This window comes from Oncorhynchus clarkii, chromosome 5 (genome assembly GCF_045791955.1).
Source record: "Oncorhynchus clarkii lewisi isolate Uvic-CL-2024 chromosome 5, UVic_Ocla_1.0, whole genome shotgun sequence".
NCBI classification, from domain to species: Eukaryota; Metazoa; Chordata; class Actinopteri; order Salmoniformes; family Salmonidae; genus Oncorhynchus; species Oncorhynchus clarkii.
The window spans coordinates 53660232-53900231 of NC_092151.1; the positions used below are offsets into that span (position 1 = coordinate 53660232).

At 42.9% G+C, this 240000-nt stretch overlaps 7 protein-coding genes and 1 pseudogene across 10 annotated transcripts in view; 4 read left to right on the forward strand and 4 right to left on the reverse strand.

Moving 5' to 3' along the window:
- Nucleotides 1-19153: 19153 nt before the first annotated feature.
- Nucleotides 19154-25294, reverse strand: LOC139409711 (DNA methyltransferase 1-associated protein 1-like; annotated as a pseudogene).
- A 1438-nt stretch (nucleotides 25295-26732) lies between these two features.
- LOC139408997 (galectin-3-binding protein B-like) lies at nucleotides 26733-37297 on the reverse strand. Its single transcript, XM_071153597.1, has 6 exons — nucleotides 37096-37297; nucleotides 32197-32287; nucleotides 31801-31992; nucleotides 31041-31172; nucleotides 30142-30415; nucleotides 26733-30011 (listed from the first exon to the last, which is right to left on the reverse strand). Exons 2-6 carry the CDS (start codon nucleotides 32255-32257, stop codon nucleotides 28916-28918), a joined length of 1755 nt encoding a protein of 584 aa, XP_071009698.1. The 5' UTR covers nucleotides 32258-32287; nucleotides 37096-37297; the 3' UTR covers nucleotides 26733-28915.
- An 18516-nt stretch (nucleotides 37298-55813) lies between these two features.
- On the forward strand, nucleotides 55814-73795 carry LOC139408998 (adenine DNA glycosylase-like). The gene is made up of 15 exons (XM_071153598.1): nucleotides 55814-56118; nucleotides 56471-56595; nucleotides 57112-57151; nucleotides 57237-57310; nucleotides 57440-57481; nucleotides 57582-57653; nucleotides 58187-58300; nucleotides 58422-58519; nucleotides 58976-59120; nucleotides 59249-59336; nucleotides 59623-59805; nucleotides 63443-63588; nucleotides 63851-64003; nucleotides 71265-71315; nucleotides 71513-73795. Exons 1-15 carry the CDS (start codon nucleotides 56007-56009, stop codon nucleotides 71639-71641), a joined length of 1572 nt encoding a protein of 523 aa, XP_071009699.1. The 5' UTR covers nucleotides 55814-56006; the 3' UTR covers nucleotides 71642-73795.
- Nucleotides 73796-79172: 5377 nt separating this feature from the next.
- Nucleotides 79173-83893, forward strand: LOC139409001 (very long chain fatty acid elongase 4-like). Its single transcript, XM_071153600.1, has 8 exons — nucleotides 79173-79237; nucleotides 79649-79712; nucleotides 80252-80439; nucleotides 80567-80647; nucleotides 80740-80796; nucleotides 81015-81129; nucleotides 82158-82285; nucleotides 82626-83893. The coding sequence occupies exons 2-8, from the start codon at nucleotides 79655-79657 to the stop codon at nucleotides 82791-82793; spliced, it is 795 nt and encodes a 264-aa protein (XP_071009701.1). The 5' UTR covers nucleotides 79173-79237; nucleotides 79649-79654; the 3' UTR covers nucleotides 82794-83893.
- On the reverse strand, nucleotides 83868-213631 carry LOC139408999 (zinc finger protein GLIS1). The gene is made up of 12 exons (XM_071153599.1): nucleotides 213515-213631; nucleotides 213016-213332; nucleotides 133845-134070; nucleotides 130881-132312; nucleotides 112563-112724; nucleotides 109210-109320; nucleotides 105547-105724; nucleotides 102397-102583; nucleotides 86402-86541; nucleotides 84894-85052; nucleotides 84107-84574; nucleotides 83868-84040 (listed from the first exon to the last, which is right to left on the reverse strand). Exons 2-11 carry the CDS (start codon nucleotides 213284-213286, stop codon nucleotides 84438-84440), a joined length of 3003 nt encoding a protein of 1000 aa, XP_071009700.1. The 5' UTR covers nucleotides 213287-213332; nucleotides 213515-213631; the 3' UTR covers nucleotides 83868-84040; nucleotides 84107-84437.
- Nucleotides 213632-217450: 3819 nt separating this feature from the next.
- LOC139409002 (iodothyronine deiodinase 1) lies at nucleotides 217451-220135 on the forward strand. The gene is made up of 4 exons (XM_071153601.1): nucleotides 217451-218010; nucleotides 218127-218270; nucleotides 218554-218753; nucleotides 219354-220135. The coding sequence occupies exons 1-4, from the start codon at nucleotides 217671-217673 to the stop codon at nucleotides 219417-219419; spliced, it is 750 nt and encodes a 249-aa protein (XP_071009702.1). The 5' UTR covers nucleotides 217451-217670; the 3' UTR covers nucleotides 219420-220135.
- Nucleotides 220136-221972: 1837 nt separating this feature from the next.
- LOC139409712 (dynein light chain Tctex-type 5-B-like) lies at nucleotides 221973-225958 on the forward strand. The gene is made up of 4 exons (XM_071155111.1): nucleotides 221973-222038; nucleotides 222305-222393; nucleotides 222631-222783; nucleotides 225593-225958. The coding sequence occupies exons 2-4, from the start codon at nucleotides 222307-222309 to the stop codon at nucleotides 225956-225958; spliced, it is 606 nt and encodes a 201-aa protein (XP_071011212.1). The 5' UTR covers nucleotides 221973-222038; nucleotides 222305-222306.
- Nucleotides 225959-226636: 678 nt separating this feature from the next.
- The window catches only part of LOC139409003 (single-stranded DNA-binding protein 3-like), a 34130-nt gene continuing 20766 nt past the window's right edge, over nucleotides 226637-240000 (reverse strand). Inside the window, exons 6-17 of one of the 4 annotated variants that reach the window (XM_071153602.1) lie at nucleotides 231838-231912; nucleotides 231205-231267; nucleotides 230910-231047; nucleotides 230560-230624; nucleotides 230430-230478; nucleotides 229993-230028; nucleotides 229714-229768; nucleotides 229468-229532; nucleotides 229044-229122; nucleotides 228587-228615; nucleotides 228222-228323; nucleotides 226637-227838 (exon numbers count right to left, since the gene is read on the reverse strand). In XM_071153602.1, coding sequence (XP_071009703.1) covers nucleotides 227806-227838; nucleotides 228222-228323; nucleotides 228587-228615; nucleotides 229044-229122; nucleotides 229468-229532; nucleotides 229714-229768; nucleotides 229993-230028; nucleotides 230430-230478; nucleotides 230560-230624; nucleotides 230910-231047; nucleotides 231205-231267; nucleotides 231838-231912 — 789 coding nt within the window. In that variant the 3' untranslated portion in view covers nucleotides 226637-227805. The remainder of the gene's footprint in view (nucleotides 227839-228221; nucleotides 228324-228586; nucleotides 228616-229043; nucleotides 229123-229467; nucleotides 229533-229713; nucleotides 229769-229992; nucleotides 230029-230429; nucleotides 230479-230559; nucleotides 230625-230909; nucleotides 231048-231204; nucleotides 231268-231837; nucleotides 231913-240000) is intronic. The other 3 variants (XM_071153604.1, XM_071153606.1, XM_071153605.1) reach the window with 3 other exon arrangements.

The following is a 240000-nucleotide window of genomic DNA, read 5'->3' on the forward strand; positions in this document are numbered from 1 at the left end:
AGCACATGTTCAACTTAATTAAAAAAAAAACATTTTCCCATTTTCCCATCTAAAATTTAAAAAATAAGACTATAGTAAGTGCCTATTAAGTGTCAAATAAAGTAACAGGGTTGAACAATTCATGTTATATCAGCCAGAAATCCCCTTATGACAGAAGGAATGGAAGCTTGTTGCGTGCAACAGGGAGGGGCAATTGAATGCAAGCTTCATTTTGATTTATTTTATTATTGTTAAAACATTTGTAGCCTGTCTATGGGTAACAGGGTTGACGTGTTCTACCCGACCCGCTCACCACAAAACACCAGAACATGGCAAAAAGGAGTGGAACCAGCTCACATGCTTTTAAACTATGATTTGACTATTAGATGTTCAATGTTTCCTTTGATCATTTTTTTTTTTAAATTAAATGAATAATTTCACCATATTAAAAGTTCAGTTCACGTAACAGGGTTGACCTTAAAATGAGGGACAGACGTAAATGAACCACTAATCATATGAAATAAATAATCATCTTCAGAATTACTTTGTTAGAGCAACAAAATAACTAAGGCTTTACAATGACGGTGGAAAGTTGGAAAAATGTTTGGGTTAAGTGGGTATCATTCTTCCTAGAAGTCACAGAAGGTGCACGGAAGGGCATGTCAACATTTTACATTTTTGTCTTGATTCAGATTTATTGAATTCTCCATGTGGTCTACATTAAAGGGCACTTCATTTAATGTAACATCCTTTTACAATTCTATTTTGGTGCACACACACAGTCTTCCCTATACGCACTTCCTGGTTTGTTAAACAACTATAACGTAATGTGTGTGTGACTCTGACACTGCCAGCTCATGAGGTTGTAAGGCAGTGAGACATGAAGCCTTACCTCTCCTTCACTCCCTCTCTCCTTCCTTCCCTCCCTCTCTCCTCCTCTTCTCCTCTCCTCTCCACGCCGCGGTGCGCCTCGCTGCCTCTTAGCCACAGGATCAGCTGCAGCCCCTAATGAAACGTCAGTCAGGTAATTGAGGCTTCGGTGGCTGCCGGGTGGCCAGGCAGACAGACAGAGCCAGTATCCCAAATAGCACCATACTCCATATGTAGTTCACTACCTTTGACCAGAGTCCATACGGTTCTGGTCAAAAGTACAGCACTATATAGGGAAAAGGGTGCCATTTGGGACGCACCCTGGGTGATGGCACAGGAACGCTAGCAAGACTAGCGAGACGCTACCTTAACAGTAGCAACTCCCAGCATTACCACCAATTCACAGGCTACTGACTCGGTAGGGTGGAAAACATTGCATTTAGGTTGAGGGGACGCCATTTTGATAACAGTTCCTTTGCCTGCGTTCGTTACAAATGTGACGGACAGGCAATTCAGGTGAATTTTGTTGAATTGTCCACCGTTCTTAAGCCACAAAAGAACCTGACAGGTAAAATCCTGCTGAGGCTGTCCTATTATGGACACCATAAATAGGAAAGGATGAAACAGACGGGGTTAAAGGTTACCATCCTCGCCGTGACACTGTTATTGCACCCTAGAGTGATGTCACTACGCCTGCCATGGCTCTGCCAGAGACGCGACCCGAGGAGCGCCCAGAATGAATTATGGGTAATGTTTAATTCCCTTCCGTGACAGCCGCCGAGCCACATGGTAAATTGGATTTTGGGGAATTGCGCTGAAGCAGGTAAAGAAGACGTGCCGTGTTGCCTCCCCTTTGTCAGGTATTGTTGAGAGCCTTCTCTATCTCTCTCTGACAAATCAAATCAGCTCTCTCTCTCTCTCTCTCTCTCAGTGTGCGGGCAGTTGATGGGACAGGCCAGTGGAGGTCTAACCTAATCTCATCTGTGGTCAGGCTCCAATCAGGGCACTGCCTTAACGGGTCAGACTGGGATGCCCCCCGTGACACTCTTCTTCTCTCAGCCTCTGGCAAACACACACAAGGAAGCATGCACACACATGCATGCAAGCATTAACGCACGCACGCCTGTAAACACACACACCTTCCACATTCAACGAGTGTATCAACCAAGTTTGGCTTGGACTATATCTGGACTCCTGTGTGTGGAAGTCGATCTTTTCATGACACTCCAAAGGTGACCCTATCAAAATGTCCGACACTCTATTCAGTCACAGGCTCCCTAGAGATAGAGTTCCAGGGGATGAGAAGTCTACTTTTAGAGTCACTCACTCCTTCCTCTCTCCACACCATTCTCTCCTACCATGTACTTAGGGCACAAATGCAGGGAGACGGTTGAAAGTGGACAGAGGGGTTAATGCTTAGCTGTCAGCACTGCTCTTGACTGGTGATTGGGAATGTTTTGTGTACTCTAGCTTGAGCCTTATCCATGGGCTAAAAGCAGTGGAAATGACCTCTCATTCCAACTGTACGCCTTTGGGCGATTCTTGCGATTATGCCTGTCTAAGAATTCAACTACATCGCTGTAAAGTAGCTCATGAAATTAGTTGAACTTCAAACATATAAAAGCACAATTAAAAGTTTTTTCTCCCAGGTGACTCAGCTAGGAAGGGGTGGAAGTCGGAATGACATTGGACAGAGACATGGAGAAATGGGGAACGGCTATAGGACATGGTAATACAGTATATACACTATAAAGCACCCCTTGATGTAGATTGGATATCAAATAGAATGAAATTCAATGTGCTTATCACACGTGGCCAAAGAGTTCTATTTTCATGTTCTTCAACAGATGGAAACACCTGGAGTTTGCTAAACATCATTGGCACTTGGATAGAGTGGTGTTTGTTAGACCATAAGACTTCCCGAAAATCGGTCTTCTCACGAAAACGTCTGTAGCATCCAAACGGTTTGTAGCGTCCGAACACTAACGTGTCACCTCTGTGGAAAGCGGAGACTGTCATGAACACGATGGTGTTCTCTGTTTCGCTCTAGGACGCCCACAAGCCTCACACGACTTATCTGAAGGTTCCCAGTACCTGTTTAAAAAAATGAATGGAAGTACGGTATATATGGAGATAGTTTAGTGCCTAAAATAAGGGGAGAAATACATGTTAAAAACAATAAAAATAGATATAGGACTGACAATTCAGAACAAACTTCCTTTTGATTTATTTTTGGACTATCTGTTGTTCCATGCGATTCTATTGGCTATTAGCAGTAATGTGAAATTCAATGTTTTGTCCAATAATCAGAACTCAGAATAAAACCCAAATGCAGACAGTTCGATTCACAGAAGTTTATTTACAAAACAGGGGGCAGACAAACAACAGGTCAAGTGCAGGAAGAACAGACAGAGGGCTGTGAGGTTTAATCCTTGACACATGAAAAGTGGGATGTATACGGAGGGTGCAGGGCAACAGAAGACGAACAGCAGAGGGGCTAAGAATCTTAGAGATGGGGAAAGGGCCAATAAAACCGGGGAGCCGGGGTCCGGTGGCGGTCCGCCTGTCGTCGATACCTGGAGGTGGTCTTGAGAAGAGCAGACCGGGCTCTCTTTCAGGTACGGCGAGAGCGGGCCGAGGGTAACCTGACCTCTTCCTCTTTCTCAGGGAAGAGTGGGGGCTGATAACCTATCGGACACTCGAAAGGCGAGAGACCAGTGGCTAAGCAGGGGAGGATGTTGCGGGCGTATTCCACCCACACGAGTTGCTGGCTCCAGGTGGTGTGGTTGCCGGAGACGATGCAGCAAAGAGTTGTCTCCAGGTCCTGATTGGCTTGCTCCGACTGGCCGTTAGACTGAGTGTGAAACCCGGAGGACAGGCTGGCCGACCCAATGAGTGTGCAGAACGCCTTCCAGAACCGGGACGAGAACTGAGGACCATGGTTGGAGACCATGTCCAGCAGAAGTCCATGGATCCGGAAGACATGCTGCACCATGAGCTGGGCCGTCTCCTTGGCTGAGGGTAGCTTGGGGAGGGGAATGAAATGGGCGCCTTTGGAAAACCTGTCCAGCACTGTAAGGATAGTGGTGTTGCCATCAGACGGAGCGAGACCAGTGATGAAGTCCAGAGATATATGTGACCAGGGATGGTGAAGGACAGGAAGTGGTTGAAGGAGGCCAGCCAGAGCTTGAAGAGGACTCTTATTCTGAGCACAGACAGTGCAGGCAGCGACGAACGCGGAGACGTCAGGGACCATGGTGGGCCACCAAAAGCATTGTCAAACAAAAGCCAGGGTCCGATGGGAGCCAGTGTGACAGGCAAGCCTGGAGGAATGAGCCCATTCCAAGACCGGGGAGCGGGCAACGTCTGGGACAAACATCCGGTTAGCTGGGTCCGGCTAGGAACGCTGTGCCTCACAGACCTGGTTCTCTATTCCCCAGATGAGTACAGCCGCCAGACACGAGGTAGGAAGTATGGTCTCTGGGTCCAAGGGTGAAGCAGCGGGGCTGTTGCGGCGGGAAAGCACATCTGGCTTACATTCTTGGACCCCGGGCGGTAGGAGATGGTAAAGTTGAACCAAGTGAAAAGCAGGGCCCATCGAGCTTGCCTGGAGTTGAGACGGTGCAGAGATAATCCAGGTTATTGTGATCCGTCCACACAATGAATGGATGTTCCTCCCACTCTAACCAGTGCCTCCAGTTCTCCAACACCATCTTCACCGCAAGTAGTTCTCGATTTCCCACATGATAATTCTTCTCTGTGACATTAGGACGATGGGAGAAAAAGGCACAGAACACTGGGACAGGACAGTCCCGACTCCGACGTCCGAAGCGTCGACCTCCATCACAAACTGACGGGACAAGTCCGGATGAATTAATATGGGAGCTGTGGTGAAGGGGTGTTTAACTTCTCTGGCGCAGGCGTTCCGCTAGCGACCCACCTCGACAACATCCAGTGAAATTGCAGAGCGCCAAATTCAAAATACAGAAATACTCATAATAAACATTCATAAAAGATACAAGTGTTATACATCGGCTTAAAGATGAAATTATTTTTAATCCAGCCGCTGTGTCATATTTCAAAAAGGCTTTACGGCGAAAGCATACCATGCGATTATCTCAGGACAGCGCCCAGCTTAAAAAAGCATACAAACATTTTCAAGCCAAGTAGAGGAGTCACGGAAGTCAGAAATAGCGATAAAATGTATCACTTACCTTTGATGAATTCATCTGGTTGCAGTCACAAGAGTCCCTGTTCTCTACCTTCTATGTTCCCCTTAGCCGCCCATCGATCCGGATGGTCAAGGCGATGAGTGAGTCGAGATCCGTAGGCAGCTCCCAGGCTGTGAGCTCGTCTTTAACCTCCTCCGATAAGGAGGAGGAACATGTCGAACAGGGAGTCTGGGTTCCAGGCACTCTCGGCAGCCAACATACGAAAATCAACAGCATAGTCTGCCACACTGCGGGAGTCTTGACAAAGCTGGAGTAACTTCCGGGTAGCCTCTCTCCCGGACAACGGGAGAGTCCTCCAGACTGAAGCATACGGCAGATTGTTGTCCCCACACCACCGTAGCCCAAGCAAGGGCCCACCCAGACATCAGCATTATGAGGTATGGGGCTGCAGCTCGAAGATGAGGGAACACAGAGAGAGAAACACCCAACAGGTTCCTGACTCTCCAGCAAAGCATTTCGGAGGAGTTAAGCGAGTTAAGCCAGGGTTACTGAGGGGTTACTGCTGACAGCGGGGTTACTGAGGGCCTGGGAGGTTACTGTCGTGGCTGGCCACCTAACAAACAATCCACGGAAGTCTGCTAGGGCAGTCATGGCAAGTTCGTACTCTCAGAACTCAGGATAAGACCCAGATGCAGACAGTTTATTTTCAAAACAGTAGGCAGGCAAATGACAGGGCAGGCAGAGGTCAGTAATCCAGGGCAGTGTCAAAAGGTACAGAACGGCAGGCAGGCTCAGGGTCAGGGCTGACTAAAACGAGCAGTTGTACGGGAAAACACGCTGGTAGGCTTGACGAAACGAGACGAACTGGCAACAGACAAAATTAAATCACAGGTATAAATACACAGGGGATGATGGGGAAAATGGGCAACACCTGGAGGGGGTGGAGACAAGCACAAGACAGGTGAAACAGATCAGGGTGTAACATGGTATTTCTATTCCATATATTAGCTTAGAACCCCTCACAGTCATTTTTGCTCATCTTAATAAAATATTTAATGAATTTCATATTGTATATGACCACATTGTATCGGTATTTATCATGGTAGGAGACATGAGGTCAATAAACACTTTTGTCCATTCGCAGGTTAATTGAAGGGAAATAGGATGGAACAGAGCTTGACCACAGAGTTTTGTGTGGGAAAAATGAGATTGAGAAAATGTAACACGCCACCTACAAAACCTAATGTAACCAGCAGAGGAATCCACCATTGTCAGACAAGAACAGCCCTTCTATATCACCTCCTGTAATACCTGTCTGCATCCCAAATGGGACTCTATTCCCTTTATAATGCACTACTTTTTACCAGAGGCCGTTGGTCAAAAAATGGTGCACTATATGAAGAGCATAGGGTGCCATTTGGGATGCAACCCTCTTCTGTCTATTTCTTTTACCAGATGTCTCTCCTCTTAACTCTGTGTTCAATCATGCCTCCTCGCTTCCCAGTCATAGCTTGTTCAGCCGGCACAGCCATGCAACAGTGACATATAGCTACGATTATCTAGGATACAGTTCAATTATGATAAACCCCCCTCACACCTCTTAGGCCCTGATTAAAGGTGCAGTCCACGGGGTTGATAAAGAGATCCCATCTGCCTCCCATCACCTAACAGCCATTGCTGTTCGATTATAAACCACTCTGCCATAGAGTTCTGCCTCATGCTTTTCACATCACCACCACACACGTGGACACACGCGCGCTCGCGCACACACATACTGGAGCAGGGGAGAGCGTGGTGTAGCTTACAGCTGATCCAGATGGATTTGGTTGTGAGTCTTTACCATTCACACATGAGTAGCGAGTCATCCCACCTACCCATCTTCGACCTGTTTTTATGAATATATATTTTTTATTAATATAATGTCTTGTATTTACTCTACACTCGCATGCGGGTGCACGCACACACCATACATGCATACGCACGCACACACACCTTCTAGATCTCAGAAGCAACGCCACTCTCATCGGAGCAGGTTTGATAAATGGATGAGCGGTGATGAAAAGAAGGTATCAAAAGAGCATGAAAGGAGAGAGAGGAAAGGAGAGCATTAATCCAACATGAGCCTAGCGCTCCACTGAATGCAGGGGGATGGAAAGAGAGGAGAGAGAGAGAGAGAGAGAGAGAGAGAGAGAGCGAGAGAGAGAAAATAAGAAGGATCGCTTCTCGTCTGTGTTCCGTCAAGGGAGAAATTACACATTTACGGAGGTTTTTTCAAGCGGCGAAGGGTTCCATAGATCAAAACCAGTGGATTTACGAGCCAATTTTCAACATGAAATATAGACACCAGGAATCCATTTACCCATGTTTACCAGCCTCTCACCACCTCCCACGCTCAGGGATGAAGTTTCCCCTAGGTACAGATCAAGGATCACCACCCCCCCCACCCCCCCACCCCCACCCCCACCCTCACCCTATCCGTAACCATTAGTGGAGAAGATGCATAACTGACCCCAGATCAGCATCTCGGGGCAATGTACACCTCCTTCCACTGAAAACAGCTTGTGAGTCCCTCAGATAAGCTCTCTCCTGTCCAACTCCAGCAGGTTCCTCCAAATGAAAAGCATATGGCATGATTACAAACACATGCAACCACAGTTAGAAATAAACCATTCAGATGGTATTTACAGGGCCTTCAGAAAGTATTCATACCCCTTTGACTTATTCCACATTTTCATGTGTTACAGCCTGAATTCAAAATCTTGCCATAGATTTTCAAGTCGATTTAAGTCAAAACTGTAACTAGGCCAACCAGGAAAATTCAGTGTCGTCTTGGTAAACAACTCCTTGTATTTTAGGTTATTGTCCTGCTGAATGGTGAATTTGTCTCCCAGTGTCTGTTGGAAAGTAGACTGAACCAGGTTTTCCTCTAGGATTTTGCCTGGACTTGGCTCTTTTCCGTTTATTTTGATCCTAAAAAGACTCCCTAGTCCTTGCCGATGACAAGCATATCCATAACATGATGCAGCCTCCACCATGCTTGAAAATATGAAGAGTGGTACTCAGTGATGCATTGTGTTGGATTTGCCCCAAACATAACGCTTTGTATTCAGGACATAAAGTTATTTTCTTTGCCACATTTTTTTGCAGTTTTACTTAGTATTTGTATTTATCAAGGATCCCCATTAGTTCCCGCCAAGGCAGCAACTACTCTTCCTGGGGTCCAAACAAATGATGGAAAAAAAACAAAAATTAAATAAAACAGTACATATGGATCCTTGATAAATACAAATATTACACCACTACATACAGTGCCTTGCGAAAGTATTCGGCCCCCTTGAACTTTGCGACCTTTTGCCACATTTCAGGCTTCAAACATAAAGATATAAAACTGTATTTTTTTGTGAAGAATCAACAACAAGTGGGACACAATCTTGAAGTGGAACGACATTTATTGGATATTTCAACTTTTTTAACAAATCAAAAACTGAAAAATTGGGCGTGCAAAATTATTCAGCCCCCTTAAGTTAATACTTTGTAGCGCCACCTTTTGCTGCGATTACAGCTGTAAGTCGCTTGGGGTATGTCTCTATCAGTTTTGCACATCGAGAGACTGAAATTTTTTCCCATTCCTCCTTGCAAAACAGCTCGAGCTCAGTGAGGTTGGATGGAGAGCATTTGTGAACAGCAGTTTTCAGTTCTTTCCACAGATTCTCGATTGGATTCAGGTCTGGACTTTGACTTGGCCATTCTAACACCTGGATATGTTTATTTTTGAACCATTCCATTGTAGATTTTGCTTTATGTTTTGGATCATTGTCTTGTTGGAAGACAAATCTCCGTCCCAGTCTCAGGTCTTTTGCAGACTCCATCAGGTTTTCTTCCAGAATGGTCCTGTATTTGGCTCCATCCATCTTCCCATCAATTTTAACCATCTTCCCTGTCCCTGCTGAAGAAAAGCAGGCCCAAACCATGATGCTGCCACCACCATGTTTGACAGTGGGGATGGTGTGTTCAGCTGTGTTGCTTTTACGCCAAACATAACGTTTTGCATTGTTGCCAAAAAGTTCAATTTTGGTTTCATCTGACCAGAGCACCTTCTTCCACATGTTTGGTGTGTCTCCCAGGTGGCTTGTGGCAAACTTTAAACAACACTTTTTATGGATATCTTTAAGAAATGGCTTTCTTCTTGCCACTCTTCCATAAAGGCCAGATTTGTGCAATATATGACTGATTGTTGTCCTATGGACAGAGTCTCCCACCTCAGCTGTAGATCTCTGCAGTTCATCCAGAGTGATCATGGGCCTCTTGGCTGCATCTCTGATCAGTCTTCTCCTTGTATGAGCTGAAAGTTTAGAGGGACGGCCAGGTCTTGGTAGATTTGCAGTAGTCTGATACTCCTTCCATTTCAATATTATCGCTTGCACAGTGCTCCTTGGGATGTTTAAAGCTTGGGAAATCTTTTTGTATCCAAATCCGGCTTTAAACGTCTTCACAACAGTATCTCGGACCTGCCTGGTGTGTTCCTTGTTCTTCATGATGCTCTCTGCGCTTTTAACGGACCTCTGAGACTATCACAGTGCAGGTGCATTTATACGGAGTCTTGATTACACACAGGTGGATTGTATTTATCATCATTAGTCATTTAGGTCAACATTGGATCATTCAGATATCCTCACTGAACTTCTGGAGAGAGTTTGCTGCACTGAAAGTAAAGGGGCTGAATAATTTTGCACGCACAATTGTTCAGTTTTTGATTTGTTAAAAAAGTTTGAAATATCCAATAAATGTCGTTCCACTTCATGATTGTGTCCCACTTGTTGTTGATTCTTCACAAAAAAATACAGTTTTATATCTTTATGTTTGAAGCCTGAAATGTGGCAAAAGGTCGCAAAGTTCAAGGGGGCCGAATACTTTCGCAAGGCACTGTATCTAAAATGCAAAATTGATAATAGCACCATACATACACGTGTAGAGTGCATGCTCTGGCGTGTGTGTGTGTGGGTGCATGTGTGTGGTTCTCCTCAAGTCCGCATTGTTCCATAAGGTGTCGTTTTTTCAAAATCTGATTTGACTGCTTGCATGAGTTACTTGATGTGCAATAGAATTCCCTGTAGTCATGGCCCTTTGTAGTACTGTGCTTTTCCCCGTCTGTTCTGGACTTGGGGACTGTGAAGAGACCCCTAGTGGCATGTCTTGTGGGGTATGCATGGGGTGTCTGAGTTGTGTGCTAGTCGTTTGAACAGACAGCTCTGTGCTTTCAACATGTCGATACCTCACACAAAGACAAGTAGTGATGCGGTCAATCTCTCCACCACTGTGAGCCAGGACAGATTAACATGCATCTTGTTGTTCTCTCCGTGAACATTTAAGCCCAGCCGTGCTGCTCTATTCTGGGCAAAGTGTAATTTGCCTATGTCCCTCTTTGTGGCACTTGATCATATAACTGGGCAGTAGTCCAGGTGTGACAAAACTAGGGGTCTGTAGGACTTGTTTTGTTGATGGCAATGTCAAGAACGCAGAGCGACGCTTTATTGCGGAGAGAACTCTCCTCATCTTAGCTACCGTTGCATCAATGTTTTGACCATGACAAACTGCTCAATTTCCACATGATTAATTACAAGATTTAGTTGAGATATAGGGTTAAGTGAATGATTTGTCCCAAATGCAATGCTTTTAGTTTTGGAAAAATTTAGGACTAGTTTATTACTTGCCACCAAATCTAAAACTGACTGCAGCTCTTAAGTGTTGAAGGGATTTCACTTGCTGTGGAGGGCTGACGTGTATAGTGATGAGTCATCAGCATACATAGACACACCGGCTTTATTCAGTGGCAGTGGCAGGTCATTAGTAAAAAAAAAATAATAATAATAAGAGGCCTAGACAGTTGCCCTGGGAAATGCCTGACTCTACCTGGATGGTGTTGGATAGGCTTCCATTAAAAAACACCATCTGTGTTCGGATAGATAACTTTCGATCCATGCTATCTATAGCAGGGGATGTAAATTCATAAAACGTACGTTTTTGCAGCAGCCGATTATGATCGATAACGTCAAAAGCTGCAGTGAAGTCTAACAAAACAGCTCCAACTATCTTAACAATTTCTTTCAGCCAATCATAAGTGCCCTACATGTTGAGCGCACTTTCCTATAAGCGTGCTGAAAGTTGATTCTTCGTTTACTGAGAAATAGCATGGTATCTGGTCAAACACCATTTTTTTCCCAAAAAGTTTACTAAGGGTTGGTAGCAGGCTGATTTGGTGTGCTGTTTGAGCCAGTAAAGGGTGCTTTGCTATTCCTGGGTAGCGGAATTACTTTTGCTTCCCTCCAGGCCTGAGGGCACACACTTTCCTGTAGGCTTAGATCGAATAGATGGCAAATAGGAGTGGCAATACAGTTCGCTTTCATCCTCAGTCATTTTCCATCCAAGTTGTCAGACTCAGCTTGTCATTGTTGATAGACAACACTTTTTTTTTAAAACCTCTTTTACACTCACTTTACAGCGTTCAAAATTACATTTGTCTTTCAGAATATTCTCAGTTATTCATGGATGTGTAGGTTCAGAATTTGTTGTTTGCATGTCATGCCTACACTTGCTAATGTTGCCAATGATTTTTTTTATTTTAGTAGTTGTAATGAACGAACCATCTGATTCAATGAATGATGGAGCTTTTGCCGAACATTTCATTTAAGGTGCTCCAAAGCTTTCTACTATCATTCTTTGTGTAATTTGTTTCATAATACAATTTCATATTTTAGTCGCATGATTTCTCAATTTACAGTACATTTGCCGATCAGCTGTTGTAACGATGTGCGCTGAGTCGGGAAGCAAATTCAGCACGGACAGACATGTCACAGAAACAGAAACAATAACGCTTGGGGAAGGAACCAAAGGGAGTGACATATAGGGAAAGTAATCAGGGAAGTGATGGAGTCCAGGTGAGTCTTCTGACGTGTAGGTGCGTAACGATGGTGACAGGTGTGCGCCATAACGAACAGCCTGGTGACCAGAGGGAGCACAAGTCACAGTACCCCCTCCGACGCGAAGCTCTAGCCGCAGGACGCTGACCAAAATGACGATCAGGAGCTGACCAGTCACCTCTACTGAGGTGCGGGAAACCTGTCAGTCCGGCTGAGACGCGGGAGCATGGTGACCTAGAGAGAGAGCATACATGACGGTACCCCCTCCCCGACGCGTTCAGCTCCAGCCGCAGGATTCCAACCAAAGGGATGTCCTGGGGATCAGGAGCGGACCGGTCACCCCTGCTGATGCACGGCAACTTGACAGACCGGCTGAGGCAGAGGAACCTGGCGATCCAGCTGAGGCATGAGAGCCTGATGAGCTGGTGAAAGCAGGGGAGCCTAGCTATCTGGTGAAGGCATGAAAGCCCGATGACTCGGCTGAGGCAGGGGAGCATGGTGACCCGGCTAAGGCATGAGAGCAGGCGGAGGCGGGAGAGCCTGGCGATCGGTCTGAGAGTCTGTAGCGGCTCCCGGACCCGATGTCATTCCCACCGAAGAAGAAAAAAAAAAACACTCAGCCAGTCCAGATGCTTCCCTTAGGTGAGGCGTTATTCTGTAACGATGTGCGGTGAGGGTTGGGAAGCAAGTTCAGGGAGTGAGTGTTTTAATAAATAAACTAAACATAATACAAACTATGAACAACGCACAGACATGACACAGAAACAATAACACCTGGGGAAGGAACCAAAGGGAGTGACATACAGTGGGGAGAACAAGTATTTGATACACTGCCGATTTTGCAGGTTTTCCCACTTACAAAGCATGTAGAGGTCTGTAATTTTTTATCATAGCTACACTTCAACTGTGAGACGGAATCTAAAACAAAAATCCAGAAAATCTCATTGTATGATTTTTAAGTAATTCATTTGCATTTTATTGCATGACATAAGTATTTGATCACCTACCAACCAGTAAGAATTCTGGCTCTCACAGACCTGTTAGTTTTTCTTTAAGAAACCCTCCTGTTCTCCACTCATTACCTGTATTAACTTCACCTGTTTGATCTCGTTACCTGTATAAAAGACACCTGTCTTTTAATCAAACAGACTCCAACCTCTCCACAATGGCCAAGACCAGAGAGCTGTGTAAGGACATCAGGGATAGAATTGTAGACATGCACAAGGCTGGGATGGGCTACAGGACAATAGGCAAGCAGCTTGGTGAGAAGGCAACAACTGTTGGCGCAATTATTAGAAAATGGATGAAGTGCAAGATGACGGTCAATCACCCTCGGTCTGGGGCTCCATGCAAGATCTCACCTCGTGGGGCATCAATGATTATGAGGAAGGTGAGGTATCAGCCCAGAACTACACGGCAGGACCTGGTCAATGACCTGAAGAAAGCTGGGACCACAGTCTCAAAGAAAACCATTAGTAACACACTACACCGTCATGGATTAAAATTCTGCAGCGCACGCAAGGTCCCCTGCTCAAGCCAGCGCATGTCCAGGCCCGTCTGAAGTTTGCCAATGACCGTCTGGATGATCCAGAGGAGGAATGGGAGAAGGTCATGTGGTCTGATGAGACAAAAATAGGTTTTTGGTCTAAACTCCACTCGCCGTGTTTGGAGGAAATAGAAGGATGAGTACAACCCCAAGAACACCATCCCAACCGTGAAGCATGGAGGTGGAAACATAATTATTTGGGAATGCTTTTCTGCAAAGTGGACAGGACGACTGCACCATATTGAGGGGAGGATGGATGGGGCCATGTATCGCGAGATCTTGGCCAACAACCTCCTTCCCTCAGTAAGAGCATTGAAGATGGGTCGTGGCTGGGTCTTCCAGCATGACAACGACCCGAAACACACAGCCAGGGCAACTAAGGAGTGGCTCCATATGAAGCATCTCAAGTTCCTGGAGTGGCCTAGCCAGCCTCCAGACCTGAACCCAACAGAAAATCTTTGGAGGGAGCTGAAAGTCCATAGTGCCCAGCGACAGCCCCGAAACCTGAAGGATCTGGAGAAGGTCTGTATGGAGAAGTGGGCCAAAATCCCTGCTGCAGTGTGTGCAAATCTGGTCAAGAACTACTGGAAACGTATGATCTCTGTAATTGCAAACAAAGGTTTCTGTACCAAATATTAAGTTCTGCTTTTCTGATGTATCAAATACTTATGTCATGCAATAAAATGCCAATTAATTACTTAAAAATCATACAATGCGATTTTCTGGATTTTTGTTTTAGATTCAGTCTCTCACAGTTGAAGTGTACCTATGATAAAAAATTACAGACTACATGCTTTGTAAGTATCAAATACTTGTTCTCCCCACTGTATAGGGAAGGTAATCAGGGAAGTGATGGAGTACAGGTGAGTCTGATGACCTGCAGGTGCGCGTAACAATGGTGACAGGTGTGCGCCATAACGAGCAGCCTGGTGACCTAGAGGCCGAAGAGGGAGCACAAGTGACAGCTGTGCAGCCAAACTAATTTGCCATTCCTTATGCCTGGTCCCTCAACCATACAAGTTTTTAACACAATTTTTTAATTCCTTATCAATCCATAGGGATTTAACAGTTTTTAAAGTACTTTTCTTAAGGAGTGCATGCTTATTAGTAACTGGAATAAGCAATTTTATAAATGCGGAGAGGAAGACTTTAGTGCCTTTTGCAAACAGGATACATGTTTTGGTAAATTTTTATTCTGTACAGGCTTCCTTCTTTTCAATCTGTCATTAATATTAGTCTTGTGGATTAACTACAATGTTGATCCATCCTCAGTTTTCTCCTATCACGGCCATTAAACTCTAACTGTTTTAAAGTCACCATTGGCCTCATGTTGAAATCCTTGAGCGGTTTCCTTCCTCTCCGGCAACTGAGTTAGGAAGGATGCCTGTATCTTTGTAGTGACTGGGTGTATTGATACACCATCCAAAGTGTAGTTAATAACTTCACCATGCTCAAAGGGATATTCAGTGTCAGCTTTTTTATTTTTTTAAAATCTCAATTGAATCCATTTTAAATTCAGGTTGTAACACAACAAAATGTGGAAAAAGTCAAGGGGTGTGAACACTTTCTGAAACCCCTGTAAATACCATCTGAATTAACCAAAACCCCAACGTAAATCAGTCATTTAAATAACACACTCGAGATGAATGAGTAAAAAAAAGCGCCAATTGACACTGAAACAAACTCACTTTTTCACAAGCTCAAAGATAACCATGCGCTGTATAAAAGCGAATAAAATATAGAATCATTAACGTAAATCCATTTATTTCAGCAATCAAGTGCATTCTGGAAGCTAATTTATTTCATGCGTCTGGATGCTTGGGTGGACATATCATCCTCATATATCCCATCCTGGGGATCAACACATCTATATTCCTTTCGGGGAAGTAATATGACATATCAGTTATTAAATATGTTGTCCTACTATACCTGGTAGAGATTAATTCCTATAAGTGGCCCTTATGCCAGTGTAATGGAGGAATTATCTATTGGCCTAATTGTTAAGATGGTGGTTTCTCACGCAGTAGACCAGCGTTCAGATCCCACCTGTGACACCATCAGTTCATGACGTTTTAGACTAGTCAAATGCACAGACACAGCAACCCTACAATGCTACACTTCTCTGATTGTCATGGCAGGATTTTAAAGGTGAATAAAAACACAAGAATGACTGTATTTATGCTAATGAAAATATTAATTGTATATAAAAATGATAAGATACTGCAATCCTCAAGAGTCATTCTTTTTTTGTGTGTGCCTGTGAGCCTGTGAGGACACACATTTGTTCCGGGGTTGATGTCAATTCCTTTAAATTCAGAAAGTAAACTGAACTTCCAATTGCAATTTCTATTTTCCTCAAAGCCTTTACTGATGTGTGCATATGAATGAGTGAATATCAGCAGATAAGCTCCCTCGTCTTTCCTACTGAGGAAGCGTTTGGGCGAGCTGAGGTCTCCAAATTACCAGTTGTCGTCTTTCTGGAGCCAGACTCCCTCCATCAGCACATTGCCGTGCTCCTCGGAGAATTGCCAGTTGGCTTTGTAGCGCTGGTCCCCTGTGCCCTCCGCGAGGTCCCAAAGCTCTATAGACAGTCTCTCCTCAGGCATGTCCAAGAAGTCCATTAGGTCAGAGGTCATGCCCATTATCTGGAGGTCAAAGGTCCTCGGTGTGACAGTGGAGGCTAAGTACTGGGCCAGGGAGGGGCTGAGACGGTTGGCTGGTGGAGTCGGCTGAGGCTGGCCTTGCCCAGTGCTGTCCCACAGACCTGTCAGGTTCTTCATAACCTCCAGACGACGAGGTTCTTCAGCTCTATAGGATACAAACACAGCCTCACATAACACCTTGGTCCTGGCCTGGTTCCATACTGTACTGGCATGTGTTGTCGCCAACTCTTCTATCATTGTACAGTATGGAACCTACCTTGTTTGTAGTCTTCAAGGGAAATCAGAGTTATTGAATTCTATTGGGTCATTAAATTAAAAATCATACAAATTCCATAATACAGTATTAGCTGTAATGATATTTACCCAGTGTCTGTATTGTTCCAGGCGTCTCCTGTGGACTGACCAGGCTTGAGCTGGGCCAGATCTCCAGAGATGTCCTTCTTGGCTGCTCTCGGGCACCCGCTGCTGCCATACACCTTATCGGCTGACCTCTTCCTCTGTCGCTGCTGCTTCTGTCGTAGTGGGCTGGGGTCCTTGGGGGCCCTGATGCTGGGGACCAGTTTAGGCCTCTTGGGCTGGCTCACCTTCTGTTTCGCAATAAAATCCTTCAGCCTCTTCCAAGAAAGGTACGAGGATACCTGACTGGCTTTGGCACCGGCCTCCACATGCTGCACAGCACCCTGGGACAGCTGGGTCAACTTAGGTCTCTTGAGCTGGCTCACTTCCTGATTGACAGTAGGACTATCCTTCAACCAAGGAATGTAAAGATTTCTTGCCTTCAACAGCTCCACTGTCAGGGGGCAGGGAAGGTCATGACTGGCATTGGCCTCCACATGGTGTACAGCACTCTGGGACAGCTGGGTCAGCACAGGACTCCACACAGCCTTCTGAGATGAGCCTGGAAAACCAACCCTTCTCAGGATCATCCTGATTGCTGAGGGATTTGTGGGGTGGACACACAGGTTGGACTCCCAAACCTGAAAAGTGTGTTATGAGTTAACAATTGGAATTTCTAAATACATGGACATCATGATTTGAAAGGCTCTGGGAATCTTTTCTACACTAGTAAGGATGGCTTTTTTTTAAGCCTACAGGCCAAACCTGTCGAATTGTTTATAAAAAAAAATATTATTAGGGTTACCTCAAAACAGTAAACCTGTCAACAACTGAAAAACGAGCAAGTACATTTGCCTACTCACGTTGCCCATTTTTGAATTCCTTTGTTGAGAAGTTTGGATAAATCTTAGTTTGCGCTGAATGGAAGTCTGCGATGAAAGATCTTGTTTGAAATGTCATCCAAGTAATAGCCTTTCGAATTTATTTGTTGGAGTTTATCTACCTACAGATTCTGGAATGAAACGTCATAAAAGAGCGCACGGAATAGTGGCGTTGCCTCCATTTCAATGCGCAACCTTATAAACGTTATCGGTCTCAGCTTTTGCACTGAGTTTTCTAATATGACCAGCTATGCAGTTATCCCTGTGTGATATCATTAAAATCTTCCCTAAGTAAATCATTAAAATCTTCCCCAAATATATATACATATTTTAAATATCGATAATTCTCATTCAAAGAAACGTGCATACTTCACCAGCCAACCCCTTTTACGTGACATTTGCATACAAATTCCTGCCCAAATGAGCTCAATAGCATCATTGACATGCAACTAGAAATATTATGAGAAATCTAATGCTGTTCCAGTGGCCAGCGTAAACAAAAAATTAACATGGTCTAATTAACATATTAATGAACTCATTTGTAATTTCACTGGAATGGCAGGCAAGGCCAACATGTCATGATCTTATAGCTTTACATCCCATTTATTTTCAACATTAATTGTTTCGGAATAAATCTTACATCACTGCTGCAGAGCATGATTTACATTTAGACCGATTAGTACTTTGGTATGCTCCCTGGTAAAGCGACGGGTCTATGAGCACAACACGTTGAAAATACGTATTTTTTGTTGTTGTTGCTAGAAAGACATTTAAAAGCAGCTTTTCAACTCCTCTCCATCACACTCTGTTCTGCGCTGTCTTCTCAATCTCGTTCCACCCCATGCCGGATCTTCTGGTGTTAGCTTCAAGCTCGTGCCTTTAGAGGTTGTATGTGCTGATTACAGACCGATTATACTACACCGATTCTAGCATGACTTCAATACGGGAACTATGCTACAAATGAGATATCAGAACACAAGACCATTTGAAAAAAAAAATAGGTTTATTGATTTGGTCAATCTTGTAGGTTGCTTTCAACTCTTTTCTGATTCAGCGAGGACAGCAGCCCATTTTAGCTTGATCAAAAACTCTCCCACAAGCCAAGATAAGCAAAAACCTTTTGACTTATCTGAAATGGCACTTTCCATGGCTGTTGCTTTTAATGCAATGACAGGGGGTGCCTCCACTAAGAGGGAACACAAAACGACATAAGCAAGGTAACAAAACAGCATGATGAAACAACTGTGGTCAGAGATTGCCCTTATTTATGGGCCTGGGCCCGGTTTCCCAAAAGCATATTAAGGCTAAATTAAATTGTTAGAATTTAGCCTTAAGATGCTTTTGGGAAACCAGGCCCAATCTCAAACAGACAGTAGGCTCATCTCTCCGCCATGGCTCTATTAGCTCGGTCTGGCTATTTACAGTTTATCTGGCCTCATCTCAGCCTTCACAAAGGAGGGAGAGGAGGAGTAATGAAAAGGAATGTCAGTCGTTGTATTTGTCATGGTATTGCTGTAAAGGGGAGAGTAGATGTTGGGCCTGGGGTGGTGGTGGTGGTGTGTGGGGGGGGGGTTATTGTACAGGAGCATCAGTCACATTTAGGGGGGGGGGTCTTGGTTGTTTGTTATTGGGGGGGGGTGATGGATGACAAACCCTCCCCCTTTCTCCAGCTCTCCGCTCTACAGGCCACTCCACTGAGGCCAGGGTGGGATGTGACCTCATCCTCTCTCCTCTCCTCCTCAGTCACATAAAACCCCAGGGCTCATTTTCCACGTCAAAGCCTCTTCACCTACTTGATGGACGAGGATCTGGAGGCGGACTCTCTGCGTTTATGCTGGAATGACAAAGAATGCACCAAACGCTGTCAGCCATTGGTCCAGAACATATCTGCATAATTTCACATGCAACTATGACAGTGCCCATTGGAACACTGCCGAAATGTATTCTCTTTGACAAGTTCTATTCAGCCAACTCCTGTTAGACAGCCGGGCTGTATTCATTAGGGTACACTATATCAAAACATATAGCGACGGACAACGAAAACAGGCATTCCTCATAGGATAAGCTCCGGTCGTCCCTCGTTTATATCAGTTTTATTCCATATGGTGCCTAATGAAAACAACCAAGGTTTGTGTGCGTGGGGTGGGTTAAAATACTTGAGTTGGGGGTGAGTGGGGCTCCCACCACATCAATGATCTGCTCCTTGGCCTCCCCATTGATGTCATCGGTGCCGGGCACCTACAGACCACCCAGTCCTCCTCTCCCTGGGGGCCTGACAGGGCCCACCCCTCCTCCAGCCTTCAGCAGCAGGGCCTTGAAGAAGTGGCGGAGCATCTGTTGTTCGTACTCAGATACCATGAGCCTGCTTCAGCTCCTAGACCAGCACCATGCCAATGAGTAGCTCGTTGAACATCTGGACTATGTCCTCTGTGGGCATGGGGTTCAGGTCTACACAGAGAGAACAGAGTAGGGAAAGATGGAGTTAGAAACACGCAGGACGTACCACTTTGAGGCCCTGATTTGGGTTGTGTGAAACCGCAATCCATTGTCAGTAACCAAATTGTTTGCCTGGTTTTACTATTCCTACATGGATATGCAAACTCAATAAAGGCGTAGTCACTCCACTACCTGGTAAGAGTGCGTTGGTATTTTTGGGATGGTCTCTCTTACAGGTTGAGCCATTTTTTTTGTCAATACTTTCTGAGGTCTGTTTTCTCTATTCAGGTTGGTGTGGTAGATGTGATTTCTATCGCTTGTGTGAGATAGTGCCTTGGTTTGCTTTCCGTATCATTTAGTCCTAGGATACGGTGGTGGTAGGTGGTATGGCTAGCTGCGCACTCACCCACTTCCCGCTCCGTCACAAACTCCTCAATGGCCTTGATCTTCTTCTGGCCTACCGAGCTCGGCAGTTTCATCTGTAACACACACACACACACACACACACACACACACACACACACACACACACACAATAAGTCGGGGATGTCAGGAATATGGGGATAAACTGACAGATTATCCGAGGAGAACTCCACTCCTTTAGCCCTAATGCATTTTGCATAGAGAGTAACGGCTCCCCATCAGTCTTTCAGACGAATAAGCTCCCTCTGCTGCTACGTCTTACAGATATTAGTGCGCCACTAGCGGCATAAATCATGGTTTTTGCTAATGAGAGCTAGGACTGTGTCCCGCCTCCCAAATAGCACCCTGTTCCCTATGAAGTGCACCGCTTTTGACCAGAATCCTATGGGCCCTGGTCAAAAGTAGTGCACTACTTAGGAAATTAGGGTACCATTTGGGACTTAGAGCCAGGCCTAACATGCTCCAGCCACTCTCAGCATACATCACAAGCTATGAGACCACGCATGCTAGACCGGTGAAATAAAGTAAAATAAATGGATCTTTTGGACCCTTGTAAAAATGGAACATTGGTGGAGAGTTTTCCAAAACCATCTCAAATTGATTGTTTGAAAAGAGTGCTTTATATTGGCCTTTTGTAAAGTTGAGGTCCTAGGATTATACTTTTGGAGGGGAACAATCTAAGCAAAACCCATATGCTGTTCCTATATACAAATCATATGCAACTGATCGTTTTAGTGAATGGCCATGCTTACCCTCTGACTGCGCAGTGAGACTCCAGCTGATTTGAAGTCGGGGAATATGATGCCTGCTATCTCAGGAACAGCTTGTTGTGGACAGACGGAGACTGTAGAGAGGTGAGCAAGACTGACTTCGTCACTTTTTTTTAAAGCAGGGTGGCATCAGGGTCCTTTTAAATGCAAAACACACTTGAAATCGTAACCACACAAAAAAAAATATTGATAGGAGTTGATAATTGCACGGGGCCTATATTGGAGGGAAAGGTGGAGCCCTTCACCATATTTCTCACAACTATCAAGATACTCTCAGATCTCTACAAAAGCATGGGGTGGGGGTGATGGTTGATTTACCAGTTTCTCTGTCTCTCGTTTCAGTGGGAGCTTCTTCTTGCTGGCTTTGCTCTATGCACGTCTCATCTGTGTTGGTGTCGGCGGCTTTCTTCTCACGCTCCTTTTTCCTGCTCTCAATCATCCGCAGCTCCTGCATCAGATACTCCTCTTCTTCCACCTGCAGGGCAAAACGGGGAAGTGCAACGTGAGTGCTGGGTCATGTTCATCAGGACAAAAATGAACTGAAACAGGGAGGTACTATCTGAACTTGTCCACTCAGAAAGCTTATTTGGGTTTTCCGTTGCAAAACGTTTTGCCCTAATGAATACGACCCTGGACTATAACACAGCATGAAATGTTGGATCCAAACTGGGGAATAAGCTGCACCTTCAAAACACTAACAGTGGAATTGTCTTAATAATAATATATTTATTTTGAATAGCGCTTTTCATACAGAACCTCACAAAAAAATATAATTGAAAACAAAATCTGCCAGCCAGATGGCAGTTCATGGGATATGGTCCTCCACAGCTGGATGATGATGCAGTTCATTAAAGGAGTAGGTTAAGTGGAGGTGGTGTCGAGGGTCCAGCCAGGGAGGGAAAACATGTCAGACTTGAGCATATCCTTAGGCACCCCTGTCTCTAAAGTTGTATCAATCCCATTGATTTATAAAGCCTTTTTTACATCAGCCGATGTCACAGTGCTGGACAGAAACCCAGCCTAAAACCCCAAACAGCAAGCAATGCAGGTGTAGAAGCACGGTCGCTAGGAAAAACTCCCTAGAAAGGCCCGAACCTAGGAAGAAACCTAGAGAGGAACCAGGCTCTGAGGCGTGGCCAGTCCTCTTCTGGCTGTGCCGGGTGAAGATTACAACAGAACATGGCCAAGATGTTCAAACGTTCATAGATGACCTGCAGGGTCAGATAATAATAGTCAACGGTTGTAGAGGGTGCAACAGGTCAGCACCTCAGGAGTAAATGTCAGTTGGCTTTTCATAGACGATCATTCAGATTTAGAGACAGCAGGTGCGGTAGAGAGAGAGTCCAAAACAGAAGGTCCGAGACAAGGTAGCGCGTCCAGTTCACAGCTACTCCTACTGCGGTTTCCTGCGAATCTCGTGACGCGCAACAAATATGTAGATCTTGGGCTCTGTCCATGTTGCAGCCCGGACCTTGCTCAGCGTGCACAAATGTAGTAGTAACGCTCCTTCAGGTAATCCGTTGAACGTTTCTGAAAGCACAAAATCCTGGAATGTTTACGGGATGTCTATTATAATGGAAAGACATTGTATTTCATGAAGTATCACTTGCTTTTAAAAATGCCAATATTCAAATTGAAATGACTCCTGACTGCAATGTGATTTGTGGATTCAAATGAAGTATTTAAAGTGTGTGTGTAGGAGCAGTTGTGGACGACGATGAAACGCAAGTCAAACAGTTGGTCTGTCTCTGCTTTGGTACAGCCGTCGTCATGGAAATACATCTGATACTCCTGCTCCGGGTACACTGGCACCTGCACTGCCTAGAGATGGGGAGGGGGGGGGGGGGGGGAGAGAGAAACAGGGGGAAAGCGGGAGAGAGACAGACACAGGGGGAGAAGAAAAGAGAGAGATGGGGGAGACAGGTGTGTGCCTTTCCAAATCATGTCCAATCAATTGAATTTCAAGGATGATCAATGGAAACAGAATGCACCTGACCTTAATTTTGAGCCTCATAATAAAGGGTGTTTTTTGCAAATATTTAAAAAAGAAACCTGTTTTAGCTTTGTCATAATGTGGTATTGTGTGTAGATTGATGAGGAAAATGTTTTATTTAATCAATTTTAGAATAAGGCTATACTGTAACAAAATGTGGAAAAAGTCAAGGGGTCTGGATACTTTCCGGATATACTGTGTGTTACATTTCATATGGTATGTATTAATTTGTGAATGTCCATCATCCATTTTGTATGATATGATATGTTCTGTAGAGCTACAGTGCTTTCTCCTTTTGTTCTTTTGACACACATCCCACTGGGCACACACTGGTTGAAACAACATTGTTTCCACGTCACTTCATTGAAATTACGTTAAATCAACGTGGAATAGATGTTGAATTGACATCTGTGCCCAGTGGGATGAAATCAAAATCATACTACTCCTGGTCACTCTGACTCCACTTCTCCCAATGGGTCCTTCACCATCTTTGTGACCGCAAAAACAAGTTTCCCAAAAAAACATTATTGCTCATGAATCACACTCCAACAGGGAATGAGGCATTATCACACTGAGGATTATCTTGATTTACAACTTTAGCCCTTTTATCGCCATTATTAGGTGTTACAGTATTACACAATTTTTTTCCAGCCGCACTTGCGCCGACAGAATCAAACAGTCCTTCTGCCATTGCTCCGACCTAATTAGCGTTGTCAGGGCGGAGGTAGGACCATCTCATCCTTGTATACAGTATCTGTGAACAAGCTTCCATTCAGTATTCTTCTTTGCCATATAACACATTAGATCTGGTAAAAGATAATACAAACAAAAATATGCTTTTTTCCCCCATCATCTTTGAAATACAAGAGAAAGGCCAGACTTTCATGTAGGAGTCTAGGTGTCACTTAGATTTTGGCCACTAGATGGCAGGAGTGTGTCTAAAGTTTCAGACTGATCCAGTGAAGAATTACATTTCTGCCCAAATTGTTGTTTACACACTCCCAGGAATGTCATACATGATGGATCATTAGCTTATACACTAACTTTCACACAGCTAGATGGCCGGGTGGGGTGGGTGTGGAGCCAGAGTCAGCAGTGGGGTCAAACTATAGATCCCAGTTCCTACATTTGAACATTAAAATTGATTATATCAAACTAAACTATGCTACATTGTATCTCTGGGACCCTCAGGATGACAAATCAGAGCAAGATTAAAGTACATTATTTACCTTCAGAGGTGAATGTATCAAACCAGTTACCGTGATAAAAGTTTTTTGTTGTTGTGCACTCTCCTCAAACAATAGCATGTTTTTTTCTCACTGTAATAGCTACTGTTAATTGGATACTGCAGTTAGATTGACACATATTTAAGCTTTCTGCCAATATAAGACATCTCTATGTCCCAGAAAGTTGGCTGTTGTAAACAACGTCATTCTAGTCATATTAGCGTATGTTAGCAACAACCGTTCCAGTTTAGGGACAGTAGAGGATAATGCACCGCCCCATGCAGGAAGGATCTGTACCCAATTCCTGGAAGCTTGGGCAAATTGCTGCGGGGTGGGTGCAGAGCTGTTGGCCGGGGTAGGGGTAGCCAGGTGGAAAGCATGGCCAGCCGTAGAAAAATGCTTGTTGAAATTCTCGACTATCGTAGATTTATCGATGGTGACCGTGTTTCTTATCCTCAGCGCAGTGGGCAGCTGGGAGGAGGTGCTCTTATTCTCCGGAATTTGTGCTACAGGATGCAAATTTCTGTTTGAAAAAAATAGCATTTGCTTTCCTAACTGACTGTATATATTGTTTCCTAACTTCCCTGAAAAGTTGCATATCGTGGGGGCTATTCGATGCTAATGCAGTACGTCACAGGATGTTTTTGTGCTGGACAAGGCAGTCAAGTCTGGAGTGAACCAAGGGCAATATCTGTTCTTAGTTCTACATGCTTATTTAAGATGGTGAGGAATGAGCAAGTTTAAGAATAACCAGGCATCCTCTACTGACAGGATGAGGTCAATATCCTTCCAGGATACCCGGGCCAGGTCGATTAGAAAGGCCTGCTCGCTGAAGTGTTTTAGGGAGTGTTTGACAGTGATGAGGGGTGGTCGTTTGATGCATTACAGAAGCAGGCAATGAGGCAGTGATCGCTGAGATCCTGGTTGAAGACATCAGAGGTGTATTTAGAGGGCAGGTTGGTCAGGATGATATCTATGATGGTGCCCGTGTATATAAGGTTGTATCTGGTAGGTTCCTTGATCATTTGTGTGAGATTGAGGGCATCTAGCTTAGATTGTAGGACGGCCGGGATGTTAAGCATATCCCAGTTCAGGTCACCTAACAGTGCGAACTCTGAAGACAAATGGGGGGCAATCAATTCACATATGGTGTCCAGGGCACGGTTGAGGGCTGAGGGGGGTCTATAACAAGCGGCAACAGTGAAATACTTATTTCTGGAAAGGTGGATTTTTAAAAGTAGAAGCTCGAACTGTTTGGGCACAGACCTGGATTGCATTACAGAACTCTGCAGACTATGTATGCAGTAGATTGCAACTCTGCCCCTTTGGCAGTTCTATCTAGGTGGAAAATGTTGAAGTTGGGGATGGAAATTTCAGAATTTTTGGTGGCCTTCCTAAGCCAGGATTCAGACACGGCTAAGACGTCAGGGTTGGCGGAGTGTGCTAAAGCAGTGTATAAAACAAACTTAGGGAGGAGGCTTCTGATATTAACATGCATGAAACCAAGGCTTTTATGGTTACAGAAGTCAACAAATGAGAGCACCTGAGGAATAGGTGTGGTACTTGGGGCTACAGGGCCTGGGTTAACCTCTACATCACCAGAGGAACAGAGGAGGAGTAGGATAAGGGTACAGCTAAAGACTATAAGAACTGGTCATCTAGTGCATTGGGAACAGAGCATAAAAGGAGCAGATTTCTGGGCGTGGTAGAATAGATCCAGGACATAATGTACAGACAAGGGTATGGTAGGATATGAGTACAGCGGAGGTAATCCTAGGCATTGAGTGACGATGAGAGGTTTCGTCTCTGGAGGCACCAGTTAAGCCAGGTGAGGTCTCCGCATGTGTGTGGGGTGGGACAAAAGAGCTATCTAAGGCAAGTTGAGCAGGACTGAGGGCTCTACAGTGAAAAAAAAATAATAAGAACTAGCCGAGACAGCAGTAGACGAGGCATGTTGACATATTGACAATGTTAAGACTGCACAAGAGTTAAGTAACCATCTGTCTTATGTAACCATATCAAACACAACATATCTTACTAATTTCTGTGTCAGTTACGTTTACTATGTTACGTCTAGTCTATGAGACCAGAATGTCCTGGAACATTGTTAACATTGTGGGAGGCAACCAGTGATGTACCAAATATTATAATTAACCCCTTTCATCTGTGTATATACATCATTGTAGGCAATGACGTATGCCTAGGGAGACTGTGACAATAACATCCTTTTTGGTCTGTAGGTGCCCAACATAACATGTGGTGGTGGGTTGGACACAGCCACTCACATAGATATCGAGTTCTATAGAGCCTGTCTGCAGTCCTGATTTCTGTAACTGTGAGCTAATCTGTGTAATATTGGCTTAAACTAAGAACCAATTGTTTTGCAACACACTGATTCAATCAACGATGTATCCAAGTCTTTTAAATGAAATGACTTTGAACCAACATGGAATAGACATTGAATTGATGTCTGTGCCCAGTGAGAGGGTCCTGTTTAATCATAGAGAACAAAGAGACGTATTAACTTCACTAACCCTTTTATTAAAAACAACCATACATAGAAAGTTATTTGTCGTGAACATATGATCATGACCCACATTTTTCAAAGTAACATTAAACAAACGTTAGAACGATCAGACCCTGTTTTAAGCCCCGCATTTTTCTTTTTCAGGTCTTGCCTGTTTTGCATGTTATTTTGGCATTAATACTCGTCACATATCAGTTTGCAAACAATGTAAAAAAAATATATATAAATATAATTGAGTTAATAAAGCTGCATACAAACATGGTTTCTTTTTTGTTTTCTTGAGTAAGGCAGCTCCAAAAAGCAGGTGTTTCAGCCTAGCTCAGTGCTTTCTGTGGTGGTGGGGCAAGACAGCAGAAAATACGGAGCGTTACACCATGATTGGCTCAGTGTTCTGTCACTCATGGGGACACTATGTTACATTAGAAGTGCCCATACAAGAAGGATCAATGTCATTGGCCACCCATAAAATTACATCAATTCACAGTATATGTACAGTAGCTTTGATTGGACTGCTTTCAAAATCTTAGCTAGCAGTCATCACCATGAATCAAGTCGACAATCTACTGTCAAATCTTTTTAATTCTTGTCATATGAAGAGAAATAATGAAGAGAAATTATAGATAAAATGTATCAGTGCTCATCGGCCATTGGATATAAACATTACACAACTAGTTTGAAATCGCAAATTCAACAATGAGTGGTTTGGAAGGAATCAGTGACAGTGGCTGTGTGGTCCCAAATCTGGGATAAAGGGGCTCTTTTCCACGTTTAAAATGAAAACATTCAACATTGGCCATGCTGTCAATGAAGCATGATTTATGCTGCGCTCAAAACAACCGTTAACTCGGAACTGCGAAAACATGACTTTTTTGAGTTTAAGACAACTGGGAAATACGGAAGAAACGAGCTCCGACTGGGAAATACGTTTTGAACGGACTCTGGCCTCTTTCTAGAGCTACGACCTGAAGATCACTGAAGTCATCATGATTCAACCAGTTCCCAGTTGTCTTGAAAGCACCATAAAGAGACTTTGATCACAAAAGCCCACGAAGGACCACCGTGCCACCTTCCTGTTCAAGTGAGCACAGCACAACAAGGTGAGTCCAAAAATGTCTTGTATGCTGCTGCATAAATGATGTAATATGCCAAGGAGATATGTATACTGTATCTAAGAAAGTAATACTAAGTGTATGTTGTGTAGTAAGCTGTTAGTAGCCCATGTGCCTCACACGTGCTGCTACATTGCTTGCTCTTTGGGGTTTTAGGCTGGGTTTCTGTATAGCACTTTGTGACATCAGCTGATGTAAAAAGGGCTTTTTAATACATTTGATTGATTGATCATTTGGTCTATTTACCCCTCTTAATTTCGCCTACTGTTCTGACTTGGTGATGCACATGTAGCCTATAACCTGTTTTAGAGAAATGTAATCATCAAATTTTGGAAGAGCTTTCATTGTCTGCTTAAATGCCCCCTTTTTTTTTATCCTACGCTTGACTTGGTGTACAGGGAGAACACTGTAAAAACGGCCCATGTTCTGAATTCTGTCGCTGTACATCTCAAAAGTGCTAAACAAATAGTTATGACTATATCCGTCCTAGCTCGCTCATTAACGTCTTAATCTAAATTATGGATTGCCTCTTATCCTCCCCTTATTCCATAGTTTGTACATCTCAATTGTCAGTAGAAACTACATTTGTTTAAGCAAGTCAGCCATATCAGCTGTTTTTTTTAAAGGCAGTAAATGAGGCGGAATTAACTGTTTCGCTGCCAGACAAAGACGCTGATAGCCAGGTGTTGCAGTGGTAAGGTGTTGGGACTGCTGTTGGGAGTTGACCCTAAATTGACCCTAACAGTTTGTGGGCACTGTTTGTCACCGTTATAGTGCAATTAATGTATTGTTTAGTGTTGTGGCTTTGCTGGCATGCATCCCATTTATTTGTTTTTTTTGCCACACCAAGATTTACATGCTAAAATAGCCACTGAGAATGATAATGCAGTGTTGCCTGGAAGTGACATTCAGAAGATATTGGATGGGTTAAACAAAACACTTAGGATTACATACATTGACGTTGCTAAAATTGCTTTGTTAAACTTGGATAATTGAAAAAGAACTACTAACTACCAAGTGATCTTCGTTCACTTTATCTCCTCATATTCCTGTCCCTATACTTCCTGCTAATTCTCCTTGATCTCAGTGGTGTACACAGGCTGAACCACCACACGGTAGGAGAACTGGTCTGAGTGGCACGGATAGGCCTGGCCCGCAGAGATGTTTGCTGGAATCTGGGCCTGATTTCCGCCATTGCCAATCGTGGATGCAAAATCCTGGACATGGAATACAAACTCCCCTTCACACATCAGGACAACCTTGTTGAGGTAGCGGATGCTGTCCTGATACTCTTGGGGCAACTCCCTGTTATTCTGGGCAGTTAGCGAGACCATCGGCAGCGACGGACAGCGAATGCCGCTGTTTGAGCATTCATGGTTGTGGATAAAGACCCTGGTGTTCCAGTTGAGCTTTTTGAACAGGGAAAAAAAGGCACTGTTGTGCACAGGGCTGTCAAAGTTGGCACTGAGGCTGTTGAGGTTCTGGCCTGAGTGGTAATAGTGTCCGACGTATCGGAACGTGTTGAGATCCTTTGAGCTGAAAGTGAAGCTCCATGGCTTGCCAGTGTAGATCCTGGGTGTGTATTCCACCTTTTTAAGGAGGAGGCCCCCAGCTAGCGTCTGGAAGGGTAGTGCATTGAACTGAAAGCCCTGCAACATGCCGGCATTATAACGCTCTTGTTGGTCCATGTACAGTTCAGACTTGGCTTTGAGGTTGAACAAATCTTCAGCAGCGATCATGGGGAAACGGATGTGGTTCAAAATGGCGACCTGGTCTTCGTGGGTGGACGAGTTACCCTGTTCCAACACCCAGTCCTCCAAACCCTTTAGGAGGAAGGCCTCATCTGGCACTACCACGTCTGAACGGGCTAGAAGGGCCTTTACTGTGCCCAGGGCAAGACCAGTCCAGGCTGGGGAACGGATCAGTGACTCACAGTTCCAGGCAAGGTAGCGCAGACAGGTTTCCTGCAGAACTGTGTCGCCTGTGTGGACTGAGTACTCGTACAGAGAGGTCTGGGTCTGGAAGGAGGCATCATCGGGGAGCAGCCAGGTGAAAAGCCTCCCTGCCGCCTCCTGAAGCTGCTTCAGACCCCAGTCGGACGCCATCTTGTGGATGCACTGGGCAGAGGACATGGTCACGTTAATCTGCCGCGTGTACAGATACCTGAGGAAGATAAAAAATATTACAAAAATACATGGATTCTCTGCCACGGCAAAGCTTTGCTTTGCAGAACAATATTGTTGATGTAACAGTAACTAGATTAAGGTTTGCTAGCAGGTTGGTGCCGCCTTACCTCAGGAAGTCGGTGACATGTGGCCGGCAGTTGAGGCTGACGTCTAGGTTGAGGTTACTGAGGTTCTCCTCTTGTGTGGTGTTTAAGATGGAGGCATTTGGGTCCAGAGTGACAATCAGCTTGTGAACACAGATAGTTTCCACAGCGCTGTTTGCAACCCGCACCATGATGTCAAAGTCACAGTCGCGTCCACTGTCAAACAGCGCCCCCATGTGGTTACTGAGGCCTGTGTTGTGGTCCAGAGTGTAGACGCGACTGCTATTCCGAGACGATTCTGATCAAACAGAACAAATATTGATTAAGCACATCATATGCTGAATAGCACAAACAGTTTATCAACAAAATATCAGAAATGTATCAAATATTTTCTTCAAATCCAACAGCCATTCATTGTAAACCTCTTTGAACATGTAACAGTTGTAACATCTCTATTAGCATCGCAAAGTGAGCCATGGGCCAATAACTTCTGCTACTAGATACTTCAATTCTGTCTTTGTGCCTTTCAATTACACTGTGTCTGGTTTCTAGGGCTTCGTGTATCAGTCGCTGTGGTCACTGTAGACCTGGGTTCAAATATTATTTAGGGTATTTCAATAACTTTCAAAGACAAGGAGCTGAATTTTTGGAATGCATTTGGAAATACACTTGGAAAGTATTGGTATGAATTTGAAAATACTCATATACACTGACTCAAATACACCCATACATTTCATCAGTTTGGTATTTGAAATCATGTATTTGGAAATAAGTATTTGAAAATACCTTAAAAATAATAGGCTATTTATAGGAAACTATTTGAAAATACTTTCCAATACTTACAAAAGAAGTTGATTCCAGCCACATTACTTGAACATACTAAAATAAGTATTTAAATAACAAACAATCAAATACACATGTACCTCTTTCACAGACCACACCAGCATCCTCAGCATGTTGACAGTCAGTAACCCCCCAGCCTTTGAAGAGACAGTGGGACAAGTCTTTCTCTGTCCCCTCACAGTTTAGATCATCCATCCAGATAGGACCAGATCCTAAGGCCAGAATACAAACGTGTCACGGGTCATGCAAACAAACAGTGCAGACCTCCATTGTATGCTATACACTGAATGTACAAAACATTAGGAACACGTGCTCTTTCCATGACATAGACTGACCAGGTGAGTCCAGGTGAACGCTATGATCCCTTATTGATATCACTTCAATCAATGTAGATGTAGGGGAGAAGACAGGTTGAAGAAGGATTTTTAAGCCTTGAGACAATTAAGACATGGACTGTGTATGTGTGCCATTCAGAAGGTGAATGGGCAAGACAAAAATATGGTAGGGGTATGGTAGGTGCCTGGCACACCGGTTTGAGTGTGTCAAGAACTGCAACGCTGCTGGGTTTTTCAAGGTCAACAGTTCACGTGTGTATCAACAATGGTCCACCACTCAAAGGACATCCAGCCAACTTGACACAACTGCGGGAAGCATTGGAGTCAACATGGGCCAGCATCCCTGTGGAACGCTTTCGACACATTGTAGAGTCCATGCTCCGACGAATTGAGGCTGTTCTGAGGGCAAAAAGAGGTGCAACTCAGTATTAGGAAGGTGTTCAAATGTTTTGTACACTCAAGTGTATATGGTTCTGAATGGTGAGGTCATACAGATCTAACCTACCTTGTCCGTATATCCCACCCACCACAGCAGTGAGAGCACCAGGGTAGTTGAGATAGCGACACACCACCTGTGCCTCAGTAATGTCCCAGTTGTCGTCACACACGGTCCCCCACTGTCCATTATAGTAGATCTCCACACGGCCCTCCAGGGCCAGCTCACCCCCCACCAGCCTCATGTTCCCATTCTGGAACCCTGAATGGAAGCATTCGAATACAGTCAGTAAGTCAGTCAAATAGTCCCCCAAAAGCACTGATAAATCTGGACAGTGGAAAATCTCCATTGAAATAGCTTTTCAGTCCAAGCCTAGGCTTAACCTGTCTCCGGGAAATGAATTGCACTTGGAAAACCAGTTTTAAGGGTTTCCAGCTGCAGAGGATGACCACTGCATGAACTCACCCACAGACAAGCTGACCATGAGCAGAAGGACACAGGAAATTAGGCAATACTCCCCTGACATGTTTCTAGCCAGGCTCCAGGTGATAAGTATCTGAAAAACATGGGTAACGAAGAATGTTGAGATATAAAAGTGATTAGAATACAGAATATAAAATAATAAAATACAATTGTATTGCCCATTAGTAAGACCAGAAATGTGTCTTTTGACTTTCCCTAAGCCCCCCCCCCCCCCCTGAGATTCAGACGCACAAACTACGGATGTTAACGGTTAACCTAGCTGTCGAAAATACACCTGACCAGTCATGCTATCAATCTATGGGTTTATTTGCATAATTTAGTAGAATGACATTTGAGTGTGTATTTTCCTTAGTCGTCATGCATCTTATTTATCAAACGCGCAGAGCATACAGAGCCTAGTTTGAAGAGTAGAATATCCTATCACCTGCCAGAGAGAGTAGGTCCTCAATGGAGTGAAAGGTGCTTTTGTAAACCCAGTCGTTGCGCAATAAATAACAACTCTAAATACAATCCCGTGTTAAAAACTTTGACGGCCACGATTAAAATGAACTATTTTTATTTCTCAACCTCAACTCGTACTTAAAGCGCGCCTCCCATTTGCCATTCCAGTGCTTAGGCTATAGTCAACCGTAGGCAGGCTATCAGCGCGTCATCCACCACTTGGCAATGTGAGCTTGAGGCAGGAATTGTCTGAAAGCTTCACTTAAAATAATGAGGCATGTCTTACCTTGCTTTAAAGTAGCCTTGAGAAAATCCATCCATAGAAACAAGGCGGCAATTATTTTATAAAGACTTCCTGGTGCCATTAAACAGCATTTCTATCCTGTTCTATTGGTTTTCATATCAACTTTCTTCATTGTTCAGAAGCCGAAGGCACAATCCTAGTTATATTAGCAACCAATCCTAGTTGTTGTTATAGATTCCCCCTCTTTCTAAGTTTCTAACAGAGATTTCCATCTGTCACATATGGAACCGCTCGCATTAGGTGCGCTGTTTTGAACTGTGTTTCCCAGCGAATTCCATTTTTGCAAATGTTTGAAAATTCCTTTTTTATGAACTACTTTATTACAGGAGTTGCATGTTCAATAATAGGCTATAGCATTTTGACTGTAAGGCGATAGATAGACTTGCTATTGTTGCATGTTTCCATTAAGCTCTTAATGAAAAATGTCCGGTCCTTATATGCATTTATTAACTGGGTGCATCGAGCCCTGAATGCCGATTGGCTGACAGCCGTGGTATATAAGACCGTATACCACGGGTATGACAAAACATGTATTTTTACTGTTCTAATTACATTGGTAAACAGTTTATAATAGCAATAAGGCACCTCTGGGTTTTCTGATTTATGGCCAATATTCCACGGCTAAGGCTTGTGTCAGAGGACTCCGCGTTGTGTCGGGCGTAGAACAGCCCTTAGCTGTGGTATATTGGCCATATACCACACCTCCTCAGGCCTTATTTAAGTGATAATGCCTGAGAAGCCGGTGTTTGGAGGATTTATTGGCACGGGTGTTGTTAGGCCCGAAACGAAGTCGAGGGCAGGCAAACCGTGCCAATATATCCTCCAAACACCGGCTTCGAGGGCATTATCACTTTTATACAACGGATTACCAACATATTCAAATAATGATTGACATATTTTAATTCAATGTTATTTTGATGAATTTATTCATACTATTTCATCCTTCCACAATATATATTGTCCCAAAACAAATCGAGTGTTCCTACCCAAGCCAGCTGGTCGTTCTTTCTATTGGTTAGGTTGCCAGAGATGGGACCCAGTTGTTCAGTCTTTTTGTTCTGTATCTTTGGACGTTTTATTCTGCATCTTAGGACATGACCCAGTCGTTCGTTCTAAATGTTCCGTTGCCATACTGGCTGGCAACGTTCTTATCCCTTGCTTGCTAGCTAGCCAACTACGGCTAACTTACAATCACGTCAAACAGTGCAGACAGAATAACAACAGTACCTGCATTTGTTTAAGCTGTTTTCTAGTGACATTTGGATACATCCATAACAATGGCCTAATGAGGCACGATTTCACCTGGCATAGAAAATGTGCTCTCTCGTTATGGACACTGTTGCTCAGAGGAGCTAGCTAACAACACAGCTAACAGAATAAACTGAAACTGCAAACTAGCTGCCCTTCATTCCTTTTACCATTTTTCAATGACATTTATTTGTATATATTGATAAAAATGATGCCAGCTGATTCATGATTTCGACTGTCTGAGAAACGCTGCCTGCCTCTCTCGTCTCGACTCCCGACCCCTACACGTTCATTACACTGGGCCAGCTGGAGATCGAATTTAAATATTGAAACAATGTTGCATATGTCAGAGACAGACAGTTTATACTGTTTATACAAATATTTATACACGGTTTATACAAATCTCCACTGTTGAAAACTAAATGTTAGTCTAAAAGAAATGTGAGATCATGTATAGATGCTTTTTATAGTGGAGATCAAGTTTATAACTTCCCTGCCTAGGCTGATGAGACAGTGGATTGTGCAGTCAGATGGAACAGAGCAATAGGAATATTAATGTCATAGATTTACCCAGTGGTAACTTGTGGAATAGACATCAACAGCATCCTCCCAGACCCACTCCAATTCGCATTCCACCCCAATAGATCCACAGATGACGCAATCTCAATCACACTCCACATTGCCTTTTGCCACCTGTACAAAAGGAACACCTATGTGGGAATGCTGTTCATTGACTACAGCTCAGCGTTCAACACCATAGTGCCCACAAAGCTCATCATTAAGCTAAGGACTCTGGGACTAAACACCTCCTTCTGCAACTGGATCCTGGACTTCCTGACGGGCCACTCCCAGCTGGTAAGAGTATGCAACAACACATCTGCCACGCTGATCCTTAACACTGGGGCCCCTCAGGGGTGTGTACTTAGTCCCCTCCTGTACTCCATGTTCACCCACGACAGCGTGGCCAAACACGACTTCAACACCATCATTAAGTTTGCTGACGACACAACAGTGGTAGGCCTGATCATCAACAACGATGAGAAGGTCTATAGGGAGGTCAGAGAATTGGCAGTGCGGTGCCAGGACAACAACCTCTCCATCAACGTGAGCAAGACAAAGGAGCTGATCTTGGACTACAGGAAAAGACTGGCCGAACATGCCCCCATTAACATCGACGGGGCTGTAGTGGAGCGGGTCAAGAGTTTTAAGTTTCTTGGTCTCCACATCACCAACGAACTATCATGATCCAAACATACCAAGACAGTCGTGATGAGGGCATGATAAAACCTTTTCGCCCCTCAGGAGACTGAAAAGATTTGGCATGGGTCCCCAGATCCTCAAAAGGTTCTACAGCTGCACCATCGAGAGCATCCTGACCGGTTGCATCACCGCCTGGTATTTCAACTGCTCGGCATCTGACCTTAAGGCGCTACAAAGGGTAGTGCGTTCGGCCCAGTACATTGCTGGAGCCAAACTTCCTGCCATCCAGGGCCTATATAATAGCTGGTGTCAGAGGAAAGCCCATAAAATTGTTAGAGACTCCAGTCACCCAAGTTATAGCCTGTTTTCTCTGCTACCGCACGGAAGCGGTACCAGAGTGCCAAAAGGCTCCTCAACAGCTTCTACCCTCAAGCCACAAGACTGCTGAACAATTAATATAATCACCACCGGACAATTTACATTGACCCCCCCCCCCCCCCCCCCCCCCCCTCCTTTTGTACATTGCTGCTACTCGTTGTTTATTATCTATGCATAGTCACTTCACCCCTGCCTACATGTACAAATTACCTCAACTAACATGTACCCCGCACACTGACTCGGTACCTGTACCCCTTGTATATAGCCTCGTTATTGTTATTCTTATTGTGTTACTTTTTATTATTATTTTTACTTTAGTCTATTTGGTAAATATTTTCTTAACTTTTGAACTGCACTGTTGGTTCAGGGCTTGTAAGTAAGCATTTCGCGGTAAAGTCTACACTTGTATTCGGCGCCAGTGACAAATAAAGTTTGATTTGACTTTTGACCAATCAGCATTCGGGATTAGACCGCCCCGTTGTATAACGCTTAAACATTGTATCAGAGAGGAAGAGGCGAAGCAAGAGGTTTCGCTATCGCCAAAATCTGTCCAGAACAAACCCAATGCGTTTCTATGTCTCCTGCCTTCCAGCGGTGGGACGACTACCATTGTTCGGGCAGAGAAATACGTATCTCGTCATTATATACAGATCTCTGATAGTATTTTCTGTTGGTAACATAATTTTACTGTTTGGGAAAAAAGTAACCATTTGTTAACCGGTAAATTTTTTATATTTGTTTTACCTTTATTTAACTAGGCAAGTCAGTTAAGAACAAATTCTTATTTTCAATGACGGCCGAGGAACAGTGGGTTCACTGCCTGTCTGTTCAGGGGACAAACGAAAGATTTTTACCTTGTCGATCTTGCAACCTTTTGGTTACTAGTCCAACGCTCTAACCACTAGGCTACCTGCCGCCCGTTAATGGGGGTCACTTAGTTGGCACCAAAATTGACCGAAATGTGCATTCCTAACACACACTAAAGGAACATATTGTGCAACATTTCCGAAAACATCCAGCAATCAAATAAATGACAGACTGAAATGCACACTTAAAAACATAATAAAGCCATTGCAGAGGTATACATTACTTCACATATAAAATCAGAACTACTACTACAATCTTAAAAAGACAGACAATTTACACTGTAGATTGTTACGATAGTTAACCACTGAGAGCATCCTATTGTCTTCATCATTGATTTTGCTTGATCACTTATTTTAATTGTTCCCTCCAGTATTATTAGCTTTTTGTATTTCAGTCACATTAAATCATTGTACATTCAAATGTTAAAAATAATAATACTTTACCAATTGCCTCGCAGTTAAGATTCTGGTACCTCTAAATAAATACCCCCGTTGGAGTTGATAATCACTTTTTCTACATAATCCCCTCCCTGCTCGAAACTCGAGGGCTGGCCAAATCCATGAGTTTCGTTTCTTCAGAATGCTCAAATGACATTGAATAGGATATGCATGCAATTGCTAGTCCTAGACTCCTACATGGGACGACGCAACGCATTCAATATGCAGCGTCCTATGTAGGTCAAGCTGGCTATGATTATGCCATGTGTTTCGTAAATGTGTTCATGACCAAGCACGCTGGATTCCCAAAATTGCATTGCCACGAACGCTGGGTTTTAAACGTGTTATTACATTGTTTTTACATATCCCGTACATTACTGTGTGGGAAATGGGAAGACCCCCCCCCCATTCCGGATTAGCTAGCTAAACAGTTGAATCAAACAACTTGAAAAGCTGTGGGCACCTTATATCATCTAATTTACTCATGTTAGCTAGCTACATATCCACATCAGAACTCCTTTGCCCTTGCTGTTCGACGGTGTGGAAAGCAGTAATAATGTCCACAAGCAAGGAACAAAACAGCTATCAGTAAAGTGATGAGTTTTCTTCAAGAGTGGGATCATGGCAACAAGCCGGTGAGCAGCCGCATGCTGACCATTTTCTACTCAAAACGCTTGCCAGTCTCTTCGTGGCTCGGTTCACTACCTGGATGTTAGTGATTTGTAGTTCGTTTTGAACGACATTTTTTACTGACTCGAGTGTCGTGATTCGTCTTTCTGAGTGACTCGTTCATTTGACCTGTTATTAGTGCTAGCCGCAATGAGTCATATAGCAGGATTAATTGTTCGGACCAGTGGACGCGTCATCATAATAACCATAAAGCCTAGCAGTCAAACACGAAAATGGTTCAAATCGTTTTTTCACCGTTCATTTTTCACATCATAGATTTTACAAAAACTTCAAACTAAGTATGTGTTTAGTGTAGGTTTACTTTGGCGTGACGTTTTGATCACTGTGTAATTCGCTACGTGACAAATTTAGTTTTATCAATACATTTATCAGTAGATTTAATTTCTTCCGGTTACAGCATATCTATGGGATCAAAATCATGACAAATGTATTCACAAATGTAAATCACCAATCCACAAATGTAAATCACTTTCCACAAATGTAAATTAGCTTTCCACAAATGTACATTGCTATCCACAAATCCAATTCACTATCCACAAACAAACACCTTTTGATTTGTATTTGTACATTTTTTTTTATATAACTGCAGATATGCATGTTATTTCCAAGTAAAATGACTACCATAAAGATGTGCACATAGCAGAGATGTGCAAACATGACAGAAATGACAAACCTGGAACTCCATATTTGGAGGCGCTTAGGTCACCTGACTTTAAGCAGCGATTTGACAAGAAAAATACAAAAAGTTCTCACATGTAGAAAAAAAAGTTCTCACCGTAGAAAGCAATTTGAATTCATAGAAAAAATGTTTGTTCCCATAGTAAGACATTTCTACAAATCACTGGCAGACTCTCACTCAGCAAAAAAAGAGAGACCTTTTTCAGGACCCTGTCTTTCAAAGATCATTCGTAAAAATCCAAATAACTTCACAGATCTTCATTCTAAAGGGGTTAAACCCTATTTCCGTTGCTCGTTCAATGAACCATAAACAAGTAATGAACATGCACCTGTGGATCGGACTTCAAGAGACTAACAGCATACAAACTGTAGGCAATTAATTAAGGTCACAGTTATGAAAACTTAGGACACTAAAAAGAGGCCTTTCTACTGACTCTGAAAAACACCAAAAGAAAGATGCCCAGGGTCCCTGCTCATCTCGTGAACGTGACTTAGGCATGCTGCAAGGAGGCAGGAGGACTACAGGTGTGGCTAGGGCAATAAATTGCAATGTCCGTACTGTGAGACGCCCAAGACAGTACTACAGGGAGACAGGATGGACAGCTGATTGTCCTCGCAGTGGCAAACCACGTGTAACAACACCTGTACAGGATCGGTACATCCGAACATCACACCTGGACAGGTACAGGATGGCAACAAAAACTGCTCGAGCTACACCAGGAACGCACAATCCCTCCATCAGTGCTCAGACTGTCCGCAATAGGCTGAGAGAGGCTGGACTGAGGGCTTGTAGGCCTGTTGTAAGGCAGGTCCTCACCAGACATCACCAGCAACAACGTCGCCTATGAGCACAAACCCACCGTCGCTGGACCAGACAGGACTGGCAAAAAGTAGTCTTCACTGAAGAGTCACGGTTTTGTCTCACCAGGTGTGATGGTCGGATTCGCATTTATCGTCAAAGGAACGAGCGTTACACCGAGGCCTGTACTCTGGAGCGGGATTGATTTGGAGGTGGAGGGTCCATCATGGTCTGGGGCGATGTGTCACAGCATCATTTGACTGAGCTTGTTGTCATTGCAGGCAATCTCAATGCTGTGCGTTACAGGGAAGACGTCCTCCTCCCTCATGTGGTACCCTTCCTGCAGGCTCATCCTGACATGACCCTCCAGCATGACAATGCCACCAGCCATACTGCTCGTTCTGTGCGTGATTTCCTGCAATCAAGAATGTCAGTGTTCTGCCATGGCCAGCCACAGAGCCCGGATCTCAATCCCATTGAGCACGTCTGGGACCTGTTGGATCTAGGGCCATTCCCTAGATTGGGCTAGGGCCATTCCCCCCAGAAATGGGAACTTGCAGGTGCCTTGGTGGAAGAGTGGGGTAACATCTCACAGCAAGAACTGGAACATCTGGTGCAGTCCATGAGGAGGAGATGCACTGCAGTACTTAATGCAGCTGGTGGCCACACCAGATACTGACTGTTACTTTTGATTTTGAACCCCCTCCCCCCCCTTTTTTGTTCAGGGACACATTATTCACGTCTGTGGAACTTGTTCAGTTTATGTCTCAGTTGTTGAATCTTGTTATGTTCATACAAATATTTACACGTTAAGTTGCTGAAAATAAAAGCAGGTGACAGTGAGAGGACATTTCTTTGTTTGCTGAGTTTAGTATGGTAACCATAATATGTTAACCATATGTGTAACCATAGTATGTCCAATGTAAATAATCGAAATCCTAGATTTCTCTAAATTTGGAACACTATTGCGTTGAACACTCATTCATCACCCAAATAGTTGAATTTGCTGTGTGATAGCACCACTAAATGGGAAGGAAATGTCATACATTGTAAGTGATTATAATCCATCCCCTGTCTCATGTTGCACAGAGGATGAGCATTAAGGAGACATAAGTATTCCTGAGGCCTCTAACCATTTCCCCAGGAGAGGCATGCAAAAGAAGGGAGGGGTAGGATGTGGGATCAGACTTTGTAACAGTATCGCTTCCGTCCCTGTCCTTGCCCCACCCCAACCCAACCCTGGTTTGAACCAGAGACCCTCTGCATACATCGACATACCTATCGTCCACAAAAGCCACGGTCCTTGCAGAGCAGGGGAAAAACTAGTTCCTGTTCTCAAAGCGAGTTACCTCACCGATTGAAACGCTATTAGCAAGCACCGCTAACTAGCTAGCCATTTCACACTGGTTACACTCAACCCCATTTGACCTCCTTTTCCGCAGCAACCAGTGATCCGGGTCAACAGCATGAATGGAATCAACTTTTATGGGATCAACTTTTTTCTATGACTACAAATCTCTTTCTATACATGACAACTTTTTTGTCTTTATGGCAGTCATTTTACTTAAGGCCTTTGGAAATTACCTGAATATCTGCAGTTATAAAAAAAATTCTAATGCAATATATCGATTTACAAATAAAAATCAAAAGGTCTTTGTTTGTGGATAGTGGATTGCATTTGTGGATTTATGATTTACATTTGTGGATTTGTGATTTACATTTGTGGATTTGTGATTTACATTTGTGGAAAGTGATATACATTTGTGGATTTGTGATTTACATTTGTAAATACATTTGGCATGATATTGATCCCATAGTAAGACCCTCCACTCACATGCACCCCAAAAAATGTAGGCGAGACAAAAAATGGCCACCCTCCTGTCCCAGCTCAACTAAAATAGGCATGTGTACAGCAGGGGTCAGCAATAGGTTTGCCTTGCAATTTTTTATCTCAGCTAATAGTCAGCAGAACAGAATATATTATTGGCCTAATTCATAGGCTAATTAAACACAATTTTTTACACATCTGGAAAGCAGGCTATATAATCAGTTCAATGTCACTAACATATATTAATATGTTCGATCTGATTACACTGACCAAATAACCAATATCTCTATTCAATGAGTTTTACATTTCTTTGTGCATTGATTGTGGAAAAACAGATTGCAATCAACAGATGTTCTATCAAATGTCTCAAAAGAAAGGTGGACAATGAAAATAGAAGTTTCAGGGAAGAATAGAGAGAAACAGGCATTCTTACCATATTTCTCCAATGTCAAACCAGAGTTTCTTGTTTACAACAAACCGCTGCTGTTTGCAAATAATTAAATAGCAAAGTTCATGTTTTGTCTCCTCCAATATTGAAGGCCGCAGCACAGCTTCAGAATATCATAGTGAGAAATCAATATATCCCCATATGCATCAGAGTCACGTCTTTTGTGGGCATTTTAAAGCTTTGTTTCTAGCATAATGCATCATGGTTAAGCATTGTTATAGCACGCTTTATATAATCTGCATACTTTTTATTAAGTTATTTCAAAATATAAAGCTAACAATAGGTATCATTTTGCCCTTTTCTTTATCAAAGGGTATGGCATAACCTCACTCAATTTGAGCCCTGGTTTTAACCAAACACACCAAGCCCTTCCCAGACACGGAGGTATTTAAGGAGTGCATGGTGACAGTATTGGAGGATTTGGCTACCAACAAATCTATTGATAGCATAATTGTGTCTGTCAAACAGGTAGGCCTACCTCTCTTTTTTTATATAGGACAATATAGGCTCCAACAAAGCCCTCTTGTTGTTAGTGAAGTCAAATGAAAATGCCTCATGCCACTGGGTGAGAGAAGTTATCATTTAGGCAGAATAATGTGAGGTGTTATGTGTTGCTGGGGGTGCGTCTTGGTCAGTTTAACTCAGAAATGGCCGCCCTCGTCAAACTGCCGCTCTAGGCAGCTATCTAATCATATAATTATATAAAGGGACGGTTTCACAGGCAGGGCTTAGATTAAGCCAGGAGTAGGCGTTAATGTGTACTAGTTAAACTCGGACATTTAAGTAGCTTGCATGAATGTGGCTTAAATTTGGCTTAGTTAGTCGAAGACTATGGAGTCCTGGAGTAAGGTAAGTAGGCCTAAATGAGAACACCTGGGTTAAGCATTAGGTTAAGTATGAGCGCATGCTAATGGTGCTCATAAAAACTCGGAAAGGAATTGAAAACACAATTACTGGTGTGAATCTTGAGACAAAACAATGGCAGAGGCGCAAATAATTTGTTCAAAAAACTTTAGTGAGTATGAAAAAATGCTACTAAAATAAGTTTTGTCAAACCATCCAGTTATTGAAATTAAAAACCATACTACTGCTGAGCAAAAGAAAGTGGTTGGGCTTCAAATTGCGGTGAATTCAATGCAAATTAAAATGTAACCACAAGAGTACAACAACCTCAGGTGAGATCATTATTATCAGTATTTCACATTCATATTTTGGTGACCTCACTTTTATTGAATGATATCTGCCTTTGTAGACTCTGTGGAAGAACCTTCAACTAGCTTTAAAAATAGAGAATGCAGAGATCAGAAGAGAGCGATTTACTACTGCTGGTGGACCACCAAAAAAGACTGAGGAATTGAATGACTTGCTGTCTGGAATAATAGAGCACCAGCAACCTCTGGATGGTATACCAGACGATGACCATTTGAACAGTTCAGATGAAACTGAGCACAAATACTACATATACCTAAGAAAGTAAATTGGTTACTTCCTTTGGTAAATATATTCTACTGTCTGTGTCAATCTTTATTCTTCTTTCATTCTAAGGACCATATGAGTTTATTTGTGCTTCTGTGTTCTTTTTCCAGAGGAAAGGAATGTGAACAGGTTGGAAGAGCCAGTGCACAGTGAGTGAGTGTGAGTGAGTGTGTACCCTCCACATCTGCAATAGCATCCCTGAGAGATGCTGCCACCACCTTTCATGAAAAGTTAGCCAGAGAATTTCATGAGCATAAAATGAAATATCTGAAGGAAGAACATGAAATGAAAATTCTACAGGTTGAATTGTATATGTTGGAAGAGAGTTATGATCCAAAAAAAGATACAGTAATGAGATTTGTGATTACCAGCCATGGTGAACAATGATATGAAAAAATACATGTTGTCAATTGGATATTCATGAGTGAGAGTATTTTAATCACCACAAACTACATTTTAAACCAGCCTTGGTTTAGTCACTTGTTTAATTTTGCTGCACACTATTTGAATTCTGTACAGAACAAACATTATCAAAGCAAAAATCCATAATGAATACATTCCATATTTAAATGCATCTCATCTAGTTGAAGTGCTGCAATGTGAAAGCAACTCTGTGTATTAAGCAACTCTGTGTGCAAGTCCTTGTTGGTCATTGCCTGCCTCAGCCATGGGAACATCTGCTTGATATCAAGAGTACATCCCTGGTCATCCCTAATGAGTCATTTTCTGTTAAGGTATCTTTACTTTTACTTAAGTATGAGAATTGGATACTTTTTCCACCACTGGTAGCTATTAAGTTAAGTTTGAGGATCTTAGCAATACAATGTGTTCTAAAGTGCTGTTAACATTTGATAAGGTAAGAACCACTTAATCAATTATATCATAATTAATCAGATTACCACAGATACCAGATTTAGATGAGTGATAAATCAGTTCTAGAATGTTGTCATTGAGAATTAATCTAAAAAACTATTGACATTCAGAATTGACTTTGTTTAGACATCCAGCCTGTATTGTAGTTTCATGACCAGATACAAATCTTCAAAGGCACAGTATGTATTTATTCGGTGTGGAATGCATTCACAGAGTCTTGATTTATAGGATCCTTCCCACTATATGATTGATATGTAGCTTAAAAGGGTCCTCAGATCAGTTGTTGGATGGGGTGTTGTCTGTAAAGTGGGGCACATAACAAAGAGGAGGGCATCAAGTCATTCAAAATGTCTATAGGGATGGATGTGCAGGAGTCAGGGCTTTGGGTCATGCGGTCTGGGATCCTGGGTGCCTCACCAGATAGTCTTGGGGGCACCACAGCAGTGGTGGAGGTCAAGTGTCGCTATGGTTATCATGTACACAGTAGGCATTTATATCTGGGGTTTTAAAATAATTTCTTACCCCCCAATGTCTTACTTGCTGAAGACCCCAGTAATTCCTGCTTGTACCTGACATGGTTGAAAAACAAGTGAACAATTATTAAAGACTATACACAAACAATAGATTCCTAGAATAGGTTAAATTCCATTCAAGTTTTCCTCAAAGCAGCCAACTAAAGTAATGAACGTAAGTTCAATCACATATTGTATGCGTTACTGACCTGTCTGTCCACAGGCTCATTGTGCTGTAGTCTCCACAACTGGACGCTTGCGCTCAGATCACACTGGCACAGGATGTCTTTCCACCGTATGGTCTGAGGGATGCACTCCTGTTGAACTGGAAAACAAACCCTATTACAGGGGCTGAGTCACTGGCTTACTGGTGCTCTTCCATGCCGTCCCTAGGAGGGGTGCGTCACTTGAGTGGGTTGAGTCACTGACGTGGTCTTCCTGTCTGGGTTCTTCCTCTTCCCCTTCTTCCTCTGTCAACCATGGTTACCTGCAAGGAAACACGTGCCATCATCTTTGCTTTGCATAAAAAGGGCTTCCTATGCAAGGATATTGCTGCCAGTAAGATTGCACCTAAATCAACCATTTATCGGATCATCAAGAACTTCAAGGAGAGCGGTTCAATTGTTGTGAAGTAGGCTTCAGGGCACCCAAGAAAGTCCAGCAAGCGCCAGGACCGTCTCCTAAAGTTGATTCAGCTTTGGGATCGGGGCACCACCAGTACAGAGCTTGCTCAGGAATGGGAGCAGGCAGGTGTGAGTGCATCTGCACGCACAGTGAGGCAAAGACTTTTGGAGGATGGCCTGGTGTCAAGAAGGGCAGCAAAGAAGCCACTTCTCTCCAGGAAAAACATCAGGGACAGGCTGATATTCTGCAAAAGGTACAGGGATTGGACTGTGGTAAAGTCATTTTCTCTGATGAATCCCCTTTCCGATTTTTTGGGGCAGCCGGAAAAAAGCTTGTCCGGAGAAGACAAGGTGAGCGCTACCATCAGTCCTGTGTCATGCCAACAGTAAAGCATCCTGAGACCATTAATGTGTGGGGTTGCTTCTCAGCCAAGGGAGTGGGCTCACTCACAATTTTGCCTAAGAACACAGCCATGAATAAAGAATGGTACCAACACATCCTCCGAGAGCAACTTCTCCCAACCATCCAGGAACAGTTTGGTAACGAACAAGGCCTTTTCCAGCATGATGGAGCACCTTGCCATAAGGCAAAAATGAATACTAAGAGGCACGGGGAACAAAACATCGATATTTTGGGTCCATGGCCAGGAAACTCCCCAGACCTTAATCCCATTGAGAACATGTGGTCAATCCTCAAGAGGCGGTGGACAAACAAAAACCCACACATTCTGACAAACTCCAAGCATTGATTATGCAAGAATGGGGTGCCATCAGTCAGGATGTGGCCCAGAAGTTAATTGACAGCATGCCAGGGCGGAATGCAGAGGTCTTGAAAAATAATGGTCAACCCTGCAAATACAGTGCCTTGCGAAAGTATTCGGCCCCCTTGAACTTTGCGACCTTTTGCCACATTTCAGGCTTCAAACATAAAGATATAAAACTGTATTTTTTTGTGAAGAATCAACAACAAGTGGGACACAATCATGAAGTGGAACGACATTTATTGGATATTTCAAACTTTTTTAACAAATCAAAAACTGAACAATTGGGCGTGCAAAATTATTCAGCCCCCTTAAGTTAATACTTTGTAGCGCCACCTTTTGCTGCGATTACAGCTGTAAGTCGCTTGGGGTATGTCTCTATCAGTTTTGCACATCGAGAGACTGAAATTTTTTCACATTCCTCCTTGCAAAACAGCTCGAGCTCAGTGAGGTTGGATGGAGAGCATTTGTGAACAGCAGTTTTCAGTTCTTTCCACAGATTCTCGATTGGATTCAGGACTGGACTTTGACTTGGCCATTCTAACAACTGGATATGTTTATTTTTTAACCATTCCATTGTAGATTTTGCTTTATGTTTTGGATCATTGTCTTGTTGGAAGACAAATCTCCGTCCCAGTCTCAGGTCTTTTGCAGACTCCATCAGGTTTTCTTCCAGATTGGTCATGTATTTGGCTCCATCCATCTTCCCATCAATTTTAACCATCTTCCCTGTCCCTGCTGAAGAAAAGCAGGCCCAAACCATGATGCTGCCACCACCATGTTTGACAGTGGGGAGGGTGTGTTCAGGGTGATGGAGCTGTGTTGCTTTTACGCCAAACATAACGTTTTGCATTGTTGCCAAAAAGTTCAATTTTGGTTTCATCTGACCAGAGCACCTTCTTCCACATGTTTGGTGTGTCTCCCAGGTGGCTTGTGGCAAACTTTAAACAACACTTTTTATGGATATCTTTAAGAAATGGCTTTCTTCTTGCCACTCTTCCATAAAGGCCAGATTTGTGCAATATACGACTGATTGTTGTCCTATGGACAGAGTCTCCCACCTCAGCTGTAGATCTCTGCAGTTCATCCAGAGTGATCATGGGCCTCTTGGCTGCATCTCTGATCAGTCTTCTCCTTGTATGAGCTGAAAGTTTAGAGGGACGGCCAGGTCTTGGTAGATTTGCAGTGGTCTGATACTCCTTCCATTTCAATATTATCGCTTGCACAGTGCTCCTTGGGATGTTTAAAGCTTGGGAAATCTTTTTGTATCCAAATCCGGCTTTAAACTTCTTCACAACAGTATCTCGGACCTGCCTGGTGTGTTCCTTGTTCTTCATGATGCTCTCTGCGCTTTTAACGGACCTCTGAGACTATCACAGTGCAGGTGCATTTATACGGAGACTTGATTACACACAGGTGGATTGTATTTATCATCATTAGTCATTTAGGTCAACATTGGATCATTCAGAGATCCCCACTGAACTTCTGGAGAGAGTTTGCTGCACTGAAAGTAAAGGGGCTGAATAATTTTGCACGCCCAATTTTTCAGTTTTTGATTTGTTAAAAAAGTTGAAATATCCAATAAATGTCGTTCCACTTCATGATTGTGTCCCACTTGTTGTTGAGTCTTCACAAAAAAAATACAGTTTTATATCTTTATGTTTGAAGTCTGAAATGTGGCAAAAGGTCGCAAAGTTCAAGGGGGCCGAATACTTTCGCAAGGCACTGTATTGACTCTTTGCATCAACTTCATGTAATTGTCTATAAAAGCCTTTGACACTTATGAAATGCTTGTAATTATACAGTGGGGCAAAAAAGTATTTAGTCAGCCACCAATTGTGCAAGTTCTCCCACTTGAAAAGATGAAAGAGGCCTGTAATTTTCATCATAGGTACACTTCAACTATGACAGACAAAATGAGAAAAAAAAATCCAGAAAATCACATTGTAGGATTTTTAATGAATTTATTTGCAAATTATGGTGGAAAATAAGTATTTGGTCACCTACAAACAAGCAAGATTTCTGGCTCTCACAGACCTGTACAGAATTGAATTGTAGACCTGCACCAGGCTGGGAAGACTGAATCTGAAATAGGTAAGCAGCTTGGTTTGAAGAAATCAACTGTGGGAGCAATTATTAGGAAATGGAAGACATACAAGACCACTGATAATCTCCCTCAATCTGGGGCTCCACGCAAGATCTCACCCCGTGGGGTCAAAATGATCACAAGAACGGTGAGCAAAAATCCCAGAACCACACGGGGGGACCTAGTGAATGACCTGCAGAGAGCTGGGACCAAAGTAACAAAGCCTACCATCAGTAACACACTACGCCGCCAGGGACTCAAATCCTGCAGTGCAAGACGTGTCCCCCTGCTTAAGCCAGTACATGTCCAGGCCCGTCTGAAGTTTGCTAGAGAGCATTTGGATGATCCAGAAGAAGATTGGGAGAATGTCATATGGTCAGATGAAACCAAAATATTACTTTTTGGTAAAAACTCAACTCGTCGTGTTTGGAGGACAAAGAATGCTGTGTTGCATCCAAAGAACACCATACCTACTGTGAAGCATGGGGGTGGAAACATCATGCTTTGGGGCTGTTTTTCTGCAAAGGGAACAGGACGACTGATCTGTGTAAAGGAAAGAATGAATGGGGCCATTTATCGTGAGATTTTGAGTGAAAGCCTCCTTCCATCAGCAAGGGCATTGAAGATGAAACGTGGCTGGGTCTTTCAGCATGACAATGATCCCAAACACACCGCCTGGGCAATGAAGGAGTGGCTTCATAAGAAGCATTTCAAGGTCCTGGAGTGGCCTAGCCAGTCTCCAGATCTCAACCCCATAGAAAATCTTTGGAGGGAGTTGAAAGTCCGTGTTGCCCAGCAACAGCCCCAAAACATCACTGCTCTAGAGGAGATCTGCATGGAGGAATGGGCCAAAATACCAGCAACAGTTTGTGAAATCTTGTGAAGACTTACAGAAAACGTGTGACCTTTGTCATTGCCAACAAAGGGTATATAACAAAGTATTGAGATAAACTTTTGTTATTGACCAAATACTTATTTTCCCCCATAATTTGCAAATACATTCATTAAAAATCCTACAATGTGATTTTCTGGATTTTTTTTCTCATTGAGTCTGTCATTGTTGAAATGTACCTATGATGAAAATTACAGGCCTCTCTCATCTTTTTAAGTGGGAGAACTTGCACAATTGGTGGCTGACTAAATACTTTTTTGCCCCACTGTACTTCAGTATTCCATAGTAACATCTGAAGACACTAATGCAGCAAACTTTGTGAAAATCAATATTTGTGTTATTCTCAACTTTTGGCCACGACTGTACAAATCAAAAGTAGTAACAAAGACAAATAGAAACAAATTGTAGTCTATAAATACAAATAAAATAAAAAAGAATTGAATTATTACACTCTTTCCCTATTGCTAACAAAAAACACATATTAAAAACTAAATTACACAAATCCTATAGCACACTTATAAAAAAGAGAACCTGATTATGACAATATTGCACTTCAAACAAGAAACACAAACTAAATTGCACAACTGCCATCTAAACCCTGACCTTTCTTGCCTTCTTTGATGGAAAGTCATAAATCACATCATCATAAGAAATCTGCCTAGCAATTGCATGGTTAATACTGATGACATCAAGGCCACTAAGGTGTTCCTGTGGCATTGTGGACCCGATTTGACGAATGTCAGCTTTGAAAAGCGCCTTTCTTCTTCAGTCACTGGAAGAGTAAGACAAATTCTGAGAGCAGTCCACAAATGTTGATGCATTTCCGAGAGCTCCCTTTCGTGTATAAATATCAGCAGCTCAAGCAGAATCATGGTCTTGAAGGCAAGTCAGGCAAGTTCTTCAGTTCCTGTGCAAGCTATCTGCCATCCAAGTCTGAGTGTTCTTTATAGTGCAGTGTCATACTAAGGGCCTCACATTGTTCTGTCAGCTCCTCATTTGAGAGACTTTGGAAGGTTGACAGCACTCCCACATTTTCCATTGTGGAAAATCTTTCCTGAAGGGCTGATGTTGCAGCATAAACAACAACATTGAAAAATGTCACCTCCAGCTTCTTCAGGGCATCACTCAAAGGCTCATCAAATGATTCGTATGAAAAGTGCCGCTTTTTGGACCTCAGCCTTTTTGGTTGTAGAATGGCCTCTGCATTCATACCCTCGCAAATATCCTTGGATGACGTTTGTGCAGTCATAAAGCCTGTTGCCCTGTAGTTGTTGAGACCTCTCTCTGTCTTTCTGAGAAGACTGACTGCAACATCCACATGCATACTGGGAGACTGCATCAGCTTGCTCACATGTTGGATCTGGCTCAAGATGTCATACCACACCACTGTACAGATGCTGAAGTGGCATGATCCCACCTCCTCTGACAAGGACTGGGCCTCAATCTTTATCACATGGTCTTTGGTTTTATCCCTCACCTCAATCAGTGCCTCTCTCACCGCTGCCGCCTGATTCCTCAGTGGCTCGACACTTAACTTTACTCTCCCACCTTGTCTCAGTCCACATCTTCAAAGTGATGTCCACATGTTTTCTCAGGATGGCCCATTGCTGTGTGGAGGCTAAGAACAAGGTGTACAGTTTGTGTAAGATGCCAAAGTAACCTGTGGCATCGACAGAACTTTTAGCAGCATCAGCCACAACCAGGTTCAATGTGTGAGCATCCCACACGACACAAATAGAGCTCTTTCATTAATTTCCAGGAGTCTGGCTTGGACACCTTTGGTTTTGCCCCATTATCATAAGACTGTCCTCTGCAGTCCTTAAAATATTTTTTTTTGCTCCTCTAATCTTTTGAGAATCAGGGATGCCTAATGTTGGCCCGCGGACTCCTCTGCCTCCAGAAACCCCATACAATGTTCCTTTGTCTGGGGCTCCTCCTTCAGTGACAATTCTAATCACAACCAACTGACAACTGTTCAGTGTGGCTGACATCTGAGGTGCAATCTAGAATGATAGAGAATAATTATTTCAGCTTGATGTCACTGTTCAGTTTGACCACTGCGTTAATTTGCTTGTTTTCATCACAGTTTGATCCCATTTTGCATTGTTTTTCCCATAGAAATATAATTAATAGAATATGATGACATCTGGGTAGAGTGGCAGCCATTCTGATTGTACCCGTAGGAGAAAAGTAGGAAGTAAAAGCAGGAAGTGTTATCATCAGTCTATGCTGTGATTTGTTGAATCAACTCAACTGGCATTACAACAAATACATTCCATTGCATGACTACTTTAGTTAGTGTCATTTGAATGAACATTCTTCATTACCATGGAAATTATTGCATCACAATACCAGGCAGCCAATGCGAGTGTACCCATGAGTTCCCCAATCAATGTTGCCACGGTTAGAGGTTCTGTCACGTTCTGACCATAGTTTTTGTGTGTTTTCCTTGTTTTAGTGTTGGTCAGGACGTGAGCTGGGTGGGCATTCTATGTTGTGTGTCTAGTTTGTCTACTTCTATGTTTGGCCTGATATGGTTCTCAATCAGAGGCAGGTGTTAGTCATTGTCTCTGATTGGGAACCATATTTAGGTAGCCTGTTTTGTGTTGGGATTTGTGGGTGATTGTTTCCGTGTCTGTGTTTGTTTTCGCCACACAGGACTGTTTCGGTTTTCACATTTATTGTTTTGTATTTTGTGTAGTGTTCTAGGTTATCGTATTTATTAAAGATGTTCAACACTAATCACACTGCGCTTTGGTCCTCTCCTTCCCAGGAAAAAAGCCATTACAGGTTCCAAGCCGGTTCTATTCATTCTATTTCTATGGTATTTCCCCTGATTAGCTGTTCCTCAACACTGGAGTTGAAGAGTATGCAAAGACAGATGCCTTCTGGCAGACTTGAGAAAAGATGAGTTTTTCTTATGGGTTAACAACAACAAGCTGGTGTATAAACCAGAGTATGAGCCATTACTCCCTGTTATCCAATGGCAATCATTCAATACAATAATAACCAGAAAGGAGCCACAACACCTGCATGTTGTGGTGTATTTACTGTCATTATTTTATTGATTATTACCTCATTGTTACACATTAACACATGATATAATTTATATATAGGAACTTATTTTTATATTTCACCATAATGGTTACCTGCTTACTCCATGGCTCTGTTTGAATTCTGATACTAAAATGGTTGGTTTGGTATAAGTAACAGGGTAGTAACCTTGCGTACACTTCCTATCCAATATCTTATAGATCCACCACGTCAAAACAGAAATCGTGGTGAAGATATTGGGTGAGACGATGGGTGAGACGATGGGTAGACGGGGTCGTGGGGGGTACGAATAGTAGATGAGGTCGTGGGGGGGACGAATAGTAGATGGGGTCCTGGGGGGGACGAATAGTAGATGGGGTCCTGGGGAGACGAATAGTAGATGGGGTTGTGGCGGGGACTAATGGTAGATGGGGTCATGGGGGGGACGAATAGTAGATGGGGTCCTCCCCCGTTTTTAAAATTATATTTTAAAACGCATTTCCTGCAATTCTACACATGACTTATTATGCCTCTGTTGAGGGGTATTTTGAGGGGTATATTGAAAACACAGGATAAGTGGAAGGATAAGTGGAAGCCCCCCCTTTATTATTTCATTCCAAGTCATCATCTCATCTCTATAGAGCTGCTACCTGTGCTGTCTGACAAAATCATTATTTTGTAGTTCTTCAAAGTAAATAAGGCATACTTTTATGACTGCTGAATACCAACTATCTTTCACTTTGATCGTGTATTATCAGGTAGCGATACCTTGCAAAGCAACACCTGCTCTCTATATCCCCACACGATCCTGCATTCTTGTTTCTTAGCAGGTGTAAAAGAGACACAGACTGGGTAAGTATTTGTGCAATGGATTATGGTCATTGTAGTTAATTACCACATTTTATTCACTAAACCAGGTTTTCCCCAAACTCGGTCCTCAGGACCCCAATGTGTGCACGTTTTGGTTTTTGCCCAAGCACTACACTTCAGATAATCAACTAATCATCAAGCTTTGATCATTTGAATCAGCTGTGTAGTGTTAGGTCAAAAAACAAAATGTGCAACCCTAGGGGTGCCGAGGACTGAGTTTGAGAACGCTGTGCTAAACTATGTACACTGAACAAAAATATAAACACAACATGCAACAATTTGAAAGATTTTACTAAGTTACAGATCATAGAAGGAAATCAGTCAATTTAAATGAATTATTTAGCCCCTAATCTATGGATTTCACATGAATACAGATATGCATCTGTTGGTTACAGATACCTTTAAAAAATGGTAGGGTTGTGGATCAGAAAAACAGTCAGCATCTGGTGTGACCACCATTTGACTCATGCAGCGTGACACATCTCCTTCGCATAGAGTTGATCAGGCTTTTGATTTTGACTGAGGATTGTTGTCCCACTCCTCTTCAATGGCTGTGCAAAGTTGCTGGATTTTGGCGGGAACTGGAACACGCTGTCTGTAGAGCATCCCAAACATGCTCCATGGGTGACATGCCTGGTGAGTTGCAGGCCATGGAAGAACTGAGACATTTTCAGTTTCAGATCCTTGCGATATCGAGCTATGCATTACCATGCTGAAACATGAAGTGATGGCGGCCGATGAATGGCCTCATGGTATCTCTATGCATTCAAATTGCCATTGATAAGATGCAATTGTGTTCATTGTCCATAGCTTATGCCTGCTCATACCATAACCCCACCACCACGGGGAACTCTGTTCACAATGTTGACATCAGAAAACGGCTTGCCCACACGACGCCATACTGTCATCTGCCGGTGCAGTTGAACATGGGATTCATCTGTGAAGAGCACATTTCTCCAGTGTGCCAGTGGCCATCGAGGTGAGCAGTTGCCCACTGAACTTGGTTACAAAGCCGAACTGCAGTCAGGTCAAGACCCTGATTAGGACGACAAGCATGCAGATGAGCTTCACTGAGACTGTTTCTGACAGTTTGTGCAGAAATTCTTCAGTTGTGCAAACCTACAGTTTCATCAGTGGTCCAGTTGGACGTACTGCCAAATTCTCAAAAATGACATTGGAGGTGGCTTATGGTAGAGAATTTTCTGGCAACAGCTCTGGTGGCCTTTCCTGCAGTCAGCATGCCAATTGCACGCTTCCTCAAAACGGCACATTTTAGAGTGGCCTTTTATTGCCCCCAGCACAAGGTGCACCTGTGTAACAATCATGCGTTTAATCAGCTTATTGATATGTCACACCTGTCAGGTGGATGGATTATCTTGTGAAAGGAGATTCTCACTATTTAAAAATAAAATGTATTTAATCTTTATTTATCTAGGCAAGTCAGATAAGAACAAATTCTTATTTACTATGATGGCCTACCAAAAGGCAAAAGACCTCCTGCGGGGACAGAGCTGGGATTCAAAATATATATAATATATATATAGGACAAAACACACAACATGACAAGAGAGACAACACAACACTACATAAAGAGAGACCTAAAACAACAACATATCAAGGCAGCAAAACATGACAACACAGCATGGTAGCAACACAACATGATAACAACATGCTTGAAAAACAGCATGGTAGCAGCACAAAACACGTTACAAACCTTTTTGGGCACAGACAACAGCACAAAGGGCAAGAAGGTAGAGACAACAGTACATCACGCAAAGCAGCCACAACTGTCAGTAATAGTGTCCATGATTGAGTCTTTGAATGAAGAGATTGAGATAAAACTGTCCAGTTTGAGTGTTCGTTGCAGCTCGTTCCAGTCGCAAGCTGCAGCGAACTGAAAAGAGGAGCGACCCAGGGATGTGTGTGCTTTGGGGACCTTTAACAGAATGTGACTCGCAGAACAGGTGTTGCATGTGGAGGATGAGGGCTGCAGTAGATATCTCAAGTAGGAGGGAGTGAGGCCTAAGAGGGTTTTTATAAATAAGCATCAACCAGTGGGTCTTGTGACGGGTATACAGAGATGACCCGTTTACAGAGGAGTATAGAGTGCAGTGTGTCCTATAAGGAGCATTGATGGCAAATCTGATGGCCGAATGGTAAAAAACATCTAGCCGCTCGAGAGCACCCTCACCTGCTAATCTATAAATTATGTCTCCGTAATCTATCATGGGTAGGATGGTCATCTGAATCAGGGTTAGATTGGCAGCTGGGGTGAAAGAGGAGAGATTACGATAGAGGAAACCAAGTCTAGATGTAACTTCAGCCTGCAGCTTTGATATGTGCTGAGAGAAGGACAGTGTACTGTCTTTCTGTCTTTAAAAAAAAAAGTATACTCCCAAATACTTGTACCTCAAGCTCGAAACCCTCAGAGGTAGTAATCACACCTGTGGGGAGAGGGGCATTCTTCTTACCAAACCACATGACCTTTGCTTTGGAGGTGTTCAGAACAAGGTTAAGGGTAGAGAAAGCTTGTTGGACACTAAGAAAGCTTTGTTGTAACAGGGAGGTAAACACATTTTGAGAGAAATTAGCTTTTTGTGCATATGGAAAATATCTGGGATCTTTAATTTCAGCTGATGAAAAATGAGACCAACAATTTACATGTTTACTGCATTTATATTTTTTTCAGTAGAGAATATTGCACAGTCCAGGTTGGATCTGATTTATCTGTAGGGAAACTGTGCAATGTGAGCATGTGGGCTTACAGTGGAAAAAAATAACGAAATGGAATTCAAATAATTGAACCGAAGTAGATCAATTAGTTGTTTAAAAACCGAAAAATAACTCCGGTAATAGCTCAGCACTACCAGCTAGACTAGAGGGCCTGCGGCAGGGTCCTGATGTATTCCATTCTTCCCTCAGTGAACTCCGTGGCCAATCAATGACCATCAATTGATCAAATAACAAGTAGAAAATAAATACATGTTTGCCTCAGTAGCTTATACTAAGTGCAGTGGCACCTATAAAAAAGTTCACTTTAATTTATACCTAAATCAATAATAAATCCACCGTAAAGGCTTTAAATATAGCGGAGGCGTTTTAGTGGAAATGTTTTAGCTGGTAGCGGATTGGACAAACGGCTTCCGTCCCCTCCGATAGTAAGTGACATAAGTCGCTATAGTGGCGGGAGATGTCATGTGCGCTGTCTATAGGTAAACAAACAACTTGATCGGAGTATTGCGTGAACAACAATAGTGAACATTGTTGTTGATTGTGGATAATATATCCACTAGTAGTTAGTTTAACTTGCCAACTATACGGACCAAAGCGGGGAGAGAGTTTGTTATTATGAGCAGGCTTCGATCAGCGATGCAGAAGAGGAAGAGAGTTGCGCTGGACAAAACCGAGTCGTCGTCAGCAAAACCATTGCGGAAAAGAGCGAATGCAACTGTGAAACAAGGTAGGCCTACAGGTTGGGACTTGTGTCTCACTAGTCAAAAAAGTCACAAAAAAAATGTTGAACAGAGTAGAATATCAGCAACATCTTTGAATACGTTAGGACAACGGTGGAGATTCCTGGCACAAGTTATGTAACATGCCTCTCCCCCTCTCCTAATCTTTCTCTGTGCAGTCACTCTCAGTCTTCAATCTTTATTTCGAGATCTGTGTCTGTCATTTCTCTCAATATTTGTCTCCTAGTCTCTCTTTCTCTCTGCCCCGAGTCTCTATTGACTATTGATGGATTTGAGTGATTGCCACAACCAAACATGTGATTTCACAATGGCATGCTGTAACGTCTTCCCTCCCCTCAGAGCCCGATGAGACTGCAGCGTCTACATACCATTCATTCCATGATCCTGCTGACATTACACTCTTTAGGACACGCATCCTTTACTGGTATGACCAGGGGAAGAGAGAGTTACCCTGGAGAACTGTGGTAAAGAGAATTATATACTATATTTTCCCATTACAGTTTCATTGATGCCTTACACGCACAACAAGGCATGACCATGATGATTGAGTGTGTACGAATGTACTCCCTTATACCATTGGAACGTCTGTTAGAATATTTATTATATATTTTGCAGGATGAAATCTTTTGAGATGCACCATCTCATTTTCGATAGTGTCCAAATATTATCATGATCATAATCCATAATTTGACATATGGTAAATGAAATTTACATCGGTGGGCTATCTTAGCAGTATTAGTTTACTAATACTCGGGGTAAAGTGGCCGTACCACGGCTCGAACCCGGGGCTCTCTGCCTCACTAACACACATAACCGCCCTCCTTGACAACTTAACCACCTGTTGACTCCAATTTGACAGAACGGTTGACCGCATTTCAAGCTAGCTGTGGAATGAGCTAATGGCACGTTCTTATTTCCATTACATATAGAACTGCTTAGCTGGAATAAATGTTACTTTTCACTTGATGTTTCCTTAATAGGCTCTGACAGAACCGGACATCAACATCAGGACATATGCAGGTAAGACGCTGCATGCTCAACTCTCATATAATAATAACAAGTGGGCCTTTTGTGTTATCCTAAATTGACCTGGTTTCCTCTCTAGTTTGGGTCTCAGAAATCATGCTACAGCAGACCCAGGTTGCCACTGTGATCGACTACTACAATAAGTGGATGAAGGTGGGCCAGTCCGTCGGGTCTCGTATGAAGTCTGAACTTGATTTAAGCAGACTTGGTAATCACAGAAACAATGCATTTGGTTTCATCTCTTCTCCTTGCGTTTTTTTTCTTCCCCTCATTCTTTTCCAGCGGTGGCCAACAGTACAGGGTCTTGCAGCGGCTACGTTGGAGGTGATTACAATGAATGCAAATGAGGGTCTGTGAGGTTGAAAATGCCTGTGTGCTCTGACCACCTTGTCATCAATTATCATCATTTTTTTTATCCGCACAGGAAGTCAATCAGATGTGGGCTGGGCTTGGGTACTACTCCCGGGGAAAGAGACTTCAGGAAGGAGCTCAGAAGGTCTGTGTCTATGGCATATATTATTTACAGTATGTCCTGGCTCAAGCGAGGCTTACCACCACACCAACGGGACACGTCTATGACAAGTGGAGAGCTGTCTTTGGTTCATGTTGTTGACTGCCTCTGCCTCACTCAAAAACAGGATTTTATCTTTGATGTTAGGTCCTTACCTGTCTGTTGAGTTGGGGACATGGGTGGGAAATGTACTTTTTTGGTGGCTGGTGGATGCCCAAATTTTTACCAGCCACTATTTTGAATATTGACAAATCTCAGAAAACGCATGCACATGTTTTGTAATGTTAAAACAACACACAAACACGCTGTTGATTTCTTGGATGTGAGGTTTGGATTGAACTGGGTGACCATCTGCCAATGTGACTGGTAAGAGTAGACATTGTTCTAGCCAATGCCAAAATCGACAAGCTGGTGACATGTACTGTGTTGCTTGAACTATTGAGCGCCTGTTCTCTGTCTATAGTGACTTCTGAGTGTGTTGTTTTTGTCGTCCTGTCTGGCTGTGATTTGTACTACAGGTGGTAGCAGAGCTGGGGGGAGAGATGCCCAGGACGGTTGAGGCTCTGCTGAAGCAGCTGCCTGGAGTGGGCCGCTACACCGCCGCAGCTGTGGGCTCCATCGCGCTGGGCCAGGTCAGAGCTCTTTCTATACGCGCGCATGCTCACACACACCTTAAAGTTTTTTTATTTTTTTATACCCCTCTCTCTTTGGCATCATCGTTCACTGACATGACCTGTGACCTCTGTTGCCCAGGTGACGGGAGCTGTTGATGGGAATGTGATCCGGGTCCTGTGTCGGGTGCGGGCTATAGGGGCCGACAGTACAAGCCCAGCAGTGACTGAAGCTCTATGGTGAGGTTGAACTCATAGTTGAAGTGAGGAAGAAAAAAAATGTTTTTCTAATGGTGAATCTTCAGTGGATATTTAACATCTGTCCAGTGCACTGTAGGTTGGTGACACCTTAATTGGGGAGAACGGGCTTGTGTTAATGACGGGAGCGGAATCAGTGGAATGGTATCAAGTACATTAAACACACGGTTTCCAGGTGTTTGATGCCATTCCATTTGTTCCGTTCAGTCCATTATTATGAGCTGTCCTCCCCTCTGCAGCCTCCACTGGTCCAGTGGGGGTCATCTATGTTTAATACAAGCTGTTACAATGAAGGCATAGTTGACCAATCCCAACACCTAAATCATCATACTCAGTCTCTTGTTGTTGACTTGATGTGTATTCTTACCTGGCTAGATACTGTATGGTTCCCTTGGTAATTGTTTTTAAGGATTCATTGTTCCTCTGTGTGTATTCTAGGAGCACCGCCAACACGTTGGTGTCCCAAGAGAGACCAGGGGACTTTAACCAGGCCATGATGGAGCTGGGGGCGAGGGTGTGCACCCCTAAAGGCCCCCAGTGCAATCAGTGTCCCATACAGACTCTCTGCCACTCCTACAGGAAGGTACCACACTGAGGTCATCAACCTTAATAACAAGACCAGGTCATAGCATTGGCTTATTCCAGACCAGTGGTGATGAGTCTCCAGTGCATATGTCGCTACTGTGTTAGTGTCTCTCTTTCTCTGTGCAGGTTAGCGTCAAACGAGAGGAGAACTCAACAAAGCTTCTGGGTAAATTGAACAGGGTACCTGCATCTCTGCCAGATGTAGAGGATTGTGGTAAGTGTTTTTTATTTTATTTTTTTCCTTTTCGTTGTTTCAAAGGTTGGCACATATAAGGATGGTAGTCATATACCTGGTATTTTGAATACGGTTATTAAAGCATATTTGATATCAATATCTATTGTTGTCTATAAGTCTTTGTAACAGATAGATACTCTAGCTCCCGGTATGTGTGTGCCTCCTTGACGCCGCCAAATAATTCTTGCGCAACGTGTAAACACTTCCTGACTCCTCCCCTAACTTTGTCCTCCTAACTTTGACCCCCCCCCCCCCCCCCCCCCAGTGACCTCAGGAACATGTAAACTGTGCCCCACGGAACCCTGGGACAGCCAACTGGGCGTTCTGAACTTCCCCAGGAAGCCGGTGAAGAAAGCTCCTCGTGTGGAGCGCACACTCACCTGTGTGGTGTCCCGTCCAGGAGCAGGAGGAGATGTCGAGTACCTGCTCACCCAAAGGCCGAGCAAAGGTCAGCTGCCCTTTAATATATGCTGTGTCTTAAATGGCACCGTAGTCCCTATCAGGGCTCTAAAGAGTGAACATTTTTGGCTGCATATGCTCCTAAATATTTAGCAGTGCGACTTGGAATTTCTATTTGGGAGCACCGGTGCCCCTAGAAGAAAAAAAAACGTATAGATAATAATTAATTGTTGTAATGATTAGGCATTGCTGGACCTTTTTTGTTTCCGAGTGCCCTAGAGAAAGAAGTGTAGATTTGTTAGTGCCATGGTGGCCCCATTTACTACAGAGGAAACATCTAGTTTCTAGATTTTAAAAATCTTATCTTCTTATGCACATTATCCGCCTCAAATCATGCGTGCGGCAGTTTTTAACGCAAAGTTGCCACTTAGAAAAATTGAACTTGCTGCGAGAATGTGCTTGTCCTCCCGCAAACTTTAGACCATTGCGTACGCACCGTTTCTAGTGGTTGAAGTCTGAAGCATTGCAAGAAGCCAAAAGTAGCTTAGTAGTAGCCTTGTGGAAATGGGGAATATATGATAAAGGTCTTATTCATATCAAAAGAACAGGTAGGTCTAGCTAAATATAATGACAAGATGCAATCATTAGCCGTTAGTGAGACGAGATCTATTTATCTTTGCATTCTAAAATAATTAGAAATAGGCCTATATTTCCTATAATTTCTTTCTTTTCATTGCTATATAACTTCCTCAACTTTTCTGACTGATGGTTTCATAGACGACTCACAAAATAGCCTGTAGGCCAAAAAACAAGTTAGGACAGGCTACTATTCGTCCCATTTCTCTTTTAGTTGGTCCCACTTTACAGTAGTAAATAAATGAGCTATTTCAAGCAGCCTATTTTGCTCAATGCGATCAGAAGCGCAGTTTAACGGTAGAATATGCGGTTCACCTTTTCCGTTGGCGTTTGTAGGCTACGTCTGAATACTGTAAAGTGCCATTTCTTGTGTAGACAATATTTCATTTATGAACCTAATACAGATATCACAACCATTCCTCACCTTTTCTGGCCATGACGAGTTCATATTCGCGAAGTAGCCGTCAATATTGTAGTACCCGAGACCACATATTGGGTGTCTTGTCTCTGTGAGATACCAGCGGAGTAAAAATGAAATAAAAACTCAATCAGCTTCCATTCAGTCAGCGCATAAAACCGCTTTGCCAGGTCAAATATGTACACTTTTTTCTTGAAACCATGAATGTCTTAACAGCCTATTGAAACCAGGGCTTCCTACTTTACTCGTTACTGTCCTTTTTACTTTTGTAGAAAAATATCCTTCATCTTTGTCAGTATTTCCTTGACCCCCTTGGTGGGGAAGAGTGGGGGAACTTGTTGGAAAGTTGTCCACTCACTATTAGTACAGTGGAGCCCGGAGGAAATTGTTACAGTCTTTATATCTATTATAAACATGCTTGTGCAGTGTCAAACCTACTGGACCTAGGCCTTCAGTGTGTGACAGGTTAGTACAGTGGCGAACCTATTGGACCTAGGCCTTCAGTGTGTGACAGGTTAGTACAGTGGCGAACCTATTGGATCTAGGACATCAGTGTGTGACAGGTTAGTACAGTGGCGAACCTATTGGACCTAGGCCTTCAGTGTGTGACAGGTTAGTACAGTGGCGAACCTATTGGACCTAGGCCTTCAGTGTCTGACAGGTTAGTACAGTGGCGAACCTATTGGACCTAGGCCTTCAGTGTCTGACAGGTTAGTACAGTGGCGAACCTATTGGACCTAGGCCTTCAGTGTGTGACAGGTTAGTACAGTGGCGAACCTATTGGACCTAGGCCTTCAGTGTCTGACAGGTTAGTACAGTGGCGAACCTATTGGACCTAGGCCTTCAGTGTCTGACAGGTTAGTACAGTGGCGAACCTATTGGACCTAGGCCTTCAGTGTGTGACAGGTTAGTACAGTGGCGAACCTATTGGACCTAGGCCTTCAGTGTGTGACAGGTTAGTACAGTGGCGAACCTATTGGACCTAGGCCTTCAGTGTGTGACAGGTTAGTACAGTAGCGGACCTATTGGACCTAGGCCTTCAGTGTGTGACAGGTTAGTACAGTAGCAAACCTATTTGATCTAGGCCTTCAGTGTGTGACAGGCTCGTGATGCTGAAAGAACAACAACCATAATACCAGCGCACTCACGTAGGAGAGTTAACTTTTTGTCAAACACAAAGGGCCAGTGGTGTAGTGGAAGCTATACGCAGGCCATATATCCAGTTTTTTTTCAGTGGGCTTTGCTTCTACTCACTTCTTAATCCCCACTGATCCACATCAAAGCAGCGTGGTGGAGGTATAGGACTTATCAATTATGTAGTACAATAGAGAAATCAAGAGCACACAGCTCTCAACTGGTTGTCTCACGGAGCAGCTCACAGAAGAATGACATCGGTAGCCATTAGGGTAGGTAGGAAAGACGTTTCAACTTATGATATTTTCCAGTAAATGCTAACTAAGTCTTGGTTAGCAGACTAATTCATGAACACGCTGTTTGCATGAACATTTTCGAAAAGCTTTCCCAAAAAAACTTCCCAGTTAAACTTTGACTGCAAAGTAGGCCGACCCGACATAATGGTGTCATGCTAATTTGTATCAATGGGGAGGGCATTTATTTTTGCTCAATTGAATTAAAGGGCAACTTCACCCTCCAAAAATAGATTTTGGGGGATTTTTTACAAGACCTCAAAAAATGGTCTCCTGAATGCATCTTGTGAAAATATGAAAGATCTACAGGAAAACCTGTAAAAAAAACCCATAGGAAAATAGAGGATTTTTCACACAGGGCACCTTTCCTTCACCGGGCAGTATACCCAGACCAGAGTCACACACAACATGCTTTTAAAGGATAAGCAGGCCCTTCACTCAGACATAATTATCCAGTAGGTCCCAATCATAAGAATACCAAGACACAACCATTAGGCCAAGCATTTGCCAATCGAAATGTACAACTATTACTTCCCATTGCAAAAAAAAACTTTTAGCGCTTAGCGCACAAAGTAACCGCTGATCCAAAATGTTAAATGCAACAATGTTTCACACACAAGTTATTTTCAAAGAGATGGCAGGCAACAGCGAGTGAGCTGCAATAAAAAACACAGTTCCACCTACCAGATGATGATAATTTGAAACTTAACTTCTTGTTGAAAGTTATTCTTGAAAAGGGAGAAGCTAACAAATGAGCAACAACCTCTTCGGTAACACCTGCTGCAGCTGCTGCAAACTAGCCTACAAAAAAAGCTAGCTAGCTAGACCTTCGGAGAACTACTGCTCGCTATTGCGCAGTAACTTTCAAGTTGGGAGCACCAGTGCTACCAATGAAAATTGTAAGTTTAGAGCCCTGGTCCTTACATTCACTATATTGTGAATAGGGTACCATTTGGGACAGGGCTCTAGTATAGCACTAAAACACACCTTCCAAGCATTTTAATTTCGCACCATTCCTGTTGTTTTTCTGCATGATGTTTGTGCCGTTGTACAGCTCCAAGATGGGTGTATTTACTATATCTTTACCATTGTTCTCACTAACATATTTATCAAAGGTAACCTTTTATTATCAGTTGGGAATTTTGAGCACACTCATTAACTGTCTTGTCTGCTTGCCTTTTCCTTCCTTCTTTACTTCCTTGTAGGACTTTTGGCTGGTATGTGGGAGTTCCCTAGCCTGCTCCTGGAGGGGGAGAATTCTGAGATGAAACAGAGGGGGGCGCTGTGTGCTGGGGTGGGGAGAATGTTGGGAGTTCGGCTGGACAACGGGCTGCTCCAGTATGTGGGGGAGGTATGTACAGGAGAACAGGGCCTACTGTTATGTTATGTTATGTTTTGCCTATCAGGGACATTAAAGAATATGTCCCAAATTGCACCCTATTGTCCCATGGTCCCTATGACTATTATTATACATTTCCTTGTCAAAATTCTGAATAAAAGACTTATTATTATTGTTATTTGGACTCGTGTCATTCTAAGTTTGTATTAGTATGCTAAGCTAGGCTTCTCCCTAAGTCATTGCAATTGACTGTTGGTGTTTTGCTACTGTACAGGTGGTTCATATCTTCTCCCACATCCACCAGACATATGTTGTGTACAGCCTGTGTTTGAATGTCTCTGGAGAGGGAGGGAAAGCCCAGAGTACTACACGCTGGCTCACTAGACCTTCCCTGCAGGAAGCTGCTGTATCCACTGGAGTGAAGAAGGTTAGTAATCTTAACTTGCTATGATCTACTGTGTGTTTGTGTGTGCGCTAACCCTAACAGTAATAGTGGTTAACATGATCTTTGAATTACCACTAAGATTGTACCCCACACATACAATTATCTGAAAGGTCCCTCAGTCGAGTAGTGAAATTCAAGCACAGGTTCAACCAGAAAGACCAGGGAGGTTTTCCAATGCCTCGCAAGAAGCCCTTACAAAAAAAAATATCAGCTTTGAAGCTTCAGTAAAACTGCATTAACTGCGGTATTTGGGATGCAGTAATTGCAGAATAACTGCAGTTATACTGCACTGTAACTGCCGTTACACTGCAACATTTCTACAGTACATTTTTTATTTATTTTGGATGCAGTTTTTGCAGCAAACTGCAGTTATACTGCTCTCTGATTGCAATATTTTTTTTGTAACACTGATTGTTAGTAAACAAAGTAGATACTGAATATCCCTTTGAGCCTGGTGAAGTTATTAATTACACTTTTGGATGGTGTATCAATACACCCAGTCACTACAAAGATACAGGCATCCTCCCTAACTCAGTTGCCAGAGAGGAAGGGATCCGCTTAGCGATTTCACCATGAGGCCAATGGTGATTTTTAAAACGGTTACAGAGTTTATTGGCTGTGATAGGTAGAAAACTGAGGATGGATCAACAAAATTGTTGTTACTCCACAATACTCACCTAAATTACACCTAAATTACAGAGTGAAAAGAAGGAAGCCTTTACAGAATACAAATATTCCAAAACATGCATCATGTTTGCAACAAGACACTAAAGTAATTCTGCAAAAATAAATGTGGCAAAGAAACTATATTTTTGTCCTGAATACAAAGAATGTTTGAGGCAAATCCAACACAACACATGACTGAGTACCACACTTGATATTTTCAAGCATGGTGTTGGCTGCATCACGTTATGGGTATGCTTGTCATCGGCAAGGACTGCAGAGTTTTTCAGGATAAAAATAAACAGAATGGAGCTAAGCACAGGCAAAATCCTAGAGGAAAACCTGGTTCAGTCTATTTTCCAACAGACACTGGGAGACATTTGCCTTTTAGCAGAACAATATCCTAAAACACAAGGCCAAATCTACACTGGTTGATTACCAAGACGACATTGCATGTTCCTAAATGGTGTAGTTACAGTTTTTACTTACATCTGCTTGAAAATCAACCTGGTCTCAGAGCATTTTTAATTATTCTGTATGTAAATCCAAGACACTGCATTTAGTATGATATGTCGTATGGTATGTATTAATTTGTGGATGTCCATCACCTATTTCATATGATATGTTACGAATGACATTTTTTTAAATTATATGTTAGGTATTTGCAAATGTAGACTATGTTATGGATTTGCAAAATGTACTATATGTTACGAATTTGCTGAACCTATGATGTTACGAATTGTAGCTAGGTGGCTAATGTTAGCTAGCTGGCAAACATTAGCTAGGTTAGGGGAAGGGTTAGCTAACATCCTAAGTAGTTGCAAAGTAGCTAAAAAGTAGTAAGTAGTTAAAGTTGCTAATGAATTAAAATGCTGACGTTGTCCGTGATGAGATTCAAACTCGCAACCTTTGGGTTGCTAGACGTCCCCTTAATCTGCCCTCCCATTATTTTTCATTAATTCTTAAAAAAAACATTTTTTAAATCTTCCGCTTTTGACATTCAAGTATTTTGTGTAGATCGTCGACATCCATCTTAATTCCACTTTGTAACTCAACAAAATCAAGGGGTGTGAGTACTTTTAGAAGGCATTGTTGGTTCACATTTCACAAATGGAGTGAAATATGTTGTGCAATTAATATAGCCATATGTCTACTGCACACATGAGTTAGCTTTTCTATTGCATGTACTTTGGTCCATAAACCACTCCTTATCTGAAAATATAATTTAACTCAAGACTCACTCACCTTCACTCTATGACACAACATTGCACTTGGTCTCTGCCTCGATGCCTCGGTCTCTACTTCTTAAAGGCCCAATTCAGCCATTTTATATCAAATCATTTCTGCACCTTATTTCCATTAATTTCTCAAGCCAGAATTTAGCTCGTACTGTCTGGAAGTGGTCTGAGTGGGGAGGGGAAAACTGAAAATTAGCGGTTTAGAACTTTATTTGTCTATTAACTAATTCACTACATGGTGATGTAACCATGGAAAGCCGAAACTCCCGGCCAATGCAAACCTGCTGATTAGAAGGTCCTGTGTAGATTGTATTTTCAACCAGTAACAACTATAAGCAAAGATCACTGATACATTTGAAAAAAAAAATAAATAAATAAATAAAAAACACGTTTACAGTGTTTGTTTCATCAACTGTTATACAATATGATATAAAACACAGCAAAGACAGCATTTTGAGTGCGCTGAGTCTAACATGCAGAAAGAAATTAGAACTCATTTTAAATCTGTAGCTGCTAATATTTCAGATGATAGAGAGCTATTCTGTTTGATCTGTCTGGATATAGTGAATGATCTACTTCCTGTAGACACAGCTACTGTGTATTAATGACAACTGGAATCAGGATGATCGGAAACATGTCTACAGCTGCTCCCATTGCAGACCTTCACCCCAAGGCCCGCTCTGAAGGAAAAATAACATGTTGGCTGAATTAGTGGAGAAACTGAAGAAGAAGAAGCTGCTCCTCTTGCTCACTGTTAGCTGGACATAAACAAAAAAAGTCACACAATAAAGTAACAATAATAATTAGGCTATATACAGGTGGTACCGGTACTGAGTCAATTAAAAAAATATATATTTAACCTATATTTAACCAGATCTGCTAGTTGGGAACAAGTTCTCATTTGCAACTGCGACCTGGCCAGGATAAAGCAAAGCAGTTCACAACAACAACAAGAACAACAAAGAGTTACACATGGAATAAACAAACAGAGTCAATAATACAGTTTAAAAAGTCGAATGTACAGCATGTGCAAATGAGGTAGGATAAGAGAGGTAAAGCAATAAATAGGCCATGGTGGCGAAGTAATTACAATATAGCAATTAAACACTGGAATGGTAGATGTGCAGAAGATGAATGTGCAAGTAGAGATACTGGGGTGTAAAGGAGCAAGATAAATAAATAAATAAATACAGTATGGGGATGAGGTAGTTGGATGGGCTATATTACAGATGGGCTATGGTACAGGTGCAGTGATCTGTGAGCTGCCCTGACAGCTGGTGCTTAAAGCTAGTGAGGGAGATAAGTGTCTCCAGCTTCAGTGATTTTTGCAGTTCGTTCCAGTCATTGGCAGCAGAGAACTGGAAGGAAAGGCGGTCAAAGGAAGAATTGGCTTTGGGGGATGACCAATGAGATATACCTGCTGGAGCGCGTGCTACAGGTGGGTGCTGCTATGGTGACCAGTGAGCTGAGATAAGGCGGGGCTTTACCTAGCAGATACTTGTAGATGACCTGGAGCCAGTGGGTTTGGTGACGAGTATGAAGCGAGGGCCAGCCAACGAGAGCGTACAGGTCGCAGTGGTTGGTAGTATATGGGGCTTTGGTGACAAAACGGATGGAAATGGCCATGTTCTGTTATAATCTCCACCCGGCACAGCCAGAAGAGGACTGGCCACCCCTCATAGCCTGGTTCCTCTCTAGGTTTCTTCCTAGGTTCGGGCTTTTCTAGGGAGTTTTTCCTAGCCACCGTGCTTCTACACCTGCATTGCTTGCTGTTTGGGGTTTTAGGCTGGGTTTCTGTACAGCACTTTGTGACATCAGCTGATGTAAGAAGGGCTATATAAATACATTTGATTTGATATTGCGTAGATAATAAACAGCGAGTAGCAGCAGTGTAAAAACAAAGGGGGGGGGGTCAATGCAAATAGTCCGGGTGGCCATTTTATTAATTGTTCAGCAGTCTTATGGCTTGGGGGTAGAAGCTAAGGAGCCTTTTGGACCTAGACTTGTCACTGTGGTACCACTTGCCATGTGGTAGCAGAGAGAACAGTCTATGACTTTGGTGACTGGAGTCTTTGACAATTCTTTGGACTTTCCTCTGACACCGCTTAGTATATAGGCCCTGGATGGCAGGAATCTTGGCCCCAGTGATTTACTGGGCTGTGCGCACTACCCTCTGTAGCGCCTTGCAGTCGGATGCCGAGCAGTTGCCAAACTAGGCGGTGATGCAACCGGTCAGGATGCCCTCGATGGTGTAGCTGTAGAACTTTTTGAGGATCTGGGGAACCATGCCAAATATTTTCAGTCTCCTGAGGGGGGTAATGTGTTGTCATGCACTATTCACCACTGTCTTGGTGTGTTTGGGCCATGATAGTTTTTTGGTGATGTGGACACCAAGGAACTTGAAATTCTCGATCCCGCTCCACTACAGCCCCGTCGATGTGAATGGGTGCGTGTTCAGCCCACCTTCTCCTGTAGTCTACGATCATCTCCTTGGTCTTGCTCACGTTGAGGGAGAGGTTGTCCTGTCACCACACTACCAGGTCTCTGATCTCCTCCCTATAGGCTGTCTCATCGTTGTTGGTGATCAGGCCTGCTACCATTATCGTCAGTAAACTAAATTATGGTGTTGGAGTCATGCTTGGCCACGCAGTCGTGGGTGAACAGGGAGTACAGGAAAGGATTAAGCACGCACCCCTGAGGGGCCCCAGTGTTAAGGATCGACGTGGCAGACGTGTTGTTGCCTACTCTTACCACCTGGGGGGTGGCCCGTCAGGAAGTCCAGGATCCAGTTGCAGAGGGAGGTGTTTTGTCCCAGGGTCCTTAGCTTATTGATGAGCTTTGTGGGCACTGGTGTTGAACCCTGAGCTGTAGTCAATGAACAGCATTCTCACTGTGACCCTCCTGTGTTTCACCTCGCACCACCATTAACAGTTGTTGTAGTCTTGTGAAAGCAAAGAGTTCTGTCTGTCGGAACTGAAGCTGCAGGCAGAGAGCTATTGTAAGAAGGGAGTGGTGGTAATAACCTGTGAAATCTGTCCAAAAGGAATTGCATTAGTAGAATATTGTGAAGAAAATTTGACTCTTGAGTACTAATCAACGGTTTGTGTTGCATTTTACTTTCACAGTTGGCTGAACTCGCATTTGATTTGTCTACAGCTGGCTTCTTTTCAGTATTATATTTGTACCACCAGTTATCCATTAACCGGTGTGTGTAACTCCTCCCTTAATTAACACGTCTATGTAGGCCTACTCTGTTGGTTGAACTCGTTTCTGAGTGTTTTTTTGATTCAGCATCCTTTTTGGATTTGTAAAGATTGTATTCAAATTAAACATGCACTCAGTGAACAAAACATTAAGAACACCTTCCTACTGTTGAGTCTGCACCCCTCCTTCCCCTTTTTGCCCTCAGAACAGCCTCAGTTCATCGAGTCATGGACTCTACAAGGTGTCAAAAGTGTTCCACAGGGATGCTGGCCCATGTTGACTTTAAATGATTCCCACAGATGTGTCAAGTTGGCTGGATGTCCTTTGGGTGGTGGACCATTTCTTGATACACATGGGATACTGTTGTGGGAAAAACCCAGCAGCGTTGCAGTTCTTGACACAAACCAGTTCCCCCTCTGAATGGCACACATACACCAATCCATGTTTCTATTGCCTCAAGACTTAAACATACTTTTACCTGTCTCCTCCCCTTCCTCTACACTGATTTTGAAGTGGATTTAACAAGTGACATTAATAAGGGATCACCTGGATTCACCTGCTCAGTCTTTCATGGAAAGAGCATGTTCATAATGTTTTGTACACTGTATTATTTTTATTATGACATAGTAGTACAAAATATAAACATTTTAAATAAATAAAACCATTTTAATTTAAAATTAATAAAATTGTCAGACTTCAGTCACCCAAGTTATAGACTGATTTCTCTGCTACCACACGGCAAGCGATACCCGGAGCTCCAAGTCTAGGACCAAAAGGCTCCTCAACAGCTTCTACCCCCAAGCCACAAGACTGCTGAACAATTAATAAAATCACCACCGGACAATTTACATTGACCCCCCCCCCCCCCCCCCTTTGTACACTGCTGCTACTCACTGTTTATTATCTATGCATAGTCACTTCACCCCCACCTACAAATTACCTCAAGTACCGGTGCCCCCTGTATATAGCCTCGTTATTCTTATTGTATCACTTTTTATTATTACTTTTTATTTTAGTCTACTTGGTAAATATTTTGTTAACTCTTCTTGAACTGCACTGTTGGTTAAGGGCTTGTAAGTAAGCATTTAACGGTAAAGTCTACACTTGTTGTATTTGGCGTATATGACAAAGTTTGATTTGAATTTGCCATTGTATCATATTTTCTGATATTTACAATAAGGATTTTTTATTTTGACAAAAAAAATACTGAGTAACTTTAGAAGTCCATAACTGTTCCTAAGTGAGACATGTTCCTCTTGTCTCATTTTCTTCAACTAAATTTGGAACAAAACAGTACACCTACTGAATCGATAGGGAAACTCAGGAGAACATAGTTCAAATCCAGAGTACAGAGGAAACTAACTAGCGCCCATGCAGTCTTTTCAATTGTATTTTCAAATCATCACTGTCTAATAAATCACTGTGCTTATTTCATGAAAACAACTCGCAACATATTTATTTGTATTTCCCTTAGCCTCCTTTTGCCATTGAAATTCTGTTGGATCGTGTTGGGATGATGATACAAATGTCCATATATTTACATGCATATCCCTGATTGATGGATGTATCCTCTTCAAAGTGGAGACATATGCAAATAAACGTTTTTCGTCATTGGTCAGAATAATCCAATCAGATTTGATGTCATGCTGTGGGCCAAAAACTCCGTCCCACCTGAAATAAACTATAATAAATGTAAAATAAATGTACACTAAAAGGGCATTATCATAATTTTCTAAATTTCAGAGCGTTATGGAAATATCTTTAAGAAAAACAGGAAATATTTTTTTTTGAGTGCACTGCCCTTTTAAAATGACAAAAAATACATCTAAACTGTGTAGAAATTATAACGGACCCTACATTTAGCTCACTAATAATCACCAATAAAAAGCTAGACAGTTAGAATATTTAAAATTGCAGAAAAGATGGATAGAGGACGATCTTTTGAAAATTTGGACAGCGAGGAAATATAACCCTCATTTGGGGGTGCCCTCCGGACCTCGATGAAGACCGAATGAGGCCCCAGGTACAACATTTGTTTGACACCCCTGATCTAGTGTGTGCGTGTGTGCACGCAGTGTTTTCGGATTTAGCACTGTTAAGGTGAGCAAGAATAGTCATGCGTCATTTATCTCTTGCAGATCATGAAGCTGTATGACACTATGGAGGATCAAGAGGGACAAGCTACCAAGGTATTTCACTACATCACATTCATTAGCAGGACACCCTTATCCAGAGTGAATATGATTATACGGTCTGCTATACAGTACTTTCTGAATTTATACCTGAAATCTTTCTGTATTGACACATAGACTAAATGACCCATTGATAACCCATACTGATGCCAGTGGTAACTATTCTCTCTTGTCTCTGTCCGGATGGGAAACAGAAGAAGGCTACTAACACTAAGAGTGATGGACAGCACAAGTCTAAAAAGCTCAAAGACAATTCAACAAACAGCGGGACCAGACAGCTGTCACTCAGTTCCTTCTTCAAGAGCCCAAAACAAGAAACTTGATCAATTTATACTTACTCACAATGAATAACAATGTCGTTTTTTTATTTTATTTAAAGCTGATCAAGTACCATACAAGGACTACTACTGTGCCTTGCTGTCTGTATAACTGCCACAAGTGGTCTGGGTGTTTATCCCATGAGTGGAATACTTTAAGAGCAAAAAGTGTGTCATTGAGTTGTATGCTGAATACAATTTTAAACAAATGTTTTAAAATAACAAATTGCAACAGTGGCCTCCTATACAGTTGAAGTCGGAAGTTTAAATACAACTCAGCCAAGTATATTTAAACTCAGTTTTTAACAATTCCTGACATTTAATCCTAGAAAGAAATTCCCTGTTTTAGGTCAGTTAGGATCACCACTTTATTTTAAGAATATGAAATGTCAGAATAATATTAGAGGGGGATTTATTTCAGCTTTTATTTCTTTCATCACATTCCCAGTGGGTCAGAAGTTTACATACCCTCAATTAGTATTTGGTAGCATTGTCTTTAAATTATTTATCTTGGGTCAAGCGTTTCAGGTAGCCTTCCACAAGTTTCCCACAATAAGATGGGTGAATCTTGGCCCATTCCTCCTGACAGAGATGGTGTAACTGAGTCAGGTTTGTAGGCCTCCTTGCTCGCACACGCCTTTTCAGTTCTGCCCACAAATGGTCTATTGGATTGAGGTCAGGGCTTTGTGATGGCCACTCCAATACATTGCCTTTGTTGTCCTTAAGCCATTTTGCCACAACTTTGGAAGTATGCTTGGGGTCATTGTCCACTTGGAAGACCCATTTGTGACCAAGCTTTAACTTCCTGACTGATGTCTTGAGATGTTGCTTCAATACATCCACATAGTTTTCATACCTCATGATGCCATCTATTTTGTGAAGTGCACCAGTCCCTCATGCAGCAAAGCACCCCCACAACATGATGCTGCCACCCCCGTGCTTCCCAGTTGGGTGTTCTTTGGCTTGCAAGTATCCCCCTTTTTCCTCCAAACATAACGATGGTCATTATGGCCAAACAGTTCTATTTTTGTTTCATCAGACCAGAGGACATTTCTCCAAAAAGTACAATCTTTGTCCCCATGTGCAGTTGCAAACCGTAGTCTGACTTTTTATGGCCACTGAGCGGCCTTTCAGGTTATGTCGATATAGGACTCGTTTTACTGTGGCTATAGATACTTTTATACCTGTGTCCTCCGGTCCTCCAGCATCTTCACAAGGTCCTTTGCTGTTGTTCTGGGATTGATTTGCACTTTTCGCACTAGAGTACATTCATCTCTAGGAGACAGAACTCGTCTCCTTCCTGAGCGGTATGATGGCTGCGTGTTCCCATGGTGTTTATACTTGCGTACTATTGTTTGTACAGATGAACGTGGTACCTTCAGGTGTTTGGAAATTGCTCCCAAGGATGATCCAGACTTGTGGAGGTCTACAATTTTTCTTCTGAGGTCTTGACTGATATCTTTTGATTTCCCCATGATGTTAAGCAAAGAGGCACTGAGTTTGAAGGTAGGCCTTGAAATACATCCACAGGTACACCTCCAATTTACTCAAATTATGTCAATTAGCCTATCAGAAGCTTCTAATGCCATGACATCGTTTTCTGGAATTTTCCAAGATGTTTAAAGGTACAGTCAACTTAGTGCATGTAAACTTCTGACCCACTGGAATTGTGATACAGTGAAATAATCTGTAAACAATTGTTGGAAAAATGACGTGTCATGCACAAAGTAGATGTCTTAACCGACTTGCCAAAACTAGTTTGTTAACAAGAAATGTGTGGAGTGGTTGAAAACCTAAGTGTATGTAAACTTCTGACTTCAACTGTATGTTGCATAAAATATGCTTTGTTCATTTTAACCTCTATCGTATGATATATTTAGGTGATAATGCACGAGAAGCTGATGTTTGGAGGTGGGATCAATATCACAAAACCATACCATTTGGACCATGCAACATTTAACATTTTTATTACTTTTATGGAAATATTAGACTTGTATTGAAACAATGTTGGCTAAGCTCCAGCACTTAGATAATTAAAAGCACATTTTCAGTGAATCACCCATATGGTAAGTCCACCCTGTTATGGACATGCCCTTACACCTCTTTAATTACTTTCGTTGGACTATTTTAATGATGTTTACATTTTCATAAAGCTTATTGCAGCGACGCACTGGCTCTTGAGTATCCTTTTTGAATTTCTCCATTTCTTTCTTTCTGTACGCTGCACTCTGTCACTGAGTCTTTCTTCCCTGTCTCTTTATCTTTTCTCCATTTCTCCCGCTCTTTCTCTAGATACTATTTCCTTCTTTCTGGGTCAGCATTACGTCGTTCTCTGTATTGCCGCTGTCTTTCAGCTGCACTAGGAGTTGTCATTCCTTCAGAACGACCTGATTTTCAATTGATATTTATTTATTCTTAAAATACTATACAAGCTATATATACACTAATTATGTGATACAATTTATGAAGAAAAACATATTTTGCAACCCATTGCTGCAAGATATCCATTTCTCCACCCTGTTGAGTGCATGTCCACTCTGTTATGTGGATAATAACAGGGTGGACATTTTGAGCTAAAATTAGCAACTATGCTCCAAGTGATTGTGATGAAGCGAGTATAATGGTTGCCACTTGAAAAGGAATTTGCATTGTTTGACAAATATATTTTGAAATTATGAAATTCGAATAACATATTTTGTAACAGGGTGGACATGTTATGCTTTCCCACATCACATCACCAACATATAATGATGAAAATGTACCCTGTCCACCCTGTCATTGTAGAAAATATATATTTTCTTAAAGTGCCAGTAACCACAATGTAACAGGGTGGACAACGACTTTGAGGACATACAGAAAATAGTCCATATTCTTATAAAAAGTGCAGCATTTTACATAAAGACTATACATAGGATAACATTTAATTTAAAAAAATAGGAAATATATATATTTTTAATGTATACATTTATTCCTAATTATTCTCGTTGAAGTTGATTGAGCAGCACTTAGGACATTTAAAACTTGCCTCCTTCCACTGAAATAAAATACATTTTAACCTATCAAATTGACTTTGAAGTCTATGTCATTGCGCTTCTATTATCATGAAGGCATACACACATAAGGATCCTTTTTAAATTTCATCCAGTGTATATTGTTTTTATATACCATTTTGAATGATTTATCTTGAGGACAGAAAATAACACTTTTAATGATATTGACCCTGGTGTTGTATGTCTCGGTCCGGCAAACACCGGCTTCGGGGGCATTATCCATTTTATACATAATGATTTACATATTTTAATTTACTTTATTTTGATGAATACATTCATACTATTTCATCCTTCCATAATAAGTTGCAACAGTGGCCTCCGATATGGTGCATAAAATATGCTTTGGTGCATTTTTACCTCTTGTCATGATATAATCAAAGATGCACATGCATTGAGGAGACTAAAGACATGTAGACGGACTAAAGCTGGAAGATACACTGTATCTTTATTTTTGTTGATATCTAGCATACCATCATCAACAAAACAGGATGTTGTTTATTTTTATGTAGCCTAGATAAATATTATGGCAGCCTTTGGGTTTCGTCTTGCTGAACGCAAGCTCAAATGGCCACTAAGAACCAGTGTTTCCAACTAATTTTCAGGGGAAGTTGCTCGAGGCAGGTCAATTTGTTGCTAAAAGTTGCTAAATGAAGTTGTGATGTCATTGTGTGATGACGTCATCACGTAATAATGTAAAACTGCATCGTTACGTAGAATGCACAATAACGTTACTCAAATTGACTGGCCATCTCGGCGAAAAATATGATTTGACATTTGTTAGTTTAGATTTGTTTATTTATTTTTATTTGTAAAAGTAATATAAACACAACACATTTTATATGATCAGATATTTTTATTTTTAAACACAACACATTGAATTATTAAACAATTACACCTAATTGAACAAATACATTTTATTTCTTTTCAAGTAGTAAACCTACACATTCTGAACAATTATAGTTTTAAGCAGTGTATTGGTAGTTAACATGCTATCTAACTGATCAACAATTATAGGTACAAGCTAATAACAAGGTATATAATGCTATCTTATTGAACAAGCAACTTAACTCAAATAATGATGTGTGCGCTAGGCATCTCTCTCCAGCTCTCTCCGGGTTGTTGTGCTGCTTGTCTGGCTAGCTGCTCAATGGTTTCCTTCAGATATTGCCACTGTTCTCGCACACACTGCAGTGCACACTGCCACCATCAGCTGTGTGTCTCCGCCAGTTCCAGAAAGTCCACTCCTTGCATACGTACTGTAAATATGATGAATCATAGATTGGCAAGGAAATCCTCTTCATCTTCACTGTCCAACTGCATTGTCACAGAGCTGGAACCAGCAGTAGAGGATGGAGTGGCCACAGTATGCTGCTGTGGTGCCAAACTGCAGCAGAACTTCACCTGGTAGTTTATGCTGGTAACAGGTATCACCAGCCAGCTTCAGTCCGTACCGCACCAGGAGTATGGAGTTGAGAGTGTGCAGTGACATTCTATTTCTTAACTTTGACTTAACTTTGACTTGACCACACTCAACCTCCGCATTTGAGTGTGGCAAGGAGAGGGCAGCGAGTGCAGCTTTGCACAGTTCTTCAAATGGATTTGACCCGGAAGAGTCCGTGTAGTTATTGACTTCACTCCAAAACTCGACTGTATTTTCAGTTGATTCCCACCTAAACAGATGGATGTTTCTCCATTGGGAAACAATTGTATCAATTGTTTGGGGCTGGTATTCCAGTAGCTCAGCTACTTTAATAATTTCAGTGGTGCCTTTATTGTGCTTTAGCGTTTCCTTAACACTGAACAAGGCCATGTTTCACAAGGCTTCAAGGTTGTCATGGAGCCTTGCTTAAAGCAACAATGCAATTGATGCACCGTCTCCGAATGACCTTTTTGTCCACTAGCGCAAGACGGAGTTGGTACACCGTGCTCTCGAAAAGATACCCAAGGTATGGTGATGGACTGAGATGTCCATCAATGGCATCCTTCAGGACATACATTTTTACCATAGAGTTGACTACTCTGCTGCAAATTGATGTTAAGAGGTGTGCCAGATTGTCAAAAAGGATCTGTTTGCTCTCCCTCAAATGACTTCACTGCAACTTGTACGTCGGACAGGATTGATTTCAAGAATGTCAGGTAGACATAGTTGGTCTTGTCCACGTATGTGGCGTGGAGCACATCCGCCATGTAGCAACGCTCACTGGCATTGGTCACCTCAAAGCGGAGTTTCAGTTCTTCCCACTGGCTCAATATACGAGTTACCTCAGGCTCAATTGATAGCCAATGTGTAGCACACACTTTGGTGATCTGCAGGGGTTTCTGGCCAAAATTAATGGTGGCATACACTGCTTTGTACACCTCGCGCCGTTTTGGGGAAATCGAAAACCAGTTGTAGGTTTCCCTGATTAAGTACTCAACACTCCTAGGGATGGTTTCTTTGGATGCTGCACTGACAGCCAATTGTAAAGAATGGCACACACAGCGGATGAGTACCAAATTGGGCAATGCACATTCTTCCTTTCAAATCTTGTTCACCCCATTGTGCACCCCAGCCATCACGGACGCATTATCAGTACCAATACCCCAAAGAATCTGTTTTTTTTTAAGGTTACAATTCTCCAGAAACTCAACTACCGCCTTTGCTATTGATCTGGCATCGCCCCCCTCCAATTTCAACCAGCCCAAGAAATGTGGACACAACGGTTCTTAATTTTTTAGCACTGAAATACTGAATCACCACACCCAGGTATTTCGAGACACTGACATCAGTGGACTCATCCAAAAGGAGACTGCACTTCTGTCACTGGAATTTCTATCTCAATGTTCTAACTGAACTATTTTATAACGCCATCTGTATCCTCGAGGTTGTAAGGCTCTACGTTTTAATAAACAGACTCCCAGCATACAATTGGTCAGTTCTTTATTCAGAGAGCTCTGCCCTCTCAAGTTGTTATTTTAAAACATACATCTTTTACACACACACACATCAGTCGAGAACCCCACCCCGCTTTAGGCGGGCTGTATTATTCCACTGTACACTTACATTGTTTATCATATTCTGCAACATGTTTCATGATGTTCTGCAAGCCTAACAGTTTCTCCACTTCACGGGTGGGGACAGAATGTCCTGTAAGGAACACAATGTTCTAATTCTATCCTGCCTACACTGCACACATTATCAACTTATAGTCTTACGTGTCTAATGCATTTCACACACAGGGATACAGTTTCAGGGTGAAATATCTTAGTTGTTATTTTAAAACATACAACTTATTCTGTCAACTTCTCATCCCCCACATCTGATGTTACCCTTTTGAGAAGATGAGGAGCCAGTACTCCCATAATCATTTATGTGCACTTGGTGCGCTGCATTTGGAAGTTTGTTGCTGCCACAGAATCTGAAAAGGCAGCTCTGCAAGCCATACCTAAATGGTCGCATGCTAGCAGCGAACAATGCTCCAATGGCCATTGCCATAGTAGCTTCTGCGCTTTTGCAGTTATCCACTTTCTTAACCAACTGTGATCATGTAGACTGCGTTGTGGAGTTGTTGGGTTTTGATTTATTTATATGCTTTGCTGTAGCACAATGTTTTTTGATGTCATACATTTTTTCAAGCATATCTGATTTGCAGTACGCACATTATGCCCGACAATCATCCCCAATTACTGGCTTCAGCCACCCTTTTAAATTCAGGTACAGACTCCCACTCTTTTCTGTACTTCTGGTTGTACAATTGTGACTGAGACATGTTGATTGATGTTGTAAGTTCTGTTCAAGATCAAACATTTGTGACCAACTATATTCATTGGGTTTGTCTCGTCGAACGCATACTACTGCTGCTGCAGTCAGCCACAGTGTTGCCAACTGATTTTCAGGGTGTTGCTAGAGGCAGGTTGGTTTGTTGCTAAAAGTTGCTAAATGATGTTGTGATGATAACGTAAAGCTGCGTCATTACGTAAGATACACAATAACGTTACTCAAATTGACTGGCCATCTGCAAAAAATGATTTGACATTAGGTACAGACTCCCACTCTTTTCTGTATTTCTGGCTGTACAATTTTGATTGAAACTTTTTGATTGATGTTGTAAGTTCTGTTCATGATCAAACATTCGTTACCAACTATATTCATTGGGTTTGGCTCATCGAACCCATGCTACTGCTGCTGACGTCACTCACAATGCACTTTTGCAGCCAGGCACGTGTGTTGTAACTGAGTGTGTGACAAAAAAAACGTTTTTGTGTCATTTAGAGAGAAAATGCGTGCATTTTAGCGTTTGAGTCACGTTTCAAAAGTTGCTAAAAGTTACAAATATATTTTTAAAAGTAGCTACATTTGTTTCTAGGTGATGTTTGAAAAAAAGTTGCCAGGGTACTCTGAAAAGTTGCTGAATCTAGCAACAAAATTGCTAAATTGGCATCACTGATAAGAACTGCGAATTCCATATTCTTGAAGAACTTTGCGTTACCTGCCTATATGAGCTGTTGTCGCATTGTCCAATCAAAATGCTGTGTGGAGCGCGCGCTGTCACCAGTCCAACGCTTTAGTCGGGTAAGTGCAGTTCGTTCACGCAGCACAGCTCTGTATTTTATTTATTCCTGCGAAAAGCTTAACTTAAACATCTTCACAAATATGGATGTTTATAACTATATGAATTTATGGCGCGCTTGAAACGCCAAGAAAGCCTAATGAAATGTACGCTAACAATGTTATTACTTGCGTACTAAAACAATGTTTAAAGTCCAGATGCATCGAGGTTATATTGCACCTCTCTCATGTGCCAGCAATTGACACATTGTTTGGTCATTTCAGTGAATTGTATCAGACTGACCAAGGTATATAGAATGGGAAAGTGTAAATCCTACACTTTGGTCGTTGTGTGGTCTGTCTCACAACTTGATTATGCAAAGAGTGACTGACCTCCGTCGTTAATTATCAATGACCAACGTTCTGTTCCAACAGTGTCAAATGGCTTCAACATGGCAAAGCGTTCAGTCCATGCGCCAGTGGATTTTAGAGAATGGAGGTATTTTCAGAATTTGTGTACAGTCTTTATGATAGGCTACTGTTAATTAAAAGTGCACTCATTTCCTTCAGCCTGTCCTATCAGGAGAAAATAAAGCTTACAGCGTTGTCACATTGTGCTGTTCTAGTGTGAAGGGGTAGTGAATGAAATGGTGGATGTGTATCACAGCTGGCAATGCAGAAAAGTCTTACATAATGGCTGCTTTGTGGCCAAGAACACAGTACATCACAGGACTGACATGAAAATTGGATTATCTAGTTGCAATTGATACACACACTGTAGAACATGCATCACTAGCCTCCCTCACACAGTCAACAGATATCGGAATATAGGCTACTACAAATACAATCAATCCATGTATTCATTAGTGCACTCCGTTTCAAACCGTAGCCAAATGTCTTGCAACAGAAAGTGAACATGAGTGGCTCTTATTGGACAAGTTCAGGTTGCCCCTTCCTGTTTCAGTCCGCTTTCTTCTGTTTGGTGCCTAGTGAATATGACTCAGTCGTATGTATTAGTACTACAGTGATGTGTTTCAGATAAAAGGACAGACCCATGGCTACTGGTCTACTCCCCTATGCCAGTGGCCATTATATTCCTCCTCTATCTTGGTGTGGTCTGGGCTGGGCCCAAGCTGATGAAACGCAGGGAACCAGTTGATCTCAAGGCTGTACTCATTGTCTACAACTTCGCCATGGTCTGCCTGTCTGTCTACATGTTCCATGAGGTGTGCTTTTCCTACTCCCATCAAAAATGTGCATGTCTGTGTGTGTCTGTGGCAGCCACAGAACTGGGGCTCATTATGCTTTATAATGACATGTTTCACCTGACTTATAAGTGCTTTGATGTTGCAGTTCTTGGTCACGTCCTTGCTGTCTAACTACAGTTACCTGTGTCAACCTGTGGATTACAGCACTAGTCCACTGGCGATGAGGGTGAGAGTGCATCTGAAAACTCCCTATTGTACAACAACCGTTGGACCTCTGATATAGTTGACCTAAGTGGCCTAACTCTGTTTCTTCACCAGATGGCCAAAGTATGCTGGTGGTTTTTCTTCTCCAAGGTCATAGAATTGGCTGACACGGTAAAGCACATTGAAAATCAGGGTCGTATTCACTAGGCACCAAACGGAGGAAAAAGTACTGAAATGGGGAGTGACTACTTAACAAACATTTGTTTTCCATTCCAAAACTTTTTCTTACAGTATGCACTAATGAATATAGCCCAGGTCAGGATTAGCATCAGAGTCAAGAGAAACACTGGAAGCCCATTCTAAACCCATTTCAAACTCTTAATTGGCAGGTGTTCTTCATCCTGAGGAAGAAGAACAGTCAGCTGACTTTCCTGCATGTCTATCACCATGGCACCATGATCTTCAACTGGTGGGCAGGGGTCAAGTATCTGGCTGGAGGCCAATGTAAGTCTTGCATGACAAAGACTAGGGCTGCGGTCCAAACATTTAAAAGATACACCCTCGTCCACTTACCCTCACCTTATGCCCTTGGGGGAATCCCAGTCGCCATTTGGAGGGCGGTCCAAATGATTAGCCAAGCAAAGGAAGTTTGCAACATAAGCCCCTCAGCCCTCGTTTTTAGTCGTCTTTGCGAGTGTACAATTATGTTCACTCCGGGGCCTGAAACTTCCCATAATTCAATTCACTACGATTGTACATCCACTAAGAAATGTCAGCGAAAACTTAAAAACAACATCAATGGAGAAGTCAACATACAAGTGTAAGTAAAAACGAATGCAAATAAGTTAGAAATTGTGCTATGACGACACAAACACGTCTCGTAAAAAGTAAATATGTTTTTGTTTGGTTAGCTTTTTGAAATTGTAGAAATAAAACATTTTCCTTCTTCAGAAGTTCCAGCTAGGCAGGCTAACGTCAGTTAATTAATTTGCTAGCTATCATACAGTAGGCGTATATTAATCATGATATATTTAATATAAGTAGACATGCACTCCTAATTGACTGTAGCGCATATAAATCACCCCCAAACTACCGGTGACTGAAAACACAATAATCGCGGGATGAACAAGTGACGAATTTCCGGCCAAGGGTGGTCCATTTAAAAATCATTCCTTCCTCCCTTGCCCCGCAAGTGTACACTCGTCAGACGTGTCCACTTCATTTGAGGGCGGAGGGGATAGGGTGTGTCTAAGTGTTTGGACTGCAGCCCAGGAGTTTTTCCTAATCACATGTCCTGACCAGGAAAAACTCTGGGCCATACTTGTTAATGCCATAGATTTGTTCAATACCTGCTTCATTAACATCTTATAACATTTTGTTATCAACTCCCGGGTAGGCACTTCTCATTACCTGGGAGAATATTCATAATAGTATCACAATGGTATCCTATAACAAATTGTCCAAACCTGTCATGACGTAGAGGTTGTGCAGCAGATGGCCGAGACGTTTCGTGTTCCTCTGTCTCCTCATAGCGTTCTTCATCGGCCTGCTCAATACCTTTGTGCACATCGTGATGTACTCTTACTACGGACTGGCTTCCCTGGGGCCTCACACGCAGAAGTACTTATGGTGGAAGCGCTATCTGACCTCACTGCAGCTGGTTAGTGGCTTTAGCTTCAGCTCGGGATACATCTAGTAGGGCTCAAACATAAAGTGGGTAGGCTTGCACTTGGGCCTCGTATCCTGAACCTAGATTAAACCTAATCGTGGATGAAAAAACTACTTCAATGGAGAAACGTCTTTGAGCATGCTTTTTAATCCAGGACTAGGCTTAATCTGTGTCCAGGAAACTGGCCCTTTGAGTCTGTGGATGAGATTCTTTGAGAACTTAGGGTATTGGTACAAAACAGATCATGTTACGTCTATGAATGGATATAGTGTACTAACGTATCTGGAAACGTTCTGAACCCGAACCAATGTTCTGCCGCCTGGTATTTCAGCTCCAGTTTGTCCTGTTGACCACTCACACTGGCTACAACCTCTTCACTGAGTGTGACTTCCCGGACTCCATGAACGCTGTGGTGTTTGCCTACTGTGTCAGTCTCATTGCTCTCTTCAGCAACTTCTACTATCAGAGCTACCTCAACAGGAAGAGCAAGAAGACATAAAGGCTATGGACAATCACGCACTCACTGTGTCGTGCTGTACCTGAATTAAATTCACTGTCAAATGTAAAACCTTTTTAATACAGTATCTGGAGATGCATTGTTTTTGTGAAGCGTTCTACAATGTTCCCTATGGTCTCTACTTCCCACTGAGCGGACGTCAATTCAACGTCCACTCCACATTGGTTTGACGGGATTTCATTTCAATTGCGTGGAAACCACGTTGATTCAACCAGTGTGTGCCCAGTGTGTTATTGATGGCCTTGACTGGCTGTGTACCAATGAAAACATCTTTGTCATTCATTGAAAGGAACGAGACTGACATGGTTATTTTTGTTTGTCACGTATGCACTATAAAACTTAAGTGTAGAGTTAGAGGAGACATTTTGCAGGTTGTCTCAATTCAGCGGCATTACTTTTCAGAGTGCTAGCGTGAAACATTTGGTTTGTATGCTCGCTTGCAGCATTTGAGAATGCCCACAAGAGGGCAGAGTCTGTCTATGGTTGGTGCTTCACTTACCAGCGTGTCAACTGCAGTAGAACTGTTCGCCACTTGTCTAATTTGCCTGCCACTTGAACATTCCCATATGTATACACTACTTTATGTGGGTACTGCTGGTTATATCTTGGGCACATACTTTTAACATTATAGCAAGATATATTGTGCTTTAGTTATTTGAAACTTGTAATTAGGCAAGGATCGTGCACTTTGTGCTATAACCATGTAATAACACTAAGTGAGGATAATCGGAAAATGAGAAGAATTCCTGAACACTGTTTTATTTGAATGCTCCCATAATTAAAATGGTATTTTACTGTGACATGGCATTACCCTGCACCTGCGATAATTCCATGGATGTGCATACCACCGTAAGAAGAAGAGTCACCATCTGTATTATTGTAATAACATTTATTTCTTAAACGTGGGAATAACAAACATTCAGAAGATCGCTTTAAACAAACTGTACATTTATACACATGATAAAGTAGATTTGACTGTGTTCCAGAATATTTCACGAATGACCATCCACCACCCCTCCATTTACCATCCAGAAATATCTTAAGACAATTCAAACAAATAAACAAACACAAAAAAAAACAAAGGAATGCAAACAATACATTTATTTTCCACTGTTAAAAACAACACGGCAAAATGATATATATTTGTCTACATTTCAGTTCTTAGTAGATTGAATGATGTAGAGACGGAAGGAGAGAGAAAGAGGAGGGAGTTCTGGAGTAGGTCATGTCTCCGTTTGAAATGTGTCCACTTGGTATCTGTTCGGGCAGGGCTGTAGGGAGCTCTGTCATACTACAGAGGTACGACAGTTCTTTCAGAGCAGTAGAAAAAGCTACAAAGGATGGCCATTGACCAGCGGAATCATGGAATAACGTATTATACTAGGGTCTATCTCAATACTCTAAAATTGCCTTTCCTAGTCCCCCTTCCCTTCATCCACCCTGATCTAACAAAAGAAAAGCAACACAGGTCTGGAAGCTACCGATTGGCTTGCTTTCACTCAGCTTGTTTCCTCTAGATCAGTACAAACTGGAACGGAGACCAAGGAAAGGCTATCACCTCAGACTATTGAAATGCATACTCCATGAGAGGCCCGTATAACGGTACATAGGGCAGCATCCGGTCCTCTATGTCTCTGTGTAGACAGAGGACATCTGGCTCAGGCTGCGGTCGAAGCTGTTCACCTGGAAGAAGATGCTCTCCTCTGGGCTGGAGGAGAACTGGCACCCCCCTGGCCCCTGGAGGTCCTGGGCCAAGCTGAAGCCTGAGGGAGGAGAAGTCATGACTCCTTAGATACAAGCTTTGATGCTACCCTTAGGTGTGTGTGTGTGCGCGTGTGGTTGATCTAACCGACATCAAGATGTCTTAAAATTCTGTCTTTAAAAAGTCATGAATTGCCTTATCACACAGGCACATACAAGATACTTCTTGTTTAGGAAGTGAAGAAGTAGGCGAAAAGACAGAATAAACACTAAATTGCAGAAAAAGGGGTGCGATGGAGAATAATGACAGGGAAGCACATGAAATGTCAGAGGAGGAGGATGAAAAGGAGGAAGTAGAGGTGATATATCCTAGAGTCTCACCTGCCGCAGAGCCACCGCTGGTGCTGGACATGTGGAAGCCATTGTGTTGGTGGGAAGTGTAGCCATGTGAGTCCGCTGGTAAGTGAACACCACTCACAGACTGCTCCATTCTGTAGGAGTCTCCAAAATGGAAGCAGCTCTGAAAGCTGCCTTGGTAATCTAAGGAGAGAAGGAAGGAGAGAGTGGAGAATTGAAATATAATTACTAGAATGGGAAAAGCCCTTGTCCCCATGGCAATTTAACTGGAACACTCATGGATACACTAAATATGGCTGCTAGACGCAAAGACTTGAATGGGAATACCTGTTTTAGTCAATCTATTTCTATTTATTCATTTATTTAACTAGGCAAGTCAGTTTAGAACAAATTCTTATTTACAATGATGGCCTACCAAAAGGAAAAAGGCCTCCTGCGGGGCCAGGGGATTAAAAATAAAAATAAATGAAATAAAAATATAGGACAAAACACACATCAGCACAAGAGAGACAACACAACACTACATAAAGAGAGACCTAAGACAACAACACAGCATGGCAGCAACATATGAAAGCACAGCAACGGTAGCAACACAACATGGTAGCAGCACAAAACAGGGTAGAAACATTATTGGGCCCAGACAACAGCACAAAGGGCAAGAAGGTAGAGACAATAATATATCGTGCAAAGCAGCCACAACTGTCAGTAAGAGTGAGGTAAAGAGGGGGGTAGAAAAGGAAATAAAAGTGTATGAAAGGGGCATTCCTTGTGACCATACAATACGGTATGTTAAGGAGTGATTATTATGTTTGCAAAGTGATTCCATATACTGTGTGGCTTCGAGTTATTATAACGCTACATTTGTGTTAGCGCGCTAACTCTTCCAGTTCCTCAGTGGTAGCGTTTGTCAATTGTCCCCCTTCTCTTTTTCTACTCAAGTAATGATAATGTGAAAGCAGCCCATTTCTGGAGCGCTTTACGCAACTCCCCGACCACAGCGTGGTTTGAGAGACGTCCATGCGTAGATCTTTAACAGGGAAAGCTGTGTTTAAGGCATTAGGGAGCGGGTCTGGAGTGACAGCTAACTAGAGCAGCCTTGGTGGAGCTCTGAGAGAGAGAGACAGCTGACTACAGAAGGCAGCGTTTTGTTGGCTAATTCAGAGCAGAGGAGGCTTCCGCCTGTGGTTTCGCCTGTTCTGTCTCTCTGACAGCAATCTTCTCTCTCTGCACAACGCTAAAAGCTCTGACAGACCTACGGGCCGCGTCCCAATTCTACAACACCGCTTCCTCTACTTGTGTCCTTTCATGTTCATATGGTGGTAAAGTGTGAGGCCTATTCCATGGAATGGAATGTTTTAAAAGGTGCCGTTAGACATGTATTGTATAGAACTGCTTGCATGATCTATTCTACATGACAGAAAGTTGAGTCGGTAGCGTAAAACACATTTGAATCTTTAACCAATGCTCTGAGGCTTCCAGCCCACTAAATAGTCCAGTTGGGTTGTATTGAGTCTGGTCAGGGCTGATCTTACCGTCACTGGCAGCCTGGTGGTGGTAATGAGAGTAGGGCTTGTGGTGGGGGTGGATGTGCTGTTGCTGCTGCTGCTGCTTCTCCAAGGGAGGAGGAGTGCCTGTACCCTTCATCCCTGGGGAGAGGAGAGGACCCGACACCCTGCAGGAGAGCGAGAGTGAGAGACATAATTCATTGTCTAATTTCCAAATAGTTATGCATAATCAGATGCTCAAAAGTGCATGAAGACAATGGTTCCCTGTGTACACTCTAACAACTGTGGCTACATATGATTCGTCGAATCAAATGTCTCACTTTATCAAAGTGCTACGCACTCGGCAACACGTGATCTAACCGACACACTGGGGCAGTTAAAGAGTCCTGAACACCCCTCAGAAGAACACATGTTGGACTGTATGTACTGTAGTCAGTAAATGGAAACGTCCTCCACCTATCACATGTTACGATCTAAAGTCAACAAACACGAGAGGGTGCATTCGACTGAAACCGAGCTCCCCGTTTCCTTTAACTCCTTGCCTTGTGGCCTGGGAGGAGAAAGCCTATTCGTGTTTACTTTCTCCAATATTTTAGAGATGGCATATGAGCATGACATGTTTGTCACAGAACGGCTCGGGGCGGGCAAGCAACGACCAATGCTTCCTCATAGGCTTTCTGGATTGTGATGAAGTAAATCAAGCTTTGTCCGCGGTGGTATTAGACACAGATGTGTGCAAGCAAAAAGTTAGAAACGTTAAGCCGAATAGCTCCAACTAGACGGGACTGTGCCAAATACCCGAAAGATCTGTGGAGTGTATTTCCCATGTTCTTCAGTTCACACTTCAAAGGGTCACACTTTGCGTTGAGTGCACCGCATTTCACAGAGGAAGGAAAACAACAACAAGGGGATGAATTGCTTTTTAAAATAGAGTTATAACTAACAGATGGGAACTTGTTCCAACCGCTTGAATTCGAAACATGGTTACGCTATTAGGACGTTGGAAAAACCTGCAATCAACGTGAAAGAAGTCATGGAACGCAGTGGGTTTTTGGTGAACTTCTATTGCATTCAAGCGTTGTGACAGCAGATTGTCAAAAGGATACCACATGCTCTTACATAAATACTGTCCCAGGAACCTTACATAAATACTGTCACAGAAAGCATCAATTGGATGTCATCCATTCAGCTCTTCTACCTATTCAGAAAGCTGCACTCTCTAAACGTTTTAATCTAACCTCTTCCTTCTGTGTCCAGTCATTTACATTTCAAACAACAGGAAATGTAAGATTATTTTCAATGTAGCATTCTACAATATACAGTTGAAGTCGGAAGTTTACATACACCTTAGTCAAATACATTTCAATGCAGTTTTTCACAATTCCTGACATTTAATCCTAGTAAACATTCCCTGTCTTGGGTCAGTTAGGATCACCACTTTATTTTAAGAATGTGAAATGTCAGAATAATAGTAGAGAGAATTATTTATTTCAGCTTTTATTTCTTTCATCACATTCCCAGTGGGTCAGAAGTTTACATACACTCAATTAGTATTTGGTTAACTAGGGTCAAACCCGAAACGGGTAGCCTTCCACAACCTTCTCACAATAAGTTAGGAGGAATGGGCCAAAATTCACCCAACAGAGCTGGTGTAACTGAGTCAGGTTTGTAGGCCTCCTTGCTTGCACACACTTTTTCAGTTCTGCCCACACATTTTCTATTGGATTGAGGTCAGAGCTTTGTGATGGCCACTCCAATATCTTGACTTTGTTGTCCTTAAGCCATTTTGCCACAACTTTGGAAGTATGCTTGGGGTCATTGTCCATTTGGAAGACCCATTTGCGACCAAGCTTTAACTTCCTGACTGATGTCTTGAGATGTTGCTTCAATATATCCACATAATTTTCATACCTCATGATGCCATCTATTTTGTGGAGTTGCACTAGTCCCTCCTGCAGCAAAGCACCCTCACCACATGATGCTGCCACCCCCGCGCTTCACGGTTGGGATGGTGTTCTTCGGCTTGCAAGGCTCCCCCTTTTTCCTCCAACCATAACGATGGTCATTATGGCCAAACAGTTCTGTTTTTGTTTCATCAGACCAGAGGACATTTCTCCAAAAAGTACGATCTTTGTCCCCATGTGCAGTTGCAAACCGTAGTCTGGCTTTTTTTATGCCGGTTTTGGAGCAGTGGCTTCTTCCATGCTGAGCGACATTTCAGGTTATGTCGATATAGGACTCGTAGAGGTTTTACTTTGGATATAGGGGCGGCAGGGTAGCCTAGTGGTTAGAGCATTGGACTAGTAATTGGAAGGTTGCAAGTTCAAACCCCCGAGCTGACAAGGTACAATTCTGTCGTTCTGCCCCTGAACAGGCAGTTAACCCACTGTTCCTAGGCCGTCATTGAAAATAAGAATTTGTTCTTAACTGACTTGCCTAGTTAAATAAAGGTAAAATAAAATATATACTTTTGTACCTATTTCCTCCAGCATCTTCACACGGTCCTTTGCTGTTGTTCTGGGATTCATTTGCACGTTTTTTATTTTTTGCACAAAGTACGTTCATCTCTAGGAGACAGAACGCGTCTCCTTCCTGAGCGGTATGATGGCTGCGTGGTCCCATGGTGTTTATACTTGCGTACTATTGTTTGTACAGATGAACGTGGTACCTTCAGGTGTTTGGAAATTGCTCCCAAGGATGAACCAGACTTGTGGAGATCTACAATTTTTTTTCTTAGGTCTTGGCTGATTTCTTTTGATTTTCCCATGATGTCAAGCAAAGAGGCACTGAGTTTGAAGGTAGACCTTGAAATACCTCCAATTTACTCAAATGATGTCAATTAGCCTATCAGAAGCTTCTAAAGCCATGACATAATTTTCTGGAATTTTCCAAGATGTTTAAAGGCACAGTCAACTTAGTGTATGTAAACTTCTGACCCACTGTAATTGTGATACAGTGAATTATAAGTGAAATAATCTGTCTGGCAATCAATTGTTGGAAAAATTACTTGTGTCATGCACAAAGTAGATGTCCTAACCGACTTGCCAAAACTATAGTCTGTTAACAAGAAATTTGTGGAGTGGTTGAAAAACTAGTTTTAATGACTCCGACCTAAGTGTATGTAAACCTCCGATATCAACTGCACATATGGAAACCCAGTAGGCCCTTATAGGGGCGCTATTTCATTATTGGATAAAAAAACGTGCCCGTTTTAAAGGAGATCTGGGTGATACATCTAAGATGTCTTCTGAGTGCATTTCAACCCCCCCCAAAAAATCATGCCTATTTTTTGAAGAGAAAAATAATTGTACTTAGTCCATTTGCAGAAACAAATATCACATTTCTGCTCTGTTCCCAACACCTAACTTTGAACAAAACAGATATCCAGACCAGTAAGACACAAATCTCCATTAGGAGGCAAAATCTCCTCACAAATATTCAACAGCCACTTAGTACCCTTTTCCAGTTGTGTTTAAAGAATGCCAACACATAAACTGTTGCTGTGTTACTATGTGCCGTGGATGGATGCATATGGTTTGCAGTACGGGCTCTGTGAATGTGATGACAGAGCGTTGCCGGAGGCAGCGGAGCCCTCAGATGACTGCTCACCTCTAAGGCCAGGATGACATAGCTCTAACTGTGTGAGAAAGCTAGGTCAGTACCACCCAGTGCTACCACCTGGCACAGCCTTTCTACACCCCACAGGAACAGATTATGTTTCAGGCACAGCCAGGGCTCCCTTGAAAAATAGATTCTCATCTCAATGGGCATCACCTGGTTAAATAAAGGATGCATATGTGAATAAATAAGGCTATGTCTAATAAAAGAAAGACGTGCTTGAGATAGGTATTTCGACTGTGTCCATATATAGACCTTTCTATTTGAAACCTCACCGTGCACTAACAACGGATTCATGCACCTCCTCTTATGCTACCACATATCCTAAAGCAAACCGTCTCTGTCGCTCTCCTGCCTCTTGAGCTTAGAGAGCCACACGCCTCTCCACTGAACACACACGGAACCATTTGAACCAGCGCAGTGTCGAACCAACGTCTTCTCCCTGCCTAGCGTTAGCATTAGAGCATTATAACGCTTGCTAGCAGCGAGCGTGGCTAATCCGTCCATTGGCACAGGCCCAGTGCCGCGGCCATGTGTTTCTGCGGAGAGCGGCACTCCCCCGGGAGCTGCTGTCAGCACAAACTCAGGAAACAGTTATACTGTTCATATTTTTACAAGCAGCCTCTATGTGCAGCTAAAGTGAATCATAAGCTAATCACTGCCAGCTGCTGAACGCTCAGGCTCAAGGAATGAGGGGAATCTTTCATACGCTGCACCGAGTATAAATCTCTCCCCTGGTATTCACCTTCCCTGATAATCCTCCATCCTCCTTCTCCTCCTCCTCCTGTCATTACTGCCTTTTTCCAACCGGCCGTCCCTGACCCCTTCTTCTGCTGTGAAGGAGTGGTTTAACCCCTGACCCATGAAAGATTGACATAGAGGCTATTAACAGATAGGCTACTGGCTATTGGTCGAGATCAGGGGCGGGACGACGAGGGCCGGGGAGAGATGTTGGGGTGAGCGTTTCAGATTGACGGGGTGAGTGTAAAAGAACTGAGGGCCAAGTGTTTGAGGGACCTCACTGCTTGGAGCATTCAGCCAGATAAGCTTTGACTCCGATTACTGGCAATAGTACAGTGGATAGACTATGGCTCAGTGACTGTGACTCAATTGACCTGATTTAGTGAATATGACCCAGTTAACCAAATGTATAACACTGAGTGAATATGACTAAGGTAATACGTCAAAGTGAACATGATGATGCAATCTCTATTGCACTCCACGCTGCCCTTTCCCACCTGGACAAAGGGAGCACCTACGTGAGAATGCTATTCATTGACTACAGCTCAGGGTTCAACCCCATAGTGCCCACAAAGCTCATCACTAAGCTAAGGATCCTGGGACTAAACACCTCCCTTTGCAACTGGATCCTGGACTTCCTGACGGGCCGCCCCTAGGTGGTGAGGGTAGGTAGCAACACATCTGCCACGCTGATCCTCAACACTGGAGGCCCTCAGGGGTGCGTGCTCAGTCCCCTCCTGTACTCCCTGTTCACCCATGACTGCATGGCCAGGCACGACTCCAACACCATCATTAAGTTTGCAGACGACACAACAGTGGTAGGCCTGATCACCGATAACGATGAGACAGCCTATTGGGAGGAGATCAGAGACCTGGCCGGGTGATGCCAGAATAACAACCTATCCCTCAACGTTATCAAGACAAAGGAGATGATTATGGACTACAGTAAAAGGAGGACTGAGCACACCCCCATTCTCATCGACAGGGCTGCAGTGGAGCAGGTTGAGAGCTTCAAGTTCCTTGGTGTCCACATCACCAACAAACTAGAATGGTCCAAGCACACCAAGACAGTCATGAAGAGGGCACAACAAAACCTATTCCCCCTCAGGAGACTGAAAAGATTTGGTATGGGTCCTCAGATCCTCAAAAGATTCTACAGCTGCAACATAGAGAGCATCCTGACTGGTTGCATCACTGCCTGGTACGGCAACTGCTCGACCTCCGATCGCAAGGCACTACAGAGGGTAGTGCGTACGGCCCAGTACATCACTGGGGCTAAGCCTGCCATCCAGGACCTCTACACCAGGCAGTGTCAGAGGAAGGCCCAAAAATTGTCAAAGACCCCAGCCACCCCAGTCATAGACCGCTCTCTCTGCTACCGCATGGCAAGCGGTACCGGAGTCCCATGTCTAGGACAAAAAGCTTCTCAACAGCTTTTACCCCCAAGCCATAAGACTCCTGATCAAATGGCTACCCGGGCTATTTGCATTGTGTGTGTGTGTGTGTGTCCGTCAACCCCTCTTTTATGCTGCTGCTACTCTCTGTTTATCATCTATGCATAGTCACTTTAACTATACCTACATGTGCCTATTACCTCAATTAGCCCGACTAACCACACATTGACTGTACCAGTACCCCCTTTACTTATCTATTGTTTACCTAGTACCTATTTTTTACTTACAAATGGCACTTTTGGATAGGGCTTGTATGTAAGCATTTCACTGTAAAGTCTACACCTGTTGTATTCGGCGCACGTGACAAATAAACTTTGATTTGATTCCGGGAATACGATTTGATTCAGTAGACATAGACTGAGCCCTGCAATAAACTTGGCTTCATGAACCTCTACGACAGAGCAAACGGATCAGGACTATGCATTCCAACCTGGACACTGTAACATCACCCTGGGGCTAAAACAATCCAGTCAAAATGATTCACATTCCTACAACCCAAGCAGGTATGTAAGGAGGACATGGACGTTATCAGCACTGGACTATCTGTCAGGTTATATACAATCTATAACAAGCAAAAAATACAATTGGCAGTGACGCAATCCTTCGCCGTTCTAGGATCTGTCCTCTAAGGCTTGGTTCTGTCTACAAGGTTGAGGGGGATGGAAAGAAAGACGGAAAAGAGATGGATGCTCAGGATGAAGATTCATGAAGAAAGTTGCTCTGCTCCTCGTTCGTCTTCCTTCACCTGCCCTTCCTGTCCCACTGGGGACCATGGATCAGATCCCCTTCCGCCCCCCCTCGGCGGCCCACCATTAAGCCCCTCTGATGGATGGGCATGGGCGGCTTGGCGCGGGACGGTGGGAACGCGCCTGGTTCTGGTTAGCGCGCTAAAGCCACGCGTGAGAGACGGGCCGTGCTGAGCTAAGCTAACCCTACGGCCCAAGACAAAGCAGTCAAGGAGCTTTTCCTGGGCCGATAAAAGCTCTCTGTTAGTTTTAGTGAGATAACCTCTGAAAACACTGGAGGAAACACTGAAACACTACATAAATGCCATCCCTGGTGAAGGAATATTGACTTTGAATTGTCTGAATTGTTCTTTGAATCAGCCATTTAGCAAAGGCAGTTCAAAACCACGATTAGTCCTACTACTACCACGTCCAGAAACGTCTATATGACTCCGGCCTGTCTGTTGAATTAATGACTATGATGGAATGTTTTTGTTTGACTTGGGAGATTTGATACTCCGTGCAGATGATTTAGGGGTGATAATGAATGGAGGGAGGGATGGATGGACGGATGGATCGATGGCATGGAGTTACTCGCTGACTATGACTGTCTCCCTTCAGAACCGTATATCTCTTGATGCCGTCTCTGCAGCCACTCTAATTCAATTAGATCGTGTCAATCACAGTTCCTTGTACTCCACAAGGTACCAAACCATGTCAAACTAATATTTGCCGAGGGGCTCTAATATCAATACACAGGAAAAATTCTGTCTGCCCTGCCCCTGTAATTATAGAATGGCATATGGTAAAGAGGCACTGAATGACAACCTTTACCACCCATCGTCGCTCACAAGCCCCTCGCCAACTGTAGAATGGCCGTGTCTGTGAGAGAAGCCCCGAGTGTCTCTAGCTCCTGCTCCGAGCTCCATATGCATGCCACGGTTCACAGAAATCATATTTTAACTGGCATATTTTAATATCAGCTTCAGAAAAATGACACTGATATTTACAAAGTCAAATTTGTCTAAATGGCCCATTTGAGCCAGAGTAAACACATTTAACTATGAGGTCAGAGGCTGCCGCAGCACTAGAGTCAGGTTAGTTAGATAATTTTGTCAAAATGTTGAATGTCCTGCTAAACCGTTTGGGAAAAACAAGTGCTGCACGGCTATTGACTTTGGCAGCGGCCTGTATACTCAAGGCTTTAAACATGTAAATCAAATGCTCAATCTTCAGGCAAATGTGAGTAGACGTTTCATACGCAGCTTGTTGTAGGTCCTGGCACAACTCTCTCTCTCTCTCTCTCAGATGGGCAGATAAATCTGTGCAGTTACTGTATGTATGTGTATAGTACATGCATTTTTGGTCAGGTATCGCAGTTGGATGAAATCCACAAATTGCTGCAATTCTCGCAATGAAACGCTGTCATCACATCACAGACGTACAAGTAGGAGCTTTGGGTGGGCAAAGAGACAGGCGTGGACAAGAACGATCACTTAGGCACTTGATCTTCATTTGTATGGAAACTTAGGAAGATTTCTCCACTTACATCATCCACTCACAGCGGTATATTTCAGATGGTCCTCATCAACCTTACTGAAAAACAGACCCCTGTCTCACTTCCAATATCTCATCATGTTGGTGTGTGTGTGCGTGTATGTACAGTTGAAGTCGGAAGTTTACATACACCTTAGCTAATTACATTTAAACTCAGTTTTTCACAATTCCTGACATTTAATCCCAGTAAAAATTCCCTGTTTTAGGCCAGTTAGGATCACCACTTTATTTTAAGAATGTGAAATGTCAGAATAATAGTAGAGAGAATGATTTATTTCAGCTTTTATTTCTTTCATCACATTCCCAGTGGGTCAGAAGTTTACATACACTCAATTAGTATTTGGTAGCGTTGCCTTTAAATTGTTTAACTTGGGTCGAACATTTCGGGTAGCCTTCCACAACCTTTCCACAATAAGATGGGTGAATTTTGACCCATTCCTCCTGACAGAGCTGGTGTAACTGAGTCAGGTTTTTAGGCCTCTTGCACGCACACGCCTTTTCAGTTCTGCCCACAAATGTGCTACAGGATTGAGGTCAGGGCTTTGTGATGGCCACTCCAATACCTTGACTTTGTTGTCCTTAAGCCATTTTGCCACAACTTTGGAAGTATGCTTGGGGTCATTGTCCATTTGGAAGACCCATTTGCGACCAAGCTTTAACTTTACTGATGTCTTGAGATGTTGCTTCAATAATCCACATCATTTTCATACCTCATGATGCCATCTATTTTGTGGAGTGCACTAGTCCCTCCTGCAGCAAAGCACCCCACAACATGATGCTGCCACCCCCGTGCTTCACAGTTTGGATGGTGTTCTTCGGCTTGCAAGCACCCCTTTTTCCTCCAAACATAATGATGGTCATTATGGCCAAACAGTTATATTTTGTTTCATCAGACCAGATCATACTTCAAAAACTATGATCTTTGTGTAACGGTTGTCTTCGTCGTCTGACGACGAGTATGAAATATCGGACCAATGCGCAGCGTGGTATGTGTTCATGATGTTTATTTACTGAACACTGAAATAGAAAATAACAACGTAAAAAAAACGAAACAATCCTGTAAGGTGCAGAAAACACTAAACAGAAAATAATCACCCACAAAACACAGGTGGGAAAAGGATTGATTCTCAATCAAAGACAACGAACGACACCTGCCTCTGATTGAGAACCATTCTAGGCCGAACACAGAAAATATAACATAGAAAAAAGAACATAGACAACCCACCCCAACTCACGCCCTGACCAACCTAACACAAAGACGTAAAACAAAAACTAAGGTAAGAACGTGACATTAACCCCCCCCCCCCCCCCCCACAAAACGCAAAAACTGAACCTATAGGGGAGGGTCTGGGTGGGCGTCTGTCCGCGGTGGCGGCTCTGGCGCGGGACGTGGACCCCACTCCATCATAGTCTTTGCCCAATTAAGTGGCGCCTTAGGAGCGGCGACCCTCGCCGCCCACCTCGGACTGGGGACCCTTGCAACGGGTCCCGAATAGATGGGAGATTCCGGCAGCCCCGGACAGGCGGGAGACTCCAGCAGCGCCGGCGTGAAGAGCGACTCCGGCACCGCCGGAGTGACGGGCGGCTCTGGCAGCTCCTGGCTGACGGGCGGCTCTGGCAGCTCCTGACTGACGGGCGGCTCTGGCAGCTCAGGACAGACGGGCGGCTCTGGCAGCTCAGGACAGACGGGCGGACCTAGAGGGAGGAGATGGAGAGACAGCCTGGTGCGTGGGGCTGCCAGAGGACCCACCAGGCTGGGGAGACCTACAGGAGGCCTGGTGCTTGGAGGAGGCACCGGATGGACCGGGCTGTAGGGGAGCACTGGAGCCCTGGCGCGCAGCCTTGGCACCACTCCTCCCGGCTGGATCACCATTTTAGCCCGGACCATCCAGAGTGCTGGCACAGGTTGAACCGGGCTGTGGGTGAGCACTGGAGATCTGGTGCATACCACTCGCACCTCTCCCTTAGGCTCAATACCCACATTCGCCCCGCACGGGCGGAGCGCAGGCATAGGACGCACTTCACCCTCCCAACGCCCGGGAGACACAGCACGCAGCGCCGGCGCAGGATACCCTGGCCCAAGACGGTGTACTGGAGACCAAACACGCTGGGCCGGCACAACACGCCCTGGCTGGATGCCCACTCTCACTTTGCACTTGCGGGGGGCTGGCCTATAGCCAACCGGGCTATGAGCGCGTACTGGTGACACCGTGCGCTTGACCGCATAACACGGTGCCTGACCAGTACTGCGCTTCTTCCGATAAGCACGAGGAGTGGGCTCAGGTCTCCAACCTGACTCTGCCACACTCCCTGTGTGCCACACTCCCTGTGTGCCTCCCCCCAAAATTTGGGGGCTGCCTCTCGTGCCTGTCACGCTGCCGTGCTGCCTCCTCATATCGTCGCTGCTCAGCTTCGCTGCCTCCAGCTCTGCCTTGGGGCGGCGATATTCCCCAGCCTGTGCCCAGGGTCCTTTTCCGTCCAAAATCTCCTCCCATGTCCATGAGTCCAGAGATCGCTGCTGCCCGATACCACGCTGCTTGGTCCTTGGTTGGTGGGTGATTCTGTAACGGTTGTCTTCGTCGTCTGACGACGAGTATGAAATATCGGACCAATGCGCAGCGTGGTATGTGTTCATGATGTTTATTTACTGAACACTGAAATACAAAATAACAACGTGAAAAAAACGAAACAGTCCTGTAAGGTGCAGAAAACACTAAACAGAAAATAATCACCCACAAAACACAGGTGGGAAAAGGCTACCTAAGTATGATTCTCAATCAGAGACAACGAACGACACCTGCCTCTGATTGAGAACCATACTATGCCAAACACGTAGAAAATATAACATAGAAAAAAGAGACAACCCACCCCAACTCACGCCCTGACCAACCTAACACAAAGACATGAAAAAGAAACTAAGGTCAGAACGTGACACTTTGTCCCCATGTGCAGTTGCAAACCGTAGTCTGGGTTTTTTTATGGTGGTTTTGGAGCAATGGCTTCTTCCTTGCTGAGCGGCCTTTCAGGTTATGTCTCTATAGGACTCGTTTTACTTTGGATATAGATACTTTGGTACCTATTTCCTCCTGCATCTTCACAAGGTCCTTTGCTGTTGTTCTGGGATTGACTTGCACTTTTCACACCAAAGTATGTTCATCTCTAGGAGACAGAACGCGTCTCCTTCCTGAGCAGTATGACGTACTTGCGTACTATTGTTTGTACAGATGAACGTGGTACCTTCAGGTGTTTGGAAATTGCTCCCAAGGATGAACCAGACTTGTGGAGGTCTATAATTTTTTTCTGAGGTCTTGGCTGATTTCTTTAGATTGTCCCACGATGTCAAAGATGGATTGAGTTTGAAGGTAGGCCTTGAAATACATCCACAGGTACACCTCCAATTTACTCAAATTAAGTCAATTAGCCTATCAGAAGCTTATAAAGCCATGACATCATTTTCTGGAATTTTCCAAGATGTTTGAAGGCACAGTCAATTTAGTGTATGTAAACATCTGACCCACTGGAATTGAGGTACGGTGAATTATAAGTGAAATAATCTGTTTGTAAACAATTGTTGGAAAAATTACTTGTGTCATGCACATGTCCTACTGTCCTAACCGACTTACCAAAACTATAGTTTGTTAACAAGAAATATGTGGAGTGGTTGAAAAACGAGTTTTAATGACTCCAACCTAAGTGTATGTAAACTTACGACTTCAACTGTATGTGTGTGTTGTCTAACTGGTGTTACAATATCCTAACAACACACTTTGCATCTCTCTCCCAGTGGCAGTAACTGTGTGCGTATGTAGTGCTACTTACCAAGGAATCCTGAAACCACATTGTAATTCTACACAGTTCTATTCCTGCTGTTTCAATGTTTGACAAAACACAGCACCTTCCAGAAAGGGCCTGGCCTACCATGACATCTCACTGCACGCACGCACACACACTATGCTTATGTAAAACTATTCTTTTGTTACACTTTTTGCTATGCTTGATTGTATCCCCATTGCCTCCAAATGTTTTTTTTAATGGTGATTTTTTTTTTCTCCACTTTCTCTCCCTCTGGTTGTTTTGTACGGTACACACAGTGCCTCCTGACAACACGTTGGCTTTGTTACTGTGCTCTGCTGGATCTCTGGGGAAATCATAGACATTAATAGGAAACATGCAGAGAGAGAGAGAGAGAGAGAGAGAGAGAGAGAGAGAGAGAGAGAGAGAGAGAGAGAGAGAGAGAGAGAGAGAGAGAGAGAGAGAGAGAGAGAGAGAGAGAGAGAGAGAGAGAGAGAGAGAGAGAGAGAGAGAGAGAGAGAGAGAGAGAGAGAGAGAGAGAGAGAGAGAGAGAGAGAGAGAGAGAGAGAGAGAGAGAGAGAGAGAGAGAGAGAGAGGACCTGATCTCTCTCTCCGAGGAACTGAAGTAAACCTAGAGAGAGAGAGCAATGGTGGGAAATGTGTTGGATAATCTGCCTCTTCAATGGAACAGACGGTAGCTAGCGCTCTGTTAGCATCACTCTATGCTAAACACAGAGGAGCCTAGTTGGTACTGCACTTATCATACTCCAATGCTACGAAATATAATACGATAGGTATTGTATTAGCATTACGCCGCTATACTGTAATTCTAGCCAAAATGTATTTTTGAAAAGGGGAATCTTGTTAGAACTGTGCCTCTACTAAATACAAATCGACACTTGTTCAGAGTGAACTGGCTGACACACATCGGCGCGGACAGTACATGTCAAATAAAAGTGACGACAGGTTACACGGACAGAGCTAAAGTATGTTTAAAGAGCTATGGAGTATGTTTAAAGAGGTGAAGGTCAAGTGCTGTTAATGAGCTACACAAACCCACAAGAGGAGTCATCACCACACTGCTTTGACAGTTTCATCTTTAAAACCTTTGTTAAATCCTGGGCCAAACCGTTAGGTCATTGGGAGTACTCTGTAAACCCCCAGCTGGGACTCGAATGGACCTGTGGAACATTGGACACAATGCCAGAAACAGAGCGGATCTTATTGGCCCGCATCATTCTGACCTCACCGTGGCCTTTCCTGTGAGCGCTGTATCTGAAGGGTCACGGTTAAGCTACGCCCCAAATGGAACCCCCCAGTGCACTACTTTTGACTAGAGCCCTACGGGGCTCCTTATGGGCCCTGGTCAAAAGTAGTGCACTACATAGGGAATAGGGTGCCATTTGGGACTCAGATAGGTTTTGATTTGGATTACGACAGCTAAAGTGATAGGATGTATCTGACGGTGGGCCCTAATATAGTTTTTGCACTAAAATGGGAATTGATTTTGGATGACACATAACAGAGTTTCTATTTCGCAAGTGTCCTCACACTGCGCTGGGATCAGCGTGATAATATTGATGAAGTGTACAGTATGCTACAATGATGTGCACGTGTGTGTGTGTGAGAGCGAGAGAGAAAGAGTGTCACAGAAAGAGTGTCTGTCTGTGTTTGTGTGCGTGTGTATGTGTGCGTGTCTGTCTGTGTTTATGTGTGCGCGTCTGTCTGTGTTTATGTGTGCGCGTCTGTCTGTCTGTGTTTATGTGTGCGTGTCTGTCTGTCTGTGTTTATGTGTGCGTGTCTGTCTGTCTGTGTTTATGTGTGCGTGTCTGTTTGTGTTTATGTGTGCGTGTGTATGTGTGCGTGTCTGTCTGTGTTTACGTGTGCGTGTCTGTCTGTGTTTATGTGTGCGTGTCTGTCTGTGTTTACGTGTGCGTGTCTGTCTGTGTTTATGTGTGCGTGTCTGTCTGTGTTTATGTGTGCGTGTGTATGTGTGCGTGTCTGTCTGTGTTTATGTGTGCGTGTGTATGTGTGCGTGTTTTGTCTGTGTTTATGTGTGCGTGTCTGTCTGTGTTTGTGTGCGTGTGTATGTGTGCGTGTCTGTCTGTGTTTATGTGTGCGCATCTGTCTGTGTTTATCTGTGCGCGTCTGTCTGTCTGTGTTTATGTGTGCGTGTCTGTCTGTCTGTGTTTACGTGTGCGTGTCTGTCTGTGTTTATGTGTGCGTGTCTGTCTGTGTTTATGTGTGCGTGTGTATGTGTGCGTGTCTGTCTGTGTTTATGTATGCGTGTCTGTCTGTGTTTATGTGTGCGTGTCTGTCTGTGTTTATGTGTGCGTGTCTGTCTGTGTTTATGTATGCGTGTCTGTCTGTGTTTATGTGTGCGTGTCTGTCTGTGTTTATATGTGCGTGTCTGTCTGTGTTTATGTGTGTGTGTCTGTCTGTGTTCATGTGTGCGTGTGTATGTGTGCGTGTCTGTCTGTGTTTATGTGTGCGTGTCTGTCTGTGTTTATGTATGCGTGTCTGTCTGTGTTTATGTGTGCGTGTCTGTCTGTGTTTATGTGTGCGTGTCTGTCTGTTTTTATGTGTGCGTGTCTGTCTGTGTTTATGTGTGCGTGTCGGTCTGTGTTGATGTGTGCGTGTCTGTCTGTGTTTGTGTGCGTGTCTGTCTGTGTTTATGTGTGCGCGTCTGTCTGTGTTTATGTGTGCGCGTCTGTCTGTCTGTGTTTATGTGTGCGTGTCTGTCTGTCTGTGTTTATGTGTGCGTGTCTGTCTGTCTGTGTTTATGTGTGCGTGTCTGTTTGTGTTTATGTGTGCGTGTGTATGTGTGCGTGTCTGTCTGTGTTTACGTGTGCGTGTCTGTCTGTGTTTATGTGTGCGTGTCTGTCTGTGTTTACGTGTGCGTGTCTGTCTGTGTTTATGTGTGCGTGTCTGTCTGTGTTTATGTGTGCGTGTGTATGTGTGCGTGTCTGTCTGTGTTTATGTGTGCGTGTGTATGTGTGCGTGTCTGTCTGTGTTTATGTGTGCGTGTCTGTCTTTGTTTATGTGTGCGTGTGTATGTGTGCGCGTCTGTCTGTGTTTATGTGTGCGTGTCTGTCTGTGTTTGTGTGCGTGTGTATGTGTGCGTGTCTGTCTGTGTTTATGTGTGCGCGTCTGTCTGTGTTTATGTGTGCGCGTCTGTCTGTCTGTGTTTATGTGTGCGTGTATGTTTGTGTTTATGTGTGCGTGTGTATGTGTGCGTGTCTGTCTGTGTTTACGTGTGCGTGTCTGTCTGTGTTTATGTGTGCGTGTCTGTCTGTGTTTACGTGTGCGTGTCTGTCTGTGTTTATGTGTGCGTGTCTGTCTGTGTTTATGTGTGCGTGTGTATGTGTGCGTGTCTGTCTGTGTTTATGTATGCGTGTCTGTCTGTGTTTATGTGTGCGTGTCTGTCTGTGTTTATGTGTGCGTGTCTGTCTGTGTTTATGTATGCGTGTCTGTCTGTGTTTATGTGTGCGTGTCTGTCTGTGTTTATATGTGCGTGTCTGTCTGTGTTTATGTGTGTGTGTCTGTCTGTGTTCATGTGTGCGTGTGTATGTGTGCGTGTCTGTCTGTGTTTATGTGTGCGTGTCTGTCTGTGTTTATGTATGCGTGTCTGTCTGTGTTTATGTGTGCGTGTCTGTCTGTGTTTATGTGTGCGTGTCTGTCTGTGTTTATGTGTGCGTGTCTGTCTGTGTTTATGTGTGCGTGTCGGTCTGTGTTTATGTGTGCGTGTCTGTCTGTGTTTATGTGTGCGTGTCTGTCTGTGTTTATGTGTGCGTGTCTGTCTGTGTTTATGTGTGCGTGTCTGTCTGTGTTTATGTGTGCGTTAAACAAATCAGTAGGTATGTGACAGTAGGTATGTGACAGGAGGCTGCTGAGGGGAGAACGGCTTATAATAATGGCAGGAATGAAGCAAATGGAATGGCATCAAACACCTGGAAACAATGAGTTTAATGTACTTGAGAACATTCCACATGTTCCGCTCCAGTCATTACCACAAGCCCGTTCTCCCCAATGAAGGTGCCACCAACCTCCTGCGGTATGTGACCTGTGGCCACAATTCCATGTGTGGTATGATGTACATGTATGATTTCACAGTAGTATGTTATAGGGGACTCACCCGTCACGTGTGCTCTCCATGGTGGACAGAGGGGACAGATGATGCGGGCTGCTCAGGTCCCGGTCCAGACGGGGCTGCCTGGGGGGCAGGTCAGGGGCGGAGGCTGAGCCAGGGGTGGGGGCTGGTCCTGGGGAGAGGAGCTCCACTGAGACACCGTGGTGGGGAGTGCTGGAGCCAGTGTACAGGCCTGAAAGACCAACAAAGTTCATTCACTAAATGTGCCAACTTGAGTCCCTCACTCGACCACCTTCCCCTTTGACCAAATTAAAAAGCTTTTCAAGGCAACAAGCTTTTGTTTTCACAACTGATCGTCCAATCAGTGAGAGCTTTGGAAAAAGAAAATGTTCTGTTGTTTTGTGTTTTGTGATTTACAGTACATTGTTTGTGCTGCCACAGGGGTTGTCCTCGGTTGTCCTTAAACTGTTTTGTTCTGGTTACAATACTATTTAGTACAATAGTGTTAGGATTTCTGTTGAGAAGACTTTATAGGAATTTTGAACATGAGTGGAGAACTGGCACTGGCTCGGGATCTCTCTGTATGTGTGCGTCTGTCTGTGTGTGTGTGTGTGTGTGTGTGTGTGTGTGTGTGTGGTGTGTGTGTGTGCGAGCATACGTGTGTGTGCCCCTGTGCCAGTCCCTAAGTATTTGTAGCAGTTTAAATGCCTCTGACCTTCCCGTCTGAGCATCAGAAAAGAGTCAGTCTACAGATCTATGATCTTAATTTGAGCCAGTCTCCTATAGCAGGAAAATAATCCTGCAGCAACAGGAAATGTGAATTACTGTGTGGATTATAATTAATGCACATTTTTTTGCAGCGGTTTATACAGTATATTTTCACAAGGGAAGAGCAAGTCTGAAATTTCACAGTGGAAATTACAAACCTTAGAAGCCTTTTTAAACGTCAAAACACTACAAGTTTTACATTTCCTGCATGGCAGGAAAGTCACCCTGCAACAGGGTGATCACATTAAGATTCCACATCTGTACTTCAGTTGGATGGCGATTCAGGCTCATGACAAATCACAATGACAGCTGAATGCTCTACTGAGAGCTCCAGTTGAAAGAGCTCAGCTCTGTCCAAGGGGCTCTCAGATTGCCTAAGAGGGTCAAGGCAGTGAAGTCAGCAGCCCCCTCTGCCTCTCACTCCTCCTCCTGTACTGTAAATCTGTTCTCTCGTCTCTCCTCTCCTCAATCTGCCCTGCCTGCGATGTCTTTGCCAGTGTCCTGGGGGACAGCGTAGCGTCGTCGACTGTCCAGGGCAACGAGGCGGTGCGGAGACGAGAGGAGCGCTCCTGGTTTCTGCAGTACTGTTCCCCCAGCTGTGCTCAAGTGGAAGCAGGGCCTATCTGACAGCTCTCTGAAATGGTTACAAGCTTGATTCATTACCCCCAAAATCATCAATCACAGACCTTAAATGGTTTCCCCTTTAGCCCCCACATCTGCTACCAGACCAGCAAACATTCTACAAATAATGGCTGCCATTGCTTCAATTTCATCGCAAGCCTCAGCGATGCAGGGTTTCCCCCGCGCGTTTGGGGATGATCGTAGGAGTGCTCTGTGACGAGTGTTTTCTTTTCATGTGGGTTCTGAGAGGGCTATGTGACGGGCCTGAGAACATTTGGTTGTGGCGGTTCTGACACGTATCTGTGACGGTTCAGAGAGTTTTCTCTGTGAGTTTTGTGCAGGTTCTTTGTGAGTTAGGAGGGGGTTCTGTAGGGTTATGAGGGGTTAGGGCGGTGTTTGTGGTGGCATTAGTAGGCAGCATAGCCTGACTTGAAGCCTGTCACACTGAGATGGACCTATGGTCATCTGCAGTAATGTGCTCTAGCAGATGAATTACATTCAGAAACACACTAACTGAGGTCCTAAAAGGAACAAAGATATTTTCCTGAGTAAGATTGAGCCTACTGAACATCTCTTTAGCCTCAGGAACTAAAACCTACAGATACCAAATACCAAGCCATTTTAAAAACCAACCAACAGGAAACATAAGATTCACCGCAACTAGAAGTGCGACTCATTGTCAGCTATAGAAAGAAGTGTTAACGTTGAAGAGCCTCCCTACTCTGCCCATCCTGCTGACTCTCCTCCCTCTGTTGGCTGGAGAACAAAGCTCAACACATGCAATGATGAATCCCATTTCATTTCGCCTGGCGTAAACCCTAACAAACCCGTCGTCCTCGAACGCCTCCTAATCAACCAATACGGCCACAGCAACACAACAGCTCCTGCGGGCTAGAAACCATTTGCACATTTTGTCACAATTGGAGCTAGCAACACATCCACTCAAAGCAGAGGGAGAGGAGAAGGAAAGATGCCAGTATTTCAAGCATCGATTCAATAATCAAAGACAACTGGAGCTTTCATAGTCCCATAACAATAACAGAGAGAGATGGGGAGTCTGGATTGGACAAACTGAGCAAACAATGACAGATGTGTCCATAAACTGTGGACACTGCAGGGCATCTCTCCTCTCCTCCATAGTAACCCTATATTTGTTCCTGCTCATCAACCTCTCTTTCGCAAGCCATTTGACTGTAGTATAGTCTATGGGATCTCCATAGAGAGACTTCCAAGTTAAACCAAAAAGAATGTGAATGGGAAAATGTTCATATTCAGCATTAATTGCAAATCATAAATGTTAGCCATTTGTAGATGTTCTCAGTTTGATTTCCAGTCCTAAATAACTCTCAACCAGCGGTCTCAACCAGCAGGAAGTGAGGCAAAAGTTTCTCGTAAAACACAAAGGACTTGTTTCCAAACCGAATCAGTTCTAATTAATGCATCAGGTATCACATTCAGCATGAGATTGAGCTGAAGGCACTCAGGCCAATTTGTCCTCAAAGCTGGAAATCAGCACTGAGACAGTTACTGCCAGTCTATCATGTCAAAATGTCAACGTTTACTGTAATATTAAAGATAGGTCAGTGTGTCGGTTGGTGAATTGGGGGTTAAGGGTTGGAGTAGGATGAAGTTGTCCTGGCCTAGAAGCTGAGCTAAGGTCTGTTTTGCGTTAGAATTTTAAAGAAAGATGATCCTAGATCTGAAAGCTGAGCTGATCCTAGATCCTACAGGCACCTTTTACCTGGAGCGTTAGGGTACACAGGTTAAGGGTGAGGGGTTAGGGGGGGTAGAGTGACCTCCGTGCACCTGTGAAGATGTCCTGGCACAGTCCCGGGGAGCGGCCATCCTTCCCGTTGAACAAATGCTGCTGCGAGGGGGCGGGGCAGTGCAGGTGCTGGTGCTGAGAGGGGACGGAGCCCTGCGGGTGGTGCACAGACAGACACTCACTCAGGACGTCCTGCTCCAGGTGGGGGCAGGGCCTCAGCTGTCAATCAAGCAGAGAAGGGGAGGGGTTGTTGGACAATACAATACAATACATTTCAGAGTTTGGTTGGACATCTTTATACCAACACCAAGCCATGACATGTGGCATGACTGTCTTTCTGCAAATTGTATCTGGGTGAGCAAACACACATGAAACTGCAGTCTATCACCCATTCCATGCCAGGGTGGAATTGGGGCAGCGTATTCGGGAACACTGCTCCCAAAGTGAAAACATTACTATGACATGAAAAACGTGTTTTTGAGCTGATTTCCTGCATTCCCAGTGGTTTTAGTTACCAATCTAAATCCACGTTTTTAAATTCCAACCCTGGGTATATTAAGCTAGCAGTGGTTTCAAGGTAATCTACATCAGTTGGAATGATAGCTAGGGTAGTCTGTTTTACAGATCAGTGAAATGGTTTACTCTCGTCTATACATCAGTGCAGTGGCTTGCACTGTAGTAAAATGTTATCGTAGGGTATGGTACCTGCCAAGGCAGTGCATTGCAGGAATCCTAACAACCAATGTCTTTCTTCCCCTTCATCTGCAGAAGTACCTTCAGAGCTGTCCCACTGGGCACAGACGTCAATTCAACGTCTATTCCGTGTTGGCTCAACGTCAGCTCATTGAAATGACGTGGAAACAATGTTGATCCAACCCGTTTGGCTGGTGACGTCAGGACATGGTTGATCACACCGAATGCCTGGTTTTAATCTGAAGGTAAAGGCAGGGATTTTTAAATTTAAAAAAATCCAACATGATTCTACGGTGTGGCTGGACAGTGGCTGGACTGAATGGATAGGTGTGATCCTTCTATGGCTCTAAAGATAATCTCGTCGTTCTTTAGTCTAGTGGGCTGGTTAGCTCAGTTGACTAGAGCACAGCGCTAACCATATAAGGCTGTGGGGTGTGATCCCAAACAAGGCTATATTTAGCTATAGATTGCTACAACATATAAGCTACACTAAACTACACTGAATCTGTTAAAAAGGCTGTAGTGTAATGTCAACCATCTCTACGAGGACAGCGACGCCGAGGCTCTGCCAGTAAGAGCTGACATAAGTAACACCAGGGCTACGGTAAGAATAAAATAACATTTGTGTAAACTGGCCCACAAGCACAAAAGTCTTTCATAAAAGCAGTGAATCAGTTCGTTAGCGTTGGCATCTCAACCACAGAGACTGAGAGGAAATGACAGGCCTAGAGGCCCGTTTTCCCGACCACAGGCTGCCCACTTATTAGGACCCGGAGAAAGAGAAGGGATCAGGACCACTAGTCCATCTAGCTGTCGTTCTGTTCGTCCATTCTCTCGTTTACAGCTTTGACAAGCCAACGGAGCAAGCCAAGAGGAGAGATACGCGGTTCGAAGCATGCACTACCTCGCTCACAGATACCCCAACAGATTAGTATGCCAGGACGGCCATCAGAACTAATTCAATGGAATTCATTCAGGATGGATTTAATAGCCCGTCTGGATTGATATTCGAGTTGGCATGAGGCTTTTCCTGTTATATCTGAGCCCTTGAATCAAGATTCCAGATGGATCGCTGTCTCTACGTATCACAGACCGATTCGACAATCATCACATTGTAAGTTGACACCCGGACAACGTCAGTAAGTGACCGAACACATGTGGTGATTGGCAACCGTTCCTTACGAGCGCCTTGCAACAATTCATCAAGTCTAATTGGGCCTCTGCCTTTCACAACATGACGCTATAACAGATTTGGATTGTCTTTTTTTTTCTGTTCCGAGATAGAGTGAGGGGGTTTGTTTGACATGTGTCCACAACATCTGGCCACCGGGGTATTCGGCTCGAGCTCCAGCTTATTAACAATGGTGCAAGCCTCAACATGTTTCTGTTTAACAGCAATGGCAAGCAAAGGAACACATTATCCAGGCCCGGCCACCACCACTCAAGCCTTTTAGACACAATGAGACCATTCTGTCTCTCCATTCTCCCCATATTTACCGAGCCCGATCAGCAGAAGAGTGGGCTGTTGACCATGAACATGACGAAATGTGGTCCAACCTGATCTATTGTCAGGGAAATGGTTTTCAAAGGCTCTGCTAAATCAAACCAACTGTGCGGAGCCGCGAGGAAGAATAAGTACTAAAGCGGAGATGATTACACCTACTGGGGACATTTGCGACGCATGTGGTCTGACAAGATCGACAAGAGTCCTAACATGCTCTCAGTCGTCATTGAATTTCTTCACTTTGACTTGAAGAGCAACGGCGAAACGGGGCTCGTCTCTTTTGAACGTCAGCCATTTGACATTCGGTTGATCCGCATGGCGGAGTGGACCCTTTTCCGGCTTACAAGTCATCGATGTGCTACGCACTACTTACCTGGAAACGAGAACCAAGAACTAGCGCTAATATCTAGGGTCCTCCCGCTGGGGTGGAGATGATTGTGGACTACAGGAAATGGAGGACCGAGCACGCCCCCATTCTCATCGACAGGGCTGTAATGGAGCAGGTTGAGAGCTTAAAGTTCCTTGGTGTCCACATCACCAACAAACTAACATGGTCCAAGCACACCAAGACAGTCGTGAAGAGGGCACGACAAAACCTATTCCCCCTCAGGAGATCAAATATTTGGCATGTGGCATATTTGGCATATTTGGCCTCAAAAGGTTCTACAGCTGCACCATCGAGAGCATCCTGACTGGTTGCATCACTGCCTGGTATGGCAACTGCTCTGCCTCTGACCGCAAGGCACTACAGAGGGTAGTGCGTACGGCCCAGTACAACACCGGGCCAAGCTTCCTGTCATCCAGGACCTCTATACCAGGCGGTGTCAGCCCCAAAAAATTGTCAAAGACTCCAGCCACCCTAGTCATAGACTGTTCTCTCTGCTACTGCACGGCAAGCGGTAACGGAGCGCCAAGTCTACGACCAAGAGGCTTCTAAACAGCTTCTACCTCCAAGCCATAAGACTCCTGAACATCTAATCAAAAGGCTATTTGCATTTCCCACCCCCCCACCCCACCCCCTCTTTTACGCCGCTGCTACTCCCTGTTATTATCTATGCATAGTCACTTAAATAACTCTACCTACATGTACATATTACCTAAATTACCTCGACTAACCCGGTGCCCCCGTACATTGGCTCTGTACCGGTACCCCCTGTATATAGCCTCGCTATTGTTATTTTACTGCTGCTCTTTAATTACTTGTTCCTTTTATTTATTATTCTTATTCTTATTTTTTAAACTGCATTGTTGTTTAGTTGCTTGTAAGTAAGCATTTCACTGTAAGGCGAATACAATACCTGTTGTATTCGGCAGATGTGACTAATACAATTTGATTTGATTTGAGTTAACTGGTCGAAAGATGTACAGTGTGAGAAAGTGAAGGCTGGAGAAGGGAAGATGGCTCCTTCAATGCATTCTGGCCATTACAATGAGCCCATCCTCTGATTTAAAGTGACAGTTTTTTTTGGGGGGGGGGGGGTCGTCAGTAAATTCTGCACACTCTTACCTTTCTACGCACCTGTTGCTCTTTGGCCGAGTGGATCTTGACGTGTTTGCGTAGGGAGCTGGGATCGGTGTAGCGCTTGGTGCATCCCGGGATCTGACACGCGTACGGTTTCTATAGAACATGATGAACATATGAATAGTGTAGGGTAAGTGTCTGATTCAAAGCAACTAGTTGTTGCGTAACGACAGTGCAGTGAAGCAACCACAAGTCAAAGCAACCAAACTTTTAGAAATGGATTAATACAAAACCACACGTGAACTCAAGAACATGTATGCGTTGGCCATAGGCACTATGTTACATTACCAAAGAAGAGCAGAAATCAAGAACAAAAATGCACACAAAAAATGCACACAAAAAAAAAAAACAGGCAGAAGAGTAATGAAATGCGATGAAATAAGAAGGCAAAGAGAGCCTCCTACCTTTCAGCTGAGAATACAGAGAGCAATTGAAGAAATTGAGGGCAAGAGAGGAGGAATGAGAAAGAGAGTGAAGAGAAAATATAAAACATAAATTGAATAAAATATTCAATTTGACAACATTTTTAAGCACTACAAGAAATCACATTTAAAGTAGCACATTGGTGCTCCATAGAAGACTGACGACATATTTGTTCTTAACTGACTTGCCTAGTTAAATAAAGTTAAAATACATTTTAAAAAGATCACATTTGTTTTAAGGTTTATATTCTCGTGAAGTTATCGTGCAAATTACGCCAAAAGATGTGAGGGGGGGCACTAAACATGATCACCAAAAGCAAAAACACTTCGCTACGCAATAACATCTGCTAAATGTGTGTATGCGACCAATAACATTTGATTGGATCACTACACCAGTGGTGTAAAAACGACTGCACTCCCTGTCATTAACTTTCCTCATCGTCACACAATATTACTGAATAAAACACAGCATGCAGCCTGGTGATGGAGATATTTTCCCCTTGTGTTTACCTGACCAAAAGCATGTGGACACGTGCTCATCAAACATCGCATACCACAATCATGGGCATTAATACGGAGTTGGTCCCCCCTTTGTTGCTATAACAGCCTCCACTCTTCTGGGAAGGCTTTTCACTACATGTTGGAACATTGCTGCGGAGACTTGCTTCCATTCAGCCACAAGAGCATTAGTGAGTTCGGGCACTGATGTTGGGTGATTAGGCCTGGCTATCAGTCGGAGTTCCAATTCATCAAAAAGGTGTTCAATGGGGTTGAGGTCAGGGCTCTGTGCAGGCCAGTCAAGTTCTTCCACACCAATCTCAACCAACCATTTCTGTATGGACCTCGCTTTGTGCACGGGAGCATTGTCATGCTGAAACAGGAAAGGGCCTTCCCCAAACTCTTGTCACAAAGTTGGATGCACAGAATCGTCTAGAATGTCATTGTATGCTGTAGCGTTAAGATTTCCCTCCACTGGAACTAAGGGGCCAAGCCCGAACCATGATAAACAGCCCCAGACAATTCCTCATCCACCAAACTTTACAGTTGGCACTATGCATTTGGGCAGGTAGCTTTCTCCGGGCATACGCCAAACCGAGATTCATCCGTCAGACTGCCAGATGGTGAAGCATGATTCATCACTTCAGAGAACGCGTTTCCACTGCTCCAGAGTCCAATAGCGGCAAGCTTTACACCACTCCAGCCAATGCATGGCATTGTGCATGGTGATCTTAGGCTTGTGTGTGGCTGCTCGGACATGGAAACCCATTCCATGAAGCTCCTGACGAACAGTTATTGTGCTGAAATTGCTTCCAGAGGCAGTTTGGAACTCGGTAGTGAGTGTTGCAACCGAGGACAGACAATTTTTACCCGCTCTGCGCTTCAGCACTCAGCGGCCCCGTTCTGTGAGCTTGCGTGGCCTACCACTTCACGGCTGAGCCGTTGATGCTCCTAGATGTTTCCACTACACAATAACAGCACTTACAATGAAACCCGGGGCAGCTCTAGCAGGGCAGAAATTTGACGAACTGACTTGTTGGAAAGGTGGCATCCTATGACGGTGCCACGTCGAAAGTCACTGAGCTCTTCAGTACAGGCCATTCCACTGCCAATGTCTGTCTATGGAGATTACATGGCTGAGTGCTCGATTTTGAGAGATACCGGTCAGCAACGGCCGTGGCTGAAATAGCCGAATCCACTCATTTGAAACAGGGTGTCCACATACTTTTGTATGGTGTATGTCTTTTCTCTCTCTACACAGTGGAAAATAAGGTGGCCATTAAAGTGAAAGGTGATACGCCTCTTTATTGGTTCTCCGCTTGTACCTCGCTCATTTCTGTAAATAACACATTGTTATTCCAAGCCGCTCTCGGCACCACTCATCTCTGCCCTGTTTGTTATTCCTACGCAACGCCAATCCGACACAGACCCGATGAGTGGAGAAAATATCCAGCGAGGGAGAAGAGAAAAAAAACACACACACAACTTCTTTCTAGTATAAATATCATAGTTGAAAATTATTTTTCCCCCAAAGTGTGTTTGTCAGGGTGGCGGGCGGCGGAATTAGGCTCTCGGCGGGGCGCTAATGTGCGGCCATCAGCGTCTTGGGCTGGTGGTGGAATTGGCTGTGTCAGTACGGTAGGGAGGCTGGGGGGGCTGAGGCTGGTTGAGGCCTGTGGACTGTGATAAAGTAGGACGTTGGAGGAGTAACGGAGACAGGAGGAATGAGTCGTGGCTGACTCAGGCTTTCCTTTCCTCTATATACAGTCATTGGTTTCCCCCCTGTAGCAGACAGAGACAAGGCAAAGCCCTGTCTGAGCCGAACGCTCCGCGCTAACCTAACTGCTGCTTATTTCACATACTGTGACTCGAAACGGACTAATGGAAGTGATATTTTAATGATCTGTAGCATGTCGTGGCACCGGCACAGCCTCTGGCTGATGGAGGGAGTGTGGGGCGAGTGAGAACGGACTGTTACTCCCTGACTGATGGTTCGCTTATTGAACTGTGACACTGTCAAGGGATGGAAATGGGCATTGAGGTTTGGAAATGGGCACGGACTCTTTCATGTGTACAATTCCATTTTCCTTTAGGTTTAGTTTGGTTTTTGGTTTGGTTTAGTGAATGGCAGCCTTGGAAAGGGAGGGAAAAAGAAGGGAAATCTAAACAAACACTTGTTAAATAAAAATCCCCCGTACACATACACCGTAATCAGGTCACCCCTATCAGAGTTCAAATGTTAACAATGGCCCCTCCCACTACTTTTAGGGCACTCACACCCACAACGAGTGTCTAAAATTAACCCTGATTCAAACCCCTTATAACAGCCTTGATCCATGATCTACAGCAGAAAGGAACCAGGAGGTAGGAATTGTGGGTAGTAGAACCAGAGTGTAGGCTGTCTCCATGTGTTCTGACCGTGTCCAGGTGAGTGCGCTGGTGCTTGGCCCGGTCGCTGGAGTTGCTGAAAGCTTTCTGGCAGCCGGGGTGCTGGCACAGGTAGGGCTTCTCCCCTGTGTGGCTCCGTAGGTGGATCTTTAGGTTCTCCAGGCGGGAAAAGGCCTTGCTGCAGCCCTCAAACTGCAGGAGAGGATAGACAAGAGAAACACACACACAGAGGGAGAGAGAGAGAGAGGGAGAGAGAGGGAGAGTGAGTGAGTGAGTGAGTGAGTGTGAGAGTGAGAGAGAGAGATCAATAAGAGAGGAAGGCTGTACAATGAAGCCACTGTGTCCATGTACCTCTGTGACTCAGAGCAGCGCATGCTCCCACTCATTCCCCCACTCCTTCTATCAGTCACACAGCTGGATGAGTCCCTTCCTTACAATGACACCAGGCCATGGAAACTAACAGATATTGTACCGGCCATGGTCAAAATCTTCCATTTTCACATAGTCTGGGCACTTGTGTTTCCACAGACCACTGTAAAAAGCTATTAGTAACCAAATTACATTGATTTAATCCCAAATGGCACCTTTTCCCCTGTTCAGTACACAACTTTTGACCAGGGCCCATAGGGTTCTGGTCAAAAAGAGTGCATTATTTAGGGAATAGGGTGCCATTTGTTACTCAGACATATGAGCCAGGAACACCTCACATCTGTATTTTACAGATGTAGGATCTTAATTTGAGCCAGTTTGCTACAGCAGGAAAATAATCCTACAGAAGGAGGAAATATGAATTATTATGTGGATTACAATTCATATAAATTTTTCTAACAGATGGTACATCTTTATTATGGGAAAATCAAGCCTGAAATTTCAAAATTGAAATTACAAACTTCAGAAGCCTTTTCAAACCTGAAATACACCACCATTTTTACATTTCCTCCCTTGCAGGAATGTTCTTCTGCAACAGGGTGATCAAATTTAGATCCCACATCTGTATATACATGCCTTCAGTATTAGTGTTACTACAACTTGCTATGTAGCTACCGGTGAGGCTACAGTGCAGGGAGACGATAGTAAGCCCGTACTACCAAGAGACAGGTAGTGGGGTTGCAGGAGAAACGACAGTAAACCTATACTGTACAGTGACAGTTAATGGGTGACATGCGGAGCATAGTATATGAGGGTAGATGAACTAGATAAGTGGCAGTGAGTGTAAACAAGCCCATTACATCTGGCCACTCAGCCCATTTGATCCTATCCACTCAGCCCATTTGATCCTATCCACTCAGCCAATGGACACCACAGATTTGCTAGCACACCCATTATTCATGAGTCTGCTCGCATATCCTCCCCCGCTCATCAACACAAACACGGCTGATTGGCTGAGACAGTGGCCATCCTCCTCCTCCTCCTATGCATACAGCCATTAAGTGTATGGAGCACCACTGTACATGTACAGTACACCTCAATGTAACTTATATCCCGCTTCATTAATCTGCCTTAACTATTCACGGGGACTCGCGGCAGTGGCTACGGTCAGCCTGACATCAACACCAGTCATGGTTGCTATCATGGTCCACAACAATGGGAGCCTTTGGGGCCACTGAGGAGCATCGCATTAAGGCCCTTTCCGTTACAATTACTTCCTGTTACCCTATCTGAGGGCTCTGTCGGCTCCACCTCCCTGGCCATTATGCCTCGATCAGGGGCGTGGACACACACACATGCATGTGAGCAAACGCACACACGCAAATACACACACGTAGGGACGGGATTAGTAGGGTCGTCTCACTCTGTGGTCTGGGCAGCAGTGGTACCTGACATGGGAGGAACTGCTCTCTATTGTCCCCTGACCTTTAGTGAAGCCTCTGCGTGTGTATTGTGTGTGTGTGTGTGCGCACTGGGCTGGGGAGTGTCGGGTTACGCCCAAGGAGAGAGACACACCATTCTTCTAATGGCCCTTCAGTCCTGATCTGAGCTCAATGCGCATACATGGCCTCCTTCATTCACTCACAGCACAGGCAGGAAGCGCCCTCTATTCACAGCCCCCGCCATTTAATATGGACGAAACCTAACCCTGTCATGGGAGAGCTGGGTCAGGTGACGAGGTTTTGTATGTGTGTGTGTGTGTGTGTGTGTGTCCGTTCCTGTCTAAATGTACTATTCAAACAATAAAAAAAGAGACCAGAACATTCCTTTGTCTCATCACACTCGCATAGCTTCCTCATCAGCTCCGTACTTAGCAACCCCATAGAGACTCATGTTTTTGTTGTGATAAGTGGACACCTTAAAGCTGTTAACACACACACACACACGCGTAGTGGCAGTCGTTTGGATTGTAGAAAGGGCAAGGATAAATATCACAACAGAAGACATGATACGGCATGTAATGTACAGTAGATTACAGCCCACTAATGTCATGAGATCAAACCGACCATGCTGCATCAACACAGGGCAGAGAAATGGGCCTACTCAGGCCTCCTCGACCGGAGGGCTTGGGAAACATCTAAAAGTGTCAGACCACACAATACACACTGGAGTCGTATTATTCTAGAGGCAGGGTCATCAACTGTATAGGACTGAGGGGGGGGGGGGGGGGGGGGGGGGTTCAATAAAATCTCAGAGAAGAAGCCCTCTATACTAGCATGCCAGGCCTGACAGACACATACCGTGCCGAACATTTGAGTTTGGAAAATAAATATAAACCTTATTGACGGGCCAAATGTGTGTATTTATGTAGAAGGGAAATAATCAGTCTTTCATTCTTTCTTTGACGCAATACAAATTTGAAGCTAAATGAGAGTTATAGGTCCGTGGAGAAAAGCGTGCTAATCGTGTTGCTCTGGATATTAAAGTGCCCGAGGTCGGCTGGCAGTGAGACGGTGCCCTGTGTCCCAAATGGCACCCTTTAGCCCACACAGAGTCCTAGAATAGGGAGCCATTTGGGATGCAGGCAGGGAGGGTGAAGTTTCCCCGCCTGTTGAGAGCCTACTCCCACCGCTGGGCAAGGACACATGATTCACAGGACATTGGTTTACTGACCGGCTCATAGAGCATTTACTGTGCATGGTCAGGTGTTGCTAACCTGCCAGTCAAAATGGCATCTGTTAGTGTAGTGGGTTACTGGGAAGGTGTCGGCAAAGTCGAAAGCAGGACTGGGGCACAGGTTGAAATTCTACAGCGTGCGTATAACTTTGCTGCTGTGTGAGAGCTATTGAAGCTATTTTGTACGGGGGGGGATGTCACAAAGAATTTGGTTGTTTATTTTTCCGTAAAATGGATGAGCAAAGAAGTAAAACAGGATGACAAGGAAGAAGGTATGGGTGGGAAGGCCTGTGGAGCCAGCCGAGGTGTCGAAACCACACAGGACAACTTCAGCTTCTTCTAAACACGTCTTTGATATGATTTGTGAAAGCAGTTTAGACGCTAATCACATGAATTGCTTTAAACATGTTTGGCTTTCCCCTCTGAATGATTGGTTTTAAGGTAAACGGGCTCGATAACCACACGAAGGGAGCAAGGCGAGCAGGGCCTGAGCCACGTTTGACACCGTCTCACTCTGAGAGGGCGGCTCGGGCAGCTCGGTAAACATTGGGGTGACGGTGGGTTCTGACATGGCCGAGGGGCCGGCAGCCGATCACAACAGACAGCTTATGGGCCCAGAGAGCTGGGCTGTGAAGGTACAGCGAGCTTGAGGCCTTCATGGGAAATGAATGCTGACTGGCAAAGAGAAGCCCAAACAGTTGGCCGCCTAAATGGCCGCAGTGTACCGCTAACCTACTAAAAAGAGCTCATTAGAAAGAGCCTGACTGAGATGCCAGAGAAGATCGAAACAAACCGCCCGTTTATTGCATGGTGTTGGGGGGGGGGGGGGGGGGGAAGCTGCCGCTGACATCTCAGACATCATTTTGATAGAAAGCCTTGAGAAAGAAAGAGAGGTAAATATAGAGCGAGAGAGAGAGAGAGACGAAACGAGACAAGAGTTTTCTTGAGAGGTTAATTTCTTTAGAAATGCACTCTATTCGACTGTATCGAGGTCATGTAAGCGAAAGCCTCACCTCCTCGATGTGCTTTTTTTGTTGTTGTGAGGAATGACTTTCGAAAGTTCTTTCTCTCGACAGCTACAGTCTCCCGTGTTGCTGCTGACAGGAGGGAATCCTTTGATATCAGTGAAACCCCAGGGCCCTGTCATGTTTCTGGCTTGCTCTCACCACCATCCGTTTGACCGGACGCTTCTGACGAATGGTGAGAGAAATGGGATTCAAATGTTTGACTGCTAACTAGCATGAAATCCCTATTTCTCATTTTGAGAGGACCTTCAGTCAACGCAATAAGGTACTCCGGGGCTTAACGAGGCCCACCGGTTATCCGCTTTGATTAATTTCAGCTAACGCATCGAGGCTCTGTAATTGCCTAAACTTCTAACGGGGTGAGGTGTTCTCTTAAAGCCTAATCTGGGAATCCAACACACCCGGCACAGAATATAACCTTAGATAAAAAGTTATACTGGTTGCTTTTCAGTATTATTCTAATCTGAATTTTAAAAAAAAATAGGTACTGGAAGTGTGTTCATTTATCACAAGGTGCCTTTTTATACGCTGACCCACGAGGAAAACCACCAACACTTCAGGATCTGTTCAGCTGAAAAATGCTGGAGCGGAGTGTTCAGGCTGCGGCTCGGGGAAACATGTGCGTTTAATCTGCCTGCTTCCAAATGCCCCGTGGCAACCACAGCAAAGAGCAGAAAAACGTAAATGGATGAAATTATATCCATATGATTCAACGAGACAGCTAAGGAGAGGCAGGTTTCTCATGTGCTTCGTCAGGGTACCAAATTAAAGCCAGCTTCGCTAAAACATTTGCATTACATAGTTTACACATATCATTTCCACAGCCAAGCAGGACCCCTTTTAGCAGCCAGACTCATCTGTTGCGAATAGAGGCCCTAATTTGAATCAAAGATGGGGGGGGGGGTGACTTTTTTTTTCTTCTCCTTTCCATTTCTCAATGCTGGATTGAGATGAATTCACACACACTTTACTTTGTTTTTCTTTTGCGTCATTCCCCCTTATCCTCAGCCCAAACTCTCACAGCACTTGATTTATGAATGGTGAGATATGAGTACACACATACACAGCAGTGACTAAGGCAGGACTGTTGTCCAGATGGAACAGAGTGAGCGAGCGCTGCCGAGTGCGATAGCTCGCTCAGCCGATAAATTGGTGGAAGGAAGTAGTCATGTAAATGACTAAAGAAATTGTTCCGAGCAGCCATTTTGCACTAACACGGTCCCGCATAGTTTGGGGCAGATGAAAAAGTTTGTGAATGGCATCGTCTACAACAGGAAGCATTCCTATGATGACTAAATGAGGCATCCAGCATAATGGCCCACCAGCTGCTCTCTGCCACAACAAGGGCTGCGTCCCAAATGGCACCCTATTCCCGATATAGAGCACTACTTTTGACCAGAGCCCTATGGACCTTGGGCAAAAGTAGTGCACTATAAAGGGAATAGGGTACCATTTGGAATTAATCCTAGCACTTTTGATGGAGATTGAGGGGGAACTATATGATGGATTTGAACCCTTGTTGCTATGGGGGACTGGTATAGAACGACTTATAGAACTACTCTGGGTACGTCTGGCTCCAGAATACATGGTGAGTCGAGTCGTCATGGAAGCACTTAACCTGTTGAGACTCAGGGGCCTGCTTTCACATATGTGCCAGCTTCCAGGCCCTGTATTACATTAGAGAGCTAAAGATGTAATTTCCTCGTGATTGGGGCATCGCTGGGTTTATGGCCCAGTTTGAGAGGGAGAGGGAAGTGGGGTCACACACGCGTACCATAGTACAGCCCTTCTCTCTTTGATAAAAGTAAAAAGGATATATCTTATTTGCTGATCTGATGACCTTCACTGTTAGCGTTCAACAGCAACTGTTCATTTCCACATAAAAGCGAAAATGCCCTCAATGTGCCATTGGTTCAGTGGCACACCTTGTCTGTGTGTTCTCTCGAAACTGGCCCGTGTTCATTCGTACCCCCCTGTATGAAAACAGACAAACTGTGCAGGAGTTCCCATTGAAATGCACTCAACTTCCAACACAAATGGGGGTCACGTTTCAGCCAAGTGACCAACCGCATCCATATCAATGCGTTCAAATGAGAGCGGACAATGTTTAGACTGCACCAGTACTAAAGCCTTAACAGTAGTCAGGTTTTTTTTTTGGCGGACTTTAGATGTTACAGGGCAGAAGTTGACTTTTAAATCATGGTTGCGCCAACAAACAAAAAATATTTCTGAAGGGGTTTCTGAAACGTCAGTCCATTTGAGATTGAGGGAAGTTCAGTTGGAGGGCTTGTGTATTGGTTACAGCCAGAGTCTTATATTTAGGAGCCCTTATATTTTTTTCTCAATGTAAGGCTCTGGTTACAGCAATGAAGGAAGGCAAAAGAAAGACGTTGGTTTTTGGTGGACGAAAATCATTCAGGATCTTTACTCTTGTGAATAAACATTCATTGAGAGGTGATTGAAACTCATTACTCAGAGTTGGTACGTCATGACTGTGTTTTATGGCGCTGAATCTCTCTCTCTCTGATTGCTGGCCCTGTGTTTACCCTAGCTGCCCTAACCATTTCTAATAGCTAATTAGAGTGTATTACACAGCCCTGGTGCCATGACCATTAGTAGACCATCAAGGCATTAATTATAAACCTTTTCGCCGTAACTCGAACCCCCAGAGTGAGGGGAACGTTAGTGAAAATCCTTAACACGATATGTGCTTTGAGCCGGCTGCTGGACTGATGTTACTCCCAGTCAATACCGTATCATCTGTGACGGGTCTGAGAGCAGCATCCTCTCTCCTCTCTCTGCCAACCCAGGCTCAATCTGTCCAGGACCTCTCCCTCACACTTGCTTCCATTCCCCCCTGCACCTCTTCTCTCCTCTCCACACCCCTTTCCGGGCAAAGCTCCTCTTCCTCCGAGGCTTCATTGGGGACTGTTCTACACGTGGATGGATTCAGACGCCTACTAGATGGCATTTATTAGTTGATCGCTTTGCTACTTTTCTCTTCCAGGTTGTTCTATGTCAAAGCAACTTGACTCATACCGGCTCTCTCTCTTAACTCAATCAACCATTTCTTCATCTCTCGAATCCCTCTCTCTGTCCACCACTGTCCCTCTCTCCCTCCTCCCGTGTACCTCTGACATCAGTCTCTCCTGTGTCACCCGGCTCTCCCTAACTCTGAAAAAGTAGGAAAATGTATGCGCTCACTACTGTAAGTTGCTCTGAATAAGAGCGTCCGCTAAATGACTCAAACGTAAATGTACAAAGTAGCCCTCTCTCCCTCTCTGTACCCTTCTCCCTTTTGGCAAACTGCTCCTTGTCCACGCAACAAAATAAACATTTCAGAGGCGCCGCGTGCTGCCAAGCTAAACGCCTTGACACCACAGGCCCCATAATATTCAGAGAGAAAACAGTCGCTGCGAAATTAAACAATAGGTCAAGATGGCATTGTGATCACCACCCAGCACTGGCCCAGCAAGGCGAAGAGACGAAGAGAGAGAAAGGGCATTTTGCGCAACTAACAGTCCCTCGGAAAGAGATCGAACAGCGAACAGCGGGCGGGCATCATTCACTCTGCTGGAGAATGTCCAGACCACTAGAGCCTTCTGGGTAATGGAGAATGGAGCGGCGGCTGCCCAAGACGTGGTGAAACTGAACTGCTAACGGTGCCCTCTCGGTTTGTTCAGTTCTTAGTGTGCCAAAGTCGTGCTCTCTTGTCTTCTCTCTCTGGGCGTCGGGGAGTCCAGTTTCACGCCAACGCGGGGGGAATACGGCTGGCTGTGATATATCAGCCTGCAACCGGGGCTTCAATGTGTCAGTCCTTACCAAGGCTCAAGTATATTACCTCTCACTGTAGACGTCCAAGTATTCACTTCTGAATAAATCAATTCATATCAACGTTTCAGTAAGTGGTTCCATGTTCACGTGTAATTAAGTCAATCCCCATTCACCACCAATCTGCATTACTGTTTTGGCCCATGTTCCTAATGCCTGGCTGCAAACACATTCGTTTAAGTGTAAAAACAGTCTCTGTTCCTGAGCAATTACTTTGGACAAAAGCAACCTGCCAACTGCAGGAGTTGTGAGGTTCCAGCGTTCCGATTGGTATTCCACAGTAAACGTTTTTATATTTATGGAATATTTTCCATGACATTTCTCATCCGACACGTGTTTACGTTAGCCGGTAATATGAGTCTGGGCCTGGCACTTGCCGTGGCCACACACCGCGGCCCGCACAATGTTTTTTTTTCTTCTCACGTGCAATTTCCATTCGCAGTACCGTCCGGGTTGACCAAATTGTGCACGACCTAATGTAAAGCGTGGCTTTGTCCCTTTAAAATGTGAAACTTGGCACATCTGCAACACTGATTTTGGTTTCATTTTGCTCGGTGAAACGGACAACCTGAAAGGATCGGTCCTACGTGCCACAAACGTAATCGCTGTTATTACAGAAACCAAAGCTAGCATAAGACGGGAAACAATAAAAAAAAGTTCCCAGACTTATCTTTCATTCTGTTAGGAAACAAAACCAACGGTTATAAATCCAGCATAAACCCTTTTACGTCTATGTTAAACTAATTCCGAGGCTGAACTGATCAAATATGAAACCCATGTTTGAAGTTGTACTGGATCCTTTTCTGGAGACTCTTCAGCGTCACTGGAGGGGTGTAAAACTCTACGGGAGGAATGTAAATCAGATGTCGACCAATCGAACTCTCTGGTTCTGAATAAACCAAGCCAGTAGCACCAAACAATGGGGTCTGTACAACGCCACAACACAGCAGGTTAAACATTCTAGGCGCCGGTGTCATGACAGAATTCTCCACTGTGACAAAGCGTACCCCATCGCGTACCCCATCTTTAGATGGGGAAGTTACTGTGATGTCGTTGCTCCCCCCCCCCCCCCTCTCCCGCTCTCTCTTTCTCTCTCTGGTCTAGGGTTGCAAAATTCAGAGAACGTTCAATAAATTCTCTGGGTTTCCAGAAATCCTGGTTGGAGGTTTGGGATTTCCTGTTTATTCCCTCCTGATTCTGGGAACCCTCCTACCGGGATTTTGGGAAAACCAGTTCCTGGAATTTTGCAACCCTACTTTGGTCTCTCTCTCTCTCTGGTCTCTCTCCCTCTCTTTCTGGAGAGAGCTCTCTCTCTCTGGTCTCTCACTCTCTCTGGTCTCTCTCCCTCTCTCTCTCTTTCTGGAGAGAGCTCTGATACAGCTCTGTGGTGCATCTCCATTATAACAGGCAGAGTGAAGGCTTGACAGTGTAAACAGACAGAGCCTGTAGGGAGTGTGGACAGCCTCATTGGCCTGGAGGACTGAACACTTTGCTGGGGAACGCTCCCAGCTCTAATTGCCCTGCTGGATTCCAGCTGTGAGTCAGCGTTACAGAGCGCAATGTTCTGCCAACGCTATGAATGCTATGAAAAAGCTCCCAATATGGATCACATTCACATCATTTTCAGGTATATCATACAGCGTGTTGAGTTGATTCTGGGCTGAATACTTTGGGGATGACATTATTTTTTATACATTGATTCAACTAATCTCTCTTCTACTTTCCTCCGGGCCTCCTCCTCCTTTCAAAACCTTCAAATGTCACCTGCTAGCTAGCCAACCTAGCCACTGAACACTACAGTGCGTATGTCAACATAACCCTACCACATAACACATTTTATTTCAAACCATCAAAAAAAAATGCTAACATCCATCCTTCTCTCGACAGTACCAGTGTCTGTACTGTAGCTACTTTATATTAGTTAGTTGCTGGCCCAGAGTGACACTGGATCCTGGTCTGACTCTGGAGTCTGGACTGGTCTGAGTGGAGGCGTAGTCCAGGGGCTGTGGTCTGGCGGCCCCTGGCTCTGAGGCAGACATGGTCTGGGTCTGGAGAAGGGAATATAAAGGTGTCTCTTGTTGCTCTGTTTATTGGGAGATGTGACGGCGGTCAGGCTAGGCGAGGTAGATGATGTTTCTCTGGGCTCAGTGGTTTGTGTGATGCGTGTCCCACTGACACCCAGCCCAGCCCCCCCCCCCCCCGCTACATCAATACCTCAACAACACCCACTCCACCTCTGGGTACTGAGAGATTTACCTCTGTCCACATACTGTTCACACACTGTCCCACACACTCCCAACAGGCCCGGCTCACACACTGCGGCTCACAGAGAAGGTTTGCGGAATGGCTGCTGCTCGGTCACAAATGGTGTCTCGTCGGTCAGTACAAAACAAGGCTAGTGTTACGTAGGGAGTACGACGCTCGAGAAAGTATATTTTTCTTTATTCCTGGTAAACTGCCTCCAAATGTTTCCATAAGAAGCTTGTCTGTCCTGAGGATTTAAATGGTTTACAAGCAAGACCCCATGTTTTATATGACCCTTGACACTGCAGCATTAGAGAACCCAAAGTGCTTTGTTTGGAATCGTTTAGGAACTGTGGCAGCATCCCAAACGGCAACCCATTCCCTATATAGTGCACTACTTTTGACGAGAGTCCTATGGGAACCCTATGGGACCTAGTCAAAAATAGGCTGCCATTTGGAACTAGGGTGTCATTTGGTGGATCTGGTCTAATTACCTTCTATTACCTTAGAAGGAGATCCCAGAACACATGTTAGACCAGTGTTCTACAACAGACCTGTTCAGGTCCCCATCCATCCCCTCAGAGATCCCAGGAACGTGCCTGGACAATAGACCCTGAACACGGCTCTGTTTGTCTCTCCCACGTATTAGTAAACTGATCTGGCCCACTGGTGAGGTTAAACTGATTAAGGACTTGGATGGGACACAATTATGACACAACCACTGCGCTATGTTAGAGTCAAGCCTGTCAACTTCAGCCCGGTCGATCAGGTTTCTGATACAAAACCGTGATTAAATGTTAAGGAAATTACAAACTCAAAACATTGCATTCCAGACAAATGTAATTAGGGTATCGCATATAGTGGATTGTCCCTGCTTTCATACCTGGTTACGCAGTCTGAGACAGGGGAGCTGGTTCACTGCATCTCTAACTTTGTTTCACTGTGGCTTCATAATACTTTTATCTGTGTCAGCTGTAGCGAAATGAAATATAAAAATGACTATTGAGGCTCTTTATATATATATATATATATATATATAGCTATAAGTATTTAAATCCAGACCCAAATGACGAGAGAGAGAGAGAGAGAGAGAGAGAGAGAGAGAGAGAGAGAGAGAGACACAGAGAGAGAGAGAGAGAGAGAGAGAGAGAGAGAGAGAGGGAGAGAGAGAGAGAGACACAAAAGACTGGATTGCATTACTGTAAAGAGATTGACTGGAAAACTTTTATGGCTTGACAAGAACTTGGCCTGGCCTATTCGACAAGGAAAACAAGCAAGATCCATCTATATCCAGGCCTTTCATTACCATGCCAAAACATCAGTCTCAGACCATTTCTGCCAGCAGTTTCATCATACTAATATATGTATCGCATATGGTCAGTGCTTCTCCACTATTAGCATGACGCCCGAGACAGCCAAGTGGCACATAGGATCTGACAGACGGCAGAAGATAACAATGGCATGACAATATGGCTTCATTGCACCAATAGAATACATGAAATAACAATTGGACATGGTTGCCCAACGGCTTGATTGATAAGAGACCGGGAGGGTGGGTACACAAATGATTGACAGCAGGCGGGGACGCTCTGGACCCACAGTCATACAGCGGCGGTAACCATGGGTTGACACTGTCCTTCCCAGATACACCGCAGACGGTTACTGTGGGCTCCCATTGCTTTTGTGCTCCGAATTCAATTACTCTGCGCTTTCAAATTCTAGGCAAGCTATCAGAACTCAAGTTCCCCATACAATTATCCATTTAGTCCTGACATGTAAAAAAAGAAGCCTCCTCTCTCCCTTTCTCCCCTATTGCTTCTGAGTATTCATGTTTAACTGCATCGTACAGAGTTCTCCCTCCCCTTCTCCTCCAGTACAGAGGTATGTGGGTCTCTGTGAGCGCTGAGCTGGCTCATGCCTACAGACCTGGCCGTCTAGGTTAAAATTCTGAATCATATGTCTTCATTGCAGGTAGCTGCTACCGGGCCAGAGTCCCAGCCTCTGAAAGATTGCGCTGGCTAAGCAGTCCAGACAGGCCGGAGTGTCAGCGGCTCGTACTGGTACAAACACATTAATATCAACGTCAGTCGCCGCCTGCGCCCTACGCACAGACGGCTCCGGTTTCAGGACAGCGTTCAGGGGAAAAGCCGGGTCATGTGTAGAACCTCAGTTTTAATTAGCTAATGGAACTCGCCGTTTCATCTCCTGTGTCGGAGCTGATTGCTCACAAAAGACTCCATTTACCCGGAGAAAACACCACGCCATCTTGGCAACGGACGCCGCTGTATGTCTCAACGTCTGCTTGTGGGGGATTTGGGCCACTCTCTTCCAAAAATCAGTCTAATAAATCTAAATATATATGTTTGCTGGTTTCACACCTGTGAAAAAAAAATGGAAATTCCATGATCTATGCTTTTTTTCCAGCAGGTCCCCCTGGCTGACTGCAGTCAATTTTCCTTCAGAATATGGTGGTGTGTGTGTCGAGAGAGTGGTTTCATTAGGCAGGTGAGTTGGTGGCTGGGGTGTGTTTTATCATTATGACGTGGGTGGCATCAGTGCAACTCTGAGTTCTCAATCGTTCTCAAAACTAAAACCGAAACTTTATTCAATTTGGAGGGGTAAAATACCAAATGTGTTCTTCAAGTAAAATGGGTTACAGTATTTTATTGTTGACAGAGATTACCAGGTATATACTTGGAAAGTACATGGTAAAACGGTAATTACACCTGTCCTAATTCTGTTGATGGCTATATCTAATATCTTTGAATGAATTATTATATAAAAACAAACCATATCTTCTATTTTATTGTACAAATTGATAATTGAGGGGGGCACACGTCCCCTCAGTTTCAGTGGGCATTATGCCTCTGGCCCTAAAAAGTCTCCACACACCTGAAAAATATGTGCCTTCAGAAAGTATTCACACCCCCTGACCTTTTCCACATTTTGTTGTATTACAAAGTGCAATAAACATTTATTTGATCGTCTTTTTTTTTGTTGTCAACGATCTACACAAAACAGTCTGTAATGTCAAAGTGGAAGAAAAAAATCTAACATTTGTAGAAATAATTGGAAAAAACAAGATAAGTAGATAAGTATTCAACCTCCTGAGTCAATACATGTCAGAATCCCCTTTGGCACCGATTACAGTTGTGAGTCTTTCTGGGTAAGTCTCTAAGAGCTTTCCGCACATGGATTGTGCAACATTTGCCTATTATTTTTTCAAAATTATTCAAGCTCTGTCACATTGGTTGTTGATCATTGCTAGACAAAAATGTTAATGTCTTGCCATAGATTTTCAAGCAGATTTAAGTCAAAACTGTAACTCGACCACTCAGGAACATTCACTGTCTTCTTGGTAAACAACTTCAGTGTAGACTTTGCCTGTGCTTAGCGCCATTCCGTTTATTTTTTCTCCTGAAAAACTCAACAGTTCTTAACGATTACAAGCATACTCATAACATGATGTAGCCAACACTATGCTTGAAAATATGGAGAGTGGTACTAAATAATGTGTTGTATTGGATTTGCCCCAAACATAACACTTTCTATTTAGGACAAAAAGTTTATTTCCTTGCCATTTTTTTTGCAGTATTACTTTAGTGCCTTATTGCAAACAGTTTTGGAATATTTTTATTCTATACAGGCTACCTTCTTTTCACTCTGTCAATTAGGTAAGTATTGCTGAGTATCTACAATGTTGTTGATCCATCCTCAGTTTTCTCCTATCACAGCAATTCAACTCTGTAACTGTTTAAACGTCACCATTGAAATCCCTGAAAAGTTTTCTTTCTCTCCGGCAACTGAGTTAGGAAGGATGACTGTATTTTTGTTGTTTCTGGATGTATTGATACACCATCCAAAGTGTAATTAATAACTTCAACATGCTCAAAGGGATATTTAATGTCTTCTTTTTTATATTTTTAACCATTAGGTATTCCAGCTATTTGCACAGAGGAAACAGATAAGACATTTTGATTCAGGACCAAATGCTCCAGAAACCAATAGGTGCCCTTCTTTGCGAGGCATTGGAAAACCTCCCTGGTCTTTGTGGTTGAATCTGTGTTTGAAATTCACTGCTCAAACAAGGGACCTTACAGATAATTGTATGTGTGGGGTACAGAGATGATGTAGTCCTTCAAAAAATCATGTTAAACACTATTAATGCACACAGAATGAGTCCATGAAATATATTATTTGACTTGTTAAGCAAAGTTTTACTCATTCATTTATTTAGGCTTTGCCATAACAAAGGGTTTGAATACTTATTGACTCCGGACAAATCAGCTTTTCATTTTTAATTCATTTGTAAAAAAAATTTAAAAACATAATTGCACTTCGACATTATGGGGTATTGTGTGAAGGCCAGTGAGCAAAAAAATCTCAATTGAATCCAATTTTAAATTCAGGCTGTGACACAACAAAATGTGGAAAAAGTCAATGGGTATGAATACTTTCTGAAGGCACTTGTAGGTTAAAGAGTCAGCTGAACCACAATGAGTATGTATCTAAAAAGGCAGCTTGACCCAGTCAACTTCTCAGGTAAGTCACTGACAAAAAATTGAGGGAAGCACAAGCGAATCCTTCAACAGGCCTTCTCCACATCCATATAGTCCAACATTGTGCAATACTTTCAATGGACAGGATTTCAAAACAATTTCTTACAATTTTGCCATTCAGTTAATCTGTGGAGACTCGGAGAGAACCAAGTAAAGAACCAAACGCAAGATATGGTCCAGCATGACGTGTCTCATCAAGTTCTACATTATATAGGGTTTAGATGAATATTTATCTGAACTTCAGGGTGCAGAGTGGAGCTATTTGACTCAGAGACATTAAGCCCGCAGGACCGTCTCGATATAACCCACTAAGTTATCAAAGCCTGTGACTATGTCAGGTCTTCGGTTGCTGGATATATTTTTAATATTTATGCAGACAAGATTTTTTAAAAAATTTAATAAACCAAAACAACACTCCGAATTAGGCATGAAACATAACAGGATATTGCAGAGAGATTATGCCATTTCCTTTTCTCCCATGTGTCCCTGCCTGCCAGACTACTATACAACAGCCCTGGGGCCTGCATTAATTGTAGTAGTGGGGGGGGCTTTACAAGTTCTCCGAACTCAATGGTTACAGATGGAGTCGCAATTTTTATGTGGCACCGCGTTAAACATAGGTCCGCGTTAAACATAGCCAGGTATGGACAGTGACAAGCGAGAGGTCGGAGAACGACTTTTGTGTTGTGATAATGACTTTTTCCTGCCAAGACACCGCATGAAACAAATGATGTGCAGCTGGAGGAGGCTGGAGGGGAGGGGAGTGTTATGCTTGGATGTGAGCGCAGCTCCAACTCATGAGTGCCCACTGGAATCTGCCGCTGGAAAGATAATAAAGGAATTAGCTGGGGGGGGGGGGGGTTCTGGAGCATTTGGTCCTGAATCAAAATGTCTCATCTGTTTCCTCTGTGCAAATAGCTGGAATTCCTAAATGCCTTTGTCTATTGCATGAGTACAGCAAACACAACAGGCATCAGTCAAATGCTTCTGACTGCAGTGGTCACAGACTCATAAGGACTAAATAAGGATACGAAATAAGATACGACAACATATACACACACATGCTGTGCGTATAAATGCATACCCACTACAAATCATAGCCCACATTTGTGACAAATTATGGCAGGGATCTATCGCCATAGTATTGCACGTGAATGACCACACACTCTCAACCATTATGCAAACACAAACTCATTGCCTCAGACACATGCAAAACACGTGCAGACTTTCTTCCACTTTCTCTAAGGCTTTCTGTCGAGCTGAATCTAAATACATACTCATTAGAAGTGTTTATGCAAGTCTGAATACATTTCTGTTTTTGTTCAGTTTGAGAACTGAGTGTTAGAATCCAACATGGATAGAATCAATACCTCCTATTGTAGGGGATAACAGAAATTCAAGTAAGTAAGTGTGTGTGTGTGTGCGTGTGCGTGTGCGTGTGCTTGTGTGTGTGTGTGTGTGTGTGTGTGTGTGTGTGTGTGTGTGTGTGTGTGTGCGCGCATGTATGTGTGTTTGAGGCCTTGCTGAGGTCTGAGTGATTGGGAGGCTGTGATGTGTAGCTTGGACCCGCACGCACACACACTGCCTCCCGTCCCGAGATAGAGCCCAGCGGTTCCATTACACTGAGGCGAATTGTTCTAGTGTTAGCATCTGGTAAGCATCTCCCCACACAAACACACATTTATACATACATGTAGTACAGTACGTACACATACAGACACACACGAACACACACTCCGTCTATTTCCCTTCCTGTCCTACGTGGCACCAAACTGACCTCCGTGACAGAGTTTGAGACACACTCAGCTTATACTGGCATGAACAGTCACAAGAGAATAAAAAAATGTGAGTGTTTAACGTATATGCAACACTCTCTGAAAAAAACTAAACCAACAGCTGGACCAAAACACAGGGAATGTTGTTCCCAGAACTCCCTAGGATTCCCAGAATCTGCGTGAAAAACAGCACAACAGAGTTGAGAGAAGATTCACAGCCTGAGCACATTTTGAGCTACAGCATGCACACGCACTAATGAACGATGGCTCTGAGGAACTTCCAGTAACTTCCAGTGCTCATTATGCATTCAAATACTACACGACGCCTTCGTGTAAAAAAATCCTATAAAATGTAGCTAACAATGTAAAGCAGTGTTAAGTGTCATTTTAACACTTAAACACTTAACTGCATTTCACTTAACAACTTATGACGCTCGCCAGTTTTCACACGTTCACAATAATGAGCAGCCAGTAAAGTATACAAAATATGATTCTCTTTTTCTATATATCGCCTGGGATTTCATAAAACATAAATAGAAATAAAACAGGTATTTTTGTGGTGTTAGGCTACGATCGTATTGCACAATAATAATTATATTCTGGATGGTTTTCCTAGAACGAGGAAGAACATTTCGGACAGGGGTTGGGTGAAACTCTGAATTGAGCAAGACGAGATATTTTACCATCCATCCCTCTGCCTCGTAAGCCTCTTCTTCTACTAGACTACTACATATTTCCCTGTGTTTGGTTTGGATAAAAAAAAGCCAGTTCACTTAATACTTGTGGGACAGCTAAACATTTAAACCTTCCATTTAAAGGGATCAAGTGTATGCATTGTTTGGTTATGTTAACCAGATGTGTTAGTTTTTCATGATCTGAATCCCTTCTTAAAAAACGGCAGAGTGAGAGAAAATAAACATGACATCGCCCAACACAAATTGTGGACTATTGTGTATTTGGACTAAATCCTTCTCTAGGTTGGAGGGCTTTTTCCATTTGCTAAGGGATGCTGGGGAGTGACAGTTTGACGTTGATTGGTGTGTTGACTTGTGGAATAGGAGAGCTTCACCTGTAAGAATACAACCACAAAGCAATTTATACAACGAGCTACACTGCTCCAATTATAATGCTTTTCTTCAATGGAAAATGTGTCCTTGAAACATTCTGCAAAACAATACTGTGACTATAAATGTATCCATTTTCAATTTAAAAAAAACTAGTCTGATTTTATCATTGGAAAAAAAACTTTGCAATGAAAAAATGATCTGTATTGCTTTTGGAAACAATGCATCTTGTTGATGTAGATGTTTCCTTGAATCACAATCGACCATCAGTCTCTGAGGATATAAAAAAAAATATTTTTTTACTTCTATCACACAAACACGGCACGTTTTTTGGTTGGACACCAACCAATTTCAAAGAAATACCAAATAAGGGATATACTGTATTAGGAACTAGTCTACCATCAACTTCACCTGTATTACACATGTACTGTACACAGCAGCTACAAAATGTATGTTTAAATAAAAGAGAGCAGGCTCTGTGGAAACTGGAAAAAGTCATATGCAGGGATACAATCAAACTGTTTGCACAAGCTGGGAAGTGTCAATTTCACACAGTAAAAATATACTGCGGAAACAAGAAATGTAACCTATGGACTATAAAAAATGGCTTCCATTCAGAAAAGTGGGCTGTGAACAACATTGACTGCCGACACCAACCGTAATGGCTTGGTTCTCTACTCAGGGTGGGGAATTACTAGAATGGCATGGGTACATTCAATATGGCCGCCAGCACACCCATCACGTTTACTTGAATGGGTATTTCCATTCAATGAATTATATTTCTGTGGTGGGGAGAGGGACTCACCATACACTTGTTGGGCTTCTCTCCCGAGTGGACCCTCATGTGGATGAGGAGTTTGTAGCGGGCGTTGAAGGGCTTGTAGCGACGGATGCAGCCGGCCCAGAAGCAGGTGAAGTCCTCCCCTTTGCGCTGGTCGATGTGCACCTTCTCGATGTGCCTCACTAGCTCCTCCTGTTGCTCGTACGCCACACTGCAGTCAATCCAGCGGCAAACCTGCTTGTCGCTGAGCGGCCCACCGTCCTCTCCCCCGACGGGGCTCGAGGTCTTGAGGCCCGAGAGGAGTGAAGATGAAGATGATGTGGGCTGGTTCTGGAGGTGCAGCAAGCCCCCCGGGCTTGGGCCCCCGTACTGGTGCAGGTGGTAGGGTGGGGGCATGGAGGGTCGCGGGGGGGCAGGGTGGTGGGGGTGAGGACGGAGGTGGCTGGCAGCAGTGCGGCCAGTCAGGTGATTATAATGGTGGTGATGGTGGTAGTGGTGCTGAAAGAGCTCCTCCTCGCTGGGAGAGAAGTCATCTAGAGGCTCCTGTTTCAGAGCTCCTCCACCGGCCCTCTGACAGCCCTCCAGCATAGACACGTTCCCAAGCAGGCCTCCCGTCATCAGGGCCCCACTCATCAGCAGACCCAGCCCATCGGCGCCTGCTCCTCCTCCTCCTCCACCCACCGGCTGCATTGAGCCGGGCTCCTCACACAGTCCCTGGTTCTGCTGCTCCGGGTCCAGAGACGACACGGAGGAGGAGGAGGAGCCCGAGGAGGAGCCCGAGGAGAGGGACAGCAGGCAGGCGGCAGGCGAGGGCAGCTGACAACTCTCCTGCGAGAGGGGCTGCTGGGGGCTGCTGCACTGCTGGGGGGGTGGGGGCTTGTGGGGGCCAGCCCGGGAGGAGAAGCCGCCGCTGGGCTGGGGTGAGGGGTTTGTCCGGAGCCCGTTGACACAGGCCACCACGGACATCTGGGAGGAGCAGATAATGGCGGTGATATCGATCCCCTCGGTGGCGGTGACGACGGCGTTCGCGACGGCGCTAGCGTTGCTGCTGGCAGCGGCGGACTGGGAAGCCAGGGACAGGCAGCGTCTCTTCAGGCTGCTAGTAGTGAGCAGCCGCGCTGAATGACGGGAGCCGCTTGGGGACAAAGACAGCGGGGAGGAGCCATCTTCATTATTAAACGGGTACGCCGAGTCTGCCGATAGAGCACTGCCTAAGCCACTGCCACCGCCGCTTCCACCGAGAGGACCCTCCATCTCCCCCCGCCGGACCCCAATGTTTCCCCTGCTGTTCTGGAAGGCACCCTGGATTGTGGTGGGGACCCCTGGTCCCTGTGAGATGTTGTAGCCCATGGATGCCTCCTGTTTGATGGGATAGGAGAGAGGAAGTGCCCTGTCCCCGTTCGAGGTTCCGCAGCCTGGGTCGGGAGAGGCTAGGGATCTCTGGAAGGCAGAGGACCTGTAGAGTGGAAAAACACATGGCAGGGAATCTGAGCAGAGCGAGGCTATTAGGACAACACAGGGGCGAATATGAGCACTATTAGCCGCCCGCTGTTGATAGATAAAGGCCACGGCTGTCTGGGTCCTGCCAAGCCATCCTTCCCACCCGCCGCAGCTTTCAGCCCTCGCACAACAGCAAGGATGTGAGCTGTAGACCTGGCCTAGAGTGGGCTCTCTTTCTCCCCCTCTCTCTTTCTCTGCTCTCCCGTGCTCTCGTTCTTTGGCTACAAGAATAACATCTCACCCCAGAGAGCCCCCACAGAACTAAAAGTATTTTAGTCAGGGGGTCTAACATCCACTTCACACAGCCAGAGGACTTTCAGAGAGAAACGGAAGGTTAGTTAGTGACTTGTGGTGTCCCTTTCAAAACAAGGCAGCATCCACCAGAAACAGATGATCCGGGAGTGATTTCATGAATAAATGAAAGGGGACCTTGAGCCCTGTGAGCAGTTATGAATGGGCATTTATGGCTAAGAATAGGAGAGCGGCAGATAGAGGACAGAAGAAGAGGCGATGGATGAGCCTTCTTGTGTGTCACTAGTCTGACAGGCTTTGATGACACAAAGGGGTTAAACCTAAGCCTACATGTTGGGATAAATAGGAGTCACCTGGTTTGTTGGCATAATGGCGGCCTGTGAAGGGTCAGCGTTTACAATACTGTGTATTATGGTGGGAATCTTGCCCCCGGTGAATGGGGAGCCAGGTCGTATTTCTCCATGCGTCGCTGTGATGTCCTACATAATAATTCCTGTCAGTTCGCTCATTATGGATTTTGTGCAAAGCTCTTGAGTGATGTGAGAAGGCCCCTCTTTCTCTCTCTCCTGTCTCCATGAAGGAATTGCCTTTGTCCTCTCTCTCTCTCTCTCTTCTCTCCCTCTCGCTCTCTCTTTCTCTCTCTCTATCTCTCTCTCCCTCTCTCTCGACGCACACTGGGGAAAAGTACTAGATAGAGCCAGAGATGGACTTTTTCGTAGTCAATAAAGAGTGTGTGAGAGAGAGAGAGAGAGTGCCCCCCCTTTCTTTCATGAGCGCTATTTCCTGTTTGGCTGCAGCGATGGCATTCGGGGAGACAATATGGGAGAATTGAATGTCTCTCCAGAAGCACTTTGGAGTGTATAGAGGCCAGAGAGGGTGATAGGAATCTTTTTCTGACCAGTGAATAGATGTTACGTAGTGTACCTGCCTCCTCTATGAGAAATGTCATTACATGCTATAGGTAATTACATTTGACAGATGAAGTACGCATTTATATGGGGATTATTATCAATACCATTACCTGCGTAGAATGATTACTGTTCATTTTATCAGTATGATAATGTTATTAGTTTTAATACGATAGTAGAACGTGTACTGCTAACATAATTTCAGGTGTTTCAAAAATACAAACAATCTGATCAACAGAAACAATCGACAGACAGCTATACTGTTTCAGGCCTGTACTGACCCCTATGTTGCCGGTGTTCTTGTCAGAACCTGTCTTGTCGTTCTTACCTGGCTTCAGCGTGCTGCTGCTGGCTGTCCTGCAGATGAAGGTTGTGTGTGGGTGTGAGCCGCTCACAGTGGACACTGTGGTAATGACCCACTGGACCTGGCTGGCTCCCTGGTGGCACCGGCACCACCAGACTCTGCCCACAGCGCATCAGTGTGCCCTCACCGCCCCCCAGCTCTGGCCCACTCTCCTTCTCTGGGCAGTAGGCACCGCTGCAACTGCCGTTCACTGGAAAAGGGGAAGAGAAGGGATGAAAATGACAACACTGTCTGTAACCCTCAAAGTCCCTAAAATAAGATAGGATTTTATTCATCCCCAAAGGGGAAGTTTGTTTGCACAAGCAAATACACACAACACTAATAAATACAAAACTTATGATGACAATGACAGCACTGTAAACCCCTCAGAGTCCCCCTCTAGCTGGAAGTTGGCTCTGCTTGCCTGTTTCTCTACTCTAACGACAGAACAGAGAGATTAATAACTGCCATAGAGTGCAACAGATCTCCTCTGAGACGCTTCCATCAGTGACATGTTGAAAGTGTATCAAATTACGATCGATCTCTCGAGAACAATCGCTGGCTTCGAAGTTTGAGGACCCGTTGAGATATGCAGTGGTTTTGTGCTCTTTGGTGAACTTTAAAAAAGCTGATGACGTCAAAAGATTAGACTTGTGTAAGTTCTTGTTGAACTGTGTAACAGATAAGCAAAAAAAGCGTGATTATTATGATTATCTCTACTGCATCCAGTTAGCATATACAGACGTTTTGGCTTCACAGCCTTCTTCAGTGTGTAGACAATAACACTCTATAGCGTGGATCTCATTGATATTATTAGTACTGTGGGAAAACTAAACAAGAGCGAGAAATTAGCTAATTATTTGCATTGATGAATGTTCCAAATGTTCCAAGTGTTTGTCACTTTGCTATTGAAGAGACACTCAGTCAATCCACAACCGGGTAATTCTATTTCGATTACAGGAAATGTGTTTTGTGTTGAAATTGTGAGAGAGTTTGCTGAACCACTAGCATAAACAATCTATATATTTAGCACCACATGACATGAATATAACCAAGAAAAGCTTTTTTTTTTGTTGGGGGGGGGGGGTGTCTAACAAAATGTTTCCATAAAACACATCAGAATATGACTAGAGATCTGAAATTTGACACATGAAAGTGAGTGAGGGGGGGGGGGCTGTGTATGTCGAAATATTTCCAGAAGGAAAGACAATACCCCCGATGCTCGTTCGTGTGTAGGAGGCCACATGTCCCTGCTCCAACCTCCCTAACTCAATTTCTCAAATTGAATTTTGCTCATAATGATGTTATTGACAATGTTATCACATCTCTTGAGCTATTATCAATGCAGGCACCCAAACACTCCTTAAGTGATATAAAGGAATGAAAGAAAAAAGAGAAGGAGGAGGAAGGCATGAGGATAGAGAAAACAGAAAGACGAGGATAAACACGATGTAGTCAGCGAGAGAGAAGGAGGGAGGGAGAGGCAGACGGACAGAGAGAGGGAGAGGTTGTGAAGAAGTCACAGAAAAACAAGTTAAGGTGGAGATGCGTGGTTGGCATTGGAAAGAGAAAGACTAGGGGAGAGGTGGCGAGAGGGAGAGGTGATGCACAGGGAGCGAGAGGGGAGCGGTATAGAAAGTCAGTGCAAACGCTGCAGTGTCGCTCGCTGAGGGACTTTGAGAGGCATGCTGGTTTCACTCAGAGCCATAAACAGAAGGCAAGAACTCTTTCAGCTCTGTTCTGTTTTCAAGGAATACAAATGGTTCTGTTTATAAAGTTCTGGAGTGTCCTGCCTCTTCTTTTTTTTTCTTCTTCTTGGCTGCGCGTTTCCACAGTTAGCATATCCAACTGTGTTTGTGTATGAAAACTTCAAGGCCTGTTGATTGACGGCCAAGTATTTCTTGCCTCATCTGGAATAAGAGTGATTCAATCAGGACGGCCAATGGTGACATGAGTCAGGATAGAGAATTCAAAATGCATGTATACCATGGCTTTGACCATATGTAACCTTTCACTATGTACAGTCACACACAGGTGCACACGCACACGCAAACACACGCAAACACGCACCACATGTTCTAAAGAGTGAATACAGATGTAGGATCTTAATTTGAGCCACTCTGCTACAGCGGGAAAATAATCCTGCAGTAACCAGAAATGTGAATTATTATGTCGATTATAATTAATGGAAATTTTTGTAGGGGCCGATACATTTTTTCATTTTGGGGAAATCAAGTCGGATATGTCTGTTTTTCTTTTAAAATGGTTCTCCCCAATTTCGTGGTATCCAATTTGTAGTTACAGTCTTGTCTCATCGCTGCAACTCCCGCACAGACTTGGGAGAGGCGAAGGTCGAGAGCCGTGCATCCTCCGAAACACAACCCAGCCAAGCCGCACTGCTTCTTGACACAATGCCCGCTTAACCCGGAAACCAGCCTCACCAATGTGTCGGCGAAAACGTGGTGCACCTGGCGACCATGTCAGCGTGCATTGCGCCCGGCCCGCCACATGAGTCGCTAGTGCGTGATGGGACAAGAACATCCCTGCAGGCCAAACCCTCACCTAACACGGACGACGCTGGGCCAATTGAGCACCGCCCCATGGGTCTCCCGGTCACGGCCGGCTGCGACAGAGCCTGGACTCGAAGCAGGATCTCTAGTGGCACAGCTTGCGCTGCGATGCAGTGCCTTAGACCAATGCGCCACTCGGGAGGCCAAGCCTTACTTTTCTAAGTGGAAATGACCAACTTTAGAAGCCTTTTAAAAACTGAAATACACTTCAAGTTTGCATTTCCTGCTGTATATTAAAATTCTCAGCAAAAAAAGAGTAATCAAATTAAGATCCTACAACTGTATTAGTATGTGCACTTCCAAGCACCCTATAAAATACACAGCCAAAGTGAGAACAGCATAAAGCCTATGGTCTAACCATACCATATAATATTTTCTGTATGGTATGTCTTTAAGATGTAGCTTATGTTCGGATCAGGTACAATGAACAATGAAATACAACATATACCCAGGCAAAACAGATTGAGCCACACATTCAAGCCAAATAAAATACAATGCACTTCAGAAGAGGCATTCTCTGCTTCCCTGTTTGGAAACAGTTGCTGTTTGCCAGTAGAAAGTACTTTATGTAAATCAAGGCAAAGCTGCGCGAACACCGCAAATATCCCAGCGGAGTGATTACCTATGATTTGTTCTGTTTACAGAGATTGGGGTGGCAGGTAACCTAGTGGTTAGAGCATTGAACTAGTAACCGGAAGGTTGCAAGATCGAATCCCCGAGGTATAGAGGAGATGTTGGAGCAGGAGGAGAGGACATTGGGAAAAGGAGAAGACACACTGGAGGTGCTAGTTTGTGGCTACAAGCTCAGCCTGGTCTCATAGACTAGATGTAACATAGTAAAAGTATATCTGGGACACTCAAATTTGTATGATACTGTATGTTACGTTTGGTATGGTTACATAAGACAGATGGTTACTTAAGGCAAAAATGAAAGTCGGGGTGGGTGAATAACGCAAACCTTTAGTAACCCAAAGATTGTAAATTTGAGTCTCATCACGGGCAAATTAGCTACTTTTTTTACTACTTTTTAGTTGCTTTGCAACTACTTAGCATGTTAGCTAACCATTCCCCTAACCCTAACCTTAACCATAACTCCTAAACTTAACCCTAACCCCCAATCCTAACCCTTAGCCTAGGTAACGTTAGCCAGCTAGCTAATATTAGCCACCTAGACAGAATTTGTAACATATCACACATTTAGCAAATTCGTAACATCTTCTATGTTTAGAAAATTCGTAACATATTGTAAATGACATATAAAACAAATTGTTATTCATAATATATCCAAGATGGGTGATGGAATCCATAAATTAATAAATAACATATGAAACGTAACATATCCTACTATAAAATGCCATGTTCTGGATTTACGAACAGAATAATACGAAATGCTTAAAGACCAGGTTGCGAGAGGAGCCTAAACTGTATGGAGATGATTGGGACTAGGGTATAGGGTATATCATCAGGAAAAACTGGCCCTAGTTTTAGGCAATTGGTAGGACAAGGAGTTTTTCCTGATCAGTTCACACCATATAACTAGTCTGTCTTTAGATCTAGATTAGAACAGTCACTCTTCTAAAGTAAACCAGGGTGCCTCCACTCCAGTCACTGTGTCTGTACTAAAGTCCTATAGTTGTTCTATATTCCATAAAGCATACAGACTGAACGCCCGGCTGAAAGCTTTGCTACATTAACAGAATCAGTCATGCTCAGGCTAGGAGGAGAAACAGGCTTCTCAACATATGGTGGCTTGGAAGGAAACCAACCGTAAATTCAGTTTATATTGAATATGCCATGGTAATTCAACATTGTGAGTATTTCGTTGTGTGTTAGGGCTGGCTTGATCAGGAGGTGGAAGCCAGTGGAAGCACCTGGGACCGAGGTGAAATGGAAGACACACAGAGCCGGTGACAGAGATAGAGCGAGAGATGGAGGGAGGGTGAGAGAGAGGTCCATTGTTGCGCTGACACAGTGATGGGAACACGCAGGGGTCAGATCAGTGCTGACTGGTCATGTTGCGGTTAGGTCCTGTAACAGTGGTCACTGGTGGTCTCTAAGGAACCATTTAGGGCTCCCCCCCCCCCCCCCCCAATTCTCTCCAAAATGTGAGCTGAAATGAACTCCATGATTTCAGTCATGTATTTTGTAAGTGAAATAGTTTTGAAGAAGGGGGGGGGGGGGGGGGGTCATTGGTTGCTCTGATAATGATATGCACACTTGCAAGCGTTCAGAGCCAATTAGAGGTGACAATCTCAGGGCATGAGACCAGGGAGAGACGTTACATGCCGATGCCAGAATCACCGCGGGCAACTGTGCTGCTCTATCAAGACCATGTACAGATGTGCTTTTGGCCCATCCTTACAAACACCCACTGATGTCAGCATTCACAACCAGAGAGAGCTGAGACGAAGCCCCGAAGAAGGCCTCTATTGTTATCCTCCCCCCCTTCTTGTTCTTACACACCTCCCAGAAAAACAAACTTGTGGAACAGGACCACAGGAAGATACCCTGTTTGATACCATGGTTATAGATCTATTACTATCATTGCGGGATGATTAGAAACGGTTGAGCTCACGGATCCCCCCCACGGGGGGAGAGAGTGAGATTAGATGAGAAGAATATCTCTCTATTACACAGGAACGAACACATAAACTATAGACGCAGACATGGGGTAATTATAAAGGGATATATGTGGTTACTGGAGAAGGTCTATTGAGGGACATATGTGATTCTTATTTTTGGCTTGTGTCAAGGGGAGAAATGAGGTTCCAATCACACCCTTATTGATTTGGTGTTCTTAGGTCATCCATTTGTCACGCTTCCTCCGTTTCAAACCCCCTCGAGAACACAAAGCAAAGCCTTCAAAAAAAATCAGACGCATCGACAAACCACAAATGAAAAGCCCTTACAAACTATTTCCATGGATGAATTCATCCGGTTCTGCATTTGGAGATAAAGAGACAAGACAGGCAAACAAATACAATTAACCAGAACAAATGTCTTGCTCTCTCTTTTGACTCGTTGACGTTGATCTGGTTTAGAAAAACAAGTATTTCCATATGAGTGCCACATCTGTATCCCAAATGGCACCATATTCCCATATAATGCACTACTTTGGACCAGAGCACTATGGGCCCTGGCAAGAAGCAGTGCACTAAAGGGAATAAGGTGCCATTTGGCATACACATGTGTACAGTAAGGCTGTACTCTTGTTGCCAAAGGGGCAAATCATCAGAGAGTCATGTTGAGATAAATCAGTTTGGCTAACTCCCTCTCTATCTGAATGACTAATAAATGACTAATAAAACAGAACATCCCACATGTCTCCAACAAAGAAAGGGCATGGCTAACCCCACAAAAATAGTGACTATTATCTCCAGATTTGCATGTCCTGTATTGTATTCCTCAATGCATTCTACACTCAGAATGACCTGATATTCAATCACGTCACCATATCACATCACATGCTATCATTCTGAACCCAGCATTCCTTGAATAATGGATCTCTCTCATTTCACACAAATTACGATAGGATCCAGATTCTGATCGTCGGTCTCTCTTTCGGGTCTCGGTCTCTTTCTCCGTCTTTCACAGTCTCTTCTCTCTCTCTCTCTCTGTGTGTCTCTCTGTTCTTTGTCTATCTGATCTCTCTCTCTCTCGCGCGCGCTCTCTATAGTCTCTATGGACAATAGTACTGCTGCATCTGATCAGCAGATGTCCTGGTGCGGTACATGATTAAGTGTAATTGGTGGTAATCTCAGGCAATTTTTTTTTTTCGGTGACACTTCATTTTCTATAATTCTCGCCTCTGCCTTTTAAGTCACCTAAGCGCTGTTTCAAGTGCTGGGGTGAGACTGCGCTTGTGCCAGTGTTTAATGTGTTTAAGTCTTCTGAGATCCCGGGGAATAAAAAACAGATGTGCAGATGTTTTCGGGGGGAGCGGAGGAGGTGAGGAGGGAAGAGGAGGAGAGTGGGGGAGGAGAAGACGGGCAGCGTTCAAGAGGTGTACTGTACTGAAAGAGGCTAGCTTTGTTCGGAGGGAACTGGCGGCATGGGCTTTGGCAAAAAAAAAATGTGTGCGCTATATAGGGAATTGGGCACAATTTGGGACACAGCCCATGTCAGGGCCCAGACGCTAAAATATCTGATCTCAAGAAACAACAAGCTGCCAAAACCACAAGACGGATGCACCTGGAAATCCAGCGTGACAATTCAGCCCGTTGCCACATTGGGCTCCATAAATCATAAGATGAGCACATGAACAGTTAATGATAATCAGTTAATTCTTCCTCTCCTCTCTTCTCGATTTATATAACACTTATAACACACAGCATGACTGGGGTGGGAGATGACAGGCTGGAGAAGTTTGCGGGATGCTCTGTGTTGTGTGACTGCTGTCCACCGCAGATGTTGTGTATTACAGTCCAAAGCTGCCTTCTCCTGCTTTAAATCTCATAACTCATCTATATTTGTGTCTGCTGCATAGGCCCAGAACTTATTTGTTTGCTTAGTAATGGATGTATGATTGAAAAACCTGGGGGCACAAGTAAATGAAAAATAACAAAGTCGAAAGGACAGCTACTTTAAACAGGTGCTCGACGGAGTGAGGGAAAAGAGGGGGAAGAAGAAAAACAATTAAATTAGGAGGACAGAAATGTCTCTGTTTACTTAGAAGGATTACCAGTACCAGCAAACATGGGAATTTTCATGAGGATGAAATACGTTTGTTATGGATTTTAGCTGTGCTCGGAAAGGTATCCCATGTTTCTCCTTGATTTGTCATGAACAACTTCACCTTGAATTCAAACTATGTGTGACTAAGAAAAAATATTTTCTGAAACATTATGACAATTTAAAGAACCAGAGCAAGTAATAGCAAATCCCCACAAAAATCTCCAAAGTCTGTTGTCCAATCACTGCATTCCTTTGCAAGGTGTAATGACTAGTCAAAAATCTCCAAACTATGTGTAAAGTCTGTTGTCCAATCACCGCATGGTATAATGAATAGACAAAAAAAATCCAATTCTGTGTAAAGTCTGTTGTCCAATCACTGCATTCCCCTGCATGGTGTAATGACTAGTCAAAAATCTCCAAACTATGTGTAAAGTCTGTTGTCCAATCACCGCATGGTATAATGAATAGACAAAAAAAATCTAATTCTGTGTAAAGTCTGTTGTCCAATCACTGCATTCCTCTGCATGGTGTAATGACTAGACAAACATTTTCAAATTCTGTGCAAAGTCTGTTGTCCAATCACCGCATTCCCCTGCATGGTGTAATGAATCGTAAAAAATCTCCAATCTCTGTGTAAAGTCTGGTGTCCAATCACTGAATACCCCAGCATGGTGTAATTACTAGCCCAAAGTAGACAACTCTGTGTAAAGTCTGTTGTCTAATCACTGCATTCCCCTGCACTGTGTAAAGACTAGTCAAACATCTCCCAAATCTGTGTAAAGTTTGTTGTCCAATCTCTGCATACCCCAACATGGTAAAATGACTACTCAAACATTTCCAAACGATGTGTAAAGTATGTTGTCCAATCACTGCATTCCAATGCATGGTGTAATGACTATTCAAAAATCTCAAAACTCTGTGTAAAGTCTGTTGTCCAATCAATGTATTGCCTGGCATGGTGCAATGAATATTCAAACATTTCCAAACTCTGTGTAAAGTCTGTTGGCCAATCACTGCATTCCCCTGCAAAGTGTAATCACTAGTCAAACATCACCAAACTCTGTGTAAAGTATGTTGTCCAGTCACTGCATTACCCTGCATGGTGTAATGACTATTCAAAAATAGACCAACTCTGTGTAAAGTGTGTTTCCCTATCACTGAATTCCCCTGCATGGTGTAATGAATCGTAAAAATCTCCCATATCGGTGTAAAGTCTGTGGTCCAATCAATGCATTCCCCTGCACGGTGTAATGAATATTCAAACATTTCCCAACTCTGTGGAAAGTCTGTTGTCCAATCACTCCATTCCCCTGCTTGGTGTAATTACTAGTCAAAAATAGACCAACTCTGTGGAAAATCTATTGTCCAATCACTGCATTCCCCTGCACTGTGTAAAGAATAGTCAAAATCTCCCAACTCTGTCTGTTGACTAATCACTGCAAGGTGTAATGAATAGACAAACATTTTCAAACTCCGTGTAAAGTCTGTTGTCCAATCACCGCATGGTGTAATGAATAGACAAACATTTTCAAATTCTGTACAAAGTATATTGTCCAATCACTGCATTCCCCTGCATGGTGTAATGAATCGTAAAAAATCTCCCAACTCTGTGTAAACTTTCCTGTTCAATCGCTGCATTGCCCTGCAAGGTGTAATGACTTGTCAAACATTTCCCAACTCTGTGTAAAGTCTGTTGAACAATCACTGTATTCACCTGCATGGTATAAAGACTAGTCAAAAATAGACCAACTCTGTGTAAAGTCCGATGTCCAATCATTGCATTCCCCTGCTTGGTTTAATTATTAGTTAAAAATAAACCAAATCTGTGTAAAGTCTGTTTTCCAATCACTGCGTTCCCCTGCACTGTGTAAAGACTAGTCAAAAAATCTCCCAACTCTGTGAAAATTCTGTTGCCTAATCACTGCATTCCCTTGAATGTTGTGTGGAACAGTCAAAAATCTCCAAACTCTGTGTAAACTTTCCTGTTCAATCACTGCATTCCCCTGCATGGTGTAATAAATAGTCAAAATCTCCAATCTCTGTGCAAAGTCTGTTGTCCAATCACTGCATTCTCCTGAATGGTGTAATGAATCGTAAAAAATCTCCAATCTCTGTGTATAGTCTGTTGTCCAATCACGGCATTCACAGCAAGGTGTAATGAATAGACAAACATTTTCAAACTCTGTGTAAAGTCTGTTGTCCAATCACCGCATGGTATAATGAATAGACAAAAAATATATAATTCTATGTAAAGTCTGTTGTCCAATCACCGCATTCACCGCATGGTGTAATGAATAGACAAACATTTTCAAATTCTGTGCAAAGTCTGTTGTCCAATCACTGCATTCCCCTGCATGGTGTAATGAATCGTAAAAAATCTCCAATCTCTGTGTAAAGTCTGGTGTCCAATCGCTGCATTACACTGCATGGTGCAATGAAAATTCAAACATTTCCAAATTCTGTGTAAAGTATGTTGTCCAATCACTGCATTCCCCTGCATGGAGTAATGACGAGACAAAAATCTCCAAACTCTGTGTAAAATCTGTTTTCCAATCACTGCATTTCACTGCTTGGTGTAATTACTAGTCAAAAATAGACCAACTCTGTGTAAAGTCTGTTGTCCAATCACTGCATTCACCTGCACTGTGTAAAGACTAGTCAAACATCTCCCAAATCTGTGTAAAGTTTATTGTCCAATCACTGCTTTCCCCTGCATGGTGTAATAAATAGTAAAAATCTCCAAACTCTGTGTAAAGTCTGTTGTCCAATCACCGCTTTCACCGCATGGTGTAATAAATAGACAAACATTTTCAAATTCTGTGTAAAGTCTGTTGTCCAATCACTGCATTCCCCTGGATGGTGTAATGACTAGACAAACATCTCCAAACTCTGCGTAAAGTATGTTGTCCAATCACTGAATTCCGCTGCATGGTGTAATGAATCGTAAAAATCTCCCATATCGGTGTAAATTCTGTGGTCCAATCACTGCATTCCCCTGCACGGTGTAATGAATATTCAAACATTTCCCAACTCTGTGGAAAGTCTGTTGTCCAATCACTCCATTCCCCTGCTTTGTGAAATTACTTGTCAAAAATAGACCAACTCTGTGTAAAATCTATTGTCCAATCACTGCATTCCCCTGAACGGTGTAAAGACTAGTCAAAAATCTCCCAACTCTGTGTAAAGTCTGTTATCCAATCAATTCATTCCCCAGCATGTTGCAATGAATATTCAAACATTTCCAAACTCTGTGTAAAGTCTGTTGTCCAATCAATGCATTCCCAGCATGGTAAAATGACTACTCAAACATTTCCAAACTATGTGTAAAGTATGTTGTCCAATCACTGCATTCCTCTGCATGGTATGATGAATCGTAAAAAATCTCCAATCTCTGTGTAAAGTCTGTTGGAAATCACTGCATTCCCTTGCATGGTGTAATGACTAGACAAACATCTCCAAACTCTGTGTAAAGTCTGTTGTCCAATCACTGCATTCCCCTGCTTGGTTTAATTATTAGTCAAAAATAGACCAACTCTGTGTAAAGTCTGTTGTCCAATCAATGCATTCCCAGCATGGTAAAATGACTACTCAAACATTTCCAAACTATGTGTAAAGTCTGTTGTCCAATCACTGCATTCCCCTGTATGGCGTAATAAATAGTCAAAATCTCCAAACTCTGTGTAAAGTCTGTTGTCCAATCACTGCATTCCCCTGCACTGTGTAAAGACTTGTCAAACATCTCCCAAATCTGTGTAAAGTCTGTTGTCCAATCACTGCATCATCCTGCAAGGTGTAATCACTAGACAAAAATCACCAAACTCTGTGTAAAGTTTGTTGTCCAATCACTGCATTCCCCTGCATGGTGTAATGAATTGTAAAAAATCTCCAATCTCTGTGTAAAGTCTGTTGTCCAATCACTGCATTCCCCTGCATGGTGTAATGAATTGTAAAAAATCTCCAATCTCTGTGTAAAGTCTGTTGTCCAATCACTGCATTCCCCTGCATTGTGTAATGACTAGACAAACATCTCCAAACTCTGCGTAAAGTATGTTGTCCAATCACTGAATACCCCAGCATGGTGTAATTACTAGCCCAAAATAGACAAACTCTGTGTAAAGTCTGTTGTCTAATCACTGCATTCCCCTGCACTGTGTAAAGACTAGACAAACATCTCCCAAATCTGTGTAAAGTTTGTTGTCCAATCTCTGCATACCCCAACATGGTAAAATGACTACTCAAACATTTCCAAACGATGTGTAAAGTCTGTTGGCCAATCACTGCATCCCCCTGCAAGGTGTAATCACTAGTCAAACATCACCAAACTCTGTGTAAAGTATGTTGTCCAATCACTGCATTACCCTGCATGGTGTAATGACTATTCAAACATTTCCAAACTATGTATAAAGTATGTTGTCCAATCACTGCATTCCTCTGCATGGTATGATGAATCGTAAAAAATCTCCAATCTCTGTGTAAAGTCTGTTGGAAATCACTGCATTCGCTTGCATGGTGTAATGACTAGACAAACATCTCCAAACTCTGTGTAAAGTCTGTTGTCCAATCACTGCATTCCCCTGCTTGGTTTAATTATTAGTCAAAAATAGACTAACTCTGTGTAAAGTCTGTTGTCCAATCAATGTATTCCCAGCATGGTAAAATGACTACTCAAACATTTCCAAACTATGTGTAAAGTATGTTGTCCAATCACTGCATTCCTCTGCATGGTATGATGAATCGTAAGAAATCTCCAATCTCTGTGTAAAATCTGTTGTCCAATCACTGCATTCACCAGCACTGTGTAAAGACTAGTCAAACATTTCCCAAATCTGTGTAAAGTTTGTTGTTCAATCACTGCATTCACCTGCATGGTATAATTACTAGTCTAAAATAGACAAACTCTGTGTAAAGTCTGTTGTCCAATCACTGCATTCCCCTGTATGGCGTAATAAATAGTCAAAATCTCCAAACTCTGTGTAAAGTCTGTTGTCCAATCACTGCATTCCCCTGCACTGTGTAAAGACTTGTCAAACATCTCCCAAATCTGTGTAAAGTCTGTTGTCCAATCACTGCATCATCCTGCAAGGTGTAATCACTAGACAAAAATCACCAAACTCTGTGTAAAGTTTGTTGTCCAATCACTGCATACCCCAGCATGGCCAAAATTACTACTCAAACGTTTCCAAACTCTGCGTAAAGTCTGTTGTCCAATTACTGCATTCCCCTGCATGGTGTAATGACTATTCAAAAATAGACCAAATCTGTGTAAAGTCTGTTGTCCAATCAATGTATTCCCCGGCATGATGCAATGAATATTTAAACATTTCCAAACTCTGTGTAAAATCTGTTGTCCAATCACTGCATTCCCCTGCATGGCGTAATAAATAGTCAAAATCTCCAAACTCTGTGTAAAATCTGTTGTCCAATCACTGCATTCCCCTGCATGGCGTAATAAATAGTCAAAATCTCCAAACTCTGTGTAAAGTATGTTGTCCAATCACTGAATACCCCAGCATGGTGTAATTACTAGCCCAAAATAGACAAACTTTGTGTAAAGTCTGTTGTCTAATCACTGCATTCCCCTGCATTGTGTAAAGACTAGACAAACATCTCCCAAATCTGTGTAAAGTTTGTTGTCCAATCTCTGCATACCCCAACATGGTAAAATGACTACTCAAACATTTCCAAACGATGTGTAAAGTATGTTGTCCAATCACTGCATTCCAATGCATGGTGTAATGACTCGTCAAACATTTTCAAACTCTGTGTAAAGTCTGTTGTCCAATCAAAGTATTGCCCGGCATGGTGCAATGAATATTCAAACATTTCCAAACTCTGTGTAAAGTCTGTTGGCCAATCACTGCATTCCCCTGCAAGGTGTAATCACTAGTCAAACATCACCAAACTCTGTGGAAAGTCTGTTGTCCAATCACTCCATTCCCCTGCTTTGTGAAATTACTTGTCAAAAATAGACCAACTCTGTGTAAAATCTATTGTCCAATCACTGCATTCCCCTGAACGGTGTAAAGACTAGTCAAAAATCTCCCAACTCTGTGTAAAGTCTGTTATCCAATCAATTCATTCCCCGGCATGTTGCAATGAATATTCAAACATTTCCAAACTCTGTGTAAAGTCTGTTGTCCAATCAATGCATTCCCAGCATGGTAAAATTAATCGTAAAACATCTCCAAACTCTGTGTAAAGTCTGTTGTCCAATCACTGCATTTCCCTGCTTGGTGTAATTACTAGTCAAAAATAGACCAACTGTGTAAAGTCTGATTTCCAACCACTGCATTCCCCTGCTTGGTTTAATTATTAGTCAAAAATAGACCAACTCTGTGGAAAATCTATTGTCCATTCACTGCATTCCCCTGCATGGAGTAATGACGAGACAAAAATCTCAAAACTCTGTGTAAAATCTGTTGTCCAATCACTGCATTCCCCTGCACTGTATAAAGACTAGTCAAACATCTCCCAAATCTGTGTAAAGTCTGTTGTCCATTCACTGCATTATCCTGCAAGGTGTAATCACTAGACAAAAATCACCAAACTCTGTGTAAAGTTTGTTGTCCAATCACTGCAATCCCCTGCATGGGGTAATGAATAGTCAAACATCTCAAAACTCTGTGTAAAGTCTATTGTCCAATCACCGCATGGTGCAATGAATAGACAAACATTTCCAAACTCTGCGTAAAGTCTGTTGTCCAATCAATGCATTCCCCTGCATTGAATAATAAATAGACATAATCTCCAAACTCTGCGTAAAGTCTGTTGTCCAATCACTGCATTCCCTTGCATGGTGTAATGACTAGACAAACATTTCCAAACTATGCGTAAAGTCTGTTGTCCAATCACTGCATTCCCTTGCATGGTGTAATGACTAGACAAACATCTCCAAACTCTGTGTAAAGTATGTTGTCCAATCACTGCATTCCCCTGCACTGTGTAAAGACCAGTCAAACATCTCACAAATCTGTGTAAAGTTTGTTGTCCAATCACTGCAATCCCCTGCATGGCGTAATAAATAGTCAAAATCTCCAAACTCTGTGTAAAGTCTGTTGTCCAATCACTGCATTCCCCTGCAAGGTGTAATGATTAGACAAACATCTCCAAACTCTGTATTCAGTTTGTTGTCCAATCGCTGCATTCCCCTGCATGGTGTAATGAATAGTTAATAATCTCAAAACGCTGTGTAAAGTCTGTTGTCCAATCACTGAATTCCTCTGCATGGTGTAATGAATGTTCAAACATTTCCCAACTCTGTGTAAAGTCTGTTGTCCAATCACTGCATTCCCCTGCATGTCGTAATGACTATTAAAAAATAATCAAACTCTGTGTTAAGTTTGTTGTCCAATCACTGCATTCCCCTGCATGGTGTAATGACCATTCAAAAATCACCAAACTCTGTGTTAAATTTGTTGTCCAATCACTGCATTCCCCTGCAAGGTGTAATGAATTTTCAAACATTTCAAAATTCTGTGTAAAGTATGTTGTCCAAACACTGCTTTCCCCTGCATGGTGTAATGACAAGTCAAAAATCTCAAAACGACGTGTTACTGTTCAATCACTGAAATCCCCTGCATGGTGTAATGAATCGTAAAATCTCCCATCTCTGTGTAAAGTCTGTTGTCCAATCACTGCATTCCCTTGCACTGTGTAACGACTAGTCAAAAATCTCCCAACTCTGTGTAAAGTCTGTTGCCTAATCACTGCATTCCCTTGAATGTTGTAAGGAATAGTCAAAAATCTCCAAACTCTATGTCAACTTTCCTGTTCAATCACTTCATTCCGCTGCATGGCGTAATAAATAGTCAAACATTTCCCAACTCTGTGTAAAGTCTGTTGTTCAATCACTGCATGGTGTCATGAATATTCAAACATTTCCCAACTCTGTGTAAAGTCTGATGTCCAATCACTGCATTCCCCTGCTTGGTGTAATTATTAGTCAAAAATCTCCCAACTCTGTGTAAAATCTGTTGCCTAATCACTGCATTCCCTTGAATGTTGTAAGGAATAGTCAAAAATCTCCAAACTCTATGTCAACTTTCCTGTTCAATCACTTCATTTCCCTGCATGGCGTAATAAGTAGTCAAAATCTCCCATTTCAGTCTTCAATTTAATGATAGTAAAGACACGACACAGGGGAATGCAGTGATTGGACAACAGACTTTACACAGAGTTTGGACATGTTTGATGAGTCATTACACCATGTGGTGAATGCTGTGATTGGACAACAGACTTTACACAGAGTTTGGAAATGTTTGAATATTCATTATACCATGCAGGGGAATGCAGTGTTTGGACAACAAACTTAACACAGAGTTTGGAGATGTTTGACTATTTATTACGCCATGCAGGTGTCATGACATTGCCCTCTTTGGGTATAGCAAGCTCCATCCCCCTCTCCCTGCCTCCCCCTTGCCTCCTTCAACTAGGCTGCTGTGGTCAGAGAAAGGTCGTAAATTCCTGAGTAGACCCTGCCACATGGCCACATAGTGTAAGAGGCAGAGTTAATTTTCATAGAGTCCTCTGATTTAGTTCAAATCAAAAGGGAATTGTATTTTCCTTCATTAAACAGTCCAAAATCATATTACACAATTTTACAAACAGTATCATACTCATTCATCTTATACTAAATTAGATGTAAACCTCATATCTGAGGCTATTATATAAACAGCGTTATGGTAATGTAGCCACACCGTCTCCCATGAGCTTCCCCAAGTTGTAACAAAAGGACCAATTTGTAGCTGGATTCTTCACCGATCTTTTATACTTTCTCCGGAACATGAAATTTGTTCGTACCTCAAGTTCTGTGAGGTGGCAGAAATTCCTTTGTGCTCTATGAAAATTGACTCTGCCTCTTACACTATGTGGCCATGTGGCAGGGTCTCCTCGGGAATTTACGACCTTTCTCTGACCACAGCAGCATAGTTGAAGGAGGCAACCATTCCCCTGCTTTGTGAAATTACTTGTCAAAAATAGACCAACTCTGTGTAAAATCTATTGTCCAATCACTGCATTCCCCTGAACGGTGTAAAGACTAGTCAAAAATCTCCCAACTCTGTGTAAAGTCTGTTATCCAATCAATTCATTCCCCGGCATGTTGCAATGAATATTCAAACATTTCCAAACTCTGTGTAAAGTCTGTTGTCCAATCAATGCATTCCCAGCATGGTAAAATGACTACTCAAACATTTCCAAACTATGTGTAAAGTATGTTGTCCAATCACTGCATTCCTCTGCATGGTATGATGAATCGTAAAAAATCTCCAATCTCTGTGTAAAGTCTGTTGGAAATCACTGCATTCCCTTGCATCGTGTAATGACTAGACAAACATCTCCAAACTCTGTGTAAAGTCTGTTGTCCAATCACTGCATTCCCCTGCTTGGTTTAATTATTAGTCAAAAATAGACCAACTCTGTGTAAAGTCTGTTGTCCAATCAATGCATTCCCAGCATGGTAAAATGACTACTCAAACATTTCCAAACTATGTGTAAAGTATGTTGTCCAATCACTGCATTCCTCTGCATGGTATGATGAATCGTAAAAAATCTCCAATCTCTGTGTAAAATCTGTTGTCCAATCACTGCATTCACCTGCACTGTGTAAAGACTAGTCAAACATCTCCCAAATCTGTGTAAAGTTTGTTGTCCAATCACTGCATTCACCTGCATGGTATAATTACTAGTCTAAAATAGACAAACTCTGTGTAAAGTCTGTTGTCCAATCACTGCATTCCCCTGTATGGCGTAATAAATAGTCAAAATCTCCAAACTCTGTGTAAAGTCTGTTGTCCAATCACTGCATTCCCCTGCACTGTGTAAAGACTTGTCAAACATCTCCCAAATCTGTGTAAAGTCTGTTGTCCAATCACTGCATCATCCAGCAAGGTGTAATCACTAGACAAAAATCACCAAACTCTGTGTAAAGTCTGTTGGCCAATCACTGCATTCCCCTGCAAGGTGTAATCACTAGTCAAACATCACCAAACTCTGTGTAAAGTTTGTTGTCCATTCACTGCATTCCCCTGCATAGTGTAATGAATAGCCAAACATCTCAAAATGCTGTGTTAAGTCTGTTGTCCAATCACTGCATTCCAATGCACTGTGTAACGACTAGTCAAAAATCTCCCAACTCTGTGTAAAGTCTGTTGCCTAATCACTGCATTCCCTTGAATGTTGTAAGGAATAGTCAAAAATCTCCAAACTCTATGTCAGCTTTCCTGTTCAATCACTTCATTCCGCTACATGGCGTAATAAATAGTCAAACATTTCCCAACTCTGTGTAAAGTCTGTTGTTCAATCACCGCATGGTGTCATGAATATTCAAACATTTCCCAACTCTGTGTAAAGTCTGATGTCCAATCACTGCATTCCCCTGCTTGGTGTAATTATTAGTCAAAAATAGACCAACTCTGTGTAAAATCTGTTGCCTAATCACTGCATTCCCTTGAATGTTGTAAGGAATAGTCAAAAATCTCCAAACTCTATGTCAACTTTCCTGTTCAATCACTTCATTCCGCTGCATGGCGTAATAAATAGTCAAAATCTCCCATTTCAGTCTTCAATTTAATGATAGTAAAGACACGACACAGGGGAATGCAGTGATTGGACAACAGACTTTACACAGAGTTTGGACATGTCATTACACCATGTGGTGAAATATTCATTATACCATGCAGGGGAATGCAGTGTTTGGACAACAAACTTAACACAGAGTTTGGAGATGTTTGACTATTTATTACGCCATGCAGGTGTCATGACATTGCCCTCTTTGGGTATAGCAAGCTCCATCCCCCTCTCCCTGCCTCCCCCTTGCCTCCTTCAACTAGGCTGCTGTGGTCAGAGAAAGGTCGTAAATTCCTGAGTAGACCCTGCCACATGGCCACATAGTGTAAGAGGCAGAGTAAATTTTCATAGAGTCCTCTGATTTAGTTCAAATCAAAAGGGAATTGTATTTTCCTTCATTAAACAGTCCAAAATCATATTACACAATTTTACAAACAGTATCATACTCATTCATCTTATACAAAATTAGATGTAAACCTCATATCTGAGGCTATTATATAAACAGCGTTATGGTAATGTAGCCACACCGTCTCCCATGAGCTTCCCCAAGTTGTAACAAAAGGACCAATTTGTAGCTGGATTCTTCACCGATCTTTTATACTTTCTCCGGAACATGAAATTTGTTCGTACCTCAAGTTCTGTGAGGTGGCAGAAATTCCTTTGTGCTCTATGAAAATTGACTCTGCCTCTTACACTATGTGGCCATGTGGCAGGGTCTCCTCGGGAATTTACGACCTTTCTCTGACCACAGCAGCATAGTTGAAGGAGGCAACCATTCCCCTGCTTTGTGAAATTACTTGTCAAAAATAGACCAACTCTGTGTAAAATCTATTGTCCAATCACTGCATTCCCCTGAACGGTGTAAAGACTAGTCAAAAATCTCCCAACTCTGTGTAAAGTCTGTTATCCAATCAATTCATTCCCCGGCATGTTGCAATGAATATTCAAACATTTCCAAACTCTGTGTAAAGTCTGTTGTCCAATCAATGCATTCCCAGCATGGTAAAATGACTACTCAAACATTTCCAAACTATGTGTAAAGTATGTTGTCCAATCACTGCATTCCTCTGCATGGTATGATGAATCGTAAAAAATCTCCAATCTCTGTGTAAAGTCTGTTGGAAATCACTGCATTCCCTTGCATGGTGTAATGACTAGACAAACATCTCCAAACTCTGTGTAAAGTCTGTTGTCCAATCACTGCATTCCCCTGCTTGGTTTAATTATTAGTCAAAAATAGACCAACTCTGTGTAAAGTCTGTTGTCCAATCAATGCATTCCCAGCATGGTAAAATGACTACTCAAACATTTCCAAACTATGTGTAAAGTATGTTGTCCAATCACTGCATTCCTCTGCATGGTATGATGAATCGTAAAAAATCTCCAATCTCTGTGTAAAATCTGTTGTCCAATCACTGCATTCACCTGCACTGTGTAAAGACTAGTCAAACATCTCCCAAATCTGTGTAAAGTTTGTTGTCCAATCACTGCATTCACCTGCATGGTATAATTACTAGTCTAAAATAGACAAACTCTGTGTAAAGTCTGTTGTCCAATCACTGCATTCCCCTGTATGGCGTAATAAATAGTCAAAATCTCCAAACTCTGTGTAAAGTCTGTTGTCCAATCACTGCATTCCCCTGCAAACTCTGTGTAAAGCCAATCACTGCATTCCCCTGCAAGGTGTAATCACTATCAAACATCACCAAACTCTGTGTAAAGTCTGTTGTCCAATCACTGCATCATCCAGCAAGGTGTAATCACTAGACAAAAATAAGTGTGTTTCCCTATCACTGAATTCCCCTGCATGGTGTAATGAATCGTAAAAATCTCCCATATCGGTGTAAAGTCTGTGGTCCAATCAATGCATTCCCCTGCACGGTGTAATGAATATTCAAATATTTCCCAACTCTGTGGAAAGTCTGTTGTCCAATCACTCCATTCCCCTGCTTTGTGAAATTACTTGTCAAAAATAGACCAACTCTGTGTAAAATCTATTGTCCAATCACTGCATTCCCCTGAACGGTGTAAAGACTAGTCAAAAATCTCCCAACTCTGTGTAAAGTCTGTTATCCAATCAATTCATTCCCCGGCATGTTGCAATGAATTTTCAAACACCAAACTCTGTGTAAAGTCTGTTGGCCAATCACTGCATTCCCCTGCAAGGTGTAATCACTAGTCAAACATCACCAAACTCTGTGTAAAGTTTGTTGTCCATTCACTGCATTCCCCTGCATAGTGTAATGAATAGCCAAACATCTCAAAATGCTGTGCTTTCCCCTGCATGGTGTAAGTCTGTTGTCCAATCACTGCATTCCAATGCACTGTGTAACGACTAGTCAAAAATCTCCCAACTCTGTGTAAAGTCTGTTGCCTAATCACTGCATTCCCTTGAATGTTGTAAGGAATAGTCAAAAATCTCCAAACTCTATGTCAACTTTCCTGTTCAATCACTTCATTCCGCTACATGGCGTAATAAATAGTCAAACATTTCCCAACTCTGTGTAAAGTCTGTTGTTCAATCACCGCATGGTGTCATGAATATTCAAACATTTCCCAACTCTGTGTAAAGTCTGATGTCCAATCACTGCATTCCCCTGCTTGGTGTAATTATTAGTCAAAAATAGACCAACTCTGTGTAAAATCTGTTGCCTAATCACTGCATTCCCTTGAATGTTGTAAGGAATAGTCAAAAATCTCCAAACTCTATGTCAACTTTCCTGTTCAATCACTTCATTCCGCTGCATGGCGTAATAAATAGTCAAAATCTCCCATTTCAGTCTTCAATTTAATGATAGTAAAGACACGACACAGGGGAATGCAGTGATTGGACAACAGACTTTACACAGAGTTTGGACATGTTTGAATATTCATTATACCATGCAGGGGAATGCAGTGTTTGGACAACAAACTTAACACAGAGTTTGGAGATGTTTGACTATTTATTACGCCATGCAGGTGTCATGACATTGCCCTCTTTGGGTATAGCAAGCTCCATCCCCCTCTCCCTGCCTCCCCCTTGCCTCCTTCAACTAGGCTGCTGTGGTCAGAGAAAGGTCGTAAATTCCTGAGTAGACCCTGCCACATGGCCACATAGTGTAAGAGGCAGAGTAAATTTTCATAGAGTCCTCTGATTTAGTTCAAATCAAAAGGGAATTGTATTTTCCTTCATTAAACAGTCCAAAATCATATTACACAATTTTACAAACAGTATCATACTCATTCATCTTATACAAAATTAGATGTAAACCTCATATCTGAGGCTATTATATAAACAGCGTTATGGTAATGTAGCCACACCGTCTCCCATGAGCTTCCCCAAGTTGTAACAAAAGGACCAATTTGTAGCTGGATTCTTCACCGATCTTTTATACTTTCTCCGGAACATGAAATTTGTTCGTACCTCAAGTTCTGTGAGGTGGCAGAAATTCCTTTGTGCTCTATGAAAATTGACTCTGCCTCTTACACTATGTGGCCATGTGGCAGGGTCTCCTCGGGAATTTACGACCTTTCTCTGACCACAGCAGCATAGTTGAAGGAGGCAACCATTCCCCTGCTTTGTGAAATTACTTGTCAAAAATAGACCAACTCTGTGTAAAATCTATTGTCCAATCACTGCATTCCCCTGAACGGTGTAAAGACTAGTCAAAAATTTCCCAACTCTGTGTAAAGTCTGTTATCCAATCAATTCATTCCCCGGCATGTTGCAATGAATATTCAAACATTTCCAAACTCTGTGTAAAGTCTGTTGTCCAATCAATGCATTCCCAGCATGGTAAAATGACTACTCAAACATTTCCAAACTATGTGTAAAGTATGTTGTCCAATCACTGCATTCCTCTGCATGGTATGATGAATCGTAAAAAATCTCCAATCTCTGTGTAAAGTCTGTTGGAAATCACTGCATTCCCTTGCATGGTGTAATGACTAGACAAACATCTCCAAACTCTGTGTAAAGTCTGTTGTCCAATCACTGCATTCCCCTGCTTGGTTTAATTATTAGTCAAAAATAGACCAACTCTGTGTAAAGTCTGTTGTCCAATCATTGCATTCCCCTGCACTGTGTAAAGACTTGTCAAACATCTCCCAAATCTGTGTAAAGTCTGTTGTCCAATCACTGCATCATCCAGCAAGGTGTAATCACTAGACAAAAATCACCAAACTCTGTGTAAAATCTGTTGGCCAATCACTGCATTCCCCTGCAAGGTGTAATCACTAGTCAAACATCACCAAACTCTGTGTAAAGTATGTTGTCCAATCACTGCATTACCCTGCATGGTGTAATGACTATTCAAAAATAGACAAACTCTGTGTAAAGTGTGTTTCCCTATCACTGAATTCCCCTGCATGGTGTAATGAATCGTAAAAATCTCCCATATCGGTGTAAAGTCTATGGTCCAATCAATGCATTCCCCTGCACGGTGTAATGAATATTCAAATATTTCCCAACTCTGTGGAAAGTCTGTTGTCCAATCACTCCATTCCCCTGCTTTGTGAAATTACTTGTCAAAAATAGACCAACTCTGTGTAAAATCTATTGTCCAATCACTGCATTCCCCTGAACGGTGTAAAGACTAGTCAAAAATCTCCCAACTCTGTGTAAAGTCTGTTATCCAATCAATTCATTCCCCGGCATGTTGCAATGAATTTTCAAACATTTCCAAACTCTGTGTAAAGTCTGTTGTCCAATCACTGCATTCCCCTGCAAGGTGTAATGACTATTCAAAAATCACCAAACTCTGTGTTAAACTTGTTGTCCAATCACTGCATTCCCCTGCAAGGTGTAATGAATTTTCAAACATTTCAAAATTCTGTGTAAAGTATGTTGTCCAAACACTGCTTTCCCCTGCATGGTGTAATGACAAGTCAAAAATCTCAAAACGACGTGTTACTGTTCAATCACTGAAATCCCCTGCATGGTGTAATGAATCGTAAAATCTCCCATCTCTGTGTAAAGTCTGTTGTCCAATCACTGCATTCCCTTGCACTGTGTAACGACTAGTCAAAAATCTCCCAACTCTGTGTAAAGTCTGTTGCCTAATCACTGCATTCCCTTGAATGTTGTAAGGAATAGTCAAAAATCTCCAAACTCTATGTCAACTTTCCTGTTCAATCACCCCATTCCGCTGCATGGCGTAATAAATAGTCAAACATTTCCCAACTCTGTGTAAAGTCTGTTGTTCAATCACTGCATGGTGTCATGAATATTCAAACATTTCCCAACTCTGTGTAAAGTCTGATGTCTGATCACTGCATTCCCCTGCTTGGTGTAAGTATTAGTCAAAAATAGACCAACTCTGTGTAAAATCTGTTGCCTAATCACTGCATTCCCTTGAATGTTGTAAGGAATAGTCAAAAATCTCCAAACTCTATGTCAACTTTCCTGTTCAATCACTTCATTCCGCTGCATGGCGTAATAAATAGTCAAAATCTCCCATTTCAGTCTTCAATTTAATGATAGTAAAGACACGACACAGGGGAATGCAGTGATTGGACAACAGACTTTACACAGAGTTTGGACATGTTTGATGAGTCATTACACCATGTGGTGAATGCTGTGATTGGACAACAGACTTTACAGAGTTTGGAAATGTTTGAATATTCATTATACCATGCAGGTGTCATGACATTGCCCTCTTTGGGTATAGCAAGCTCCATCCCCCTCTCCCTGCCTCCCCCCTTGCCTCATTCAACTAGGCTGCTGTGGTCAGAGAAAGGTCGTAAATTCCTGAGTAGACCCTGCCACATGGCCACATAGTGTAAGAGGCAGAGTAAATTTTCATAGAGTCCTCTGATTTAGTTCAAATCAAAAGGGAATTGTATTTTCCTTCATTAAACAGTCCAAAATCATATTACACAATTTTACAAACAGTATCATACTCATTCATCTTATACAAAATTAGATGTAAACCTCATATCTGAGGCTATTATATAAACAGCGTTATGGTAATGTGGCCACACCGTCTCCCATGAGCTTCCCCAAGTTGTAACAAAAGGACCAATTTGTAGCTGGATTCTTCACAGATCTTTTATACTTTCTCCGGAACATGAAATTTGTTCGTACCTCAAGTTCTGTGAGGTGGTAGAAATTCCTTTGTGCTCTATGAAAATTGACTCTGCCTCTTACACTATGTGGCCATGTGGCAGGGTCTCCTCGGGAATTTACGACCTTTCTCTGACCACAGCAGCATAGTTGAAGGAGGCAAGGGGGAGGGGGGGGGGGGGGGGGGGGGGGGGGGGAGGGGGGGATGGGGCTTGCTATACCCAAAGAGGGCAATGTCATGACACCTGCATGGCGTAATAAATAGTCAAACATCTCCAAACTCTGTGTTAAGTTTGTTGTCCAAACACTGCATTCCCCTGCATGGTGTAATGAATATTCAAACATTTCCAAACTCTGTGTAAAGTATGTTGTCCACTCACTGCATTCCCCTGCATAGTGTAATGAACAGTCAAAAATCTCACAACTCTGTGTACAGTCTGTTGTCCAAACACTGCATTCCCCTGCAAAAGTGTAATGACTAGACAAACATCTCCAAACCCTGTGTAAAGTCTGTTGCCCAATCACTGTTTTCCCCTGCAAGTTGTAATTAATAGTTAAAAATCTCACAACTCTGTGTAAAGTCTGTTGTCCAAACACTGCATTCCCCTGCAAAAGTGTAATGACTAGACAAACATCTCCAAACCCTGTGTAAAGTCTGTTGCCCAATCACTGTTTTCCCCTGCAAGTTGTAATTAATAGTCAAAAATCTCACAACTCTGAAAAGTCTGTTGTCCAATCACAGCATTCACCACGTGGAGTAATGACTCATCAAACATCTCCAAACTCTGTGTAAAGTCTGTTGCCCAATCACTGCATTCCCCTGCATGTTGTAATCAATAGTCAAAAATCTCACAACTCTGAAAAGTCTGTTGTCCAATCACAGCATTCACCATGTGGAGTAATGACTCATCAAACATCTCCAAACTCTGTGTAAAGTGTGTTGTCCAATCACTGTTTTCCCCTGCATGTTGTAATGCATAGTCAAAAATCTCACAACTCTGTGTAAAGTCGGTTGTCCAATCACTGCATTCCCCTGCATGGTGTAATGACTAGACAAACATCTCCAAACTCTGTGTAAAGTATGTTGTCCAATCACTGCATTCCCCTGCACTGTGTAAAGACCAGTCAAAACTCTCCCAACTCTGTGAAAAGTTTGTTGTCCAATCACTGTATTCCCCTGCATGGTGTAATGAATATTCAAAGATTTCCAAACTCTGTGTAAAGTATGTTGTCCAATCACTGCATTCCCCTGCACTGTGTAAATACCAGTCAAAACTCTCCCAACTCTGTGTAAAGTCTGTTGTCCAATCACTGCATTCCCCTATATGGTGTAATGAATATTCAAACATATCCAAACTCTGTGTATAGTCTGTTGCCCAATCACTGCATTCCCCTGCATGTTGTAATGAATAGTCAAAAATCTCACAACTCTGTGTAAAGTGTGTTGTCCAAACACTGCAATCCCCTGCAAGGTGTAATGACTAGAAAAACATCTCCAAACACTGCATTCCCATGCAAGGTGTAATGACTAGACAAACATCTCCAAACTCTATGTAAAGTATGTTGTCCAATCACTGCATTCCCCTGCACTGTGTAATGAATATTGAAACATTTCCAAACTCTGTGTAAAGTATGTTGTCCAATCACTGCATTCCCCTGCACTGTGTAAATACCAGTCAAAACTCTCCCAACTCTGTGTAAAGTTTGTTGTCCAAACACTGCATTCCCCTGCATAGTGTAATGAATAGACAAACATCTCAAAACTCTGTGTAAAGTATGTTGTCCAATCACTGCATTCCACTGCACTGTGTAATGAATATTGAAACATTTCCAAACTCTGTGTAAAGTATGTTGTCCAATCACTGCATTCCCCTGCACTGTGTAAATACCAGTCAAAACTCTCCCAACTCTGTGTAAAGTTTGTTGTCCAATCACTGCATTCCCCTGCATAGTGTAATGAATAGACAAACATCTCAAAACGCTGTGTTAAGTCTGTTGTCCAAACACCTCATTCACAGCATGGTGAAATGAATAGCGAAACATTTTCAAACTCTGTGTAAAGTTTGTTGTCCAATCACTGCATTCCCCTGCATAGTGTAATGAATAGTCAAACATCTCAAAAAGCTGTGTTAAGTCTGTTGTCCAATCACCTCATTCACCGCATGGTGTAATGAATAGCCAAAAAATGTCAACCTCTGTGTAAAGGCTGTTGTCCAATCACTGCATTCACTGCATAGTGTAATGAATAGCCAGACATTTTCAAACTCTGTGTAAACTTTGCTGTTCAATCACTGCAATCCCCTGCATGGTGTTATAAACAGAAAAAATATCCAAACACTGTGTTAAGTCTGTTGTCCAAACACTGCATTCCCCTGCAAGGTGTAATGCATATTCAAACATCTCCAAACTCTGTGTATAGTCTGTTGCCCAATCACTGTTTTCCCCTGCATCATGTAATGGATAGTCAAACATCTCACAACTCTGTGTAAAGTCTGTTGTCCAATCACTGCATTCCCCTTAATAGCGTAATCAATAGTCAAACATCTCAAAACGCTGTGTAAAGTCTGTTGTCCAATCACTGCATTCCCCTGTATGGTGTAATGAATATTCAAACATCTACAAACTCTGTGTATAGTCTGTTGCCCAATCACTGTTTTCCCCTGCATGTTGTAATGCATAGTCAAAAATCTCACAACTCTGTGTATAGTCTGCTGTCCAATCACTGCATTCCCCTGTATGGTGTAACAAATATATTCAAACATCTACAAACTCTGTGTATAGTCTGCTGTCCAATCACTGCATTCCCCTGCACTGTATAAAGACTAGTCAAACATCTCACAACTCTGTGTATAGTCTGCTGTCCAATCACTGCATTCCCTTGCACTGTATAAAGACTAGTCAAAAATCTCACAACTCTGTGTAAAGTCTGTTGTCCAAACACTGCATTCCCCTGCAAGGTGTAATGACTAGACAAACATCTCCAAACACTGCATTCCCCTGCATAGTGTAATGAATAGTCAAACATCTCAAAACGCTGTGTAAAGTCTGTTGTCCAAACACTGCATTCCTCTGCAAGGTGTAATGCATATTCAAACATCTCCAAACTCTGTGTATAGTCTGTTGCCCAATCACTGTTTTCCCCTGCATGATGTAATGACTAGTCAAACATCTCCAAACTCTGTGTTAAGTTTGTTGTCCAAACACTGCATTCCCCTGCATGGTGTAATGAATATTCAAACATTTCCAAACTCTGTGTAAAGTATGTTGTCCAATCACTGCCTTCCCCTGCACTGTATAAAGACTAGTTAAAAATCTCCCAACTCTGTGTAAAGTTTGTTGTCCATTCACTGCATTCCCCTGCATAGTGGGGCGGCAGGGTAAGTGGTTAGAGCGTTGGACTAGTAACCGGAAGGTTCCAAACCCCCACTGACAAGGTACAAATCTGTCGTTCTGCCCCTGAACAGGCAGCACTGTTCCCAGGCCGTCATTGAAAATAAGAATTTGTTCTTAACTGACTTGCCTGGTTAAATAAAGGTAAAATAAAAAATAAATAATGAATAGCCAAACATCTCAAAATGCTGTGTTAAGTCTGTTGTCCAATCACTGCATTCCAATGCACTGTGTAACGACTAGTCAAAAATCTCCCAACTCTGTGTAAAGTCTGTTGTCCAAACACTGCATTCCCCTGCAAGGTGTAATGACCAGACAAACATCTCCAAACACTGCATTCCCCTGCAAAAGTGTAATGACTAGACAAACATCTCAAAACGCTGTGTTAAGTCTGTTGTCCAAACACTGCATTCCCCTGCATGATGTAATCAATAGTCAAAAATCTCACAACTCTGAAAAGTCTGTTGTCCAATCACAGCATTCACCACATGGAGTAATGACTCATTAAACATGTCCAAACTCTGTGTATAGTCTGTTGCCCAATCACTGTTTTACCATGCATGTTGTAATGAATAGTCAAAAATCTGACAACTCTGTGTGAAGTCTGTTGTCCAATCACTGCATTCCACTGCATGGTGTAATGACTAGTCAAACATCTCCAAACTCTGTGTTAAGTTTGTTGTCCAAGCACTGCATTCCCCTGCATGGTGTAATGAATATTCAAACATTTCCAAACTCTGTGTAAAATCTGTTGTCCAATCACAGCATTCACCACATGGTGTAATGACTCATCAAACATGTCCAAACTCTGTGTAAAGTGTTTTGTCCAAACACTGCATTCCCCTGCAAGGTGTAATTACTAGAAAAACATCTCCAAACACTGCATTCCCCTGCAAGGTGTAATTACTAGACAAACATCTCCAAACTCTGTGTAAAGTATGTTGTCCAATCACTGCATTCCCCTGCACTGTGTAAAGACCAGTCAAAACTCTCCCAACTCTGTGTAAAGTTTGTTGTCCAATCACTGCATTCCCCTGCATGGTGTAATGAATATTCAAACATTTCCAAACTCTGTGAAAAGTATGTTGTCCAATCACTGCATTCCCCTGCACTGTGTAAAGACCAGTCAAAACTCTCCCAACTCTGTGTAAAGTTTGTTGTCCAAACACTGCATTCCCCTGCAAGGTGTAATTACTAGAAAAACATCTCCAAACACTGCATTCCCCTGCAAGGTGTAATTACTAGACAAACATCTCCAAACTCTGTGTAAAGTATGTTGTCCAATCACTGCATTCCCCTGCATGGTGTAATGAATATTCAAACATCTCCAAACTCTGTGTATAGTCTGTTGTCCAATCACTGCATTCCCCTGCATAGTGTAATGAATAGGCAAACATCTCAAAACGCTGTGTTAAGTCTGTTGTCCAAACACTGCATTCCCCTGCATGATGTAATCAATAGTCAAAAATCTCACAACTCTGAAAAGTCTGTTGTCCAATCACAGCATTCACCACATGGAGTAATGACTCATTAAACATGTCCAAACTCTGTGTATAGTCTGTTGCCCAATCACTGTTTTACCATGCATGTTGTAATGAATAGTCAAAAATCTGACAACTCTGCGTGAAGTCTGTTGTCCAATCACTGCATTCCCCTGCATGTTGTAATGACTAGTCAAACATCTCCAAACTCTGTGTTAAGTTTGTTGTCCAAACACTGCATTCCCCTGCATGGTGTAATGAATATTCAAACATTTCCAAACTCTGTGTAAAATCTGTTGTCCAATCACAGCATTCACCACATGGTGTAATGACTCATCAAACATGTCCAAACTCTGTGTGAAGTCTGTTGTCCAATCACTGCATTCCCCTGCACTGTGTAATGAATAGTCAAACATCTCAATACGCTGTGTTAAGTCTGTTGTCCAATCACTGCATTCCAACGGATGGTGTAATGACTAGTCAAACATCTCCAATCTCTGTGTAAAGTATGTTGTCCAATCACTGCATTCCCCTGCACTGTGTAAAGACCAGTCAAAACTCTCCCAACTCTGTGTAAAGTTTGTTGTCCAATCACTGCATTCCCCTATATGGTGTAATGAATATTCAAACATATCCAAACTCTGTGTAAAGTATGTTGTCCAATCACTGCATTCCCCTGCATGTTGTAATGAATAGTCAAAAATCTCACAACTCTGTGTAAAGTGTGTTGTCCAAACACTGCATTCCCCTGCAAGGTGTAATGACTAGAAAAACATCTCCAAACACTGCATTCCCATGCAAGGTGTAATGAATAGTCAAACATCTCAAAAAGCTGTGTTAAGTCTGTTGTCCAATCACCTCATTCACCGCATGGTGTAATGAATAGCCAAAAAATGTCAAACTCTGTGTAAAGGCTGTTGTCCAATCACTGCATTCACTGCATAGTGTAATGAATAGCCAAACATTTTCAAACTCTGTGTAAACTTTGCTGTTCAATCACTGCAATCCCCTGCATGGTGTTATAAACAGAAAAAATATCCAAACACTGTAAAGTCTGTTGTCCAAACACTGCATTCCCCTGCAAGGTGTAATGCATATTCAAACATCTCCAAACTCTGTGTATAGTCTGTTGCCCAATCACTGTTTTCCCCTGCATCATGTAATGGATAGTCAAACATCTCACAACTCTGTGTAAAGTCTGTTGTCCAATCACTGCATTCCCCTTAATAGTGTAATCAATAGTCAAACATCTCAAAACGCTGTGTAAAGTCTGTTGTCCAATCACTGCATTCCCCTGTATGGTGTAATGAATATTCAAACATCTACAAACTCTGTGTATAGTCTGTTGCCCAATCACTGTTTTCCCCTGCATGTTGTAATGCATAGTCAAAAATCTCACAACTCTGTGTATAGTCTGCTGTCCAATCACTGCATTCCCCTGCACTGTATAAAGACTAGTCAAAAATCTCACAACTCTGTGTAAAGTCTGTTGTCCAAACACTGCATTCCCCTGCAAGGTGTAATAACTAGACAAACATCTCCAAACACTGCATTCCCCTGCAAGGTGTAATGAATAATAAAAACTCTCCCAACTCTGTGTAAAGTTTGTTGTCCAATCACTGCATTCCCCTGCATAGTGTAATGAATAGTCAAACATCTCAAAACGCTGTGTAAAGTCTGTTGTCCAAACGCTGCATTCCCCTGCAAGGTGTAATGCATATTCAAACATCTCCAAACTCTGTGTATAGTCTGTTGCCCAATCACTGTTTTCCCCTGCATGATGTAATGACTAGTCAAACATCTCCAAACTCTGTGTTAAGTTTGTTGTCCAAACACTGCATTCCCCTGCATGGTGTAATGAATATTCAAACATTTCCAAACTCTGTGTAAAGTATGTTGTCCAATCACTGCATTCCCCTGCACTGTATAAAGACTAGTTAAAAATCTCCCAACTCTGTGTAAAGTTTGTTGTCCATTCACTGCATTCCCCTGCATAGTGTAATGAATAGCCAAACATCTCAAAATGCTGTGTTAAGTCTGTTGTCCAAACACTGCATTCCCATGCATAGTGTAATGAATAGTCAAACATGTCAAAACGCTGTGTAAAGGCTGTTGTCCAATCACTGCATTCCCCTGCATGGTGTAATGACAAGACAAAAATCTCCAAACTCTGTGTAAAGTCTGTTGTCCAATCACCTCATTCACTGCATAGTGTAATGAATAGCCAAACATTTTCAAACTCTGTGTAAACTTTGCTGTTCAATCACTGCAATCCCCTGCATGGTGTTATAAACAGAAAAAATATCCAAACACTGTAAAGTCTGTTGTCCAAACACTGCATTCCCCTGCAAGGTGTAATGCATATTCAAACATCTCCAAACTCTGTGTATAGTCTGTTTCCCAATCACTGTTTTCCCCTGCATCATGTAATGGATAGTCAAACATCTCACAACTCTGTGTAAAGTCTGTTGTCCAATCACTGCATTCCCCTTAATAGGGGAATCAATAGTCAAACATCTCAAAACGCTGTGTAAAGTCTGTTGTCCAATCACTGCATTCCCCTGTATGGTGTAATGAATATTCAAACATCTACAAACTCTGTGTATAGTCTGTTGCCCAATCACTGTTTTCCCCTGCATGTTGTAATGCATAGTCAAAAATCTCACAACTCTGTGTATAGTCTGCTGTCCAATCACTGCATTCCCCTGTATGGTGTAACGAATATTCAAACATCTACAAACTCTGTGTATAGTCTGCTGTCCAATCACTGCATTCCCCTGCACTGTATAAAGACTAGTCAAAAATCTCACAACTCTGTGTAAAGTCTGTTGTCCAATCACTGCATTCCCCTGCATAGTGTAATGAATAGTCAAACATCTCAAAACGCTGTGTAAAGTCTGTTGTCCAAACACTGCATTCCCCTGCAAGGTGTAATGCCTATTCAAACATCTCCAAACTCTGTGTATAGTCTGTTGCCCAATCACTGTTTTCCCCTGCATGATGTAATGACTAGTCAAACATCTCCAAACTCTGTGTTAAGTTTGTTGTCCAAACACTGCATTCCCCTGCATGGTGTAATGAATATTCAAACATTTCCAAACTCTGTGTAAAGTATGTTGTCCAATCACTGCATTCCCCTGCACTGTATAAAGACTAGTTAAAAATCTCCCAACTCTGTGTAAAGTTTGTTGTCCATTCACTGCATTCCCCTGCATAGTGTAATGAATAGCCAAACATCTCAAAATGCTGTGTTAAGTCTGTTGTCCAAACACTGCATTCCCATGCATAGTGTAATGAATAGTCAAACATGTCAAAACGCTGTGTAAAGGCTGTTGTCCAATCACTGCATTCCCCTGCATGGTGTAATGCATATTCAAACATCTCCAAACTCTGTGTATAGTCTGTTGCCCAATCACTGTTTTCCCCTGCATGATGTAATGAATAGTCAAAAATCTCACAACTCTGTGTAAAGTCTGTTGTCCAAACACGGCATTCCCCTATAAGGTGTAATGCATATTCAAACATCTACAAACTCTGTGTATAGTCTGTTGTCCAATCACTGTTTTCCCCTGCATGATGTAATGAATAGTCAAAAATCTCACAACTCTGTGTATAGTCTGCTGTCCAATCACTGCATTCCCCTGCATGGTGTAATGAATATTCAAACATTTCCAAACTCTGTGTAAAGTATGTTGTCCAATCACTGCATTCCCCTGCACTGTATAAAGACTAGTTAAAAATCTCCCAACTCTGTGTAAAGTTTGTTGTCCATTCACTGCATTCCCCTGCATAGTGTAATGAACAGCCAAACATCTCAAAATGCTGTGTTAAGTCTGTTGTCCAATCACTGCATTCCCCTGCACTGTGTAAAGACTAGTCAAAAATCTCACAACTCTGTGTAAAGTCTGTTGTCCAATGACTGCATTCCCCTGCATGATGTAATGACTATTCAAACATCTACAAACTCTGTGTATAGTCTGTTGCCCAATCACTGTTTTCCCCTGCATGTTGTAATGAATAGTCAAAAATCTCAGAACTCTGTGTAAAGTCTATTGTCCAAACACTGCATTCCCCTGCAAGGTGTAATGACTAGACAAACATCTCCAAACACTGCATTCCCCTGCACTGTATAAAGAAAGACTAGTTAAAAATCTCCCAACTCTGTGTAAAGTTTGTTGTCCATTCACTGCATTCCCCTGCATAGTGTAATGAATAGCCAAACATCTCAAAACGCTGTGTTAAGTCTGTTGTCCAATCACCTCATTCACCGCATGGTGAAATGAATAGCCAAACATTTTCAAACTCTGTGTAAAGTTTGTTGTCCAATCACTGCATTCCCATGCATAGTGTAATGAATAGTCAAACATGTCAAAACGCTGTGTTAAGTCTGTTGTCCAATCACTGCATTCCCCTGCATAGTGTAATGACTAGTCAAACATCTCCAAACTCTGTGTATAGTCTGTTGCCCAATCACCGTTTTCCCCTGCATGTTGTAATGCATTGTCAAAAATCTCACAACTCTGTGTAAAGTCTGTTGTCCAAAAACTGCATTCCCCTGCAAGGTGTAATGACTAGACAAAAATCTCCAAACTCTGTGTAAAGTCTGTTGTCCAATCACTGCATTCCCCTGCATGGTGTAATGCATATTCAAACATCTCCAAACTCTGTGTATAGTCTGTTGCCCAATCACTGTTTTCCCCTGCATGTTGTAATGAATAGTCAAAAATCTCCCAACTCTGTGTAAAGTTTGTTGTCCAATCACTGCATTCCCCTGCATAGTGTAATGAATAGTCAAACATCTCAAAAAGCTGTGTAAAGTCTGTTTTCCAATCACCTCATTCACCGCATGGTGTAATGAATAGCCAAACATTTTCAAACTCTGTGTAAAGGCTGTTGTCCAATCACTGCATTCCCCTGCATGGTGTTATAAACAGACAAAATCTCCAAACTCTGTGTAAAGTCTGTTGTCCAATCACCTCATTCACTGCATAGTGTAATGAATAGCCAAACATTTTCAAACTCTGTGTAAACTTTGCTGTTCAATCACTGCAATCCCCTGCATGGTGTTATAAACAGACAAAATCTCCAAACACTGTGTAAAGTCTGTTGTCCAAACACTGCATTCCCCTGCAAGGTGTAATGCATATTCAAACATCTCCAAACTCTGTATATAGTCTGTTGCCCAATCACTGTTTTCACCTGCATGATGTAATGAATAGTCAAAAATCTCACAACTCTTTGTAAAGTCTGTTGTCCAAACACTGCATTCCCCTGCAAGGTGTAATGCCTATTCAAACATCTCCAAACTCTGTGTATAGTCTGTTGTCCAATCACTGCATTCCCCTGCATGGTGTAATGAATAGTCAAACATCTCCAAACTCTGTGTTAAGTTTGTTGTCCAAACACTGCATTCCCCTGCATGGTGTAATGAATATTCAAACATTTCCAAACTCTGTGTAAAGTATGTTGTCCAATCACTGCATTCCCCTGCACTGTATAAAGACTAGTTAAAAATCTCCCAACTCTGTGTAAAGTTTGTTGTCCATTCACTGCATTCCCCTGCATAGTGTAATGAATAGCCAAACATCTCAAAATGCTGTGTTAAGTCTGTTGTCCAAACACTGCATTCCCATGCATAGTGTAATGAATAGTCAAACATGTCAAAACGCTGTGTAAAGGCTGTTGTCCAATCACTGCATTCCCCTGCATGGTGTAATGCATATTCAAACATCTCCAAACTCTGTGTATAGTCTGTTGCCCAATCACTGTTTTCCCCTGCATGATGTAATGAATAGTCAAAAATCTCACAACTCTGTGTAAAGTCTGTTGTCCAAACACGGCATTCCCCAGGTGTAATGCATATTCAAACATCTACAAACTCTGTGTATAGTCTGTTGCCCAATCACTGTTTTCCCCTGCATGTTGTAATGAATAGTCAAAAATCTCAGAACTCTGTGTAAAGTCTATTGTCCAAACACTGCATTCCCCTGCAAGGTGTAATGACTAGACAAACATCTCCAAACACTGCATTCCCCTGCACTGTATAAAGAAAGACTAGTTAAAAATCTCCCAACTCTGTGTAAAGTTTGTTGTCCATTCACTGCATTCCCCTGCATAGTGTAATGAATAGCCAAACATCTCAAAACGCTGTGTTAAGTCTGTTGTCCAATCACCTCATTCACCGCATGGTGAAATGAATAGCCAAACATTTTCAAACTCTGTGTAAAGTTTGTTGTCCAATCACTGCATTCCCATGCATAGTGTAATGAATAGTCAAACATGTCAAAACGCTGTGTTAAGTCTGTTGTCCAATCACTGCATTCCCCTGCATAGTGTAATGACTAGTCAAACATCTCCAAACTCTGTGTATAGTCTGTTGCCCAATCACCGTTTTCCCCTGCATGTTGTAATGCATTGTCAAAAATCTCACAACTCTGTGTAAAGTCTGTTGTCCAAAAACTGCATTCCCCTGCAAGGTAACTCTGTGTAAAGTCTGTTGTCCAATCACTGCATTCCCCTGCATGGTGTAATGCATATTCAAACATCTCCAAACTCTGTGTAAAGTCTGTTGTCCAATCACTGCATTAACCTGCATGGTGTAATGACTAGCCAAAAATCTCCCAACTCTGTGTAAAGTTTGTTGTCCAATCACTGCATTCCCCTGCATAGTGTAATGAATAGTCAAACATCTCAAAAAGCTGTGTTAAGTCTGTTTTCCAATCACCTCATTCACCTCATGGTGTAATGAATAGCCAAAAAATGTCAAACTCTGTGTAAAGTTTGTTGTCCAATCACTGCATTCCCCTGCATAGTGTAATGAATAGCCAAACATCTCAAAACTCTGTGTATAGTCTGTTGCCCAATCACTGTTTTCCCCTGCATGTTGCAATGAATAGTCAAAAATCTCACAACTCTGTGTAAAGTCTGTTGTCCAATCACTGCATTAACCTGCATGGTGTAATGACTAGCCAAAAATCTCCAAACTCTGTGTATAGTCTGTTGCCCAATCACTGTTTTCCCCTGCATGTTGTAATGAATAGTCAAAAATCTCCCAACTCTGTGTAAAGTTTGTTGTCCAATCACTGCATTCCCCTGCATAGTGTAATGAATAGTCAAACATCTCAAAAAGCTGTGTAAAGTCTGTTTTCCAATCACCTCATTCACCGCATGGTGTAATGAATAGCCAAACATTTTCAAACTCTGTGTAAAGGCTGTTGTCCAATCACTGCATTCCCCTGCATGGTGTTATAAACAGACAAAATCTCCAAACTCTGTGTAAAGTCTGTTGTCCAATCACCTCATTCACTGCATAGTGTAATGAATAGCCAAACATTTTCAAACTCTGTGTAAACTTTGCTGTTCAATCACTGCAATCCCCTGCATGGTGTTATAAACAGACAAAATCTCCAAACACTGTGTAAAGTCTGTTGTCCAAACACTGCATTCCCCTGCAAGGTGTAATGCATATTCAAACATCTCCAAACTCTGTATATAGTCTGTTGCCCAATCACTGTTTTCACCTGCATGATGTAATGAATAGTCAAAAATCTCACAACTCTTTGTAAAGTCTGTTGTCCAAACACGGCACTCCCCTGCAAGGTGTAATGCATATTCAAACATCTCCAAACTCTGTGTATAGTCTGTTGTCCAATCACTGCATTCCCCTGCATGGTGTAATGAATAGTCAAACATCTCCAAACTCTGTGTTAAGTTTGTTGTCCAAACACTGCATTCCACTGCATGGTGTAATGAATATTCAAACATTTCCAAACTCTGTGTAAAGTCTGTTGTGCAATCACTGCATTCCTCTGCACTGTATAAAGACTAGTTAAAAATCTCCCAACTCTGTGTAAAGTTTGTTGTCCAATCACTGCATTCCCCTGCATAGTGTAATGAATAGCCAAACATCTCAAAACTCTGTGTATAGTCTGTTGCCCAATCACTGTTTTCCCCTGCATGTTGCAATGAATAGTCAAAAATCTCACAACTCTGTGTAAAGTCTGTTGTCCAATCACTGCATTAACCTGCATGGTGTAATGACTAGCCAAAAATCTCCCAACTCTGTGTAAAGTTTGTTGTCCAATCACTGCATTCCCCTGCATAGTGTAATGAATAGTCAAACATCTCAAAAAGCTGTGTTAAGTCTGTTTTCCAATCACCTCATTCACCTCATGGTGTAATGAATAGCCAAAAAATGTCAAACTCTGTGTAAAGGCTGTTGTCCAATCACTGCATTCACTGCATAGTGTAATGAATAGCCAAACATTTTCAAACTCTGTGTAAACTTTGCTGTTCAATCACTGCAATCCCCTGCATGGTGTTATAAACAGAAAAAATATCCAAACACTGTAAAGTCTGTTGTCCAAACACTGCATTCCCCTGCAAGGTGTAATGCATATTCAAACATCTCCAAACTCTGTGTATAGTCTGTTGCCCAATCACTGTTTTCCCCTGCATCATGTAATGGATAGTCAAACATCTCACAACTCTGTGTAAAGTCTGTTGTCCAATCACTGCATTCCCCTTAATAGTGTAATCAATAGTCAAACATCTCAAAACGCTGTGTAAAGTCTGTTGTCCAATCACTGCATTCCCCTGTATGGTGTAATGAATATTCAAACATCTACAAACTCTGTGTATAGTCTGTTGCCCAATCACTGTTTTCCCCTGCATGTTGTAATGCATAGTCAAAAATCTCACAACTCTGTGTATAGTCTGCTGTCCAATCACTGCATTCCCCTGCACTGTATAAAGACTAGTCAAAAATCTCACAACTCTGTGTAAAGTCTGTTGTCCAAACACTGCATTCCCCTGCAAGGTGTAATGACTAGACAAACATCTCCAAACACTGCATTCCCCTGCAAGGTGTAATGAATAATAAAAACTCTCCCAACTCTGTGTAAAGTTTGTTGTCCAATCACTGCATTCCCCTGCATAGTGTAATGAATAGTCAAACATCTCAAAACGCTGTGTAAAGTCTGTTGTCCAAACACTGCATTCCCCTGCAAGGTGTAATGCATATTCAAACATCTCCAAACTCTGTGTATAGTCTGTTGCCCAATCACTGTTTTCCCCTGCATGATGTAATGACTAGTCAAACATCTCCAAACTCTGTGTTAAGTTTGTTGTCCAAACACTGCATTCCCCTGCATGGTGTAATGAATATTCAAACATTTCCAAACTCTGTGTAAAGTATGTTGTCCAATCACTGCATTCCCCTGCACTGTATAAAGACTAGTTAAAAATCTCCCAACTCTGTGTAAAGTTTGTTGTCCATTCACTGCATTCCCCTGCATAGTGTAATGAATAGCCAAACATCTCAAAATGCTGTGTTAAGTCTGTTGTCCAAACACTGCATTCCCATGCATAGTGTAATGAATAGTCAAACATGTCAAAACGCTGTGTAAAGGCTGTTGTCCAATCACTGCATTCCCCTGCACTGTATAAAGACTAGTTAAAAATCTCCCAACTCTGTGTAAAGTTTGTTGTCCATTCACTGCATTCCCCTGCATAGTGTAATGACAAGACAAAAATCTCCAAACTCTGTGTAAAGTCTGTTGTCCAATCACCTCATTCACTGCATAGTGTAATGAATAGCCAAACATTTTCAAACTCTGTGTAAACTTTGCTGTTCAATCACTGCAATCCCCTGCATGGTGTTATAAACAGAAAAAATATCCAAACACTGTAAAGTCTGTTGTCCAAACACTGCATTCCCCTGCAAGGTGTAATGCATATTCAAACATCTCCAAACTCTGTGTATAGTCTGTTTCCCAATCACTGTTTTCCCCTGCATCATGTAATGGATAGTCAAACATCTCACAACTCTGTGTAAAGTCTGTTGTCCAATCACTGCATTCCCCTTAATAGGGGAATCAATAGTCAAACATCTCAAAACGCTGTGTATAGTCTGCTGTCCAATCACTGCATTCCCCTGCACTGTATAAAGACTAGTCAAAAATCTCACAACTCTGTGTAAAGTCTGTTGTCCAATCACTGCATTCCCCTGCATAGTGTAATGAATAGTCAAACATCTCAAAACGCTGTGTAAAGTCTGTTGTCCAAACACTGCATTCCCCTGCAAGGTGTAATGCCTATTCAAACATCTCCAAACTCTGTGTATAGTCTGTTGCCCAATCACTGTTTTCCCCTGCATGATGTAATGACTAGTCAAACATCTCCAAACTCTGTGTTAAGTTTGTTGTCCAAACACTGCATTCCCCTGCATGGTGTAATGAATATTCAAACATTTCCAAACTCTGTGTAAAGTATGTTGTCCAATCACTGCATTCCCCTGCACTGTATAAAGACTAGTTAAAAATCTCCCAACTCTGTGTAAAGTTTGTTGTCCATTCACTGCATTCCCCTGCATAGTGTAATGAATAGCCAAACATCTCAAAATGCTGTGTTAAGTCTGTTGTCCAAACACTGCATTCCCATGCATAGTGTAATGAATAGTCAAACATGTCAAAACGCTGTGTAAAGGCTGTTGTCCAATCACTGCATTCCCCTGCATGGTGTAATGACAAGACAAAAATCTCCAAACTCTGTGTAAAGTCTGTTGTCCAATCACCTCATTCACTGCATAGTGTAATGAATAGCCAAACATTTTCAAACTCTGTGTAAACTTTGCTGTCCAATCACTGCAATCCCCTGCATGGTGTTATAAACAGAAAAAATATCCAAACACTGTAAAGTCTGTTGTCCAAATACTGCATTCCCCTGCAAGGTGTAATGACTAGACAAAAATCTCCAAACTCTGTGTAAAGTTTGTTGTCAAATCACTGCATTCCCCTGCATAGTGTAATGAATAGTCAAACATCTCAAAAAGCTGTGTTAAGTCTGTTGTCCAATCACCTCATTCACTGAATAGTGTAATGAATAGCCAAACATTTTCAAACTCTGTGTAAAATTTGCTGTTCAATCACTGCAATCCCCTGCATTGTGTTTTAAACAGAAAAAATCTCCAAACACTGTGTAATATCTGTTGTCCAAACACTGCATTCCCCTGCAAGGTGTAATGCATATTCAAACATCTCCAAACTCTGTGTATAGTCTGTTGCCCAATCACTGTTTTCCCCTGCATGATGTAATGAATAGTCAAAAATCTCACAACTCTGTGTAAAGTCTGTTGTCCAAACACGGCATTCCCCTGCAAGGTGTAATGCATATTCAAACATCTACAAACTCTGTGTATAGTCTGCTGTCCAATCACTGCATTCCCCTGCATGGTGTAATGAATATTCAAACATTTCCAAACTCTGTGTAAAGTATGTTGTCCAATCACTGCATTCCCCTGCACTGTATAAAGACTAGTTAAAAATCTCCCAACTCTGTGTAAAGTTTGTTGTCCATTCACTGCATTCCCCTGCATAGTGTAATGAACAGCCAAAAATCTCACAACTCTGTGTAAAGTCTGTTGTCCAATGACTGCATTCCCCTGCATGATGTAATGACTATTCAAACATCTACAAACTCTGTGTATAGTCTGTTGCCCAATCACTGTTTTCCCCTGCATGTTGTAATGAATAGTCAAAAATCTCAGAACTCTGTGTAAAGTCTATTGTCCAAACACTGCATTCCCCTGCAAGGTGTAATGACTAGACAAACATCTCCAAACACTGCATTCCCCTGCACTGTATAAAGAAAGACTAGTTAAAAATCTCCCAACTCTGTGTAAAGTTTGTTGTCCAATCACTGCATTCCCATGCATAGTGTAATGAATAGTCAAACATGTCCAATCACTGCATTCCCCTGCATAGTGTAATGAATAGTCAAACATCTCAAAAAGCTGTGTAAAGTCTGTTTTCCAATCAATTCACATGGTGTAATGAATAGCCAAACATTTTCAAACTCTGTGTAAACTTTGCTGTTCAATCACTGCAATCCCCTGCATGGTGTGTCCAAACACTGTGAACTGCATTCCCCTCAAGGTGTAATGCATATTCAAACATCTCCAAACTCTGTATATAGTCTGTTGCCCAATCACTGTTTTCACCTGCATGATGTAATGAATAGTCAAAAATCTCACAACTCTTTGTAAAGTCTGTTGTGTGCAAGGTGTAATGCATATTCAAACATCTCCAAACTCTGTGTATAGTCTGTTGTCCAATCACTGCATTCCCCTGCATGGTGTAATGAATAGTCAAACATCTCCAAACCAATCACTCTGTGTAAAGTTTGTTGTCCAATCACTGCATTCCCCTGCATAGTGTAATGAATAGCCAAACATCTCAAAACTCTGTGTATAGTCTGTTGCCCAATCACTGTTTTCCCCTGCATGTTGCAATGAATAGTCAAAAATCTCACAACTCTGTGTAAAGTCTGTTGTCCAATCACTTCATTAACCTGCATGGTGTAATGACTAGCCAAAAATCTCCCAACTCTGTGTAAAGTTTGTTGTCCAATCACTGCATTCCCCTGCATAGTGTAATGAATAGTCAAACATCTCAAAAAGCTGTGTTAAGTCTGTTGTCCAATCACCTCATTCACCGCATGGTGTAATGACAAGACAAAAATCTCAAACTCTGTGTAAAGTCTGTTGTCCAATCACCTAATTCACTGCATAGTGTAATGAATAGCCAAACATTTTCAAACTCTGTGTAAAGTCTGTTGTCCAAACACGGCATTCCCCTGCAAGGTGTAATGCATATTCAAACATCTCCAAACTCTGTGTATAGTCTGTTGCCCAATCACTGTTTTCCCCTGCATCATGTAATGGATAGTCAAAAATCTCACAACTCTGTGTAAAGTCTGTTGTCCAATCACCTCATTCACTGCATAGTGTAATGAATAGCCAAACATTTTCAAACTCTGTGTAAAGGCTGTTGTCCAATCACTGCAATCCCCTGCATGGTGTTATAAACAGAAAAAATCTCCAAACACTGTGTAAAGTCTGTTGTCCAATCACTGCATTCCCCTGCATAGTGTAATGAATGTTCAATAATCTAAAAACACTGGGTTAAGTCTGTTGTCCAATCACCTCATTCAACGCATGGTGTAATGAATAGTCAAACATTTTCAAACTCTGTGTAATGTCTGTTGTCCAATCACTGCATTCCCTGCATTCCCCTGCACTGTGTAAAGACTAGTCAAACATCTCCCAAATCTGTGTAAAGTTTGTTGTCCATTCACTGCATTCCACTGCATAGTGTGATGAATAGTCAATCATCTCAAAACGCTGTGTTAAGTATGTTGTCCAATCACCTCATTCCCGGCATGGTGTAATGAATAGTCAAACATTTTCAAACTCTGTGTAAAGTCTGTTGTCCAATCACTGCATTCCCCTGCATGGTGTAATGACAAGACAAAAATCACCAAACTCTGTGTAATGTCTGTTGTCCATTCACTGCATTCCACTGCATAGTGTGATGAATAGTCAATCATCTCAAAACGCTGTGTTAAGTATGTTGTCCAATCACTGCATTCCCCTGCATTGTGTAATGAAAAGTCAAAATTCTCCAAACTATATTTAAAGTATGTTGTCCAATCACTGCATTCCCATGCAAGGTGTAAAGATTAGCAAAAATCAAGAACTCTGTGTAATGTCTGTTGTCCAATCACTGCATTCCCCTGCACTGTGTAAAGACTAGTCAAAAATCAAGAACTCTGTGTGGAGTTTGTTGTCCAATCACTCCAATCCCCTGCATGGCGTAATAAAGAGTAAAAATCTCCAAACTCGGTGTAAAGTTTGTTGTCCATTCACTGCATTCCCCTGCATGGTGAAATGACTAGTCAAAAATCTCCAAACTATATTTAAAGTCTGTTGTCCAATCACTGCATTCCCCTGCACTGTGTAAAGACTAGTCAAAAATCTCCCAACTCTGTGTAAAGTTTGTTGTCCATTCACTGCATTCCACTGCAAGGTGTAAAGATTAGTAAAACAAATCAAGAACTCTGAGTATAGTTTGTTGTCCAATCACTGCATTCCCCTGCATGGTGAAATTACTAGTCAAAAATCTCCAAACTATATTTAAAGTCTGTTGTCCAATCACTGCATTCCCCTGCACTGTGTAAAGACTAGTCAAAAATCTCCCAACTCTGTGTAAAGTTTGTTGTCCATTCACTGCATTCCACTGCATAGTGTGATGAATAGTCAATCATCTCAAAACGCTGTGTTAAGTATGTTGTCCAATCACTGCATTCCCCTGCATTGTGTAATGAAAAGTCAAAATTCTCCAAACTATATTTAAAGTCTGTTGTCCAATCACCTCATTCCCGGCATGGTGTAATGAATAGTCAAACATTTTCAAACTCTGTGTAAAGTCTGTTGTCCAATCACTGCATTCCCCTGCATGTTGTAATGAAAAGTCAAAAATCTCACAACTCTGAGTATAGTTTGTTGTCAAATCCCTCCATTCCCCTGCATGGTGTAATGACAAGTCAAAAATCACCAAACTCTATGTAACGTCTGTTGTCCAATTACTGCGTTCCCATGCATGGTGTCATGAATAGTCAAAAATCTCAAAACTCTGTGTAAAGTCTGTTGTCCAATCACTGTTTTCCCCTGCATGGTGTAATGAATATTCAAACATTTACAAACTCTGTGTAAAGTCTGTTGTCCAATCACTGCATTGCCCAGCAAGGTGTAACAACTCGTCAAAAATCTCAAAACACTGTGTAAAGTCTGTGGTCCAATAACTGCATTCCCCAGCATGGTGTAAAGACTAGTCAAAAATGCCCAAACTCTATGTAAAGTCTGTTGTCCATATACTACGTTCCCATGCATGGTGTCATGAATAGTCAAAAATCTCAAAACTCTGTGTAAAGTCTGTTGTCCATATACTGCATTCCCCTGCATGGTGTAATGAATAGTCAGAAATCACCAAACTCTGTGTAATGTCTGTTGTCCATTCACTGCATTCCACTGCATAGTGTGATGAATAGTCAATCATCTCAAAACGCTGTGTTAAGTATGTTGTCCAATCACTGCATTCCCCTGCATTGTGTAATGAAAAGTCAAAATTCTCCAAACTATATTTAAAGTCTGTTGTCCAATCACTGCATTCCCATGCAAGGTGTAAAGATTAGCAAAAATCAAGAACTCTGTGTAATGTCTGTTGTCCAATCACTGCATTCCCCTGCACTGTGTAAAGACTAGTCAAAAATCAAGAACTCTGTGTGGAGTTTGTTGTCCAATCACTCCAATCCCCTGCATGGCGTAATAAAGAGTAAAAATCTCCAAACTCTGTGTAAAGTTTGTTGTCCATTCACTGCATTCCCCTGCACTGTGTAAAGACTAGTCAAAAATCTCCCAACTCTGTGTAAAGTTTGTTGTCCATTCACTGCATTCCCCTGCATGGTGAAATCACTAGTCAAAAATCTCCAAACTATATTTAAAGTATGTTGTCCAATCACTGCATTCCCATGCAAGGTGTAAAGATTATTAAAAAATCAAAAATCAAAAATCTCCCAACTCTGTGTAAAGTTTGCTGTCCATTCACTGCATTCCACTGCATAGTGTAATGAATAGTCAATCATCTCAAAACGCTGTGTAAATTCTGTTGTCCAATTACTGCGTTCCCATGCATGGTGTCATGAATAGTCAAAAATCTCAAAACTCTGTGTAAAGTCTGTTGTCCAATCACTGCATTCCCCTGCATGATGTAATGAATAGACAGAAATCTCCAAACTCTGTGTAAAGTCTGTTGTCCAATCACTGCATTCCCCTGCATAGTGTAATGAATAGTCAATTATCTCAAAATGCTTTGTTAAATCTGTTGTCCAATCACTGCATTCCCCTGCATAGTGTAATGAATAGTCAATTATCTCCAAACACTGTGTAAAGTCTGTTGTCCAATCACTGCATTCCCCTGCATAATGTAATGAATATTCAATAATCTAAAAACACTGGGTTAAGTCTGTTGTCCAATCACCTCATTCAACGCATGGTGTAATGAATAGTCAAACATTTTCAAACTCTGTGTAATGTCTGTTGTCCATTCACTGCATTCCCCTGCATGGCGTAATAAAGAGTCAAAATCTCCAAACTCTGTGTAAAGTTTGTTGTCCATTCACTGCATTCCCCTGCATGGTGAAATGACTAGTCAAAAATCTCCAACCTATATTTAAAGTCTGTTGTCCAATCACTGCATTCCCATGCAAGGTGTAAAGATTATTAAAAAATCAAGAACTTTGTATAAAGTCTGTTGTCCAATAACTGCATTCCCCTGCACTGTGTAAAGACTAGTCAAAAATCTCCCAACTCTGTGTAAAGTTTGTTGTCCATTCACTGCATTCCACTGCATAGTGTAATGAATAGTCAATCATCTCAAAACGCTGTGTTAAGTCTGTTGTCCAATCACCTCATTCACGGCATGGTGTAAAGACTAGTCAAAAATCTCCCAACTCTGTGTAAAGTTTGCTGTCCATTCACTGCATTCCACTGCATAGTGTAATGAACAGTCAATCATCTCAAAACGCTGTGTAAATTCTGTTGTCCAATTACTGCGTTCCCATGCATGGTGTCATCAATATTCAAAAATCTCAAAACTCTGTGTAAAGTATGTTGTCCAATCACTGCATTCCCCTGCAAAGTGTAATGAATAGTCAATTATCTCAAAATGCTTTGTTAAATCTGTTGTCCAATCACTGCATTCCCATGCAAGGTGTAAAGTTTAGTAAAAAATCAAGAACTCTGAGTATAGTTTGTTGTCCAATCACTGCATTCCCCAGCACTGTGTAAAGATTAGTAAAAAATCAAGAACTCTGAGTATAGTTTGTTGTCCAATCACTGCATTCCCCAGCACTGTGTAAAGACTAGTCAAAAATCAAGAACTCTGTGTGGAGTTTGTTGTCCATTCACTGCATTCCCCTGCATGGCGTAATAAAGAGTCAAAATCTCCAAACTCTGTGTAAAGTTTGTTGTCCAATCACTGCATTCCCATGCAAGGTGTAAAGATTATTAAAAAATCAAGAACTCTGTATAAAGTCTGTTGTCCAATAACTGCATTCCCATGCATGGTGTCATGAATAGTCAAAAATCTCAAAACTCTGTGTAAAGTCTGTTGTCCAATCATTGCATTCCCCTGCATGATGTAATGAATAGACAGAAATCTCCAAACTCTGTATAAAGTCTGCTGTCCAATCAATGTATTCCCCTGCATGGTGTAATGAATATTTAAACATTTATAAACTCTGTGTAAAGTCTGTTGTCCAATCACTGCATTGCCCAGCAACGTGTCATGACTCGTCAGCCATCTCCAAACTCTGTGTAAAGTCTGTTGTCCAATCACTGCATTCCCCTGCATGATGTCATGACTCGTCAGCCATCTCCAAACTCTGTGACAAGTCTGTTGTCCAATCATTGCATTCCCCTGCATAGTGTAATGAATAGTCAATTATCTCAAAATGCTTTGTTAAATCTGTTGTCCAATCACTGCATTCCCCTGTATGGTGAAATGACTAGTCGAAAATAGACAAACTATATGTAAAGTCTGTTGTCCAATCACTGCGTTCCCCTGCATGTTGTAATCAAAAATCAAAAATCTCCCAACTCTGTGTAAAGTTTGCTGTCCATTCACTGCATTCCACTGCATAGTGTAATGAATAGTCAATCATCTCAAAACGCTGTGTAAATTCTGTTGTCCAATTACTGCGTTCCCATGCATGGTGTCATGAATAGTCAAAAATCTCAAAACTCTGTGTAAAGTCTGTTGTCCAATAACTGCATTCCCCTGCATGGTGTGATGACTAGTCAAACATGTCCAAACTCTGTTTAAAGTCTGTTGTCCAATCACTGCATTCCCCTGCATAGTGTAATGAATATTCAATCATCTAAAAACACTGGGTTAAGTCTGTTGTCCAATCACCTAATTCAACGCATGGTGTAATGAATAGTCAAACATTTTCAAACTCTGTGTAATGTCTGTTGTCCAATCACTGCATTCCCCTGCACTGTGTAAAGACTAGTCAAAAATCAAGAACTCTGTGTGGAGTTTGTTGTCCATTCACTGCATTCCCCTGCATGGCGTAATAAAGAGTCAAAATCTCCAAACTCTGTGTAAAGTTTGTTGTCCATTCACTGCAATCCCCTGCATGGTGAAATGACTAGTCAAAAATCTCCAACCTATATTTGAAGTCTGTTGTCCAATCACTGCATTCCCATGCAAGGTGTAAAGATTATTAAAAAATCAAGAACTCTGTATAAAGTCTGTTGTCCAATAACTGCATTCCCCTGCACTGTGTAAAGACTAGTCAAAAATCTCCCAACTCTGTGTAAAGTTTGTTGTCCATTCACTGCATTCCACTGCATAGTGTAATGAATAGTCAATCATCTCAAAACGCTGTGTTAAGTCTGTTGTCCAATCACCTCATTCACGGCATGGTGTAAAGACTAGTCAAAAATCTCCCAACTCTGTGTAAAGTTTGCTGTCCATTCACTGCATTCCACTGCATAGTGTAATGAATAGTCAATCATCTCAAAACGCTGTGTAAATTCTGTTGTCCAATTACTGCGTTCCCATGCATGGTGTCATCAATATTCAAAAATCTCCCAACTCTGTGTAAAGTTTGCTGTCCATTCACTGCATTCCACTGCATAGTGTAATGAATAGTCAATTATCTCAAAATGCTTTGTTAAATCTGTTGTCCAATCACTGCATTCCCCTGCATGGTGTCATGAAAAGTCAAAAATCTCAAAACTCTGTGTAAAGTATGTTGTCCAATCACTGCATTCCCCAGCATGGTGTAATGACGAGACACACATCTCCAAACGATATGTAAACTCTGTTGTCCAATCAATGCATTCCCCTGCAAGGTGTAATGACTAGTCAAAAATCTCAAAACTCTGTGTAAAGTCTGTTGTCCAATCACTGCATTCCCCTGCATGGTGTAATGACTATTCAAAAATAGACAAACTCTGTGTAAAGTCTGTTGTCCAATCACTGCATTCCCCTGCATGGTGTATTGACTATTCAAAAATAGACAAACTCTGTGTAAAGTCTGTTGTCCAATCACTGCATTCCCCTGCATGATGTAATGAATAGACAGAAATCTCCAAACTCTGTATAAAGTCTGCTGTCCAATCAATGTATTCCCCTGCATGGTGTAATGAATATTCAAACATTTACAAACTCTGTGTAAAGTCTGTTGTCCAATCACTGCATTGCCCAGCATGATGTCATGACTCGTCAGCCATCTCCAAACTCTGTGACAAGTCTGTTGTCCAATCACTGCATTCCCCTGCATAGTGTAATGAATAGTCAATTATCTCAAAATGCTTTGTTAAATATGTTGTCCAATCACTGCATTCCCCTGTATGGTGAAATGACTAGTCTAAAATATCCAAACTATATGTAAAGTCTGTTGTCCAATAACTGCGTTCCCCTGCATGTTGTAATGAAAAGTCAAAAATCTCACAACTCTGTGTAAAGTCTGTTGTCCAATTACTGCGTTCCCATGCATGGTGTCATGAATAGTCAAAAATCTCAAAACTCTGTATAAAGTCTGTTGTCCAATCACTGCATTCCCCTGCATGGTGTAATGACTATTCAAAAATAGACAAACTCTGTGTAAAGTCTGTTGTCCAATCACTGCATTCCCCTGCATGGTGTAATGACTATTAAAAAATAGACAAACTCTGTATAAAGTCCGCTGTCCAATCACTGCATTCCCCTGCATGGTGTAAAGAATAGTCAGAAATCTCCAAACTCTGTGTAAAGTTTGTTGTCCATTCACTGCTTTCCCCTGCATAGTGTAATGAATAGTCAAAAATCTCCAAACTCTGTGTAAAGTTTGTTGTCCATTGACTGCATTCCCCTGCATAGTGTAATGAATAGTCAAAAATCTCCAAACTATATTTAAAGTCTGTTGTCCAATCACTGCATTCCCATGCAAGGTGTAAAGATGAGTAAAACAATCAAGAACTCTGAGTATAGTTTGTTGTCCAATCACTGCATTCCCCTGCATGGTGAAATGACTAGTCAAAAATCTCCAAACTATATTTAAAGTCTGTTGTCCAATCACTGCATTCCCCTGCACTGTGTAAAGACTAGTCAAAAATCTCCCAACTCTGTGTAAGGTTTGCTGTCCATTCACTGCATTCCACTGCATAGTGTAATGAATAGTCAATCATCTCAAAACGCTGTGTTAAGTCTGTTGTCCAATCACTGCATTCCCATGCAAGGTGTAAAGATTAGTAAAAAAATCAAGAACTCTGAGTATAGTTTGTTGTCCAATCACTGCATTCCCCTGCATGGTGTCCAATCACTGCATTCACGGCATGGTGTAAAGACTAGTCAAATATCTCCCAACTCTGTGTAAAGTTTGCTGTCCATTCACTGCATTCCACTGCATAGTGTAATGAATAGTCAATCATCTCAAAACGCTGTGTAAATTCTGTTGTCCAATTACTGCGTTCCCATGCATGGTGTCATGAATAGTCAAAAATCTCAAAACTCTGTGTAAAGTATGTTGTCCAATCACTGCATTCCCCTGCATGGCGTAATGACGAGACACAAATCTCCAAACGATATGTAAAGTCTGTTGTCCAATCACTGCATTCCCCTGCATGGTGTAATGACTATTCAAAAATAGACAAACTCTGTGTAAAGTCTGTTGTCCAATCACTGCATTCCCCTGCATAGTGTAATGAATAGTCAATTATCTCAAAATGCTTTGTTAAATCTCTTGTCCAATCACTGCATTCCCCTGTATGGTGTAATGACTAGTCGAAAATAGACAAACTCTGTGTAAAATCTGCTGTCCAATCACTGCATTCCCATGCAAGGTGTAAAGATTAGTAAAAAATCAAGAACTCTAAGTATAGTTTGTTGTCCAATCACTGCATTCCCCAGCACTGTGTGAAGACTAGTCAAAAATCTCCAAACTATTTTTAAAGTCTGTTGTCCAATCACTGCATTCCCATGCAAGGTGTAAAGTTTAGCAAAAATCAAGAACTCTGTGTAAAGTCTGTTGTCCAATCACTGCATTGCCCAGCAAGGTGTAAAGACTAGTCAAACATCTCCAAACTCTGTGTAAAGTCTGTTGTCCAATAACTGCATTCCCCTGTATGGTGTAATGACAAGACAAAAATCACCAAACTCTGTGTAAAGTCTGTTGTCCAATCACTGCATTCCCCTGCATGGTGTAATGACAAGACAAAAATCACCAAACTCTGTGTAAAGTCTGTTGTCCAATCACTGCATTCCCCTGCATGGTGTAATGACAAGACAAAAATCACCAAACTCTGTGTAAAGTCTGTTGTCCAATCACTGCATTCCCCTGCATGGTGTAATGACGAGACACAAATCTCCAAACGATATGTAAACTCTGTTGTCCAATCAAAGCATTCCCCTGCATGGTGTAATGAATTTTCAAAGATTTCCAAACTCTGTGTAAAGTCTGTTGTCCAATCACCGCATTCACCACAAGGTGTAATGAATATTCAAACATCTCCAAACTCTGTGTAAAGTCTGTTGTCCAATAACTGCATTCCCCTGCATGGTGTGATGACTAGTCAAACATGTCCAAACTCTGTTTAAAGCCTGTTGTCCAATCACTGCATTCCCCTGCATGGTGTAATGAATATTCAATAATCTAAAAACACTGGGTTAAGTCTGTTGTCCAGTCACCTCATTCAACGCATGGTGTAATGAATAGTCAAACATCTCCAAACTCTGTTTAAAGTATTTTGTCCAATCACTGCATTCCTCTCTATGGTCTAATGAATATTCAAACATTTCCAAATTCTGTGCAAAGTCTGTTGTCCAATCACTGCATTCCCCTGCATGGTGTAATGACTAGTCAAATTGATAGGTTCTCTTTCCGTTACATGTCATCCAGAAAATGCTGGATCCTTTTTTACCCTAAAATACATGACAAGGCTTCCCTAACAGTGTTCTCCTTAGCAGTCTGTGGCCATTAGAATTGACTGCTAGTAGAGTCCAGAGTCAGATTGATATACAGTGCCTTGCGAAAGTATTCGGCCCCCTTGAACTTTGCGACCTTTTGCCACATTTCAGGCTTCAAACATAAAGATATGAAACTGTATTTTTTTTGTGAAGAATCAACAACAAGTGGGACACAATCATGAAGTGGAACGACATTTATTGGATATTTCAAACTTTTTTAACAAATCAAAAACTGAACAATTGGGCGTGCAAAATTATTCAGCCCCTTTACTTTCAGTGCAGCAAACTCTCTCCAGAAGTTCAGTGAGGATATCTGAATGATCCAATGTTGACCTAAATGACTAATGATGATAAATACAATCCACCTGTGTGTAATCAAGTCTCCGTATAAATGCACCTGCACTGTGATAGTCTCAGAGGTCCGTTAAAAGCGCAGAGAGCATCATGAAGAACAAGGAACACACCAGGCAGGTCCGAGATACTGTTGTGAAGAAGTTTAAAGCCGGATTTGGATACAAAAAGATTTCCCAAGCTTTAAACATCCCAAGGAGCACTGTGCAAGTGATAATATTGAAATGGAAGGAGTATCAGACCACTGCAAATCTACCAAGACCTGGCCGTCCCTCAAACTTTCAGCTCATACAAGGAGAAGACTGATCAGAGATGCAGCCAAGAGGCCCATGATCACTCTGGATGAACTGCAGAGATCTACAGCTGCGGTGGGAGACTCTGTCCATAGGACAACAATCAGTCGTATATTGCACAAATCTGGCCTTTATGGAAGAGTGGCAAGAAGAAAGCCATTTCTTAAAGATATCCATAAAAAGTGTCGTTTAAAGTTTGCCACAAGCCACCTGGGAGACACACCAAACATGTGGAATAAGGTGCTCTGGTCAGATGAAACCAAAATTGAACTTTTTGGCAACAATGCAAAACGTTATGTTTGGCGTTAAAAAAACACAGCTGAACACACCATCCCCACTGTCAAACATGGTGGTGGCAGCATCATGGTTTGGGCCTGCTTTTCTTCAGCAGGGACAGGGAAGATGGTTAAAATTGATGGGAAGATGGATGGAGCCAAATACAGGACCATTCTGGAATAAAACCTGATGGAGTCTGCAAAAGACCTGAGACTGGGACGGAGATTTGTCTTCCAACAAGACAATGATCCAAAACATAAAGCAAAATCTACAATGGAATGGTTCAAAAATAAACATATCCAGGTGTTAGAATGGCCAAGTCAAAGTCCAGACCTGAATCCAATCGAGAATCTGTGGAAAGAACTGAAAACTGCTGTTCACAAATGCTCTCCATCCAACCTCACTGAGCTCGAGCTGTTTTGCAAGGAGGAATGGGAAAAAATGTCAGTCTCTCGATGTGCAAAACTGATAGAGACATACCCCAAGCGACTTACAGCTGTAATCGCAGCAAAAGGTGGCGCTACAAAGTATTAACTTAAGGGGGCTGAATAATTTTGCACGCCCAATTTTTCAGTTTTTGATTTGTTAAAAAAGTTTGAAATATCCAATAAATGTCGTTCCACTTCATGATTGTGTCCCACTTGTTGGTGATTCTTCACAAAAAAATACAGTTTTATATCTTTATGTTTGAAGCCTGAAATGTGGCAAAAGGTCGCAAAGTTCAAGGGGGCCGAATACTTTCGCAAGGCACTGTAACAGTGGTCAGATGAATGAATGGGTCCCCAGCATTACAGAGGAAACAGACACCAGCCTTTCTAAACAGAGCAGGGCTGACCGCAGTCTGAACACAAACAAAACGCCAGCAGTAAACGCACCACCAGGCTCCAGTCCCCAGTCCCCAGCCCCCAGACTCCAGTCCCTAGTCCCCAGGTTCCAGCCCGCAGCCTTCAGCCCAACGATTGCATCTTCATCCCTACCACAACCCAATGAGTTCACCGCATGGCCGGACAACACAAGGGGTCACTGTAAATCAAAGCCCACATCCTGGAGAAAACATTACAAAAGGCTGCAGTTTCATACACACACACACACACAGGCACGCACACACACGCACACACGCACAGGGACACACAATAATGTGCAAATACTGACACACACAAACCAGCAAGCAAACGCGGGAACACACACGCATGTGCAAGCGCTCAAAGACAAACACACTCCCCCTGACCTTACCCTTCCACACCCCCCCCCCCCCCCCCCAACCCCAAGCCACACCCAAATTACATATCCATCAGTGCTCTTATAAACTGAGTGGCCAGTCCTGATTAAACTCCATCACCAATGACAGAGCTCTCCTCTACCAGCCCACAGCCAATCACTGTACTCTGTTGTTCTCCTTTGTTGTAATTACAACTTTACACTTGTGCATGTCACCACCTGGTGGTCACACAATGTCACTGGTGGTGCCCAGTCGTCTCCCCACACAGGGGACATGTGGGTGGGTGTCATGTGACAAGGGTGAGATGTGTGTATGTGTGTGTTCAGTGTGCAACCTGTCCATGGGCAGCTATACCAGATATACCGGACTGCTCCACATCTTCATCAACACAGCAGGCTCTACGTCCCAAATCGCACCCTATTCCTTATACAGTGCACCACTTTCGACCAGAGCGCTATGGGCTATGGGCCTTGGTCGAAAGGAGTGCACTACGTAGGGAATAGGGTGCCATTTTGGGATGCGTCCTAATATCAGTACAAGTGTTCAGATGAGTAACTGAGGCTCATACACCGTTAGCTATTAATTGAAACTTGTGTAAGGCATGCAAGACACCTTAACAGTTCCTCCATCCTCCATTTATCTGTCTGTCAAGTCCACTGTCCCCAAAACCAGCTTCTAGTAGTAAGGATCTCCCTGAGTCTCTGTGCTCAGATGGTCCACTCTAGGAAGCCATGTGTCCTCTTGCCAACACAAGGGAATGTAACCATTATCCCAAATCCAAGTTCAACCGTCCAGCTATCCTCAAACTGAATTACTTCAGTCAATGTGAATCTATCCAGCCACACAGTATCTAAACTCGAAAAGTCGTAGCTTAGCTACTAAGACTCAGACTAAGTCAACCGAGGTCATGTCACTCACTGCTCACAACCAGGTCTCCATCTGTCTGCAGCCACAGCAGGATGTGTCTGACTGGTGTCCTGACTGACTCCTGAGAGGATGTGCTGTCTGTCTGTCTGTCTGACTGTCTGTCTGTCTGTCTGTCAGACTGGTGTCCTGACTGACTCCTGAGAGGATGTGCTGTCTGTCTGTCTGTCTGTCTGTCTGTCTGTCTGTCTGTCTGTCTGGTGTCCTGACTGACTCCTGAGAGGATGTGCTGTCTGTCTGTCTGTCTGACTGACTGGTGTCCTGACTGACTCCTGAGAGGATGTGCTGTCTGTCTGTCTGACTGGTGTCCTGACTGACTCCTGAGAGGATGTGCTGTCTGTCTGTCTGCCTGACGTCCTGACTGACTCCTGAGAGGATGTGCTGTCTGTCTGTCTGTCTGCCTGACTGACTCCTGAGAGGATGTGCTGTCTGTCTGTCTGCCTGACGTCCTGACTGACTCCTGAGAGGATGTGCTGTCTGTCTGTCTGCCTGACTGACTCCTGAGAGGATGTGCTGTCTGTCTGTCTGTCTGTCTGTCTGTCTGTCTGTCTGTCTGTGTGTCTGTCTGTGTGTGTGTGTGTGTGTCTGTCTCTGTGTGTGTGTGTGTGTGTGTCTGTCTCTGTGTGTGTGTGTCTGTCTCTGTGTGTGTGTGTGTGTGTGTGTGTCTGTCTCTGTGTGTGTGTGTGTGTGTGTGTGTGTGTGTGTGTGTGTGTGTGTGTGATGGCACTGAGAACCAGACATGACAGGAGCCGTTGGCCGGGTGACAGACGCCTTTACGAGGTGAGCGACACAGAGCCAGGACTAAGCCAAGCTAGGGTCAAACCTGGATTCAAATACTACTTGACAGCTTGCAAATGCTTTTAGCGTTTGCGCTAGCCTGCTTAGATCTGGCAAACAGTAGGAGCTTGCCCTTTTAAGGCTATTCCATTTGTTCGATTGGGCCCGGCAAGCTCAATTTAGCCCAAAAATGATTTCAAAGAGTTTTTGAACCCAGGTTTGGCCAGGACGCGGTTCAAAGCCAAACAAGAGGTCCGTCTGTTAGGGAAGGCAGCAGCAGTAAATAGTGACAGAGTGATGTAGTGATGGAGGAGTGTGTCGGGTCTGACCAGTGTCAAAAGCATCACCTCACCCTGCTGCTTCACAAAAAAACAACACTTAACATTTCACTCTAAATTTGAATTTAATTTGAATAATAATATTTCCACTTGCTTCCACGTGGACAAACCATCTTGGATTTTACTGTTGGAGATGATTTGAAATGTGTTTAGAATTGTAATGGTTGTTGATGTGTGTGTGTGTGTGTGTGTGTGTGTGTGTGTGTGTGTGTGTGTGTGTGTGTGTGTGTGTGTGTGTGTGTGTGTGTGTGTGTCCTTCTACAATCGCTCATGAGAATAACCACTGTATATAAATCTGCTGTGAAAAAATAAACAAGACAACGTTTGCGCAGAAACAGAGCTTTCCTCTAGAACAATAGGCCTCAGTCTCTCTCTGCGCCTGCTAAAACCACATAAAAACACTGTTGTATTCCCTGTGAAACTTATGTTAGATCTTATCCAGTTGTCAAACATCAGCATGTAGCTCTATTTGTCACAATTACTGTACTGACCTGCTGAAAACTGATAATTTTCTTTACATTTATTTTGTCAAACAAGGGTTGACTCATATTATGTTTTTATGATGGTTCCCTTCACTTGTACCACATATCCCAAGTGACATTTGTGAAGCACATGAGTAGTAGAGCTGCTTCTAAGCATTCCTATAGTATGACGACAGCAAGCAAAGGTACCCTGTGACAGATCACGTTTCCTCTTTGTCACACAGACCTGGGACTCTGAGCCCTCAGAGCAGCACATCCTGCTCTAGTCTCTCAATTCAGATTAACAGAGCTTTGTTAGCCGATCCCAAACCTCAGCCAACATCATGTTCACAGTCTGACTCAACTCAACTGGCTGATAGTGGTGGTGTTCCAACGCAACACAACGGCACGCTACAGTCCACCCAGCCTCAGCCAATTTCTAATATTTACAAGCAAGCCCAAATCTGTGAGAATTCGATTGAACACAGATGGCAGGAAATTCCCCCGAAATGACATTGGCCAAACTAGACCGCAAAACGTGAGAGTATCCCAGAGAGTCGTAGACGCGCCTGAGCACGTCGTATGGATCTTCTTTACGCTAGCCGCTCACTGCGTGTCTGCCATTGATTACCGTTTGACATGAGGGAAGATTTATAGGACTTCTGTAAAACGAGTAATCAATTTGCAGCAATTATTGTATATTGTTTTAATGGTTTGAAGGGGCGTAGGGAGAAATGAACGAATGTTTAGCTGACTGCGTGGAGGAACGTGGAGTCAGGGGGAAATTCCCTCGCTGGTCCGACTGACCACGGTCCAAATGAGGGGTTGGATTTAAGTTGTGGTAATTATATTGCATTTAAATGGAATACATTTGAAAAGTATTAGTTTGTTACCTACACAGTACATAAACCTTCTGTGATTCTCAGAGGGGATACTCGTTATTAAAAAACAGATGTTTGCACGGCAAACGAGAGACGGAATCCTATTTTACTTCCTATTGTTTTATGATTGTTTTAGTGCGTGAGGAACAATGTAATGTGTCTTCTGATTAGGATACGTTCAAAGCATGCGTTGTAATTGCTTTGGCATGTTTCCGGCTAGGGTTGAGACAGAATGCCGAATGACTAGGCTATATTGGGTCATCAAGATGATTAGGGAAGGACTTTGCCCCATAATGTCTCTCTTTGGGGAGGAATGACTTGTTTTTTTTGTAAAATGCACAATTTGCTTTGACAGCAGAGGCAGAGAGGGGAAGCCTGTATTTTGATTTGATTATTGGTATTGTTTCATGTCGCCATTTTCCATGCCCTCGGGTTTCAGAGAGTACAGTAAACTGATCTGCAAACATAGGAACTAAATCCCCCAGCCTATCCTCAAAACAAATGTCATCTCACAACTCAAGACAGATGTCACAGCCCTAATCCCATTCACTTTCATGTTGTGTGAGGGTAGTGTTGGCCCACAGTCCAGTACAGCATACCCTCGGTTACACTGTCACAGTACAGTACCTGGACAATGCTTCTCCTCTATCTGCTCAGTCAATTCAGGAAATGGCCCACAGACAAACACTTGGATGATGTGGTTAAACATCAATCGGCTGTTGTGAATCCAACCAATCAATATTATTCTCTTTTGGGAAGGCGGCCAAGAGACCTGCTGGGAAAAATGACAAAATTGGGACCTCCCTAGTGGGACCGAAGGTGCAAGAGTATCATAAGTCTTAATAACCCCACAGAATGAATAAGAGTAACCCTGCGCTTCTCCACTGTGTAAACCTGTGTTGAGTTTCAAACCACATATACCTAAGGAAGTGAGAAATGCCATTCTCTTTTATTGTGGGGTGGGGGGTTATTTCTCACCAAAGGTTTTTGCTCTGAATCTAAGTTCCTTATACACACACGAACATGCACACGCACACACACACACACACACACACGAACACACCGGGCCTTCTCAGGCCCCTGCAGGTAACCTGAGAGAGACAGTCCAGCAGACATTATATATCATCTCACATCAAACAGCGTCTCACAATACAGGCAGGAGTAGGACGGGGGGGGGGGGGGGGGGGCACCAATCTGAGTCCAAGTACTCATCTGACGGCAAACTCAGGAAGGACCCATGATGGGCCCACCACATGAGAAATGATGGCATGACTTAGGAACCCTGGTGTTTCTGGGGGTTGGCCGACGTGGGGCCAATGAAATATTTTTTTCCCGGTACCGAATGACACCTATGGAAACACGTTCAATCTTGCATGGTGAGGGGTTAATATACAAGCTATTTATTCAGACAGCAGTCCAGTGCGCAAGGAAAGACAGGGCCACCATCAAAGAATTTACAAGCAAATATATTGTCACTGTGTAAACATTTGGATGTCCAGGCATTCAAGCCCTCTGTGTTTTCCCTTCTCTTGTTTAATGGCTGTAATAAGAAGCCTTTTATTATTACTTCTTGCTCTCACAGCGCTCTTCCCACCGGATGCGGTGTGAATCAGGTCCCGGTATGCTGAGATTAAGCCTGGGCTGCGTCTCAATGCTGGGACGTAGCACTCTTTGCAACATCCAATCGCCGCACCTATTTGTTAATCTGACAGGATATAGAGAGAATTTCCATTGGTTTTGCCTGCCTCAATTGGTTCTCTCCTCTGTCCTCTTCTTGCCTGCTTTTGAAAAAAAGTCAAAGGTCATTGAGGAGAGGCGGCGAAGGGAGAGAGAACATGGAAACAAATGTGCTTGTATGAAATGAGCCTCCCTCTATTTGTGCATCATTAGGCAAATTACATTTACAGGGGTGGAAGTGGAATCCCAAACTAAATGTGCAAAGTCATAAAAAAAACACATTTAGCTAGTTGTGCAAGACATTTTATAGATAAAAGGAGACAATTAGCATATCATTTTTAAATGTGTGCATGCTTTTCTCCTTTGAGAAAACAACAGCTCATTCTAAGGGGCTGTGGCGGATTTTCAAACACTTCCGCGCCAGGCACCAAAAGAATACTCGTGAGTATCCTCAGCGAGAGGAGGCTATCGAGGAACCTACAGTACTAACGAATTGAGACTCTCCAACCACTCGACCACTTATTGGTTTCCAGGTCAAGTTATTAAATACCAATTGAGACTCTCCCATAGCAATAAGTCTCCCACTTGGCAAAATAAGAATGTCGGCCATTTTGTCGGCCACCTAGGGATGAACCCCAAACCACCCCCTTCCCCTATCCCCTCGGCCCTCCATTTGCACATTCATGTGTGCCTCTGCCCTTTGCACAAGTGTCCCAAAGCTGAGGGAGTGAAAATTATCAAGGGTGTATGAGCTAATTAGATCCTCAGATGGCCATTTTGACCGAGCCAGCAAGGCTGCAGGCTTCAGAGCGACGTGCTATCATGACATGCACTGCGACATGTTTTGAGTTAGCGTAATTTCGTACTAAAGAATGGAGAAGTGTGCCTAATTATGTCACGGGCATTTGTTTATGTCTGATTTCAACACCTGACACGGCAACAGATGAAATACCTCCTAAATTAAATGTTTAACTGTTACTTAGGTTTATATCTTGTAAAACGACAGGAGGGATTTGTTCATTAGAATTTCATGCTTGTTCAATTATTTAAAAGTGGAACATGAATTGGATAATTTAAGTCAGGAGTGTGTCCCAGGTTTATTGATCCCATCGCCACTCTCTCAAAATTACCCTCACCCACTGAGTCTCCGTCAACAACACGTGACAATGGAGGGCCCTCCGAGCAAGTTGGTAGGGCGCGGGGGTGGTTTGGGACTCACCATCGCTTTCACCTACCCAGGTGCAGGTGGGAGGAAACGCAAAGGAAATGCTGGCCTTTAACAGCTATTGGATCGGTTTGCGATTGGTTTTGTGGCGAGAGGCAGCATAAGTAGACGACAATGATGAGAAATAAAGAAATCATTCTTCTTTATTTAATGAATCACTCCGTCCTAGCCATCTGTGTTGTTGGCGTTGCATGGGCCGTGAGTTTAAAGGCTGAATTAGGAGGGATTCTCTGAGGGCTTCAGGCTCTACCATGTGTCAAGTCTTTCACATAACCTGGCATTCATTGTGAAGGACTTTATACGAACTATAAAAAAAATATTCATTTCGTCCCTGAACTGTTTTCCAATATAGACTCCAAGCCCATAAAAGGGTTTGATTTTAATTTATTTTTATTTGAAGAACTTTGAAATGCAAATGTTTGTTTCCTTACGCATAAAAAAATGAGAGAGAAAATTATCTTAAAAGCGAAATTTGATGTGAAATATGAATTCTCGCCATGTTACATCATCCCTAACACAAACATGGAGAGAAAATGCTGGGTTTACGGTGCAACTCGTTTTGTGCTCTTAAATCAGTGTACCTTGGCAGCGAGGAGTGTACATATCCTTACGCTCTGCCTCTCTCGCGCTCTCTCTCTCTCTCTCTTACTGGACTCGTTTCATGCCCCCACAGCTCATGAGGCCTGTGGAAGACTTTACAGTGGCCAGATTAGAAAGGGCTTCATGTCCAATGATAGGACTGTAACAGGACTGTACATGTAAAATGAGGTCTGCGTAGCTAAATGGGCATTTAGATCAACTGCTAATGCTATCTACAACATGGCTAACAAGAGTCAAATTGCGTTTTTCAGGGTAAACACCAAACATTTCTTTGATTACACCCTTCTCCAGACCACTTTGCTTTACAGGGATATGGCTCTGGCTAGGCTAACCTGCTTTCAAAATATGCACTTATTAAATACATAGTTCATTGTCCCATTTAGTTTATAGTCCCAGCTTGTTGCTAGTTGGAGCCCAAAGCAAAATGCAGAAAACAATAATGATTGTTATTCTAAAAATCACAAAAGATTCATTGTTCCCGGAATAAAGTATACCCAAACCCCTGAAACATTTACACATAAAGAGACAGATGCTTGTAGTTTAGTTGGAAACCAATGCACCATATGAATGATTTGTAATCAGATATCACTATGTGCATCAAAATAACAAAGAACAAAAAAACATGACAGATGAATTTGATAAATAAAACAAACTCTAAAGGCTTTAATAATTCCACTCAGATTTCTTCCAAAACCAATTGAAGGAATTTTTTTTTTAAATGCACAAAACAGCCTGTTTCACTTGTAATGCTTATGCGCACTTTAATAGAGCTATACTCCAAATGTAATTTGAATATTCTCTCAATTCTATAGAGGCAATCAACTTCAAGTGTAAACAGTTATGCTTTATTCAAAGTGTTGTGCATTGGCTTCACAAATCTCCTAAAACAGCTCTCTACTCTGTTTGTGCCTGGAGAGGCAACCTGGTGTCAGAGCATTTTCGTATTATTCTGTACGTAAATCTAAGACACTCCATTTACGCTCCATCCAGTCCATGATATGTTACGTTTGGTGTGATTACATAAGACAGTTAGTTACTTAAGGCAAAAACGAAAGTAGAGTGATTAGTCACGAGTTCGAATCTCATCACAGAAAACTTTAGCATTTTAGCTAATAGCAACTTTTCAACTACTTACTTATTTTTAGCTACTCTGTGACTACTTAACTAACACTTCCCCTAACCCTAACCCCTTTAGCTAACCCTTCACCTAACCCTAACCTTAACCGGTTTAGCTAACCCTTCTCCTGACCCTAACCTTAATCCTTTAACCAAACTCCTAAACTTAGGGTTACCTAAGCTTAGCCCTAACATTAGCCACCTAGAGAATTCGTAACATATCCTACATTTTGCAAATTTGCAACATATTGTACCTTTTGCAAATTCGTAACACATAATACAAATTGTAATTTGTAACATATCATACGAAATGGGTGATGGACTTCCAGAAATGATTACATACCATACAAAACGTAACATATAATACTAGAGTGTCTCGGATTTACGTACAGAATAATAAGAAATGCTTTAAGACCAGGTTGCTAGAGGAGCCTAAACTGTATGGAGATGATTAGGACACTGAGTATTCTGAAGATGTGGCTAACCCCATGTAAACAAAGAGAGCGTATGAAAAGACATAGAATACGAGTCCTCTTAAAGATGAAAGATGAGTAGAACGCTGCCAACCACACATGTGGAATGTGAAACATGTCCATCTAGGAAACCATAAGGGGCTTTTCTTCAAGAGACCGAGAGAGGCAACAATGAAACCTTAGACGAGACTTTTATCTATTTATGTCTTTTATCATCTAATTCTAAACCCACATCTTCCGATAAAAAGTTTGCCTTAATTATATTGTAGATTGTCGTAGGAAGTCGCTGTCATGTAATCTCTCAAGAAAATTAGGCGATCCATTGACTTTGGGATTACAGTGCATGTGGAGTTTCGTTCAATGTCGAGTGTCAGGCAAGCTGCCATGTAATCCCCTGATTCTATCTATATCAGTTAAGGGAAATGTTAGCCACACAGTTGAGGGCTGGCATTTGAGTTGTCATGAGTTGTAGTAGTCATCTCAAGACATAGTCAACACTTAGATCCACATTTAGTATTTCCGAATCATCATAGTTGTTTCAAAATGCAAAACATTCAAATCCTCTTGAGCCAGGGCTATATATCGAACTACGCACCTTCGATGTCTCAATCCTAGGCATCAACTCTCCAACCATCTCTGAACCCACTGCGACACAGTAGGCCTATGTGTTACCCCCACGGAACAACAAACACACTGTCAAACTCGATGGATCGTTCCCAATGAGCCTGGCTGTGTGACGCTGTGGAGCAAAGCAGCAGGTATTTGTTAGTTAGCCACTGTTTGAATTAGGCCCGGTCTCAAGCAGCTATGCATACACTCGTTCAGGAGCGCCAAGCGCTCACAACTGTTTTGACTAAGCCATCTCAGAGAGGGCCCGGGCGTGGAGACTCCTAGCATTTGTAAAATATTAGCGGCCTAGGCCCGGTGTAGTGAGTCCCAGGTCAGGGAGAGTGCAGCAGGCAGGCATGCAGACAAGGGAAGGCGGCGGGGGTGAGTAACTTCCAGACCCTATCTTTTCTTCCCATCTGTGGCAGGCCAGTTAGGCAGTTACACAGGCCGTCTGCCCTGTGTATACATGAGGCACAGGTCTGTAATGTAATTAAGGGCATGTAGTCACAGTGGGGGATGACCTTTACAGGAGGCTAGGTCTTCAGGTCTGGTCGCCTAGTTTGACAGTCAAATGTCAATGTCATGCCATAGAGGGCATGGTGGATTGTGGGTGTTGTACTGTAGTCATGATTGACTTTTGTTTACAGGAGTAGTCTTCTGTTTGGTCTTCAGAATGCAAGCCATTTACGTCGGTAACATTGCATGTTTCGGTCAGACTGAATGTTTCTGTCAGATTTGACTAGCCCCAGTTAGGGTATGTATGAGCTGTTCAACTAGGGGAATGGCCCACATGCTCTTAACCTAATCATTAGCCAATAGCCAAAAGACTAAATGAAAACCAACTGTGCGGGAATAATACAATAATTTGTCAAGGGAAAAGGGTGCAGATAAATTCTGCAAAGCATTTTCCAATTGGCCGCCGCTGCCGTGCTCGGAGCCAACTGCTCAGCACCTGGCTTGTCAGAGGCTCAGCGCTGCCTAACTTCATTTCAATTTAAAACGCGACCCTATTAGATCACTGTCGATACAAGCTCAAAGAGGCTGATATGGCTTTTGATCAGTATTAGTCAACATATGCTGCATGCTGAGTTTTTAAGGGCAAAAGTTAAATAAACAGATTGAAAAAAAGAACAATAAGAAAAAAACTACCCAGCTCCCCTTCCCCAATCCTATGACTCAGCCTCGAGCCCATACTGGGGCCAAGGCCAGACATTTCTCCCAAATAGTCTTGTCAAAAACTCCAAGTGATATACAAGGATTGTTTCCTGTTGCGTGTACCTTAAAATGGGAGCCGTGTGAGCCTACGTGTCCATTCTATGTCGATCCTGAGAATGCCAGCAAATCAGTTATATGGCATAGTTTCTCTCGATGGGCCGTGGCTCTGTCGTAAATGCTGAGCACAGCGCAGAGCTGGGGAAAAGGCCATAAACGTCAGGCCAGCTAGGACACTCTAATGACCTGGTTCTTACTAGAGTGAGATTGTTTTGCTTCTCCATGTTGGCTGCAGCCCCAATGAGCCCCCCCCCCCCCCCCCCCCCCCCCCCCGCGTGGGATTAAGCTCTGTTTCAAAGCTCGGCTCAGTCAGATATGTTTTTCTTCTTCTTCCCAATCAGAAGCACATATAGTGTTGTGTACACACTGGTGCACATACACGTATACACACGCAGTATCGCACGCACGCACGCACATACCACTCCAGTCACATTCGGTGTTCATGTATCTGTCTGTCTCCGGTTCCCCCCACTGTGCACCCGACTTCAGCTCTGCTCTGTACTTGTTAAACCCAGCTCGCTCCTGTAACTGCCAACAGTATAACCCCCTAAGAGATCCTAAGTGTCTAACATGATGTTTGCATTAAGTAGCTTTTTATATAAACGGACTGCTGAGCCTTGGGGGGGAAAAGGTTTAACATGTAAGTGAAGAGGTGGTGGTGCAAACTCTGGGTGACGCAACTTCCCCCAATGCACATTTACAAGGAGACTGACTAGGAGACTAATCATGGATTTCAATGGGGTTTATCATAGGAGGTTAATCTTTGATATTAAGAAGTTGATTCAATTATATAGCAGCTTTAATCTTACTAAACACTTTCCATTGGCCGGGGCAGGTCGGCTTGTGTCAGACAGAAATTGACGACATAGAAAAGCAACATCGGGCAAGCCCTAGAGCTCTTACTAAGACAGAGTAAATAGAATGAGTCAAACAGATGAGTGATGCGATGATGCCTCTCCTATTCCAGTGGAAACTTCTGGAAAGAGACAGCAGCTCATCTGTGAGATGTGGTATCCAGCTCCAGAGGGCGAGATCAGGCAAACATCTCTGGGAGAGCAGTCAGCAACATCAGTGTAAAAGCAAAAAAAAAAAGACCTAAGTCATGATCTCAAATGAGTTTGGTCAGAAGTCCACAGAACACTAAGATTGAAATAACATCTGACAAACTTCAGAAACATAATCTTCTTATTTAAAGTGGATAGAATTATTTGAGTTTTTTAGTTTTATTGTCACATTCCCTGGATAGGTGCAGTGACATGTTTTGTTTTACAGGGTCAGCCATAGTAGTGCGGCGCCCCTGGAGAAAATTAGGGTTACATGCCTTGCTCAAGGACACATCGACAGAGTTTTCAACTCGTCAGCACGAACCAGCGACCTTTTGGTTCCTGGCCCAACGCGCTAACCGCTAGGCTACCTGCCGCTCTATATCACTAGGTTAGTTATTCTGGGAGCTGGATGTTGGCAAAATGCAGACAAAACAATAAGACAGAAAATAAGTTAGAAGTATACATAGGGATATATGAAGAGAGTCTCTAAGAGTCCGTCCCAAATGGCACCCTATTCCCTATTTAGTGCACTACCCACAGGGCTCTGGTCAAACGTAGAGTACAATAGAGGGTGCCATTTGGGACGAAGCCAGTCTCTTCCTCTAGGTCCCAGACAGGTAGGAGAGCGAAGACAATCTACAGCTTTAAGGCGGGAGAAAAGGCAGAAGAAGCCCATCGTGGGAAATTGCATGTCCTTATCAAATTGTAGCATCTCTCCCCTACAATATTAACCATCCCAACAGCGGCCTCTCATTTCAAATCTAATTGAAGTCTGTGTAAATAACCCAAAGCGTACCGGGTAATCACAGCACTGGCACGGAGCCTACAAACTTTATTAACATCCCAGGCCATGTCTCAAATGGCACCCCATTCCCTACGTAGTGCACCATATAGGGAACAGGGTACAATTTGGGATGCAACCCATGTGTTGGGCTGGGCTCTCAGTCGGTTCCTAGTCCCAGTTCAACCATGCTGGTGGGTTAACCTGGACAGGGAACCACCGTCACCCCACGTCCCAGTACTACTCCACTTCCTCCCGGCATATGGTCTACTAGTATGTCTGGGATATGATTAGTGTATTACAGTGAGGACTAAATGAGAGGCACTGACACCTGTATACCTCAAAGTTACTGACTGTTATTACCTGTATGTTATGTGTTCTGTGTGTGTGTGTGTGTGTGTGTGTGTGTGAGAGAGAGAAGATATTTGTGCATCTGCCTGAATTAATACCATTTTCAATATTCCATCTTTAAGTATGTTATGTGTCTGAGGTCTTGCCATTGGACTCTCATCGAGTAAAACTGGTCGAAGTCAAAAAAACAGTATCCACATTGCGAGACTGCAAGCAATGCGAGATTGTTTTATTTATTTCACGAATTCAAATGCAATCTTCACTGTAAGAAGCGAAAAGAAACTGGGCAGCACGTTAATTCAAACATGCTCTCTTGGAGCAGAATGTTGTTTTAGTTTTCCTCTGAGACCTGTAACCCGTTTTGATTGAATAGGGCCTGTTGTCTTTACACAGCCTCATCGGTTGGATTGGCGCTTTGGCACGGACCACGTTGTAGCCTTGGTGTGGTGTCAAACAAGTTGTCAAAGTGAACCCTGTTCTTAAATTGGAGAGAACAACAAAGTAATCCAAAACCTTTGCCCCAAACACATGTTGACAGGCGGACAAAACAGAGACGAATGCCTCATAACTGCACAATACCGTAAAGCAGGCAAGCAATGTACAGAATTAAAACGTAGGCTATTTTGTCTTTACTCTATGACGCAATCACTCGTTACGTTTAAAATGTTCCTCAATATTACGAGATGATATAGACACATCTGTATCTTGAAAAACGCTTAACACACAGCACTCTTCTGAACGTACAAGTCAAATGTAGCGAGGGACAGTAATACAATTTGTCTTTCTTCGGTTTATGATGGACGACAGCCCACATCGTTCACGAGCATTGCGAAAGAAGCAAAGTGTTTTTTCTCTAAACAAACTTAATTCAGTGCTTGCTCATGTGCGGTTATTAGTCCAGGCAGGGGAAAGCTTGGGAGTGTCATTTAATATTGCAGCAAGGCTGGATTGGATTACCCAGGACTAGAGAATAACTAATTCTTCCAGAACGCTGGGCTTTTATTAACGAGCAGTAATAAAATATATAAACTGCACTATTAGACTTTATAATGTCTTTCATAGTCCTCTGGGGCCGAGCCAGCCAATCGCGTCGTCCGCTCAGTGGGCACTGCCCCATGGCAGCTTCCTGGCACAGACGCACAGTGAACAACAGAGAGGATAAAACTGAGCCTTTTGGCTGATTTCTCCCCTTCGCTAATGAAGGCATAAAACAGCTCTGCAAGCATCATGTTTGCCCGTTCTGTTTTTGACCACTCAGATGAAGCCAATGGCTGATTGGCTTGGTGATTAGTCGGTGACATGCCCAGCCTTGTAAAAGCTAGGGCGGTTGGTTTCAGACACTATCCACAAGAGACTGTGCACTGTTATTGTACTGTACATTGGAAGGGAGAGCGAGTTGCTGCTGCAATAAGGTTTGGCCTCAAAAGCTACATTTGCTTGTTGTAAAACTTGCTCATACCAGTAACTACAGGTAAATACCAGCTTAGATATAAGGCATATTCTGGAGCACAAGAGGAGCACTTAGCCACATCTTCAATAGGAGAGAACTAAGCTGACCCACCAACTCAGCGTGGTACTTTTTTTTGTTTATCAGCCTGGCCCCGGGGAGGAGGAGGTCAAGGGTCAAGTGAAACAAGGCCCTGATGACCGCATCTCCGTCGGCCTTTGGACCCATCCATCTTCCTTGGGCCTCTGCTAGCACAGCCTATCGAACTGCCGTCCAGAGCCGAGCGGATTTTTTTTCTTCTCTCTCCCCTCTTTGATGAAGCAAGGCAGAGGTGAGCCAAGAACAGCAAGTGCCACAGCCGAGATGTAAATCAAAAAACCACCCGTGCGCTAAAGTCATACACGGAAAGGTCTGGGAGACGCAGTCGCTGTCGTCTGAAAATGCATGAGTAATACAGGCTCTACGGACATGTGGTTAGCTAAAGGCATATAATGCCTCCCCTGGCACAGAGGGAGAAAGAGAGAGGAGATAGATAGAGAGAGAGAATCATCTCAGCTAAGAGTCAGTGAAAGAGTTCAGGCAAAACAATCAGATCCATTTCACATGGAGGAATTTAATCCGCCATATCAAGACCAAAAAACAAAAAAAAGGAGGAACGTGTGGATGAAACTTTATGAGTGATTCTCAAGGCAAAGTTCATGCTAAAAATACATGTTATGATGACATATCTGAGCCAGTGCTGTTTTTTCCTTTGATTAAACCAAGGTCCAACGCGCAATTCCTCTGGTATTCCGAAGAGATTTCGACACTCATTCAAAGCAGATCAGATTTTTGCAGAATGACTGCTGGGGCTACATTGGCAGAGTGCTCTGGCTCTGGAAAGTCAGGATGCCTTTGGTTAGTGTGACATGCCAGTCATACCACACTAATGTAATCACTTTGAGGAGAGGATTCACCAAGAGACAATACATACTGTACTAGTTTACTCACAGAAACGAAACAAGTGGAAAAACCTTCTTGGTGAGAGAACTGCTGCCATTTGAGAAGGAAACGGTGCAGTAAAAACTGTTTCACACTACATCTTCAGCACAAAACTGTATTACTTCCCCCCCCCCCCCCAAATCATATCTGATGGTGTGAGTTGGTGCATGTGTGTTTGTCCGTGTGTGTGCGCACGGTGTGTGCGTGTGTGTGCTCGCTCACATACGTGTGTTTGTGCGCCGATGGTTGTGTCACAGTTGCTTTTTCAGAGGACACTCAAAAGGAAATGCTCTGTCACTACATAACCTCACACCAATAAACATCGCAGGGTCTTTAAAACAACCTCAGCAAAGCTGATGCAACACCAGTTATCTAGTTCCATCTCCAATCAAGCTCTTATTTCCACAAAACGCAATGAGTATTCCTGGGACACCTTTGTGTGACTGAAGAGATTCAACCCACTCTACTGCCAAAATCAGGGTGTTCTTCCTCTCTCTCTGTCTTCTCTCTCTCACTCTCTGTCTGTCTGTGTCTCTCTCGTACGCTCTCTCTCTATTTTCTCTTCCCTCGCTCTCTCTATATCTCTCCCCTCTCTCTCTCTCTGTCTCTCTCGTACGCTCTCTCTCTATTTTCTCTTCCCTCTCTCTCTCTGTGTCTCTCTCTCTATATATCTTCCCTCTCTCTCTCTGTGTGTCTCTCTCTCTCTATTATCTCTTCCCCCTCTCTCTCTGTGTGTCTCTCTCTCTATTATCTCTTCCCTCTCTCTCTCTCTCTCTCTCTCTGTCTCTCTCTCTCTCTCTCTGATGACTAAGGAAGTGCTTTCATCCCATCAGTGAACATTCCCTCCTCTCCTTTTCTCAGGTCTGACTTCAGGTTTTTACTGGAATACCGCAACAGAGCCATCATCAACCCTGGCTTTATGAATCAATGGAACATACTGCAAACATTACACACCTCTGTCCCAACGTCCAAGGAAGCACCATCCCATTTACCCATGCCTCATGGCTGAGGTCATGTGACTCACACACTGTGAGAGACGTGGGCTGACGTTGGGACTCCTGGCAAAAGGAGTCAGTGGTGTTTGTGTGTGGGTGGGGGATAAGTGTGTGTGTGCACAACAACACTTGGGTGGCGTTCCAACTGGCACCTATTCCCTTTACAGTGCACTTCTTTTGACCAAAGCACCTATTGCAAACATTTTGAAAAAGTGCACTATATAGGGAATAGGGTGCCATTTGAGAAACAACCTTGGTGTTTGTATGCAAGCATCTTACATTGGAGTCCAGCACAGAGAACAGAAGATGGAAACAAGATGGTAAAGAACAGCAGCACTGTTCTATGACACAGTAGCAACTAAAAGCATGGGGAATAATGTTTGACTGTTTCCCATAAACACTCAGATTATCACTCCTCAATCAGAGGGCCACAAACGTCTGCTAAGGAAAACACAGGTAACTACGTCAGTTATGGGGAATTCAACATGGGTGCCAATGCCACTTCATGAAGAGTTGTGGTGTGTGTGTGTGTGTGTGTGTGTAATGTTATAGCTGCCTCACACTCCAAAGTCGATTACTCATCTTTTCACGAGCTGAATCAACAGACAGACCGGTGCATTTATCTGAGAAAGCGTAGGATTCCAGCACTCTGCTCTAATTAAAACATTTTCCTCAAATAAGCTCATAACCTGCGTCCCAAACGGCACCCTATTCCCTATATAGTGCACTACTTTTGACCAGGACCCAAGAGGCTCTAGTTCGAATTAGGAACTAGAGTTAGGCGAATGGGAAAAATCTAGAGTTTTTTTAGATGAGTTCCACGACTTACAAAACCGATCTGTTGCGGGACAAGCATTGCGTATGAGTGACGCCATCTGACTTGAGACAATGCCGTATGTCATGTAAAAAATTCTTCCCAGCGTAAAATGGTTCCGGATCGTTCTGGTTGTGTTGTGATTGTGACTTCATGTTGTAAAATTTCTCACTGCGGATGTTTCTTTCACATCCTTCCTCGAACCTCGACACCGTATACCTTCGGCATGGAAATTCCCTATTCACTTCCATAAAAAAATTTTGCCCGGTACCTGGTTACCTTCAGACCAGTCCGTGACACTTTTGGAGGACAGAGGAAAACGAAGAACACCGTGCTTGTGAGAGTCTCAGCTATTATATTGTAGCCAAAACCACTCAGATGCTACAGACATCAATTGTGGGGGTCACAGAGCAAAAAGGAAGCCTTTCGGATGTTAAAGACGTTTTTGTGAGAAGACCGATTTTCGGGATGTCTCCTGGTCTGACAAACACCGCTATAGTTCTGCCACCTTCCACCGCAGAAGGCTGATATCAGTGGATGTGGTGGCTTGAGACGCAGCCCCATGCAGAAAACAAGACATCTCTAGCTTTAAAAAAAAAACAGATTTTGATGGGGATTTTTTAAATTATTGTGCCAATTAGATTACCGCTCGGACCCGAACTGTCACATAATGGGGATTTAGTCAGAGACACTGAGATATGATTGGTGTGTTAAATTTCTGATGTGTTCCATATGGAATTATCCATATGGGCTCTCGAGGGGAGACCCAGAGTGAGAGTCAGTGAGATAGAGCCAGAGCTGAACGGGTTTGAATCAATAGTGACTCCTTCCTCCCCACTAGCAGAATGGACCGGCCCAGCAGCCAGAGATAATAACAAATATGGCTTAGACTAAAGGCCTTATTTCATCAGAACCGCTAAGTGGGATTGGGGATATTCAAAGAAAAGTGTGTTGTTATGCCATAAGAAATGTTTGAAGTGAAATGAGATGGATATATTATCTTATTTTTGTGCAGCACAATCTTCATTCTAATCCCCAAACTTCAGTTACCGTTGTTTTTTTCAATAACTAGGTCCCTTAAAGTCCAACCCTAGTTGTTGTAGACTTTTGGAAAATGAATTGCAATCAAATAGTGATGATGATGTTAAATGTTCAAATTGAAACAGATATTATAGTCGCAGGGAGAAAAAAGATTTGCATGAGATCTGCATACTTTGTTGGTCTATGGAATCCTGATGTACTGTCTACAGAACCTTCTATAGGAATTTCAGGGAAGCAGGCCAGGTATTGCTTCAGTTACGGTAGTGTACTCAGTCAGTGGCAATACCCTTAACAAAGGAAACAGCAGTTAATTTGCAGTGTAGCCTACCTTGGGGCTACTGCACTATAAATATCAGTGCCCACCAGCAAATACAATATTATCTAGCATAGACAAATGGCCTCCTCGCGATCATGTTTTTTAAGCTTGTATTTTTTTATTTAATTTGATACCTTATTAAAGTTTCTCCTGGCTTGGCCAATGTTGCCGGAGATTCTATGGCTTTGTCCCAAATCTCAGCCTACTCCCTAAATAGTGCAGTACTACTGAAAATCACTCCGCTCTCAGTAGCTATTACGCACTGGCTACTATGGCAAATTATGCTCGATTAACTGAGCAAATGTACTCCAGCTAGCAGCCTTGTGCTAACTGGTTTGAATGGCCAAAGTTATGGGACTGTTCTCAGAATTCCGCATGTATCTGACTCTGACAGCTGGTACTGTCCCTCACTACTTTGTAACATTTGGCCAACACGATAACGTCGCAGAGAAGAGTCAGCTGTGCTGTAGAACTCAGCGCACTAATCACGGCAGAACAGATATCATGAAAACTAATTTGTGCATTAGCTAGAACTTCACTACAAGTTAGCTAGCTAGCTAGAGGGAGTATTCAGGATTAAGTGTATGAACTGACGTTGTTAGCATCCCTGCCTTTCAATTCATATTGATTGATTTGAGATTGGTTCAGCCATCAAGCAGAAATATTGATTCTACCACTACAAATAATCTTACCTAGATGTATAATTATGTAATGAAGACTTGTCAATATTAGCTACAGGTTTATTGTTTTTGGTAAGATGAACTGACTTTTTGAGGACGAAAGGGGGTTCAGTGGACAATGTCACCTCGGTAACATCTTTCAATGTTAGGACAGCATATTGTAGCCAAACTTCTTTTTAGCTATCCCATGAGTTTGCGAGTTCAGACATTTCAGTGCAGATCAAATCAAATCAAAATGTACTAGTTACATCTGCCGAATACACCACGTGTACTGTAGACCTTACAGTGAAATGCTTACTTACAAGCCCTTAACCAACAATGCAGTTAAGAAAAATAAGTGTTAAGAAAGTATTTACTAAAATAAACTGAAGTAAAAAATAAATAAATTAAAAAGAAGAAAATAGCAAAATCACAAATAATTAAAGAGCAACAATAAAATAACAGTAAAGAGGCAATATACAGAGGGTACCAGTACAGAGTCAATGTGCGGAGGCACAGGTTAGTTTAGGTAATTGTGGCAATACGTACATGCAGGTAGAGGTAAAGTGACTATGCATATATAATAAACAGAGAGTAGCAGCAGCGTAAAAATCAGGGTAGCCATTTGATTAGCTTTTCAGGAGTCTTATTGCTTTGGGGTAGAAGCTGTTAAGAAGCCTTTTGGGCCTAGACTTGGTGTTCCGGTACCGGTTGCCATGCAGTAGCAGAGAGAACATTCTATGACTAGGGTGGCTGGAGTCTTTGGCAATTTTTAGGGTCTTCTCTGACACCGCCGGGTATAGAGATCCTGGTTGGCAGGTGGCTTGGCCCCAGTAATGTACTGGGCGGTACGCACTACCCTCTGTAGTGCCTTGCGGTCGGAGGCCGAGCAATTGCCATACCAGACGGTGATGCAAACAGTCAGGATGCTCTCGATGGTGCAGTTGTATAACTCTTTGAGGATCTGAGGACCCATGCCAAAAAAAGGGCTCTGACCTCCTCCCTATAGGATATCTCATCGTTGTCGGTGATCAGGCCTACCACTGTTGTGTCGTCGGCAAACTTAATGATGGTGTTGAGTCGTGCTTGGCCATGCAGTCATGAATGAACAGGGAGTACAGGAGGGTACGGAGTACACACCCCTGTGGGGCCCCCGTGTTGAGGATCAGCATGGCAGATGTGTTGTTACCTACCCTTACCACCTGGGGGCAGCCCGTCAGGAAGTCCAGAATCCAGTTGCAGAGGGAGGTGTTTAGTCCCAGGGTCCTTAACTTAGTGATGAGCTTTGAGGGCTCTATGGTGTTAAACGCTGAGCTGTAGTCAATGAATAGCATTCTCACGTAGGTGTTCCTTTTGTCCAGGTGGGGAGTGCAATGGAGATTGCGTCATGTGTGGATCTGTTGGGACAGTATGCAAAATTGGAGTGGGTCTAGGGTTTCTGGGATAATGGTGTTGATGTGAGCCATGACCAGCCTTTCAAAGCACTTCATGGCTACAGACGTGGCTGTGCTTCACTTTGCAGTTCGTAATAGTTTACAAGCCCTGCCACATCTGACGAGCGTCAGAGCCGGTGTAGTCGGATTCAATGTTAGACCTGTATTGACGCTTTGCCTGTTTGATGGTTCATCGGAGGGCATTACGGGATGTCTTATAAGCGTCCGGGTTAGAGTCCCGCTCCTTGAAAGCGACAGATCTACCCTTTAGCTCAGTGCAGATGTAGCCTGTATTCCATGGTTTCTGGTTGGGGTATGTACGTACGGTCATTGTTTTGAAGACATCATCGATGCACTTATTGATGAAGTCAGTGACTGATGTGGTGTACTCCTCAATGCCATCGGAAGAATCCCGGAACATATTCCAGTCTGTGCTAGCAAAACAGTCCTGTAGCTTAGCATCTGCGTCATCTGACCACTTCTGTATTGGGCGAGTCACTGGTACTTCCTGTTTTAGTTTTTTCTTGTAAGCAGGAATCAGGATAGTATTATGGTCAGATTTGCGAAATGAACAGCGAGGGAGAGCTTTGTACACGTCTCTGTGTGTGGAGTAAAGGTGGTCTAGAGTTTGTTTTCCTCTGGTTGCACATGTAACATGCTGGTAGAAATTAGGTAAAATGGATGTAAGTTTCCCTGCATTAAAGTCCCCGGCCACTAGGGGTGCCACCTCTGGATGAGCATTTTCTAGTTTGTTTATGGCCTTATACAGCTTGTTGAGTGCGGTCTTAATGCCAGTATCGGCTTGTGGAGGTAAATAGACAGCTACGAAAAACTATAGATGAAAACACTCTTGGTAAATAGTGTGGTTTACAGCTTATACTCTACCTCAGGCGAGCAAAACCTCAACACTTCCTTAATATTAGATTTTGTGCACCAGCTGTTATTGTCAAATAGACACAGACTACCACCCCTTGTCGTACCGGAGGCAGCTGTTCTATCTTGCTGATGGACTGAAAACCCAGCCAGCTGTATGCTATACATGTCATCATTCAGCCACGACTCGGTGAAACATAAGATATTACAGTTTTTAATGTCCGGTTGGTAGGAGAGTCTTGATCGGAACTCATCCACTTTATTATCCAATGATTGCACGTTGGCTAATAGGACGGATGGTAGAGGCAGATTTCCCCCTCGCCGTCAGGATCCTTACAAGGCACCCCAACCTATGTCCCCTATACCTCTCTCTCTTCTTCATGCAAATGACGGGGATTTGGGCCTTGTCCGGTGTCTGAAGTAAATCCTTCGCATCCGACTCTTTCTTATATCTCTCAAACATAGGACAGACACTTCAAAACATACTTACATTTGATTATCTGTTTTTACATGTATGAATCTGTTATTCAACGTGTTTCTATGGGCTAATAACATTAAGTCCAAATTCAATGTTTCATCAAATCATTTGTATATATTTTTGGGGGGGATACCTACAGGGGTCCTATAATTCAAAATCAAATAGCTAAATGATCCATGGTATGATCATCATAAAACAATTAACAATTAACAATTCGACACGAGATTAAGGCATGGGCATTTCTGATGGTTTCGCGTGGTTCGCATTGTTGTCTCTACAACTCTTCTATTCTTCTATCATGACATGTAACGTTTCATTTCTTGTATAAAAGACATACAATATTACTAAAGGCAGGGCAGAAAAGTTCACTTTCTCTGAATAAATGTTTGATAAATGTATGCTCTTTACTCTAAAACCATTGTCTCCCCTCCGCACAGAGAGAGCTTCATCATCTGTTGAGTCCAGGCTATCTATGGCATAAATCTAAAATAATGGTCCAACATTCCTATAGTCTCATCCAGAGACAGGCGAATGAAATAAGATTAGGCTGAAATGAAGCACGATACTAAAGCCTGATGAGCTCTATAGATCATTTACATGTACTGTCTATAGATTCAGTACTGTAAAACACACCACAACGTGAGCATAGGGATTAGGGCTGAGGCACTACCCTAAGAAAGAGGCTAAACTCTGCTAAGACTAAAAAAAATATGTGAAACTATTCCACAAAACTTTACCCCAAACAAAGAACTCAATCGTTGTTATTGCTTAGGAACATATTTTTGTCTGCTATAAAAATACCTTTGGACAGCTGAAGCAAGCAAAAAAAAATGTATATGTGGGCATGTTTACCTTTCATAAATATTTCTAAATGCACAACACTGAATAATCATCTAAATGTCTTTCAAGAAAATGAAAAAAGGACTATAAATGTATCTCCTGAATATTCATCCACACAGACCATAACTTCATCCACGACATATCTTGCATTCCCACATTCCCACATTCAACAACAAATCCAGTACAAAAGCATCGTAAAGACAATGTCATGATTCATGTTGGTCTGGGACGATGGTGAGGGCACAACGGTGCTCAGCTCAGAGGAGTCAGTCCACATAAATGCTGAGACACATTCAGAGAGACATATGGTTTGTGTTTGGCCAGGAAAAACAATAATCAAATCCTTTGAGCCTCTTTTTGTTAAAGGATGACTGCTAATATAGAAGTGGCTTTTGTATCATCATAATTTAGGATGAGGGAGTAATTAAATCTGCCCTCTCTCTGCTGCACAACAACATAATTTCATATCTTCTCAACAGGATGTAAAGTAGCCTAGGATTTCACACATGAAGTAGACCAGGCTTTCCCCCCACATAATCCGGGTAGGTATACAATGGTGTCTGTCTATATACAATTATGGGCACCCTTGATAAAGATGAGCAAAAAGTCATACAAATACTAAGCCATATTGTATGAAATGTTTTGTGACAATTATAATATATTATAACGAATACAATTGCTCAGATAAAGATTTTGTTAGACCATTCCTCCATACAGAATCTTTCCAGATCCTTGATATCCTTCGTCTGCGCTTATGGACGGCCCTCTTCAAATCAAACCACAGGTTTGCAATGGGGTTCAAGTCCGGAGACTGAGATTACCATTGCAAACTGTTGATTTTGTGGTCAATTAACCTTTTTTTGGGGGGGGGGGGGATTTTGATGTGTGCTTGGGGTTATTGTCTTACTGGAAGATCCACTTGCGGCCAATGTTTGTCCTCTTGGCAGAGGCTACCAGGTCTTTGGCTAGGACGTCCTGGTACTGGGTAAAGTTCATGATGCCATTGACCTTGACAAGTGCCCCATGACCAGTGGAAGCAAAATAGCCCCATAACATCCAAGATCCACCACCATATTAAAATAGTATACTGTATGCATTGGTTGAAGCTCAATGTTAAATTCCAATCTCCCTACTGTCATATCTAAGCCAATATGACACCAATGTCGATGAAAATTAGCAAATCAACTTGATTGGAGGTACACAACACACTCCCAGCCTCTCGTCATGAGCCATCTGGCCGTTACTAAGAACCACATACCGAATTGGGTCATTGGCATTAAGGAAAAAAATAATAATTATTGCCCTGACCTAGCTGAATATCTAGGCATCAGTAAGGACGAGACTACAGCATCCATAAAGTGACCATTAGACTTGCCACCTTTCGGACTGAATATGTTTGTAGGGGCAACTGTTTTGATTTCTGCCCATTAAGAACCAATGATGTGTTACCTTTTTGTAGAACTTCTGACAATGCTAACATCTTTTCAGTTCTAAAATCAGGCCAAAGCCCTTGGGTTGCACAGAAACAGCGCTAGTAGCTCGCTAACACCAGTTGGATGAGTGGCAAGCTACAAGCAAAGGAAGCTAGCTATACTGTACTATGGAAGGTGTTTCACGTGGTTGAAGTTATCTGTGTAAACTGTTGGCCTTGAAACTTGCGTGTAATCAGAACACAACCACATAAGCACAAACAAGATAGCGAATGTCCTTAGCCACTATTGCCAGTTAGCTAACCAACTAACATTAGCCAGTAACATTAGCTAGTTAGCTAAAAGCCAACAAGACTGTAAAATTAGCTGTATGGACAGATTGCGATTCACCGGGACAACTCAATGTTGAAAATATCTCCCACATTCTTCCAAAAAAGCACAGCTAGCTAGCTAGCTAAGTAAAGTTCATAGTCAACACCAAACTTTGGGAAACTGCCACACTGCTAATGTATAATACACGTAATGGCCATTGCTCATCTCACGTTAACATTAGCTAACGTTACTCCAAACACTAGGCAACCTGGCTTGAATCCTAAGCAACCTGCGTACACATTGTTTGAAGTACAATAGATCAACATTGCTACTGTAGTGCTGGAAAACCTTGGTAGAGCATGGGTGGGGTAGGCATTGCAGTGCTCGTGTATTTCCTTTCTTTTTTGGCCTCTGACTAATGGCTACTTCTCACTTAAAACAACATTATTCATGTTTTATTTTACAGTAGGTATGGGATTATTTTCTGCTTATGCATCCTTATTTCAACAGCAAAGAGTTATATTTTCATGTCATCCAACAAATGTAAAAAAAATGGAGTTTGCTAAACGGCACTGGCACTTGGATTGAAACTGGTGCTATAGTCTGATGATATGAAAATAGAGCTCTTTAGCCACGTACACCAGTGGTGAGTTTGGTGTTGAAATAAGGATGCATAAGTAGATTTTTTTTTTTTTTTAATTCAGCATTCAATATTAGATATAGCTCAGTATTTGTATTACTTATTTTATACAGTCCTTTTTCCCTCATCTTTATCAAAGGCGCCAATCATTTTGGACCTGACTGTATCTATCTGACCGTTGTTTCAAGACAAGGGTATGAAAGGGTCTGAAGACTAGTCACTGCACTCAAGGCCTGTGCATGATTCACAGTCAAAAATAATTTATGATTGAAAAAATGAGAATATCAAACAAAACAACTGAATTTTTCAGTTCAACAAATTCTATATTTCTGAATGATAAAATTATATTTTTTATCCTTTTCATCTTCAAAGCATGACAGAAAGAAAATACAAAATAATACTGTATGTTTGACATAGATTTGAAGCAGACGGTATGCGTGTGTAACTAACGGCAGGGTATCAAACCCAGACCGTCTGCACAACTCACCATCAACATGTTAGCCCACTGAGCTAACGTTTTAGGGGTTAGACATAGGCGCTAACACAAGTATTTAAGTCCCAGACAAGATACTTGCCACATAATACCGCTACATCATGAAGCACTATTCATCCCAGTACAAAATATCCAATAATTATTTAAACAATTTAATGTTCGTTAATAAACCTGAGGTTACAAATTAGATTATAGAAAAGCCTTGAGGAATGTTTATTAATCTCAATGATGCTTAAAATTCAAACTATTTTAGGTAATTCACCAAACAAATTACATGTAATCTTAAAATATCTACTATTACATTTACGCTTCAAATTAATATCTTAAAATAAACATGTGCTAATGGGCTACATAAATAATGTTCTATTAAATGTGTCTATTGAAGTTAGTTCGTACCTATCCAATGACAGTATGTTATCTATAACAGCTCAATGAAATGGTATCCGCTCATATACTTCAGAGATGTCCGCATCTGTCCACCTCAATCTGTCCTCATACAGAACTTGTTAAATTAAGCACTGTTCCCTAAAGTGAGTGCAGTCACATCTGTTGATGATCCATAGAGGAGAAGTCAAAGTGCTCCATTCTCGGGCTGTCCCTTCACATGTATCACTTCAATCCCTTCACAGGGCTGCGCTGTGTGGCTGAGATGACTTTGATTGTGGTGCTCTTCATGAAATTGGCAAGACTATACATCAGTGACCTCTGCACTTAATTAATGAGGTTGTTATCAACAGTAGAATCCACAACTGCAAACACAGATCTGTCAACTAAATATACAGTGGATCAAAGAGGAAGAGCATTGCACTTATAAAGACTCCATATGTGGCCAACCAGAAACTCTGGCACAATTTCAGAGTAACCTGATGGATGGGCTGGAAGGAATGACAATAAGGGCTGGAAGGAATGACAATAATAATATATTATTTGATACACTTATAACAAATAGAATCCCTGTTAGCATAAAAAGTGAAAATTAGAAGCTACAAATGTTAGTAATTGTGTTAATATTTCCCCAATATTAGCATGATACAATTTAGATTTAGACCGCACGTTTCACCATCCCCCAAAAAACTGTTGCTTTAAACAACTAGATTTTACTGATAAAATACATTATGCGATACAGATGAGCGCGTTGAATCAAAGGTTAGGCCTTTACCTTGTTCGGGGGAGAGAGAGAAGCAGGCGCGGGGAGATTTGGCTGTCAGAAGGCCTTTCTCTTGAGATCCATAGCGCTCTTCTGGCGCGGCATGCCGCTTTGGACTCGGACATTGCATATGACTCTGGGCTCCAAAACCGTCGTTCCCGATGCGTCTGGCGCAGATGTCCGATTTACTGCTGTACATGGAGAGAGTCAGTCCCGTGAAGTCTGAAAACGATGGGGTTTGGCAGTGACTGACCATCCCGAAGAGTGCTGAGGATTTCTGCATCGGAATTTCGTTGTTCCCAGTGTGTATTTTCTGTGTTCACATTTACCTGTGTTCGGGACAGAAAATCACATTTCCTCTTTAAAAGATTTGAAGACACATCAAACCATCTCCTAAACGTTTGACATTGTTTTCCGAATTGTAAAATAACATGGAATCTTTGGGGATGATACATGCAAGAATATACACTGACAAGAAGTGAATGATCTTCATTCTCTTGACGACACCTACCTTATCCGACTAATGAACCGTCAAAAGGGGTAGAATATGTATAGCCTATGGTCGGACTCGGTGTACATCAACATCGTCGGCCAAATGCGAAGAAAAGCACGTCTTAACCAACAGCATCCTTTCTGCTTCCATAAACTTTTAACACTTTTCTGAAGTATCAATTCTCAGCATCCAAAACATGCGTCTTCCCTTTGACTGACATCTGATGCATCCACTGAGTCGGCAGTATTCGAGTCATTGCGTCTCTGCGCCAATGAAGGCACTGTCAGTTGGCCAATGGGAGGATATGAAGATATTGATCGAGGAGAGTCGTTTTACGGGGAGAGAAAACTGATGTGCTATTGACGAAACAGCAGATCATGGACAGGTGCCAAGTAAATTATGAGCAAATATCACTACAACCCATATGGCTTTAGGTTATTTAGGACTACAGGCACTTGTAGGGTACTGCAAACTTCAGTTAGAAATCGATTAGGATTAAGGGAACATTTATTTTATATGACAAAGACAAATAAGGGAACATGTTGGAGGGGGATTTCATTGAATTGTATGGTAGCTCTGGTTCACATTGTGATTTGTTTAATTATTTTTTATTAAGAAACTATAAAAAGGAAATAGAACAAGTGTCGATGATTTCATAATTATTAATTAAAAGACAGACGCACGCACACACGGGCAATATAATAAGTAATCTAATTTATGTGACAACATCGATGTTGTTAGCTCAATGTGTGACTTTTAGTTGTTCGTTTTATTTTCAAAGGAAGCACATTATTGAACTATTCAATGTATTTTATTTGAGCTTGTAAGCCTAACCTGACAGTTGTTATAATTGTATTTTTTATTTCCGTCAAATTGTTTGTGTAGGTCAGGGAATTGGAAAGCCTATATGCTTATTTTTCAGAAGTTACAGCGTATATCGTATGTTGTTAAGGCATGCACCTATGCATCTGTCTCGTATTAGGTCAGTTTAAAAGTAAGAATTATCATGTGTTGTAAAAATAGACTACAATTATAAGGCCTATGTGAACTAAGCCTGTTCGAGAAAATTATAGGCCTAAAGAAGTCCATCCATATTAACATGAATCACCTAAACAAATGATGCATTTGATTAGTAAAAATAAATAAATTTAACAATATAGGCCTATGCCTATGAATTGGATAAGCATGATAGCACATGCTGTGAGGTTGAGGGTCTAGGATTGAAATTTTAAAGATAATAATAATAATGTGAAATATATTATTATATTTTTATTATATTATTATATATTTCTCTTAAATAAAATATAGGATGTGAATACCCATAGCCATTCGAGCATATTCGTAATTTAGATAATTATTTAGAAATAGTCTTAGGCCTTGTGGTTTACAACACGTCAACGATATTAGATATAGGGTCATTCCATTTGATTTCAATCACATTTTGACCGTACCCTTTTTGATTTCAATAAAACTTTCTATATATATTTGCCCATGGTAGAAGTGGTCAAAAAGTAGGTGCTCAAAGTTGACTCATTTTGCATACTCCACCCTACCATGAGATATAATATTAATCAAATACATTTTTCAATCAATCAAATGTATTTATAAAGCCCTTTTTACATCAGCAGATGTCACAAAGTGCTATACAAAAAAACCCAGCCTAAAACCCCAAACAGCAAGCAATGCAGATGTAGAAGCAAGGGTGTAGATGTAATATGTGTGTGTCTTCATCTATGGATAAGATAAACATTTGAGTTTGATATCATTTAAAAGCTTACAAACAGGGTTGTCAAACTAATTTATAAAAATGTATCTAAAAATGTCTGAACTCTGTTTTTATTATTCATTTTAGCATATGTTGTAGCTTAGACCCTATGTTACATCATCTGAGATGTTTGTGTTGTGCCCGCCATTGTTTGAGACACAGCATGCTCTTGAATACGGGGTGGGTGAACCATGCGTGCCATGTTTTGGCTGATAAATGTACTAAAATGGAATAAAATAACATTTTCAACTTTCAAATGGTAGCACAAAGATGGTTGGAAGTCCACACATCAGCAAATGTGGACTTGAATGGGAATATCAGTTGTTTTAAATTATACTGTCGATCTTCAATGGGAAACCTATTGAAATCATAGAAATATAGATAATAGAATAGAACGTCCTATTTATGTGGACATTCAGGTGGGTTGACCGGTGGCCATCTTTGTGGTAATAATTTAAAGTTTCATTTCTCGCATTCCTGATGGCAATTTCCCTTGTCACAACAGTGTTCACTGTAATGCCATGACCATAGGTTGGAGGTTAAATAACTTGTAACACAAATATGTTGTACATCTCCTTAAGTGTTGCTCTAACTTTTATTATGTGGGTAAGACCAAACGCGAAGTTAAGACAAGGATTTGTTTGCATGATGCCTCCATTCGTAACCACAATGAAAAATCACCTGTTGCCAGCATTTCAATTGCCATAATCACAAACTATGTGCCCTACGTTAATTTGGGCATTGATTAGTGAAGGGTATAGGAGATAGGGATAAATTACTTCTCCAAAGAGAGACACATTGGATAGATCGCTTGGGCACCCTTGCCCCAGCAGGTCTCAAAAAATAATGTTTCCTTTCTTGTTTTTTTGTAGAAGGCTATAAATATGTAGGCTGAGTATACATATGCTCCTAACATTTAGGCTGATATCATAATGTATCTTTATTGTGTGTTTGTGAAAACACTGAGTATACAAAACATTAAGAACACCTGCTCTTTCCATGACATAGGTGAATCCAGGTTAAAGCTATGATCCCTTATTGATGTCACTTGTTAATCCGCTTCAATCAGTGCAGTTGAAGGGGAGAAGACAGGTTAAAATAAGGATTTTTAAGCCTTGAGACATTGATTGTTTATGTGTGCCATTCAGAGGGTGAATGGGCAAGACAAAATATTTAAGTGTCTTTGAACAGGGTATGGTAGTAGGTGCCAGGCGCACCGGTTTGTGTCAAGAACTGCAATGCTGCTGGGTTTTTCACGCTCAACAGTTTTCCGTGTGTATCAAGAATGGTCGACCACCAAAAGGTCATCCAGTCAACTTGACACAACTGCGGGAAGCATTGGAGTCAACGTGAGCCACCATCCCTGTGGAACGCTGCTGACCGACTCCTTGTAGAGTCAATATTAGAAAGGTGTTCCTAATGTTTGGTATAGTCAGTGTATTTTCATGTTTTTTTTCCCAAAGCTCCCTCTGCTGGGATCTTTTGATTGGGCCAATATTGACTTTGTGAATCTATAATTACACCCCTTGTGTGTGGCCTGTATTTGTTGTTGTAACATTGCCTCCTATGCATTCTGAAGAAGGGGTCATACACAAAACGTTTGTAAGGCAATACAAAATATGTTCATTTAAGTTTACTTAGCGGAGAGCTGTCTTATTTTTGTTCAACTTGAATTTCAACAATGTACCAGCTAAATTGCAGTGATCTAGCTATGCTATGTCTCGACCGATTGTGAGCACAACACAAACACCTCAGATTATGTTTTAAAAATAGGGTTTAAACTACAACATATAGATGGGACACACAGGAGTTTACATGCTTATAGACTATTTGACAGCCTTGTTTGTAAGAGATAAAGTGATAAAGACATGGATGCCTCGTGGTAGGGTGGGGTATCGGTATCACTTGAAGACAACTTCTACCATGGGCAAATATGTATGGAAAGTTATTGAAATCAAATGGAACGACCCTATAGGCTACTGGTTGACAATAGCAGACATGCATATCAGTGAAGTATGGCTGAGTAGTGACATCTAGTGGATGATTCAGTGTCTGGTCAACACACACACACACATTTCTTATTCCTAGTCCTAGAGATACATTTGTTAAGTGCGCTCACAAGTGGTAGTTTACGGTAAATTCAATCGTCAAAATGATCCAAAATGGATCTCAAATACCTGGATGGGCTCAAGCAGTATGGCGTAAAAAAACATTGGGCCAAAATCTATTAACAACATTCTACTTTACTCTGTCAAATCGCATACATGTCAGGGGTAAAAGTAACGTTTAGACAAAAGCCCACAAAGACGGTAGAGGAAGGAGTGTTTGTTTGCACAACGTTCCACTCTGCCATAAAATAGGCTAGAAATCACGCATAGGCTATTGTTTCGCTGAGCACCAAAGAAAAAGATGATATTAATATGGAAATGGTTCATTTATCTGTCAATGCCATGTTTATTTTGCTTTGCGTTCATGCAATTTGTCTTTCTCACGCTTCTGAATTTGATTTCACGAAGCTTGACCAAGAAACTTATCTTAAAAATGGGCGAAAAGGTAACTATGACCCAGAATCCGAAGTTCAAGTATGAAGATTGGGGACCGACTTTTATGTCATGGAATTTTGTCAAGACCATCCTAGGGCACATGTGGACTAATGTTGGTCAAGAAGCTTTTGTGGGCAACAATGCTCCCGACTCACCAGTGATTACATTGGACGGCAAGATTACCAGTATCTACAACTATTTGAAAGGTGAGTAGACGACTGCTCGTGTGCAGTATAGTCAGTAGTATCATGCCAGTTATTTTATCAACTTCCTTTCTAAATACTAGGCTACAATAATGTTCTCCCTGTTTTTTGTCTGTCAGACAACAGACCACTGGTGTTGAGTTTTGGAAGTTGTACTTGACCCCCGTTCATGTATAAACTTTGCGAGTTCAAGCAACTCGTCAAGGACTTCGGCGATGTGGCAGACTTCCTGGTGGTCTACATTGCAGAGGCGCATTCAACAGGTGAATGATGTGGAGGTGGTCATTGGTCAAATATCCGGACACTTCCGCCTTTGCTCAATTAGCCTGGGGACGATGCTATTGGTCAAATGAATAGTACAAGACCATATAGACCTATGTGATGATGGCTTTGTAATCTATCCTAAACCTGGAGCAATTATTATAATGCTCATTTAAGAACTGATTGTGGCTTTTTTATAATCGGTTGTATTAAAACAAGGTATATAGCCTAGGCTTCACATATCAAGCCACTACAATCCTCACTGTGATTTTCTCTCTGCTTCAGACGGTTGGGTCTTTGACAACAACTTTGACATTACTAAACACCGAAACCAGGAGGAGCGGCTGGCTGCAGCACAGTTCCTGGTCAAAGAGGACCCCCTGTGCCCCATCGTAGTGGATGAAATGAAAGACACCACAGCTAGTAAATATGGTGCTATTCCAGAGCGGCTGTATGTGCTGCAGGCAGGAAAGGTTGTTTATAAGGTAAGGACAGTTAAATGTTCTTAAGAAAAAAGGAAGTAGTAAAAAGACAACACATAGATCAAATGATTTAAAAAAAATCTGCGTAACAAAGCTGATGGTGCGCAAATGTAAAGAGAAATCAAGGTGCACTTCTTGTCTGGAGTTTTTGGAATCCTGCCAAAGCATTCTTTGCTTTCTGGCTCTCATGGACATATCCTGACTCAGTAGTTTTTCAGACGTATGGGAAAGGATATTTGGAACACAGTGAAGGCTGTTGAACTTCTGTTACACAGGTATTTTATTATAATTTTTATTTAACCCTTTTTTAAAACTAGGCAAGTCAGTTAACAACAAATTGTTATTTACAATGACGGCCTACCAAAAGGCAAAAGACCTTCTGCGGGGACGGGGCCTGGGATTTAAAAAAAAATATTTTAAAAAAATAACATACATATAGGTACAACCATATCATACCAAGGTATAGGCCTATAAGACCTGTTAGGCACCTGAATCTCTCACTTTCTTTTGTGAGTCTCATAGAGAGGAGTCTGTCACTCACAGTTCACCAATAAATCCACTTGTTGCTCCTGTCTAAATCACCAGTCTTCTGTCTGTTACCAGGGAAAGATTGGGCCAAGAGGCTACAGCCCTGAGGAGGTGCGCTCCTTCCTGGAGAAAATGAAGTAGGGAGAGGTGAATCTGTCATTTGAACTATTTTTCTGTTATTTTTTGTTATCTTGTCCCATATTATTATGTGTAATTCTGCTCTCTGGCATCCCAATTATCCACCGTTTTAGTTTGGAGACTGTTTTTTAGTGACAGACACAGATCAAGCCTATGGCCTCTGTAACCCGATGAGGAGAAACCTGGAGAGAGACCATTCAATCAGAATGGATGGGTTGATAAAACAAGGAACTTATCATAGGAAGTAAAGGTGGTTGTTAATTCTGACCTTTAGTAAAAAAATGACCTTTATCCAAAAATGCGGTTCAGGTCAGAGTTGTTATATTGTATTGACAACTGCACTATCATAACTTTTCTAAGGGCCGAGTGTGAAACAAGCCCTTTGCCTGCTAGATTATCAATATACATTTCGTACGGGATCTTGTACTTTACAAAACATTAAGAATTTCTCAAATGTAGGTAGGTCTAGTTGATGTGTAATAGCCGTATAGTAATTGCACTGGCATATCTGTAACCATTCTCTTGATACATTGTCTTTGAATGTTCATAAGTTACTTTGGGATACAACTGCTTTTTCCATGATGATTACAGTGCAAACCTCTGGTCATTGTAATTTGATGAACTGAAAGCAGTTTTGTTGCTAAATAATTTAGGAGCATTTAGAGCATGTTGTTGTGGTGATTGAGGATATACCTGCTTATTAAAAACTCTTCATGAACTGATGTTGCCCTTGGGATCATTGTTTATAAAAATATATATATATTTGCATGTTTTCATTATATGATTAATTGTTCAGAATTCTCACAAGATTATTGACTTCATACACTGAGTGTACCAAACAATAGGAACACTTTCCTAAAATGAGTTGCCCTCAGAACAGCCTCTATTTGTTGGGGCATGGACTCTACAAGGTGTCAGTTGACAGTGTTCCACAGGGCTGCTGACCAATGTTGACTCCGACGCTTCCCACAGTTTTGTCAAGTTGGCTGGATGACCTTTGGGTGGTGAACCATTCTTGATGCACACGGAAAAACTCAGCAGCATTGCGGTTCTTGACACAAACCGGTGTGCCTGGCACCTACTACCATATCCCGTTCAAAGGCACTTAAATCTTTTGTCTTGCCCATTCACCCTCTGAATGACAATTCATGTCTCAAGGCTTAAAAATCCTCCTCTAACCTGTCTCGTCATCTACACTGATTTGAAGTGGATTTTAACAGCAACATCGATAAGGGATCACAGCTTTCACCTGGTCAGTATGTCATTTGTCAAATCAGTGTATCGTAACAGAAGATGAGACATAAATAAGTTGTTCTCATCAGTCCATCTGCACATCACATGACTGTGCCTCACCTTGGACCTGTCCCAAATGGCACCCTATTCCCGATATAGTGCACTATATGGGAATTGACTACCATTTGGGACATTAGCCGTGCCGCCCCTTGTTGTTTATTGAACAGGTCAACTCCCAAGCAGTAAAAATAAACATTGCAGACGCCTGCCAGATCTAAAAACGCCTGGATAGGTGCTACACATTCAGCTAACCACATCATATGATATAGGAATCTGATACCTGACTGCACAGTCAATTACGTGGCGTGCCACCATTGGTTGATGCAATATAATGTCGGCCTGGAACGGGACCAAGACCACACCACAAACGGAACAAACATCCACCTATTTTTACAAGATAAATCAATAATCTGGCTCCATGCAGTGTATAGTATTCCCATGACAGCCTCGGCTCGTAAGACATAAGCACACAAATAAAAAAGCACAATGCGAAAATCAAAGAGAAACCTGGAGGCATAACTCAAGGTTATATGTGAATTACTAGGATACGGTGAACAAACTGTTTAGTGTTGCTACAACTTTCCAAACAATCTTGTGAGGAGGACCTAAGCCAGCGAGGGAGAGGTTGGTTGGCTCGTCCCCAGCCAGGCCACATCCTGTTGCAGTGGATGTGTCCCAAATCACATCCTATTTCCTTTACAGTGCACTGCTTTTGACCAGATCCCTATGGACCCTGGTCAAAAGTAGTGCATTGCAACAGGACTAGCGTGCCATTTGGGACACGTAAAGTGAGGAAAAACGACTGGATTCACTGGAACAGTTTAGGCCTAGTTCCTATTGTGAGGCAGGAGTCAACATGCTAGATGTCTGTCAGACCTCTCCCCTACAAGACTGGCTGCATTTTAATCCAAAAACGTTGTATCCTTCCACACTGTTTCCCCCTTAGCAAATCTGAAATAACTAAATAGGTGAGAGCTTATTGAAACTCTATATGAGCTATATGAAGCTATTGCCCAATCCCTACAGCTATCCAGTGGTTGCAGAATCAGAGAGGAGAGAAGTGGGCAATAGCTGGGACAAGTGGATGAGCTTTTCGATTGGAACACAGCCCTGAGCATAGTAGAGGGATGGGCTTGCCCAGTGTGCAGAATAAATGCAGATCCTTATATTGGTTTGCTGTAAATATTTTTGTACAGTGACAGGAACTTGGCAGTGCTACAACGCAAGGTGAGGGGGGCTGAGTAGCAAAGGCAACCCACAGAAAGCACATAAGGGGGAGTAACGATTGCTCTTGTCCATTCCCCATTGCAGCAGAGCCAACCTGGGCAGGTAAGAGCAAAACCTCGGCAGAACCATCTATTCATCTATAGTGGGTCGCCGAGCTCTATTGGATGGTGCACTATTAGCATAGATGGATCAAAGCTATGTTGCATTGTAAAACAATACATTTTGTATAGTAGATATTGATTATTTGCTTAGCGTCAATATCAGCGACATATTTAACGGTTTACAGTTGTTTAAAATTGTGGTTTATGGGCTAAATGGGCAAAAAAATATGTGGTGTGGACATCATCACTTGTACTGCCACTGTTTAGAAATGGCAGCCAAGCACGCCAGAGGCAGCGAGGTTCCAGCCACTGCCTCAGTGAGAGAGAGCCAGGAGAAGAGCAGCAAAGCAGTAGAGGTACAACAAGGCACCATATAAACCTATAACTATTGTAACGGGGGACAAAATAAAAAATGAAAAAAATAGTACATGAGTGTTGCCTGATCAATTTGGAATGTTTTTGTGTCCAGCCTTGAAACAGAAAGTACACAATGATTAATGTCTTCTTAGCGTATCTACTAGATGTTTATTATTCAAATGGTTACCACCAAATGGTGTGTCCACTGATCTTTTGTGTCTATATGTTAATCACAGGTGTCAGGGGGAGCCTCTTCATTGCTCCGTAGGCAGTCGTGTAGGCCGTCGTCTAGGCCAGCTCCCAGCCAGGCTCATGCCCACACTAAACCCCAGGCCCTCTTCAGCCTGAAAGGGCTCGTCGCCACCCAGAAGTTCTCCAAGGCACTCAAGGTGGGGGCACAGTATTCCCTACATAGTGCACTACTTTTGACAAGGGCTCTGGTCAGAAGTAGCGCACTACATAGGGAATAGGTTGTAATTTGTGACGTAGTCAAGGTAAAGCCCAAGGAGCCAGAGGACCCATTCAAACCAATGGGACATGTTCAGTAGGAAGAAAACGTTTAAGAACAGAGTGAAACTGGGAAGTTCACTATGAATACAGTGCCTTGCGAAAGTATTCGGCCCCCTTGAACTTTGCGACCTTTTGCCACATTTCAGGCTTCAAACAAAGATATAAAACTGTATTTTTTTGTGAAGAATCAACAACAAGTGGGACACAATCATGAAGTGGAACGACATTTATTGGATATTTCAAACTTTTTTAACAAATCAAAAACTGAAAAATTGGGCGTGCAAAATTATTCAGCCCCTTTACTTTCAGTGCAGCAAACTCTCTCCAGAAGTTCAGTGAGGATCTCTGAATGATCCAATGTTGACCTAAATGACTAATGATGATAAATACAATCCACCTGTGTGTAATCAAGTCTCCGTATAAATGCACCTGCACTGTGATAGTCTCAGAGGTCCGTTAAAAGCGCAGAGAGCATCATGAAGAACAAGGAACACACCAGGCAGGTCCGAGATACTGTTGTGAAGAAGTTTAAAGCCGGATTTGGATACAAAAAGATTTCCCAAGCTTTAAACATCCCAAGGAGTACTGTGCAAGCGCTAATATTGAAATGGAAGGAGTATCAGACCACTGCAAATCTACCAAGACCTGGCCGTCCCTCTAAACTTTCAGCTCATACAAGGAGAAGACTGATCAGAGATGCAGCCAAGAGGCCCATGATCACTCTGGATGAACTGCAAAGATCTACAGCTGAGGTGGGAGACTCTGTCCATAGGACAACAACCAGTTGTATATTGCACAAATCTGGCCTTTATGGAAGAGTGTCAAGAAGAAAGCCATTTCTTAAAGATATCCATTAAAAGTGTTTAAAGTTTGCCACAAGCCACCTGGGAGACACACCAAACATGTGGAAGAAGGTGCTCTGGTCAGATGAAACCAAAATTGAAATTTTTGGCAACAATGCAAAACGTTATGTTTGGCGTAAAAGCAACACAGCTGAACACACCATCCCCACTGTCAAACATGGTGGTGGCAGCATCATGGTTTGGGCCTGCTTTTCTTCAGCAGGGACAGGGAAGATGGTTAAAATTGATGGGAAGATGGATGGAGCCAAATACAGGACCATTCTGGAAGAAAACCTGATGGAGTCTGCAAAAGACCTGAGACTGGGACGGAGATTTGTCTTCCAACAAGACAATGATCCAAAACATAAAGCAAAATCTACAATGGAATGGTTCAAAAATAAACATATCCAGGTGTTAGAATGGCCAAGTCAAAGTCCAGACCTGAATCCAATCGAGAATCTGTGGAAAGAACTGAAAACTGCTGTTCACAAATGCTCTCCATCCAACCTCACTGAGCTCGAGCTGTTTTGCAAGGAGGAATGGGAAAAAATTTCAGTCTCTCGATGTGCAAAACTGATAGACATACCCCAAGCGACTTACAGCTGTAATCGCAGCAAAAGGTGGCGCTACAAAGTATTAACTTAAGGGGGCTGAATAATTTTGCACGCCCAATTTTTCAGCTTTTGATTTGTTAAAAAAGTTTGAAATATCCAATAAATGTCGTTCCACTTCATCATTGTGTCCCACTTGTTGTTGATTCTTCACAAAAAAATACAGTTTTATATCTTTATGTTTGAAGCCTGAAATGTGGCAAAAGGTCGCAAAGTTCAACGGGGCCGAATACTTTCGCAAGGCACTGTATAAACGCATGTTGATATGCAAACTGTTTTGCAATGGTGGGCCCTACTGAACATGACCAAGTGTTTCTCATTGAATACCTAATTGAATCACTACAGTCTGCCTGTGAAGTATCTCTTTTTAACCTTCACGTTGTATTCATTCGGATGAACAAATTATGGATATAGAACATAAGTAGACATCGGTCGTATTCACTAGGAACAAAATGGAAGCAACGGTATAGGACGACCTGAACTTGTCCTTGTTTTTGTTTTCCGTATTTAGTGTTCACTAATAAATATGACCCTGTTGTCATACTGGATCGCTCTGTTAAGTTTTTAATTGTGTGTACTCAGGAACGCATTGCACTGAAGATTGCAATGAGGAACATCCCGGCAAGGAAACCTATTGTTATAGTCAATGAGCAGGTCAGATCAACACATATATATAGCTACACGCTAAAGTTGAACAGAACAGCCCTGATCTTTCACCAGTAGTCTAGCCACTTAGCCAACAGTTACCCCTCCCCCTGGCCTGGGCATATCTCAGTCTAAAGTGGCTTTGTTTCATCTCATTTCCTTCATCTGCACTGATATAGAAGAAACCGGACAGACAAAGGCAAATTCCTGGTGGCCAACCGTCATGTTGCATTCCCCTTTCCTGTGTTTTCAGAGCAGTGCCCATAAATGAGATAAGACAGAGGCATTTTAGACTGTTAAGACACATCCCTGGCTGTCTCTTCGGATTCAATCTCAATTTTAGGTCCTTGATTCCTCGTGTCTTCTCTCCTCACCTTCCCAAAGTGCATTGGAGGAGAACGGCAGAGGGGAGGAATCCCAGATCTTGTCCTCCAATGCACTTTGGAGAAGAAAGTGAGGACTCAGCTGGCTGTACCGACTCCGATAGCGTGTCTCGAGTGAGCCATGTTTCCATGGCTCACATGGTGTGCCCTTTGGTGGGGGCTTGAGAAATCAAGGAAATATGTTTGGGATTCACCTCTGCTCTTCAGGTGCCAGCGGGTTTGGCCCAGCCTGCCGAGATGTTCCCCTGCGGCCTGATCCATCGGATGCTGCAGGACTTCCTGTCATCTCGGCTGGAGGCCATGGATTATAGCGCCCCCTCCTGTGGTGGTCTGGTCAAGGCGCTGAGTGAGGAGGTGAAGGCTCTGGTGAGGACTGTGTGTCCTGACCGCTACCGGCTGGTGTGTACTGTGGCGCTAGGCCAGCTGGGTCCAGAGGGGCAGCAAGGATATGGAGGGCTCGTACTAGCTAGTCGTAGTCTCTGGGATCCCCATACAGACACCTGTGTTGCCCACACCTATCAGAGCCAAGAGATGTTCTGTACTGCAAATGTGTTTGCTGTGTACTTCGAGTAAGGTAGAAGTTGACAAAGGCCCTAATCCGATATATGAAAGTGGTCCGAAAAAAATAACACAGGGTATGCATCCCAAATGGCACCCTATTCCCTATATAGAGCTCTGGTCAAAAGTAGTGCACTATGGTCCCTAGTTGAAAGTAGTGCATTAAATAGGTTAAAGGGTGCCATTTGGGATGCATACCTTGAACTATAGGTCACCAGCACTACAGTCACTTCCTGTCTGTCCAATTTGTATGAACGACTCATCTGCTGTTCTTTGTAAAACAGCAATAATCATATTTGGAGTGTACTTGAATAAAACAAATGTATTTATGTATACAAGTTGTGAGGTTTAAATATTTGTTACTAGGTCTTCCCTTGGACACTTCCCTGATATCTATTGTCAGACATTTGGAGTGAGTCAGGGTGTTTTGTGAACGTGTGTGTGTGTGTGTGGCTGCTTGTATTACTATCCTCGTGGGTACCAGAAATCTCCACACAGATAATAAAATTGTTATTTTAAGTTAGGGGTTAAGGTTAGTGTAAGGGAAAATATAATTTTGAATGGAAATGAATGTGTTCCAGACAAGGATTGTAAAACATGAGTGAGAGAGTGTCAAGGTAATTAAATAGTATCCAAATCACCCTACTTGCTTTGAAAAGTGGCAAACAGGAAAAAAAGGAAATGGACAAGAAGTTAAGTTATTGTAAAATTATATTAACAGCACTCTTTCCCCCAATTTGAAAAAAAATATATATACCAGCAACAGGTGTATAATGCTTAATATTCACAGAAAATGAAATAAACGTTCACATTTACAAGACTGCCGCTACGTTTATGATACTAGAATTGGTTTACAAAGCTTTAACTAATCTTGAAATAACTGGGCCAATACACGTAGTCAAATTTGTATCAAAATATTTTTTGAAATAACCAAAAAAATACCTTGAGAGAAAAAAAAAAAACTACCAATCTGCATCTCAGGTAACAATGGGTTTAACTTTCATCATCACCGTGATGGATCAGTAGGAAAACAGACTGCTACAACGATGGCGAGAAAAAAGGGCACAGAGTGTTAAGCACAGGCAGGGAAGAGGTTAAACACACCACATGTGGACTGGAGCAGCACTAGGTAGTATGTTGTACAAAGATCTTAGTCATGCACCCCCGCCCCGCCCCGCCCCCACCCCACCCACCCCATTGCATCCACACCCATGGTTTAGCCCAAGTTAGCTTTCCCCTTGACAGAACAAGAACAGCAGTCCGACTGTTTAAATAAAAAGCAACATAAAACCAGTGCAGAATAAGATCGCTCTCCTCGACAAAAACAGAACCCACAAAACACATTCCCTATCGACGCATCGCATCCGATCCGACATTTTAAAAACCCTCGCTGAGCACTTCGAAACTGTTACAGGCCCTATTCTTACTAAGGCCCAATTCGATCGCACCACTTCCCTTTGAAAATGGTAGTCTTGTGACCTACTACATGTGGCTGAGCGCGGGATCTGAAAAATGAAAAAAAAAAGATACATTTCTCCTAGTTCACAATGCACACCAGTGTTTTAGGTGGCAAAAGCTGAAACGGGTTCTGCACTACAAAGCAATAATTTAAGCACGTGTCATGTATGCAGTAGTTTCCGTCGCTGGTTTCGTCACACTTGGGGGTGGTGATTATAGAAGAACTGTCCTTCATTTGGAACGAGGAGGAGCAGAAGTTACCAGCCATTTTGAAAATGGGTATATCAGCATTCTGGAATTGTGTGGAACCAAAATGGCACTCTGTCCCTGGTTCTGTGCTGATGTGTTTTGGCCATGTCCTGTTATGAGCTCAGATCCTCAGTGATGGCAGATGGAGGGGGATGTCACACACTCATCGTCATGGTAGGGGAGTACTGCTGAGGGGTACAGACGAGAAAAGGGTTAAAAATCAGGAAAGCCTATTAGAATGGCCTGACACAAACAAAGCCAAAACTGTTACTTGGCAACCGCCCAGTGCCCCCACACTACACCGCCACTCTAGAGTCAATGATGGGGTCACTGTCGCTTTGCCTGAGTGTCAAGGTACCACCACTGGAGTCAATACTGCCCTCTAAGCCCTACAGTACACATAGGCTTTGTTACTGGCAACAGTGGCCTCAGCTTGGTCGTGTTCATTAGGCATCAAACGGAACAAAACTGCACAGGAAAAAGTAGGGGACAACTCATTTTAAAAACATTTTCTATTGCATGCCCTAATGAAAACGGTCCATAGAGCTGCATGGTGGGGTAGGGAGCTTACATTCTCACTCTGAAAGGAGTGCAGGAAGTTTCCTCCCAACTCGTCGCCATCCCTCGGGGTTCCAGGAGGGTTGCTAATGCCACTTAGATTGTTTGGGGAGTTCTACGATAGGGCAGGAAAGAAAGAGAGTAAGTAAATTGGGCAACTAGCAGTCGCCTCAGTGCCCTGCCCGTCTGTCGTGCCATCATGCCCCCTCTTGACATTGACAGCAATGAAGTTAGCAAAGAGCATAAACAGATCTGGGACCAGGCTAAACAATAAGTAGTAGATGCAAACAAATGTATTGCTTACGTTTTATGAAGGAAGTCAAAATGATTTGTCATGTTTTGATAGGAATCTAGATATGGCCATGTTATAATATTCACCTTGTTGAGTCCGTCCATGTCACCAGAGCCTAAGAAAGAGAGAGAACAATTCACAGTCCAAAATTAAAACCTTGAAGTGATAATACAAAAGGTGCCCCGGTGGAAGCGTTCCTTGCGTCTTTGGCCAGATTATGCGAAAGTCTGGCACCTCTGCTGAGAATCCGTCTCCTTGCTTCACATCACGGGTTTGTCTATTACACGGTGTACGTCCCATATGACACCCTATTCACTATATAGTGCACCCCTTTTCACCAGAACCCTTTGGGCCATGGTCAGCAGTGCACTACACAAGGAATAGGGTGCCATTTGGTACCATACCATACATTCAGATTGACTGAGTCTGTATTCCCAGCCAGTCATACACTAGCCAATACTGTTATTCCCTAAACCAAATCCCAAATTGAGACTTGCAGCTCCGGGGTTGTTGTGTTGTAACAGTGGCGGAGTAGAGTGTTACCTAGCGATCCATTCATGTGGTGTGGCTCCATGCCCGCCATGGCGCCTAGGGGCCCGTCAGAGCCGGGGCCCATAGGGAACTGCAGCATAGGAGACAAGCACTGCCTTAGTACACATGTCAACAGGACAAACACCACTATCAAACGAGACTGGACCAGGGAGAAACAGTGTGCATCCCAAATGGCACCCTATTCCCTACATAATGCACTACTTCTTACCAGCCCCCCCCCCCCCCCAAGGCTCAGGTCAAAAGTAGGGCACCATGTAGAGAATATGGTGCTATTTGGGATGCAGCACAGTTTCATTATGGAGGACGAGAAAACTCGGAAAGATATGACTGGAAGAAACATCTGGCGATGAAGAAACAGGAAACAACGTGACTGCAACAGATGTGAGGAGAGGGCTGGGGCGAGAAGGAGACTCACATTTGATCGGTTGCCAGGTCCAGTGTTGATCATAGTGTAGAGATTGTCCCCAGAGTTGTTAGAGTCTGAAAAGTGGTTCATACACAAATCACTCCAGATTATGATGATGATGATAATCAATAGAGGAGTGTACGTGAGGTAAATGAGAACAGCCAAAGATGGCAAACAGTCATTGAAGACTAAGGTTATTTGCCAAGACATTTTGACATGCATTCCTGTTCCTCTGTGAAGATTAGGTGTACCTACCAGCAGGGCTGGGCATAACGGGGGTTCCAGGGGGTCCCCCTCCACCAGAACCTCCCTTTAGAGTGGCAGGAGAAGACAAAACTATTACAATTCAACAGGAAACCACAACACCGGCAATTGCAGCTATATCAGGTCAGATTCTACCTGCACCAATACAATCAATTAAGACTGTTGAAAGACAATACTACAATAGTGGCTTCAAATGGGTGAAATATAAACACTGTCGTAATGGCCAGTGTGTGCGTTTGTGTGTGAGAGCTCATCGGAGAGAGTGCTTACCCCGTACGCTCCAGGAGAAGGTGATGAGTAAGGCATCTGAATCAATCACAACAGAAACATTACTGCCCAGGAACAGGGATTTATGTACTCGCCTCTCAAAACATCACCATTCATCGTTTTAGCATCATCCTATCATCGTCAGTATCGACGGGGTGTGTCCCAAGTGTCCTTATTCTTCCCGTAGTGCACTACTTTTGAACAGAGTCAAAAGGGCCCCTGGGCGAAAGTAGTACGCCAGAAAGGGAATACGGCGTAATTTAGGACGTAGCCTGGGATACATAATACTACAATTACATCCAGAACTTGGTAATGCATTGGGCCTCCAGAGCTCTTACTGAGAGAGGACGGACACAGACCGGTGCAATCTGACCCGATAACATCATGTGTGTGTGTGTGTGTGTGTGTGTGTGTGTGTCTAAAGTGGAAATTGGACTCACAGAGTTGCCATTGTTCGGATTGGGCCACGGCCGTCCAGCACCTGGGCCCCTGCAATACAGCGAGAGAAACCAGTTAGATATCAACACACACTGGTGATGTATAATGTATTAAGATGGAGAGGAGGCTCACATGTTCACTCCTGGCATCCCGGGGCCCATAGAGTTGTGTGGAGGCCGCATCCCACCACCAAAGTTCTGCAATGACAACCAAGAGTCAGACTACCATACCATAACCAAAGGGGAGGGGGGGGGGGTTGGAAAGACATGGTTCATGGGGAGGGTGTCTGTAATCAACAACTTGGAATCCAAGGAGACCGACTGGAAGGGTGATGTTGCACAGGCAGTTTGAAAAAACAAATGGGCTAGTCTGAAAGACTACAAGCAAACTGTTGAGAAATACTAACTGCTCGTAGATGGGTGTGTAACAGTGCAAGTCTGACAAAAATAATAGAGTTGGGGCATATCAGTAGTGTGGTCTACCTGGGGTCCTGGCCCCATAGGGCCCATGCCTCGAGGGCCACTCATTCTCTGCATCGGTCCCAAGTTAGGATGGCCTTGTGGTCGTGTGTGGTCCATGTTTTGGAGCATGGGATGGGGGCCAGGGCCACCGCCAGGAGGCTACAAGGAAGAAGAGGGATGGGTGAACACACGTCAAATAAAACAACGACAAGACATGCTATCAAACAGCAACTCATACTGAAGTAAGGCTCTTTTGTTAAACTGATGGTAATACTGTAGTGGTGGTGGAGAATTATGGGTACAGTAGTTTGTTTACCTGGTTGCCCATCCTGATAGGGGGACCTCGCGGGCCTCCAGCGACACGTAGGTTCATGAAAGACTAAACCGCAATACATTTATCAGCGTTTCCTTCACAACAACAATTACACTGAACAGCCATGCATTTTTCCCCCTCACTGATTTTCCAGACGGAGGAATACGTTTCACTTTTAATAGAACATAGTAGCCTAGTTTTTACCCTATGCAAATACGTAACACAAGAACTAGTTACACAAAATGGCGATCCTGCGTAGCTGTATCGTGTTACAAATAGGCTATGAGAGTACGCAGAACGGGCCTTTTTACGTAGCTAATTGCATAGGTTATAAATGAGGCTTAATGGTATAGTTTCCGATAACATATTTTAAAACAAGTGTGATTATGCACTGCCGCCAAAAGCATCAAGCCAAAGGACATAGAGGGTACAGACATACATCAAGTGGGCATGGGTGGGGTGAAATGACCGTAGTCTTCCCAATATGAAAGCATATAAAGAAACAGGAGTGCCAACAGAGAGCCGTAGTGTCCCAAATTACACCCCATTTCCTAGATAGTGCACTACGTTTGACCTGGGCCCTGGTCAAATGTAGTGTACTATAATCATTTGGGCATCCTGAGAGAGCAGCGGTACCTGGCTGTGGGGTCCCATCATAGTGTTAGGGGGAGGAGGCTGGGGGTGAGGAGAGCCTTGGGGACCAGGTGGACCCTGTGGCGTCACAGAGAAAAAGTGACAGAGGGAGGGAGAAAGAAGCAGAGAAAGGAGGGTTACTGAGCGGAGGAGAGTGCAAGAGGGTGGTGGGAAAATGCTAAAAGCTGTGCTTAGGAAAGAGGGTTGGGTGTATCCGTTGATCATTCTCTCCTTCCAGGCACAGTAAGAGAGTGTGAAACAAGAGACGGTGCAAGTGAGAGAGGTAGAGAGGATGTGTGCTAGCCAGAACAGCAGCCAGCTTGTGATCACTGGCAATTTACCCTATCTGCCAATTACCACCGAATCAATTAAGCCCTGCTTTACAGCAGCTGCCCCAAACACTGTCACTATGGAGCTAATGACAGGGTTGTCTAATTAACACCACTTGCATATTCGAATGACTGACAAAGAGAGAGCTGTCCGTGTGTGTGCCTGCAGCGTTTCCCCTAAGGTGTTTTTCAGCAGCGGGGGTTTACAGAACGACTGAGGTCACTTCTGGTGACTTTAAAAAGACATTCTACTCCTAAATGCATGGACCTGTTGACACCATCTGAATAGAACTGATGCGCGCCACTGCGCTGCAGGGAGCTGAGGAGCAAGCGTTGGCTGCGCGCTCGTGGCTCTCATTCGTGCTTCTGCTCGCTCGGTTTGCTACAAACATAAGCCCCATTTCTACTTGCCCAGAGTCAGATGAACTCATGGATACCATTTTTATGTCTCTGCATACCGTTTGCAGGATGTTTCTAATTAGCGCTAGCGGAATAGCTAATTAGCATTAGCGCAATGACTGGAAGTATACAGGAACAGCTAGCATGCTAGCAAAAGTATTAATTTGAAAGTAGTCACACCTCTTGTCTTTTTCCACATTGTGTTGTGTTAGACTGAATTGAAAATGGATACAATTTAGATTTTTTTGGTCACTGGGGTACATACAACACAATGTCAAAGTGGAATTGTGTCCAAATTTTTACCAATTAATAATGAAAAAGCTGAAATGTCTTCAGTCAATAATTATTCAACCCCTTTGTTATGGCAAGCCTAAATAAGTTCAGGAGTAAAAAAAATGTGCTTAACAAGTCATAAGTTTGTGACGACCCTCCCACTGTCTTCCGAATTCTCTCTCTTTGCTCTTGTTTTCCTTAATAGGACGTCGGTGGGCGGAGCCGGGAGGGTCGTAAGCAACATGGAACACACCTGGGCCTGGGAGTGTCCTGGGATTACCAGACCTCTTCCCCATTCATTCATTGTGGAGACTCTCCATGCAGACACACTTATAGATTTTGGTTGTGGTCATTTTGTTTGTTTGCGTTGGCACCTTTCAGCATCTCTCATTATCACATTTATGCGTGCAACCACTTACTTACACACACACCATTGTTAATTGTATTTAGTTTACTTCAGTTAATAATTATTTTGTTACGAACTTCAAGCCTATTCGTGACAAGTGGGGGCTCATCCGGGATCTTGAAGTTAGTGTTTGGGAGAAAACGTGGAGTTAATGTTGAACTCTAGGTGCTTTAACTTTTGTTACAGCTTTTGAGTTGTAGTGTTTGCCTTTGTTTGGTAAGCTTGCCACTGCGGTGGATAGTTGGTTGTGTGCTGCGTTGGAGAAAGTACATTGGTTAGTTTCCAGGACCCTGCCGAGGCTGGAGACTCTTGCTCTACTCGCTGTTGGGACATTGGTCTGAGGTGAGTATAATCGGCTGTGTACCTCAGTGGGAGATTTGGGTAGGGTAGTGAAACTTGCTACCCGGAGCTATAGCTTTTTTCCCCTGTTAGGCTTAGCGATGTTTAACTTTGGAATACGTTGGACATGGTAATTTTGTTTATTTTTGTGTTGCGTCTGGACGGCGCAGTTGTCTCGGGGGGCACATCCGTAGCTTGGGAATCTGCCAGCGTACTGAGGGTGGTTTATTTCCTTGCCAGCGGACTACAGTGCGTAATAACCCACCGCAAATCTGCACGAAGACTATGGTTGAGATATTGTAGATTTTGGGGAAACGCCATATCATCTCTATTCTGTGGTGCCAAGTGTGATTGTTACTTCTCTGGTTGTGGTCCGGTGTGCTCAGCAGAGGGGAAAAGCAAGATTTTCTTGTGACTATGGTGTCTTACGTAGACAAGTTCATTCGCTTTCTGTCAGAGGAACTGTTAGAATTATGTACTAAAGAACAGCTGTTGAAGATTGCTGAACACGACAAGGTTGAAATTAGTGAGAAGTGTCAAATTCTATTAGGTTAATATTGAAGGCCAATCTGATGAAGTGTTATTCTTGAAGTTACCACTGGGGCAGCCTCTGCTGAGGACTCGCCATCTCCCGGTAACATTACAATAGCCATGCCATCCGTTAGTCCTAGTCTTTTTGAACAGCAGAAATAACTGCTTCTGTTACAGCTAGAGCATGATCGTGTAAAGTATGAAAAATAATTGCCATTTAAACAGGATTTGGAGCATGCTAAAATCAAGCTGTGACTGGAGCTGGTTAGGGAATATAAAGCTCTCAAGGGAGAGTTTGCTCTGGGAAGGTGACCCAGATTTACCTAGGAACTTAGTTGTTGCCTAAATTTAATGAGAAGGACCCTGAGACATTATTTGTTGGAGCGTGTTGCTGACGCTAGCAGTTGGCCTGATTCTGACCGCACTTTGTTGCAGTGTGTGTTGACTGGTAAAGCGCAGGACGCATATTCAGCTCTTAGTGTAGCTGACAGTGTCAGTTATGTTAAAGTTAAAATGGCTGTGTTACAGATTTACGAATTGGTTCCTGAGGTTTACCGCCAACGAACTAGAACTTTAAAAAGGGATAAACAGACTCCTGTTGAGTTTGCGCGACTACTATCTTCAGTTTAAATCGCCGATGTTCCGCCTCTGCAGTTATGACTTTCCAAGGGCTGTGTGATCCTATTATGCTAGAGCAATTTAAGGACACAATCCCTGATCGTATAGCCATGTACATTAACGAAATGTAAAGACTGTCGCTGAAGCTGCGGTTTTGGCGGACTAGTATGTTTTGACTCCCAAGTGTCTTTGCAAAGCCCCGTATTGAGTGAGTGGGAGCTTTCGGAGAGTTTTGGGCCTTGCTCAACGAGATACTCTGCTTCATGGGCAGTTTCATTCAACTAGGGTGGAGCCTGACTCCTGTGGTAAAGCTGACTTTGGTCAAGAGTCACTACTGTCAGGATTCAGGTCATTGGAAAAACAAATGTCTGGTTCTCGGGGCTAAGGGTAAGATCAGTACTTGCGCTTACATTAAATCTAAGCCTACGGCATTAGCAGCGCCTGTCCCACATCAGTTCACTCCTGACACATTGTCTCATGCCCAGGGGACTGGTGAAAGGTGAGGTTGTTGTGGGGGTGCATTCTTTGTGGCCTATTGAGGGTATCAACGTTATCCTTGGGAATAACTTCGCTGGTGAGCATGTATGGCCTGTCGTGTTTCCAGATCTAGTGGCTTCTGCTAAGCAGTCATTTGTAGGGATTCCTGATGAGTGCTCAGAGTTTCCCCAGAGGTGTTCTGTGTGTGCAGTGATGCGTTCTATGAGCCGTGGCGACTGGTCACTGTACCGGCTAACGAGAATGGCACAAAGAAATCTCACTACTTTCCCTGTTATCCCGTTATCTGTACCCCTGATCTGATCTAATCAAGGAGCAACAGGCTGACCCCACATTAGAAAGAGTTGTGACCAAATTGTGCCTGTGGAACAGTTGGGAGATGTCGCCCACGGCTATTTTCTCCAAGAGGATGTCCTGATGAGAAAGTGGGTGTCTCATGGTAGTTTTTTTTCTGGGGGAGGCGATTAGTCAGGTTGTTGTACCAGTTAAGCTTCGTTAGTTGATGTTGAAACTTCCCACAACGACATTGCTGGACATATGGGTGAGAAAAACCTACAATTGCATATTAAGACATTTATTTTGGCCTAGGTTAAAGAAGGATGTTTCTGAGTTCATCAAAACTTGTCACAACTGTCAATTAACTGGTAAACCTAATCAAACTAAGCCGTTACCACTGTTTCCTATACCTGTACTCAGCCAACCTTTTGAGTATCTGATTATTGACTGTTGGGCCACTGCCTTGTTCTAAAAATGTATTAAGTCATTTCACCCCCTCCACACTATGACAAAGCAAAAACCTTTTTGCCACATTTAATTTATATACACACACAGAGAGAAATTACATTTTACAGTTGGAGGTCAAGTTTACACCTTAGCCAAATACATTTAAACTCAGTTTTTCACAATTCCTGGTATTTAATCCAAGTAAAACGTCCTCGTCTTAGGTCAGTTAGGATCACCACTTTATTTTAATGTGAAATGTCAAAATAATAGTAGAGGGATTTATTTCAGCTTTTATTTCATCACATTCCCAGTGGGTCAGATGTTTACATGCACTCAATTAGTATTTGGTAGCAATGCCTTTAAATGGTTTAACTTGGGTCAAATGTATCAGGTAGCCTTCCACAAGCTTCCCACAATAAGTTGGGTGGATTTTGGCCCATTCCTCCTGACAGAGCTGGTGTAACTGAGTCAGGTTTGTAGGCCTCCTTGCTCGCACACACTTTTTCAGTTCTGCCCACAGAGTTTCTATAGGATTGAGGTCAGGACTTTGATTACCACTCCAAAACCTTGACTTGTCATCCTTAAGCCATCTAGCCACAACTTTGGAAGTATGCTTGGGGTCATTGTCCATTTGAAAGACCCATTTGCAACCAAGCTTTAACTTCCTGACTGATGTCTTAGATGTTTCTTCAATATATCCACAAATGTTCCTTTCATCTATTTTGTGAAGTGCACTAATCACATGGAGATGTTTCTTTGTCCCCATGTGCAGTTACAAACCATAGTCTGGCTTTATGGCAGTTTTGGAGCAGTGGCTTCTTCCTTGCTGAAAGGCCTTAAAAAGGTTGTCGATATAGGACTCGTTTTACTGTGGATATATACTTTTGTACCTGTGTCCTCCAGCATCTTCACAAGGTCCTTTGCTGCTGTTCTGGGATTGATTTGAACATACTTTGGTGCGGCTGCGTGGTCCCATGGTGTTTATACTTGCGTACTATTGTTTGTACAGATGAACATGGTACCTTCAAGCATTTGGAAGTTGTTCCCAAGGATGAACCAGACTTGGTCTACAATATTGAGGTCTTGGCTGATTTATTTGATTTTCCCATTATGTCAAGCAGAGGCACGGAGCTGGAAGGTAGGCATTGAAATACATCCACAGGTACACCTCCAATTGACTCAATGTCAATTAGCATATCAGAAGCTTCTAAACCATGACATTTTCTGGAATTTTCCAAGCTGTTCAAAGGCACAGTCAACAGTATATGTAAACTTCTGAACCACTGGATTTGTGATAGTGAAATAGTCTGTCTACACAACTGTTGGAAAAAATTACTTGTCATGCACGTAGTTGATGTCCTACTGGACTTGCCAAAACTATAGTTTGTTAACAAATTTCTAGAGTGTTTGAAAAACGAGTTAAATGACTCCAACCTAAGTATGTAAACTAACTGTACATAAGTATTCAGACCCTTTACTCAGTACTTTGTTGAAGCTCCTTTGGCAGTGATTACAGCCTTGTCTTCCTGGGTATGATGCTACAACCTTGGCACACCTGTATTTGGAGTTTCTCCCATTGTTCTCTGCAGATCCTCAAGCTGTCAGGTTGGATGGGGAGCATTGCTGCACAGCTATTTTCAGTTCTCTCGGGTTCAGGTCCGGGCTACAGCTGGGACACTCAAGGACATTGAGACTTGAGTCCCAAAACCACTTCTGCATTGCCTTGGCTGTGTGCTTAGGGTTGTTGTCCAGTTGGAAGGAACCTTGGACCCAGTCTGAGGTCCTGAGCAGGTTTTCATCAAGGATGCCTCTGTACTTTAAGCCATTCATCTTCACCTTGATCCTGACTAGTCTCCCAGTCCCTGAAAAACATCCCCACAGCATGATGCTACCACCACCATGCTTCACTGTAAGGATGGTGCCAGGTGTCTTCCAGATGTGACGCTTGGCATTCAGGCCAAAGAGTTCAATCTTGTTTTTCTCATGGTCAGAGTCCTTTAGGTGCCTTTTGGCAAACTCCAAGCGGGCTGTCATGTGCCTTTTATTGAAGAGTGGCTTCCGTCTGGCCAGTCTACCATAGAGGCTTGATTGGTGGAGCGCTGCAGAGATGGTTGGCCTTCTGGAAGGTTCTCCCATCTCCACAGAGGAGCTTTGGCAATTTGTTAGTGACCATCAGGTTCTTGGTCACCTCCCTGACCAAAGCCCTTCTCCCCGATTGCGCATTTGACCAGGCAGCCAGCTCTAGAAAGAGTCGTGGTGGTTCCAAACTCCTTCCATTTAAGAATGATGGAGGCCACTTTTCTTGGGGACCTTCAATGCTGCAGAAATGTGTTGGTATCCTTCCCCAGATCTGTGCCTCGGCAGTCTCTGAGCTCTACAGACAATTCCTTTGACCTCATGGCTTGGTTTTGTTCTGACATCCACTGTCAACTGTGGGACCTTATATAGACAGGTGTGTGCCTTTCCAAATAATGTCCAATCAATTTAATGTACCACAGGTAGATGCCAATCAACTTGTAGAAACAAAGATGATCAATGGAAACAGGATGGACTGGAGCTCAATTTCGAGTCTCATATCAAAGGGTCTGAGAATATCTATGTAAATAAGGCACCAGTTTACTTATTTTTTTAAATATACAAACCTTTTTGTTTTGTCATTACGGAGTACTGTGTGTAGATTGAAGACATTTTTATTTAATTCATTTTAGAATAAGGCTCTAACGTAAATGTAGAAAAAGGGAAGGGGTCTGAATACATTCCGAATGCACAGTATATATTCTGGGAGTGGCGGCAATGTTTTAGCAGTGGAGCGAAAATGGGGGAAATGCTTGTGTGCGTGTGTGCTTTGGCTCTCAACCACACCATGCTACATAGAATTGCTTCTCAATAAACATCTGACTAAATTCCTATACACAACATACCTGCCAGTATATACTGAAAGGTCCAATGCAGCCCTTTCTTATTATCATCATAATGTTCACTTCAACCTCACTGTGGAAATAATATATAGAAGACAAAGGAAAATCCCATTTTACTACACTGGGCCTTTAAAGAAACAGAAGTGGATGCTTTGACTTATACTACAGCGCTACAGAATAATACTGCATGGAATGTTGAAGTCAAATCCTCCACGGCTACCAAGAGTTAATTCTCATGAGATATTGATCAACGGCAAGTGGTGCAGCACCTTTAAAATTTCTCGATTAAGGGCCAGGCCCAACTGCGCCTTCACGTTTCACTACAGTACACTGGAGTGGGTAGTCAGACAACAGCACTACACGGGACACGTCCCAAAGGGCACCCTATAGAGTAAGTGCACTACTTTTCACCAAGGCCCATAGGGCTTGGTCAAAAGTAGAGCACTTTGTAGGGTGCCACTTGGGATGAAGACCGGCGCAGAGACGAGACGCAGCCTACGGACCACAGCAGAGCAGAAGTAAAGCGTCATTGACACACGCAGAGCTTTAACACATCCTGATAAGCCCAGCCAAGTTCACAGGTACGAATGTGGAATGCACATCAGCAGGGTGGTAGAACAGGTGAGAGACAGAGCAGATGCCAGCGTGAGGAGCAGTTGCGCAATAGTGTGTTCCATGCATGCACATACAGGCTAAATTCTTTACTTGAGAATCACACATACAGTAAATCAACCCTATATTGACGACAAAGGAGTTCAGCAGAAATTGAAGTCAGTTTTTCATGCTGAGATTAAGATTCAGCCCATAGAGCAGTGGTCTACAACCTGTGAGACAGCTTGTGGTCCACACATTCCCCCCCATAACATGATAAAGATATGTTGGTCCTCAATGGAAAGGGTTGGGATATATATATATATATATATAGCTCAAAAAAATAAACAACACAATGTAACTCCAAGTCAATCACACTTCTGTGAAATCAAACTGTCCACTTAGGAAGCAACACTGTTTGACAATAAATGTCACATGCTGTTGTGCAAATGGAATAGACAACAGGTGGAAATGATAGGCAAATTGCAAGACACCCTCAATAAAGGAGTGGTTCTGCAGGTGGTGACCACAGACCACCTCTCAG

Excerpts from the sequence above, each read along its gene's own strand:
- LOC139408997 (XM_071153597.1), bottom strand. The coding sequence starts at position 32,257 with ATGTCAGGGGAGTATTGCCTAATTTCCTGTGTCCTTCTGCTCATGGTC. Across the intron at positions 30,416-31,040 it reads TGGTGTGGTCTGTGAAAGAG|AATCGTCTCGGAATAGCAGT; the intron begins GTACATGTGTAT and ends CTGTTTGATCAG. Across the intron at positions 30,012-30,141 it reads CATGTCACCGACTTCCTGAG|GTATCTGTACACGCGGCAGA; the intron begins GTAAGGCGGCAC and ends TATCTTCCTCAG.
- LOC139409001 (XM_071153600.1), top strand. The coding sequence starts at position 79,655 with ATGGCTTCAACATGGCAAAGCGTTCAGTCCATGCGCCAGTGGATTTTA. Across the intron at positions 80,797-81,014 it reads TCATAGAATTGGCTGACACG|GTGTTCTTCATCCTGAGGAA; the intron begins GTAAAGCACATT and ends CTTAATTGGCAG. Across the intron at positions 82,286-82,625 it reads ATCTGACCTCACTGCAGCTG|CTCCAGTTTGTCCTGTTGAC; the intron begins GTTAGTGGCTTT and ends CTGGTATTTCAG.
- LOC139408999 (XM_071153599.1), bottom strand. The coding sequence starts at position 213,286 with ATGCAGAAATCCTCAGCACTCTTCGGGATGGTCAGTCACTGCCAAACC. Across the intron at positions 109,321-112,562 it reads AGCGCACTCACCTGGACACG|AAACCGTACGCGTGTCAGAT; the intron begins GTCAGAACACAT and ends CATGTTCTATAG. Across the intron at positions 105,725-109,209 it reads AGCAACAGGTGCGTAGAAAG|CTGAGGCCCTGCCCCCACCT; the intron begins GTAAGAGTGTGC and ends CTTGATTGACAG.
- LOC139409712 (XM_071155111.1), top strand. The coding sequence starts at position 222,307 with ATGGCAGCCAAGCACGCCAGAGGCAGCGAGGTTCCAGCCACTGCCTCA. Across the intron at positions 222,394-222,630 it reads AGAGCAGCAAAGCAGTAGAG|GTGTCAGGGGGAGCCTCTTC; the intron begins GTACAACAAGGC and ends TGTTAATCACAG. Across the intron at positions 222,784-225,592 it reads AGTTCTCCAAGGCACTCAAG|GTGCCAGCGGGTTTGGCCCA; the intron begins GTGGGGGCACAG and ends TCTGCTCTTCAG.
- LOC139408998 (XM_071153598.1), top strand. The coding sequence starts at position 56,007 with ATGAGCAGGCTTCGATCAGCGATGCAGAAGAGGAAGAGAGTTGCGCTG. Across the intron at positions 59,337-59,622 it reads GCCAGATGTAGAGGATTGTG|TGACCTCAGGAACATGTAAA; the intron begins GTAAGTGTTTTT and ends CCCCCCCCCCAG. Across the intron at positions 71,316-71,512 it reads AAGAGGGACAAGCTACCAAG|AAGAAGGCTACTAACACTAA; the intron begins GTATTTCACTAC and ends GATGGGAAACAG.